General features: G+C 39.7%; 3 protein-coding genes across 11 annotated transcripts; 1 reads left to right on the forward strand and 2 right to left on the reverse strand.

The window, feature by feature from the left end:
- The first annotated feature begins 2,594 nt into the window (after positions 1 to 2,594).
- On the forward strand, positions 2,595 to 126,991 carry LOC118723110 (selection and upkeep of intraepithelial T-cells protein 1-like). Its single transcript, XM_045583823.1, has 9 exons — positions 2,595 to 2,762; positions 82,790 to 82,874; positions 100,589 to 100,657; positions 102,312 to 102,656; positions 105,799 to 106,080; positions 109,541 to 109,654; positions 121,164 to 121,268; positions 124,278 to 124,400; positions 126,824 to 126,991. The coding sequence occupies exons 1-9, from the start codon at positions 2,595 to 2,597 to the stop codon at positions 126,838 to 126,840; spliced, it is 1,308 nt and encodes a 435-aa protein (XP_045439779.1). The 3' UTR covers positions 126,841 to 126,991.
- Positions 126,992 to 135,363: 8,372 nt separating this feature from the next.
- LOC118723841 (putative selection and upkeep of intraepithelial T-cells protein 1 homolog) lies at positions 135,364 to 157,749 on the reverse strand. Of its 6 annotated transcripts, none has more exons than XM_036446557.2 (9): positions 157,492 to 157,745; positions 156,082 to 156,169; positions 154,534 to 154,881; positions 151,347 to 151,628; positions 147,832 to 147,939; positions 143,448 to 143,531; positions 142,515 to 142,625; positions 136,784 to 136,906; positions 135,364 to 135,838 (listed from the first exon to the last, which is right to left on the reverse strand). In XM_036446557.2, the coding sequence occupies exons 1-9, from the start codon at positions 157,507 to 157,509 to the stop codon at positions 135,729 to 135,731; spliced, it is 1,272 nt and encodes a 423-aa protein (XP_036302450.1). In that variant the 5' UTR covers positions 157,510 to 157,745; the 3' UTR covers positions 135,364 to 135,728. The 6 variants fall into 6 exon arrangements, with proteins under 6 accessions (XP_036302450.1, XP_036302449.1, XP_036302452.1 ...); XM_036446556.2 differs by having other exon boundaries at positions 156,082 to 156,162; positions 157,485 to 157,742; XM_036446559.2 differs by lacking the exon at positions 147,832 to 147,939 and having other exon boundaries at positions 156,082 to 156,162; positions 157,485 to 157,749.
- Positions 157,750 to 164,970: 7,221 nt separating this feature from the next.
- Positions 164,971 to 187,022, reverse strand: LOC118723842 (selection and upkeep of intraepithelial T-cells protein 8-like). Of its 4 annotated transcripts, XM_045584577.1 has the most exons (7): positions 186,702 to 187,021; positions 183,772 to 183,852; positions 177,341 to 177,694; positions 176,727 to 177,005; positions 166,476 to 166,602; positions 165,586 to 165,593; positions 164,971 to 165,159 (listed from the first exon to the last, which is right to left on the reverse strand). In XM_045584577.1, exons 2-7 carry the CDS (start codon positions 183,848 to 183,850, stop codon positions 165,113 to 165,115), a joined length of 894 nt encoding a protein of 297 aa, XP_045440533.1. In that variant the 5' UTR covers positions 183,851 to 183,852; positions 186,702 to 187,021; the 3' UTR covers positions 164,971 to 165,112. The 4 variants fall into 4 exon arrangements, with proteins under 4 accessions (XP_045440533.1, XP_036302456.1, XP_036302457.1 ...); XM_036446563.2 differs by lacking the exons at positions 164,971 to 165,159; positions 165,586 to 165,593 and having other exon boundaries at positions 166,321 to 166,602; positions 186,702 to 187,022; XM_036446564.2 differs by lacking the exons at positions 164,971 to 165,159; positions 165,586 to 165,593; positions 166,476 to 166,602 and adding an exon at positions 170,322 to 170,352 and having other exon boundaries at positions 186,702 to 187,015.
- Between the last annotated feature and the right edge of the window lie 16,154 nt (positions 187,023 to 203,176).

A 203,176-nucleotide genomic window follows, 5' to 3' on the forward strand; every position in this document is an offset into this window, starting at 1 on the left:
ATCTTCTATCTCTCTGGCTCCAGGCCCAGTTGGAGCTTCATCTGGCCACAGCAGAGGGGAAAGGGGTGCCCAGGACCCTCCTTTAGTCTGGCAAACATGAAGCAGGCTGTTGGCATTCTGTAGGAAGTAGGCCCGGCCAGGTAGCCTGTGGAGACAGAGGATATGAGCAGCACAGAGCAGTGTGGGGTGGGTGCGGGCCATCTCTCTACATCTCTCTGCTACTCAGGGTCAGGGAAGAAAGCTATGCTCTTGTGATGGGACAGGGATATGGAATCCATACCCATCTGTCTTCCTCTTGCAATGCAGACTCCATGAGGAAATATGTGAAACATGGCCCTCTGATTCTCATTGGGGTTGGTCCAAATATCCCCAAAATTTTCCCTTCTAAAGTCTCCAGAGATCCCTTTAATTATTAGTAAACATTTTTTTTTTTTAAATCAGCTACTGCATGCCAAGTTTTGTGCTGGGCATAGAGATATAGTAGTGAATAAGGGAGAAATGGGTGTCCCTAGTCCCACAGCACACCCACTGCTCGCCTCCACCATCTTCTGGAACCATCACCAACCTTCCCATACCTTCCAACCATCATGCTAGAGGGCATGCCCCGTGTGGCCTGGTGGGTGAGGTTATCAATAGCTTTGAGCAGAAGGCATTCCACTTTGTAGCCAGGAAGTTCCTTCAGGCCTGGGAGCAGCACTTACTGGCCTGAGAGATGGGCCATTCTTTCCCTGTCTGGAGAAATAGAGGAACTCAAGGTAGGTGGTGGCTATGCCTGGGAGGTGTTCAATGTGGTGAAATCAGGACCAGCTGTGCTCTGGGAGACCAATCCAGTGGAATTGAAGCCTGACAGCATCGAGGGGACTTCTGCATGCAGATTGTCAGGAACATGACTCATAGTGGTGATTCAGTAAAATGTGCTGATAAAGAAACAGCTTAGCCCTACCTGGTTTGTCTCAGTGGATAGAGCATTGGTCTGCAGACTGAAGGATCCCAGGTTCAATTCCAGTCAAGAGCACATGCCCAGGTTGCATGCTTGATCTCTAGTGGGGGGCATGCAGAAGGCAACCTTGATAATTCCCTCTCATCAGTGATGTTTCTATCTCTCTCTCTCTCCCTCCCTCTCTAAAATAATATATATGTATATCTATATATGTATATATTTTTTTCAAAAGAAAAAAATAATCTATTGTTTAAGCTCAAAGATCGGTGCCTACAAGACTAATGCTTTTGACTGGAGCTAAGAATGATAGGGGGACAAAGCTACAGTCCCCTTCAGCACCCCTTGATGTGCCCCTGGCCATAGTGCGGTGGTCTGGAGTTCCAGTTTATTCCACTTTACTCATTCATTTTTTCTCTTATTCATTCTTTTTTTTTTTTTTTTTCTGGGCTGGGCACTAAAGATCTGTGAATGGACACTTGCAACCTTGAGTGAAGACGGATCACAAGAACAGGGGAACAGGGAGCGTTTTCAGAGGAAGTGACATATGAGCTGGCACCTGAAGGATTATAGGATTTGGCCAAAGGAGTGGTGAGGGTTCCGTGCAAAAGGGTGGGTGTTCCAGACAGAAAGAATAGCAGGGAAGGCCTGGGAGCGTAAGAGAAGGACCCGCACCAGGTGCTGGGGAACCTGAGTTTGTGGCCTGTCTGGGGGTGAGAGTGGACAGGTTGTTTGAGACCATATCACAAAGGGACTTAGGGAGCCAGGATAACAGATTTCAGCTTTATCTGAAGGGCAATGGAGATCCACTGATGGGTCCTCATCCACCCAGCTGGCCCTAACACCCCTCGCCTTCATTCTAGTGTCTCCTCTGCTGTTATCTCAGTGGGAGACCTTGGGCCTGTCCTCTGCCCCATCCCAACCCTCCCACTTCTTTTAGGCCTCTTCACTTAGACAATGAGGCATGTGGACTAGGTGAGGTTCTCCTGGCTCTGGGATGCTCCAACTCTGTTTGATTCGTTAATTAATTGATTAAATACCCATCTCCTGAGCACAGATTCCTTGCCAGGCACTCTTGGTAAGGAGGTGGAGTTCACCACTGGGGAGTCAGATCCACAAATCTGTACCCGAAACACAAAGCAGTATGAGCTCAGAGCTGTGGGAGCACAGTGGAGCCAGTGATTCACACTCCCTCCGGGGGCTGGGGGCGGCTTCAGAGATGAGGCAGTAGATGATCTAGGCCTGGAAGGATATGCTGGGGAAGAAGATAGGGCCTGCTTTGTTCAGGAAGAATGAGTCACCTGGGGTGCTGGAGGCAGGACATGGGGCCCGGAGACAGGTGGCCACCAAACCCCTGGAGGCCCCGAATGCCAGGCTGAGGGCCTGGGGAGCACGGAGGAGTTTGAGAAGGGGGTGAGCTCATCCACTCTGTCTTTAGGACGCAGGAGTGAACTTTGCTTCAATGGACTGCAGTCAGGTGCCTATGGTGCATATGGGAGAGGTAGGTCCATTGAGAGCCCCATCTTTAGATCAGGCTGTGAGCCAGGTGACTAAAGTGCATACCTTTCCTGTTTAACCCTGACAACAACCTTCCAAGATAGGAATGGTCATTCAGCTGTTCACAGGAGGAAACTGAGGTTTGGAGGCGAGAAGCACCATGTCGGAGGACACAGAATCAGAAGGTGGTGACCATACCCAGCTGGTTGACGTGCCTGACTCCAGAGCTGTGCTCTCCCACCAACACCGACTGCTCAGCACCCGGCCCTGTGCTCTGAGCCAGGACTTGCCACCAGAGCCGGTGCTGGGTCCGAGGGCTCCGTCCAAGGTGTTTACTGCTGTCCTCTGAGGATGGGGGGTGTGGAAGAGAGTGTGATGGAGACAAAGGGGAGGAAGTACCTCCCCATCTGTCCTGTCACTGGACACCCTCCAAGAATGGGCACCAGGCTCCCCACTGCCCGGGTGAGAATAAACTCTTGAACTCTCTGCAGAGATAAAAAGTGCTATCTCTTCCCAGCCCTGAGTGTCGGCAGATGGGGCCTCTCCGGCCAACCTCCACAGGCAGCTGTAAGGTAAAGCTGTCTGAGGCAGTGGGAGGGGCAGGCCCCTCGGTTTTGCCCTCTTCTAGGAATGCCCCATCAGTTGCTTTCTAATAGTCCATTTCGCACAGCCCCTCTCCAGCGGAGTGTGTGCAAGACCAGAGGCAGGTACAAGTTCACTTCCCATTTCTGCCTCTTTCTCTTTGTAGAGCCTCAGCTTCTGCATCTGTAAAATGGGCATAATTACTCCTCCTAGTGGTCAAGTGAAGTTGGTTCCTGGTGCACAGCAATGAACAATGATTTCAATATCGTGGTAAAACGGAGCCAGACCACCTGGGTTCAAATGCCAGCTTCTCCTTCTCCAGTTGTAGGACTTTGGGAAAGTTGACTTCAACTCAGTGTCTTGGTTTCCTCTTTGGTAGAATGAGGGTAGTGACACTGGTTCATTCAGAAAAAGCACCTCGGACAGTGGCTGGACAGTGGCAGGTATTGTGTAAGAATCAGTTGTTTGTTATTAGTGTTGCTCTCTAATCCACTCTCTGAACACCCATCTGGGTATTCCAGCCTTCTCCCCTGGTCCTTCCTTTCCCAGAAGCCTCGTGTCTAACTCTGTTCTTTGCCCCTGGGTGGACCCCTTATACCCACATCCTCTCTCACATCTTGGGGGCAGGGGTGCTCCATGGGTCCCTTCCCAGCATTTGTGGAGGCTGATGGGGACACAGCCTTTCTGGCCCAGCTTAGCGTGAGTAGGCAACACCCCTCTGCCTCCCACATCATCTGCCCAGTGCTGGAGAACAGAACATCCTTTTCCTGGCCCTACAGACAACATGCCACTGTGGTGATTCATGGACTTGGGATCCCAGAAAAGTCAGGGTAGAAAAGGGCCTCCGAGGGCATCCCTTTGATCCACCTCCCTCGCTCCCCACCCTCAATAGAAAACACTAGACCTTCAATAGAAGGCTCAGGGCAACAAGACTGATTCAGTTTACCCTACCGTTCAGAATGACGCCCAAGGACCCCTAAGTCTGTGTCTCCCTAGGCCTGGGGATGAGCCTGCGTGTCCCTTCACTGCCACAGCTGGGCCGACTGGCTCTGAGCCTTTGCTATTTGAGGGATGTTTTGATAACCTCTTTCTGTGCCTCCCTCTCCTGCAAAGCCCCACCTGATCACCCTGCACTCTGGGCCGCCTCTTATCTCCTCGCTCTAAGCTCCCCATCCATTACTGCACACGAGTTTTATCTGAGCCTTCCACAAATGAGATTGATTTCTATGAATAATTGGAATAGCTGGCTGGTGACCCAGTGTTGCTGCCACCAGGGTGGTTGGGGCTGCAAAGCTCACATCCAGCTCTTTCTCTATTTCCATTCCCGTGACTGCCGTCTGGCCCAGGACACCCTAACCTTTGTTTCGGCACAGGCTGACTGCTCCTCTCCCCCTAAACTCCACCATCCACCCACTCCATCTTCTCCCGAGCAGCTGGATCAATCTGTAAAGCTTGAACCTTCTAAGAGCGCCCTGCCCTTGGCTTGTCATCCAGGGTCTTCCTGATCCAAAACCCATTTAACTTGTTAACCTCACCAGCAAAACTTCACCCTTGCATTCCCTAAACTAATCAAAGAAGTCCTTTGCCCACGCCCTGCTCTCTGAGGGTGAACATGGGCTTATGGGGAAGGTAGCTTCACAGCCAGTCATCTGTGATGGGGTGAAATAGGTATTCTAGAGAAGCACAGGGTTGAGGGGGTGAAGGAATAGAGCTGTGAGAGCCCAGAAGATCCTAATGCAGTCTGTGGTTAGTAGGGAAGGCTTCCTGGAAGAGGGGGCATAGAGTAGGGTCCTGACAAATTAGAAAGCTGGCCAGATAGATAATAGAAACTTCGCCTGTTGAACAATACTGGCCTCTTGAACCAGCCCAATTCAAATGCTGCTTCCTGCAAGAATTCTTCCTTAATTGGCAAGACCTCCCTGCCCTCCTTGAAGGGATGGCTCCATGGGCGTGCCACCTGGGTAGTCACACGGGGTCCCACACTTGGAAGAGTCCCACAGCTGGTTTAATCTTCTGCAATTACGGTCTTGAAGTTATTAGTAATTTCAATCATTTTCATTTTTCACTAGGCCCCTCTGACTTACGTGCCTTGTGCTGCCTCCTCAGCTCTTGTCCCTTCCAAGAGCTGTGTTATGTGTTTTCCCTGGAGGGCACCTGCAATTCTTGGGGCTGGGGGCGGGCGGATCTGACTCATTTTTGTCTCCAGGGTCCAGCCCAGACATGGTCCTCCAGAGGCCTCTGCGTCTATTTTGGTGAATGCGATGAAACCCTGCTGGGATGCAGCCCTTCCATCAAAGCCAGGATCCCATCCCATGGGAAGGGGTGTGGTCCAGCCTGCACATACTCCAGGAATTCAGAGAGAGGAGGGATGGCTGAGGCCAGAGGCATCAAAGTACTCCGCAGAGGAGCCTCCACCACTCTTCTGTCAAATGTCTCTTCTTGGCTGAAAGCCCTTCCTGATCTCTGGTCTCACTTCTTGCCGCAACGTTCCCCTCCCCCACCCTTGTGGACCTCTCCCCAGGCCTCTGGGAGGTAGGATGACAGCATCTTAATTTCCTTGCTAATTACAAGTGCTGGGAAGAGGGGTGCTAAATGCCAGATAATTACCCAGGAGGAGACACGCGCCAGACTCCTGGCTGCTCCCAGGCCCAGGAATTTTACTTTAATGGTTTTCTTTTCTTTCTTTCTTTCTTTCTTTCTTTCTTTCTTTCTTTCTTTCTTTCTTTCTTTCTTTTTTTCTTCCTTCCTTCTTTCTTTCTTTTTTCTTTTCTTCTTTCTTAAAGAGAGAGAGAGAGAGAGAGAGAGAGAGAGAGAGAGAGAGAGAGAGAGAGAAAGAAGGAGTTAATGCCTGGCTTTCCCTTTCCTTAGCTTTGGAAGGTAAAGAAAGCAGTGGCTTTCTTAAAGCCCCTTCCTTATCAGGGACTTAGATTCATCCCCTCCACATTGGGTCTGGGGAGAAGGTCTAGGGATCAGCGACCATGTTTGTACTTGACTTAGGCTGAGGGTGTGGAATGGGGTGGGCGGGAGGAGGAGCCCCAGCCCTCCCCTCCCTGGCACAACCAGAGACGTGTGCACGAGCACACTCAGACACACCCACACACACCACAGCACCCGCACCAGCACCACCAGCACCAGCACCAGCACCGCCACAGCTACACTTTGGAGAGCAGAAAACCTGAGCTGCTGCCTTGTTCAGGGTTGCAGGGCATGAAGAGACAAGGTGGGGTTTCCTGTGGTCCCCTCCATGGGCTCTACTACTCATTTCCCGGAGGGGGGTGGGGTTGGGAGAAGGGGCGACTGTGAGTGGAGCGGGGAGGAGACAGTGTCACCCAGTTGCTTGGCATCACTCCTGTGCCCTGATGTCTGCCAGCTTCAGGCGCAGCTTGAAAGGTTCCCAACAGGAAGCTATTAAGTTGATGAGCATTCTTGTGGTCCTGGATTGATACAGCGACGCTCTGTTTCTTAATGCTGTTGTAATTTCTATAATAACATTTTCCTCCTCTTAAGTAAACTTGGACCTCAGCCTGCAGAACATGGCTGGCTTTGCCTAGGGAATTCAGGACCTGAGATTGTGCAGGAAACACTCTGGAAAGGTGGGAAGGGGAAGGAAGTGGCTCAGCTCTCCCACCCAAGGGCTGGGCCTCAGATGGGCTGGTAGAGGTGGGCTGAGCAGAAATCAGGAAGGACCCACAACTCAGCTCTGGGCTTCGCCAGTGCACCTCCATCCTTCTACATATGTACCTCTTATAACACAGGGAGGCAGCCTGGACATGATTAAGAACATGGACTCGAGGTTTTGATGGAACCACTATATACTACTTTGTGCAATCTTAGGGAAGTCACTTAGCCTTTCTGGCCTCAGTTTCTCATCTGAAAAATAGGGATAAAAATAGCACCTAATATAATGCACTGTAAATTATGAATTTTGAATAAAATAATACCTGTAAAGAGCCTAAAAGAGTTGCAAAGCATGTGCATAGTACATCTTCAAACAAAATCCACACAAATGACCATGTCTCACAGGTAATCTTATAATTTTAAATTTCTCAGGTTCCAGAGTCAGGGAATTATAAAATCTTACCTTTTTTTTTGTCATTGAGTTTAAGAAATCTGAAATTAAGATCATGTACTAATAAAATAAGATAAAAATTATTATGTAGAGTCTTCAATTCTCAAGGTCCTATACTAAGAAACAAAATGGTATTCACATCTTAAGGTCTTCAAGGTCAACCTGGCACTGGCCATCCAGCATCTGCTCTCACATCTCCATGACTCTGAGTCTACCACCTTGAAAGTTTTGCCTCCTGGGACGTTAAGAGTGAATACAGATTTGTTTCCTTTTTCAGCCCCCATTGCTGTGAGCTCTTCTTTCTGGGCCACCGGAGTGTGTCTGCTTCCTCCTCCCATGAGAGCTCTGAGAGACTGGGGGAGATGGGGATAGGGGGTCTACCCAGTGCCTACTCTTCCAGCTGCTTTCTCTCAGAACAAGGCTTTCCATTATGTAACCAGTGGGCTGCCTTGGTCTAACCAAACCTGCCACCTAATATCCCAGAGTAAACACCAGGTGAATCTGACCATGGCAGGCTCAGAGGTACTTCTGCCACCCTCTGAGCCCGCCATGGTCAGATTCAATGGTCCAGAAACAATGCTCTTTCTGGCAGGTTAGCTTCTCTGGAGCTCAATTACTAGAGCCCATTTCAGTGAATAAGTATGTGCAAATGTGTAGAAGGTTGGGAAGGGAGCTCTGGGGCTGGATTTCAGAAGTTAAGAACACCAAAACTAGAAAGGGAAAAGAAAGGAAGCGAGCCTGGCCAGTGTGACTCAATGGTTGAGCATCGACCTATGAACCAAGAGGTCACAGTTTGATTCCTGGTCAGGGCATGCCTAGGGTTGCAGGCTTGATCCCCAGTGTAGGGCAAGAGGCAGCCAATCAATTATTCTCTCTCATCATTAGTGTTTCTATCTGTTTCCCTCTCCCTTCCTCTCTGAAATCAATAAAAGTATTTTTAAAAAGAAAGAAAGAAAAGAAGAGAGATGACTGGCAATCCTTTCAGTGGGAGACTGGCCTCATCCTCTCCATGAGTGGCATTTGTTGAAGTGATGGCACTTGCAGCAGTCTGGAAAGGTCCCTGTCTTACATACCTCCCAAACGGTGTAAAGCACATCCATAATTCCCATAATTATTTCATACTTTTCCCACACCCATTCCTTTCAGAAGAAGCACATTTTGCAGGTGGGAGGCCCATTAGCCCCTGATGCCAGTGAGACTGAGAGTTGAAGGTAGGTATTTTCCCAAATATTACTGGTTGGGCATCTTGGTGAGAGTTGGGAATGTTGCGTATGACTGTACTGATATGTCTTACACAATAGTGCCTGGCCAAAGGGCAAGGTGGGTCAGGACCCAGCCAGTGCTCTGCTCTGCTCATAAGACACACAACCTGGCATAGTGCTGCCTCCAACCAGAGGAGAAGGTACCTTTTTTTCTAATGCACACACAAGTGTCCCAAGGTCTAGCAGCAAGCAAGGGGGTGGTGGACTGGGTGATGAAAAATGTAAGCCCAGGGATACAGAACTTGGGAAGAGTAACAAATTTATTTTGCAGTGAGAGGTACAGAACTGACCCATATCCAACCCCTCTTCTTGAGGGACTCTAGTCTAATGCAAGAAACACCCAAGCAGACCAATGAGAGGCCGTGGGAGCCTGGACGAAGATGGGGATGGGGGCTCCATTTCTGAGTCCTGGAGGATGAATAGGACTATATTGGGTAGGAGAGGCTGGGAGAGGAGGCCCACACAACATGGCGATGTTGAATGGGAATGCAATATTTTGATTTATAAGAAATATGTATTTGGTGATCATGGTTCCTGGCTCACAGCTTCTCAAACCCTGACAATAAGAGCAATGTTAAAATGTTTTGGTCACTTGTCCTCAGTTCCTGCAATCACTTCAGAGACATAAAGGTGAGATGGAAGTCTTATTATTCATAACAAGCTCCTCTCCACACAATTGTTGATGTTGATTGGGGGCCTTTTGGAAATGCTCTCAGTTTGGGGGATGGCTGACAAAGGAACTGAGCAAGAATGGAGGATCAGTACTATCAGTCCAATCCCTGATTTCTTTGGAAGAGAGAGGGGCTGGAGGTTAAGTCATCACAAATAGCCAATGACTCATGCCTATCTCAAGAAGCCTCCATAAAACCCTGAAAGGATGGGGCTTGGAGAGCCTCCAGGTTGGTGAAAGCGTGGAGATGCTGGGAGAGTGACCCTCCTGGAGAGGGCATTGAAGCTCCACGCCCTTTCCCCACACCTTGCCCTCTGCATCTCTTCAGCTTGCTGTTGGTTCCTATCCTTCAACATCTTTTGTAATAAACTGGTTATCTAGTGAGTACACAGGTTCCTGAGTCACATTAGCAAATTAACTGAACCCAAGGATTTAGAGCCAGTGGGCCAGAAGCACAGGTAACAACTTGGGCTTGGGATTGGCATCTGAAGTGGGGAGAGTGAGCACAATCTAGTAGGGCAGAACCCTTCACCTGGAATCTGGTGATAGCTCCAGGTAGATGGTATGGAATTGAATTTTAGGACCCAGTTGGTATCGAAGAATTGCTTGGTGCTGTGGGACCCCCGCCTCCCATCCCACCCCCACATTGGAATTAGGTGTTAGTCATTTTAGGAATGGTTCTCAGCACCCAGCAAAGGGCTTAGTATGAAGAAGGCCTTTAACACTTAATTGATGGATGAATATGTGATTGAATGAAGGTGCATGGATGATTGTAGGGGGACTGGAGGGAGGTAGAGTTTGGGAGGTGGGCAGGGCCTGGATCTGGATGGCCCCCTTGGGCTATATATGAAGATGCTAGAACATTTCTCTTTCTGGTGATGGGGAGCTATTGAGACACATTAGTATACTTGTTAAAATCATCCCGCTGGCAATGTTGTGGAGCAGGCTCTGAAGGGTGAGACTGGAGCAGAGTCACCATCAGCTACAGGTGTTGTCATTGCTCTTCAGGAAGCCCTGACCTTGGGCTGTATGACTGGAATCAGGCAGACTGTGCAGGGACCTCCAAGGGTTGAGGAAGGCAGAGCTGTGTGGACACTGAGCTGCCTGTGCAGCTGGAAAAGGTAGAGGGGAAGCAGAGACACACCCAGGTGCCCCACAACCTGGGCCTCATGGATGTGGGGCTCTTTTTGTTCTGACAAGAGTGTTATGTCTATGTAAATTGTGTTGCTATGAACATGGTGCATATATCCTTTCGATTAGTATTTCTTCTAGTTTCTTGAGAAATATTCCTAGAAGTGGGATCATTGGGTCAAATGAGAGTTCCATTTTTAGTTTTTTTGAGGAAACTCCATACTGTTCTCCACAGTGGCTGCACCAGGAGCAGATGAGTGGATTAGAAAACTGTGATACATCTATACAATGGAATATTAAGCTGCTGTAAAAAAGGACTTCTTACCATTTGCAACAGCATGGATGAAACTGGAGAGCATTTTGCTAAGTGAAATAAGCCAGTCAGAAAAAGACCATTATCATATGATCTCACTCATTTGTGGAATATAATGAACAACATAAACTGATGAACGAAAACAGATCCATAGACAGAGAAGCATCCATCAGACAGTCAAACCTCAGAGGGAAGGGTGGGGATAAGGTGGAGAGATCAACCAAAGGACTTATATGTATGCATATAAATCTAACAAATGGACACAGACACCTGGGGAGTGAGGACATGAGTGGGAGCAATGAGGAGATAAGGACACATATGTAATACCTTAATAAAGAAAAAATATTTTAAAAAAGAGTGTTACTTCTCCAGACCTGAGCCTGCAGGTCAGAATCAGCACCTAGAGTCTCTCTCAGGATGGACAGGTGACAGCCTTCCCCTCAATTTCAGAGCTTGGAATCAAGGGATCACCTGAGTGGTCAACAGCTCTGGACCCCATCACCTGCCTCCTCCCTTGGGACCTTCTAGAAAGCAATGCCATGGCTGCTGGGTTCTGTGCAGGAGGAGCTAGGAGATCCAATGGGTAAGACTAACAGTGGTGGAAAACAGGGGTGGGCATCCTGCCCCAAATCTGGAGAACTCACCAAACATCCAAGGAAGAGGCACATTCACCTCTCTGATGGAGACTTGAGGTTCAGGGCTTTCTAATCTGCTTCAGAAGAAGCAGGTGGATGAAAGGCATGCTTGGAAAAGAAGAAAATCTGAAGCTTGTAGAGGGCTGTGAGATGACGTGTCCCATGAGTGAGGATGGGGCATCGCACATGTGAAGGAGGCAGAGGCTGAGTCCAAGCAGCTATTCTTTCTTCCTTCTTCCTTGCAGTCTGGCATTCATGACCCTCTGGGATAATCCTGGACAATGTCTACGGCCGTATCTCTAACTCAGCTCCCCTCTACCCCCACAGCTTCCTAGACTCCAGCTCTTTGCTTTTCAAGCACTTCCTCTCTGTCTCTACTTCTGAGCTCATTGCTGATCCCTCCTGTGCACCTTTCTGGTCTGACTTGGAATGCCCACAGCTCAAGGGTCCTTCTCTCCCTGTTTCACCTTTCAACCTGGAGCCAGGACCCTCCCTTCTTCTCTTAGCAAACCTTCTGTTCCATCTGAATCCTAACTATGTGTGTATTGTGACTGGCGTCAGAGGTCCGGGTTTGAACCCCTGCTCTTCTGTGGGATATAAATGTGGGCATGTCCTTAATATCCCCCTCCCCCCAAGACCTCATTTCCTGGTTTCTGAAACAAGGACATGTACCTTTGAGACAGGGCCCACATCTGTCCTGTTGTGTCAGGGACAGCAGGGTTTATGCTGATTGTCCTTTGGAATTATCAGCAGTGCCCCCTTCCACTCCCAGAGTGTCTTGGTTTGTGTCTTGATAAATTATATGTTCACCTCATTCCTGAAGCTCTTATGAAGATTAAATTAGATAATCTCATGATATAATCCATGTGAAGTTCCTCAGCAGAGTGCCTGGCATAGAGTAAGTACTCATTAAATATCCACTTGTTATTCTGTTCCCCACAGACGGAGCTCCTTGAGAAAGGAGACAGGGTGTCTGGTTCCGTTACAATTACCAGATGAGAATTGCCAATTATCCGAGAATTTAGAGTCCAGTCAATTCTAAAGTAAGGTAGAGGGTGACTTTGTCTCTATGACTCAAAAGCCTGTCAGCAACATTATGACACCGCTTTTTGGCACTGTGCTGTGTCCTGGGAACAGGAAGATCCATATTTCCTGTGCACCTACTACGTGCTAAGCGTTTTTTTTTGTTTTTTTTTTTGTCTTGTCATTGAATCCTCACATTCACCCCGAGTGGTGGGTCTGAGGTTAAAAAGACTGTGGCCATTGAAGAGCAGTTCTGCTTTAGGATAGAGTGGTAATAAATGGGTCCTGGAGTGGTGAGACATGAAGCAGAGGAGTTTGCAGGGAAGAGATGGCTCAGTGCCTAACAGGCAGGGGTAAAGAGTTTGTGTTGTAAAAGCCACTGCAGGTCTTAATCCAGCCAGTGATGTGGGCAGAGTCAAGCTTGTATTTTAGAAGGATCACTTTGGCACTGGTGTAGGGGATGACCTGGGTGTGAGTCCAGATAGGAAATGACTGTAGCTGTAATCCAGGGGGAATTTGCAGGGCCAGCAAATTCCAAGTTCAATTGTGCAAAAATGTCTAAGGTAGTGGTTCTCATAGTGCTTAGCACATGCCTAGTGCATCGTCTGTCCCCTGAGGTTACCTTCCACTGATACAAGCTAAGGCTGACCCAGAGAGGGAGCAGCTGGGGAGTGGGGGAGGGCATTGCAGGCCCCATCCCCTCACTTCCTCAGGCTTTGGTCCCCTGGTGCTTCTAGGATCATCTTTTTTCCTCCAAGATCTGTGCAGTGGAGCCATCCAGCTTCCTCCAGAGACCACCATCTCTCTTCTAATTGGTAGAAAATTGGTTGCTAACTGTCAGGAAATCGCTGATTTTCCATCCATTACTGGGAGGACAGGGCTGTGGAGCTGTGGGGGCCTCTGGGTGGGAAGCAGATGCTGATTAGGTCTTGCAGTTAATGATTAGGTTTGTGGACCTCCTCAGGCAGTCCTCCCAGACTGCTTATTAACTCCATGCGAAGACCCATTGGGTAGGAGATATTGGTTAAGTAGAACGCAGAGCCACAAAAGAGTTACTATTCATTAGACTTTGGTTGTGGGGAGGGAGGAAACTGGGGGGTAAAAAACTAACCTCAATCCAGGAATGTTAAACAGTCTCATAAGTTGGCAGAGAACTTTATAATTGTTGCTATTAAAATATATGTATTTATATAGGTGATTTGTTGGAGGAAAGAATTTCAGCATTCGAGGGAGATCCCTGCTATGATCTCATCCAGGATTAAGTTGTTAGGGACTAGATATTAATTAAGGCTGAGGGCCCCAATCCCTTCCTAATTAGCTCATGGAGTATAATTTGCTACTGTTATAATCACCTCAAATTTGCCTGGAGCTCTACTCCAGCAGGATTGGGTGAGTTCTACCCCAGTTCATGAGCAGGGGGAGAGGGGAGGCAGGAGGCCTGGGCTCCGCTCAAAACCATGTTTCTGACTCGGGAATGGGTTTCTCTCTCCAGTTTCCTCACCTGCAATGAAGGGTCACTAAGGGAAAGGGTGTAATATGCTTGAGAAGTCCTTCCCAACTGGATGTTCTGTGGCCCACAGTGCTGGTAAAAACTCAACAGTGGCATGAGATTGGGAATATATTGATGCCAGGCTTCTGTGTTCTTCACAACCTAAGACAGTCAAAGGCATTACCTAGAGGAGACAGGGTGTTCTCCCATGGAGCTATCTTCTAAAGTTCAGGAAATGGGGTCATTTGTCATCTTGGTGACAAGCAGAAGTACACACCCATGGTTCTCACCCAAGTGACGCCCTGCTTCCTCTGAGCTGCCCATCTCTATTCACTGAGCACCTTGTGTTCAAGCATGTTCACTCCGACTCGACTCTGCTCTTAGGAATTCTGCTCTTCACTTACCTGACAAACTCCTATAAATTCTTTAGCACCCAATCAAAATGTTCCTTTTTTGTTAAGGCTTTTCTGATTGTCCCAGGAAGGGCTAGTTAGGCCCTTCTCTAAACTGCTTTTCTTGAATCCTCTATTCAGACTTTCTTACCAATCAGACTGTGAACTTCTTGAGGGCAGGGCCATACCATGTCTGATTCAAGTTGGCATCCACAGAGCTCATTCCAGAGGAGGTATCAAAGTTGGTTGAGGTTGCTTTATATTTTTGCTTTGGAGTCCTTGAGAAAGGACTCCCAGTCCTTTGCCTCTGGTGTGAGGAAGAAAATGGGCTTTGAGGGCAGGTGATGCCCAGGTCCTTGGATAGTTTCTGGGGCTGTGAGAGGCAGAGGAATTGGCCCTGCAGCTCTGTGGGCTGGGAGCAGAGGATCAAAAGCAAGGGAGGTGCTGCTGACTGGAAGTATAAACAGGTTCAAGAAGGGCTTAAAGAAATTCCTGGATGACAGATCCCTCGCAGGTAACAGGTCATTAATAACCATGAAAGATAATGATGATGATAATAATTAATAATAATACCTCTAAGAGAGCTTTTATATTTTTTAAAGCTTTTTTTTTCTTTGCCACTATCTCCTTAAATACTCTCCACCCACTTAGGGGAGACTGTAAATGCTCAGAAAGGTGGAGCAACTTGCCTGTGGCCACACATTGTTCAGGGCAGAGCCTGTATTAGGTCCAGATGGTTCCTGATTTCAGAGAAAGTGTGGGATGTGTTCTTAATCTAGGGCCCTATTTCTGTCTCTTTCCACCCCTCCTTCCAGCCCCCCTTCCCATCAGTGGTAGTGCTTTGGTAAGCTCTTCATTCAAAGGTGTGTCCAGGGTCTTTTGTCATGCTCTATCAGTGCTCTGCTACTTGACATCAATCATGAGTCCTTCTCTTGTTTCAATTTCCCCAACTGTACAAGGTGGTGGTTGGATATTCTGGGAAGTTAAACTCTTGGATCTACTTTTCTCCCTTTGTAAAGTGGGGTGGTAGGAATGCTTGTCGCTGCTATGAGGAGGAAATGACACAGTGTGTGTGACATGCTTAGCAACCTGCCCGGCACATGGTGTGCACTCAACAAATATGAGTTTGGGGCAAGGCCTGATGAAAGCAACCCCAGGGTGAGATACTCCAGGTGGGTGCAGAGCAGGCTGACTGCTGGCTGTCTGTCTGCTGTTCTCCGCTCCAAGGGTTTTCCCCCGGGTTCTGTGAGCTCTGGTAGACTTCTGGGGAATTTTACTCTCCTTTCATGGACTCTGCAACAGTTCCTTAGAAAGTTATTGGTGGTATCTTGCTTGTATTAGAAGAGGCTATTTTATGAGTGGAGAGAGGCCTTGGAAATTGTGTAAATTCACCAGATGTGCTCACTTCTGCACTATGTGTTCTGAAGCCAGTTTCTCTTAAACTTACCCTGTTCTCTGGAGCACTTGTTCTCAAGTGAGAATTATGATTCCCCTTGGGGAGTGAAAGGGATCTGTGCTGCCACCTACAGATGAAAAATATATTAGATTTATTTCTTGAAGAGCCTGTTTAAGAACAACAGAAAAAAAAAGAATTAGTTGCCAACCCAACTGCTTCCATCATCTTATGACCCTACTATCTAACAATCCATCAGTGTCCACCATTACTGTCTTCAGATGTCCACCTTAATGGAAATTTCTGGTTGTGACACAGAATGCATATGGTGCCACTTCTGTTTGGGACCAGGACTAGAGCCCTGATTTGTATAACCCAGCCTTATATAGGGTCTAAAATGATTAGGTATCTGTTCATTCATCATAGAATTGCTTTGGTGTTGAATCAACATTTGTGAAGGTCCCATGCATAGCTTTGGTTTAGCAGATCCCATGAGATAGTATTATTTCAAGGGAGGTTATGGGAATTGGCCAAATGGGGAATTCTTGCTTTTGTGGAATCAGTGAGTTCAAGGAGCTTCTTCCAGATACAATTTGGGCCAGTGTCCAGATTTCAGAGAGGACATATTCTGGATCAGAGATGCAACCTGGCTGGTGTAGACAGCAAGGGAGAGAGCTCCGAGTCCCTGAGCTCCAGGTCTCAGGGTGGAGAGGTGGCTGGTTGCCAGTTTCCCATTGCCATGAAGAGCAGTACGTGAACTTGCACTGGACAACCTGTGTGTACAGAGCTCACAGAGCCTGAGAAAAGCAAACATGTATAGACTTCTTAGGGGAACATATGCTAGAGGATCACAAAGGACCCAAAGGAAACTTCTCTGGTGTCAAAGGAGGAAACTGGAGCTCAGAATGGGGCAGTGCCCTGTCGAGGCACCCAGCAGGTGGAGAGAAGAGCCAGGACCAGAACCTGGTCCCCTGACTCCTCTTGGGAGGTGCTCTGGGAAGCCTTTCACAGTAGCTGACCTCCTGAAACAGGACCTTGCTTTCTACCCAGAGCGCCCTTTCCCTGAGGGCTACAGAGATGGAGCTTAATTTTTAATGAACTGGCTTTCAGTTTAACTTCCCACTTGGCAATGATTAATACCCAGTGACCTAGTCTGGCATCTGCTGATCCTGACCAGGGCTGACCCATGAGAGTGTTGGTGGCCTCCAGGCCCAGGTATGGACTCATATGCAGCTGGAGGAGGTTTGAGGGTGCTGAGATGTTTTTCTACCTAAAAGAATCTCTTCTGTCCTGGAATTCTGTCATTAGATATCACTCCTCAGAAGTAGGACATCACAAAAGGCCGTGGTTGGGGGGAACTAAGAATAGAAGGGTGTTGCGAGTCTTCATTGGACTATTGGTTTGACAGTTCTGGTGTCCAACAGCTAGAGACATGGTTGGATGCATACTTTTTAGTCGAAGGTTAATCTAGTGAGACCATAGCACAAATAGACCGTAAGCTTCTCATGGGCAAGGATGGGGTCTAGAGAGCAGAGACTCATCAGGGGAGAGCTCAGATTTGGAGCTTGAAAGTCTAGGTCTGATAGCCTGTAACAGGAGAGCGTGGGCAAGCCTCTTTCAGCCTGTTCCATTGCTATCAGGTGGAGAACACAATACTTCCAAGCTCTTTGAAGATGGGAGAGATAGTCCCTGAGAAGTATCTGGTCTAGAGGAGGCACGGACTAGATGGCGTTTGTTCTTCAGTTTTTTCCCTTCTCTGACTTCGCCTTAGCTGACCCTGGGCTGAGAGGTATAGTAGATTCCAAGTGCATCTGAGAAAGAGGACTTTTCCTGCAAATCTGGATGCTTACCAGGACTTTACCAGGACTGTGTTTCCCTTTATGAAATCGGGTAGTTAGCCAGGTGTCAGGGCTCCATTCTTTCTTGCCCCTCAAGGCACTGGAACCAATGAGCAGGGCTGGGTCTGCCTCCCTCAGTATCAGCCTGCCTCTCCTGATGATTGTGTACACTGAGCTGAGAAAGTGCCTGGGTCTGAGTCTCTATCAGCCTTTTGCCTCTGTGCTGCATCTTAGCACCAGCCTGGGCTCGCTCGGCAGCATCTCCATCCCAAGTCCTGGTCTGAGGCCCAGTGTTCACTGCCCACATTTTCCTGGGACTGTTGAGATGCAGTCCGGTGTGGAGGCAGGAAAGTGGCTCCTGTGACCTTCCTAGGGAGGATCGATGGGGAGGCTGGGTTGGGGTCAGGCAGGCTGAAGCAGGGAACCATGAAGCCCCCAGCGGAAGCCGTGGCTCCTTTTCTGTTTTGGTTTTGCTTTTGTGGGCTTTTCATTTCAGAAGTTAATCTAGTTAATGCCAACAATGTCATTTCGGCAAGCCAGCAATTTCCTCTTGCCCTTTATTTAATGAGCTCCTGCCCCCACTTCAATCTCTATAATAAAAGGCATGCAGGTGGGTAATTACAGAGGTGTAAAATAGGGGTGCTGGGCCACGGCCAGCTGAGCATTCTGGAGCATCCGTTGGGGAGGATTCTGAGGAACTACCCAGCCCCACTGTTCAGTTCCAGGTAAGGGTATTGAAGCTTAGAAAGACTGAGGAACTTAGATAAGGCCACCTCCTTTCCACTACTCAGTGCCAATTTAATATCCTTGCCTGTATCCTACAGAGCATGCTATGGGAGCTCCCACCTGCTATCCATCCATCCATCCATCCATCCATCCATCCATCCATCCATCCATCTATCAATCCACCCACCCTCTCATCTATCCACCCACCTGCTCATCCATCCATCCAACGTGTACTCTATAGATACTTATTGATCACCTACAATGTGTCAGGCACTGTAAACACAGGAAGAACCAAAACCGTCAGTCCTGTCCTCATAGAGATTGTCTTGTCCTGTTACATTCTCATACTCAACCTGAAGGAGGCATGTGGCATGAACAGATGATTTCAGTACCAGATGGCAATGCTTTATTTGTTATAAGCACTGGACCCCTAATTCTGCCTGTAGGGCCAAACAGATATTTTCAGAGGAGAGAATAAGGCATTGTGATGAGTATTAAACAACAGGGCAAAGTTTGTGAAAGGTGGCATATTAGAATATAAGAAGTTTACAAAAGAATCTGGAAGGATATTTACCTAAATGTTAACAGTGTTTTTCTTTGGGGAATGGGATTTGCAGGGTTGTAAGTGAGAAGGGTTAGAGGACAAATTTTTACTTTTCACTTCCCCACTTTGGTATTATTTGAATTAGAGTGTGTGCGTATTCAAATTTTAATTTAAAAAGAGATTGCTATTTGGGAAAAATTGTATAGGGTATTTAAGGAACACCAAGGGGCTCCGTGTGACAAATGCAGAGTGTTGGAGAGAGAGGGGGAGAATATGAGGCTGTGGAGGTCAGCTGGGAGCAGTCCAAGAAAATTGGGTAAGGAATTTGGAGTATATTCATAGGGGTCTATCAAGGCGAGAACAGAGGAAACATTCACAGAGCCGAGAAATGCCTGCACACATTAGATGCTCAATTAATCTATACTTGGTGTTGAACCAATGGGATGGCGAGGTACTGTGGAGTCACCTAAGGTCTGAAGCTGAGGGTTGTGGAGGTGTGGTGCTTTACCACCATGTGTTGGTGGTAGGGACTGGGCAGTGGGGAACCCACTATGGGAAACTGTGTGCCTGCAGAAGTGAGTAAAGAGGATGGGAAATCCATATGAAGGGAAAGAAATGCTGTGGTTTCTTGTCAGACCAGAGCAGCATGGAATGGGTCCAGAATAGTCGATCATGGGGAGTACTCTTTTATATAAGAACGTGCCCAGGACATAGGCTTTTCCAGACCACACTAGGGTTTTTGGTGTCCTTCATGGCCACAAATCAATCAAAGCAGGTTACCATCCTGCTTTGCCCCCAGATGTGTCTACTTCAATCTCTCTTCTCTTCAGTACGTCTTCAGCACCACAGTGGGAGTGCAGTTCTGGTCACCTTTCCTCCTGGCTTGAGTCCTTCACAATAGACGTCAGTAGCCTCACCTGGCTCAGGAAGACTTTTTAATGTGTTCCTTGTCGATTTCTCCAAAATTATTTTCTACAATGTCTTACTCAAGCTTTACTCTGAGCCAGGTCCATTGCTCTCAGTTAACTCAGACCCATGAGCTACTTCATGCCTGGATCACTCTTCCTTTCCCTCAGGATGAGCCACCCTCACACCCTCTTTCTACCTCCCATTTTTCTAATTGACCCCTAACCCTCCTTTAAGGTTTAATTTTTGAGTCATCTCTCTGAAGCCTTTTCTGATCATATCTCTCCCTCCCTGGGGCCTTTGTGCCAAAGTGTTCTGTTCTATTAAATAGACTTACTAGTTAATCACCGTGTCTCCTTACTGAATTTAGTGTTTGTGCATCTACCTCTTTCCTGCCCCACTCTTCACTGCCCCCTCTTGCTTTCCTATAAGCTCCTCAATGCCAGGGACTATTTCTGCTCTCCTTAGCCCCTGGCACAGAGGCTGGAGCATAGTAGGTGTTCAGTAAGTACTTGGTGAACCAGTGCATGAATGAAGAACAGGGCACCTCTGCAATGTTTTCACTTATAAAATAGAAAATCATATCACACTCCTACCTTCCCTCACCTTGAGGAGCCAGGAGGGTCTAAACATTCCTGCAAGAGGCAGCAGCCTCCTTCATTAGAAAGATGTTAGGCAGGGAAGCAGAGGACCTGAGTTCTAAACCTGGTCCCTCTGCCCTTGAGTGATCCCCTGCCCTTCTTTGGGCCTCAGTTTCCCCATGTGTACGAGTAATCCTAGTACTATTTTCCCATAGAAATGTTGTGAAACTCAAAGGTGAGCTCCAAACCACTTCCTATATAAGCTCCAGGCAGGACAGAAGTGTCAGCTGGGAAAATGTAGATGTTTGCCAAGCAGCCAGGCCCAGGTTCTTTTTTGGGGGGACTAGAGGGGGGGGGCATTTCCACCACTGATAGGGATCTGCTCAGAGACCCTCCCTCCTCGAGCTCACTCACGTTGTGGGGCTCAGAGAATGTTAATTATTAGGCCCCAGCCCACCCGGAGAGCCTCAGATGAAAGCAAGCTCAGAGTGTAAAGTCTAATCGATGCCCCGTGCCTGGCGTCAGGGCCTTGGCTCCCTATGTCTGGAGATGGATCATTAATCCAGACACTGCGACCTGGAACACTGGGCCCAGGAAGTCCCGAAACATTCCTGACCACCCACGGCTCAGACCCGCAGCCCCAAGAGCAGCCAGCCTGCTGCCACCGAGTCTCACAATTTTACAATCTCCAAGTTAGATGAGACACAGAGAGCAGCTGGTCCAGACAGGAATCCAGGCTCAGTCTGCACACTCCCCGCCAACAGACTGCCCACAGAGATGTGCCCCGACCAGTATCCCTGGACTTGAAGGGGACAGATCTGATCTGCATGACTTTGAGCCTTGCTTTTCCTTTCTGTGAAAGTGGGATAAGATCACCTAACTCGCAGGACTGAGGTTGGGAATTAATTGGGTGGCTTGAAAGCTTTATTTTGAGATTTGTGAATGATATTCACAGATGAGCTGTCATTATCTTTGTTAACAGTGTGAGCTCCTGGCCCTGGAGGTATTAATTCTTTATCCCCAGAGTCTTCTTTCATTGACAAGGAGTTACTTCTCTGCATGAAAACTTATGTATCCCTGGGGCCTTAAATAGAAAATCAGGAGCTTCCTGCCTTGCACCCAAGGCCCTTCAAGCTGTAGCCACCATCTCCCTTCTCAGCTGCATCTCCTGCTTCTCTCCACCTAACCACTACTTCCCAGGTACAGAAAACTCACCTTTGATACTAAGCTCCTCACTCCTTTTCTCTTGGTGAATTTCTACTCATCTTTCAATGCCCTGATTAACTGTCCCATCCCCTGAGAAGCCTTCTGATTCCCTGTGACAAACCTCTGGTGATGCTGGTTGTTGCTTCTCCTAGTTTTCATGCTAAACTCTCCCTCCCACAGGACCATGGTATATTGTTGGAGTGTTATTTTTCTTCCTGAATGAAGAAGGAATATTAAAATGCATCTCCCATGAGAACCAGCATTGTTCTGGCTTATTATAACAACACAGGTTATTGGTTCCTCGGCATAATGCTTTTTTAACAGCTGGATATCTGGGTTCTAGACAAAATGTTTTTAGAATCAAACAGACATGGTCTGAATGTATACTCAACCACTTCACAGCTTCATAACCCTGGATGCTACTAAGTTTTACTCTGTTTGTTTATTTGTTTTGACAATGGGACATTAACAAAGCCCACATCTTAAGGTTCTTGTGGCAGTGATAAGAAATGTCTGCACTGAACAGTAGAGCATCTTGGCCTGACTCAGGACCATTAGGTTTATCATCTGGGCCCCAGCTCAGCCTCTTTCTGGCTCTCTATTTCCTTATCTGTAATAGAACATGATTCTACAACCAAATTTTTCAGACTGTGATCCTTGGTCACATGGCTGCATCACCTTCCAGGTGGAGGCCATTCTTGACCACACAGACCCATTCTTATTGATTCATAGATTTTCTAAGGTGACTAAATTGAGTTCAAAGGACCCTCTGGCTCCAAACTCCTATGACACCATGAATCTGAGAGTGAGGCAGGTGACAGGGGAAGAGCTGTGATGAGGGAATGAGATAGAGGAGGCTGAGAGGCCATGTCCTTCGCCCTAGTTGAAGGAACTCAGGTACCTGGGGCAGGTGAGAAAGCAGGGATTTGTCTGCCTTTTGCACATCCCCTCATTCATGCCTTGCATAGTGTTCAGTACCTAGGAGGTGTTAAGTGAGTCTGCTGAATGGCGAAAGGGAGAAGCCACAATGAATGGTAAACTGAAGTGATGCCAGGCCCGACCACTGTTGCCTGTCCTGAAGAAATATTCATTGATTGTGCTCACCCAGCCCAGGTTTCTACATTCCATATTCTCAATGGCCACTACAGCTACCAGATCACACCTTTAGACTGAAATGTGGAAACTTCCTATAGAAGGATGGATCTGAAGGGAAAGAAAGACTGAGGGAAACTGAGATAGACAGGTGGTGCTGAGACATCACTGAATTTCTTAGAGAAGAAAGCAGGAGCCCCTGAATAGAGGCAATGAAAGAACTCTGGGGATTCCTGAACTTTTGTCCTGTATCTCTATCTGTGACTTTGTTACTAGGGTGAGTCTTCCAAAGGAGTAGCTGTAAACTCTGAAATGGAGAAAGACTCATGAGATCAGGTCATTTGCAGGGTTTGGAGAGCTGGGGAGGCTGAAATTCCTTGCAGCAAGGAGCCCAAGATGATCACAGACAAGAACTGAATTATAGAATTGAAGAGGTGGTCAGGCAGAGGTCCTGGGGTTTATGTATAGGAAGAAACACAAGGGTCCATTTGGGCATAAGATGAGGCCACTCTTCCCACTATTGTGAACTCTTAAAGGACAGACCTGGGGCTCAGTGTGGCTTAAAGGATAGGACAAGGGGCACATTACTGTCCCCATGGGCTCAGCATCAAGCTTTGCAAATATTGGATACATGATGAACACTGCTGGAACTCAAGTTTCCCTCTTCTATTTTACTCTTTTATTTTTAAGCTCAGATCTTTCTCCTCCAGATGGAATTCTCCCATCTGGTTACAGAAACTGGATCAGTGGAAAGAGAAACTCTAGGATGCTGGAATTTCAAGAATGTTTCCAGGATGCCAAGAAAAATAGCTCTGTGATGAGCCAATGGCATCATGATGGCAGATCTGAGAAATAGATTTGATTCCGTCTGAGTTGCAATCTCATAGGATCACAGGGACATTGAGGTCATCTGGCTTACTCCATGGTGCTACACATGGATGACCTGAGGCCCTGGGAAGGGCAGAAATAGCTGGTGGCAGAGCCTGGAATTGAACCAAGAGCTGCAGCCATTATCCTCATTCCAATCAGATGCCAGTCCCCCACTGCCAGGCCCTTCTATGAGCAGTCTGGCACATGTAGCTTTGTCTTATTTGCAGGAAGAAAAGATGACAGTGCAGTCTTTTCTGACCAAGCATCCATCGGGACCCACATAAATATTTTCCCAGCATCTGTATGGCCAGCATCTAGTTTGGCTATGTTCCAGGGAACAGTAAATAATTCAGATGACTAGTTGCTTCCTGACACTTTCTTGGGTGTGTTTTCTGACGACTGTTTTTGGAGCGGATGTTGTGGAGACCTTAATGAGGGCAGTGGGCCAAGCTCTTACTGGATGCTCTGATGGCATTTCTGGTTGGGAAGGAAGTACCCATGGTGTCTTGATGTCAACGCACTTGAGGCAGAAGATTACTTTCACTTCTTTTGAAAGGCCTTTCAAGTGGGGCCAGGGATTCATTACAGGGATTAGAACAGAGTGAGTTTAGAGACTCTGGAGTTTAGAGACAAAAAGTCAGAAGAAATCAGCTCAAGTGTAGTGAGTTGGGTAAACTTGACCAAAGGTATGGTGGGGTCTTGGCAGCTGAGCTGCTGGGGAAAGTAAGGCTAGTGTTGGAGCTGGCATGGCCTCAGGTCAAAATGAACAGTCTTGGAGCTCAAAGGTCAGAAGGGGTAGGATATTTGGGGTCCATCGGTGCTGATGCCCCATCCAGGGCCTCTGACTGGGGCCAGAAGTGAGAATTTCAAGGAAGTATTTGGTGGTCAGATTCTGGTTGTTCTGCATGGTTTACAGTAAGACTTCAGTCAGCTATTTAAGCATATTAGAATGGAGGTGAGGGCAGGAAATAACTAGAAACAGTGGTGGAGTCAAAGAGTCTTAGAACAGATAAACCTGATATGACAGCAAGACAACTTCTAAATTTTACCCTCTGGTGGGAGGGTTCATTATCCTGTCTGCATGGGACAAGATGGTCTCAGTGAAAGTGCAGGTCTAAGTGTGCAGTGGGAAGGCTCTCAGTGCCTCACTTGTTCAGGGTGAGGAAGCTGGGCTGACACTGAAGCAAAGGTCCAGCATCCATCTCACTTAAGGAAGAGCACACTGTGTCTTTGATGGGTGTAAGGGTGTAGAATCCTAGACTGATAAAAGGACCCATGGATGGTCTTGCCAGAGCTTCACAATGAGATTGATGGTACCCTGACTTCCAGCTCACAGCCCCACATGGTTGCCCTTGGGAACCCAGTGGAGATCACAATTGCTCTACAAAGTCAAAGAATGGGAGTTTGAGGCCCAAGCTGAATTCCTTTATGTAGTTCTTGAAGTGGAATTCTTCAGCCCCCACCCTGGTTCTGTCACCTAGGTATTTGGTAAAACTTTTTGGACCAGCCTACAGTCTAAGCTTGTATGCTCTCTAAGGGTGGGAGTTCCTAAGTTTAATTTATCCCAAGCTATGTGGCAAACACATTCATTCTGATTCTGAAAGGAAATGTAGGATGCTTGAAAGACTGGGGGTACTGAAATCAGCTGATTTGGGTTCAGGTACAGGTTGAGCCAAATTACTGTGTACCCTTGGGCAAATTACTTAACACCTCCAAGTCTCATTTTCCTCTTCTGAAAGAGAGAAATGGTCATTGGAAGGCTAAAATGATGTAATGAGGATAAAGTGCCATGCCCATTTCCTGAAACAAACTAGATGCGATACTGATTACTGATTGCCTTATAATTATTAATTTAAAGCAATGAAGACCCAAATTCTGGTCTTGGATTTGCTGAGTCAGGCTTGGTGTCCTTGGGCAGTTAGTTACCTCTCCACTTGAAGACACAGTTGTCTCATCAGTAACAGTTTTCACAGGGCTGTTGTGAGGTTTTAATGAGATGCTTGTATAAAATCCTCAAGTTCCTACTAGTTCCCAGATTGAGGGGGTAAACACTTTATCATGTAAGTGACTAAAAAATGGGAGCTCACCCTCCAAATTCCATAAGAATGCAACAGCCTCTGATTCTAGGCTAGATCACTTTTTCAGGCTATTTCTTCCTTTTTTCACCCCTTCCTAATTCAGGCCTCATTCCCCTCACCCAGGTGGTTACACCTACCTCTTTATGGATCTCTCCCAGCCATGTCTCTTTCTTCCATAGCAGGTTTTCTCCACAGCAGATTTTTTTCACTTTACTCTCCTACTCATTGCTTCCTGTGGCTCTTCAAAGTGGGTTTCACCTCTTTGTCACAGTATTCAAGACCCTCCAAAATCTACCCTTTTACTCGGTCCCTAGATTTTTCCCTACAGCCCCTCAAATAATTTAGATTTGCCTTTTCCCAAATCTTCATTAGGAAAACATCCTTGGACTCAGAATCAGCAGTTGTATATTCTGGGCCTTGTTCGGCTGCCGCCTGAACTTCTTCATACTGCTTCCTTTCTCTCCGCCTGCCTCCGGTTCTCTATCCAAAATGTCAGGACTGGATAAGTTATCTCAGGGCCTTTTAAGAGTTAAGGCATTTTAATCAAATTTGATAGTCTCGGGGGCAGCCAAGATTTCTTTTTCTCTTTTTCTCTCTCATCAGACATACACAGCACACAAAGTCATGGATCCCCTAATACTTGGATGCAAACTCTCACACAGTTATATACTCACTTGTATTCATTGACATGTGTTTTCACACACACACACACACACACACACACACACTACACACCCTCATATATATACTTAAATACTCCCTCATGCACTCTCGGACTCACACTTGTTTGAACACATATACAATGTATAGTCTCTCTTGTTTATCACTGAATCCCTAGCACTTAGAGCAAAGCACCCAGCTTTGCTTATCTGTGAAATTAATGAGTAAACACTGATACAGGATGGACACACACCACATCCATATGAACAACCAATCAGATGTTCACACTCGGGGACAGGGTACTTGCTAACCTGCATTAGACACATCCAGCACACTCATTACCACCAACGTTTTCACACTTCATGGTCCCTTCTAAGAGTTCAGCTAAGAGAGATTCTTTTTCTACATGTCACCCTGAAGGCTCCCTTGTTGGTATCAGGTTTGGCTCCAGGAACACCCAAGGACCTTAGTCCAGGTGTCAGGAATACTTGATAGCTTTCTATGTGGACAGTGCTTGGTAGAAGTCTGACCCTTTATCAAATGATACCCTACTTGATTCTCTTAGCAGAGGTGACAGAGACCTGGAGAGGAAGGCGATCTGCTCAAGGTCAGAAAGCCTGCTGGGAAGTGACTCAGCCACCAGAACCCTCACTACCCCTTCCAGGACTCTCTCTATTGACTTTCCCAGTGACTGCTTTAAGAGGATTATTTATTCTTTAGTTGTTTTCCCCTCTAATTTATTTATTTCTTTCTTATTTATTTATTTATTTATTTTTTTCCTCCTGTTTCTGCCAGCAAAGAGTTGGGTTTCAGCAGGGAGTGATGGAGGCCAAGTTCACTGTCAGAAAAAAATCTAAAAATACTTCCGTGTAAATCCCGGCCAAGGTTCCTGCCAAATGTAGTGAGAACTTACCATACCTGCATATACCCACCTTCATAAAGAACCAAGTTACAAAAGGAAAACAAAGCATTAATAAAGTTAATATCTACTTTAGAGTACAGAGTAAGGGCCCTGGACATATAATTTGCCAACTAATTAAAAAACGATTCATACTGTTTTATGATTTTTAAAAATCTGCCTCGTTTTTTGATCCTTGGACAAAACAGGTGAAGCGCACACTCCAGTTGTCTTGGCTTTGGGATGACTGGTGAGTTTGTGAGTCAGTATGAACTGTTTCTATTCCCCACTATGGAACAGCTGGGGACTCCTCTTGGGGCTCTGAGGAATGCAGGCCTGACCATAGCCTTGCTTGCATCTCTCTTCCCTGACTCTTGCAGCTCTCAGTGACACAGTGATAAGGTTGTATGACAAGACCACTAATTTTGGAGCCAGACTGACCTGTTTGAATACCAGCTCCATCCCTTAGTGGCCATATGACTTTGGCCACTTAACCTCCTGGGTCTCAGTTTTGTTTTCCCCCTCATCTGTGCAAAGGCTATTGATACTCATGCCTTAGCAGGTGATTGCAAGAATCAAGACCAATATACATAAGGATCCTGACACGTAATAAGTATGTGAGAAGTGGTAGAGACCATCAGATTAACAAATCTGGTACTTGACTCTGCTTTGCCTCAGATTTCTAAGGGGAAGTTTTTATGCAGTGATGGGTGTGGGAGAGGGAAAGGAGAGAGGCATATCTGGTTCTATAATGAATTTGGGAAATTCCAGCCCCTCTCAGGGACTCTGTCAACCTATCCGGATATCCCTAAGAGGTTCCCAGCCTGTGAACTCTGTATTCACCAAGGGTTAATACTGGATCTTCTCCTTTCTCTACCTCAGGAAGGGAAGATAAGTCAGATACACAGCAGATGTTCAAAGACACTTTAGCTGACTGACCTTGACCACTGCTGGTCAACTAGACCCAGAGAAATGATGGAAACCATCTCAGGTATATGCAAGTCTAGCTGTGTACATTGAGTAAGAGAGACTCATGAGGATATAATCAAGAAACAACTTTTACTGATTACTCAGCAGGGTTGAATCTCTCCCATCCTATTTCATGGAACTTGAACTTGTCAATGACTTCTGTTTTCTCTGAGATAGTAAGAAGTTCCCCATTTATTTAAATTCAGAAAACATTTTTTTTCTGCTCAATTATTAACATGTCTTGTCCACCATACTACTCTTACTACTATTAATAATAATCCTATATAATAAAAGCCTAATATGCTAAGTGTCTGGTTGTCTAGTCATCCATTCAACCAATCAAAGTGTAAATGCTAATGATATGCTAAGGCTGCTCAAACACTCGCTATGACATGCACTGACCACCAGGGGGTAGATGCTCTGACCAGTAAGTTAGCTTGCTGCTGAGGTCCAGCTGATTGGGACTGAGCAAGATGGGCCAGACATGCTATGGAGCCCTCCTGCAGTCCTTCCCCGCTGGCTAATCTCCCACATCCGTCCCTGGCCCTGATTGTGGGTGGGTGGGTAGGAGGTAATCAACCAAAGACCATCCTATATAATAAAAGGCTAATATGCAAATTGACTGAATGATGGAATGACCGGTTGCTATGACACACACTGACTATAGGAGGCAGGCACTCAATACAGGAGCTGCCCCCTGGTAGTTAGTGCACTCCCACAGGGGGAATACCGTTCAGTCAGAAGCCTGGCTCATGGCTGGTGAGCACAGCTGCAGTGGTGGGAGCCTCTTCCACCTCTGCGGCAGTGCTAAGGATGTCCTACTGCCAGCTCAGGCTTGCACGGGGAGTGGGCCTAAGCTATCACTTGGACATCCCTTGGGGGCTCCTGGACTGTGAGAGGGCACATTGGGCTGAGGGATCCTTTCTTCCCCAAGTGCATGAATTTTGTGCACTGAGCCTCTAGTAGGAGAAATAAACTTCAAACTTCCTTTTATTTTTTTCTTACTACTCACTTGAACCTGGGACTGCTGCTGGCCAGTCTCCAGCAAAGAGAATAAGGCTCAGTTTCTTCTTCTTCTTTTTTTTTTTTTTTTTTTTTTCTAACTTGAATATCACTTTTCCTTCTTCATTTTACTAATTGTTGTGGATTTCTGGTCTCTGCATAGTAAGAAATCAAGGGAGGGAGAGGAGGAGAGCAAGACAGGAAAGTTCTTACCTGACTAGCATAGACTTGAAGACCCAGGGTCAATGCTCTCTGAGCTTGGCAGGCATGTAACCTTGATTATTCTCTCAGGGGGTGTTTTTGTGGGTTCTTTGGAGAAAATCCATCCTCCTCCCCATACAGGTGATCCCTTGATGTGGGTAAATACATTTCTACTCCAACTGGCTGCTTCTGACTCCTCCCCAGCCTCCAGGCATCTGCTAGCACCACCAGCCTCTCTCTGCTAAGCTCTTTCTTCTGGCCACATGGTCTTCTAACAGGATCTAGGATGAGCTACCATCTCCCTTTTATGTGGCCCAGATCTGAAAACACTTCTGTATCCTCTGCTTGATAAACTCTGAGGATATGGTTACTCCAGTGCAGTAACTTCACTTTACTCTGCTGTTAGAATAGCTGGTCAGCCAGTCTCTTGCCTTTAGATTTAGCAGTGTGAGCCAGATTCCAGACCAGTGTATCCTCCAAATATAGGAAAAACACCAAGATCTCCAACTATCCCATTAAGATCACTTTTCTTGGGCTTGAGTTAAGTGAGGGAGTGGACAAAGATGTACATGTACTTACAGCTCTTTCCAGAAATCCCCTATCTAATCTTGGCTCTGTTCTTGGCCTCTCCTACCTCTTTCATATTCCAGAGGTGGGTGGTCACCAAAGAACCACAAAAGCTGTTTTCAACACCACCTTTCTCAGCCCTTGCTTGGTGGTCTTGCACTTTACTTGAGGGTGTGTTATCGATTATCTTGTGGCCTCCCATGAAGTCTGAACTAACAGAGTTACGTCTTAAGATTTTCTTTCCATCTAAAAATATTTTTTAAGGCAAACCTTTGAGATAGAAATTGCTGTCTCCATTTAAGAGCTGAAAAACAAGTTCAGAAAGGCCGAGAAACTAACTCAGAGGCATACAACTCATTCGAATAAAAATCAGGTTAATCAGATTTCAAAACCTGTGACTGAGGCTTCACCTCTGTAGCAGCCAGGGGACAGCATGACGTTGGAGAGCCCATCACATAGTCAGCAAGAATATGAGCTAAAACATCAGCATAAAACTCCAGGTGACTGTCAGCCACTTATTAATCTTAAAATATGTTCTTACCTATGAACTCTTTTGATGGGAAATCATCCAGTACAAAACTCTTCCAGGGAATTGCTTTGGAAGAACCTAGCAAGTCGAAAGATTATCTTGTGCTTCTCTCCAACATTGATCTCTTCTTCTCAGATTCTCTGCAAAACTTTACTTATTTATTATTATTATTATTTAGTTCTTCTGATTATTACATTGGAGAGTAACCTCCATTAACACCATCTTTTTTTTTTATCACCACCACCACATATTTAAAAAGTATTAATTTTGCCCTCGCTGGTTTTGATCAGTGGATAGAGTGTTAGCCTGTGGACTAAATGATCTCAGGTTCCTTTCCAGTCAAGGGAGCAAGCCTTGGTTGCAGTTGCAATCCTCAGTAGGGAGCATGCAGGAAGTAGCCAATCAATGATTCTCTTGCATCATTGATGTTTCTTTCTCTCTCTCCTTTCCTCTCCTTTCCTCTCTGAAATCAATAAAAAATAAAAATAAAATATTAATTTGTTAATTAGCATCTTCTTTATTCTTATTCATCTTCTGTGCAGCAGTTCTTAGTAAATACTATTGCTCATCGGAGGTTAGCTGAATTAATTAATTGGCTGAACATAGTTCAGTTGTGAGTAGGTTAGGAATTCAGGGAAAAGGATGAGAAGGAAAGAAAATGTGTAGCTAATGTGGGCTGTCACATCAACCAAGAAGGGCTCAGCTCTAAGTCCTGACTCCCTGGGATATCCTGGATGAGTCATTCTCTGTCAGCTTTAATTTTCTCCTTTGACCAATGGGGATGAGAGTCCCCATCTTGTCGGCCTCATGGGGAGTGTAAGATGAACCTCAGAGGATATCAGAGATGTGAAAAGGAATGAAGGAGTATCAAATGTATGGGTTTGGTCTGGGAAAACAAAGCTTCTGAGTCAGCCTGACAGGCCAGGCTGCTCATACAGCGGGCTGGGAGGATCCAGAGAACCACTGTGGCCTTTGTGGGTCTCAAACAGAGGCCTCTACTTTCTGGGATAAATTATCCACAAAGCAGAGGCGTCAGGGCTGTCTGCTCCCAGTCTGGCCTTCTTGGCCATCTTACTTTATGAGACGTAAATTCCCAAGACTCACTAGTCATTTTTAATCTTCATCAGTGTTTATTTTTTCAGTTCTGTCCCTCTTTTTTTTCTACCTTAGAGGCTGCTTGGTATTTTATAGGGTTATGGGCCAGGAGGGCAGAATGTAGCTACAAATCTCCCAGCTCTCTGTGCTGACACAGTGGGACACAGGGAGTGAGCTGCAGTGGTCTGAAGCAGAGATGCCCCAAGAAGCTTTAGCCAGACTGGAGGCATTGCCGTGGTGCCTTTCTTAGGGAGTGGGCTCTGGAGTTCACTCTCCTATTGTACCCAGGCCTCACAATTTAGAAGCAAATGGATTGACTAGCATGCTCATATGGAGAGAACACAAGCATGGCACTGGACTCATTACCATCACATCCGACTAAGCTATGGAGTGCCTCTTAGCTTGTGTGCCTCTATTTTTAAATGGAAGTGACAGGGTGGGTGGGAAGAGATCAAAAAAATAATTTGTATGCATATATGCTTAACCCATGAGTACTGACAATATGAAGGTCTGGGGCAGTGGGTGGAGGCTGCAGGAGGGGGCTGGAGCAGGCAAGAAGGGATAATGGGGAGAAAAGGGGACATATGTAATCCTTTCAACAATAAAGATTTTAAAAATAAAATAAAATAAAATGGAAGTGACAATACTTCATTATTGTGACTCAACTGAAATGACCAAGAGGTCTGACACACTGTCTGGCTAGCATAGGTCATTCAGTACAGATAATTCTACATCAGTATTCTCCTCTCTTCAGAAGCCTGCGGTTGTGAAGTAATGAACTTATCATCTGATCTTCCTAGGGGTGTCGAACTCAATCAGAGAAGGGGCCAAAATCTAAAATCCAGCCTAAATCGCAGGCCGAATGGTTTACTGAACAGTCATAAACTGTCATTGTGATGGAAATGCAGCGGAGTGCAGTGATGACAGCGCGGTGCGGGCCACATTGCAAGGCCTGGCGGGACGGATTTGGCCCGCGGGCCGTGTGTTTGACACATGTGCTCTAGACCCTATCAAATGTGAGCTCACTGAGGGCAGGGACTTTGTCTGTCTCAGACACCCTGGCATCTAGTATAGTCCTGACATATTATACATTCAGTGAATATTGACTGAATGATGGATGAAGCCAAGTCCTCTGTGTGATTCCTGACGGGAGGGAGGAGTTTCATTCAAGAGAACATTGTCACAGACATATAGAGGCATTCAGAATGAAAGGACTTTAGAACAACATGCAGCTCGAGAGTTTTACTGTTGAGAAGAAGGCCTTAGGTTCAGGGAGGAGGAGGGGGTTGTCCAGGATTCACCAGAAGTTATAGGGAGGCCTGGGGCTGGAACTCAGGCCTTCTGATTTTCTATCTGGGGTTCTTTGTAGCAAACTATACTATTAGTCATCTGTTTAAGGTAGAAGGAAGAGGTAGAGAACTAAGTAAAAGACAAAGCTAAGAAAAGGAAAGCTAAGGAAAAGAAGGCATTTCTGCTCAAGGTGTGTGTGTGTGTGTGTGTGTGTGTGTGTGTGTGTGTGTGTGTGAGAGAGAGAGAGAGAGTGAGAGAGAGAATGAGAGAGAGAGAGAGAGAGAGAGAGAGAGAGAGAGAGAGAGAGAGAGAGAGAGGGTTTTAGAATCTTAAGACTGGGTCTGACAAGGAAATAAGTCTCAAACAGATTGTGTCACATGACCAACAATGTGAGTGCTTCTGCAGCAGAGCCCTGCCCTGGCTCTGGGGCTCAGCAGTGCACTTGACCTTTGTCCATACAGCTCACAGGGGTCACATTTTGGGGGTAAGAAAGCTTCAACTTCCACCAGAAACCAACCCATATTGCCTGTTTCATCCTGGCTAGCAAGTCCTTATGTTTTCCTCATAACCTACACAATTATGCTACTGCCACTGCTCTTCCTAATGTTACTATTACTACTAAAAAAAAAAAAAAAAAAAAAAGTGATATTTTTAATGTTTATGATGTGCCAGGTACTATCCTAAGTAGTTTACATATATTCGCTCAGTTAATCCTCATAACCAACCTCAATTTATAAAGGAGGACAAGGAGGTTAAATGACCTACTCACGATCATTCCCTGAGCACAGAGAGAAACCAGCCTTCAAGCCCAGCCATCGTGCAGGGTTTGAAACCCGGCACTACTCACACCTTGCTCCTGCTGTCCATCTAGATGCCACTTTACTTCCATTGAATACACCCAGATTCTTTTGTTTTATTCAGACGTGCTTTGATCATACTTCCCACTTTTCATGTCTGCAATAAAATACTGTTCCAGGTTTTGTGCTAGGAGCTGAGATACAGAGATGAGAAAAGGTGTAGTCAAATGGGCAGACTGATATTTAAATGGGACATTGGAAAACTGTGCTTTAAGACCCTGGGGGAAATGCAGCCTGAGTGTGTGAGGAGTTAGGAGTTAGAGCAGTATCTGGAGAAGAAGGAGAGACATTTGAGCTGGTCCCGAGGTTGAGTTAGCACCAGAAGGGAGAGAGGACATTCCTGCTGGGGGAACAAAGAAGGCGGATTGATGTGCTGCTGCCATGTGGGGTACTGGGGGAAACAGTGGGGTTCACAATGGAGAGGGCCAGATGTGAGACTGAAAAGGGACTTGGGATCAGGTCTGGGGCTTCAGCTTAGGGGCACTCGCCTGTGTGAGGAATTCAAGAATAAACAAATGGCCCAGCCAGCATTGACTCAGTGGTTGAGCATTGACCCATGAACAGGAGGTCACGGTTCAAATCCCTGTCAGGGCACATACCTGGTTGTAGGCTCTATCCCCAGTGTGGGGCATGCAGGAGGCAGTGATCCATGATTCTTTCTCATCGTTGATGTTTCTATCTCCCTCTCCCTTTCTCTGTCTGAAATAAATAAAAATATATTTTAAGCCGAAGCCGGTTTGGCTCAGAGGTAGAGCATCGGTCTGCGGACTGAAGGGTCCCAGATTCAATTCTGGTCAAGGGCATGTACATTGGTTGCTGGCCCATCCCCAGTAGGGGGTGTGCAAGAGGCAGCTGGTTGATGTTTCTCTCTCATCGACGTTTCCAGCTCTCTATCTCTCTATCTCTCTCCCTTCCTCTCTGTAAAAAATCAATAAAATATATTTAAAATATATATATATATATATATACATATATATATATATATATATATATATATATATATATTAAAAAAGAATTAAAGAACATATTGTCCCCCATGTTGACTAGCACATAGAAAGTGTTTAGTAAAACCAGCAGATTGTTGATAAAAGTGTTTGTTGAAACTTCTCTATAGCACCAGGCAAAATACTGGGGTCCTTTCTATTGGAGGCACAGCCCTACCACAGCAGAGAAAACTTTCTTTCTGCCCTCAATTTTCTTCAAGCTGGGACTTCACTCCTTCTGGCTGCTGATGGTGCTCCTGGCTCTGGGATGTGTTGGGCTAAGAATTTCTGCCAGCCCCTGGGCTTCTTATGAAATCTGAGATTCAGTCCAGGCCCAGTTTCCTGACACATGCCTAAATCACTTCCACTGCTTCACAGTCTACCCGCCTTCCCACCACTCGCCATGGCCAGAGGGGTCTGCGGCCAAATCCTGCAAGATGTGGGGTTAGGACCAGGTGTGTGGGAGCCCAGGGGTCCACCCTTATCCCTAGTAGGAGAACTTCCCAAGTGTGCAGCCGCAGGCAGCTTTAATGACTCTGGAGCCTGCTCACAGACATCAGCTCTCGGTTTTATTTTGCTATTTATAGTTACTTGTAAAATAAATAACACATTGAATTGTAGGCTGTTAAGTTGGTTCTTGCTGCCTGCCAAGGGCCTGGGAAGCCTTCTCGGGTGTGAGCACTCCGAGCGATCTATGAAGAAGCTTGAATGTTCTTCCCATCCTGGTTCACAGCACTCTTTCCATCTGGCTATGATCATACCTGAGGCCTGTTGCTCCCTCTGGCAGCCTCGCTCAGAACTGGCTAAACCTCCCTGCCTTTCTTTATCCCAGAGGTCAGGGTGTACTATAGCATGTCCCATTATCTTAGAATCATAGTATTTCGAATCTAATTAAAAAAAAACAAAAACCCTAGTCAATTAAAACCTAAGAATACTCAAGCTGTATTGAAATATGGAATATTAAAATATTGAATGAGCCTGGCTGGCATGGCTCAGAGGTTGAGCGTCAACCTATGAACCAGAAGGTCATGGTTCGATTCCCAGTCAGGGCACATGCCCGGGTTGTGGGCTGGATCCTCAATGTACGACATGCAGGAGACAGCCAATCAATGATTATCTCTCCTCATTGATGTTTCTATCTCTCTCTCCATCCCCTTCCTCTCTGAAATCATAAAATATGTTAAAAATATTGAATGATAAACATATTAAGAAGTAAGGAGCTCAGCTTAAATTTAGTCCTCTGTTTATTATTGAGGTTTAGACAAAGTTGACCTTGCTAAGTGATATATGTGAGTGAGCTGGGGTTGACCAAGTGATGCTCAGTTCTAGGCAGGTAGACCTGGCAGGAAAGTGAGGAAGGGCAATCCATTTCTTTTCTTCACCATCCTTTATAATCCCATTTACTGAATGGCCCAGTAAGAAGTAAGAAGATATGATCTTCCAACTGACCGATGTATTCATGGAGACATGTAAGATACCTATTAGGAATTTGGGGCACATGGGGCAGGAACCAGTGCAAATTTGAGTTATTACTATATGTAACCTCATTTATTTCCTGCAGAAATTCAAGTTATACCTAGAATTCTATACTCTTATGGCTTTAGAATGTAGCACTCTCAAGTTCCTGGAATTTTAGGCTCCCAAATATTTAGTTTAGAATCTGGAATATTAGATTGCTAGAATCTTAGAGTTCTAGGATACCATAGCCTGAAGGGACCTGAGAACAAATCTAATTCTTTCAGAGAGCCTGGGCTTTCAAAGACACATTGGGAGCTACTGCAACTTTTGCGTCTATCACAACACCCAAGGCTTGCTCTGGGCATGGTGAGAGATGAGGGATGGCAAAGCAGTAGCACATGGTCACCTCTAGCAGGAAACACCTAACCAGGATATCCATTTAATGCTGCTCAGTGCACTTCATATTCAAATTAAGAGAGATTCCCAACCAAGAGTCCTCACTTTATGCTGAGGGGGGTCTGGATAAGGAAAGTGATTAGTCCAGTTTGGAACAATCAGTTAGTGACAGATCAGATTTGGACACCGACATGTGTTTTCTGACTTCCAGCCAGTTATTTCCCTTTCCCTTTCCTGGACTGAGGTCACTCATTTCATTCCTTTGACAACTTTATGGGAAGCAGTTAGCTTATCACTGGCCTATTTTGTAAATGGAAATATAAAGGATAATAAATAAAAAATAGATTGCATGATGGAATCTCTGAACAAAACTCACCAGTTAATACAGGGCAAAGCTGTGATTTTTATCCATCTGTGGCCCATTGTCTCTTTCTGTCACAGTCCGATTCTTGTCCTTGATGGGCTGAGCCTAGACTATGGTCATAAAGCAAGGCCCCAGTCTTGTCACAGACCAACTCTTGACCTTGGCAAAAGCCTAAGTCTGGATGTCAGTAACAAAATAAGAGAAAATATTTAGCGAGAAAATAAAAACACAGGCCATGTTTTGTTCTGAGCAGAATACAGGGCATTTGCTCTACTAAGCATATTTTCTGTGTTGTTGGGACAAGACAGTGGGCTCTGGAGTTCCCCAGAGAAGAGGAGCTGGTTTCATGCTTAGGGGGTTTCCAGAAGAAAGCTTTCCCACCAAGTACTTTCCAGATTTCTCTATCACTGTAGATAAGAAGTAACTTATCTGATTGGTGAATCTGGGCAGAAGTTCTAGGCATGTAGAGCTCAGCACTATTATTTTTCTTATCTTGGGAGGTATCTGCCCACAGGAAGCGATTCTTTGTTGGTGCCTTGGGCCCTTGTAGCCTGTGGTGGTCCCTGGACTAGTATGCTCTGCCTGGTTGCACAAGTCTATCTATTTATGTGGATCATTTAATAGTACTGCACAAGTCCTGACTTTTGAACCAGCAATTCCCATATTCCAGTGGCGTTGTGTAGTAAAACTTAGTTTCTTGGTCATGATACTTACAAGTGTGGGAAGGATCTAAGTTCCTTCTTTGCGGCTTTCCCATCTTCTAGATCATTTTTTCTCAACCATGACATTGCAACACCCCCCCCCCCCTCCCTCCCCCGCCGCCCGAACATTTGGAAGTGACTGTGGACATTTTAGTTTTCACTTTGGCAAATGGGGATGCTATTGGCATCCAGTGGGTACAGGTCAGATGCTTCTAAATATTCCAAAATGCATAGGACAGCCCCTGCAACAAAGGATTGTCTGACCCAAAATGCCTATAGTGCTGAAGTTAAAAAATCCCATCCTAGGAACTTATTGAGGCATCCAAACAACAGATGAAGAAAAAGAAGAGTAATAGAAAATTACACATGGGAGGACTGGCTTACAATATTTTTGCCTGTAATCCATTGTCTAGAACTAAGTCAAATGAGGACACCTAACAGTGAACAATGCTGGAAAATGTCATCCAGTTGATGGACAGAAGGAAGAGTAAAAAAGCAGATTTGCTGAATAGTATCTGTCACAAGACACATTTGTCTCCAACTCTAACCTATAAAGATACCATTTTGACCTCTTTCTATATTCTCTTTTATATCTTAAACCATTCCGGTTGAATCAATTATGGATTCAAATACTGACAAAAGCAAAAATGCTCCAACTCTATGGTCCTTGTTTGTTCATCTACAACATGGAGAAAATGAAATTGACCTCACAGAGAATGCTGTGAGGGTTTCTCCTGCTCTATCTTTACCTACATTCTGAGAAGTGACCCCCTCCTTCTTCCACTTAGAAGAAAATTCTGAGGTAAGCCCTTTCAGAAAGTGAACTTTCATCCTGATCACAAGAGAGGAGTAAGAAGTTTGCAAGAAGTTTTTACATCTAGGGCAGGATTCTGAGATATCTCTTCAGTGACTCAGAAATTTCCTTTGAAAATGAAAACAACTTCAGAAAATGAGCCTTGTCTAAGAGATGGCCACTGGACTTCTAGTTTTAGTCCTGCCCCTCTATCTGTATAGCCTTGGACACATTCCCTGTTGGACCTTTAGGGTCTTTGTTAAGCAGTGGGCAAAGGTGACTTTATATTAGCTTTAAGGCTCAATGTAAACTTATGGGCACCCTGGATTCCCCTCTTTATGCTCCCCTCCTTCCCTTGGCTCGTGTCCCCACCCCTTTTTTCTAATCCTCCCCCAAAGATATTTTTTTATTGATTTTTTAAGAGAGAGTGAAATATAGAGAGAGATTTTGATGTGAGAGAAACACATTGATTGGTTGCTTCCTGCATGAGTCCTGACCAGGGCCTGGACCAAGGAGGACCCTGTAACCTAGGTACATGCCCTTGACCAAAATCAAACCTGGGAGCCTTCAGTCTGCAGGCCAAGTACACCCCTTTCTTGCCATTAATATCCACCAAAGAATGGGATCTTGTTTATAAAAAGGTGGGTAGTTTAATGATCATCTTCCCTCCTGGGGAACCCAGTTGGCGGAGGGAAGACCTCAGGAGGTTGCCATAAGTAACCAAGCTCTTATTCTCACATTCTCAGATTGAAGTTTCAGTAGTGATTAATGTAGCCCATTTGGGCAAAATTGGGAGCTCAGAGAACTCTCCTGGCAGGTCTGCATGCACATTAACCCCAGCTTGCCTGGGAAACAGGGTCTCAGATATCCTTGCATGGCCTGTTCAAGAGCCTAAAGAAGAGGCAGAGAATTTCAGGTCAGGTGAGAAGTGAGAGGTCAGTCAGTGGGCATGGAGAGTAAAAGCTAGACTTTTATGGAATCCTTACAAGGATTTCCTTCTCCTTCTCCTTCTCCTTCTCCTTCTCCCAGAACATCAAGAATAGAACTCAACATACAGCAGGCATCATTAAAACCTACTTGACTTGACATAGTTTGTTTTTGGTCAATTCTAAACAATTGTGCATTAAAAGAAAATACGTAGTGGGAAAACATGAGGCACAAGAGGTATCTGTTCTTCCTACTCAGCAATGCTAAAATGCTGAAAGGAGGAGTGAAAGGGAGGAAGAATGTGGGGGAAGTGCCTGAGACAAAACTCTGCTGACTTCAAGATCTGGCTGACCCAAGTCTTAATCCCCCCAAGAGAGATGTCATTAAAAACTTGTTGATTTAGCTCGATATGCAGCCTGAAGCTTTCTGGGCCCAGGGGTGCATCGACCCACTCCCCATTTGTAAGCCTCTTCCCCACCCCTATGGTCTGGGCCAACAGCAAGGCTCCCCCATCCAGTTTCTCTGCTGGACTTTTCTATCTGAATAAGTGATTGCCCTGCAGCTGCTAACAATTGGGATCAGATACTTCCTTCCCAGGTAAATAAACATCCCAGCCAAAGCCAATCTTCACTGTAGCTTCGAAGCACCCCACCCCCAAGTCAGCACAGGAAGATATATTAGGAGAGGGAGGGAAATTTGTTATAATTATAGTAGGAAGTGCAATGTTCATAGAAAGGATACTCCCTCGACTTGACTTCTCCCCTAACTTAATCTGAGTGAGAGAGGAGGTTCCAAGGGAGAGAGCCCTAGAGATTGGGAGTGTCCACGGGAAGAGGAGGCTGGCAGTTCACTCGTTGGTTAGATGCTTGCTGAGGTGCTGAATCTGCAGGCCCATCCCAGGCCTGCTTCAGAGCACAGCAGAACAGGAGAGAAAGTTCTAAGAGCAACTAAGAAAGTTCTGTGACCCATGACCACAAGAATTTGAGGGCACACATGAACCAGAGGTAGATGCTTGCTTCTTTAAAAAATAGCTTTAGCCCTAGCTGGTTTTGCCCAGTGGTTAGAGCATTGGCCTGAGGACCAAAGGGTCCCAGGTTCGATTCTGGTCACATGCCTGGGGTTGCAGGCTCGATCCCCAGTAGGGGGCATGTAGGAAGCTCTCTCATCATTGGTGTTTCTATTTCTCTCTCCCTCTCCCTTCCTCTCTTAAAAAATAGCTTTACTGAAGAATAATTGATATACTGCACATATTTAAATTGTAGCATTTCATAAGTGTTGCATCTGTATATATTCATGAAACCATCACCACAAAAAAGATAGTGAATAGATCCATCATCCCCTGTTTTCCTTTGTAAAAGTTTGCTCCTTTGTAAATTACTCTTCTCATCTCATCCCACACCTCGTCTCCCCAGGCAACCATTGATCTGATGTCTGTTACTACAGAATTAGCTTGCATTTGCTGGAATTTTGTGTAAGTGGAATCATACAAGACATCCTCTTTATTTGTCTGGCTTCTTTCACTCAGCATAAATATTTTGAGCTTCATCTGTGTTGCAATGTGTATCACTAGCTCAGTCTTTTTGTTGCTGAGCAGCATTCCATTGTATGTATATACAATTTATTTATCCTCTCATCAATCAGTGGAATTTTGGGTTGTTTCCAGTTTGGGGCTATTACAAAAAAAGCTGCTATGTTTACTCATGTATAAGACTTTTATAGACATGCTTTCATATGTCTTCAGTGGAATGGTTACATCGTATGGTAGCTGTGCATTTGAAGAAAATGTGAACCTGTTTTCTGAAGTGGTCCTACCATTTTACATTCCCACCAGCAGTGTAAAAGAGTTTCAGTTCCTCCACATCCTTGCTAACACTTGGCATGATGAGTCTTTTTAGCCATTTTCGTGTGTGGTGGTATAATATTATGGTTTTAAAATTACTAATGATGACAATCACCTTTTCATGTGTTTATTTGCTATCCAAATAGCTTTTTTTGTGAAATATTTTCAGATGTTTTGTCCATTTTTTATTGCTTGTTTTCTTTTTATTGAGTTTTGAAAGTTATTTATAGATTTTTAGGTAAAAGTCCTTTTCATATGTATGTTCCATAAATATTTTCACTAGTCTCTAGCTGATCTTTTCATCTCCTTAATAGCATCTTTTGAGGTGCAGAAGTTCTAAATTTTTAAAAGATCTAACTTATCAAAATTTTCTTCTATGGATTATATTTTGATATTGAATCTAAAAAACTTTATCCTTATGTTATAAAGATTTTCTTCTATAATTTCCTATAAAATATTATAATTTTATGATCGACATTTAAATCTGTAGAGTGTTTGCTAAACTTTTGTATATGATGTGAGTTATGGACTGAACCCCTTCTTTTTTTTTTTTTTTTTTTTTTGGCTTATGCATATCCAGTTGTTCCAACAGCATTTGTTGAAAAGATTATTCTTTCTCCTTTCTGTATTTGTCAAAAACCAGTTGTCCATGAATGTGTGGATTTATTTCTGGACTCTGTATTCTGGTCTATTGATCTATTTGTCTATTTTCTTTTTTAAATTTAAATTATTTATTGTTTAAAGTATTACATGTGTCTCCTCCCCTCCCCCCCTTGACCTCTCCCTGCTCACCCCCACCCCCCAGCACATGCCCTTACTCCCTCCCCACAACCCCTTCTGTGTCCATTGGTTATGCTCATAACCAATAAGGGGATAAAAGCTCAATCCTTTGGCTGAGCTTTTATCCCCTCACCCCCTTACCTTCCCCCATAGGTTGGACAGTCTGTTCGATGCTTCTATGACTCTGGTTCTACCTTGGTTCATCAGTTTATGTTGTTCATTATACAGTATTCCACAAATGAGTGAGATCATGTGATATTTATCTTTCTCCGACTGACTTATTTTGGTTAGCATAATGCTCTCCAGATTCATCCATGTTGTTACAAATAGTAAGAGTTCCTTTTTTTTTTTTTTATAGTAATGTAGTATTCCATTGTGTAGATGTACCAGTTTTCTAATCCACTCATCTGCTGATGAGCACTTAGGCTGTTTCCAAATCTTTTATATATATATATATATATATATATATATATATATATATATATATATATTGAGATATATATATATTGAGATATATATATTGAGATATATATATATATATATTAAGATATATATTTAAATATATTTTATTGATTTTTTACAGAGAGGAAGAGAGAGGGATAGAGAGTTAGAAACATCGATGAGAGAGAACCATTGATCAGCTGCCTCTTGCACGCCCCCTACTGGGGTTGTGCCCGCAACCCAGGTACATGCCCTTGACCGGAATCGAACCCGGGACCTTTCAGTCCGCAGACCGACACTCTATCCGTTGAGCCAAACCGGTTTCAGCTGTTTCCAAATCTTAGCTATTGTAAATTGTGCTGCTATGAACATAGAGATGCATATGTCCTTTCTGATAGGGGTTTCTGTTTTCTTGGTATATATTTCTAGAAGTGGGATTACTGGGTCAAATGGAAGTTCCAGTTTTAATTTTTTGTGGAAACACCGTACTGTTCTCCACAGTGGCTGCACCAGTCTGCATTCTCACTAGCAGTGCAGGAGGGTTCCTTTTTCTCTGCATCCTCTCCAGCACTTATCGTTTGTTGATTTGTTGATGATAACCATTCTGACAGGTGTGAGGTGGTGCCTCATTGTTGTTTTGATTTGCATTCTCAGATGATTAGTGACTTTGAGCATGTTTTCATATGTCTCCTGGTCTTCTGTATGTCCTCTTTTGAAAAGTGTCTATTTAAGTCCTTTGCCCTATTTTTTTTTCTTCATTTCAATGCTATACTTTTGATTATTGTAGCTTTGTAATAAGTCTTGAAATCAGGTAAAATTATCCCATCTACACCATTTTTTTTTTTTTTGAGAGAGAGGGGGGGGGGAGATGGAGATAGAAAGAAAGTGAAAAAGAGAGAAACATAGATCATTTGCTTCCTATACTCATCCCAACTAGGGATCAAACCCACAACCTGGGCACAAACTGTTGACCTGTGGATACACAGGTTGACAATCAACTAAGTCACACAGGCCAGGGTCCAACACTACTTTTTAAAAGTTCTTTTGGTTATTTAGGTTCTTTGCATTTCTAGATGCATCTTAGAATCAGCTTGTCAGTTGGAAAAAAAAAAGGCTTCTGGATTTTGATTGGGATTACTTGAATTGGTTTTCTGATCCACGAATATGGTAAATCTCCATTTATTTGGGTTGTATTTACATTCTCTCAATGATGCTTTGTAGTTTTCAGTATGTTTTATTGTATCTTTTGTCAGATTTATCCTGAATTATTTAGTATTTTTGATACTTTTGAAATGTTTCTGAAATTTTTTATTTTGTAATATGTGTTGGTAACCCATAGAAAAACATTTGATTTTTATATATTGATTTATGTTCTGCAATCTTGGTAAATGTATTTATTAATTATAGTTTTGTGGGGTTTTTTTTCACACCCCATTAGATTTTATATATAGACACTCATATTGCCTTGGATTAACAACAATTTTATTCATTTTTAATTTGGATCCCTTTTATTCTTTTTCTTTAATGATTGAATTAATTTAAACATATAGTACAATGTTGAAAAATGGTGAGAGTGGACATATTTTCTTATTTCTGATATTAGAGGGACAATTTTTAAATTCTTATTATTAAATAATCTGTTAGCTATAAATTATTTTTATAGACTCTCCTTTTCAGATTGAGGAAGTTCCCTTCTATTTCTAGTTTGCGCAGAGTCTTTATCTGGATTGATTGGATTTTATAAGAATGTTGGATTTTGTTAAAGCTTTTCAGCATTTATTAAGATAGTAATGAGGTCTTTATCTTTTGATTTGTTAATATGGTGAATTGCATTAATTTAAAAAAATTTAAATTATGGCGAAAAACACATCACATAAAATTTACCATCTAAGTGTGTTCCAGATCTCCAGAACTTGTGTTGGTTTTTGAATGCAGATGCACCTGCCTTGACTTCTTTGGAGAAATTCCACTTGACCATGACATATTATCTCTTAAATATGCTGTTGGATTTGATCTGTTAAAACTTCATTTAGAATTTTGCAGCTGTGTTTTTGAAAGATGTTGGTTTGTATTTTACTTTTCTAATAATGTCATTGCCTGGTGTCAGTATTGTGGTTTTGCTGACATTAAATAATGAGTTGGATTTCCTCCTCTTTGATTTTCTGGAAAAATTTGTGTAGAATTAGTATTGTTTCTTTCCCAAATGTTTTGAAGCATTCACTAGTGAAGCCATCTGGTCTACAGTTTTTCCTGTGGAAAGTTTTAAAATTACAATTTCAATTAGACCTAGACCTGTTTGGTTATCTATTTCTTTTTAACTAAACTTTGTTACTTTGTATCATAAAAGGAATTGGTTCATTTCACCCGAGTTGTCAAATTTATAGGTGTACAGATGCTTATAATAGTCCCTTATTATTTTTTAAGTATCTATGGAATCTGTGGTGATCCCATTTCTTTCATTCCTGATTTTATTTATTTGTTTGTTTGTTTGTTTGTTTGTTTTGTTAATCCTCACCTGAGAATATTTTTTTAATTGATTTTTAGAGAGGGTGGAGGGAAGGGGAGAGACACACAGAGAGAAGCATCAATGTGAAAGAGACACATTGATTGGTTGCTTCCTGCATGGGCCCTGACCAGGGTCACAGATCAGGCCTGCACCTGAGGTATGTGTCTTTGACTGGAATCGAACCTGAGACCCTTAAGGCTGTGGTCTGACTTTCTAGCCAGTGAATCAAACTGGCCAGAGTTCATTCCTGATTTTATATTTGGTTTCTTTCTTTTTTTCTTGATCAAGCTAGCCAAGAGAGTGATTAATTTTATTGATCTCAAAGAACCAGCTTTTATTTCATTGATTTTTTTCTACTGTTTTACTGTTTTCTCTTTCACTGATTTCCACACTGAACTTTACTTTATTTCTTCTTACTTTATGTTTAATTTGCTCATATTGTTTTTTTCACTGTTGTATCAGTTAACTAATCATTTCTTCTGCCATGTTTAATCTACCCTTAATCCTATCCAGAGTATTTTTTTTTAATCTAAGATTATTGTTCTCTAGAAGTTCTACTGTATCTTTTGGATATCTTTCATGTCTCTACTTAATGTTTTGAATACATAGACTATAATTATAAAAGTATTTTGACATCTTGGTCTGCTAATTTTAATATCAGTCTCAGTTCTTAGATTATTTTGATAGATTAATTACTTTCCTTATTAGGGACTGTGTTTTCCTGCTTTGTTGCATGCATGGTAATCTTTTTATTTCTTTTATTATTGCTCTTTAAACCTCACCTGAGGATATTTCTTTGTGTGTGTGTGTGTGTGTGTGTGTGTGTGTGTGTGTGTGTGTGTTTAGGGGGAGAGTGAGAGAGAGAGAAACATCGATCAGTTGCCTCCCATATGTGCCCCTGACTGGGGATCAAACCTGCAACCTAAGCATGTGCCCTGACTAGAAATCTAACCTGTAACTTTTTGGTGCACAGGACCATGTTCCAACCAACTGAACCACTGGGATAGGCACATGCATGGTAATTGTTGGTAATATGCTAGAAAGTATGACTTCTACCTAGTTGAGTGGTGGATCTTTTATGTTCCTATAAATCTTCTTGAATTCTGTCCTGAGATGTTGTTACCTAAAAACAATTTGATTTTGTGAGGTCTTGTTTAATTATTTGTTTGGCATATATGCAGGAGTGTAGGGTTAATTATTTCCCATGACTCAACAAAACCTTCTTGAGAACTCTATGAAAGACCTAGGAATTACAATTCCTTTCAGTCTGGCTGGGGAAAGATACAGTATTTTCAGCTCTAGGTTAGTGTTAGACATTGTTCTCTACTCTTTTCAAATTATCCCTTCCCCCCCCCCCCCCCCCCCCCCACACACAGAAACATGGGAATCCAATGTTTCTTCACACCTTCACACAAATTTATCAACCATTATTCTTCTGAACATCAGAGAAGGATCCTCTACATATCTTTGGGGTACTCTCTCCATATAGCTCTTCCTCTTGTTTACTTGGTCCTCTGAACTCCAACCCGCTCCTTCCACTCCCTGACTTTCAGCTTCATCTCCTTTGCTCAGATTTTCCTTCCGTGCACTAGCCTGGAAACTCTTCCAAGACAACTCTCTTAAAGCTTTCCTCATTTGTTTCTTGTCTCTCAGAGACCACTGACCTTTGTTGTCGTCGTGTCTTGAAAACTGTTGTTTCTTATATTTTGTCTGTGTCTCTTTGTTTGTTTTAGACAAGAGGGTAAATCCAACCCTTGTATTTTTATCTTGGGCAAAAGCAGAAAGCTTGGCAGAGCCACTTACTTCTGAAGGGAGAGTAGATGCTCTAGTGAAGTTGTTCTGTGAAGAAAAAAAAAAAATGCTCTGCTCTTTGCCCACTTTGACAACTTCCTTTCAGCCCTTGAGGAACACAGAAAGAAGAACCCCATATTTTTCAGGGCTCCAGAAAAAAACAAACAAACACAGAAAGTGGCAAAAAAGGTGGAAGCTCTTATGGTCATAAATCAGGTAAAATGATATCAAGACTGAGATTATTTGTTGGATAAAGGCAGACAATGCTAGCCCTCTCTGTGCTGTTCTCAATAATGGAAGGGACTGCAGAAAGATGAACAGCTTCCTCCAAAAACACATAACTCCCTATTCTACAATATCTATTTGGAGATCAACACATTGGCAGAGGCACCAGAAACAGAAGGAAATAGATTAAGCCCATGTGAGAGCAGGGATTTCTTTCCACCAGGGACAAGCATCCTCTCATTTAATGTGACCTCTGCTGTCCTTCCTAATCTTCCTTCTTCCCTCAACATGAGAGGCACTAAACTCGGCGAAGAAGGGAGAGTAGTGAGAGTCAAGATCAAGCCTCCTTCACATGCTTAGAACTTGAGTTACAAGTTTGGCAAACTAAGAAGGGAGAAGAGTTGGGTATGAAAAATTAGATATGACATTGAAGTTGTAAACTGGACTAGTCTGGACTTTAAACAACTGAGATTGATTAAAAAAGCAATGGGATCTGCCCAGGACAGTTAGCCTGGGAAAAGCATGTTTAAATGCAGTGAATGGAGAAAATAAGTTGAACTTTATTTATACCCCCAAAGAATTGAACTTTCTCAATCAAATGGATACATGTGATCTGCTAATAATAGCTACCAAATATTGAGACAGGCAATATGCTGAGTGCTGTTCATAAATTACCTCATTTGTTCTGATAGTTACTTTTTTCTTTCCTCCATTTTACAGATGAGGTAAATTGAGGCACAATTGCTTGACTAATTATGGAGTGTAAAAATTTCAGAGCTGAAATACTGATTGTAGTAGTTTTATATCTACCACTCCAGTCCAGGGAAAACTCAGTTAACATAACATCATTCTCTTACGAATGGTATCTTTAAAAATATATATATTTTATTGATTTTTTACAGAGAGGAAGGGAGAGGGATAGAGTTTTAGAAACATTGATGAGAGAGAGTCATCAATCAACTGCCTCTTGCACTCCCCCTACTGGGGATGTGCCCGCAACCAAGGTACATGTCCTTGACCGGAATCGAACCCGGGACCCTTTAGTCCGCAGGCCGACACTCTATCCATTGAGCCAAACCGGTTTTGGCAATAATGGTATTTTTCTAACATTTTGCCTATGTTGAGTTTTTTCCTATTTCCCCTAGCTATTTCCTGTTGGTGCATCTCCTAGGGAGACCAGGACAGCTTACCTGTAGATGAGGAAAGGGGACATTTTAGGAAAACTCATTTTAAGCAGGTAATATGTTAGAACAGTGTGCATGAAACCATCTTTCAGTGAGAGGCATCAAAGAGGTATGTGGCCTTGGACAAGTCACTTAACCTCTTTGTCCTTTGGTTTCCTTATATGTAAAATGGGGATAGTAATTGTCTTACTTCATTCAGGCTGCTATAACAAAACACCATACACAGGACACTTATGAACAACAGGAATATGAGTGCTAGAATAGTTGGGTAAGTACTGTCTTCCAGACCACAGACTTCTTGTATCCTCACCTGGTAGACAGGGTAGGGACCTCTTCAGTGTCTTTCATAAGAGCACTAATCCTATTTATGATTATCTCACCCTCTGACCTTGTTACTTCCTAAAGCCCCTCCCCCACCTGCTAACACAATCATTTTTGGGGGTTATATTTCAACATCTGAATTTGGTGGGACACAGACATTTAGACCAAAGCAGTAATTGTGCCTATTTCATAGGGCTGTTGTGAAGAACAGTGTTAGTACAGACAAATCCCTGACCTGTGTCTGGCACATGGTCTGCTCCACCTAAGGGCTCACCATTATTATTATATCCTTTGTTAATACTTACTAGTATTAACTGGTAAGTTCCCTTCCACTGATGAAAGAGAAAGTCTGAGCAAACCCAAACATATCCATTTCTTTTTTTCTCCACATCTTCATGGTCTCCTCTCTTATTACCCTGTCTTTATCATCATCTGATGAAAGATTACTTAGCAAAACCACTCTCCCCACTCATAGGAGAAAGAAGTAGAACCTTTTTTGCTAGTCCTAGAAAGAACCCATATTTGACACTGGATTTCTTCCCAGGTTTTCTAAGCACACTCATGGTTACATTGCTGGAAGGTGTCAGAGTGAGCAGCAAAGCCCAGCTCTGTCTGATGGCTGATTACCCAGATGAGAAATCCTAGAGTCCCATTCCACCTGCGCATGAGCTTCCTGGGCCTGTGCGGTCCCTGCAGTACCTTCTGTGGGCACCAGGCGGCAGGTGCCGTGCCTGAAATGTAGGTGAGGTTGCTGCACAACAGGTTCTGCTGGCGGCTGCAGAATCTCCTGGGAGATGTCTAACAGCACAGATGCCCAAGCCCAACCCTGAAATCTGGAGTAGCATGGACTTGGTGAGGGCCTGGGCATACACATTTATAAAATCTCACAGGTAATTATGATCCAGTGTGCTGCAGTGACCTGCTATTTGGAAGCCACTGCCTTAAGAATGTTCCAAAGCATGGCAGCCACACAAATATGAGGTGTGCAGTGATGCAGTGCAGACCACACCCTGAGCTCCTGGAACCCAGAGAGAGAGATTTTACAGTGTGTCAGCATTGAAAGGGAGCTTACAGCTTACTGACGAAACCTTGGATAAGGAGGCTGAGTCCAGGCAGGACGTGTCCAGGGAGGACGTGGCCCAGTCAGAGCCTGCCCACTGTGGTTTACAACGCTGTCATTTCCCCCCTAACTCAGACATCTGAGAATACTTTTTGAGGAGCTACAGGAAGGACCCTCCTCCTGAGTCAGTGTCTTTAGCTATTATTGGAACAACTCCAAGCCCCAAATAATTCGAAACTGCGTGGGACGTGTTTTGGCCTGAACCAGGACTCACATCCTGGCGCCCTGGCCGCAGAGACCGTGTCCCCAATTAGGCTGCATGGCTGCCTCGCACTGCCTGGGAGCTCTCCTGGCCTCCGCTGCTCAGCTCCTGTGCCTCAGTGAGACAAGGGAAATGATTACCAGAGGAAACATAGGCATTTCTGTGTGTAATTATAGCAGTCAAATGGGGCTCATCTCTTCTCTATATCCTTTTTGATTTTGAATACAGTTCATTTAGATTCTAGTCTCACAGAGGCTGAGGATCTTGGAAAATTTTAGCCTAAATTCCCAAGTTGATAGAAGAGCAAATGGGGCCCAGAAAGCTGAGTTGCTGTGAAGGGAGGATTAGGACCTGGATGTCCTGATTCTCAGGCCCCTGTTCTTCCCTCCCTTTCACAGCGCATGGCTCCTGTGGAGCCTCTTACTCTCCTTATGGTACGTATTGCTGACTGCTGGCTGGTCCTTTTCCCTCACCCCTTTTCCTGCTTTCCTTTCGTCAACATTCCAAAGGACCTATTTGACTTGGGGCCCTGGATTAGGTTGGTGTTGGAGAACTTATCCATGAGAGGCACTAGGTAAGTGTTTGACAGAGGTTTATTTATTTACATATTTAGCAATAAGCACCTGCTTTGTGCAAAATTCTTTTCAGGGAACCTCTGAGGGATTCAAGAAAAGCAGAGAACATAATTCATAATGCCCTCAGAGAGATGGCAGAGTCTGGTAGGAGAAAGCACATGTGTACCACAAAGGCACACACAGACATGAACACATGCATTCATGCACACACACATGCACACATTGACACAGACATGCACATGTGCATGTCTGCACACGCACAATCACACACAGACACACAGAGACACATGCACTTGTGCATGCATGTACACACAGACTGACACAGACACACACACGTGCATGCCTGCACACACACACTCACACACAGACACACACAGACATGCACTCATGCATGCCTGCACACACATAGACACACACAGACACACACTATGAGAACAATGGTCATCTTCTTCAAGCCAATTTAATGTAGGGACATTAGTTCTGCTGTGTGCAACATAGTGGCAGGAAGCTAGTTGTGGTGGCCAAGAACTCAGAGTTGGCTTCCCGCCCACCTCTATGGCAGTGCTTTCTCAGCTTAGTCCCGACTACCTCTTTTAACCCCTTATGTGCCAGGTTCCCCTTCTGACATGAATCCTCTTCTCTTCTCTCTGTATGTGGGCTTTACTGGGTGCCATCCATTTCCTTGCTTTGATGATCACCTCTTTCTTCATGACTTCTAAATCTGCCTCTCCAGAGGCAAGTGTCTGACTGTTACACCCTCATATTCACCTGCTTCCTAAGGATCTTTCATCAGATAGCTCAAATGCCACTTGTCCCAAAGGACTCATTTCCCTGTCAACAGGCTTTCCCTCCTTCAGCTCAGTTGCTCAGTCAGAAACCTGAAGTCATTCTTGACCCCTGCTCTCCCTTGCTCCTCTATAATCCCTAATCACAATGTTCTTCAAATCATGGAATCTTAGAGCTCCAACCACCCTGATCACAGATTCTCTTGTCTCCCACACATCTTTTCTGCTCCTGTCAAACTTTATGTGAGATCAAGACTCACCCAGATTATTATAAAATTTTTTATCTAACTGGTCCTCTAATCTTCAGTCATGGTCACCAGTTCGTCCTCCACACAGGATCCAGAGAACTCTTCTGAAACAAAAAACAACCCAACTAAACAAAATGACTCTATCACTGACAGCCCTTCGGTGTCTCCCTTCTGCCTGCAGGGTAAGCGTCATGCACCTGAAGGTGACCTCTGTGACCTGTGTTAAGATTTGAGCTGTGTCCCACCAGGAGCTGTATTAAGATCCCAACCTCTGGTACCTCAGAATGTGACCTTATTTGAGAATGGGGTTGTTCAAATATAATTAGTTAATTAAGGTGAGGTCATACTGGAGGAGGCTGGGCCCTTAATCCAATATGACTGGTGTCTTTATTAAAAAGGGGAAATTTGACCATAGACCCAGAGGGGCATGGCTATGGGAAAATGGAGGCAGAGGTTGGTGTTAGGTTGGCTTTAGGCTGTCCTGAGCCAGCGAACAGCTGAGGCTGCTGCCAGAAGCTGGACAAGGCAAGGAAGGAGCATGGCCCTGCCCACACCTTGACTTTGAATTTCCAGCCTCAAGAATTGGGAGAAAACCAATTTCTGTTGTCTTAGCCACCTAGTTTGTGGTACTGTTTAATGGCAGCTCTAGCAATCTAGAACCACCTGTTGTGGTACAAGTACCAGTCTTTCCAGCCTCATCTGCAGTCATGGGCCTCAATTCCTGTGTTTACAGCTCTCTAAACACACCAGGTACATGCACACCTTCACTCCCGCTGGTCCCTGTGCATGAAGGCTCTTTCTCCTCCCCTTCCCCTCCCCACGCTCCCCTCACCCTCATCCTGCAGCACCTTCCAGTGGCTCCTTCACTTGGCCATGGACTCCTTGAGAGCTAGGACTCTGTTTCTCTCCTTTCTTCCTCCCTAGTGTCTCAGCCCTGAATCTGATGTAGTGTAATGCTACAAAAATTTCTTTGAATTTAGGCCCATGTTCTTCCACAATTTATGATAGTGGTGGATGGTGGGCTTTAAAACACTTCTTCCTCACTCCTCACTGGATTGCCGAAGAGGGTGCTACCCTGATTTCACCCACCCCTAAGAGTGTAGCAGCCACAGGGCATGAATTCTAGAAATCTCTTCCAAATCAACAAATAGTTTTCCCCACCCTGTTGCCCAGGAGACCCTCCAATAGGCCCCAGAGAGGGGTCCCGGAGAAAGAGATTTTGCACGTTCCTTTGAGGCCAACACCTAATCACTGTCCCTCTTCAAATGAAAAATGGGGAAAACACTAGCTAACTGTTGTTTAGTGACCCCAGCCCCCACCCCTTTAAAATAAACACTCTTTTCAATTAGGAAGATTTGTCACTGGGGACAGTAATTCCGTGTCCTACCAAAACAAACACAGTTGTAATTAGTTTTATCCAGGAAGAAAATTAACTCTGTTTATCTTAGCATAATTAATCATTGACCCTTTCTGTCTGGGCAGCTTGGGGGAGGGTGTGGGAGTGGGGGGGTTGTGATCTACAGCAAAGGGGCATTCCAGGACCCATCTATCTCTCCTCTTGGTTACACAGCTGTCCGTGTGAGTTATTTGAAATAATATTCTTGGCCAAGAGTTATGGAGCTGCCTCAGCGCTAGACTAGGAGAAACACTAAATAAGGCTATGACTTTATGGTTTTGTTCTGCTGGACATTTTAGATGAGTATATATCAGATGGGCATTAAGGCACGCTGTGGACCTGGGGATTGGCTTGGCTTCTGTTGTGCCTTTCACCATGACCTTCATGAGTCCTGGGGATGGGAAAGGAGCTACAGGCAGAGGATGTGGCTGCAATGAGAAAGGCACAAGCGTTGGGGGTTGGATGGACTTGGGTTCTAGTCCTGACTCTGACATCCTCTCGCTGCATGACCTTGGGTAGGATACCTTACCTTTCCAAATCAGTCATCGCCTAAGGCAGTGGTCGGCCAACTCACTAGTCAACAGAGCCAAATATCAACAGTACAACGATTGAAATTTCTTTTGAGAGCCAATTTTTTTTTTTAAAAAAACTTAAACTATATAGGTAGGCACATTGTTATTAACTTAATTAGGGTACTCCTAAGCTGGCCTTTGCTAAAAACTCAAGGGGCCAAAGAGCTGCATGTGGCTCAAAAGCCACAGTTTGCCTACCACTGGCCTAAGCGGGGGAGGAGGGAAGGGAAGAATGATGTGGGGATCGCAGTTGAGCTCCATAGCCTCAGGGGTTGTGTAAGGATTGGAAGGGATGTATGTCAAGTCCATTGGATAGTGCCTGGTAACAACTAGTTGCTCAATATACATGTAGGTTTTGTTATTATGGCATGAACTGACTGAGGACCCCTGGCTGGAAGAACACTTTGGAGGTCTTCTCTCTTTATTTTAACAGTTCCTACAATTCACAGAGACCCAACTGTGTGCCAGGCTCTGCACTAGGCCCTGGAAATAAGAAGAGGGTTTAATCATGACCCTGGTTACCCTGGAGTTCACAGCTCAATGGGGAGAGAGAGACATACCCAGACATTCTCAATCTGTTGCCTCCTATACTAATCCAGAGACACAGGATGAAGTCCCTATGGTCGCAGTGCAAGCAGAGACTGAAGAGAAACTGATTTCACACGCTCTGGACACCATAGTTGACGTGTAATACCTCCTTTAGTCCTCTCAATAATTTCAAAAATAAGCAGGAGGGAGAGGGCACCAGGGACAAGGTAATCGAGGCTCACAGATGTGAAGCCATTAGTCACAAACTGTAGCTAGAAAGTGGTGTAGCTAGAATGTGAAGAGGGTTTGTCTTCTCTGAAGCCTGTGCTTTGTCAGCTTCACCCTGGATGTCCTGACTGAGTTTTAATGGCTGGTGTCTTGCCCCAAGGCCCCGAGTGAGGGGCATTGAAACAACGTGCTCCCCGGGGCTGGCATCAGGAGTCCCCACAGTTAAAATCGCAGCTTCTTAGCCCTTACCACAGGTTCTTCCAATTCAAAACCTCTTGCCTGGGGAACTATCTGGGGTGATTCTTAAGTGCTCGCCATCTGTCAGAGCCATAAAATCTACCTTTTGCTCATGATGTAGAGATGGTTACTCCCAGAGATGTGCTGGGGGTGTGGAGCTTGTCTTCTAGGTCAGGGGGCAAGAGAACTGTGAAAAGAGGGAGACCCATCCTAAGATGAGATAAACACCGAGGGAAGGTCGAGAGAAGGTGAGATGGGCCAGGACCTCTTGAGAGTGGCTAATGAGCTCACACTGGGGTAGTGTCTCTAGAGGCGGAGAGAGGGATGGCACCTGCTCTGAGCACTAGTCTCTCAGGTACATAGGCCTGTGACAGTAGCCTTCCCAGGCTGTTGAGAGCTACACAGGTCGTTTCTTGAAGGGAGAGAGCTTAAGCCTGGGAGGCAGCACCTTCTGCCCATCACAGATGAGAGCAAGGCTGCCATTATTGATGTGCATGTTGCTGGCAGGAGTTGGGGCAGAAACAAGTTCATTTTTGGTGCTGCAAAGCCTCCTGGGGAAAAGTGGATTCTGAGGGCTTTGCATATGATTTTTCTGGGCTACTTTGATGCCTAACTCCACAAGGGTGGGCACCCAGATGGTAGGGCACCCCACAGGCACTGACAAGTAACACAGGCTGACTGGGCAGGCAGAATTGTATGCTCTGGCCCACTCCCTTGGCCAGGTCAAGCTGAGCAAACTTGGAAAATTTCCTTCACTTCCCAGTGCCTCAGTTTCCTCATCTGTATGACGAGAATAACAACATCTATCCTGCCAGACTTTTATGAGGATTTAATGACTAACTGCATTATACACGTTATCTCATTTAATCTTTACCACAACCTTTGAAATAGGGATATAGCTGTTCTCAAATTCACAGTTGAGTGAGAGTTGGGTGCAGGCCCAAGGTTACTTAGGTTTTTAATGGCAGGGCCAAGACTTAAACACAGTTCTGTCTGATTCTAGAACTTTTGCTTTTACCATATTTATAATGCCTCTTTTCTAGGAATGAGTGGATGGATAAATGAATGAATGAATGAATAAATGAATAGATTCTGTTATATATAATCATCCAGCCTCTGCAGTTTTTTCTGACACCCCTGATTGCCTCCTCATGAAGCTGGGTTAAGCCCTCCTGTGACTTTCTACTGTAGCACCTGGACCTGCCAGCTTGGCTAATGTACACTGCTCTCATCACAGGAACCTCTTACTGCTGACAAGGTCAGAGGTTATGTGGCCCAGTGGTTTTGGGCACAGGCTCTGTAGTCAGGCAAACCTGGGTTACACAGAAAATCCTTGGACTAAAGGACTCTAAGTGAGGCAGATATGGTCTGATGAAGGGGTTCCCGAGGCTCTCAGCTTTTAGGGGAGCATGCAAATAGTCCTAGAAGGATCTTGGAACCTTCCAAAGAAATACCTTACACCCCCTCTCTCTTCAAGAGGCTGCAGCCAAGAAGCTGGAGCCCAAGGTGGAGTCTGGGCTTTGTGAGAAAGGAAGGGAGGGAGGCTCTCACAGAAATGTTTCTATAATTTAAAACCTTCCAGTTAGAACTTTAATGCAGGATTTAATCAGCAGGAAATCCAGACAGGACTCATTTTTCTCATTGCTTCTCTAAGTAGCTGCTCCCTGATGGCTGGCCTCAGACCAACACCCATTTATTGAGAATGTACTGGGTGCCTGACCTTTGCTGGGGAAACAGGAATGAAACAGGGACCATCCTCGTGCTTAAGGAGATTTCAGTTCTGCAGCTAGGTGGTCAGGCTGTGTGTGCGTGTGTGTGTGTGTGTGTGTGTGTGTGTGTGTGTGTGTGTTGAGAGAGAGGGAGAAAAGGAAAAGAAGGGAAGGGAAGGGCTGATGCATCCTCACAGTAGGTATGTTCTCTTGTGCAGCCCTGGGAGGAACCAGTCACTCCACATACTGGTCAGGACCAACTCTGGTTGTGATGAGCTGAGCATGGAAAGACAGCTTTGCATTTGGGAAATGGTTTGTATTTGTCCTGGAAAGAACGTAAGAGTTGGAATCATTCAATAAGAGGTTTTTGCTGCCAAGAGAGCTGACCTCTGTGGGTGTTGGTTAACAGATAGACACCTATCTGTGTTGGGGAAAAGGGGAGGAAAGAGGTAAGACGGGACAAGAAGAAGGGGCTGGGGAATTGGTCTGGCTTTAAGCCCAAGTCCCCAACCATAAACATCTAGTCTTAAGGAGCTCAGTCTTTTTCACTGTTCATGTGAGGACATTGAGAACTAGGGCAGTCTGAGGGGAACAGGAAGAGGCAGGTTGATTGGCTGCTCCCAGGTGCATGCAGACTCATCTGGCAATGACATGTGAGTCACCCTGCCCTCCATCCGGGTCAGAACACACTGAACCAGTCATCTTCATGTGTGGGAAACTACACTTTGGGTAGGTTTTACCAGGGTGGGGCGGGGGGGATTTGTTGGATAAAGTCTGAAGGAGGGAAGACTCTGGGGGCTGGATCTCTGACTCTAAGTCTCTGAACGGCCCAAGGCAGAAAAGCTTGAGTTGAAAATGGAGACAGCTATGCTATCAATGCATTGCCTTATAGGCAGTGAGTTCCAAACCTTGGATACCCAACCAAGTCCGGAGGAAAAAGACCGCTCCTCACTGTGGCTGGGCAGCCAGGGAGGGGTGGGGAGGACAGAGCTGGGATGCTGAAGATCCCCTGACTAATTATCTGGTGGAAGGATGGGTGACAAACAGGGCCACCTGAGGCTTTGTTCATCTCATAATTGAAGAATGTCAAGTTTACAGATTGAAGTTTATAGGACAGTCCTTCAGGGAAGGCTACAAAGTGAATTCCTCCCCATAGTGGGTACTCTGTGGCTCCAGCTTTCCCTGCATGACTTGGCTTTTGGAGAAAAGGAAGAAAGAGCAGAATGGTTTCTTAGTCCATTGGGGCTGCTGGAACAGAATGACACACAGTGTGTAGCATATAAAAACAGACATTATTTCTCACACTCTGGAGGCTGGAAGTTCAAGATCAAGACGCAAGCACAGTCAATGTCTGGTGGGAACCTGCTTCCTGTCTTGTCGCTGTGTCCTTGATGGTGGGAAGGGGAAGGGGGCTCTCTGGGGTCTCTTTTTTAGAGCACAAATCTCACAAGAGGTCTACCCTCATGACTTCACCACCTAAAGTCCCTGCTTCCTGATACCATCACATTGGAGGTAATGATTCCAACATATAAATTTTGGGGACACAAACATTCAATCTAGAGCAGATGAGGATGAAAGACAGGAAGATAAAGGACAGGAAGGGACATCAGAAGATGCCAGCCACTATTTATTGGGCACTTGCTATCTTCCAGGCACACTCACATATTTGATCACATTTAATTCTTAACACAACCTTCTGTAATTTTTTTAAATTTTTAAATAAAATCTTTATTGTTGAGATTATTACAGATGTCCTTTCCCCTCCCCCCCTAGCTCCCCTTCATCCCGTTCCCACCCCATCCCAGGCTCTCGCCACCCTATTGTCTGTGTCCAGCTTTCCCATGGTTCGGCATGACAGTTGTTCTATATTTTAGTTGTAATTTTGATGTGGTTGTGGGAGGCAGCAAATACAGGTGGTCCAGCAGCCCCGATATGTTTAGCTATGCCGCCGTCTTGGTTCTCCTGTAATTTTTTTTTTTAATAGAAGATCTGAGGTGCACTGTCAACCAGTGAGGACCAAGGGACACTTGGCTGTGAAGCCTGCTCTATCTGGGGTAGCCACTGCCTTCCTCATGGTGGGTAGCACAACATCTCATGCCTGAAAGGTCATTAGAGGTAATTTTTTAGGCCCTTACCCTGTTCCTGGATGGCCTGCCTCCTGCAATATGTTTGCCCATCCCTTGATTTGCCCAATTGGAGGTCTGTACAAAGAAGAGTGGGGCCTTTGGCGCCCTCTTGTGGTAGGATCAGTCAGGAGCTGTTGCTTATGGCCTTGTAGGAACGCTGCAATAGAAAAGGCCTGGCCACTCAGAAGGTATGAGCTTATTCCAGCAATGGAGTTTTCTGGCACATAGTAGGTGCTCCATACAAATCTGATAAATCTTTGAGTGAAACAGAGACATGGATTCGGAGGTAGACTGTCTGGAGAGAAGAAACCAAAGCAAAGAATTGTTAAAACAGGACAGGCAGCTGGGAAGCATGCCAACTGGGGCGGAGCTGGAGGCTCTGGTCAGGGCTCTCCCAGCCACCCCTGGGAGTCCTATACAAGCCACCTCCACCGCAGGGCCTCAGCCTCGCCTGCATAATCAGGAGGCTGATTTATATCCACGGTGTTCATTCTAGATTGTACTTATTAATCACCAGGGAAGCTTTAAAACATCCTGATAACTGAGCCTATCCCAAGAAATTTTGACTTAATAGGTCTGGGGTGGGGCTTGGGCATTACTGTTTTTTGTTTATCTTATTTTATATATATATATATATATATATATATATATATATATATATATATATATATATAATTGATATTTTACAGAGAGGAGGAAGGGAGAGAGATAGAGAGCTAGAAACGTTGATGAGAGAGAAACAGCAACTAGCTGCCTCTTGCACAACCCCTACTGGGGATGTGCCCACAAGCAACGTACATGCCCTTGACCGGAATTGAACCTGGGACCTTTCAGTCCGCAGACCGACACTCTACCACTAAGCCAAACCGGTTTTGGCTGGTTTTTGTTTTTTTTAATCTCCCCAGGTTATTACAGAAGACAGCATGGGTTATTTCCTGGACCCCACAAGTTCCCATTGCCCACGATCCCCAGATTGTTTTTGAGGAATTTCACTAAATTTAATTTGCATCCCATTTTTAGGAGATGATGTTATAGCATCATTGAGACAATAGGCTGAAATTTGTCACCAATAAACTAACTGAAAGATAAATCGGGCTATTTGTATTTATAAGGCAATCCCAACCATATGACTGGGAAATCATATGGGAAATATGATTTATTTCCCATGCCTCTAATGTAATTAAGTGTGCATTTTAGAGAAAGCTGCCCGATCAAGATGCAAATTAGTAATGGCAGTTTACCTTCCAATTGCCGTTTGGTTGAGGTTACCACTGTGTGGTTTCAAGTCCTTAACAGTGCATTCTTCATATAGCAAACACAAGTCCACTGGGAGAGAAAGTGCAACGCACTCAAGAGATCATTCGAGGCCTCTGGACTTCGTCACATCCGCAAGAACTATTACTTCATCCCCTTTCCTGTTTGTTATCTTTCTATTCTGCACCGAACTGTACAAGAAACATAACACTAGTGGGGAAAAGGAAAAAGAAAAAAAAAATCTGCGGTTTGGCCAGTCACCTTTATATACACCACTTACAGCAAGTTGTTCTTATTAGACATGTTCAAAGAGCCAGCATCATTTTGAGGCATTTCTCGAATGTCTCCCTGCTAGGGAAAACCACGCACCGAAAGGGAGAAGTGTGTGAAGAATATTTTGGAATTCTGAGCCCTGTCTGTGTCTGGCAGCCTGGCCCAGGCCCCCTGCCTTGCAGTCTCTCCCCCATCCTAAGGGGACTCTGGCCTAGCCACTGAGGCAGCATTCAGAGAGAGGTTGCTAACGTGGCCCAGATGAGACTGCTGCCAGATGACATAGCTCTGGCTTGGATTAGCAAGAAACCATGTGGAACAATATCAGCAATAGGAACCACTATTGATTGGGTGCTACCATATTCCAGATGCAATGCTTGAATGGCGCCCTTCACCATCTGAGGCTGAAAGAAATGGTTACAAGGTTTTTAGTTCTCATTGAACTGGTCAAGGTCTAGCTGTTTATCATAGCTACTTTCTTTGACTTTTCTAAGAACATCTTATAATTAAAGAGTTTGGTGATGTTTCCAAGTCCCCTCAGTCTATCAAAGAGATCTTCATCTTGTTGATTCTCAGAAGGGAAGAGACAGGCTTTAATCCCTTTTCTTGTAGATTCTTTGGCCCTTTGCAAATCTAGCCTCTTCTAAGTAGAGAGGATTTGCAAAGGACACTCTTCGTAAGCCTCCAAGAATCCTATTACCACACCTATTCCACATTCAGTGTGGACTTTGTGGTCTTTTGTTTGTACCCACTAAGAGGTGCAACCTAAGTGCTTAGAGAGAAGTCAAAGATCCACTTCAAGGTGATAAAACGTACAATGTTTGTCAGACGGAAGCCACTGGCAGCTCCTCTTGATGAAAAAACCTTCAGTGCTGTCTCACTTGGCAGTTTATCATATATGGGACCCTAATCTACTCCTCGCAGCAATTCTGCAAGGCAGGAGAACTAATCTTATAAGTTAGAATTCTTATTATTATTATCAGAATGATAGTAGAAGCTGGTATTTTCTCAGGCCTTCTTAGTTTCAGGAATTGGGCTAGGTCATATGTATATCACAAATACTCTTGCTGGTCCTTACTATCAGACCACAGATAGGTATTATCATTCCATTTAACAAACTAGGAAATCATCTCTGAGAAATAATTAGCCCGAGGATCAGTAGTCCTGCATTCCAAAAGTGACAGCTGGGGTTCAACTGCTTCTTCCTGACTCCGGTAATTTGCATAGGGACCTGTTTGCAGATGTTCACTTGTCCTGCAGATGGTGCTCTTCCAAAGGACTCTGTCCCAACAAGGGCAGAGAGCGCATTTCAGAAACGTTGTACAGACTATTCCCACTGAGGGGAGAGACTGCACAGTGTCCCCTTCAGCCCAAGCACTGATTTGTCACGTATCAGCAGATGGTCCCATTGCCCAGCGGAAAGAATAAGTTAAAAAATATTTGTTGGCTAAATAGTGACCTCCTACCCTGAGATTGGAAAATACATCATTCCTATAGATTGTGCAAGCTAGTGCCTCTCATTTTATCTCATATATACAAGCTCAATAAAGTGCATTTATGGGATAAAAAATGGGGAAGATAGACAACATTCTGACTTGTGACTGATTAAATGATAAAACTCACTAGGAACTGTCAGGGAAGAAGTTACGGTGATCTGCAGATGTCAAGGGAGGTGGAGGTATATTTTGATCCAGATGTAAAACAAAAACAAACAAAACAAACAAACAAACAAACAAACAAACAAACAAAACAAACTTGTTTACTTCCTTCATGGACGGTGAGGACATCTATCAGGCTGTGATGATTAGTGGTCTCTGGGAACAAATCTCTGTGACTTCTGCGTGAGCAGCCTTTAAAGAGGCTGCAGTACTAGTTTTACCTCCAGATGGCACTCATGTACTTTTATAGCTTTTACCTCTTGGCTTTTCAAAGGAACTCAGCAGTTCTGTCCAATGCCCATTCAACTTCATTGTGCTTTTGGAGGTCAGAGTGTCCACCTATGGTCAACAAAATATCAGAGTACAAACATGATTTCATCATATGTACTATTCATCCAGTCATGTTCAAGTCCTCTCAGCCTAAAAAGGATTTTTAGGCTAAACAATCTGGCATCTTGTATTATAATATTTGAGGTAGATGTTGCAGATGCCCTTGAAACAGTCTTTCTGATGGCAGAGCTGTTCCCATCCTCTCTGGATCTTTGCAGAGAGTCAGGTCTTGGACACTGAGTCTAGGAAGGAACAAGATCCTGGCAGAGCCCCGCTCTGGGTTAAAGCACCTATTTTGTCTGCAAGGAGAAGCAGGGGAATTTTGTCCACTTTAACTCCATATTTGTTACCCCTTGTTTGCTTTTACCTGAGCTACTCTTCTGAAACACAGGCAGGTGACAGGATGAAGGTATGCAGGGTCAAGATCAAATCATATGCATGATGTTTGGAAGGGTGGTGAGAAACAACGAATCTTGAAATATACTGAAGAGATACAATAAACAACAAACTAGAAGTATAGGAACTGCAGGTGAGGTGAGAGCTGGTGAAAGAGAGACCCTATCATCCTGGACTCTGTCTTTGGATGAGAAGTCCTGGCAATGAGGCTGTGCCTAAGTTAGCTGAACTTTGAGCTGAAGCTAAAGCATGCTCTCCTTCATTCTACCATGTCTAGTACCTCATGGCTATGCCTTTATTCAATTAATATCTGCACACCTCTCACATTACAAGAACTGGTAGAGGCATTGTGGGTGCAGCTACGAAGAAGACAAAATTCCTGCCCCTGAGCTTACATTTTAGTAGGGAAAACAGACAGCAAATAACAAGATCAGATGATGATAAATACAATGTGGTTGACAAAATTGGGAGCCATGATAGAGAGATGGGTTTTATTTAGATCAGGAGGTTATATGGTTTCTGGGGTGGTGTTAGAGCTGAAGCCTGAACAACGACAAGGAAATGGAACAAGATCCTGCAGAGCCCTGGAAAATTCCATATTGGCATTGAGGCAATCAAATAAGATAAACAAAAATAAGAACAATATAGTAGAACAAATAATTATCATAGAGTCACATACCATTACAAATATGACAGCAGGAATAAAAATATTCTAAAAGTTTCAGAGACATAGACAGACTCCCACTAAAGAAAAATGTTAGGTAAACAGATGAGCATCAGATTTCTCATCAGAAACAGTATACTGTATATATTCTTTTTAAGTATTCACAAAACATTTACTAGTGGACCATGAAACAGGTCTCAACAAATTACAAAAGATTGAAAGCATATGAGGTATATTCTCTGACCAGAGTGGAATTAAAGAGATAACTGAAAATTACTAAGAGGTATGGAAAATTATAAAATATACATCCAAGTAAGGAGTTCACCACCACCAAGTCAGTATTATGAGTATTGTTAGAGTCTGTATTTTATCAAATTTGGTCTTATATTCTTATATTTAGGTCTAAAACCCATTTTGAGTTAATTTGTGAACAGTGAAAGATCTGTGTATAGGTTTCTCTGTTTAATTCTTAAAGATACATAGACATCTAATTGTTCTAGCACCATTTGTTAAAGATTATCCTTTTGCCATTGAATTACGTTTACTTCCTTGTCAGTGATCATTTGACTATATTTGTATGAACTTGTTTCTTGGTTTCTCTTCTTTTCAGGTGATGCGTTAATCTCTGTGTATCTATTCTTTCACTAATACCATGTTGTCTTAATTACTGTAGCTTTGTAGTAAAAGTCAGGTAGTATCAGTCCTCTGACTCTGTTTTTTGATATTGTGTTGGCAATTCTCAGTCTTTTTCTAGCTATGTAAACTTTATAGTCTGTTTATTATTATCTACAAAACAATTGGCTGAAATTTTGACTGAAATTATGATTAACCTATAGATTAAGAAGGGGAAGAATTGAAACCTTGACATTATTGAATCTTTTTATCTATAAATATGAAATACTTTCAATTTACTTAGATCAGTGATAGTTTTCAACAGAGTTTTATAGTTTCTTTTGCATATGAATCTTACAAATATTTTGTTAGATTTATATCTAAATATTCATTTTTTGGAAATATTTTAAATGGTTTTGTTTTTAATTTTAAATTCCATTAGTTCTTTCTTGGTCTATGGGGAAACAATGAACTTTTGTTTATTAATAAACCTTGTATTCTATGAATTTGCAATGAGAATTTTAGTTCTAGGAGTTTGGATTGATTATTGGGAATTTATATAAAGACATTGATGTCATCTGCAAACAAAGACAGTTTTCTTTTTTCTTTCCAAATATACAGTATATACTTTTCTCTCCACCCTGCTCCCCTGCTAATTAATTATTTAATTAGCTGTTGCTCCAGTATCATGTTGAATAGAATGGTGAGATGAACATCTCTGTCTTATTTCTGATACTAGGGAAAAGCATTCAGTTATTAAGTGTGATATTATCTGTAAGTTTTTGTAGATATTCTCTTACAAGTTGAAGAACTTCCCCACTGTATTAGTTTTCCAGGGTGTCCATAACAAAGTACCATGTGGTTTAGAACAACAAAAATTTATTTTCTCACACTTCTAGAATCTAGAAATCCAAAATAAAGGCAACGGTTGGACCACACTTTCTCTGAAGGCACACGAGTTTATTTTATTAACCTTTTTATTTTTATGTATATTTGTAAGTCTCAATAAAAGAATTATACATTTAAAAAGAAAAAGAACAAATAAATTGAATAAAAAATAGTAAGATGGTAGATTTACATACAGTCATATCACTAATCATATTAAATTCACATGGTCTATGCATCTCAATTAAAAGGCAGAGATTGCTGCATAACAAAAGCAATTATACACTGCCTACAGGAAACCCACTTTACATAAAAGGGCATAATTAGCTCTAAGTAGTAGGGTGGGGAAGGAAATTATGCTGTTACTAATCAAGAAAGCTAGAGTGACTATCTTAAAAAAATAGATTTCAGGACAAAGAATATTACCTGGAATAAAGAGAATTATTTCATAACTATAAAAGGAACATTCCACTGGGAGACATAAGCATTTTAAAATCATTATGTACTTAATGACAGACTTTTAAAACATCTGAAGCAAATACTGATAGAATTAAATGGTGAAATAGGCAAATTCAAATATTTATTTGGAGATTTCACAATTTCCTCCCTCAATAATTGATTGATAAGGAATCAGAAAATCAGTAGAAGACTTCAGCAACACCATAAATCACCTGACCTGATTCACTTTTACAGGAAAACTGCACTCAACAGCAGGAGTATGCTCTCCAGTGGATGCGCTCCAGCTATGCCTACAGATAATAATCTTTTCACTTGCAGCCACTCCTGAGAGACACAGCCTGTATACGCCCTCTGGAAAAGGCAGGGCACTTCTACGGAATAGTCCTGGTCTATCCTTCCTTCTGCAACATTGGGAAACTTTTACAGAGCATCTCCAGCCTTCTCAAATTTTCATCAGATCTGGGCCACTTTACAGACTAGAATTGGCTGAACTCCTCTGTCAGTTTGTGTGCCAATGCAGAATACATGTATCCATAGCAGCCATGCTCTCTTCAAAAGATGTAAATATTTTCCTTGGTGTAAAACATTTTCTCCGTCTTTAGTTTCTTTATTTTACATTTATCCTTAGTCTAGGGCCGCTTTTTTATATTTACTACTACTGAACCCTACAGAACTTATTGAGCAATTGGCCACATATTACTGTTGTAAATAAGAATAATTTGTTAAAATTTTCCATATTTGAGAATCTGGGGTGGTTTTAGTCCCCTGACTTGGCCCTGACTGATATACTCAAAAGGGGGTGATCATGTATTCAGCTTAAATGCTACAATCTACAGCATGCCTTGCAGAAAGGGGCAACAAATGAGATGGTGGGTGGACTAGAGGCAAGAATTTAAAGAGCCCTGACCTAGCTGTCACATGCCATTTAGCTTTTTCCCTATTTCACATTCTTTGCGCTTGGAAAGGGAACATAATGGCTTGAGCTCTAGAAATCATCATGATCATGAGGTGACCTTGAAAGGTGAAAGCCAACAAATTCAGGATGACAAAGCAGAAAGAATAAAAAGTCTTCATTCCTTATGGTTTAATTGAGTCACTACACTACACCTGAACTATCTGTCTCTGAATTTGAAAAACAACAACAACCACCAAAAAAAACTAGACAAACTCTATATTAGAGAAATCCTTGGATTATGAAGATATACTATGGAAGAATCTTACATTGCTTCTAAACTTCTGCTGCATAACAAATTACCACAATCCTGGCAGCTTAAAACAAGACACCTTTGTTATTTTACAGTCTGTAGGCTGGGAATCTGGGCATACTTTATTGTGGGTCCTCTATTTTAGGGTCCCTCGTGAGGCTCTAATTAGGTATCAGCTATAGTAAGTTCTCAGTTGAAGGTTCAATGGAGAAGGATCTGCTTCTAAAATTACTTACATGTTTGTTGGCAGAATTTAGCTCCTTTTGGGCTGTTGGTCTGGGCACCTCAGTTCTTAGCTGGCTAGTATTTGGAGGCCACCCTCAGTTGCTTAGCACTTGAGTTTCCCAACACGGCAACTTGCTTCATCAAAGCCAGCAAGGCAGAGAGTGCTTTAACAAAATGGAAGTCAGAATCTTTCATAACTAACCACAGAAGTAAAATGCCCTCAACATTGAGGTAATCTATTGGTTTATAATCTATCAGTTGATAGGCCAGCCCGCAACAAGAGAGTGAATGCCAAATGGTGGAGATCTTTGGGGGCCAATGTAGAATTCATCTCACCACACTGAAGAAAAGTACCTAAAAAAAAAAAAAACAAACACATTCACTGCAATTATTTTTCTCACTTTAACAGAATTTTTACTTCATTAATGGTGTTTTGGGTATACTGATAGCTAGTGAGAATGTGGAGAAGGAAAACCCTTGTGCACTGTTGGTGGGAATGCAGTTTGGTGCAGCCCCTGTGGAAAGGAGTATGGAGTTACTTCAGTAAATTAAAAGTGAATCCGCCTTATGACCCAGCAATCCCATTTCTAATAATTTATCCTAAGAAACCAAAATCACAAGTTTGAAAGATTATATGCACCCCTATGTTCATTGCAGCATTATTTTTAACTAGAGGCCCAGTGCATAAGATTCGTGCACTAGAGGAGGTCCCTCAGCCTGGTCTGCACCATCTCATAGTCTGGGACTCCTTGGGCCCTCTCCCCACGGGAAGCAGGCCTAATCTGGCAGTCAGACATCCCTCTATTTGTCTAGGACCCCTTGCTACTTACCGCCCACTTGCTCACTGCTCTTTAGCAGTGCCACAGAAGCAGGAGAGGCTCCCACAACTGCCGCTGTGCTCACCAGCCCTGAGCCTGGCTTCTGGCTGAGCAGCGTCCCCCTCCCCCCGTTGAAGTGCACTGACCACCAGGAGGCAGCTTCTGTGTTGACCGTCTATCCCCTGGTGGACAGTGCACATCATAGTGACTGATCATTCTGCCATTCAGATCAATTTGCATATTAGCCTTTTATTATGTAGTATAGTCAAGATTTAAGAGCAGCCAAAGTGCCGTCAGTAGATGAGTGGATAAAACTGTTATGGTACATTTACACAATAGAATACTACTTGGCCATAAAAAAGAAGAAAATTTTATCCTCTGTGACAGCATAGGTGGATCTGGAGAACATATGCTAAGTGAAATAAGCCAATCAGAGAAAGACAAGTGCCATATGATTTCACTCATATGTGAAATTTAATGAACAAACTGAAATAGAGGCAGATCATATTGTAGATAGAGAGCAGACAGTTGCCATTGGGTGGGAGTGTGGGAGATGGTGTGGAGGGATTGAGCATAAAAGAAAATAAAAGAACTCATGGACAGGGACAGAGTGTGGTGGTTGCCTCAGGGAGAAAGGGTGGAGGTCGAAGATGATATTGGGGAAATAAATGGTGAAGGAAAAAAATTGAAATAAAATGAAAAAAATATAGTAAGATTATGTATAGCAGCTCAACTATATTAGTAATTATACTAAAAAAGATTAAATACTCCAAATAGAAATATATCTATCTAATAAAAGAATAACATGCTAATTGACTATACCCTCATGATGCCCACCAGCCAATCAGGTGTGAGTATGCAAATTAACTCAACAAAAATGGAGGATTAATTTGCATTCATATGCACCAAGTGGCCAGGGGCAGGGTGGGAGGTATTCTACCCTGCCTCCTGCTGCTCTGGACCTCTGGGCAGTGTGGGAAGGCGGAAAGGTGGCTCTAGCCAGAGCGAAGGCGGTGCTGACAGCAAGGAAAAGGACAGCCCATTCTGGCATGAATCTTTGTGCATCAGGCTTCTAATATTGTTATAAGAGTCAAAAATAAATTCAAAATGGTTCTTCCGTGAGACACTTTGTTTTGTGGTTTTCAGAGACATTTTTAATATTTCAAAATATGTTCCTAAGAAATAATTCTTTGAAAATATATAATCAAGTTTCTCTCCCTTTAAAAAAAGGGGCATGGTTTTGTTATTGGATATTTAAAAGGAAGTGATATATAATTTTTACAGTTTATACTGTTTTACATGGTATTAAAATTATTTATTGATATTTTAAGCTTTTATGAACAGTGATCCCATTTCAATAGTTGTTAATACACATAAAACAATTTAATCTGAACTATTTTTACTTGAAATTCATGCCATTTAAATATAGAATTTTACTTTTGTTTGGCTAATGGGGAAAACATGTAGGCAAATGAAAGTAAACCCTAACATTTTATATATTTAAGAAAATACATATTTCAATCTCTTTAAAACCAGATGCTTACATTGTATGCACATCTTATTTATTCATTAAGATCAATTGTTAAGGGTTTTTATGTGCCAACAATTATTGATTTAAGTATGGAATATGATAGTTTTGAAAGTAATAGTTGTAATTCATTTTTTCTTAAACTTCATTTGCAAAACTTTACTGATTCCGGTTGCTAGTCCAGATTAGTAATATTTAAGAGCAGTGGAAAGAACACGGAGTTTGAAGCCAGACAGGCCTGGTTTGAATTCCAAGGCTGCCACTTTTTAGCTGCTTATCCTTCAACATATGGCTTAATCCTCATGAGCTTTGTCATCATCAACTGGGGCACTTTTGAAAATAAAAGAAATTGTTGTTAATAATTACTCTGGAAAGAACAAGCATAATTATGGACTGTTCTGGGAAAACCAGACAGATGGTTGCTCTATCAAAATGTGACTCATCTTTTAAATTTCTGGTTTTTGTTCTTTAGGTTGTTGGTAGGTGGTGTTTTGTTTCAATTTTTATATCATTGCCTTCAACTACAAGGAATTAAATCTCCTATCCAAGTCTCATGACATCATCTTGAATCTGTCACATTCAGTTGTAGAATATCTGTATTAAGGTTATTAAGTTACATATTCATGAATAGAAAAGTCCTAAAGTCAAGTCCAAAGCTTATGTAATTCAAAACTTTTCCTTCTCCCAATATCAGTCCTGACTTATGGCTGTGAGGACCCGCAGAAGGAAAGGGTATATTCTATCCCATTTCTCCTTTTTTTTCATTTTAAAATCATTTTTATTTTTTAATTACAGTTGACATACATTTATTATATTAGTTTCAATGATTAGACAGTATGTAACTTACTAAATGATCATCCTGATAAATCTCAAACCCACCTGACACCATACACAGTTATTACAATATTGACTATATTCCTTATGCTGTACTTTATTTACATCCCCATGACTATTTTTATAACTGGAAATTTATGCTTCCTAACCGCTTACACCTTTTTCACTTATCTCTCCTACCCTCTTCCCATCTGGCAACCATCAAAATGCTCTGTATCTATGAGCTGTTTCTGTTCTGCTTCACTTATTTGTTTTTTTTAGATTCAATTGTTGATAAATATGTATTAATTGCCATTTTATTGTCCATATTAGAGACCCACTGCATGAAATTCTCTCAGCCCAGCCTATACCCTCTCCAATCTGGGACATCCCCCTCACAATCTGGGATTGCTGGTTCCCAATTGCTCGCCTGCCTGCTTGATTGCCCCTAACTGCTTCTTCTTGTCACTTTGATTACCCCCTAACCACTCTCCTGCCAGCTTGATCAATGCCTAACTGCTCCCCTGCTGGCCTGGTTGCCCCCAACTGCCCTCCCCTGCTGGCCAGTCACCCCCAATTCCCCTCCCCTGCCAGCCTGGTCTCTCCAACTGCCCTCGCCTGTGGGCCTGATTGCCCACAACTGCCCTCCCCTGCTGGCCATCTTGTGGCAGCCAATTTGTGACCATATGTGGATGGCCATCTTGTGTGAGGTCGTGACAGTAAATTTGCATAATTACCTCTTTATTATATGGGATGTTTTATCTTTTTCCTTTTTAAAGAAGACCCTTTAACATTTCTTCTTCATTTTTTATATCTTTGCCTGAAGATATGTTTTTATTGATTTGAGAGAGAGAGAGATGTACTGGTTAATAATGTGGATTTTATCATCAAAGAAAACCTTATAATTTCAAGAGAAACATCAAAAGTGCTTTATTCAAAATGATGTCCATCACAAGCTACACATTTCCCACATCTTTCAGGTAATTTGTGGATTCTGTCCCAATAGAACTTTTCTTGTTTAGAGGCAAACAATTCAGGGACCCAATCTTCCACTTCTTTGTACGTTTTGAAGTGCTGCTCAAAAAATGTATGTGCCATTGATTAGAACAAGTGGTAATCTGAAGGAACAAGGTCTGGTGAACATGGCAGGTGGGTTACTACTTCCCAGGCAAGATCTTTTAACTGGTTTTGAAGTGTATGATGGTGCGTCATCATGAAGCAAAATTACTTTGCTGTGTTTTCTGGCCCATTCTGGTCATTTCACAATCAAAGTGTGGTTCAAATTGATTATTTATTATTGGTAGTGATCAGTATTAATGGTTTCATGTGGTTTTAGAAGCTCTTAATACACCACACCTTACTGATCCCACCAAACCATTTGGCCTTGCAGTAGATGTTGATGGTTGACTTGGATCAACCCATGATTCTGTGCATTTGGGATTCTCAAAATAAATTCACTTTTCATCAGCAGTCACAATTCTATGTAAAAAAGACTTTTGCACTGTTGAAGCAATATTTTACTGATGACTCTTCAGTTTTCCAATTGTCTTTTGTTCATTTGATGTGGCACCAATTTTCCTTCCTCTAAAATCTTTCCCATTGCTTGTAAACAATTGGAAATTGTTTGCTGAGCAACATTTAATCTTTCTGCAAGTTTTTGAGTTTGACATGCATCTTCATCCAATAATGCTTATAATTGTTGGTCTTCAAACTTATTTGCCTGACCTGGACATTCTTTGTTTTTCACATCAAAGTAATTTCTTTTAAAGTATCTTAAGATGGAGCATGTTCATTATAAGCTTCCCAAAGTATTCAGCAGCACTTGTTTTCAAAATAAAGTAATTAATTAAAACTTTCTGCAAATGCTCTTTTGTTTGGCACAAAATTTGACATATTTAAGTGTAAAAATATCTATGATGTTAACACCTTCAGCAAATTTGACAGATGATGTTTTGAAGCTTGTTGTCAATACAACAAAATAGTATATATTTCAAATCGCATATATATGTATGTATAACTCCATTTATTAAAAAAAATTATTAACTGGTACAACTATAAGCAAGAAACATTGATTAATTGCCTCCCACATGTGCTCCAGCCAGGGTTAGAAACCACAACCCATGTATGTGCCATGACCAGGGAAAGAACCTGTAGCCTTTTTGGTATACAGAATGATGCTCCAACCAGCTGAGCTACCCGGCCAGGGCCCTTTAAAATTTCTTATAACACTGGTTTGGTGGTCATGAACTCCTTTAGCTTTTTCTCATATGGAAAGCTCTTTATCTGTCCTTTGATTTTAAATGATAGCTTTGCTGGGTAATATTGATTATACGTCCTTACTTTTCATCACTTTGAATATTTCTTGCTAATCCTTTCTGGCCTGCAAAGTTTCTGTTGAGAAATCAGCTGACAATTTTATGGGAGCTCTCTTGAAGGTATCTAACTGCTTTTATTTTGCTACTTTTAAAATCTGTCTTTGTCTTTAAACTTTTGCATTTTAATTATTACATATCTTTGTGTGGGCCTCTTTGGGGTCATCTTGTTTGGGACTCTCTGTGCTTCCTGGACTTGTATGTCTATTTCCTTCACCAGGTTAGGAATTTTTCTGTTATTACTTTTTCAAACATGTTTTTCTTTTATTATATATATATATATATATATTATTTATTTTTTACAGAGAGGAAGGGAGAGAGATAGAGAGCTAGAAACATCAATGAGAGAAATCATCAACCAGCTGCCTCTTGCACACCCCCCATTGAGGATGTGCCCGCAACCAATGTACATGCCCCTGACCAGAATCGAACCTGGGACCTTTCAGTCCACAGACCAACGCTCTACCACTGAGCCAAACCGGCTTCGGCTCAAACAGGTTTTTCAATTGTTTGCTCTTTCTCTTCTCCTTCCTACAACTGATGATGCAAATATAGTATGCTTGAAGTTATCCCAAAATCTTCTTACACTATACTCATTTTTTTAATTCTTTTTTTCTTTTTGCTGTTGTGATTAGAGTTTTTCTTTTTCTTTTCTTTTTTCTTTCCATATATTCCAAATCAGTGATTTGATTCTTGGCTTCATCTACGCTACTGCTGATTCTCTGTAAATTATTCTTCATTCCAGTTAGTGTATCCTTCATTTCTGATATGTCCTTTTTTATGCTATTGAGGTTATCACTAAGTTCATTGAGAATTATTATAATCATTGTTTTGATCTCTGCATCTAGTAGATTGCTTATCTCCATTTTATTTTATTTTATTTTATTTTTTAGTTTTTTTCTGATGTTTTTCTTTTCTGCTCCTTCATTTGGGACATATTTCTTTATATTATCATTTTGGCAGCATACCTGTTTTTGTTTCTATGTATTAGTTAGAACTGCTATATCTCCCAGGCTTGGTAGAGTGGTCTAATGTAGTATGTATTCTATAGGGTCCAGTGGCACAGCCTCCCTGGTCATCACCCAAGCTGGGCACTCAAGGCGTACCTCCCATGTGGGCTGTGGGACCAGCCTGTTCAGCATCTCTACCCCTCCTACCAGTCTCAAGGTAGCTTTTTTAATTCCCTAGCTCAGGCGTCCTAAAACTTTTTAAAGTGGGGGCCAGATCACGGTCCCTCAGAGAGCTGGAGGGCTGGACTATATGAACTACTAATTCCTACTGTAACACCTCGGCTGTGCTCACTGCCCAAAAAACCTGGCAGGCCGGATCAGACTCCTCTGCAGGCCGCATGTGGCCCGCGGGCCGTAGTTTGAAGACCCCTGCTAGCTTTAGGACTTTCATTCAACTATATTTCAGACAGTTCGGAATGATGGTTTTTCTGTAAATTATCGTAATTTTGATGTGGTGGTTGGAACAAAAAACACTTTCATTATCTATACATATAAAAGCCTAGGCAACTGAACAACCAGTTGCTATGATATGCACTGACCACAGGGGAGAGACGCTCAGTGTAGGAGCTGCTCCCTGGTGGTCAGTGCACTCCCATAGCCAACCTCCTGCAGCTGGCCAACCTCCTGCAGTCCCTCCCCCTGGCAGGCTGGATCTGATCACCCCAATTGGGGCCTCTGGCCAATCTCCTGTGGCACCTCCCCTCGCCTGCCAACCTCCCATGGACCCGATCAGCCTTCATTGACAGCCAGGCTGAATGACCTCACCCATGCATGAATTCATGCACTGGGCCTCTAGTAAGAATATAAAATGGGTTAAAAGTAAAAGAATGGATAAGGACAGCCTGTGCCAAAAGTAACCAAAGATAAGTAATATAGCTATTCTAATATCAGACAAAATAGATCATAAGACAAAAAGCATTAGTAGAGATAAAGATAATAATTTAATAATGATACATAATGATAAAGGTATTTAGCACAAAGATATTAAATTTATAAGGCATGTTTATAACACACTAATCTTGTACCAACCACTCCCATGTCACCATCCTTCTTTGTATCAAGGATGTGTAACAAAGTCCAACTATATGTTTTCTACCTGAGTGCCTATAATGGATTAAATTTCTGTGTCCTAAATTTGTTTGTTGAAATCCAACCTCTCAATGTGATGGTATTAATCGGTGGGGACATTTGGAGGTAATTAGGTCATGAAGGTGGAGTCCTCAAAATGGGATTAAATTTCATTCTGAAAGAGACACTAAATAGCTCACTCACCTTCCTTCCACTAGGTGAGGATGCAATGAGGAGATGGCAGTTTGCAACCTGGAAGAGAACCCTCACCAGAATCTGACCATACTGGCACGTGATCTCAGACTTCAGTCTCTAGAGCTGTGAGAAATAAATGTCTGGTGTTTTTAAGCCACCTTGTCCATAGTACTTTGTTATAGCAGCATGAATTGACTAAGAGAATGCCTACCTTTCTTCTCTTTATTACCCTTGTTCTTCTTGCACTAGACTCTTATCAAGCTTTCACAAGCTCTCTTGGGGTCCATGGTTTTGTGTCTGCATTCCTATCCTGGTTTCTAGCCCCCTGGGGCCTGCCTTTCTTTCTGCTTCTATCTCTGCTCTAACCAGGCATTTAGCCTTATCTGACACTATCACCTAAAAAATGGCATGCACACATATATATTATTGATTTTTTACAGAGAGGAAGGGAGAAGGATAGAGAGCTAGAAACATCGATGAGAGAGAAACATTGACCAGCTGCCTCCTGCACATCCCTTTCTGGGGGATGTGCCCGCAACCAATGTACATGCCCTTGACTGGAATTGAACCTGGGACCTTTCAGTCCACAGACCGATGCTCTATCCACTGAGCCAAACCGGTTTCGGCCCTCATAGACTTTTTGAACAGAATAATGGCCTGGTATACACTGCTCTCCTACTAGAACTAATATCCCACAACATTATATTTTGGAGATTAAGATCTGACTAGCTGAGCTTGCATGAATCATCTTATCTATGCCAAAATTGTTGCCTCACCCAGGGGATTGGTCTTCCTTATCCATTTCTCGTTCTCTTGCATGTGAACGAGCCAAACTCAAAACTTTTTTTTTAAAATTGTAAGTTATAAATATCATTTTTCAGAAAAAAAATTAAGTGGAGATATGTTTCTCTTTTGCTGATGGTGAGATATTTTATCACCTTATCTCAGAGCTCAAACTGCTTTTATTGGAAACTGTGGCTTGTTAAATCATCTTGAGGTAGGCAAATACAGACAAGCCTAGGCTTCAGCTAGTGCCAAAGCTTCTGAAAAATTCTGTATTATTTTCTCTGTGTGGGACATAGAGTCAAAAAGGAAAAGGGGAAAATAGAAAGAAATCATTATAATAGTATCATATGTGTTGTAAGCCGTGTAACACTTCTATGAACTTCAAGTAATTGGTAAAGCAATGGACATTACAAATGCTTGGGATATTCAATTCTTTGTGGACATTATTAAAGTCATTGAGATCTGCCTTTGGTATTATGTGGAAGCTAAACAGGGACAGAATGGCTAATTTTAGTGGCTAGAGATATAGGTGACATGCATATTTTGATTCTACAGAAATTTCAGAGATTTCTGGACTTCCCCCAAATATAGAACTAGTTAGGGTTCAAGGACACTTCATCTAGGACATTGAGGAAGAGGAGATACCCAAATAAGATCTGGATCACAGGCACATTCAATAAATTACATGTTCCACTCTGTCATATCCAGCTCCTCTTTCAGAAGCTGCCAGAAGAGTTTTATATCTGCTTTATGCTCCCAGATACTGGCCTGTGACTTCTCAGGAGTCCCCAGACTGGTAGAAGTCTCAAATTTGGGGTTAAAGTTGGAGACTCTCTCTTATAGCCTCCTTTTATTTTCACCAATTAACCAAAGCCCCTGTGACTACTGTCCCTCAAACTCTGGTTCATAGTTGGGATTTTACTTTTAAAGGCCAACCTCTTTCTCCATGTCTGCTGTTTCTTTTTTCTTTCTTTTTTAAAAAAATATATTTTATTGATTTTTTATAGAGAGGAGGAGAGAGGGATAAAAAGCTAGAAATATCAATGATAGAGAAACATCAATCAGCTGCCTCTTGCACACCCTCCACCAGGGATGTGCCCACAACCAAGGTACATGCCCTTGACCAGAATTGAACCTGGGACCTTTCAGTCCACAGGCTGATGCTCTATCCACTGAGCCAAACAAGTTTTGGCATGTTTCTTGAGACAGTGCCTCTGTCAAGGGCCTGGTTGCTGTGGGAAATGGATCAGAAACTGAGATGGTGAATGGTAGAGACATACTAGTACTTTATGGATTTAGCAGTCTATTCATCCTACTGCTTAGACCTGGTGTGACATACAATCTTTCAAGTTCCACAATATTCATATGTGACTTGTGAATCCTTCCCGTGTCTTCTCACATATCATTGTTCATCTCTGGGCATTAGTTTCCCTAAACTTAAGATGAACCAAGAGATTTTTTTTTTACTGGTCTATGATGCTAGGAATATGATCAGGCCACTAGAAGGAAAGATTAACAATGCCATCTACTTCTTCTTGTACCTCTATTCTATTTTTTAAATTCCCTGCTGAATGTCCTTAGTCCTAATTTTTATCCTGGCTCTGCATGAGACCCTATTTTCTTTGGAATAGGGTCTCTGCCTGGTTCTAATTTGACCCGATAAAGATAGTACTTCTCATCTTAAACTATTGCCTCTGTCAGTTCTCCTAGAAGTTATGCGGCATATCATTAGCTACCAGACTGTCAGCTTTGTAATCTAGGACCTGGAAGCCTTTAAAAAAAATTGCTCCTGCCGAACCGGTTTGGCTCAGTGGATAGACCGTCGGCCTGCGAACTGAAGAGTCCCGGGTTCGATCCTGGTCAAGGGCATGTACCTTGGTTGCAGGCACATCCCCAGTAGGGAGTGTGCAAGAGGCAGCTGATTGATGATTCTCTCTCATCAATATTTCTAACTCTCTATCCTTCTATCTTACTCTCTGTAAAATATCAATAAAATATATTTTTTTAAAATAAATAAATAAAAGAATTGCTCCTGGATTCTGCCCTCTTGCCACCAACAATAGTGACCACGATCTGTCACCATGGGACAAGCAGATCCAAGTGACCTGTTTGAACTCTCTGTCTAAATGTCCTTCCTTTGTTCACTGCCTGCTGTATTAAGGGACTGTAACTTTATATAAAATAACAGCTTCTTATGCTTCCATTGGGATTCCTCCTTTCTTTTCCAATGAATTCAGACTCCACAGATGCCCTTTACATTATAAAAATGATGACAATATGATTGGCTGCTGCTGATTAGAGCCCAGAAATGATTGAATCTGGGAAGGAAAGACACATCTCTGGGATGGAAGCTCTCTGGAATATTGTGCTGTATAAAGTCAGAAATACAGTCATCTGTTTAGTAACTGTGTCCAGCACTGTGCTCTTTTCAAAGCTCTCTCTCACATAAACACCACCATTGTAAGGTAGGTTGGGGAGCTATTTTATATTTTACCATATTAGCAATAATAATGAGGATTTTAAAGGTGTAATACATTTGCTTAAAATAACACAAAACTACATATGCTCAAGAAAAACAGAGTTGTTTAATTTTAATGAAAAGCCATATGAAGACACAGGCTTCTTTTCATTCTGGCCACTCCCCTCCCCTTCCTGCCCCCCATTTCCTATCAGAATCTATGGAAACTAGACAGTAGCTCAGATCAGAGAAGACAGGATTCCAGGCAAGGCCAGGAAAGAGACCTGAATGAAGTAATCAAACAGCACATCTAAAAATGGAATGGCAGAGTAAGGAAAGGTAAATGCCATGGTCAGAGAATCCAGGAATAACCTGGATTCTCTCTTCGGCTCTCTGTTTACCTTCCTTCAGTCCAAACTTCTATCCAGTAAAAAAAAGTTTCTGCCACGCTTCTTTGTGTGTGTGAGTCAATTCCATCTATTATTACCCTTTTAATTCTTCTTTTAAATTATAGTTTGCATTCAATGTTATTTCATCTCAGGTGTACAGCATGGCTATTAGACAGTCACCTTCTTTAAAAGTGTTCCCCCTGATATTTCAGGTAGTAGATATTTACTATGATTCTTAAAATTCTGCATCTACAATCCCATTTCCTATTATATAATAATTCAGATAGAAAAAGCTTTACTTCAGGTAACACACATAATCTCACACATTCTGTGTCTGCAGAGAGCCCATGGAAACTATAACTCCTGCTCTTCCAGTTTATAAATTTTCTGCCATATCGATGGAACCTACTAAGGAAGGAAATGTGATGGGGGCAAAAGGAGAGAATGATGTTTCTCACTCTTTTCTCTCTTTTTCTCCTCAAATATTCAGAAACAAAAATCAGCTGTGATAATGGAGTGGGTAAAGGAATGAAAAGTCTATTTCTTTAACATGTCCCAGATTCAAATGTTTTGACAAATATTTAGTATCTTATAAGATATAATTGCAAGAGGAAGAACTTGCCATTTTCAGAAATATTTTGCCTAGTGAATGGTCTATATCTCCATGTTTTGCAGATTACCATGTTTGCTATTGAGCTATGATCAAGTTTCTCTGGATGATTGGTGAGCAGGAAAATAGTCCTTAAGTTCTTCTTGTACAGGTAAATGCAAGTGAGATGTCAAAGTTTTGTTCATAGTTATCATATTCATATTAATTGACTCAGCATTGGCCTTTGTTTGGTGGTATGGTAGTTTAATTTTACAAACATGAAACTTTGCTCCATTTAACACATATAGTAATACTTTGAGAACAGAATTAATATTTTTCTTTTATGAAGATTTATCCCAGATCATGCAGCACACAGCAAAAGCAGTCAGGAATATAACACAGGCCAGTGTGATATATGTTACTCCACATTACTTTATAAGGTGTGTATGTGGGGTTACCCACAGACTCTGGGGCATCAGTTAGGAGTTCCCCTTAACAGGGGATGCAGGAAGTCAATAAAAGAAGAGTCTAGGACCTACTTCAGATGAGGCAGGTTGAGCAGGCAGTTATTCAGCAGACTGGCAGGGTTCAGGGTCCAGCAACTCAGGGGATCAGCTAAAATAGCCCCCAAGAGCAGATTGTGTATTGAGGTTTTGTTTTCTTTTGTTTCGCTGTGTATGCACCTCCACAGCTAATACTATTTTATTTTATTTTTTATTTTTAATAAATCTTTATTGTTCATATTATTACAAATGTTCCTCATTTTTCCCCCTACATTGCTCCCATCCACTAGATTCCCACCTCACCATCTGCCCTTTCCCCAGCCCCCATTGTCCTCATCCATAGGTGCACGGTTTATGTTCAGTTTCTTCCCACACCCTTCACTCTTCTTTTCCCTGAGAATTGTCAGTCCACTCCCCTTCCATACCTCTGATTCTATTATATTTACCAGTTAATATAGTTTATCAGATTTTTTAATTCCCTTGGTTTTTAGATTCACTTGTTGATAGTAACATATTTGTTGTTCATAATTTTTATCTTTATTTTCTTCCTCTTCCAAAAGAACCCCCTTCAGCAATTCATATAATTCTGGTTTGGTGGTGATGAACTCCTTTACCTTTTTTTTTGTGTGTGAAGATCTTTATCTGGCCTTCGATTCTGAGTGATAGTTTGCCAGATAGAGTATTTTTTGGCTAGAGGTTCTTGTTATTCATCACCTTGAATATTTCTTGCCATTCCCATCTGGCATGCATGGTTTCTGTTGAGAAATCAGCTGACAATCGTATGGGTGCTCCTTTATAGGTAACTACCTGCTTTTCTCTTGCTGCTTTTAATATTCTCTCTTTGTCTTTTGCTCTTGGAATTTTAATTATGATGTGTCTTGGTGTGGTCTTCTTTGGATTCTTTTTGTTTGGGGTTCTGTGTGCTTCCTGGACTTTTAAGTCTAATTCTTTCATCAGGTGGGGGAAGTTTTCTGTCACTATTTCTTCCAATATGTTTTCTATATCTTGCTCTCTCTCTTCTTCTGGGACCCCCATTATTGTGATGTTGGTTCGCTTGAAGTTGTCCCAGAGTTTTCTTACATTATCTTCAACTTTCTGGATTCTCTTGTCTTCTTGCTTCTGCGGAGGAGTGTCTTCTGGCTCTTTATGTTCCAACTCTTTGACTTGATTCTTGCGATCTTCCATTCTGTTTTTAGGACTCTGTATAATATTTTTTATTTCAGACAATGTATTCTTTATTTCTAGTAGTTCAAAACCACAGTTATAAGGTTGTTGTTTTTTTAAAAGACTTTCCTAGAAAAGGCCGATAAAGTAAATGAGACCTGTGAGGATATGAAAAGGGATCAACTAGAAATAAAAATGAGATCAACTAATACTATTTTAGAAATACTCTGTTAAAGGGCTTAGAATATGCTTTATTTTAATGCTACATAATGGTGCCCTCTATACCTGAGCTGGATACAAAATTGGGTTGGGTCAAGGCAAGGAGCAGTGTTAGAGAGTCATTCTCCAGACTTTAGAAGGGATCATAGCAAAAGCAATGGCCACACATGGGATACCAGGCAGGTACACAGACAAAGGCAGACCAACTCCCAGATCTGGGCAAGGCTTATGAAGCCACTTGAATTCTAACCTGGGAGAAGTGGACTGGATGAGCCTGAGACAAGTAAAGTAGGGAAGTAAAGAATGTCTGCTATGTTTGACATGACTACTCAGATCTCAAAGGCTTCTCAAATTTGACAGTACAGATATTAAAAGTCTGGGCTAGCTACCTCAGAGAAAAGGCTGGGGTAGCTAGTATTTCAACTCAAGTAGCATACAAAGACTTGTATCTTTCTCAAGTCCATTTACAGAATGTAGGGTTTCCTGACCATAAGGGGTACGAACATTGAGTTCCAACTTAGGTGATTTATCCCTTTCTGCTCCTGATTAAGAGATCTTCCCCAAGAAATCAGAATGGTGCCTCAGCAACACTCCATTTCAACAGTGATAAAGACAAGGTCTACTAACCTGCTCAGGCCTCCAATAGCACTGACACCTCCCGCTCTGGTCTTCCTTTTGAAAACTATCAATCCCACCATGTTTTTATTTTATTTCAAAATTCAAATTCCTGCAATCTCTTCTTATCTTGGATTCTTTTATACTTTTACTCTTTCATTTTTTTTCTACTCATTCTATCTATTGGCCCAGGATACTCATTTTATGTAAATTCACTCTATCCATATGTTCACCTTATTTTTATAATTCTTTCTTCCTCCCTCTCTTGGTTAATTTTATGTGTCAACTCGGGTATTTCATGGTTCCCAGTTTTTAGTCAAACATCAGTCTAGATGTTGCTCTACAGGTATTTTTAAGATTTTATTAACCTTTAAATAAGTAGGCTTGTGGATAGATCTCATGCAGTCAGTTAAAAGTATTAAGAGAATAGATTAAGGTCTCCTGAAGAAGATGGGATTGTACCTTTGGACCTGAGAAAGCAATATTAACATTTCCCTGGGTTTCCATACTCCTGGCCAGATCTACACATCTCAGACCTGACAACCCCACAATTGCATGAGGTAAAATAAATCCATTTGTGAATATATACATCCTATTGGTTTTGTTTCTCATGAGAATCTTAACTAATATACTCCCTTAAAGAAAACTTGACTCAGCCTCATGGAAACCACCTCCCACCAAGTGGGTGTCACTAACTGCTTTTTCTCTCCCACAATAGACCACAGAGCCAGCATTTTATAAGCCTCCCATTTACTACCTCAGAAGTCATATTCTTTTCTGATCAGGTAAAAACCCCTTTCTTTGTTATTGATGTTATCCAAACAAGAGAGTACTAGTTTTATGTTTCTTACTTTTGTCATCTACCAACCTCCACATCACTTCCACTCACTCACTCAAGATAACAATGCCTGGCTCCAGCCTATGCATTTGGGACAGTGATATCTATCTTGAAGGATAGCTGTTAGAACTAAAGTCAATGTGTATAAAATACCTAACTCTGTGTGACCACATAGGAGTTATTAGCATTTATTATGTTTCTATATAGGTCTTTGTACAACCAGATAAGGCTCCAATGACCATAAGGACAAGCCATCCAACAGGCCTGGTTTCAAAATTCTTTGACCTTCATTCCAAAAACCCTCACCCAAACTGCTCTTTGGCCACTCATATCACAGCAAAGTACTGTATCTTATTAGTTTAAGAGGGAAGCATGTTCCTTCAAATTCCCCAGCCATTTACCACAAACTAGTTTTACATATTTCAGCCAGAAGATAGACTTATTTAAAAAAAAACATTTCTGTGATTTCCATGAAAAGAAAATTTCCCAAACACTACTGGTCTCTTGCTCCACTACTTCCATTAAAAGAAGAGAAGGTGTTATGGTTGGTTGGTGACAGCATTAACCAGGTTTTTTTTTTTTTTTTTCCTCTCAATTTGCTTAGAGATAACTTGTCAAAAGTCAGTGACCACAGGGATTCAATTTATTTTCTAAACTCAGACCAGTGTAAAATCCTAGACAGTATTTTATTGTCCAAACACCTATTTCTTTTCAGGTGGTCCCAGGAGGATATGAGTGATGAGGATGGGTAAGCAGGGAGTCCATTTAGTTTTGAAACTAAGCCAGCAATTTTACTGGTGATAAATAATTGTCATTTATTAGCCTTCTTAGACCTCACTTATCATCACCAAAAACTGTTTTACCTCTCTGAAATCTTAAAGGACAAACTATTGATTTATGACTATATCTTTAGACATTCAGGACTTCTCACACATTTTCCTACTGTAACTAGTCTTTTATTACATGACGACATAACCCTAAACTCCCTCTATATTTTGTCATGACAACAACAATGCTGAATTGGTCTCATTTCCAACAGGGCTCTAGATATGTGTAACAGGGACTATTGGTGGCTGTTGTTTGGAGTCTAATGAACTTTATGCAGTAGAAATCTCTAATAAGTCATTGTTGACAGATTGGGAGGTCTCAGATGGACACAAGCAAGATACTGGTTCAAGCTTCAAAAGAAGAGAATGTGTGTTTGAGTGTGACCATGTATACACTGAGATGCCCTACAGTGTGAATCATGAGAGTCCCTGCTGGGCAAGCACAGTGCCCACCTCAGTGGCTGATGAGAAGTCACATCCTCACTCTGGACTCTAACTTACAAAATACCTCATCTCTGCTAACCTCTTGACCATAATTACTAAGGGGTCAGATTAAGTCTCTTCTTTAGGTAACTCCTTCTTTTTACCCCAAATGTGAAAATTATTTTAATTTCCTAAGGATTTCAGAAAACAATGACAATTGATGATACTTCCAATGACAGAAGTAAGAGAGTTATCACAGGCAAAAAAGTAAAGTACAAAATTCAATTTTGTAAAGTGATATTTGACAGGGGATTTTCTTCATTTAGAAGTTTGGCTGCTACTTAGATGTACTTATGCTGCTGTCTCTGTTACTAGTGGTGACTTGCCTTGGCTTGACTTGAGTTTGCTCATTTGAATCACCACTGTGAGTGAGATGGTTGCCAGTACAGCTCTGCCTTGCTTCGTTCTCTTTACATAGCAGCAACATTATCAAGGTGGTGCTTTTGGGAACATCCAGGAAGCAAGGACTTGTTCAAATTTTGAATGGATTAAGTCATATACATGTGAGTAGTCTAATCCTCTTATTTCAATCTAGCAGTGGCCATTCTCAGGTTCCATTCTGTATTTTTTTTTTTTAATATTTTTTTACATCTAGTTTTTCTTACTATGCTGGCTCCTGCTCTGCTCTAAAAAAGGAAATTTGTTATGGTCCCATTTAGGGAAAGCTCACAGGGGTAAACTATTTGATTCCATGAGTTCAGAGCTACCTAATTTCTGGGAAAAGCAGATGCAGAAAATAAGTTTGCCTTCTCTTTTATCAGATAGGTTACAGTCACTAATATAAATAGGACATGCAAGGAAATGTATCCAGGTTCAGAATAAGAGCAAGGGATACTCCTTTTTGAGACAATGATTCATTCTGATATTTCCTTAAGGTCATCATTTAAAAGGGTCTCCCTCAGATTTAGGGAGTTGTCATATTCAGAAACTTAAAGGCCAGCTGTCAGGATGCCACAGTGTGTTGATTTTGAGGCAGGCCATTGTAGTCAGGACACATTCATGCTCTCCTCATGGAGATGTATGAACGAATAACAAAGAAATATATAATATATAAAATATGTCCTATATATGTAAGAAATATATAAAATAGGGGTCTGTTATTTATTTATTTATTTACCTTTTTTTTAAAGTTTATTTTCAATTTCATTTACATTCAATATTATTTTGTATTAGTTTCAAGTGTACAGCATAGTGGAGAGATAGTCATATACTTTATAGTGTGCCCCTTAATATTTCCAGTACCCATCTAGCACCATACATATTATTCTAATGTTATTGACTGTATTCTCTATGCTGTTTTATGACTACCCATGACTGTTTTGTGACTACCAATCTGTACTTCTTAAACCTTTCATGAAGCTTTTCACTCATCCTGCACCCCTCCTCCCCTCTGGCAGCCATCAGCCTCTTCTCTGAGCCTATGAGTCTGTTTCAATTTTGTTTGTTTATTTTGTTTCTTAGATTTCACATATATGTGAAATCATATGGTGTTTGTCTTTCTCTGAGTGACTTATTTCATTTAGAATAATACCCTCTAGGTCCATCCATGCAAATGGTAAGATTTCGTGGTTTAAAAAAAAAATTTTTTTTTAATGATTTAGTAGTATTTCATTACATATATGTACCACAGTTTTTTTTTTGTTTGTTTTTTTTGTGTGTGTGTGTGTTTTCTTTTCTTTTTTTTTTTTTTTTGTGTGTGTGTGTGTTTAATAAATTGTCACTTGGGTTGCTTCCATATTCTGACTATTGTAAATAATGCTGCACTGAACATAGGGGTGCATGTATTCTTTCAAATTAGTGTTTTGGGTTCTTCAGATATATACTCACAAGTGTAATAATTGGTTCATTGGGCAATTCCACTCTTAATTTTTTGAGGACCCTCCATACTGTTTTCCATAGTTATTGCACCAATCTGCATTCCCACCACTAGAGCACGAGGGTTCCCTTTTCTTTACATTCTCGTCAACACTTGTTGTTTGTGGATTTATTGATGATGTCCATTCTGACACGTATGAGGTGATATCTCATTATGGTTTTAATTTGCATTCTCTGACAGTTAGCGGCATTGAACATCTTTTCATGTGTCTCTTGGCCATCTGGACATGTGTCTATTCAGGGAAAGTGTTTATTCATGTTTTCTGTAAGGGCATGTTTTTTAGAATAGCAAATCTTCTGATCATGTTTGACTTTTAATATTTCAATTATATTATTACCTAGTCTCCCTTCTATCCCCACCATTAAAATTATGTGGAGTATGCTTGAACACTTCCCCAGCAAGGGAAAAATTTGATATCCTATAAAATAAAAGAGCAATATGCAAATTGACCATACCTCTGCTACACGCACCAGCCACACCCACCAGTCAATCAGAGCAAGTATGCAAATAAACCCAACCAAGATGGCTACAGCCACAGAGAGCAGGAGGGAGGCTTGGGTTTCCCCAGCAATGGAGGAAGCCAAGCTTTCCACCTGCCCTTGCCAGCCTAAGCCTCTAATCGAGGCTATGAAGTTTCAATTATAGAAGGTAAACAAATTCCAACAGGAGACTTGGTTCTGCTCCAGGCTACAAAGTTTCAATTGTAGAAGGGAAATAAATTCCAGATACCAGGGCCTCCACTTGGGTCGCCAGAGGGCATGGCTGGCCTGCAAACCACCACAGGCCCCTCGTTCAGGCCACCCCACACCCCAAGGGAACCCCCCCCCCCCTGATTTGGGACACCCTTCAGGGCAAACCAACTGGCCCCCACCCATGCACTAGGCCTCTATTCTATCTAATAAAAGAGTAATATGCAGATTGACCATCACTCCAACACACAAGATGACTGCCTCCATTGGTCAAAGATCCTGCACCCATGTGGACACAAGATGGCCAGCATAAGATGGTCAGCAGAGGAGGGCAGTTGGGAGGGACCAGGCCTGCAAGGGAGGGCAGTTGGGGGCAATCAAGCCTTCAAGGGAGGGCAGTTGGGCAGGACCCAGGCCTGCAGGGAAGAGCAGTTTGGGGGGAAAGGGAGAGGCCAGGCCTGCAGGGGAGGGCAGTTAGAGGCAAGCAGGCTGGCAGGGGAGCAGTTATACATCAATCAGGCTGGCATTCAGAAGCGGTTGGGGCAATCAGGAAGGCAGGCAGATGAGCCACTAGGGAGCCAGCAGTCCTGGATTGTGAAAGGGATGTCTGACTGCCCGTTTAAGCCTGATCCCACTGGGATTGGGCCTAAATGGGCAGTCGAACATCCCTTGAGAGGTCCCAGACTGGAGAGAGTGAAGGCTGGGCTGCGGGAACCCCTCCTCCATGCACGAATTTTGTGCATCAGGCCTCTAGTAACTATTATTGTCTTCATGTCAGTAACTGGTTATAAAGCTGTAAATAGTATTTATAACTTCTTTCATTTTCTAATCCAGATTCTCCTTTTCCTCACTTTAGAGAATCAGAGTTCTTTACTGTTAGGAGACTCTAATCTTCATTCCTAAAACATTTGAGTCTTTAGTGATCTTGCCTTTATTCATTACTTTGGTCTTTAATTAACATCCTCTATTCAACTTGAAGTAATTGGATGTTTTCAAGAGAATCCTTTGGATTCCAGGCATAGTCTTCTACTTTGAGAGTGTCTGTTACTTTTTAATAACTGGATTTCAATACATTTTTGCTTATTGATTCAGTAGAATAGGAGCCCAAATTTGCCAAATGGCACTCTCAACTTCCATGTTGCCAGGGAAATATTGCTTATATTTGTGAAATTATTCCTCCCTTAAGAAGACCTTTAAACTGACAGAGCTCAAAATTATTGGAATGGGAAGCAGGGGTTCAGTGAATGGATTATTGGGTATGATAGTAAGAGAACCTCTCCCATTTTTGTCTTTTTAGTCTTGAACCTATGTGTTTTGGCAATTGAATTAAAAAGCACCACATATAAATCATTTATTCAAAGATAGACTGATTCTCATGGGGTAGTGTTATAGCCTTGCAGATGGTGCTTTCCAGCAAGCACCATACCTGAGTCTTCAATAGGACATGGCAATAACCTGTAAGGCCAGCTGCTTCTGTGTAAAGGAATATATGATATGATCCATCAATTTCATAAGTATGAGCTCATTACTGTACTTTTTATGCTAAAATTAGTTCCTTTATTAGAAACCATTTTGACAACAATAGCGCATTGTTATAAATTTGTTCTTGGTGAATCTGGCAGAAGCACTGCAGCCAAGGAAGGCAAATGCGTAGACGGATAATTATCCATCTTCAATTCAGGAAGGACAAATTGTCCTTTTCACTATGGTGGCAGAGGTCCAATGTAATCAATTAGTGAAGAATGGTTTCTCACCCAGAGGAATACTTGAAAACATGGGGCTTAATGTTTAACCCCTGCCATTGGTAATTGGGCAACCAGTGATGCCAGTAAGCAGAAACTGTGGAGAGGGAAAATCCATCTTGTTGAGCTCATACATAGACCTCATCGCATAACAACAGCAGCTTTGAATATAAGCCCATTAAACAAACACTGGGGTTGTTCATAAGAAAAAGTTGGTTTACATCCACAGAATGGGGCACCTTGTCCATTTGAGTATTGAGAGCTTTCATTGCAATAGGCAACCTTGAATAACCATGCAAAGAATTTATGAACATTTTCATACTTCATGCTCATTGTGAGTGGTACATTCACACAAAAACTTTAATAGACTGTTATTAATCTTCCTACGTCATCTACTTCAAGATTCTGACCAGTTAGCCAGTCTATCAGTTAGTATTATGAGCCAGTATAGATCTTTATGGTCACTTAGTGTCTCATTATGAGGCATCTAGTCTCTACCAGAGTGCAGGGATAAGCCAGAAGCTGATTCTCTCAAGGAGAAAAGTTAATTGCTGAAGATGGCCTGCCTTTCCCTCCCCAAATCTGTAGAAATTTACACGGTTATTCTTGAAAATGAGAGACTCAGACAATCTGATTTCAAAGCTCAACATACACTAATCAAGACAATATGGCTATTGCTGTAAAGATACACAAATAAATTAATAAAAGATAGCAGAGTTAATAAATAGACCCAAATTTTCTGCACTTTGACCTTTATAAAAAATGTGTTATCAATATATACACCTATCCCCCTGTTGATACAACACTGTTTTGATTAGTATAGCTTTCTAATACATCTTGAGATTAAATAGGGTTGGGTCTTTAACTTTATTTTTAAAAAGTATTGGACTTTTCCCATATAATTTTGATTACATAATTGCCTCAAAATGACATGCATGGATTTGGGGTTAAATTTAGTTTATAAATAAATTTCAAAATATGGACTTATAAACAATACTGAGTCTTAATATAGTCTACTTAGGTGGGTCTTCTTTAATTTCTAAGATGTTTTGGAATTTTCATTGTAAAAATTCTATACTTATTTTATTAAATTTATTTGAGATGTTTAATTTTTATATTATTGTAAACTATATTTTTAAAATTTAATTTTATAATTATAAATTATAATATTGGAAATAAAATTTATTTTATTTATTGGTGTTATTTCCTGTACTCTTATTATATTTATTTGTTAGCTTTAGGGTTTTGTTTTTATGTAGATTCCATGGGTTTTTCTATACATATATTCATGTCACCAGTTAATAGAATAAGTGTTATATTTTTCTTTCTGATATTTATGCCTTTGCTTTTGCCTTCTTACACTGGATTGGATAAGTACAATGCTAAATAGAAGTAATGAGAACAGACACGGTTGCTTTAGGTTCTGGCTTAACAGTAAGTGTTTAACATTTCATCATTAAGTATGACATTAGCTATAGGTTTTCTATAGATACCTTTTCTCAGACTAAGAGAAAAGAATAATAAATATAAATATAAATAAATAATAAATATTATTCTATTTATATTTTGAAAAAAATTGTTATGTGTTGAGTTTTGTGAAATAATTTTTTCTGCATCTGTTGAGATGATCATATAAGTTTTGTCCTCTATTTTGTTAATGATGTAAATATTCTGTTCCACTTTTTTTTTTTTTTTTTTTTTTACCTTTCCTTCTCTTTTAAGTTCAGTTTGGATTCTACAATAGTTTTCATTCTTCAGGTTTACTGCCCCCCCCCCCCCTTTTTTTTGTGGAGTCCTGTCTGTGGTCGATCCATTTAAATTAACTCTTAAAAAACTCTTTATCATTGAAAGTATTACGTATGTCCCCTTTTCCCTTCTAAATTAACTCTTTTTATATAATATCATTGAATATACTCAATGCTACTAAAGTGCTAGTACTCCTAGGCCCTCTCAGTGGACATAGATCAGAAAGAAAGGAAAAAAAAGAAAGGAAGGAAAAAAGGAAGGAAGGAAGGAAAGATGGAAAGAAGGAAGGAAGGGAGAAAGGAATTATATACGTATATAATTTTATTGTTCTCTATATATCTATGAATATGTGTAGATATGTGTGTCTTCTACACTAATAAAAGAGAAATATGCAAATTGACTGTACCTTTGTGATACCCTGCCAGCCAATCAGGAGTGATCATGCAAATTAACCCAACAAAGCTGGTGGGTTAATTTGCATACACAGGCGTTGAGCGGCTGGGGGCATTATAAACCACCTCAGCTATTCCAGGCCTCTGTGCAGTGTGGGAAGGCAGAAAGGTGACTTTGGGCCGGAATGAAGGTGGTGCCGGCAGCCAGGGGAAGGAAGGCCCATTCTTGCATGAATTTTCATGCACTAGGCCTCTAGTATCTACATAACTTAAAATATATATATATGTATTTGCCAAACTATTACATGCCAGCCATACAAAGGAGAATATTGGAGAAAACAGGAGTTGCTAAAGTAACCCATCTTGTAGAAAGACACTGAAGATTGATCTTCTGTTGATCTAAGATGATTATTTGGTAAAGACTTTCTAGTGTACAAGACACAACTGTGTTCAATTGTATATAGGCACCGTAGTTTTCTTTGTTTTTACCTTGTCCTTTGCTATGTTATGACTCAATGTGGATTTGTGTTTCTATAAATTTTATTTGTGTGACTTCATGTTAAACCTTGAATAAATGCTTCCTTATATAAAGATAGATAAACATGCACATATATTTATACATTTATTCTCTATCTACCTATATATATTAAAACCCATGCCTTTAAACCAATTATTCTAACTCTAACAAAAAGTCACAGAATCTATTCTAGCTTTCTTTCAATATTTATAGCTCCTTTCTTATACTGTAAAAAGCCTGGCTCCTATTATCTCATTATTTGTTGTCTTTTTAAAGTTCTTGACTGATTTTACTAAGAGGTAATGATAAGCAAGTTATTCTGGAAGGTTATATTTTTTTCTTAGTATTAATTTGTTCCTTAAATGTTTAATTTGATTAAATTCACTAGTAAAGTTATGTGGGCTGTTAGTTTTCTGTATAAAAAGATTTTAATTATAAATGTAATTGCTTTACTAAATATCCACTATTTATATTTCTTATGTCATTTTTATTTCTAGTTTCCTATTTAATGTACATCGTGAATTTATTGTCATAAAATGTTCACAATATTTATTTAATTTCTACCAGAATACCCCCTTTACACAAATGATATTGGCAATTTGCTTCCCCACATTCTTTTTTGCTGTTTTACCAAAGATATATCAATTTTGTTAATCTTTTTTTAAAAAACACATCTTTGTATTTAATTGATTTTTCTCTATGTTAATTTTCTATTTCATTGATTTCTATTCTTGTTTTTATTTAATTTCTTCTACCTTCTAAAAGTTTGTTTTGATTCTGTTTTCCAGCTCCTTAAGGTAGAAGCTTGGACACAAAACTCTGGGGAGGGAAGGCATGTATGGGGGGCTGGGCAATGGTATATGTACACAGATAATAATTTAATAAAAAAAACAACAACAGCAAAAATAAAATAAAAAAGTAGAAGCTTAGACATGAATTTAGTCCTTTAATTTTTTCACATAGGCATTTAAAACTACAATTCTCTATCTAAACTCTGCTTTAGCTGCACCTACATATGTTGAAGTGCTGTGTTTTAATTCTCATTTAGCTCAAAATATTTTCTAATCTCTTCTGAATTCTTTTTGACACATGGGCTATTTACAGTAGTAATGCATTGTTTAAATTTCAATTATTTGAATATTTTCTAGATTAAAACAGTGGTTTCTATTTTACTTTCCTAAAATAATGGGACTTATTTTTTAGGATTTTAATTGCTTCGAATTAATTGTGACTTGTTTTATGTATTTGATCTGTCTTGGTGTATGTTCAGTTTCTGGGTATAATCTTCTATAAATATAATGTCAATTTTTAATAGAATTTTAAAAGTCTTACCATTATTGTCAAAACCAATTAGGCTCAGTGGATAGAGTGTAGGCCTGCGGACTGAAAGGTCCCAGGTTCAATTCCAGTCAAGGACATGTACCTCAGTTGCGGGCACATCCCCGGTAGGGGGTGTGCAAGAGGCAGCTGATCGATGATCCTCTCTCATCGATGTTTTGAACTCTCTATCCCTCTCTCTTCCTCTCTGTAAAAAAATCAATAAAATATATATATATATATATTTTTAAAAAGTCTTATCATTATTGATTTCAGTTTACTTTTTCTGTCAATTACTAAAAGAGGAACATTAAAATCTGCAACTATAGTTGGGGATTTGTCTATTTCTCTTTTTAGTTTGGTCTTTTGAATCTAATTAGGAACATACACTATTATGATTGCTATGTTTTCTTGATGGGCTATATTTTCATCATTATGAAAAGTTCCTCTTTATGTCTGCTAATATTTGTCCAGAAGTCTGTTGTTTGACAGTTATAAAGTAAGATAGTGATATGTTTGCTGTTGAGATGGTATGTCATTTTTGAGATTTTACTTTTAATATTTTTATCTTTATATTTAATATGTTCCATTTTTATCCACTGATGAAATGAACTGTGAGAAACATCCTCTTACATGTCTACATGGAAATATGTGAAAGAGTTTATATACCCAAATATCTCCTTAGTATATCACAGATACATGAATCCTTAAGGTAATGCTAAATTAAGAAAGTACATTCCAAAACAGATGAGTTTATGTTCACTTCTACCTATTGTAAATGATTGCTCCTATTGTCCCAATCTTCATCAATACTCAGTATTATTCAACTTCTTTATTTTGCTCATTTGATGGGTGAAAATTGCATTTACCTGCTTAGTAGTGAGATTATGAATGTATTTATACAGATTTATCTGTTCAGTTCTACCCTTTGATGAATTTCTTATTCATACAATTTAACTATTTATTTATTATCGATAGAATAGCTATTTAATTTAAAGTTGTAAAATTAATTTTCATATATATTTTGTACTTTGTGAACTTATTAAGAAATCCTTTTTACTCCAATGAGACATAATCCTAGGGTTGTTTTTTTTTTTTTACATTTTTTTTTTTCATAGAGTGAGCTATTTTCTTCAGGGATCTATCTTTGTTCAACTGATATGTAGTTCTACCTGTTTTAGTCAGGTTTGTGGAGGGGAACAAAAGGCAGATTTAGATTAAATTCTGGAGATAATCAAATGAAGAAAATGTTTATTCAAGAGTAACTGGAATTAAGTGAGCTAACAAGATCCTCAAGATCTGGCTAATGATGAGTTATCTCCCCTCATCATGAGAAACAAAGGAAAAGCCAAAACCGGTTTGGCTCAATGGATAGAGCGTTGGCTTGGGGCCTGAAAGGTCCCGGGTTCGATTCCGGTCAAGGGCATATACCTTGGTTGCGGGCACATCTCCAGTAGGGGGTGTGCAAGAGGCAGCTGATCGATGACTCTCTCTCATCGATGTTTCTAACTCCCTATCTCTCTTCCTTCCTCTCTGTACAAAATCAATAAAATATATTTTAAAAAAAATTATGAACTGCTGGTTCACAGGTCAATACTCAAGTGCTGAGCCACGCCAACCCAACAATAAAAATATTTTAAAAAAAAGAAAAAAAAAAAAAAAGAAAAAGGAAAAAAAGTGTTGCCAAAGCCTGAGAGATCCAGAACCTTGGGTGATGGGCCATGAGCTGGCTCTGTAGTTGTAGAGAATGAGCCCATTGGCTGAAGTGTGGACCAAAATGAAAGGGAGCAGGAAAGAGATCGCCTGGCCTTTTCCCAATCTTTTTTTTTTTTTTTTTTTTTTTTTTTAAATACCGGTATGTCTTTTTAAATTGCTTTTGAGAGAAAGGAAAAAAGAGAGGAATAGAGAGATAAAACATATATGAGAGAAGAACATTGTCCTGACTGAGTAACATCATTGATCAGCTGTCTCCTGCATGTCCCCTACTGGGGATCAAGCCCACAACCTGGGCATGTGCTCTGACCATGGATCAAACCAGTGATCTCTTGGTTCCAGAGTCAACACTCAACCGTTAAGCCACACCCAACTGGGCCTTTTCCCAATCTTTAGTTCCCTTTCTATGGCCCTCATAGGCAAGAAAAGAAAGGACCCCAAATTATTGAGTTTGTAGAGTCAGCTATGCAAGCTACAAAGGAAGGAAAAGAAGGGTAAGAATGGATCTGAAGGTACAAATGGAGAAAGACCAGCTTATGCCACATATATCAAATGCTGCAGGTAGTGTTTTTGACTCTCTATTCTGTTTCATTTGGATTTGAGTTTTCTAATACCAGGACTACTCTGTGTGTGTGTGTGTGTGTGTGTGTGTGTGTGTGTGTATTTTCTTCTACTATAGTTAATTAATATTTAGAAGAATGAATTGAAAAAGTTTGTCCTATAATTATCTTAGCTATTAGTAAACATTATTTCCCCCCATAATTTTGAGATTAAACTATTTTATTATTTCTAATATTCTGATAGCACTGTATTAGAACTATAGTGAATCTATATATTAATATAAGATAATTTAAAATGTTAATATTTTTTCCTCCCTGAATATTATGTAAATATCCAATTATTTAGGTATATAAAACATTTTTAAAACTCCAATGAGAGCTCACACATTATTAAATTAATTTAGTTAAGCTGGAGGAAAGGAGTACGATTTTTAAAAAATGTGTTTCTATTTGTCCATCATCTTATCACTTTCTATGTAAATTATATCATCCACATTTATTAATTTTTCTTCTTCATTTTTAATATTGCTTCACTGACATCTTTATTTTCTAATTTTGTTAGATTAAAAACTTTACTTAAAGAGAAAAATTCAAAATAATTTTCCTTATTAAATATACTTTTTATGGAGATGTCTATAGGTAGCCTTTATCAACATAAATATGATCCTTCCTATTTTCATTTTCGAAGACTATACCCATAATGTATAATCTTACCAGATACAAGATTCCTAAGATACTTTATTGTGAGTTTTCATCACAGAAAATTTAAATGATTCAGTCTTATGATACATAATGAAAACCTTGCTTTACGCTCTATTTTCAAGGAGAGGCAAGTCAAGTTAAAACTTGTGCTTGAGAATTGTTATTGAATCCTGATGGCAAAAATGAGTTTGAACAAAGTCCTACACACTGGGTGGGGTTGCCACCTTCAGATTTTTCTTGCGAAGGGATGTATATACATCTTAGACTAGAAAAATAAGCTGTTGTACAAAGGAATTCATTGGGGTGTATGTTACATATGTGTTTAAGGGTGTGAGGAGGCTATCCAAAATATCCGGAAGGAATCTAGGTTTTTAACAATCTTGAGAAGCTGACCTACCAGTCTTGAAATGTATGTCTTTGGCTTTCTTTGATCATGTTTAAGAAAAACTTAAAGATAAATATTGAATAGGTATAAATAGCATTTATAATGTATTTGCATTAAAGAATAACAATAAACTGAATAACCATGTAACTGCAACCCAAATTGATTTAAGAAGAAAAAAAAGAAGACATAATTTCATCATTAAACAAGATGAAAGAAGACCAAAGGTGGGTTTCCAAAGTTTACAAAGGTGGGACAGCTTTGTAAAACTAAGGACCCAGGCTCCTTCTGTTTTACTTGGTGCTCCATCTTCTTCAGCCTATGTCTTCCAGTTCAAAATTCAAGATATATATATCCTTCATATATATGAAGGATAGCTATCAGGATGATATTCAGTCTGACTCGAAGGAGGAAGTGAAGAAGGTGTGCCTCCTTCCTTTAGGAATTAAAGAATATTGTTTACAGTTCTGTTTGCATTGCTTTGGCCAGAAATCAGTTATACAGCTTCACCTTGCTACAAGGCATCTGAAGTATAACTTTGTTTGAGTTGTTCAAGCTCCTTCATATTCACTGGATGTTCTTTACTAAGGAAGGAAGAGAAAATGATTCTGTTTAAGAGACACTAGTGATTTGTATAATAAGGATTAATTAGTATATTTTAGATATTCATCCTTTGTTAGTAGTAGGTGTTTTAAATGTCTTCTTGTATATTAGAACTTGCCATTTTACTTTCTTTACAATACCTTTACATAAACACACTGCTAAATTTAATGGAGTTGAGTTTTCCATTGCCATTTTATTTATAGTTTGAGAAATTTGTCCATATTCCAATTTCTTAAAAATATATTACTATTATCTCCAGATCCATTCATGCTGTTCCAAATGGTAAGAGTTCCTTCTAAGTAAAATAAGCCAGAGAAAGACAAATACCATATGATTTCACTAATACATGAAATCTAATGAACAAAATAATCTGATGAAAAAAATAGGATGAGAGGCATGGATCCATGGAACAGACTGACAATGTCAGAGGTCAGAGAGGTGGGGAGGACCGGTGGAAAGGAAGAGAAGAGGTTAGTCAAAGAACATACTTTTTAAAAAAAAATATATTTTATTGATTTTGTACAGAGAGGAAGGGAGAGAGATAGAGTTAGAAACATCGATGAGAGAGAGTCATCGATCAGCTGCCTCTTGCACACCCCCTACTGGGTGTGCAACCAAGATACATGCCCTTGACCGGAATCGAACCCGGGACCTTTCAGGCCCCAAGCCAACGCTCTATCCATTGAGCCAAACCGGTTTTGGCGAGAACATACTTTATATGCAACAATGTGGTGAAGATCCAGGGGAGTTTGGGGTGGGGGCTGGATGGAGGTGAACATTCCCAGAGGGGAATGAGGGACATCTGTATTAGAATCAACAATAAAAAGAAAAAAAAGTATATTACTATAAAAATTATTCAACATTTTTATAGCTTTGACTTAGCTTATTTATAGCTTATAGATTTAGAATAAATCTATTCTCTATGCAGCTGTCTCAGCACCTTTCATAGAAAGTAATTATTTTCTTAATTGATTTGCAATGCTACTTCTATCATGGATCAGGTTTCCATGTGTGTTTGGGTCTATATTGTTGACTTATCTATACATCAATTTCTACATTAATACCACAACTCTTTCTTATTACAATAATCCTATCTAATAAAAGATTAATATGTAAATTAACCATCACTCCACTGCACCCACAAACCACACCCACCAGCCAATCAGAGCAAGTATGCAAATTAACCCCGACCAAGATGGCTATAGCCACAGAGAGCAGAGGGATGCTTGGGTTTCCTTGACAATGGAGGAAGCCAAGCTTTCCACACACCCTGGAGGGCCCGGGCCTCCACTCAGGGGTACAAAGTTTCAATTGTAGAAGATAAATAAATTCCTGATACCAGGGCCTCCTCTTGGGTTGCCAAGGGGCATGGATGGCCTGCAAACCACCACAGGCCCCTTGCTCAGGCTGCCCCATACCCAAGGGAACCCCCACTCTGATCCAGGACACCCTTTAGGGCAAACCAGCTGGCCCCCACCTATTCACCAGGCCTCTATCCTATCTAATAAAAGAGTAATATGCTGATTGACCATCACTCTAACACACAAGATGGCTGCCCCCTTATGGTCAAAGATCCTGCCCCCATGTGGACACAAGATGGCCACCACAAGATGGCCAGCAGGGGAGGGCAGTTGGGAGGGACCAGGCCTGCAAGGGAGGACAGTTTAGGACAATCAACCCTGTGGGGGAGGGCAGTTAGAGGTGACCAGGCTGGCAGAGGAGGGAAGTTGGGGGCAAATAGGCTGGCAGGGGAGCAGTTAGACATCAATCAGGCTGGCCTGGGAGTGGTTAGGGGGAGATCAGGCTGGTAGGCAGAAGTGGTTAGGAGCAATCAGGAAGGCAGGCAGGCGAGCAGTTGGGAGCCAGCAGTCCTGGATTGTGAGAGGGATGTTCAACTGCCCATTTATGGCAGTTGGACATCCTTCGAAGGGTCCCAGATTGGAGAGAGTTCAGGCTGGGCTGAGGGATATCATTTAACTCAGATTGTATCACATTATTTTTCTGTATTTTAAACAATTTTTATTATTGACTCTATTACAAATGTCTCCATTTTTCCTTCCTTTGCCCACCTTCATCCGGCCTCTGTCCTCCTTCTATCTGGCCATCACCACACTGTTGTCTGTGTCTATGGTTTATGCATATACAGTATATTCTTTGGCTAATCCTTTTACATTTTTCTCATTCAGTCCTTTACTCCCCCCTTTCTTCTGACATTGTCAGTCTGTACCATGTATCCACACCTCTGATTCTATTTTGTTTATCAGTTTATTTTGTTCTTTAGATTCCATATCTTGTCTCTTTTTTGACCCAATACTGTTCTATCTATGTTTTGGAGTCATAATTTTAAGATTTATAATACAAAACAACAACCAAAAAATTCAAAAATTTGACTGAGAGTGCATTGAATCTATAGAATATGTTATGTAGAAGTCTATGATATTGAATTTTCTAATCCATAAACACCAGGTTGTGTCTCTTGGATTTTAGAATTCTGATGTAGTATCTTTCAATAGATAGTATTATAATAGAATATCATAATTTCACTAATAAAAATTTTTCATTTTTGGTACATTTATTCCTGAGGACTTTATTTTTGTTGCTATTTTTAACAATTGATAATTGCAAAAAGCTAAATATGTTAACTCTGTTGTTGGCAGAAATGCAAGTAATTTTATAATAAAGAAATAAAGTATTTAGAAAAATATTATTTTCTATGTAAAATCACAAATTGTTTAACAATCAGTTATTAACATTTTGTTTATATGATTGGTTGTTGGATATTGATATTATTTTGGGTTATATATGTAGGCTTACTGTTAAGATATTTATATTCCTAATTTAGTTATTACCAATAATGTCATCATGAAGTTTACTAGTGGCCTGGTGCATGAAATTCATGCATGGGGGTAAGGGGGGGTGTCCCTCAGCCTAGCCTGCACCTTCTCCAATCTGCAACCCCTCAAGGGATGTCTGACTGCCCATTTAAACAGGCAGTCAGACATCCCTCTCACAATCCAGAATTGCTGGCTCCCAACCACTTGCCTGTCTCTGCCTGATTACTCCTAACCACTTCTGCCTGCCAGCCTGATCACCCCCTAACCACTCTGCTGCCAGCCTGATGGATGCTTAACTGCTCCCCAGACAGCCTTATTTCTTCGAACTGCCCTCCCCTGCAGGCCAGGTCACCCCCAACTGCCCTCCCCTGCCAGTGTGGTCGCCCCTAACTGTCGTCCCCTGCAGGCCACACCTCCCTGCAACTTCCCTCCCTTGCAGGCCTGGTCCCCCCACAACCGCTCTACCCTGCAGGCCTGGTCCCCCAACTGTCCTCCCGTGTAGGCTGGGGTCCACCCAACTACCTCCCTTGCTGGCATGGTCTCCCCCAACTGCCCTCCTCTGCCAGCCTGGTCACCCCCAACTTCCCACAACTGCCCTCCCCTTCTAGCCATCTTGTGGCAGCCATCTTGTGTCCACATGGGGGCAGCCATCTTGTGTCTTGAAGAGATGGTCAATTTGCATATTACTCTTTTATTATGTAGGATTGTACATTCTCTTGGTCATATATGAATGTATTTATCTGATCATACATCCAGATGTAGAATTGCTGGCTCACAGGCTTATTTCCAACTTCAGTGGAAGATGCTAAAATGCTTTCAAATGCAGTCATCCTTCTTATCTATGGTTTTACTTTAGGAAGTTTCAGTTACCCATGGTCATCCAAGGCTCAAAAATTTTCAATGGGAAATTCCAGAAATAAACAACTCATAAGTTTTTAATTGCATGCCATTCTGAGTAACATGATGAATTCTCGCACTGACCTGCTCCATCCCACCTAGGGCAATGAATCATCCCTTTGTCCAACAGAACCACACTTCTTATGCTACCCACACATTATTCATTTAGCAGCTCTCTTGGTTATCAGATCGACTGTTGTGGTAACACAGTACTTGGTTCAAGTAGCTCTTACTTTACCTAATAACAACTCCAAAGTGTAAGAGTAGTAATGTTGGCAATACATACGTATATGAGAGAGCTGTAAGTGTATGCACGTATAGGAAAAAAACATAGTATATATAGGGGTCAATGCTATCTATAGTTTCAGGCATTAGCTGGGGGGTCCTAGAATGTATCTGCTACAAATATGGGTGTACTGCCGTATCCTTGTACCAATGCATTCAAACTGGACATGAACACGAGGAATGGCCAAGACACATTATACCACATCCTCATAAAAACTTGGCATTGTCAAGCCTTTTCCACTGTAGCCATTTTGGTGGGTGTGACAATTACATTGTGGTTTTAATATGTATTTTCCTGATTTTTAATGGTTCTACATTTTCTTTTCTTTTCTTTACTGGTATTGGGGTATTTTCTATGTTGAGACTGTTCAGGTCCCTTTTCTTTTGACCTATCTGTTTTAAAAATCATTTGTGCCATTCAAATTTTATATATATATATATATATATATATATATATATATATATATATATATTTAGGATATGAGCTCTTTTATCATTTGAAGTTTTGCAATTATCTACTCCCTATCTGTGCCATTGCTTTCAGCTAATTATTCTTTCCAATTCCATTTTCTTTTTAATGGTTAAATTAAACCATTATAAGAGACATCTAACCTGCAACTTTTGTCTTCTTTAATACATCATTTTATATACTTGTACTACAAAACACAAATCTCAAAATGGAATCACATAATTTATATTTGGGTGTAAGCACTTCATATTCTAGCAGGTTAAATATTTTATTTATTAATGTATTTAAATGTTGACTATATAAACAGATATGTCCCTCTCAATCCAGCATGCTAATGCCTTTCTCCATATCATAGCAGTGTCTCCTTTTTACTATCTAGGGTTCCTAGAAAAAGAGCCCAAACCTATTACTAAGAGTTTATTAGAACTCTTAGTAATCTCTGACATCAACAAAGATTAGTAAACTCTGACATCAACAAAAACATTTTTTTTTTTTTTAAGTGAGGAAGGAAATTAGGAAATAAAGCAAGAAAGGAGTAGCATTGCAGTTTAGGCAGGAAAGGGATGGAGGAGTCTGGCTAGTGTGACTCAGTGGTTGAGTGTCCACCCATGAACCAGAAGGTCATGGTCAGGGTACATGCCTGGGTTGTGGGCTCAATCCCCAATAGGGGGCATGCAGGAGGTGGCAGATCATTGATTCTCTCTTATCATTGATTTCTTTTTCTCTCTCTCCTTTTCCTTCCTCTCTCTGACATCAACAAAAACATTTTTATTTTAAAGTGAGGAAGGAAATTAGGAAATAAAGCAAGAAAGGAGTAGCATTTATCTGCTTGCTTATTCCTCTTACCTGTTAATATCCCCTTACATCTGAATGTTTTGACTAAGTCCTTCTGGGCAGCTAGCTTCTGTTGTGGCATTTCCTTTGAATGCGGAAGTAGTGAATGAGGCCAGAAATCTTTTAGATTCAGGTTTGTCAGACCCTGCTTATAACAGTGATCTTATCAATGTTTTTCTAAAGCTGGCCTATCCCCTACAGCAGAAGGCACACAGTGCTCCCTTTAGGAAATGAGGCCACATCAGAAGCAGCAACCAGGGCTCTCTATTGACCAAGTGGCTCAGGCCAAGGGGCAGTTGGAGCTGAGTGAAGATGTATACAGCTGGGTTCTGTATACCTTTATGTTCTGGCCTATCACAGCTGCCCTTCAGAATAGTAATCTAAGGAAAGCAGTGAGCCACAGTAGAGCACAGGAAAGAAGGAGAAAAAGAAAGCATCTCAATGGGTCTGACATTTGTGGTTTGACTAAGTCATTTGGCTGCACATCAAAGGGAATTTTCTATTGGGATAGAAAGATAGGATTTCAAAATTCTCTTTCTCTCTGTCTCTCTCTTTCTTTGTATGTGTTTGTGTGTGTGTGTGTGTGTGTGTGTGTGTGTGTGTGAAAGTGTATTATATGATTCTTGTTGCCTGATCTCACAATTTATTTCATTTTCCAGGTGTAATGGAGCCCTCACTTTCCTGTGTATCTGGATTCTTTCTCCTCTTACAGATGGTGCTCACCTCGGGTAAGGACATCTGTTCTTTTTCATGGTGTGTCACAGTGATAAAGATCATGGAGGTAAATGACACTGAAGGAAATGAGGACGTTTTCTCACTGATATTTTTCGGGTCCCACCCTTTCTGTTGGTAGTATTGAGGATAGAAGGAGGCGGTAAACAACTTGTGATTAAGAAATGTTATTTCAGTGACTGAATCTTTCTCAGCCCCGACTCCATCCACAGTGCTGTAATGATGTGCGAGGAGATGAGACAGATAAATGTCTACCATCTCCCCCAGGGAGGCTCGAATTTTCACTGGCAAATCATAATGAATATACCCCTTATGTTTAAGAACAAAACACGGTCATTTATGTGACCACAAGTTTAGTTTAGAATTATAAGTTTATTAGAACATCAGGTAAGAAGATGGTGTGAGCTGGATCTGTCCACAAATTTTTCTTTATTGCAGTAGACCTTAAGTCTGATAATTCAGATTCCTATGGTGAGAAGGAAAAAAATGTTTTGGGCAGAGACAGGAATGAATTTGGCATAGTTGAAAGAAGCAAAACCTCAGAGTACTGGAAGAGCTGTGTGATAGTCACTCATAGGTTTATAACAGGTTACCCCCCCCCCCCCCCAAATGAATGTTTTAAAACGACCAACATTTTATTACATTTCACAGTTGGTAGGTCAGGAATTCTGGCTAGTGCATTCTTTTGTCCCACGTGACACAGACTGAGGTCACTTGTGGTATTCAGCTGGTGGGCAGGATGGTCTGAAGAACCCAAGGTGGTTTCATTCATGTCTGGAACTTTGGTGGAGTAGGATGGAAGGCTGGGCTTATCACATGGCATGTCAACACATGGCCTTTCTGCCATGATGACTCAGGGGAATCAGATTTCATTTTGGCAGCTCATGGTTTCCAGAAAGAGTGTTAAAATATAATAAGGGAAATAAATTAAATGAATGAGAGCTGGTAATTTCTTAAGAAAGGCTCAGAAATCATTGCAGGTCATCTCCTGCCATATTCTACTGAACAAAGCAATCACAGAACATATAGTTTCAAGAGGACATAGACCCTTTATCTTCATGGAAGGTGCATCAAAAAATTTGTGGTCATCTTAATCCACCAAAAAGGATACTGAAAAAAGCAGCTGTGTGTTTGATAAGTAAAGGATGTTGTTGGGCAATAGTGGTTCACATCCTAACTCTAGACAATGGGAGAATCTTCTATTCCTTTGTTAAGTATTTACAGAGTGCGTCGTAGGCACAGACAGTGTTTTATGCACTGAGGATAATAAAGAGAATGTAAAAAGGAATAAGATAAAACTCTGCTGTTGCATGACTTACACATTAATGGGCCATGAGAGAAAATAAAGACAGAAATTAACAATATCTTCATATGTGCTATGAAGACATGTATAGGTATGATTAGGGGAGATGATAAATGGGTACTCATACACAATTTCCTAAGGAGTTGCCATTTAAGCTGGGACCTAAGAGATATGAGGCCGAGTATAGATGTCAGAATAGAGATACTCCTGAGAGTCAAATTCTGAGTCAGAAAGAACTTGGCATCAAGAGTCAGAAAGAGGCCAATGTGTCTGGATCAGAGGGGTCTCAGTGGAGCATTTTTCTCTGGCCTTCACACTAAAACCTCGGTCTCCCACTTCCTTCACAGAGCAGTTCACTGTGCATAGCTCCAGGAGCCACCAGGTGGTCCTGGCAGGCCAGCACACGGAGCTCAGCTGCCAGCTCTCCCCACCGCAGAGTGCGGAACACATGGAGGTGGGCTGGTATCGGGATCACTACCAGCCGATTTCCATTTATATGAAGGAGAAAAAGCGCTCTGAAAAAAGCACTCAGAACTATAAAAATCACACAGTGCTCCTGAAGGACGCCCTGGGAGAGGGCAAGATGACCCTCCGGATCCATAATGCCAGTGTTATTGATGAGGGGAAGTACCACTGTTTCTTTAAAGATGGTGACATCTCTGAAGAGGCCATCATAGATCTGAAGGTAGCAGGTAAGGGCAGAGGAGTCATCTCTGGGTTTCCTATGTAGTGCCACTCTGGACTCAGGATCCAGAATTCATGAATGCTGGGCCATGAGGAAAAGGTCTAAGTGTATTTAAAAAATCTAGAACTTTTATAATGTACAGAAAAATACATAGAATAATGTAATAAACTAGATATTTGGTTAACAATTTATTATATTTACTTCTGATCAAGTTAACATTACCTTTGTACTCATCAATGATGCCATTCACTTTTTTTCCTTTCCATAAAGTAACCATTAAACTCATAATCTCCTTTGGTTAACACAAAGACATTCTTAAAAATATTATTATTTTGTGTGTTTTAAATTTGTAGTATCATTATGCATATTCTATTGACCTGATTATATTCTTAGTTTTTTTATTTTTATATAAATCCATGTTTTTTCAAGTGGGTACAGTTCATTCTTTAACTTCAGTATAGTATTCCACTCCATAAATATATGACTATTGATTTTTGTATTTCCATATCAATGGACATTAAGGTAGTAGACAAATTTCAGTTCTTATGTTAGACTGTAGTATTTGTGTCCAAGAGTTCTTTTAGGATATACAGCTTGCAGTTAAGTTATTAGGCCATTGTGTACAAATATCTTAAAATTATTAGCAGTTACCCACCAACATGATTTGATCAATTTATATTTGACTCAAGTCATGTAAAAGCTACATCCACACTGATACTTAAAATTACTATGTTTTTAAATGTTGCAAGTTTTAAAAATATTTTTATTTATTTCAGAGAGAAAAGGAGAGGGAGAGAGAGATAGAAACATCAATGATGAGAGATAATCATTAATCAACTGCTTCCTGCACACCCCCTACTGGAGATTGAACCTGAAACCTGGGCATGTGCCCTTACTGTGACCTCCTGGTTCCTAGGTTGACGCTCATCTACTGAGCCACAGCTGGCAGGGCAAACTTTGATTTAGTTTAGCTTATCCTTAATAATAATAAAGTTTTATTTATTATATAATAGAGAACTTTTTTCTGATTCTTGCTTGTTTATTATTTTTGCCCATTTTATTATTGAGTTCTTTGATTTTTTTTTAATTTGTGGGAATTGTTTTTTATTCTGGATATCATAATTTAGTTTTTTATTTTGTTGCAATTTTTTTAGTCTACTGCCTTTTAAAAAATGTATGGTAACTTATTTTATGTAGATTTAATTTTGATATTATCAAATTTATAGTCTACTAAATTATAATTTATCATTTGTGTCACATTTGAGAAATTCCTTCTTATCCTCAATTATGAAGATATTTGCTTTAAATTTTTGAAGCTATATTTTCACATTTAATTCCTAATCTATATGAATTTTACCTTTGTGTCTTTTAATGAGCTAATAAAATATATACTTATTGACTATTCCCAAAAATTATAAAGTAATTCTGTCATCTACCAAGTCCATACCTCCGCATGGGTCTTTTTATGAGTTTTTATTATGTTTACTTTTTAGGTTATCATTATCTAGTTATCTATATCTAATACAATACTGCTTTTCTTAAATTACTATAGCAATGTGTCTTGGTTTGTGACACATCTTGCTATCTTTCTCCAAAATTGTTTTAGCCCCATATAGTCTGAATTGTAATTATTAAGTTAAATCCTCTTAGGGATTATGATTAAAATTGAATTGAACATATAGACTAGAGGGCTGGTGCACAAAATTCATGCATTGGGGGGCTGTCCCTCAGCCCATCCTGCACCCTCTTCAATCCAGGACTGCTGGCTCCCAACTGTTCTCCTGCCTGCCTTCCTGATTGCCTCTAACTGTTTCTGCCTACCAGCCTGATAAGCCCCTAACCATTCCCCTGCCAGTTTGATTGATGCCTAACTACTCCCCTGCCAGCCTGTTTGCCCCTAAGTACCCCCCCCCCCCCACTGCATGTCTGGTCACCCCTAACTACCCTCCCCTGAAGGCTTGGTCACCCCCAATTGCCCTTCCCTTCAGGCCCAGTTGCCCCCAACTTCTCTCCTCTGCCAGCTTGGTCACCCCTAATTGCCCTCACCTGTAGGCTTAATCATCCCAACAACCCTCCTTTGTAGACCTGTTCCCTCCCATCCACCCTCCCCAGGTGGCCATCTTGTGTCTATATGGGGGCAGTCATCTTTGACTACATGGGGGAGTGATGGTCAATTTGCATAATACTCTTTGATTAGATAGAATAGAGGCCTGTGTGGGGGCCAGCTGGTTTGTCCTGAAGGGTGTCCCATATCAGGGTGGGGGTTCCCTTGGGGTATGGGGCAGTCTGGATGAGAACCTGTGGTGGTTTGCAGGCTGGCCACACTCAAAGGAGACCCAAGCAGAGGCCCTAATATAGGGATTTATTTATCTTCTATAACTGAAACTTTGTAGCCTTTAGCAGAGCCAAGATTCCTGCTTGCTCCATGGCCATAGCCATTTTTGTTTGGATTCATTTATCTTCTATAATTGAAACTTTGTAGACTTAAGCAGAGGCCAAGGCAGGCCAAGGCTGCCAAAACTTGGCTTCCTCCATTGCCAAGAGCAACTCAAGCCTCCTGCTCTCTCCAGCTCCATGATTGTCGCCATTTTTGTTGGGATTTATTTATCTTCTATAATTAAAACTTAGTAGCTGAGGCCAACGCAGGCCCAGGAAGGTGGAAAGCTTCGATTCCTCCATTGCCTGGGAAACCCAAGCCTCCTGCTCTCTCCATGGCTGCAGCCATTTTGGTTGGGTTAATTTGCATACTTGCTCCTGATTGGATGGTGGATGTGGCTCATGGGTGTAGTGGAGATACGGTCAATTTGCATATCACTCTTTTATTAGATAGGATTTTAAAAATTATTCTGTACTCACTCGTTTCTCAGATATATTATAAATGTTGTCTATTATGTAGCTTTATTTTTTTACCTTCTACATATTGTCTTTTGTTGTTGAACAAAAATTAACTTTCATAAAGTCAATCACCTCTTCCATGGTTAATACCTTTAATGCCCTGTTAGCTTGGGTGGTCATCTCTGCCCTATTTGTGGTCATCACCATTAAAGTTATGGCACACTCTGCCAGCCACAGAGAATGAAAAGGAACATTTACTTCTTTATTCTTGAGTCCACACCAATAATTAATGTCAATTCTCTCTCTTCCTCCAGCTCTAGGATTGACTATACAGATTAATGTTCTTGTTCCTGACACAAAAGGGCTCATGGTGGAATGTAACTCAGAAGGGTGGTACCCACAACCCCAGATGAATTGGAGAGACAGCAAAGGGAATGTAATTCCAGCCTCATCAAAAATCTTCTCTGAGGATCGAGCTGGATTATTGCACATAAAGACAAGTGTTCTGCTAAAAAACAGTACCCATGGTCCTGTCACTTGCTGCTTTCATAACACAGTTACTGGTCAAGAGAAAAGGGCAAGTATTGTCCTACCAGGTGAGTATCTGTGGCTTGGTTCTACCAAGGAAGAATGGTTTTCATCAGTGTGACAAAATAAAGATAAAATTAGGTATATTATAAATGAGAAATTGCTTTATAAATAGCGCACTGCTGTAGACATACAACATTTAAACCTTATTAAGTATCTAGACACAAGGAAAATATCAGATGCTCAGGAAACCTGTTCTTAAAAATTGTAGGAACTGTAATAATCAGAGAAAATCCCTTATTTTGTTTAGCATCTCAAGGCTTCAAAAGTTATATGTCATTTGACTGCTAGATTCACAATTTATAGTTTTATGAACTTGAATGTCATGTAACCTTTAAGACCATTGATTTTTCTCATTTAGAGATGGTAACATATATTTTTTGAATTTGAAATAAAATATCACAAATAGGATTTATAAGACATAAAGCAATATGTAGAATTAAGATTGATTTAAAAATTATTGATGTCATAAGTGGACTGTACTACTACCTTGTGAAGAAATAGACATGTAAAAAGTCCATTACTAAAGATTCAGCAACTGGTAAGTGATATATCCAAGATTAGATCCCATCTCCTCACCCATTATCCAGGACTATTTTTCTCTGGTACAAGGTGGTTATGATCAGAGAGATTAGCTAACTGTAAAACTGTGTTCTTTGTGCTTCAGCCTGTGACTAGGTCTAGTCCCCAGACAAATTAAGATGGATAGAAAGAACAAGAGATAAGCAGAGTGAAAGGATTAATTTTAAGTAGGAAAACAGTTTAGCTGTTACACAAAAACCCTGTCCCTAACAGCAATTCAAAAAGAATGGAAATCATGAGATAGTTCATGTGGCTACACTCTTTCAAGTAATTCAAACACTCAGGTTCATGTGTATTGTTGACCATTAATCTCCTTAAAGATCTTTTGAAAACCTGTTGATCAAGCAAAACTAAGTTTATTAGACCTAAGCCATTAAAAGAGAACATAATCTTTACAGAGTGTTAATAGCATTATAGAATAGGTAATTAGGGGAGGATATTTATAATTTTAGAGCTTCTAAAGATTTTTAAAAATACATTTTTATTGATTTCAGAGAGAAAGGAAGAGGGAGAGAGAGATGGAAACATCAATGATGAGAGAGAATCATTCATCAACTGCCTCCTTCATGCCTCCTACTGGGGATTGAGACCAAAACCTGGGCATATGCCCTGACTGGGAACCAAAAGGTGACCTCCTGGTTTATAGGTTGGTACTCAAACACTGAGCTACACTGGCCCAGCATACTGGGTGTTTTTTTTAAAAGTAAGTCTTGCAAGCTGAGAAAACAAATTATAATTTACAGTTTATAATACAACTAGAGGTCCAGTGCACGAATTAGTGCATGGGTGGGGTCCCTTGGCCTGGCCAGTGATGGGGGCCAATCAGGGCTGGCCCAGAGAGAGGACTGCAGGAGCTTGGCCAGCTGCGAGGGGCTTGGCTGTGGGAGCACACTAACCACCAGGGGGAAGCTCCTATATTGAGCGTCTGCCTCTGGTGGTCAGTGCGCATTATAGCTACAAGCCTGTTTTCCAGTCATCCAATTGTAATGGCTACTTATGCATACACACACACACACACACACACACACACACACACACACTTAGTGAGCATAGCAATATGAAGGTCTTAAAGTGAGTCTTGAGCTCATCATTAGTTTTGTTAAATAAGCTATTATCTCCCAGGAGCATATATTTCCTGGAGGCAGTAGCCAACTTATTGTTGTTTGCTTTCAGTTGCATAGTATAGGGACAGGAACTATGCCTAGCACCAAAATAGTTTACCATAAGAATAGGACACTGATTTATTCTGATATTGCTTAACATAGGGACAGGGAATTATTTTGGTTTTATTTCTCAAGTGGGACAATGGCTGAAAAGGAGAAAGAGAGGGCATTCCCTAAGGGAGATCATCAGTGTCTACCAGAGGGACTTCGGATGTGATCTCAGGTCAATTTTAGCCTATTATTAGAGTACTCCTGAAGAGTAGGTAACTGTTTAACTAGGTTCAATTCACAAAGGCTTAGTATTAGGGAATTACAATTTTTCTCCCTCATAGTCATGGAAGTATTATATAACTAGGAAGCTGATAAATAAATTTTGGAAGCCCCTTTCTCCTGTTTATCAAAGCCTCACTTTATGTGCTTGCATCTCTTGGTAACGCAAAATAAACTCCCTTAGTTAACTCATAATTTCAATTTTCTCTTTTCCATCATGGGAGACTTATTTTTGGTTTCCCTTTCAATCCTACATTTATATTCGGAGTCATTCAGGAATCTTGGTAGCTGACCTATTTAGTTTTGTTAAAGCTGAAGTATAAATTTAGAACCCATGTCCTTTCCCTGTGGACTTTTTTTAATTTTCATTTGAATGAAAACCTTTCATAAAATGAAAGAGCAAATTCAGTCCCAGTGATAGCCAAGTAAGGGGTGAATTATATACCTTGACAATGGAGTTGTTATTTTTATGTGTTACGTATTTGTTGTTGCTAAAATTCAAATTCCAATAGTTTGGTGCCAAACCCTGCTTTACTTTCAACCAGTTTTTAATTTACTATATTAAATAAATTATTTATTTAATTTATAGATATTTATTTTGTGTTCTGCATCTGAAAATTACATTATATGGAGGTATTGATTGTTTGCTTCTATAGTTTGTCTGTTTCCAAGTTCACCTTCTTCATTCTCTGGGAAACAATGCTTGTCTCTTTACACAACATCTCATACACAAGGCTTTTTGAACCCAGGTCATCTGTGATCGGTAGTTAATGGTACTAACTGCTGCTATAGTGCCTGTCACCATCAAACAGAGCAAATACAGATGTTGCACTTTCTTTATTTTCTGCACTATGAGGACTTTCATGCTCTAACACCACACAGAAATTGTTAACTTTAAAACATATTTTTTAAATCAGGATATTGAATGTTTACTCCTGAGAAAATTTTTCTGTCACATTGGTCCTAGCTTGCAGGGAAATTAAACAATGAATGTCAGAAGACTTTTGCAGTTTTATTTCTGAAGTTTCAGAACTCCTATATGTATATAACAATTTTAAACTTCCTAGAATTTTACCAGAGGCACTTCTGATCCAGTTCCACAGCCTTTGGCTTCCCCAAATCCTCCATATAATCTGGTGCCCAGGACCCTGTCCTGTAATTTCCCTAATCTCACAGATTTGTCCCCTGGAATATAAGAAAAGAAATAGAAAGTTATTTCTCAATTCAGTCCTGTTCCATCCTTGCCCAATACTTCCCAAATCCTGGTCTTTCCCCTAGTCCAGCTACACTGGCAAGTTTCCCTTGTCTGAGCACAGAGTGAATACATAATACAGAGTGTAATAGGGGTCATAAGTGGGTATCTTGCTTCCTTAGAGCAATATTCCATGCCCCTTGGAGTCTTGTGATCCTGCTGCCCTACTTACCAAAACTTTCATTTTGCTCTCTCTCTCAGATATCCTGTTAACATCGGAGTATATGTCAACAATGTCATATATAAAGTGGTGGCTCCAGATATATATACTATTCGTTATGGTTATGCAATTTCTACTGTGTTTGAGAACAAAAGGTATTTCATTCAGATATTAAATGCTTTGAAGAGGTTAATACAAAAACAGTGTAAACTTGCACATCTAAATGTATCCCACTGCTATATTTGCCAAAGAAGGTCTCAATGTCATTAATTATGCTTCAGGTCAAGTTGCAATTTTTCCTCCATATGTGTCTCTCAGGGGTGCTGCTATAGTGCCTGTTACCACCAAATAGTAGTTGGTCCTGATTCCTTTATAGCCATCATTGCTTATTTCCCAGTGCTTGGAATTCAACAATAGTAATTCTGTTCTCTTCGATAGGCAACTATGGATAGTTAGACTTACCCACTCAAAGTGTTCAGAATATTTTACTTTGATAACAAGAAGAAGTACCTATATCCAGATTATTTGGTCCTCCTTAATCTCCTCTCACTTCTTCTTTTGCACTTTCTATGAAACTAATTTAAATATATTCTCTTTCTTCCTCATTAGAGGTAGGAAATAGAATCTTAATTTCAGGGAACTGAGGGCAAAGAGTAGAGTAGGTATCCTATATAATAAAGATGTAATATGCAAATTGACCCTCACACCCTCACACAATATGGCCATCCTCATGTGGGCACAAAATGGCTGCCCCCATATGGTCACAAGATGGCCACCCCCATGTGGTAACAATATGGTTGGCAGGAGAGGGCAGTTGTGGATGATTAGGCTAGTAGGGAAGGGCAGTTGGGGAGCAACTGGGCCTGCAGGGGAAGGAGGGCAGTTGGGGGCAACCAGCCTGGCAGGGGAGGACAATTAGGGGTGACTAGGCCTGCAGGGGAGGGCAGTTGTGGGTGATTGGGCTGGCAGGGGAGCAGTTAGATGTTAATCAGGCTGGCAGGGGAGTGGTTAGGGGGTGATCAGGCTGCCAGGCAGAAGCAGTTAAGAGCAATTAGGTAGGCAGGCAGGTGAGTGGTTGGGAGCCAGCAGTTCTGGATTGTGAGAGGGATGTCCAATCTAAACCAGCAATTGGACATCCCCTGAGGGGTCCTAAATTGGAGAGGGTGCAAGCTGGGCTGAGGGACAACCCCCTAGTGCATGAATTTTGTGCACTGGGCCTCTAGTCAGGTATATTTGAGAATAACCTCTTAAGTACTTGACCTTAGGAACTTCACACCATATAAGGTGAATAACTGAAGTGATAAATTATGTCATCCGATACTTGACATACAAAACAGTTCCTAAAATAAGGTGACCAGACGTCCCGCTTTTGGCAGGAGAGTCCCAATTTTTAACAATTTGTCCTGTGTCCCACGACGTTTTAAAAAAGTCCAAAAGATTTAAAAGATTCTTTCCAAAAATTGGGACTTTTTTAAAATGTCATGAGACGCGGGACAATTTGTTAAAAATTGAGACTGTCCCACCAAAAGCAGGACATCTGGTCACCTTATCCTAAAAGAAAAGTGTTGTCATGTTTCTAGGATCTTTTGGAAGGAGGAAGAGAGGGACTGGGATATTTGGGGAGATTATTTAATCTATAGTGACATATACATTTCACAAGACAAATGCTTTTTGAGAGCTCTCATAAAAATTAGATTTATTTATGATTCAGGAAACATAAGGCTAAAAAAGAACAGACAATTTGACTTGCTCAGCCCTCTACCCAATTTATAAAGACCTACATAACTTTGGATTAGCAGTTATCATGTACCAGCAGATGTGATAAATACTTTGTAGTAAATATATTATTAATTTCTCCAAACAATCCTATATGGTAAGTTTTATTTATTTTTAACACTTTTAGATGAAGAAATTAAGGATCAGAATTTTTAGGTGAATTGTTCAAGCTGAAACAATCTATAAATATATTCAGGATTGGAACCTAGATATTTTAAATGCCAAACACTTTGCTCCAACCATAATGCTCTTCTTTATGTTGTCTATGGGTAGTAAGACTTCCTTGAATTCTTGCAGTGATGGGGAGGTCACTAACTCATTAGACAGTTTGATTTTTATTTGTTTATTCAACAAATTTATATTGAGCACCTTCTAAATACTAGCCACTGTTCTAGATATTGACAGTACAGTAAGGAGGTTGGAGTCAAAAGTCTTTGCCTTCATAGACCTAATTACTAGTGTAATTTGAGAAAATCTGTCCTTTTTGAACTTTTTTGTTGGTAATTGCTTGTATTTGTTGACTTAACAAACAGTATTTTTCTGCCTGACTTGGATATATTTTTTTAAATATATATTTAAAAATTTTTAAATTACAATTGACATACAATATTATATTCACCCAATGATTAGACATTTATAACTCAATAAGTGCTCACCATGATAAATCTAGTACCCATCTCACATCAAACATAGTTACTACAGTACTATGACTATATTTCATATACTGTACTTTATATCCCCATAACTATTCTATAACTACCAATTTGTTTTCCTTAATCCCTTCATCATTCTCCAACCCCTTTTCCTTCTGGAAGCCATCAAAATTTTCCCTGCATCTATGAATTTAGTTTTGCTTGCTTTTTTTGTTTTGTTTTGTTTTGTTTTAAGACCTATTTTGCTTGGTGCAAGAATTGCTACCCCAGCTTTTATTTGTTTGTTTCCATTTTCATAAAATATATTTTTCCATCCCTTTACTTTTAGTCTCTGTGTGTGTTTTGATCTGAAGTGAGTCTCTTGTAGACATCATATGAAAGAGTCTTGATTGTTATTCATATCAGGCTTCATATATCTTTTTATTGGAGTATTTAATCCATTTGCATTTAAAGTAGCTATTGATAGATATGTATTTATTGCCACTTTACTATTCATATTTAAAAACATTTTTTCTTCTTCTTAAAGAAGACTCTTTAATATTTTTTGTAATATTGGTCTGATGGTGATGAAATGCTTTAGCTTTTTCTTGTCTGAGAAGCTCTTTATCTATACTTCCATTCTTAATGATAATTTTTCTGGATAGGATAATCTTGGTTGTAGGACCTTGCTTTTCGTCACTTTGAATATATATTTTTTCTTTTTGCATTTAAGTATTACATATGTGTCCGTATCCCTTATTTGTGTCCCTATCCCTCCAGTCCTGCCCTCATCCTCACCCCCTGTTGTCTGTGTTCATCACTTATGCTTATATGCATGCATACAAGTCCTTTGGTTGATCTCTCCCCCATAATCCTCCCCTCCACATCTTCCCTCTGAGGTTTGAGCATCTGATCAATGCTTTTCTGTCTCTAGATCTATTTTTGCTTATAAGTTTATGTTGTTCATTATAATTCACAAATGAATGAGATTGTTTGATATTTATCTTTCTATAACTGACTTATTTCACTTAGCATAATGCTCTCCAACTCTATCTATGCTGTTGCATATGGTAGAAGTTTCTTCCTTTTAACAGCAGCATAGTAGTTCATTCTGTAGACATGTCAAAGTTTTTAATCCACACATCTGCTGATGTGCACTTAGGCTGGTTCCAAATCTTAGCTATTATAAATTGTACTGCTATGAACATAGGGGTTCATATATCCTTTCTGATTGGTGTTTCTCATTTTTTGGATATATTTCAAGAAATGGGATCACTGGGTCAAATGGAAGTTCCATTTTTAGTTTTTTGAATAAACTCCATACTGTTCTCCACAGTGATTGTACCAGTCTGCATTCCTACCAACAGTACATGAGGATTACTCTTTCTCCTCATTTTCACCAGCATTTGTCATTTGTTGACTTGTTGACCATAGCCATTCGACAGGTGTGAGATGGTACTGCATTATTGTTTTGATTTGAATCTCTTGGATGATTAGTGATTTTGAGCATATTTTCATATGTCTCTTGGCCTTCCTTATGTCTTCTTTTGAAAAGTATTTATTTAGGTCCGATGCCCATTTTTTGATTGGGTTATCTTTCCTTTGTTAAGTTGTATGAGTTCCCTGTAAATGTTGGAGATTAAACCCTTATTGGAGATTTGTCGTTGGCAAATATGTTCTCCCATGCAGTGGGTTTTCTTGTTGTTTTGTTGATGGTTTATTTTGCTGTGCAGGAGCTGTTAATTTGATGTAGTTCCATTTCTATATTTTCTCTTTAGTTTCCATTGCCCTAGGAGCTCTGTCAGTGAAGATATTGCTTCAGCATATATCTGAGATTTTGCTGCCTGTGAATTCCTCTAATATTTTTATAGTTTCCCATCTTACATTTAAGTCCTTTATCCATTTTGAGTTTATTTTTGTGTATGGTGTAAGTTGGTGGTCTAGTTTCATTTTTTTGCATGTGTCTGACCAAATTTCCCAGCACCATTTATTGAAGAGACTGTCCTGACTCCATTGTATGTTCTTGCCTCTTTTGTCAAATGTTAATTGAGCATAGTGGTTTACCTCGATTTCTGGGTTCTCTATTCCATTGGTCTATATGTCTATTCTTGTGCCAGTACCAGGTAATTTTGACAACAGTGGCTTTGTAATACAGCTTGATATCTGGTATTGAGATCCCACCTACTTTATTCTTCTTTCTTAGGATCACTGACCCCATTTTGTTGAGAATTTTAGCATCTACATTCATCAGGGATATTGGTCTGTAATTCTCTTTTTTTGTGGTGTCTTTATCTGGTTTTAGGATTAGAGTAATTCTGGCTTCATAGAAAGAGCTTGCAAATTTTCTTTTTATTCCAGATGAATTTTTGGAGAGTTCTTTCTAGATTTGTGAAATATACTGTTGCTATTTTAACACTGAATCTATAGTTTGCTTTGGGTAGTATGGACATTTTAATGATGTTTATTCTATCAACCCATGAACACAGTATGTTTTTCCATCTGTTTATATCTTCCTCTATCTCTCTCTCTTTTTTTTCAACGTCCTGTAGTTCTCTAAGTAGAGGTCTTTTACCTCCTTAGTTAAGTTTATTCTAAAGTATCTTAATTTTTTTGTGTGCAATGGTAAATGGGGTTGTTTTTAAATCTCTCTGTAAGTTCACTATTGGTGTATAAAAATGCCAGAGATTTCTTGGTGTTAATTTTGTATCCTGCTACATTGTTAAATTCATTTATTAAGTCTAATAATTTTTTTGATGCAGTCTTTAGGGTTTTCCATGTACACTATCATGTCATCTGTGAATAATGACGATTTTACTTCTTCTTTTCCAATTTGGATGCTTTTTATTTCATCTTCTTGTCTGATCACTTTGACTAGCACTTCCAGTACTTTGTCAAACAGGATGAGAGTGGGCATCCCTGTCTTGTTCCTGTTCTTAAGGAAAATGGTTTTAGTTTGATGTTGGCTGTAGATTTGTCATATAAGTCTTTGATTATGTTGAGGTATGATCCTTCTATTCCCACTTTGCTGAGAGTTTTTATCAGAAAAGGGTGTTGGTCTTTGTCAAATGCCTTTTCTGCATCAATTGATATGATTATGTGATTTTTGTATCTCAGTTTGTTTATGTGATGTATCGTGCTCATTGATTTGCAGATATTGTATCAGCCTTGCATCCCTGGAATAAATCCCACTTGATCATGGTGCATGATCTTACTAATGTAATGCTGGAACCAGTTTGCTAGAATTTTGTTGAGAATTTTAGCATCTACATTCATCAGGGATATTGGTCTGTAATTCTCTTTTTTTGTGGTGTCTTTATCTGGTTTTAGGATTAGAGTAATTCTGGCTTCATAGAAAGAGCTTGCAAGTTTGCCTTCCTCTTGAATTTTTTGGAATAGTCTGAGAAGGATTGGTTTTAGTTCTTTGAATGTTCAGTTAAAGTCCCCTTTTGAAGTCATCTGGTCCAGGGCTTTTGATTACTGTTTCAATTTCATCAGTAGTTATTGGCCTATTCAGGTTCTTTGTGATTGTTTTGGAAGCTTGTATTTTTCTAGGAACGTGTCCATTTTGTCGAGGTTGTCCAGTTTGTTGGAATAGAGTTGTACATAGTATTTTTTATAATTCTTTGTATATCAGTGGGGTCAGTTGTTACTTTACCTCTTTTGTTGTTTATTTGGGTCCTCTCTCTTTGTTTCTTGGTGAGCCTGGCTGGAGGTTCATCAATCTTGTTTGTTCTTTCAGAGAACAAGCTCTTGATTTCATTGATCTTTGTATTATTATTATTATTATTATTATTATTATTATTTTGGTCTTTATGTCATTTATTTCTGCTCTGATCTCTATTATTTCCTTCCTTCTGGATACTGTGGGCTTTTCTGTTCCTCTCTTTCTAGTTATTTAAGTTGTAAGGTTAGATAATTTATTACCAGTTTTTCTGGTTTTCTTGAAGTAGGCCTATAGAGCTATGAACTTCCCTCTCAGGACTGCTTTCATTGTGTCCCATAGATTTTGGATTGTTGTGTTTTATTGACATTAGTTTCCAGGATGTTTTTTATTTCTTCTTTTATCTCTTTGGTAACCTAATCAGTGTTTAATAGCATGCTATTTAACGTCCAAGTGTTTGATTTTTTCATTGTTTTTATTGTGGTTGATTTCTAGTTTTATGCCATTGTGATTTGAGAAGATGCTTGTTATGATTTCCATCCTCTTGAATTTGAAGAGACTTTGCTTGTGTCCTAACATGTTGTCTCTCTTTGAAAATGTTCCATGTCACTTGATAAGAATGTATATTCTTTAGCTTTGGGGTGAAATATTTTGAAAATGTCAATTAAGTCCATCTGATGTAGTGAGTCATTTAGGATTGTTGTTTCTTTGCTGATTTTTTTTATTTAGAGTATTTATCCAGTGATGTCAGTGCGGTATTAAAGTCCCCTACTATGACTGTATTGCTATCATTCTCTCCCTTGATATCTTCCAGAAATTGTTTTTTGTATTTGGGTGCTCCTGTATTGGGTGCATATATGTTTACCAGAGTTTTATCTTCTTGTTGAATTGCTTCCTTTAGTATTATGTAGTGACCTTCCTTATCTCTTGTATGATCTCTATTTTGAGGTCTATTTTGTCAGATGTAAGTATTGCAACCCCAACTTTTTTTTCCTTTCCATTTGCCTGAAATTTTTTTTTCCAATCCTTCATTCTCAGTCTGTGAGAATCCTTCGTTCTGAGGCGGATCTCTTCTAGACAGCAAATATATGGGTCATGTTTTCTTATTCATTCAGCTTCCCTATGTCTTTTAATTTAAACGTTTAATCCACTTATGTTTAATGTTATTATTGATAAGTACTTGTTTGTCATCTTTTTTATTTATTTTTATTTTCATTTTTATTGATTTATTTTTAATTTTAAAAAATATATTTTATTGATTTTTCACAGAAAGGAAGAGAGAGGGATAGAAAGTTAGAAACATTGATGAGAGAGAATCATCGATCAGCTGCCTCTTGCACACCCCCTACTGGGGATGCGCCCGCAACCAAGGTACATGCCCTTGACAGGAATCAAACCCGGGACCTTCAGTCCTCAGGCTGACGTTCTATCCACTGAGCCAAACCAGTCCCAGCCTTTTTTATTTTTAATGTCGGTGTTTCTTTTTGCCTTCCTGTTCCTTTTCCTTTTTTTTTTTTTTTTTTTTTTTTTTTTCTCTCTAGCAGTCCCTTTAGCATTTCTTGCATTTCTGGCTTGGTGGTAATAAAACCTCTTAGCCTTTTTTGTCTGTGAAGTTCCTGATTCCATGTTCAATTTTGAATAATAGCCTTACTGGGTATAGTATTCTTGGATTTAATCCCTTGCTTTTCATCACTTTGTATATTTCATTCCATTCTCTTCTGGCCTGGTGTGCTTCTATTGAGAAATCAGTTGATATTCTAATAGGATATCTCTTGTAGGTAACTTTCTGTCTCTCTCTAGTAGCCTTTAAGATTCTTACTTTGTCACTGGTGTTTACCAATTTAATTATGATGTGTCTTGGTGTTGGTCTTTTGGGGTTCATCTTGTTTGGGACTTTATGTGCTTTTCAGACTTGCCTAGTTTTTTTCTTGCCAATATCAGGGAAGTTTTCTGTCATTATTTCTTCAAACAGGCTTTCTATTCCTTGCTTCACCTCCTCTCCTTCTGGTACCCCTATAATGCAAATGTTGTTTTGTTTTATGTTGTCCCAAAGCTCCCTTAGGCCTTCCCCTTGGTTTTTAAATTTTCTGTCCAGTTGCTGCTGTTTTTGTGTGTTTTTTTCTACCTTGTCTTCTAATTCACTGATGCGATCTTTAGCCTCTTCTAGTCTACTGTTTAAGCCTTCTATTGTGTTCTTTATTGCAGCTATGTCATTCTTCGTTTACTCTTGGTTCCTTTTCATGGTGGCATTTTCAGTTAGCTCCTTATAATTCTCATTGAGTTGTATATATTTATCCTTGCGTTTTGTGTTTTGTCTCCAGTCATTTGAGCATCCTTATAACCATTACTCTGAATTCTTTCCCTGAAAAGTTACAAGCCTCATTTTCATTTGACTCCCTTTCTGGTGATTCCTCTTTTTATTTCCTTTGGGGATTTTTTTTTTTTTTTTTTTTTTTTTTGTCTTCCAATGTTTTGCTGTAATGTTTTAATCATAGATCTGATTGTTTTGCTACCAGGTTCTTTTAGGAATGGTGCTAATGTTGTGATCTATCAGGTCTCCTGGGATTGGTAATATAGTGTAGCTCCCTACTTGAGCTATTTGGGTTCTCTTGATGTATGCCTGCAGGCTGGAAAGGTGCAACTGTGGTGTCTAGAAGTCAGCAGCCATGAAAGGGGTGTTCCAATTTTTGCTGTCTTGCACCCTTGTTTGAAATTCCAAGTTCCCAGCAGCAACTCACAGTGATACCCAGGAACCATATTGTTGGGGTATTGGGGCTTAGGAGGCCTGTGCTCTGGAAAGGCATGGCTGTGGTGTCCAGAATCCTGTAGTTGTGGTGTGGGCAGACTCAGCTTGTGCTGCTGTCTCCATGGTTGGATACACATACCCCCAGTGGTGGCTCACAGGGGCTCCCATGGTGTATTTGCCAGCATGGTGTACTGATGTACTCTAAAGGGCCTGGTGCAGAAGCCATGTGATTGTGGTGTCGGTGGGCAGGTATCCCAGAAGAGGGAATTCAGAGTTTCTACAGCCCAGCAGTATGTTTATGTTTGTATAATAGTGCTCCCAGAAGGGGCTCACAGTGGCACCCAAGGGCTGTCTATGGAATGGTGGGCTTCGCAGGCCTGTGTGCTGGAAAAGCATGTGACTGTGGTGTCCAGAGTTCTGCAGCTGTGAGGTGGGAAGACTCAGTTTTTGCTGCTACACTTATGGTGGCAACTCACAGGGGCACCCACAGTGTCTTTGCCAGCATGGTACCCTGAAGCACTCTGTAGAGCCCTGGCACTGAAGCCACACAATTGAGGTGTCTGTGTGCAGGTATCCTGGATGACTGAATTCAGAATTCCTACTGCTGGGGGAGTGTATCCATGTTATCCAAGATCATACCTAGTGGGGGCACACAGTGGCTCCCAAGAGTGCCCTGTGGATTGATGGGATCAGGGGGCCTGCTCACTGAAAATGCATGACTGTGGCAGTACTACTTGCCCACACAGAGCTCTCACACACTCTGGGGGGGCCCTGGGGCTGAGGTTGCACAGCTGGGGTGTCTATTTGCAGCTATTCACGAAGAGGGAATTCAAATTTCTACTGAAGGACAGTGCACCCTTATCTGTACAAAACCACACTCAGCAGGGGCTCACAGTGGTTCCCAAGAGCTGCCTTTGTAGTGGTGTGCCCAGGAGGCCTGCTCACTGAAGATGTGCATCTGTGGTGTCCAGACGTCTTCAGCTGGGGAGGGGGGAAGTTTCACTTACTGCTGTGGGAGTGGTGCCCCCTTGGAGGTGGAGGTCCCAGGATCTGCAGGACTGTGGGTGGGGCAGCAGGATTTTGGCTGGAGTGGAAGCTGAGTCATGGGCAGTGTCCAAGGTCTGTCTGGGTGGTGGCGCTGATGAGTTTCTAGAAGTGGCTGCTCTCCCCTTCAAGATGGTGTAGGCTAAGTGCCCGAGCCCCACAGTCTGGAAAGTGCCTGCAGTGATGGTAGTCTCTCTCTGTCCAAGAGAGCCTGGTTTGCTAGCCCCTGATGCTCCTGCTGGATTTAACTGTCCTTCACTCATTCACACATATACCACACACTCTCCTTTCATCTCCTCACTTACTCACTTCCTCTCCCTCACCTCCATCCTGCCAGCACCATCTTTTTAGAGTTTCACTTTGAATATTTCTTGCCAATTTCTCCTGGCCTTCAAAGTTTCTTTTGAGAAATCAGCTGAATATCTTATGGAAACTCTGTTTTAGGTAACTTACTACTTTTATTTTGCTGCTTTTAAGATACTTTCTTTGTCTTTAACCTTTTGCATTTTAATTGAAATGTGTCTAGGTGTGGGCCTCTTCAGGTTCATCTTGTTTGGGATTTTGGGCAAAATAGAAACAAAACCCACATTCCTTTCTGGATTTTCTCTACTCTAAGCCAAGTATTTATAGTTATTTTTTTGCAATATATGTCTCAGAATTACCCAACAATCTTATCATTTTCCTCTAGGAATGTTATGAATCAGTAAATGAATCTTTTCTTTAATCTAGCTTGATATAAGAAATTATTGTATATAATAAAAGTCTAATATGCTAAGTGTTCAGTCATACAGTCATCCATTCAACCAATCAAAATGTAATGTGCTAATGATATGCTGAGGCTGCTCAACTGCTCGCTAGGACATGCACTGATCACCAGGGGGCAGACTGTTGACTGGTTGACTAGTCGCTAAGACATGTAGTGAGCACCAAGGGGCAGATGCTCTGATTGGTAGGTTAGCTTGCTGCTGAGGTGTGGGCAGATTGGGACTGAGTGAGACAGGCCAGACACATCCTAAAGCCCTCCCACAGCCTCTCCCTGCCTCACTAACTGCCTGCATCCTTCCCTAGCCATGATTTGCACTGGTGCAGTCCTTCAGCCTGGCCTGTGCCCTCTTGCAATCCAGGACCCCTTGGGGTATGCCAGAGAGCTGGTTTCAGCCTGATCTCGCAGGACAGAACGAAATACCCCACCGGTGCATGAATTCGTGCACCGGACCTCTAGTAGTTTAATAAGAAGTGTTGTCTAGCCTTGAAATGATATTTCTCACACTTCAGTAAGCTCCCTAGAAATAAATATTCAAGTAAAGATTATCTGAATAGCTGGGATGCTCTGGAGAAGAGCCTTGTATTATAACTTAAGGCTTTTACATCTATAAAATTCTTGGCTTCCAAGGCACATTTTGTTGTGTGAACTAACAATAGTTTCCCAACACTAGTATTTTGTTGGTCCCATAAACTTTAGACCCTTAAATATTTACATATTAGTGACCAGGCCCCTACTCTTTCTAGATCTTATTTCCAGGCTAATTACATGCTGCACCGAATGGGAGAAGTAAGAAGAGGTCATTCTTCCTAACCCTGCTCTGTCCCTAGCCAAAATGACTGTGAGCACTGATTCCTGGCTTTATCTTTACCCACATTCTTGCCCTTCATGCCTGAGCTCTGACAGAGGTTGAATATCTCTATGTAGACAGAGCAATAAGACCTTTAAAAATTTTTTCTGTACCCAGGGATACATTGTTCTTATTCCACTGTATCCCTAAATTCCTCCTTCCTTATTCTTTTTCTCTTTGACTCTTTTTCAGATATACAAAACAATTGCCACATTTTTGGGGAAATGGGGTTGGAGTGTTTACCATTGCTGATGCATGCTAGTATCTTTCCTATCTACTGGTATCTGCGAGATAAAGGTAAGTGAAACTAGAAAAGTGGGATATTTTTTTAGGTCATCTCTTCTTTGGCTGGTACCCTCTTCACTAGAAGGCATTTTCATAAAGCTTAGTGACATTTAAAGTAACAGGAAGAAGGGACAGAGTTCAAGTGATATCTAAAAGTCTTCAGATTCTGTTCCCTGAACTGTTAGAGGCCAAAGTTTTAGGCAGTACTGATTGTGTATGTCTGCCACTACTCATGGTGATATTTGCTGTGCACCAAGGGAAAGATAGATTTGTTCAGATTTTATGGACATTTAATTCAAACTTATGAAGTCCAGACACTCATTTACAAAACACAGTTACTGATGTCACCTATATGTTGGTTCTAAACCCATGATTCAAAACATTTTTGAATTATGGATCTTTGAAAAATTAATAAAAAATATAAAATCATAATTTTATTTATTTTATTTTCTACTCAGTATCAAAACTATTGAAAGCTTATCATTTTGCCTATAGATAAAGATATAGATATAGATATAGATATAGATATAGATATAGATATAGATAGATAGATATAGATGCTATTAGAACTGTAATTGTAATATATTAGAGGCCTGATACATGAAGATTTGTGCAAGAATGGGCTTTTCTTCCCCTGGCTGCTGGCACTGCCTTCACTCTGGCCCAGAGCTACCTTTCTGCCTTCCCACACTGTCCAGAGGCCTAGAGAGGCTGGCGGGGAGTTGGGGGGGTGCGGAACACCTGTGTCATTGCCATGGTGATGACATAAGCATCCTGCCTCACCTCCAGCTGCTTGGTGCCTGTGTATGCAAATTGACCCACCACCTTTGTTGGGATAATTTACATACTCGCTCCTGATTGGCTGTTGGATGTCGCAAAGATATGGTCAATTTGCATCTTTTTTATTAGTGTACATCATGTACTTTATTATGATAGTATCTGGTAATTAGCAATACCTTTCATTCACTTGCAGTTTCTGGGAGTTATTTACATAAGACAATGACAAGATAAACAAAAAGATCACTTTATTATTTGGGAGAGTTTTTTCAAATCTATTACTGAACTAGCCCCAAACAAAGCCCATTACATATATTTTCACCTCCAGTTACAAACCCAATCCTCAAACCTTAAGAAATAAATGAGTTGAGAATACAATCCAATCAGGATTAATTAGAAAGTAGTAATATGTAAGAATGTATAAGATGGTACTCTTTTTCCAACATTATGGGGAAATCTAACTACCAAAAACACCCTCTGATAACAATATATGTGCTGCAACATCTATATCTATCTACCAATCTATATCTATCTACCAACAATTATTTTCAAGTTATTTTTTAGCTATTTAGAAGCATTCCTAAAGGAAATTCTTCATATAGAGGAAAATAATACAGAAGGAAATTTGGATGTTAGGAATTAAAGAAGAGTAGGAAAAATGGTAAACATCTAGGTAAATCTATTAGATATTCTTCTCCTATTGAGTTCTTAAGAAATCCCAGTCAGGGCACACACCTGTACCATTAGATATTTCTCTTCATGTTGATCCATCACTTGGCACTGGACACAGGGAAGGACAAAAGAAGAATACAGCAAAGTGGATTTTTTAGTCCATGGAGGGTGCTATAACATATTGAGTAGCTTAGAAATAGAATTGACTCAATAATGAATACAAATGGAATCATTAGATGGGATGATTAAAATTATAAAAAGGAAAGTGAAGTTATTAAAGATACATTATAAGAAAACAAAAGAAGAGTGGAACTGTGTAGATAAAATAGAAAGGTCAAATAAGCACAGAAAAATGTTAGAGATTTGAAATATTAATAAGCAAAAGGGATAATGAAATATTTAAATACAATAATTTTTAGACAGAATAGATTAAAGAATTTAAATCCAATTATGTGCTTTCTGAAAGGGGAACATTAAAGCATAAACATAATTTACTGAGTCTGAAGTTAATTAATACCTTAAATATTCTTGAAAGTTAAAGAAAAGTGTCTTGGATTTCATCTTTTCTTATGGCTGAGTAGTATTCCATCATATATATGTACCACATCTTCATTCAATCATCTAAGTAAAACTCCATATTTTTACGCATACTATTCCTTCTATTTGGAAGGATATTTTCTGAATTGTCTCTTTCAATTTTTGAAACATATATGAGTATTTTTTTTTATAAGATTTTATCTCTTAATTGAAATATCTAAACTTGTTTCTGATTTCTGATGAGTGTTGTCATTTAACAGATTTTTAATAAGGGCCTACTATGTTCCACGCTCATTTCTAAACACTGGGGATTCAACAATGAACAAAAAAACCTAAAAGGCCCTGACCTTCTGGAGCTTACATTTTAAGAGACCACGTTTTACATTAATGAAATGAAAACCATCATCTTTAACTTCTGTCTAGTCCTTCTATGGCCTCATCACAATGAAAGCATTTTACAGTCTTGAATTTAGTATAATGGCTCCTTTATCTTTGTCCATTTGTTACTTAAGTGGATTGAATTTGAGCTCCTTCAACATCATGGTCCTATTCAGTATACATTACATATTCAAATTTAGTTTTCCATTACTGAGCTGCAATTAAAGACAATTTTGTTCTATTCAAATGGTCAGAGGTCCAATTTATTATCTCTATGATGCTTCTAGAACATTTTGCCTCTGTAGCTCCTAACCAAGTGCATGAAAACAAATGAGTGTGTTTTCAGATACCTGTAGATACATGAGTAGACCCCTCCTGGTGTGCACTCATGACTCAGCCCAAATTCCGTGCACCCTCTGGATCATCTAAACTACAAAGTCTTATCCCGTCATAATGCCTGGAGTTGCTGTCCCAAATTAGGCCTAGGAAAGGCACACTCAAGTAAATGAAGGTTAGAAGGCAGATTTTCCTTTTTCAGTGCTCCTCCTGCCCTTGTTAAGTGGACTGTTTTCTTTATTTGTGCATACTTTCCAGTTTCCATTTGGTTTTCTTTAAAAAATATATATTGTTGGTGGTTTTTAATTTTCTCTTTTCCAGCCTCTGTTTTGGATGTCGAAGCCCCATTTTATAGTACTTGGATGAGTGATATGTCTGAGATCCTGTGTGTACTGATGACATTTTTCACGCCACTCATTTTTGGTCTGCTTTGTACCCTGGAAGGTAAGTGAGATGGTGAGGGTGGGAGCTCTGATGACATTGTCACCTAAACCTCCACCTGAATCCCTTGTATGGTTAACCTGCACTCTGAAACTTCTGTTATAGGGTCAAATAAACTCTGAAAAAATGGCATCATGGGATATCCACATGTTTCTTCTCCATCAGCAAGCAGAATGGGGACATTTTAGCAATAACCTCCTGCCTTGCTAAATACTCATCCCACTACATTACCAAATCCCCTTTCACTGATAGAACACATACGTGTGGGAATGGGGGCTTTACTATTTACATTAAAGACTGGGCAGCACCAGAGAAAGACCTCAGCCCAACCATGCCTAGCTGGTGACCAATTAATTGTTGAAAATTTGCTGCAGATTCACAAGGGAGGTCCCCTTTGATATTTCAATGGAATTCTTCCTTCAACTAAATCATAAGTTTTACATTACTATCATAAGTTATGGTAATGAAAGCACATGTATAGGGAGAGGTGCCATACCATTCATATCATAAGCGATTCTCATGTAAAAATCAATAAAAGCAAAAAGAAAGAGCAGATGTAATAGGCTAAGAGCCAGAGCAACCAATACAGACTTATTTTATACTTTTGTGAATGCTGTGGCTCCAAATCCTAATTAATTATTTAATCATTTTTCTTGACTCAGACTAATAAATCAATGTAGTTCATTTAGAGACCTGGGGGATATATAGTGAGAAAGAATAAAGACCATATCTACTAGTAAGTTGCATATCCTGCCCTTCCAGGCCTGTGAATAAAACTTTGAGAAAATTCCCACTGACTGCAACTTTTCTCATTTTGCCTCAGTTTGGTATTTAGTTCTAGAGGGTTTTTTTTTTTTTTTTCCTGTGATGTGGGTCTTAGATCCTTAAATATTAGTCTTTTTTTTTTTTTTTAAGCATTTCTCCCCATTCTAATTCTAGTATTGGGAATAGAAAAAGGTGAAGATATTTGGGAAGTCACAGAATCTGAATATCTGCACCTTATTATTTACTATCTGTGTATTACACCAACAATATCCCAAGGGAAATGATGAATATAGACATGGATGGGGAAATTGCTACTCCTTAGTAAAAACTTTTTCTAAAAGAGAGTTAAACTTCAATAAGTGTAGATTGGCCCTACTGCTATTTAAATTTAAGTTAAGCTTCAGACCAATTACTAAAATGGCACCAAATAATTTAGATCTGTAAACTCAACAAAGATATTTCCTTCTACTGTGAAGGACGGCTCATGCAAATAGGGCAAGCTATCAGAAAGAAAATTAGGACAAGGGCATGAAAGGCCAGACAAATGTGTGTTTGCCTCAAGAAAGGTTTATATTTAGGCTCTTCCTCCTTCCTGATATGATAATGAAGGCACAAGTACAGGGGGAGGTAGCATACCATCCAGACAATGAGCAATTTCTGTATATGCCAACAGAAAAAAGTGCCATGCCAACAGAAAAGAGTGCCATGCCAACAGAAAAGAGCAGAAGTAACAGCATAAAAGCCAGAGAAGGGCTGTACTCATTCTAACACAGGCTCATTTTATTTCCTTCTTGCCACTGCTTAGGGCTTTCCCTTCTGTCTGAGAAAGAATCAGATAAATTCCAATTGGTCATCATTTTTTATTTTATAGCAGCGGTGGAGATTTATTGAAGAATGAGTACAGACTCCCACATGGAGAGAGGGAAAGAGTCCCACAGAATGGATTCCCAAGTAGGGAGGGGGGAAAGGGTCCCCCAATTGGTCATAATTTGGTAGTACCCACTACAGCTCTAAGCCCTTGAATAGGGGGTTTCTTTTATGAAAGGGGCCAAGTATGTGTCTTGTCCTGGCTTGTTTCTATCTAAGTCAAGCAACTGCAAAGGTGTCAGGCTTCCTTTTCTTGAATTGCACTGCCAAAGGAATGAGTCATAGCTGTGATATGTGAGTTAACATTTCACTTCCAAACCATATCATTTAACTCCCTTAACAAATATATTCTAACTATTCCAATGTGGATTTGAACTACATCTGTCTTGGGAGAGATTTCACTTCCTTGTATAAATGATATACTCCAGATTTGTAGTAGGCAGCCCTCAAATTTTGTGACATGATATTTAAACCAATATCTTTGCTCCTCTGTATGTATCTCTTCATCCACTCAAAGTTCTTGAATAACACATGTAACTTACATTAAAATGATAGTTGATACTGGTTTCTGCTATAGAATTTAACCCTATAAAGCATTACAATCAAAGACATTCTTTTTCTTCTCCAATTTCATTCTGTCTATAAAATGTAGATTTTTATCTTGATTTTCATTATCCTCTGAATGTCAGTGAGTACCATCATGGCCTCTGATGTGCACTCCTCCCCATATCTTAAGTTTAACTATACTTGAATCCATGTACCTCTAATAACAACAGTCACTGCTTCTCTAATAGATACTTCACAAGAATGAACATCTGACTACTCATCTGAAACACAGGACACTTTGGAACAATAGAACCAGTGATGAAAACTTTGAGGAAAAGGTATTTTGGACCAAGGACCTGTATTTTTGTATAGAGCCAAATAATTGCCAGTGTATGAGAGCAAAATAAAAAATTTCATAGATATTTTGTAGTCTTTCAGTATATTTACTACATAAGTATTTTCCTTGCAAATTTACTTGAGAAATTACCTATACCAAGTGTGACCACACCACAGTTAAGATCTCAAGCAACATAATATCTATATGTAGAAAAGTGATAAGCCAAGAAACAAATAAATGTACCATAAGATCTAAATATTTTCCTGCAATAATTGCAATGTATTATTATAATCTATATAAATAAACTTAAATCTCTGATTTTTAAACTGAGACTAAAATTAGGTAAAATTACAAAATAAAATACTTTTGATTCATGACATAGGCTGTGATGGTTATTTGTTAATTTTATGTGTCAACTTAAAGAGAACATATTGACAGCTATCAAAGGAGCAAGATGTTGCAGAGCTGAGTGAAAAAGGTGAAGGGATTAAACAACAACAAAAATAAACTAATTCATACACAGACAACGGTACAGTGATTACCAGAGGAAAAGGAGGGTAGGGGAAGAAAGAAAAGGATATAGGGGGAATAAATGGTCATGGAAGGAGACTTGACTTATGGTGGTGAACACACAGTACAAAATATAGATGACATATTATAGAAATGTACACCTGAAATCTATATAATTTTATTAACCAATATAACTCCAATACATTAATTTATTAGAAAAAAAAAGTGTAAATAAAATTTTGTGCATCAACTTGTAACTATGAGCATGTTATTGGAAGAGATTAGCAATTGAATCAGTAGACTGAGTAAAACAGATGGCTCTCACCAATATGGGCAGGCAACATCTAATCCAGTGAGGGCCCAAATAGAACAAAAAAGTAGAGAAAAAGCAAATTTGTTTTCCTTTTTGGGTTGGGATGTCCATATTCTCCTTCCCTTGGATATCAGAGCTCCTGGTTCTCAGGCCATTAATCTTAAACTGGGGCTTATTCAACTGGTTCCCCTGGTCTTCAGGCCTTCAGACTTGTGCTGAATTATACCACCAGCTTTCCTGGTTTTCTAGCTATAAAAATGGCAGGTCATGGGATTTCTTGTTCTTCAAGACCACATGCACCTATTTCTGTAATAAATTTTCTATTGGGTATATTTTTCTGGGGAACTCTGATTAATATATATGCTTAAAACTTAATGGTAAAAGCATTTTCAATGTAAAAGGATGGAGAAATAAATACTGAGAACATAATAGCTGTATAACTACGCTAATACTAGTAATTATACAGAAATTATACTAGTAATTATGTAATTGTTGGTACATAATAATAATATGTATCAGTGTTTTAAATTTTAGTCATTCTGATTGGCATGTAGTGCTCTCTTGTTGTAGTCTTAATTTGGATTTCTGTGATGACTACATATACAGTATAACTCAGAATAAAGTATAGGGAAAAGCAATATATTTGACTGTAATGCAATTGTCTCAGTGTAAAATGATTAAAAGCAATTGTACATGTCTACATAAGACTTAGAATGAACTGTTGTACCTTAATAAAAAATATCAGAGAAGGAAAAGGTTGGACCTAACACTTCAAAGAAATATATTTTTGAGAATGTGGAATTTAAATTGGTGATTTAAGATGTTAACTTTTGGGGCTTAGAAAAGAAGAGAAAATACAAGAGGGGGATACTGAGTAAGGCTAAGTAAGAAATAGAGTTTTTTTGTAAGATTGGTTTGTTTTTTTAAGCAGTCTTGCTTCTCTCCTAAGTTCTTGGTAATTTGAAAAGGTCCACTGTGAGATCTGTATGATTGGATCAGAACTAGGAACATCCTAATATATAGTTCATTGAATGACAGAGCTAAATAAGTTGTGGAGTTTGAGTGGTGGTTCAGTATATTTTGATAGGATTAACCTTAAAATAAGAAGAGGCAAGGAAACTTGTGATCTCTCTCTCTCTCTCTCTCTCTCTCTCTCTCTCTCTCTCTCTCTCTCTCTCTCTCTCTCTCTCCTCCCCACTCTCTCTTTCTCTCTCTCTCTCCTCCCCACCCCTCCACAAAGAAGAGGTCATGAGAACACACAGTGAGATTATGGTTACCTACAAGCCAGGAAGAGGTACCTTACTGCAAATTAATCTTTAACTTTTGGTTTCCAGAACTTTGAGGAAATAAATGTTGCTTATTTAAGACACCTAGTCTATAGTGTTTTGTTATGGCACCCCAATCTGAGTGATGCATTTCCTCTATAAAACAAGAAGTAAAATGGGAAAAATATGTCATAAATCAACTTTTATCAGAACTCTGGAAACTAACCAAAAGCTTTCAATAACCATGGAAACAATCAGGAAAAAAAAATCTGAATTTAGATAAGAACAGTGAGCTTGCAGTACTTCAAATTACCCTTTTATATTCTGCTCAGTGGTTACCTTGCAAATAACAGCCTGCATTCCCTTCCTAATACTGGAAGAATGGACCTCATTAGCAAAGATATATACAGGGAGGAACCCACATGGATGAGCTAGATGCTCACAAAGATAGAGTGAAGCAAATATTGATTCTTGTTGCTTCTGGCTACTTCAGGATTATTGCTTCTGACCTCATTGAAGAGACTGTATTGTAGAATCTAGGGCCCTTCATCACAGTGTTACACATACATTTGGCATAGGAGTCAGAGATTTGGGAGAATTCATGGAAAGTAGAGCAATTGCAGCTCTAACTGCACATTTTTCTTGTAACCCACTTAACCTGGCAATATAAAAGAAAGAGAATTCTGTAATGTATATTTCAGCCTAGACAAGTTGAATCATTATAAAGCTATTGCAATGTTCTTAAATCAAAATTTTCATTTCTGAGTAAGGATATGTTCAAAATCATCTGAACATAAAATAAGAGAAAAAACAGACACTAGAAACAGACTTAACAGTCACATAGTAAATTAAAATAGTAAAATTAGCTGATAAGTTTTAACTAACTATAATTGATTTGTTCTAGCATGTGAGGAAGAGTTACATAACATTACCATGGAAGTGGAATCTAAGAAAAATACTTGGGATTTCTAGAAGAATAAAATGTTATATTCGGAACTTTAAAAGAAAAGCTCATCAGAAGAGTTTAGCAGCATAGTGGGCAGGGATTTGAGAACTGAGAGACTCTATAGTTGAACATATCCAAACTGAAGAAAAAAAAGAAAAATAGAATATACAGAAAAAGCATTGAGAGGTAAGAGAAATTATGAAAATATCTAACATACATGTAACGAGACACCCAAAATCAAAAGACCATACTGCAGAAGAAATATTTGAAGAAATAATGGTTGGAATTTTATTTTTAAATTTATGTATTAAATGAGGAATGTGAAACTCAAGCAGGATAAATATAAATTTAACCATATCAAGCACATCGTGAACAGACTATGAAAAACAAATGGAAGCAAAAATATTTAAAGCAATCTAATAAAGATACATTGTCTTCGCAGAAGCAATAAGATATCACTGATTTTTTCAACATATAATACAAAGGTTCTGAAACAATGAAATAACCTATTTGACACATTGAACGGAAATAAGTTCCAATTAGGGTTTTGTTTAGGTGACAATAGCCTTTTAAAAAATGTAGGTTAAATAAAGACAATTGTATTACAATCTGAGATAAGAAATTTACTTTAATTTAAGAAGGTATTTACAAATACCACAATATTCTGGTTCTTAAATAAAATTAAAAATAAGGTTATACCTTTACCCTCATGTGAAAAGTGCAGTCAATGCCTGAATTTTTGTAAGCCAGTATTTCTGCTTCAAGTTTTCTAGTTTTTCAGAAAGCATTATCTCCCTGATAATTTAATATGGGAGCTGAGAGCATCCCTTGGCTAAAATGCCACAGATTCCCACTATCCTATATAATAAAGAGGTAATATGCAAATTGGCCATCACTCCAACATACAAGATGGCTGTCCCACATTTGGTCAAAGATAGCTGCCCCCATGTGGACACAAGATGGCCATCACAAGATGGCCAGCAGGGAAAGGCAGTTGTGGGCAATCAGACTAGCAGGGTAGGGCAGTTGGGAGGGACCAGATCTGCAAGAGAGGGTAGTTGGGGGCACCTGCAGGTAGGGGAGGGCAGGTAGGGTCAACCAGGCCTGCAGGGGGGAGGGGAAAGTTAGGAGCAACCAGGCCTGCAAGGAAGGGAAGTTGGAGGGAGGAGGGTCCAGACCAGCAGGGGAGGGCAGTAGGGATGACCAGGCTGGCACGGGAGGGCAGTTAGGGGTGACTGGACCAGCAGGGGAGGGTAGTTGGGGGTGACCAGGCCTGCAGGGGAAAGAAGTTGGGGGAAATGGGGCTTTCAGGGGAGCAGTTAGACATTGATCAGGCTGGCACAAGGATGGTTAAGGGGTGATCAGGCTGGCAGGCAGGCAAGCAGTTGGGAGTCAGCAGTCCTGGATTGTGAGAGGGATGTCCAAGATTGGAGAGGATGCAGGCTGGGCTGAGGGACACCACCCCCTCCCCATGCACAAATTTTGTGCAGTGGGCCTCTAGTATTTAATAAGATTCAGTTAATTTTTTTGAACAAATTCTCTTCAATTTGTAATGTAAAACTAATAATAAACTAAATTATGCACAGGTTATAGTTTGCTGTATATCTCTTTGTTTAAAGTATGAAATTATTTGCCAATTCAGCCAAATATTCAATAAATATTTGTTCTTATTTATTTACCAGACAACTATCTGGAATTTGGTGTGCAGTTTATGTTTTTGTATATATTATGTGTGTGCATGTATTTATAAGTATATACATGAAGTGGCCAGATTATTATGATCTCTGAATGCATGATAATCTGGCCACTCAGTGTATTTGTATCTCAAATAGGTGCCATAAGTATTCTAGACTTTCGCTAGAGATCAACCACCTTCTATCAGCCAGTGCAAAGGGGAAAATTGATCAGGTGCACGATTTATAGTATCTTTGATGTCAAATAAGTGAGCTACTCAAGAGAAGTATACTGACTGGCAGATTATTATGCATTCAAAGATAATAATAATCTGGCCACTCAGTGTATTTCATATATCATTATTTTATTTTACTTCAAATGTATATCACTAAACTTGAGTTATTCTTTCTAAGATGTACTCATGTTTTAAAATTATCTGTTGCTGCAAACTGAATGTTTGTGTTCTCCTTCCCCCAAAATTCAACCGTTGAAATCAGATTCCAATGTAATGGTATTTGGAGGTGGAATTTTAGAGTGTGAATAGGTCATGACAGTGAAACCTTCATGAATTGTATCATGCCCTTATAAAAGAAGCTCCAGAGAGCTCCCTCAGCCATTCCATCATGTGAGGATACAACAAAAAGACAGCAGTCAATAAACTGGAAAGTGGGTCCTCAGCAGACACTCAATTTATTGAATCCTTGATCTTGAACTTCTCAACCTCCAAATCTGGGAGAAATGAATTTCTGTTGTTTATAAGCACCTAGTCTACAGCATTTTGTTACAGCATTCTGATTTGACTATGGCATCTGCTTAATATATATTCATGCCATTCAAAGGAAATTTACTTATTTATTGGTGGGGAGAGGTGCTCTTCATTCCCACCTGTTGCTCATGGGGGTGGGCTCCTTGCAGTACCCAAGAAAACAAATTTCCTGAGACCCACGTGGGAGGATGAGATACTATAGAAAGCTTTACTATTGTGTAATCAAACCCCTGAGTTTCAAGGTCCCATTTCCCTTAGGCCCCTCAAGGAAGAGTCCCATTTTGTCTTTAGCAGGTCTAAAATCAGAGCCAGTGTCCAGAGCTTCTGATTCATGTTGGAGCAATCCAATACAGCATCAAGCTAGCTTAGTTTGTGTTCCCAGTTGCAATCTGTCAGTCAGTTCATTGCATGTGGGGTCCACAGGGCCACATGACTATGAAGGAAACACAGGCAAATGCAACAAAGTAGGAATAAGAGAGCCCCTCAAGTCAAAATCCAAGAACCCCATAAGCCAAGAGAGAGCCAAGAGCCAATAGTGCTTTTTTTAAAATTTTAATTTGGGAGATTATATATCCCCAAATTTTCAATGGCTTGCATCAGCTCCACCCACTCTGGTCAAAGATCTTTGTTCTCAGGTTAGATTGACAGAAAATATACGCTTCACTGCACATGTGTCTATCTCCCCTTTGTTGGAACCTTCCCATCAGTGACCTGTAGGGAATGGCTGGTGGTACCCTGGGGAATGTGAAATTATAGCTTCCTGATGAAGCTGCCCAGATGACATGCCTAAAAAGTCTGTGCTCCCTTTGATCTTTTCCTATTATTAATGAGTAGAGGCCTGGGGCATGAATTTGTGCACTAGTAGGGTCCTTTGGCATAGCCTGCGAAGATCTGGATGAAACTGGCAGTCCAATACCTCTTGCTGTTTCTGCCTGCTCATCCCTGCCCCGTTGTGCCTGCCACCATCACCACCACTAGGTAGGCTCACTACCACTCTGCTGCAGCCTCTAACAGCACACTGACCACCAGGAGGTAGCTCCTGCATTGAACATCTGCCCCCTGGTGGTCAGTGTGCATCATTGCAACCACTCAACCGTAGTTTGGTTGCTTAGGCTTTTATATATATATATATTTATAATCAAATATTTATGATTATTTGTGGAAATGGGACATTATACATTACTGGTTTGACACATAAGGAACTGTTTGACATTGAAATTGGGTCTCAAAAGAACTGTTGGCCTAGAAAAAAATTCACTACAGACTGATTCATTTGCCTTTCAGCATAACCATTATTGCTTGTCTCATTTTTGGTTCTTATAAGTGTATTTTCAGTAGAATATATATATATATATATATATATATATATATATATATATATATATATATATATATACACACACTAGCTAATTACAAGGATATCATTTTCCGTCTTGCTCTTGCTCTTTCTAATTTCACTCAGAACCACAACAAATGGAAATATAAAAATTTAATTCATTTTATTTATTGATTAAGGTATCACATATTTGTCCTCACCCCCAGTTTTCATCCCCCAACCCTTCCCACTCATGCCCTCACCCCCCTGTTGTCCTTGACCACTGGTTAGGCTCATATATATTCACAAGTCCTTTGCTTGATCTCTCCCTTTTATCCCCACCCTCCCTCTGAGATCTAACAGTCTGATCCATGCCTCCTTTTCTCTGGGTCTGTTCTTGTTCATCAGTCTATGTTATTCATCATTTCCCCTAGATGAGTGAGATTATGTCCTACTGAAAATACACTTATAAGAACCAAAAATGAGACAAGTAATAACGGTTATGCTGAAAGGCAAATGAATCAGTCTGTAGTGAATTTTTTTCTAGGCCAACAGTTCTTTTGAGACCTAATTTCAATGTCAAACAGTTCCTTATGTGTCAAACCAGTAATGTATAATATCCCATTTCCACAAATAATCATAAATATTTGATTCCTTTAAACATTTACTAGTCTGACAGCGATAAGATTAAGTGTCATTATATTGAATTTCATTACCCTGGATTATGATTTTTAAGAATCTTTTAACATATTATTTTATTTTATAAATGAAATTTCTATAGCACCATATCCTGAAAAAAGAGCTACACAAATATTAAAGTAGGTAATCATGATTAGGAACCTATGGAGCAGGTACTATTGTTTGATCTGCCAATTCCTGGTGCCCAGAAGCATACTAAAATTTTATTCAATATTTTTAGAATTGTACTTGCATTTCTTTAAGTGTTTTCTTGATAAATTTAAGAGTGCATTGTTAGTATATATGTACTGTGCATTAATATTTAGAAAGTTTTAGTATATGGTCCTCATCTTCATTTTGTGAATGACCTTGTTATCCCTGCTAATTTCTTTTTAATTATATTTTCCCCAAATATTAATATATATTTCCACATATATTTTTGGTAGAAATTGTATGGTTTTTGGTCTTTGTATCCTTGTGTTTTCCACTTTTCTCTGTCATTATGCTTTAGTTAAGTCTCTTATAAGTATCATAGATTTGAGACTAGTGTTCTTTTACTGGGTTACTGCTTGACATAACATTTAATTATTGATGTAGATTTATTCCTAATTTCAAAGTTGCTTCCATTTTACCATGTAGATTATTGGTTTTATTCCAGTTATTCCCTTAATTTTGTCATCCTTTGATAACATTTTCATCTTTTTTGCATTAATTAATAGTTTGTAAAAAGCTACAAATGAAATACAAATTTGAATATATTTTATTTGCCCTCCACCTGACAATTACTTAGTTATATATAAAATTGTAGGGCCACTGTTAACATAAGAAACATTCAAACCTATAGAGAATTTTTGTGAGCCAAGCTATCGACAATTTCTGGGAAGCCAAATCTCAAAGGATTGAGAAAATGCTCCAGAGAATGGCAGTTTTTCACCTTTTTAAAAATACATTATAATAAAAAGAGAAGTAGGTTACATAAAATCCACTGGTGATAGATTTGAAAGGCAAGAAAAAGAAAAGTGGGAAACCTCTGGGATTGGATAAAGAGTAAAATGAAAGATGCATATTTTCTTTAATAGGTGAGTACAGGAGAGTTAACAGTCAATGATTAACTCAATACCATTGAGGGGATTTGTGGTCTCTACAGAGTGGTGCCTGAACATGAGGGGTACAGAAAAAGGAAATTGCTTTCACATTCCAAAGGTGTGTTATGATAGATGCAAAAAAACAATAGACAGACTTAAGGTGAAAATTGATCTTTGTCAGAGAAGATTTCTAGGAAATGACTACCCACCATAAACTGCTTTTAGTTTAGAAGTTTTAATTTCAGGTCATCATTTGTGGGTTTTTTAGGTCTCTGAGTTTTGTAGGGTTGCCATGCAGGCCTCCTCTTCTACTGTACTTTTATCCAGAGTTCCAGACGAGATGTTTGATGCTTGTATCCTATATTCTAGGATACCTGTGAAGGAATTAAAAATTCACATCTTACTAAAGACAAATAGTCCAATGAAAACATATTTGAGAACATGTGTACCTCCTTTGAGATGTCAAAGACATTTTTGGAAAACCCATGAGAAAGAATTTTCTTAGAAATCATGAACCTGAATTCTTTAGCTTCAATCAATGAGAGGGAAATTTCTGCAAGGTGGAAGTCTACAAGGAATAAAGGCATCTAGGAAGGGGTCTGATTTAATTTGCATGTTCTCTCTTTGCAACAGAAGTAAATGTAAATGGATAACTTAGTGAAATTTAATTAAGCATTCTCCCTCTCCTCTCCTCTCCTCTCCTCTCCTCTCCTCTCCTCTCCTCTCCTCTCCTCTCCTCTCCTCTCCTCTCCTCTCCTCTCCTCTCTTCTCCTCTTTTTTTTCCTGGTGACTAATTCTACATTTCCTACATATTCTTAAGAAGTCTTTCATCTTTAGGCATTAGTTAGGGGATGTTTCAAAGTATTTGCCCTCCTGTGAACATAGATTCAGAAATGTTTCTGGTCCAGCTTTTGTGGACAGTTAAAATTTTCTGAAAGAGAAACTATAACATTAAGTTTTCATTTCTGCATTTGAAATCCAAATGGAAGAAACCACCTCTGGGTTATGAAGAGCTCAGGATACAGAAAGCTTTAGTAGGTGTTTTTAGATAAAATAGTGGGGCCTTCAAAGTTTACTAAGCGTGTTGTCACATCATGAAGCCTGACTGAGACTGGCATTGGAATCTGAGGCACTAACACGGGCAGAAACTCCAGGAGCCTCCAGGAGTCTACAATCAGGAAACCTTCACATAGGGCATAGCTTTTTCTCTTCCTCCAACTATTAAGGCACAAAGACTGGAAAGGTCACATCTTGGGACATCTGCAGATCAGTCTGATGAATGGTACCTTCTGAGTTACCTCCCTTCCCATCCCATTTACCTCTGAATTTAAAGTAAATAAAGGAAATGATCATAGTGATGAAGACAGTCAGAACACACAGGATCACCGTGATATCTTCCAACCACATAGTATCCAATTGGAAATGTGGATCTGAAGCTGGAACTGAAGAGAGATGCAATAATTAGGAAGGTCATAGATTTGTAATAGATTTACTTTTCAAGTTCCTATTCCTCCATACTTCTGGCCTTATGTGAGGGTGGGGAGAAGTAGGATGGGCCCTGGGGATGATGCTGGAGATGAGTATACTTGGGCTCAGTCTGGAAGAGGGCAGTGCTGATACACATTCTTCTACTCAAGAAGCATGACACTTGTTTTCTAGTTAGCCAGTTTAAAGCATAAGTAGACACTTTATGTCTTCTTCTTTTTTAATGCCTTCATCTTTTTATTTTTTTATTTTTTTAAATTAATTTTTATTTATTTATTTATTTGTTTAATATATTTTATTGATTTTTTTGCCCCCCTCCCTCCCTCCCACACATCCCCTCCCTCCCCAGAGTTTTGTGTCCATTGGTTGTACTTATATGAATGTATAAAAGTCCTTCGGTTGATCTATTATCTCCCCCAGATCTTTTTAATCTGGTGCTGTAAGCCTTCAAGAATTCCAGGCCTTGTCCAGCCAGTATGGCTCAGTGGTTGAGAATCAACCTATGAACCAGGAGGTCCTGATTTAATTCTCAGCCAAGAAACATGCCCAGATTGCAGGCTCAATCCCCAGTAGGAAACAAATAGGAGGCAGCAGGTCAATGATTCTCTCTCATCAGTGATGTTTCTCTCTCTCTCCTCCTTTCCTTTCTGGAGTATATGGGAAACTGATACTCTCGCCCCAGCTTCTGAGCGGTGTCCACCCACTTCCAACCAATGAGAACTCTCACACCCAGGGCCACAGTCACAGGCCGCATAGCTCAATTGCAAATCACTTTTAAAAAATTCTTCATAGTATTTTTAAGAGCACCATTTGTTTTTAAACATTGCCCTTGCACAGTCCAAAGAGACTTCTTAATGTTATTATTGCTCCTGGCAAACCCATTTCAATTCTCTGAAAACATCTTTGCAGTGTTTTTCTATTTGCACTGTTTCCACTCAAACTGGCTGGCATGTGGCTGGCTTTCCCTGCACCCCTCCACTCCCAACTTCAAGCATACCAATATCAAAATTATGGGGGTGCCAGAAGAAGAGAGAGTGCAAGATACTGAAAACCTATTTGAAGAAATAATATCATAAAACTTCCCCCACCTGGTGAAAGAAATAGACTTATAAGTACAGGAAGCCCACAGAACCCCAAACAAGAGGAATCCAAAGAGGACAACACCAAGACACATCATAATTAAAATGCCAAGGGCAAAAAACAAAAAGAGGATCTTACAAGAAGACCTTTTGAGAGGTATTGAGAAAGAAAATAGTTTACGATCAGCAGAATCTCTGAGATGGGAGAGATATTACAATTCTCAAAAGCCATCCTCTTATCTGGAACAGAAGTCTTCTTTAAAGTATCCTTTTTGGGTGACTCTAAAGTAGAAAACATCCCCCTTTCATAATATTGGTTAATATATCTTGGGAAGGGAGCACCATTACCAAAAGTTAAGGTATCTGTTTTATTACTGGACAGCTATCCCTATTTTCCTCTATAAACTGTAATTTGCCTCTCTGTTAGGGATTGTTCATGGATTCCTAATGAATGGATTCAGAACAGGCCTCCCCAGTATATATTACTTTGGCTTGGGGATTATTTTGAGCTGAAGATCAAAATTTGTATCTCTCCCTTAAAGAATTTAAATCGGGTCCTTGTCCATTATATGAGTTATTATCAGAGATAACTTTATATGACAGAACTATAGGGCAGGGCAAACTTCTAATTACTAAACAGCTGCTCTTATTATTATTCTGTGAGTTGCCTTTCTCCCCTCTGTAACCCCAGGCATTTTGCATTATTCCTTAGCTCAGAATGCCCTATACACTTCATTTTAGCTTTCTGTCTTGAAACCTCATGTATGTGGACCCTCTGACTCTCTTATATGAGTAGGGTTCCTTGTACATACAAATATTATTAATTTTTGTTATTTGTCCCGTTAATCTGTCTCACATCTATTTAATTATTAGACCAGCTGAGATAACTTAGAAAGGTAGAGAAAAATTTTTTCCTTCCCAAACTTTTCTATTTTATAGAGAAAGACAACCAAGATGGCAAGGATGAGGAAACCAGGGTCAGGAAGTCTTAAATCCATGTCATTAAAATAACTGATGATATTGTCTTTAGAGAAGACTTAGCGGCATTATGATTGCTGGTCTCAACTTTCATGTCATGAGGATAAGTAGTCAAAATATTCCATATGGTCTTAGACTATACAAACGGAGGGGAAAGAATTCACCTAATTAATATATATTCCCCCCACCCCTATAATTCAAGAGAAATTATTTGCCTTTAATAAGGTCAGAGATTCCTTTTTATAAAAGTAATAGCATAAAACATAGCCAAATTGCTCTAGGTAAGTGCGCAGAAGAGTGAAGAGTCAGAAAACTCTCTCTTAATTACATATATCTATTTTTCTAACTATAATGTTTAGGAGAACTTCAAACATCTTCTCATAAAGGATAGGAAATAATTTGAAGCAAATTTGAAAAAAACAAAAACAAAAACAACAACTTGGAAATAATCCAAAAAAGCTAAGAATATTTACTCAGTTCTGTGGGCTTCCTGTACTTATAAGTCTATTTCTTTCACCAGGTGGGGGAAGTTTTATGATATTATTTCTTCAAATAGGTTTTCAGTATCTTGCACTCTCTGAGTAAATATTCTTAGCTTTTTTGTTTTTATTTATTTATTTGTTTGTTTATTTTGAGGAGTGTGTTTTTAAATCTAATTTAAAAAATTTTTTTATTTCTATATGACTAGAATTGCCCATTGTTTAGATGGCAAGTTAAGATCATGGTGGGGTGCAAGTGAAGAAAGAATGGTATGAGCTAAGGAGGGAAGGGAAGAAGGAGAATGGCAAACACAAGCAGCCATTCTACCAGAATGAAGTCACCAGAAAGGGATCCAGGGTAGAATTTCTAACTAATGCCAATAATAATGATAATAATAGCAAACAATGACATTGCTTGTACTATGTTCAAAGCCAGGTTAAATGATTTTGATGTATTGACAAAATTTAATAAAAATATAACCTTATACAGTATATATACAGTATAACTATAGTTCAGGTACTTTATAAATAACATTCCCAAGTTCACACAGTTAATAGTATAACCACGGAAGTCTGGCTCTAGTCTGGCACTGATTCTTGGAAAGAAATGGTGTACCTCTCGAAGGTTTCACTGTGTATAAATTCCACAGAGAATAGGCATAGCAGAATGTGTCTGTTGAAGATGCAAATGCTGGATACCTCTTTTTAGAAGAAACAATTACCTATATTTTGGAAAGCAATCTGATTTATTGTAAAGTATTCAGAATAAGAGACACGTGGTTCAAATCCCAGGAATAATCTTATTACTTGCTAGAGCAACTGAAAACAGGGAATCACGTTTGATGTTCCTCTGTATCTGCATTTCCAAGATGGAAAAGATGACAGACATGTCATAGGATGTAACAGAATTAAGGTATACAATGCTTGTGAAATTTTCTGGCAATGCATATTTGTTAAATTAACTGGTAAGTGATTTTTGAATTGATAAGCACCAAGAAATAAAATTAGTCCAGAAAAGGCAGGATAGAGTGGGAGGCTGCTAAATGAGACATTTACAGAGGAAGTAGAAAGTCCATTTCAATAGAAAGTCCATTTAAAGTAAAGAGAAAGGTCAATAGCAATTGAAGAAGAGGTTAGCAGATGGACCAGGTTTATTGCCTAATTATCAGGAGTTTGCAGCCATGTCGGCAGAGACCTCTGTGATGACTCAATTTTAGGTTCTCAGCGAAGAACAAACAAAAATAAAGTTTAATCTCCTGATTCATTCTTAAGGATTTCAAGTCAGTTTTGACAGTGACAGAGACCTGAGCCTATTCTTGGGGCTATGGGCTATCGCCTGGAAGCCTCATAAATCGCTAAGTGCTCAGGCTGTATTTCCCTGCAGTGACCTGTTTTGACAAAATGACTAGACCTACATCTCTCTCTTTTTATTTTCATTTTATTTCTTTTCATAGAGGAACAGTAAACTTGTTGAAACAGAAGGCTGCAGGACCTAATTTCCTGAGCTGGGATCCCGGCTCCACCATCGCTTAACTGTGTAAGTGAGCTATTTAACTTCTTAGTGTAACATATTTTATCACCAATAAAATCTAATTCACAGAAGAATAAGTACAGTTGACTCTTGAACAACTCGAGGGTTAGGGATGTAGATCCTTTGCATGGTCGAAAATCTGCTTTTATACTTTGATTCCCTCAAAATTTAACTACTAATAGCCTAGCACTTAAAAATAGCAATTTTTTTTAACCAGAGCCTATTGACCACAGCCTTGTTGATCACACATTCAATAAACACATATTTTGTATGTTATATGTATTATGTACTATATTCTTACACTAAAGTAAGTTAGAGAAAAGATAATGCTATTAAGAAAATCATAGGAAGAGAAAACACATACACGTATTTTTGTATTCATGACATAACTCATTCTTTCTTATTTTAAAAAAATATTTCTAGGCTATAATGTTCATCAACGCTACAATGTTCTTCAAATTGTCACAAATCTCCAAAAAATTTTCCAATACATTTATTGAAATAAATCTATATAGAAGTGGATCCATACAGTTTAAACCCATGTTGTTCAAGGGTCAATTATATATTAATCTATGTAAAATTGGTAGAGCACACAATAAGTATGTAATACTAGTAATTAACCTACTATTATAACATTTTGCTTATTTCTTCTGATATGGATGGATGTGACATTTAGTTTGCTAACATGGGTAATATGCCAGACTCAGGTATGGACTTCCTTAAAGTATAAAAAGCACTTCCAGTCTGGTTTGATGTAAGGTCATTTGTGTCTTCATTTCACAGGAGAAAATTAATAAATAAAATCCTCCAAAATAATCAAGCCTTACTTTATGACTTCCATATCATGATTTTGTGGTTATAGCTGTATTTCTTAGTTTATAATAAAGAATTACCTTACCTTGCTGCTCATTGCCTTACATATATAATTTCCATGGGGACCTCAAAGATAAGAGCTGAGGGCACACTTCAAATGTGTTAGCTTCAGCTAACCCCAACTTATACAATTACCTTTATAATTTCACCCTCAAAGAGATCCAGAGAGAAGGAAAATCAGTTTCATGTGTTAATGCACACTGCAAAATTGAGCAATATATATGTGAGCATATGAATTTATTTTGAGAAGAGGGTCCTTTGCATAATTCTCTAACAGAAATCTTTGACCGCCAAGAGTTTAAGACATACTGAACTGCTATCTCCTCTAGGCTAAAGGTATAGAAAGAATTGGCATATTTTCTTAGGCGAAGTGATGAAGAACTGGTGCTAATAAAATGAAGAACACATTTTCTTTCTCTAAGGGGCAGAAGCGTCAGCAATTTGTATCATTAAACTCATGAAATTCAGAAGACTGGAATCCAAATCCTATGACGTGAGGTTCAAGTGTGTTTTGTTCTGTAATTTAAATAAATACCACTCTTCTTTGGTTAAATGTTTTACCAGAGACTGAGGAATTGGAAAAGGAAGTATTTTCTGGACATTCCCACTTTTTAATCCCACTTACCTCTGCTTTTGTGATGTAAATAGACAATGAGGGAGGTGATTACACTTAAAGTGAGCACTATTATTATTAGGCCCACTACGATAGGGTTTCTCATTCTGCGGGAGCAATCTGAAGTAAAAGAGACATAATAATTGTTGGTTATTGCTGTGAAGGTACTTTGGATTGTGGGAAAATGCACCAAGAAAGCAAGAGCTATATTTTAATGTCATCCCTCTGTATTAATTTAGAAGAGGACTAGGGAAAAATAAAAGAACGGGACAAAGATGCAGTGTAAAGGATCGAAGGACCTAAAGGTTCTAAAGGCTTAGGTCTAAAGGTGTCGATGGCCAGGACAAGAAGCAGAGCTATTTCTAGGATGGGACAAGTTTTTGGCTGAGGCTACACAGATCTGGAGAAAAGCGACTCATTTTTCATTTCCTCCATCTAGCCCATCAATCAATGTGCATAAGACAAGAGTTATGCACTGACCATTATCATTTTACCCAGATTTGAAAGAGGCCAGGAGAGCTCTGAAGACCTCTGACTATGTAAGAATTTCATGAAGCAAAGCGGGAGTGAGGGTTTAGCGTTGGGGAGGGAGGGGTCTGTGTCAGAGAACATATTGTTTAAAATCGAATTTTATATCTATATATCTACAACTATATCATTATACTGTCATGGGATATCTAGTCTCTCCATGAAAATCTTCTGTGGTGTAACAGCTCACTACCACAAGCGGTGCCCATTCTCTTGCTGGAGAGTTATAGGCACAGTTTTACTTAGTGGTTAAATTATCGCATACAAAGATTCATTAGCATTATGGTGGAATAACAAGTCCTTTGTTTTTGTCTCCCCCATCAACAACAAAATTTGGCACCCATCTGCAACAGGAAGTGGGAGTTGTGGGACATAGGGCTATACACCAAGGTACCTAGGAGGAATCTTGCCTACCCTTGCTTCCAGTAATAGGCAGGCAATCTTTGGTACAGACTCTGGAACACACAGAAGACCGTGCCCTGGATCCTTTCTCCTGTGGTTCTGAAACACATGTAAAACATGGAGTTAAGCGGTTATCTACCTAAGAGAGAGCCTTGTGGAAGTCTAGGTTTCCAGAGAAGAAATTCCATCAGGCTATTGGAGCAAAAATAAAATAAAAATAAAAAAAATGTGGATGCATTGGAGTGCCTAAGAGGTCCAGCTCCACGCTTCCCCAAGTAAAATAGCTTAGGGCTAAAAGAGATGGCTGTGATTTCTCCCTTGGGTGAATGGGAGAGCCAATGAGAAAATGCCTGGCTTTCCCAGCTGTACAGGAGGCTTCCAAAGAGACTCATTTATCTCTCAGAGTATCTAGTATATTCAACGGGAAGGTCCATGATGGGGGAATGAAGGAAGGAGCAGATCAGGAGACTGCATGGAAGGTTTAAGGAGATTATCAATGGGATATGGTTCTTGCTGAATGTATTCTTGATTCCCATCAAGAAGCCTGCTTAGGAGCTAGGGGAAGGCCTAACCCAAGGATCTTCCAAATTGGCCTGCTGGCACACTCAGCACACTACATGCCAAATACACACCTCTCTCCACTTTGTGGCTGGCTCCCTGTTCCTGCCCTGGAGGGCCGCATGAGCATAAAGTGGGCCAGGGTGTGTGAGATAGTGAGAACTGAATAGCCACCTTCAGGGAAATAAGAGAGACAGAGTAGCCACCATGGTGTGCTGCAAAATCAAGAAAAAATATACAAGCTACTGAATCCTACCATACAAGGATACAAGTGTGGAGCAGGTACATCCATACAAAGTCTGAGAGAGCCTCAGAATCTACAACAGCTGCAGTCATGCACCTGATAAGGGGTTAATACCCAAACTATACAAGGAATTCAAACAGCTCAATAGAAAAAAATCCATTTTAAAAATGGACAGAGGATCTGAATAAACACTTGTTTTCAAAAAGATATACAGATAATCAACACATACATGAAAAGATGCTCAACATCACTGATCAACAGGGAAATGCAAATCAAAACCACAAAGAGTTATTGCCTCATACCTGTTAGAATGGTTATTATTAAACGACAAGCAATGTCAATTGTGGACGAAAAGGGGCCACATACTAACCTGATGAGCTCACGGAAGGCCTGCATGGCGGCCTTGCAAACTAAAAAAAAACTAAAGAAACCAAAGGATGGTCTGAAATTAAAACTACCTAATATTTAAACAAAAAATCAGTTTATGGTGGGTAGCCATGTCCTAGGATGGTATTTTCCCTGACAAAGGTCAATCTTAACCTTAACTGGGTCCTATTTATTGTATTTTTGCATCTATGATAACATACTTTTGGAATGTCAAAGTAATTTTCCTTTTTTTGGACCTCTCAAAGCACAGGCACTGCTCTGTAGACACCACAAATTCCTTCATTGTCATTGAGTTAATTGTTGAGTGTAAACTATCCTGTACACACCTATGTAAAAGAAGTATGTGTCTCTCATTTACTTTTTATCCAATCCCAGAGGTTTCCCTGCTTTGCTTCTTTCTCCCTCCATAATCTATCATCAATGGATTTCATGTACCCACTGTGACTCCTCTTTTTATTGTACACACACATAACATAGTGTGTAAAACTGCCATTTTCTGGAGAATTATCTCAATCTGCTGAGATTCTGCTTCCTGGGAACTGTTGGCACTTTGGCTCAAATAAACTCACAAAAATTCTTCAAAGGTTTGAATGTTTCTGACTTTAACACAAGAGTTGGCCAGGGTGTAGAGAAAAGGGGAGCCTTGCAGTGTTGGTGGGAATCTAAATTGATATGGCCACTATTGGAAACAGTATGGAGGTCCCTCAAATATTAAAACTAGGAATTCCATATGATCCAGCAATTCAATTTCTGGGTTCAGCCATGTGCCATATGTAAAGACATTTAAGTCAACAATAAGCCATCTATATGACTGTGGTCTATCTATATATATAAAAGCCTAAGCCACCATCTAACCATCTGACTGTTTGACCATTCGCCTGGTAGCTATGATACTCAATGACCACCAGGGGGCAGATGCTTTGACCAGTAGAAGAGGGAGCCCAATTTCTTGCAGAATGAGACATGGGTTAGGTTGCTGTTGGGGCACTGTTGTCCCACATCTGCTTCACCCGCACTCCGGACCCAGAGATTGGTTTTGGTCCAATCCCTGCAGGCCAGGCTGAGGGACCCCACTGGTGCACAAATCTGTGCACTGGGCTTCTAGTAAGATTATAATGGAACTGAAAGTTTTCTATCTCTTAGTTACATCTTAGCCATCATAATGTGGCAGCACAATGCATTACATAAACACAATTGTTTTGTACAGTTGCCATCAGTATTCAATAGAGTAACATACTATATAGATTTATAGCCTAGCAGCTATAGGGGAACAGAATGTGTTACCCCCAAAATATGTCTATTTGGCATAAGAATTATTTTAGGCTGGTTAATTTTAAGAAAAAGCAGACCTGGAGAAGCACTGAAAACCAAATAGAAGTTACCCTTTGTAAAATGCATTTACATTTGCAAGGAAAAATCTTTCTTTGTAAGGATGTCTTCTTAGTTGTACCAGGAAAAGGAGGATGGACTTATCTCTAAAAACTCTTATCAATGCAGAAGAAAATGACTTAAATATGCATTATAACCTTACCCTTACCCTTATCTACTGTGATTTTCTGGTAATCCCACCCCCATTTGCCCCCCCCCCCCAAATCTTCTCTAGTCTTCAGCTGAAGATGATATTTAAGGTGCTAGCTTTAGCTGTTTTGGTGAATTATTCAGTTTTACTGGATCTCTCCCATGTTATAAACTTTGGTTTGTTTTTCTCCTGTTAAATTTTTTATTATTACTGTGATGTCTTAACAAAACAAAAACAAAAACAAGAAACAAAAAACAAAAAAGGTAGAGGGAAAGTTATGTTTTTCTTTCCTACAGAGCAATCAGCTGTACCATATATAGCCTATATATATAATAAGCTATACCATCTAGATTTGCATAACTGTTCATACAATAATAAAATTTTCTAATGATGCATTTCTCAGAATGTATCCTTGTCATTAAGTGGGGCATGACTATATTTATTTGAAGAAAACGAAAACACTAACTTAAAAATATATGCATTACCATGCTCATTGTGACATTATTTACAATAGACAAGAAATAGAAACAACCTAAATGTCCATCAATCAATGAATGAAGAAAATGTCACACACACACACACACACACACACACAATGTAATATTATTCAGCCATAAAATGGAATAATATCTTGCCATTTGGGTCAACATGGATGGAACTTGAGGGCATTATGCTAAGTGAAATAAATCAGAAAGAGAAAGACAAATACAGTATGATTTCACTTACATGTGAAATCTAAATAAATAAATAAATAAATACATAAATAAAATAAAATTAAAAAGTTTGGCCCTGGCCAGAGTGGCTCAGTTGGTTGGAGTGGTGTCCCAAAAAGTCACTGGTTTGATTCCTGCTCAGGACACAGACCTAGGTTGCACATATGATTCCTCATTGGGGCATGTTTGGGAGGCAACTGATCCATGTTTTACTCTCACATGGATGTTTCTCTCCCTCTCCCTCTCCCTTCCACTCTCCCTAAAATCAATAAAAAGAATGTCCTTGGGTGAGGATTAAAACAAAAACAACTTATAGGTACAGAGAACAAATTGGTGATTGCCAGAGGAAGAGCATGTCAGAATGCACAAATAGGTGAATGGAGTCAAAAGATACCAACACTGGCCCAACTGGTTTGGCTTCATAGATAGAACATTAGTCTGTGGACTGAAGTATCTCAGGTTTGATTCCCATCAAGGGCACCTTCCTGGATTGTGTGCTCATCCCCCAGTAGGAACCCTGTAGGAGGCAGCAGGCAGCCGATCAATGATTCTCTCTTATTAATGATTCCCCCTCTCTAAAATCAATAATATAGGTATAGATATAGATATAGATATAGATGTAGATGTAGATGTAGATGTAGATATAGATTTAGATATAGATATAGATATAGGTATAGGTATAGGTATAGGTATAGGTATAGGTATAGGTATAGGTATAGGTATAGGTATAGATATAGATAGATACCAATTGCCAGTTAGATATTAAATAATTCATTGGAATATATATATATATGCAGCATGGCAACAATAGTTGCTAATATTGTATTGCATTTTTGAAAGTTGTTAAGAGAGTAGAACTTAAAAGTTCTCATCAAAAGAAAAATATTCTGAAACTGTAGCAATGAATGTTAACTAAACTTGTTGCAGCTTAAGCTTCCCCACACCCTTTTTCATCTCCCGCCTTTCAAACGTACTTACTTTGTAATCTATGTAGAGCAACACTGGGCACCATGATAAATATCACTAGCAGAGCCAGAATTATGCTCAGAATTAGTATCCAAACAGAGTTCCACGGAAACAACTGATCTGAAATAGAGAGCCACAAAGTTTACCACTTAGGAAACTTGGAGCATTTAGACTCATCAAACCAGGGATGATGATTCATCCAAAGCTTATTTCCATTCAAGACCCCTGGAACCTGGGATATTAGCCCTAAGCCAGTTTGGGGAGGCAGTTATACTTGGGTAGTTGAAAAGTGAGGAAAGATCTGGAGTGAGACTGAGCCAGGGGTGAATAAAGGTGAGTGAAGGAACACCTCCCTTCCCCCCGCAACCTCGTGTCTTCCCATTCACTCTATCTCATGTTCTCCCACCAAGTCTCAGACCCAACTCAGTCCTTCAGTCCTTTTGTCTAAGCAGATATGGGAATTAATATATGTGTAGCCCTGAATTCTCTAATATATTCACTGGGTTTGGCATTATTCTTCAGGATACATTTAGAGAAATATGTTTATGTAAACTTCCCTCCTTTTCATCTTCTTTGGCTTGCTGGCTGCACTTGCTGGGCATGGACACCTGTCATTTTGTTTGGTAATCTGATGTCTTTCTTCCCAGAGAAAAATCTCTGTTCCAACTAGAACACACCATTATGTATAAGGAAGTAAACCCAAGAGGTAGCTAGAGATCCAGTCACAAGTTCTGCTTCTCACAATTTTGGCTATGTTTGGTGGGCAGGAACCTGGATTGAGCTGGTGCAATTCATGGGATTGAGAATCTTATGACTTTGGAGCCAATTCTATATCCAGATGAGTTCTCCTCCCCTCACCACATCCTCCCCTGCAACCAAGGAAGCTGAAAAGAGCTTTGCCAGCTCACAGGCCAGACAGGTACACTAAATTTTGATTATGATCTTTTCTTTACCATAACTTTTGAATTTTATTCATGTTTTCTAATGTACAGAGAATGGAAAATAAGATCTCCCTCAGATGTCTTTATTTCCCAGAACTTTAACTTGATCCCCTAAGTTTGTGTAATTATATTTCTTTTAATATATGTTTTTTAAATGCATATCTAGTTTAAGAATATGTTAACTCAGGCAGAAGTCGGTTTGGCTCAGTGGAAGAGCGTCAGCCTGGGGACTGAGGGGTCCCGGGTTCGATTCCGGTCAAGGGCATGTACAGTACATTGGTTGCGGGCACATCCCCAGTGGGAGGTGTGCAGGAGGCAGCTGGTCAATGTTTCTCTCTCTTCGACATTTCTAACTCTCTATCCCTCTCAATTCCTTTCTATGTATATATTTTTTAAAAAGAATATGCTAACTCAGAAAATATGCATCTTAATATTTACTGAAGTAAATAAATTAACAAAGATTTTCTCCATTTCTCTCTTCTCTCTTCTCTCTCTCTCTCTCTCTCTCTCTCTCTCTCTCTCTCTATATATATATATATATATATATATATATATATATATATATATATATATATATATATGTATCCTGCTTAGAACTCTCAGGGCAGAGGGTGGGTAGTTTAATCTTTCTTTATCCCCTGTAACTGCTTATCTTATAGAAGTGTCTTTCTGTTTGTGACACAACCATAATATGAAGCTTTGGTTGTTTTCTGGAAGATTAAGTGAGCAAATAAACACAAAAATAATCTAAAAAATTAGCAAATTGTTAAGCTTATTAGGGAACTTAATCCTATTATAATATTCCTGAAACAGTTGTGGTATAATAAATACATAAGACCAACAAAAATTTCTATCTTCATGTTTTAGAGAAGGAGATAGATAAGGGACAATAAAAATAATGAATATGTTACAGAGTAAGTTAAAAGGATACATCCTATGTTAAAACATTAAGGCAGGGTGCCAAAACTGGTTTGGCTCAGTGGATAGAGTGTCAGTCTGCTGACTGAAAGGTCCCAGGCACGATTCCAGTCAAGGGCATGTACTTGGTTAAGGGCATATCCCTGGTGGGAGGTGTGCAAGAGGCAGCTGATCGATGACTCTCTCTCATTGATGTTTCTAGCTCTCTATCCCTCTCTCTTCCTCTCTGTAAAAAAAATCAATAATATATATATATATATATATATATATATATATATATATATATATATATATTTTTTTTTAATCGAAAGAAGTTCTTTAAAAAAACAACAACATTAAGGCAAGGTAAGAAGATAGGAAATCCTGGGTAGTGGTGGCAGGTTAAATTTTTTAAGTTAGCTTATTAAAATAGTCCTTATAGATCTATTAGATCTATTTTTGTTCATCAGTTTATGTATGTTGGGTGGGAAGAAATCAACCAATGAACTTGAATGCATATATACATAACTCATGGACACAGGTAATAAGGTGGTGAAGGCCTGGGGTGGGGGCCAGGGTTGGACTGGGAGAGGTCATTGAGGGGAAAAGGGGACAAATGTAATACTTTCAACAATAAAGATTTAAAAATAAAATAGATAATATAAATATGCAAAAGAAAAAATAAAGTAGTTCTTATGAAAAAGGTGAGAGTTGAACATAAGCTGGAAGGAGAAAGGACATTTAGTGGAATTAGAGTGTTCTGGGAAGAGGAGCAACTAGATCAAAGACCCTCACTCAGGAGCAAGCTTTGCATGTTGGGAGACATAGCCTAGAGCAGATAAAGAAGAATATTAGGGGATGAGGTCAGCTGGGTAATGGGGCACAGATAATGAAGGGCATCATGGGGCATTTTACTCTGAATAAAATGGGGAACCATTGCAGGGTTTTGAATAAAAGGTAATGTGTATCTTCTGTTTTAAGTGGATTATGCTATCTATGTATTGAAAATACATCATAGTGGACAAGGCTAGAAATAGGTAGGTCTTTTCAGATGTTTTTGCCAATATTCAGACCATGGGTGATAGTGTCTCAGACTTGCATGGCGGAAATAAAGTGGTGAGACTCTAGATTAACCTTAAAGGTAGACCTAGTATTATCTTTTAACAAATATCATATAGAATATGAGAGAATGATGGGGGTCAAGAATTTTGTTCTTTGAAACTGAGAATATGAAGTGTGGGTTGGGAAGCCAATAAATTACACAAGTCAGGAGGTGATTGGGAGTTCAGTATTTGATGTGTGGGATTTGGGATATATAATAGACTTCCACATTGATATGCTAAGTTTAGAAATAAGACTAAATTTAGGGAGAGAGATCTGGGTAAGAGATACCACTTGGGGAGCTATTGTCATATTGATGGTATGGAAAGCCATGAGATGGAATTAAGACACAAGAGAAAATGCTCAAAGACTAAGCCTTTGGGAACTCCAAAAGGTAATAAAAAGGGTAGACATAAAAGATAAAGTAGCAGAAGGAAATGGAAGAAAGAAAATGGGCAAAATGATGAATAAAGCCAAGAGAATGTAACATTCTAGAAACCAAGTAAAGAAAGTATATTAATTTTTCCCTTTAGTTTGTATATTTTATGATAATGGTCATCATTTGTAGAACAAGTACATTGATCTCACCTGATAGGACAATGCTTGTCCTTTCCTCTTGACCAGTTACAGGGTTTCGAAGGCAGCAAGTGACATTCTTATGGGAGCTCTGTTTAAGGAGAAGGGTCATCTTCATGTTGAACAATTTATGTGTGTCCTGTGAATGGGATATGGATGTAGGCAGAATGATCTCTCCTCTGCTGTCTCTCCATTCCATTTGAGGCTGTGGGAACCAACCTCCTGTACTACACTCCACCAAAAGACCTTTGGTATTAGGAGGATGCACAAGAATCTGTATTCCTAAGCTTGTAGCTGGTTGGAAAGAAAAGGAAAAACAATATTTTTACATGACGAAAAAGAGAGAAACAGAGAAAGAAAAGCTTGCGTCCCCCACTCTAATCCCTGTTCCATTCGCTCTACTGACAGCCAAGCACTGTGGGGCTCTGATTGTCAGCACAAAAAGGATAAACCAGGCTGAAGGGTTATGGTTTACAAATTAACAACTCAGGGAGAAAATGCATGTTTGTTCCATTTATCAATTCAAAAATAGTATTTTTGTTATTTACTACATCTAGGAGACTTAGCTATAAACATGGATATAATAAAGAACATAAACTACATGTGTCAAACACAAGGCCCGCGGGCCAAATCTGTCCCGCCAGGCCTTGCAATGTGGCCTGCACCGCGCTGTCATCACTGCACTCCGCTGCGTTTCCATCACAATGACAGTTTATGACTGTTCAGTAAACCATTCGGCCCGCGATTTAGGCTGGATTTTAGATTTTGGCCCCTTCTCTGATTGAGTTTGACACCCCTAACATAAACAGTCAAGACCTCTGTCCTTTTGAATTTATAGCTTACTGTTCTTTTTCTTGAATCTTCCCCATTAGTCATGTTTGAGCTGCTATCAGTAAACAAATATAAATATGTTTAAAACTTTAATAACATTTTATGTGTATGAGTATTTGCATAAAATGGGTAATACACTAATATTATAGAAATAAAGCAATTCATATCAGTTTAGAGAAAATAGTAGCTTTTGAAAAATTTCAGTTGATTGCCTAGGCCCTAGACACCTAGGGGTGTCGAACTCAATCAGAGAAGGGGCCAAAATCTAAAATCCAGCCTAAATCGCGGGCCGAATGGTTTACTGAACAGTCATAAACTGACAATGTTAACCAGAAATGTGAATTTAAAATGAGTGGAACAATCTTTTCCTTAACGGTGCTGTTAACCAACTCACATGCTATCAAGGATTTGGCCCGCGGGCCTTGTGTTTGACACGTGTGGTCTAGGGCACATGTGTCAAACACACGGCCCGCGGGCCAAATCCGTCCCGCCAGGCCTTGCAATGTGGCCCCCACCGCGCTGTCATCACTGCACTCCTCTGCGTTTCCATCACAATGACAGTTTATGACTGTTCAGTAAACCATTCGGCCCGCGATTTAGGCTGGATTTTAGATTTTGGCCCCTTCTCTGATTGAGTTCGACACCCCTAGTCTAGGGCATCAGGCTTGCCTAAATGTGCAGACAAAGGAAGAATAACAGAGATTTAAATCATTATTCTAGAGCAGTTCTGTTTAATAAGCTTCTGCAATGATGGAATATTCTATATCAGTGCTGCCTGATACAGTAGCTATTTGCTACATGAGACTATTAAGCACTTGAGATTTGGCCAGTGAGACTGAGAATTTATTTGTAATTTTTACTTAACTTAAATATAAATAGTCACATGGAGCTAAGGGTTGTCATTTGGATAGCTCAACTCTAAGCAATACTACTGAGATTCATAATCTCTCTATATAAAACCCTAATATGCAAATAGACCGAATAACTGGTCAGTATTATGTGCATTGACCACTGGGGGGCACACATGAAACATGGCGGGCATCAGCAGCAGGTGGCAGAGAGTGGGACATGGCAGGCATTGCCCATGATGGGATGGTGGAGCAGGTGAGCAGGGGTGCTAGACCAAGGTGGGGTGCCAGTTGCTGTGATCAGGGCAAGTCTCTGGTGATTACTGAAAATGCTTTGTTCCCATGTGCCTTTGTCCTGCCTGGTGCTCAGGCAGTTGGCGCCGGAGCTGCCACTCCGACCCACTGCTGGTGTTGGCCCCGCTCGCATCCACAGCTGTTGACAGATCCACTACTCGCACCTGCTGCTTGCGCCCAGCGCCAGTCCCATCTCTTGGCGCTGTCAGTGGGTGTGAATGGTAGCTGCTGGCCCTGATCACCCCTGAGGGCTTTTTCACCTCACCCTGCTCCTGAGGACGATTGAGGCAGTAGCTACTGGGCAGTGGCAGGCACAGTGGGGCCAGGATGAGCGGAGTGGCATGGCCCCTGGCCCAGGCTTGGGATCCTCCCAGGCCACTTACTGCTTCACTCACTGTTACATTCCTCCGGGGATGTTAGACTGTGGTGATCAGGCCAAAACCAGCAGTCCAACATCGTCTGAGGGGTCCTGGATTGTGAAAGGGCGCAGGCCAGGCTGAAGGACCCTATCGGTGCACGAGTATATGCACCAGGCCTGTAATATATATACTAATATATATACTCATTATATATATATTAATATATTTATTAGTGTATATATATATATATATATATATGTATGATTGTAGATGAAGGCTTTTTGAAATAGATTTAAAAAAATTAGTCTGAAACTAAGTAGTCAGTGAATTGAGTGAGAAATGGGAATAAAAATTGTCACTAAGGCCGAAACTGGTTTGGCTCAGTGGTAGAGCATCGGTCTGCGGACTGAAAGGTCCCAGGTTCGATTGTGGGCACATCCCGACGTTTCTAGCTCTCTATCTCTCTCCCTTCCTCTCTGTAAAAAAATCAATAAAATATATATATATTTTTAAAAATTGTCACTAAGGAGACTATCATAAAGATTTAGGTAGTTTACAAAGTTTCACTAAAGTGTTGTCAGAAATAATTAAAAGCATAGTAATAAATCTTGAAAGGAGTCTGTTAATATTTTACTGATATAACAGTGTATAGGGACATGGGAAAATAATTCTGAAAATGGTAATGTGTGCCGGAACAATTGCATTCTTAATCCTATACTCTTCTCAGTTCCAAGACTAAATGCATGAATTTAAACTTGCTAACCAAACCATGTAATATTCAGAAACACTGAGAATTTCCCTACTATCCAGTCCCAGATGGGTTGAGAATCATGGATGTGTAGAAACCTCAAAGAGATCCATCCCTACCTGTGACCTTCACATCTGTGATGGCTTCTTCATCAAAATCACCATCTTTGAAGAAGCAGTGGTACTCCCCATGGTCATCAACACTGACGTTGTGGATCCTAAGGGTCACTTTACCCTCTCGGATAGCTTCTTTCCGCAGCTCTGTCCGCTCCACATACCTGGAGATAGTTTCTACATGCAGGTCTTTGCCATTGTTGTACAGGTAAACAGGTTGTGTATAGCGATCTCGGAACCAGCGTATCTCCATGTGTTCTGCATTTTGTGGTGGGGACAGCTGGCAGCTGAGCTCAACTATGCCACCAAATGGAGCCAAGATTGGCCCCTGTAAGCCAGTCACTGTAAAATGTTCTGTGAAGGGAGATGGTAAGCAAATAGTGAGAGTATTAGCTACACACACACACACACACACACACACACAACATTCCACATGTTTCAGTGAGGTGTTAAAGGCCATTTTGCCACATTTACATATTGTAAAAATATGCAAATATATACATTATATATTTATGTTCTTAATAATTCCACATTAATTTCTAACTTGACTCATAAGGATAATCTGAATTTCTACCATTCTAAATATCAGTGGCTTCTAAACATCCCCTACAAATGGACAGAAGACCTGAGCAGACATTTCTCCAAAGAGGACATACAGCTGGCCAATAGACATATGAAAAATGCTCAAAAACATAATCATCAGAGAAACCCAAATCCAAATCATAATGGTGGGTATGTAACATTATGACCCACCTTGCAAACTCACATATACTGGTGGTGGAAATGTATGTTGGTAACTATTTCAAAAGAATATTTGCAACATAATAAAATAGCACATAACCTTGACCAGCAGTTCTATGCATAGAAATATTTCCTACCTATAATATATACTCAGAGATTTTGTCAAATGCATGTGTAAAATGTTCATAAAAGCATTACTTTTATCAGCCAAACACATTATACCAAAAAAAAAGTGCACCAGTAAGATTTCTACTATTTAACAAGTAATTTTTACTAGAAACTTTATCTTCTATGCCATTTATTGTCTCAGACTTTGCTTATATTTGTCTCTAAATACACTATATTTATTTCTGCTTTGCATAGATCCCCTTACAAAGGCACATTTTATCATATGTTGGCTCCCACTAGCCTATTCCTTCCTTCCTCATTGGATGCCCCACTGCATTGATAACTCACATGGATTCCAACATGGATCCCTATCCTAGACCACTCCTTCGCTGTGTAAGTGACACATATACTGAGTCTCCTCAATATGAATATTGGGTTCGCAAGGGTAAATATTAGGTCTTCTTCATTTGTCTCTTCTCTCAGGAATTTAACACAAATCCAGATACATGATAAGGAAGACTTACTGATTAGAAATAATTTTTTCCAGCCATTAGCTGAATTCTATAGTACATGTCCTCATTATATAATTATGTGTTAAACCTGAGGAACAATGGTCAAAAGAGCTTAACCCTTTTCTTTGGTCCTTGCTTTTTCTGGCATACTTGATACTGCCATGGCTCATGCAGGTAGAGGAGAGGGTCATACCTGAACTTGGTGCTATCATCTGAAGGAGGAGCATGGGAACAAAGTATCTGGTGAGAGATGGTTCTGTAGTTTCCATTACACCTGTGATAACAAGTGAGGAGGGTTCAGAAACAGCCATAACAGGAGTAAGAACTTTCAGAAAGCACGTATTTTAACATTTTTTTTTTTTTAGGCATTAATAAACTCTCAAGTAGTGTTGCTAGATAATGTTGTAGGAGTGCTGTATGAGTCCCAGTTATCTGAATATCAAATCAAGTTATGGAGATAAGAACCCCCAAACCTGTAGAGAATTTTTATGAGTTTGTGAGCCAAACTAATACATATGTGTGGCTCATATGCTTACATGCTCTGAAGAATAACAGTTTTGCAGCTTCTTTTGTATATTCGGAATTAAGGAGGGGACATAAGGAAGATTACATGAAGGTGGGCAAAAGCAAGGTGGGGGTTGGTTTACATGATGGCTAACTAGATTATGGGCTCTCATGATGTTTGCAGCTTATTTCAAAAGTTATGTTAACCTAGATGTACGGAAACAATGTACAGAGCTTCCTTAGGCAAAGATAAACCTTGTACCAGAAAGTTATATGCTTGGGGCATGATGACCCACCACAACTTGCTTAATTAGGAATTTATGACCAGACACCTTGTATGAGGTTACTTTCAATAGAACCTCCCTTTTTTGTCCTCACAGTGAATAACTTTCTGTTATATATATTTCCCACTCAATTTTTGGTATCCTGCAATACTTACTTGCTAGATCTGGAAACTCCAACTCTTTTTAAAATTTTATTGATTTTGCCGAAACCGGTTTGGCTCAATGGATAGAGCGTCGGCTTGGGGACTGAAGTGTCCCGGGTTCGATTCCGGTCAAGGGCATGTACCTTGGTTGCGGGCATATCCCCAGTAGGGGGTGTGCAAGAGGGGGGTGTGCAAGAGGCGGCTGATCGATGACTCTCTCTCATCGATGTTTCTAATTCTCTTTCTCCTTTCCTCTCTGTACAAAATCAATAAAATATTAAAAAAAATTATTGATTTTTAGCAGAGGGAAGGAAGGGAGAGAGAGAGAGAGACTAGTTACACATCTAGGTGACTAGGGAATAACATGCATAAGAATAACATTTTTTTTGTGCTGAACAAACCAGATTCCAGAAATTCAGCCCAACATTTGCTGTAACATGATACTGCAGACTGAGTTTCAAATGGTCCACCAAGAAACAATGAGAAAAGACTTTCCCTAGAGGGGACTGGGATCTCTGTTCATACTATCTCACTAGTCCATAAATATATCTGTCAAGTCCCTTGAAATGACAGGTGGTCTCCCAGAAGGCACAAAGAAGAGGAAGGGATGGAAGAAGTGCTGACCATCTACGAACAGAGAACTCAATCTGAAATCTTACACTTACCGGAGTTCCTGACGCAGCTCTCCATTGTCCCTAGAGAACGACAGTGCCAGAACCAGGCAGAGTACTAAGAAAGCTCCTTCTCACTGCTGCCCTCCAACTCTGAGCACCTGATTCTGCAGTGCTGTCCTTATGTTCCTTTCCAAGGGAAATTCCAGGGAGACTGGCTGTTCCAGTCTGAGGATAGGAGTCTTTGTTTAACTTTAGTGATTGCAGCTGGCATCGCTGTACCAACATCACAAGTACTAACAAGACTTGCCTCGCTCTGAAAGGAAGCACCACCCAAAATGATTTTTGTATTCTATATAACTCATAATGAATAAAATGGGTATGATCAAGAATTTCTTTTGAACACTGTCCTGTACTTAGAAAAGAAAGAAAAATAATTATGGAGACACAAATAAAAGACACTAAATTTATATCAGGCATTCAAGGAAGGTGATGATGACTAAGAGGAGTCTTGAATAACATGAACAGTTAGCCATTTAAGAAGAGAAGCTGAGGAGCAGATTAGGTTTTCTAGGCTGAGGGAGAGATAACTTGCAAGGCATTTGAGAGAAAATGTTCAATTTAGAAAACTTTAAGTAGTTTATTGCGGCTACAATGGGAGATATGATCAGAGAAAGAAGTGAATGAGTTGTACAGAGAAACAAAGGCAAAATTGTGGTATAAATGTTAAGAAATATGTGTAATATATACTTAAGTATATATAGATTCACACATATTCATTCCTAATTCTCATAAATATAGATAACATACATATGAGTACTAAAATATATAGCTACATATATAAGCATATACATGTGTGTACATATATGTATATACTAGTAGTTATAAAGAATGGTATCTTTTTGCATATATGATTGCATAAATATAAATGTAAATGTAAATATATGTCATATCTATGTTTTATATACATACATATCCTAATTGTGTATATATGTACAATATACAGGGGCAGGCAAAGTAGGTTTACAGTTGTGAGTACACAAAACAGAGCTCATTCTTATATTATTAATTACTAATTATTGTATTATTTATTTGTATCACAACCATAAACACTTTTGCCTACCCTGTATATGTGTAAATGATGATATCCTATATAATACAAGGGTAATATGCAAATTGAACCTAAAGGCAGAACAACCAGGAATGACCGTTGCTATGATGTGCACTTACCACCAGGGGGCAGACGCTCAATGCAGAAGCTGCCCCTTGGTGGTCAGTGCGCTCCACCAGGGGGAGTTCTGCTCAACCACAAGCCAGGCTGATGGCTGCTAGTGCAGTGGCAGTGGCTGGAGTCTCTCCCGTCTCCTTGGCACCATTAAGGATATCTGACTGAGGCTTAGGCACCTTGGGGGAGTGGGCTTACGGTGACAGATGGATATCCCCCAAGGGGTCCTGAACTGCAAGAAGGTGCAGTCCAGACTAAGGGCTCCCTGAATGCATGAATTTTTGTGCACTAGGCCTCTAGTATATATATATACACAGTATGTCTATAATACACATTTGACTATGTTTATACAAACACAAACATATGAACTATACAGCACATATAGACATATGTGAGATAAAAACATACATATACACATATACATATGTAAATCAATGATGGGGACAAGTACAATGAAAAGCTAAAGTAGTGGCAGGACAGACAACGCATAATTAGAACAATTTGAGATCTATTTGGGATGAGGCATTAATAGATAGAACATATGGAAAAAGGAAGTTGAGGGAAAGGAAGACTGAGGGTCCCTCCCAGAGTTCAGCATTTAACTGACCAGATGAATGGAGAGAATATTTCTTGAAGTACGGCTTAAGGGAAGAAGAGTAATTTTAAACATGAGAGTAAAATGTTTATGTGTATATATGCTTGTGAACAAGCTTGGTTTGGAACAGATTGATTGGAATGCACATTGAATCCTCAGGAGGTTTTGTTTATGAGGCACTTGGTAGTTTGGGTCTAGAGCTCATGGGTTCATCTTTGATCCCCTCTTAAGGGGAATGAGACTCCTCTGTCTCAACAGAACATCCATTTACGTTACAATTCCGATATGTTTCTGTATCAGGTTCTGGAGATCACACATTTGAAACAACAAGGGAATATTTTAAAGCAGCTTTGGAGTGGGAAATACCATTAGCTTTGTTTATTTATTTATTTGTTTGTTTGTTTTTTGTTTTGTGTATCAATTTTTAATTGAGAATAAATTCACATAACATAACATTTACTATTTAAAAGTGTACAAATAAGTGGTTTTTAGTATACTTAACAGTGTTGTACAACCATCATCACTATCTGATTCCAGAATATTTTTGTCGCCCTAAAAAGAAACATGTGTCTCCCAATTTCCCCCTGCTTCCATCCCTGGCAATCACTGACCTTCTCTGTTGATCTTCCAATTCTGGACATTTCATGTTAGTGGAAGCATAGAGTATGTGGCTTTTGTGACCTGCCTCTTTCACTTAGCAAAAATGGTTTCAAAGTTCACCCATGTTGTAGCAGGTATTAGTACTTCACTCCTTTTTATGGGTGAACTAGAGGTCCGTTGCACGAAATTCGTGCATGGGGTGGGGGGCGGGGAGGCCCCTCAGCCTGGCTTGCCCCCTTTCACAATCTGGATCCACTGGCTCCTAACCACTTGACTGCCTGCCTCATCACCCCTAACCACTCCCTCTGCCTGCCTGATTGCCTCTAAACCACATGTGTCAAACACAAGGCCCGCGGGCCAAATCCGTCCAGCCAGGCCTTGCAATGTGGCCCGCACCGCGCTGTCATCGCTGCACTCCGCTGCGTTTCCATCACAATGACAGTTTATGACTGTTCAGTAAACCATTCGGCCCGCGATTTAGGCTGGATTTTAGATTTTGGCCCCTTCTCTGATTGAGTTCGACACCCCTACTCTAAACCCTCTGCCTGCCTGCCTGATTACCCCTAACTGCCTCTGCCTGGGCCCCTGCCATTGCAGCTTAGTCTGGAAGGACATCCAGAATGATGTCCAGAAGTTCATTTGGCTGTCCAGTCTAATTAGCATATTACACTTTTATTTTTATAGTGTTCCATTTTTGAATATACATCTTTTAAAACTGTTAACTCATTAACAGATTTTATTGTTTCCATTTGTACTTTCCATCCTTTATTATAGTGATATTCTTTTTTAAAAATTTGAACTATGATTAGCATATTGATAAAAATTTAAGACATATGTTGATTTGATTCATTTATATTGTACATTGCAATATGACTACCACCATAGCATTAGCTAACACCTTTATCCCATCTCAAAGGTCCCAGGTTCGATTCCGGTCAGGGGCATGTACGTTGGTTGCAGGCACATCCCTGGTAGGGGGTGTGCAAGAGGCAGCTGGTCGATGTTTCTCTCTCATGGACGTTTCTAGCTCTCTATCTCCCTCCTCCCTCCCTTCCTCTCTGTAAAAAAATCAATAAAATATATTAAAAAAAGAAAACAAACAAACAAAAAAAACTATGTCTTCATAGCTAATAGATAGTTCTGACACACATTTAGAAATTTTGAAGGTTTTGACAGGAAGCATTTGAAAGGCAGAGTAATGAAGTTTTCTGAATTGCGGGTATTGGGAAGGGTATTGGAGGTGTGCCAAATCCTATAAGCTCTGCTATTGTTACTCTCTAGTTCTGAGTGTGGGATTGCACTGTTAGGAAGAACAAGCTTCATCTTGCAAAGAAATGGCTTCATGTGCTGTTATCTCCATCTGCTGCATAAGGTAATGAGAACACTTGTTTTCATTCTCTGTTTACAGAGTCAGAGTTTCATCATGGTTGATGGGAAAGTTCTGCCCAGTGGAATCGGGCCTAAATGGGCAGTCAGACATCCCTTTCACAATCCAAGACTGCTGGCTCTCAACTACACTCCTGCCTGCCTTCCCTAACCACTTCTGCCTGCCAGCCTGATCACCTCCTAACCACACCCGTGCCAGCCTGAATGATGTCTAACTGCTCCCCTGCCATGTTTGCCCTTAATTTCTCTCCTCTGCTGGCCTGATCACCCCTAACTGCCCTCCCCTGCAGGGTTGATCACCTCCAACTGCCCTCCCTTGCAGGCCTGGTGCCTCCCAATTGCCCTCCTCTGCTGGCCATCTTGTGGTGGCCATCTTGTGTCCACATGGGGGCAGAATCTTTGACCACATGGGGGCAGTTATCTTGTGTGTTGAAGTGATGGTCAATCTGCATATTACTCTTTTATCAGATAGGATAGAGGCCTGATGCAAGGGTGAGGGCCAGCTGGTTTGCCCTGCAGGTTGTCCCGGAACAGGGTGGGGGTTCCCTTGGGTGTGGGGTGGCCTGAGCGAGGGGCCTGTGGTGGTTTCCAGGCCATCCACGCCCCTGGTGACCCAACCAGAGGTCCTGGTATCTGGAATTTATTTACCTCCTACAATTGAAACTTTCTAGCCTAGAGCGGAGCCAAGCCTTCTGCTCACTCCGTGGCTGCCGCCATTTCTGTTTGGATTTGTTTACCTTCTATTATTGAAACTTTGTAGCCTTGAGTGGAGGCTTAGGCCAGCAAGGGCAGGCAAAAAGCTTGACTTTTTCCATTGCCTGGGAAACCGAAGTCTCCCTCCTGCTCTTTGTGGCTGTAGCCATCTTGGTTGGGTTTATTTGCATATTCGCTCTGATTGGCTGGTGGGCGTGGTTGGTGGGCGTGGCTGGTGGGCATAGTGGAGTGATGTTAATTTGCATATTACTCTTTTATTAGGTAGGATAAAATTGAATAAAATTCTCATCAAAATGTACAATTTCCTCCCATCAAAATTCAGTGTTAAATTGCCCTGAAGGGTGTCCCTGATCAGGGGGGGATTCCCTTGGGGTATGGAGTGGCCTGGGCAAGGGGCCTGTGGTAGTTTTCAGGCTGGCCACACCCCCTGGTGACCCAAGGGGAGGACCTGGTATCTGGAATTTATTTATCTTCTATAATTGAAACTTTGTAACCTTGAGTGAAGGCCAGGGCTATAGAAATTTGGCTTCCTCCATTGCTGGGGGCAACTCAAGCCTCTTGGTCTCTCCAGCTCCATGGCTGCTGCCATTTTTGTTGGGATTTATTTATCTTCTGTAATTGAAACTTTGTAGCGTTAAGCAGAGGCCAAGCAGGCCAGGACAGCCAGAAAGCTTGGCTTCCTCCATTGATGGGGAAACCCAAACCTCCTGCTCTTTTTGTGGCCAAAACCACCTTAATTGTGTTAATTTGTATACTTGTTCCTGATTGGCTGATGGGCATGGCTTGTGGAAATAGTGGAAGTACGGTCAATTTTCATATTACTCTTTTATTAGATAGAATATACTTATTTAATAACAAACCCAGAGACATAAAACTCAGCTAAAATTTGTCCAAATTCCTGATCCACTGAAAGTGGATGAGTTAATAAATATTTACTGTTTTTTCTTTTTCTTAAAAGCACTTGGAGAATTTTAATAGATACTGAGTAGCACCCCATACTAATTCCCCCCCCCCCCCCCCCCCCCCGGCAACCATCAGATGTACTCTGAATCCAAGGGTCTCTTTCTATTTGGTTATTATTCATTTGTTTTGACTTTTCAGATTGAACTTTTAAGTGAAATTATATGGTATTTGTCTTTTACTTAAACTGACTTTGGGACAAAGTAGGTTTACAGTTGTGAGTACATAAAGCACAGTTTCTTCTTGTATTATTATTTATTAGTCATTATATTATTTTCCATTGGAACAACTGTAAACCTATTTTTGCCCCACCCTATATTTCACTTATCATAATACTCTCTAGTTCCTTCTATATTGCTGCAAATGGGATGGTTCCATTCTTTTTTATTGTTAATAGTATTCCATTTTGTGTGTGTGTGTGTGTGTGTGTGTGTGTGTTTGTATGATATTTTCTTTATCCTTTTTTCTATCAATGGACACAGGTTGCTTTCATATCTTGGCAATAAGTGAACCTAAAAGTCAATTGAATTAAAAATCTAAGGAACAGAATAAACTAGTGAATATAATAGAATCAGGAGCATAGAAAGGGCATGGACTGATAATTCTCAGGGAAAAAAGGATGGGGGGCGGTGCAGGAAGAGACTGGACAAAAGTCATACACCTATGGATGAGGACAGTGGGGAGGAGGTAAGTGCAGAAAGTGGGGTGGGTATCAGTTGGAGGGGAGTTATGGGGGGGGGAAGGAGAAACAATTATAAAAATCTGAATATTTATTAAATAAAAAAATAAAAAAAAGAATGTATTACTGATATCCACTATTTATACCCATTGCCCCTCCATAGCCTACCCCCCTTCTACCAAACTATTACCTATGTCCATGGGTTATGTGTATAAGTCCTTTAGTCTCTTCCTGGCCCTTCCCTATAATCCTTTTAATATTGATATATTGTTGAGTTCATAATGCTAATATTGTACTTTATTGAGAATTTTTAAAAAATTTGTATTAATTTCAGAAAGAGGACAGGAGAAGGATAAAGAGATAGAAACATCATGATTAACATTGATTGGCTGCCTTTTGCAAGTCCCTTAATAGGGATTTTTGCATCTATGTTCATCAAGGATATTGAACTTTAAATTTTTGTTTTGATAATGTCTTTATCTGGTTTTGGTTTTATGGCAATGCTGGCTTTGTAGAATGAATTAGAAGCATTCCCACCTCTTCAATTTTTGTTAATAGATTGAAAAGGAAGCTGTCTGGTCCTGAGATTTTGTTTGTGAGAGTTTTTATTATTATTATTATTATTTATTATTATTACTGCTTCAATTTCATTGCTATTAATAAGTCTTCTTAGATTTTCTATTTCTTCCTTGTCCAGTCTTGGAAAGTTGTTTGCTTCTAGAAATTAATCCACTTTGTGTAGGTTGTCCACTTGCTGGCACATAATAGTTCATAGTATTCTTTAATGATTCTTTGTCTTTCTGTGCTGTTGGTTATAATTTTCCTCTTATTTATTTGGGCAATATTTTTTTCTTGATCAGTTTGTCTATAGTTTCATCATTTTTGCTGAATTATGTATTGGTTTAAATTGACATCCAAATATATGTACTGCCATGGCTGGTGTGGCTTTGTTGGTTGAGTGTTGTTCCATTCACCAAAAGATCACCAGTTCAATTCCCAGTCAGGATAAACATGCCAGGTAGGATGTGTGTGTGTGTGTGTGTGTGTGTGTGTGTGTGTGTGTGCAGGAGGCAGCATATTGATGATTCTCGCTCATCACTGATGTTTCTATTTCTTTCTCCTTCTCCTGTTCTTTTTCTCTACAGCACATGTGTCAAACACAAGGCCCGCGGGCCAAATCCGTCCCGCCAGGCCTTGCAATGTGGCCCCCACCGCGCTGTCATCACTGCACTCCGCTGCGTTTCCATCACAATGACAGTTTATGACTGTTCAGTAAACCATTCGGCCCGCGATTTAGGCTGGATTTTAGATTTTGGCCCCTTCTCTGATTGAGTTCGACACCCCTACTCTACAGTCAATAAAACACATTTATAAAAACAAATATATGTACAAGTTGTAATTCATTGATATACAGTATGTTTTAGTTATAAAACTATAGAGCTAATCTTCTGTTTTTCTCATTTTATTTTCTTGCAACATTTATTGAAGAACTTGTATCTTTTCTTGTTTAGTGTTTTCCATGTCTACATTTTGTTGATTGCATCTCTGTCATTTTTTTCCATATATTTTTCTTATATACCCTACAAATTAGAAGTTAAAATACAAGTTTAATAAGATTCAAGGTTTTCCTTTGTTTTTTATTTTGTTGTTGTTGTTTTCTTTCTTTTTACCAGGAACATGTCATCAATATTTTGTTATTACTTCCAGAATAATCTCTGGTTGTCTCACTTTCTGTCATATTAGCAATCATTGGTTTTCAGTGATTAGGTTATTATATATTGTTACATTATTTACTTAAATAATCATTATATTGGCAACTATTATAACACTAAGTATTTTTAAATCAATATTTTATTGATCAAATTGTTTTATTTATTTCTTATATATTATATTAGTTTTTCATCTAATTTTTACATATTCTCATTGCCATTTGAAATTTTTTCTTAAATAATTTTCAAATAACCTATGGTAATAGTAAATTCTTTACATCCTTGACTATTTTTGCTCTTATAAGAAATTATTTAGAATAGGTAAAATTGTAGACTAAAAACACACTCACTCATTAGAATCCCATGTATTGTTATCATTTTTTCTAACATCTAATGATACAAATAAGATGTTCACTGTCTATTTAATACTATGTTCATTTAAGAAAATTATGTCAAAAAAGCAACGGGAATTACTTATGATTTTATGAATTTAAATTCACTTATAGGAAGTTGTTAGGGGAAAATTATATATCTGAATACTTATTGGCCATCATTCATATCAAAATCTTGGCCAAAAAAAAAAAATACAAATAAGACTTTTTAGGTTACTACCTATTACTTGGGATTCCTGGCTGACCAAATGTGGAGAAATGGTAAAATTAATTCAAGAAGGCAGGGTGAGCAGTTAAATAATGTCAAAATTGAATCAAGTATTAGTAATTTTTAGTGAATGGAATAACATAAGAGTTGGATAAATCAATCTATGTGAACAGCAATGTCAGAACATGAGCTTGGAGAGACCTGCATTGCACTCTTTTTGGGTGCTAGAGATATAGATGCCAATATAAAAATTGGCCTACATGTTGCAGAAGGAGAGTGAAAAATCTGAGAAGTATAGCTATGGTTTAGTGTATTACTAGCTGAAGGTCAGAGCAGAAGTCTTAAGGTCAGAGCAGAAACAGGTCACTCTGTGATTGTGCATTGCAATACTATAACTTAACCTTAGTATATAAATGTATAACTTGACAAAATATAATTTGAGACTTATTTTGTTTTCTCTCTAAAAATGATGAACTTTGTCACTAATAACCAGGTAGAAAATGGGGCCTTACAGAGAATGGAATATAAATGTGTGCTGGAAAAATGATAGATTAGAGTCATGATTAACCCTGACCACTTACCTCGTACTGTGGAATATAAAATACCGATAAGCACAAGGTAAAATACCATCAGAATCATTACCAAACTTGCCATATACCATATCCAGTCATTATACAAAGGAAAAAAAGGATCTGAAATAGAAACTGCAAAAGGTGTAAAAATTAGAAAATTAATTAAACTGAGAACAAGGGGGTGCTGGGAACCAATTCCAACATGTCTTAATTACAAGAGTTTCACCAAAAGGTTGGTGAAGCTTGGGCAGCTCAACAAGGGTGAGCCACATAGTAGTTTACCTGTTGGAATGGCTAAACAGCACTTCCCCCAAATCTGAATAGGATTGTCTGCTGCCAGATAGCTCAGGGCATTTTATTGCCTCCAATTGGCCAACCACCTAAACAGCTATTCCCCAAACTGATAATGTTTCTGTACCCTTTGAAACCTTACCCTTTAAAGTGTATATCTCCACCTTGCCTTAGGACAGATTATATTAAATAAATAGCATGGTTCCATAGACAAGGAAGTAGTCTTCAATTCCTTTATCTGAAGATCCTCTGAAATCCCCCCCCCCCCCCAACGGCTTTCAAAATTATCTTTTGTCTTTGGACTCCTTTTTAATCTATGCATCAGCTCCTTTCTCCAGATTGCTGAATCCTTTACAATGCTGGGACAAGAATCCCGGCAAAGGGGAGAGAATATTCAAGAACCAACATTTAGTAACTTTATTTGTACTGATAGTTTAGTATTTAAAAGCCATAATTTTACTACTTAAAATGGACTAATCCAATTAATCCTCATAACAACTATATAAAATAGACACTAATATTCTTTTATTTTCTTATTATTAATTTTGAGTTCATGTTCTGATAAGTTGAGACTTGGATGAGTAGAAGAGATTTTATGTTTGGGAAAGATGTGGATCTTTGGGGATGAAACAGACTATCATAGGCAGAATGGACAGCACCCCCTTCTGAGAGATACCTATACCCCAATCCTTGGAACCTGTAAATATTTTGCACTGCATGGAAAAAGAGGTTTTGCAGATATAATTTTAAGGTTATGAACCTTAAAATAGGAAGATTTTTCAGGAATATTTAGGTGGGGAAATCTAATCATATGAACCCAAGAAAGCAGAGATATTCTCTGGTTGCAGTCAGAAATATATGGCAGAAGGAGAAGTCAGAGATTACAAATGCTTGAAAGGGACTTGACCCACCATTTTTGGCCGAGCATCATAAAAAGCAAGTGAAGCCCTGACTGGTTTGGCTCAGTGGATAGAGCATCAGCCTGCAGACTCAAGGGTCCCAGGTTCAATTCTGGTCAAGGGCATGTACTTTAAGTTACAGGCACATCTCCAGTAGGTGGCATGCAGGAGGCAGCTGATCAATGTTTCTAATTCTCTATCCCTCTCCCATAAAAACATGAATAAAATATACTTTAAAATAAAAATAAATAAAAATAAAAAGCAAGTGAAGAAATCCAGGCAGCTTCTAGTCCTTCTGCTAATAATCAGCAAGGAAATGGAACCTAAGTACTACAACTACAAACAACTGAAATTGTCCAACAAACTAAATAACTTTGGAGGTACATGAGTGAGGCTCTGAGTATAATCTATCCTGAGGTAAAATTCTTTTTCATCATGGATTGTGAAACTAGAATAAATGATCTCTTCATCTTATAATGGTGCAATAGGCATAGGAAAGCCATTATAGACATTCCATTGAAATGAAGAGAAAATGATAAGAAAAACATGTAGTTACTACTACCAAACAATACAAATTTCTAAGGGGCAAACGCCTTAGGTTTCAAGTCCTGAGGATAATTCTCTAGGACTCGTGGATTTGGCCTCTGGACCTGGAGTCCTTATTCTAATTTCAAAAAGGATAGTATATGATAGTAGGCTGGATAATGAACTCCAAAGATATTAAATATCTAACCCATGGTATCTTATGCAGTAAAAGAGTATTTGCAGATGTGATTAAGTTAAGGATCTTAAAGTAGGGACCTTATTCTAAATTATCTGGTTGGGCTCAATGCAATCACTAGTACTCTTATTAGAGGGAGGCAGTTTATTTTAAACACAGAGGAGAAAATGTGGAGATAGAGCGGAGAGAAATTTAAAGATGTACATAGAGGAATGGGCCATGAACCAAGAAATAAAAGGATGAAGCTCTAGAAATTGTAAAAGACAAGAAATGAAATTTTCGTAGACCTTCTGGAGGATGCACAGTCTTTATGACAACTTGGGTTCAGCTGAGTGATACATGTGTTGCTCTAAGACACTAAGTTTGTGGTAAATTGGTACAGTGGCCATAGGACAGTAATATCTGTCTGCATCTTTACAGTTTTATTGTCTTGTTTTCTGTCAATAAACTTTAGAAATTCAACAGTCTTCATTTATTTTATCTTTCTGACCTGGTTAGTGCAAGTTGGCAGTTTTTCTGCTGGTATAACATTCTCAAGAGCCTTGAAGTTTTCCTCTGTGTGTTATAGGGACAAACTCTATTAGATAAGAGATCCCTCAACAGATGTTTCCAGGATAATATAATAAGTATTTCTAGTTCCTGCTGATATTGCTGAAGATATCCATGAGTCAACATCTAATCTAATCTAATCTAATCTAATCTAATCTAATCTAAATATGCAATCCTCTGCGTGATTGGATACTCTGATTTGATTTTATTCCTCCAAGATTTCAGCAAAAGATTTTCCAAACACACACTAGGCTTTCTCTATAGGGCACACTTTACTAACAGTGACTCTCCTAATTTTTCAATGGAAAGAGTTGAAAAGTCCTATATATGCTGTTGGTCGAGTCCTATTAAGCATGAGGATAGGAACTGACGGAAGATAGAGAGCCATAGAGAGCCCTGCTGGTAACCACCCTAATTCTCTAACATTCTTCTTTGTGGTTTAAAAGCAATGCTTAAAGTAAAATAAAGTTTCAGGGGTTTTTTTGCTTGTTTGGAGTTATTATCTTATATATACATTTCCTTATATATACATTTCTTTAAATAATTAAGAATTGTCAAATCATATTTTTAAATATTATTATATTATGCTTGCTGGTTTGGCTCAGTTGATAGAGCATCAGCCTGTAGACTGAAGGGCCCTGGGTTTGATTCTGATCAAGGCTTATACCCGGGTTGCAGGCTCAATCCCCACCCAGTGGGGGGCATGCAAGAGAAAGCTGATCATTGATTCTCTCTCATCATTGATGCTTCTCTCTCTCTCTCTTCCTCTCTGAAAAAAAAAAAAAAGAATATTATTATGTTATTTTATCAACTTTATCTCTAAGTGATAGCCACGTTTTATAGATATTAATTAAGTGCAAGGAAGGATTTCAATGTTTCATATGCTTTCTGAAATTACATGCAAACTGAAGAGGTATATGTAAATATTACTCTCAGATGGAACATTGTATATTCAATGTAAACACTAAGCTGCAAATAGATAAACACTAACTTATTGGTAGAGTCATGAAGGCACACCATCAGTGGCCCAGTAAAGTAAATGAGTGGTTAGACTCCATATTTTCTGGAGCCAGAATGTGTTTTTCTCCTTGTAGTGGAAGGGCTATATCCTTAAGCACAGTTGAGAACATCTTTAGTAGTTACAGGACCCTCAGTCCTTGACACCCACAACAATCTTAGTCTTGGGATTTGGTCCTCTAAGATGTCACCCAAACCACTGATCTTCCTGGTGATAATGAGAGAGTCACAAAGCTTGACTAAGCAACCCCCCAGGAAACAGATATCCAGGAAAAGGGAAAGTCCCTGAACCCATTTACCTTGTCTCCGGAAGATCGCATATATACTGAGCGTTGCAACAAAGCAGAGAAAACCCACTGCTTGAGCACAAATTGAGTTCATCATGTGAATTAAGTCACATGAAAACTCTGGAACAGAGAGAGTTAGAATTAATTAACGAGGAATGCAGCAATTGTGGGCATCACTGACCTAAGGACCATTATAAAAAAAAAAAAAGCACAGCTATTATCCCATGCCCACTCAACCTAGACAGGACTCAGGATATGAGTTTAGTTTGTGAGTGATGGCAGGGCCTAGTAAGATTGGACTTGTAGACTAATAGGGCTAAGAAAAGTTTCCATTCCTAGTTCTCACTACCTAACCTACCACAAAATTAATCTGTCTGGGAGGACTAGAGAGAGGCCTTAGGAATCTTCATCAGATTTCTGGGGATTCTGAGGATTGCGGGACTGACCAGATGTAGCTGTAATGACACTGAGCTGGCTGAAAGAAAAATCTATCTGTATCCACAGACTGAAATATTTAAACCTTTCAGCTTGAATTCCACTGTCAAGGAGCTTATTTTTATAAGCTAACCATAGATGATTAAAATGTTTTTCTGTGTATTACTAGAATATGTATTTTTTTTTTAAATCTGTGTCACCTTTCAGAGGAAAATAACAAGAACAATTAGGTTCTTTCTAAAGAAACTCAATTGTAGTAAAATTATGATTCCCACTCAAAGAGTTTCATGGAGAAGCAATGAAATTCTAATCATTGTTATATTGTATAATGGGCAGATATGTATCAGTAGGTTAGATTTTCACAACGAAGAAAATCCCCATGATACTATGCAACAGGCTGCTACATGAGTTGATAAGCTTCACAACCATTAAGGTGTGCAGGCAGAAACCTGACACTAAATACTGGGAAGAAGCACAATATTTAGAGCATGAGAATTGGAGCCAAACACATCTGCATTCCAATCTTGGCTCTGCTTATGAACTATGTGAGTCATCCCATCCTCATCCATCAAATGATGACAATAATAGCACTGCCTTTTAGGCTTAAATTAGATAAATTCTGTGAAATTATTATCACAATGTCTAGCATAAGGTAGGCACTGAATAAATATGATATCAGGTTTTAAGGATCTGGTAAAAAAAAAAAAAAAAAAAAAAAAAAGAGCACAATAAATTGTATCCTCTCTGTTGACTCATCTCCTCATCTCCATTTAATTGTCTACTCCATCTCCAAATTCACATCCCTCATCTAGCAGTTTACTCAACTATATATGAGCTATTTTGCTTGGTCATATTTTAGAAGAAGAGTTGTTTTTAATAAAGTCTGTTGTACATGTACATGATGGGCCACTGTATCATTCAGTGATCTGTTCATAAAGAAAGATGATATAGTCATTTAGTTTAGCCATAAAACCCTAGGGAACAGTCTGGTTACAAAGGACTTGTTGGCTTAGAGGTCTATTTCTTTTTCATGTTAATTTTGTTCTAGTCCTCAAATGGAGATAGTATCTTAAACATTGATGGCAATCTGTGCAGGCAAGGAGATTGTGATCAAATGAAGTGTATCCTAGATACATTTAATTTTGATTGGATAGACTCTTACCTAAGAGAGGAAGCACTCCCGGGGAATACAGAAGCAACTGGGCCTATGCAGCTCAGGAGACATGTATATTGACCTTATTCCTCTAAAAACCCTTGTTCTGGGAAGCTCCTAATTGAGAGGTGTGGAGTTTAACATTTCTAAAGTGAGAAACAAGCCCTAAATCATTCTATGTAAGATTTAGCACTTGTGACAAATATCATGCTGCTCTATTTAAGCCCACCATGTGACACATTAAGAAAGATGCCCTAAATGACTCTTACCTTTGTTGTAGCAGTTGCCTATTCTTTTGAATATCTCTCGAGAGAAAAGGAACACAAAAACAAAACACAGCATCACACAGAAAAGTGGAATGAAAGTCATTAGCAAACTGTGGACAGGAATAAACAGGTCACCTGAAAGAAAAAGCAGAACAATTTGAAGTTCAATAAATGCATGACAAGCACCACTATCACGTTAGAAATTTTACTGGTAATAAGCAGGATTCCCCTTCAGGTCCTGCATTGTCTTTATTTATCTATTTATTTATTTTTGGGTCAAGGCAGTGAAACAGTTTTAGTGACAAGTACAGACCTTAAGATTGAGCTCGTTTGGAGGACAGAATTGAAACTGAAGCCAAGTGAAATGAAAGAAGTCTCTCTTGTCTCTTATTAATATAAAGCATAAATGCTTCCTGATTATAAAGGAAACAATCAAGAAGAAACCTGGACATCATAAGTCATGCTGGGGTTGAGAAGCTCAGTGGCTGTAAGAGATCTTCAGAATTATCTAAAGAGCTCTTAGGGTGTAAGGATAATGTATACAAAGATATTTATTTTATGGTTTGCATTTTTGACAAGGTTATCTCTTATAAAGTATTTTCCTTGGAAATAGTCTGTTTAAGATGTAGCATTTAAATTCTAACCTACATGAAATTTATTTTTGTATATGGTTGCATGCATGAGTCTTTTTTATAAAATAAAAAAGCTGGATTAAATGATTTTGAAATTAGTATGGAAGAATGAATATCTACAAATAATAGGAAAGAAAGTTTAAATGAATAGAATTTATTTTATCAGATAATACATAGGGATGTAAAGTATATAATATTGTATTAACTATGTATGGTGCCTGATGGATTCTGCATTTATCAGGATGATCACTTTGTAAGTTATATACCGTATTTTTCGGACCATAAGACACACTTTTTCCCCCCCAGAAGTGGGGGGAAAAAGTCCCTGCGTCTTATGGTCCAAATATAGCCTACACATATACTTTAAAAAAAGTTTTTTTACTTGCCCGGCTCTGTGTGGTCTCTGTGTGCTTGCCCGGCTCTAAAATGGTTCTAAATGCTGCTGTTTACTTTACAGGGTTGATTACATGTGTTTATGACTGTGATGTTGGGTTTTAATGCACATAAAATATTTTAGGACACTATTTGTTTCAGAATCTTTTTTTCTTCATTTCCCTTCTCTAAAAACTGGTGCGTCTTATGGCCCGGAGCGACTTATGGTCCGAAAAATACGGTAAGTGTTTTATACAGTATAACTATACTTTATACCTGAAACAAATATGTTGTATGCCAATTGAATCCTATATAATAAAAGCCTACTATGCTAAGTATCCAGTCATCAGGTTGTCCATTCAATTAGATGTAATATGCTAATGATATGCTAAGGCCACTCAACTGCTCACTATAACATGCACTGACCACCAGGGGCAGACACTTCCACCTGTAGGTAAGCTTGCTGCTGGGGTCCAGCAAATCCAGACTGAGAGAGATGGACGGGACATGCCCTGGTACCCTTCCACAATCCCTCCCCAGTTGACCAACCTCCTGCTCCCCTCCCCTGTCCTGATTGTGCACCAATGGGGTCCCTCTACCTGGCCTGCACCCTGTCGCAATCTGGGACACCTCAGGGGATGTCCAAGAGCACGTTTAGGCCAGATCCTGCTCAATGCAGGAGCTGCCTCCAGTGGTCAGTGCACTCCCACAGGGAGCCAGCCACAGCAGTGGTAGTGGGTGCCTCTCCTGCCTCTGCGGCAGTGCACCAGATCTCTAGTTAAAAAATAAAACACTATTAAAAGCTGATTACAATGAAGTGATTATATTTACTTTATATTAATTTTGTCTTCATGGATATAAGTATTCCCATTCAAAGCATTCTTTCACAAACAGTTTTGTCCTTTTGAGGTCTTTTAGACAGGGTATGTGTTGTTTTTCAAGTGGGTTCTGCATGTGCCTTGTGATTCTATGTATTATATTTTGTGGCTAATGTTAAGTGCATGCTATTTCCCCCCAGATTTTTCTTGGGGGCTTTAACCATTTTTTTTTTATTATATCTTCACTCTAGTTTACAATTAAGAAAATATCTTATATATTTATCTTTTGGTTTCATATATACCTGTACCATATACTTGGTACTTTTTAATAACAGCAACATTTTTTGGATAGTTTTCCAGGAAAAACAAAGTTTATCATGCAGTGCTTTTGCAGATTTCATGTTTATGTTAAATGTTTAACATGTTTTGATATTTGTGAATTAAATAAAGGTATGAGAGCTTTATTTATTACATGAAATATTAAAAAAATGATAACAATATTGCTCATCTAGTCCATGAAAGGCCTTTTCCTTCCAAGTTTATTATTATGTAACTTGACTTCAGGTATTACCCACTTAATTGCATCAGATATGGCTCCATTTTTTTCAAATTGAAGTTTACTTTAATTTTAACTTGATTCCTATATGAAACTAATATTTGATGCATCTATATACTTCCTTTTATTTTGTATAAGAAGCAACTATCTTTAGTGAAACAGCGGGAAATATCAGAAAGGTAAAAAGAGGTTCTAATGGAAATTATTTGTTATCATTGATAAAAGAATGAGATCAAAACAAATATTTTTGAATATTGATCTTTGTCTACTTATTTCCTACCTTTTTCCTTATTCTTTCTCAGATAGTTTGTAGGTTTCTCTTATTCATCTAAAGGACATCTAAAAGGCATGCTCCAAAATGCAATTCTAGAATTTATTTTTATTTATTTTTTGTTCCCATTTTTTTTATCTTATCTAGTGTCACAGTTGTAAATATTCTTCTTAGGTTGAAGATATTCACATTATGTCTCAAACTTGGTCCCTTCCATAAAATTTTAACTCCTAGTCAACAATTTTATTTGCATGTCATATAAGCATGGTGTCTTATCTCCAAGATATGCTCATTTTGACACACTTCCCTATCTGAGTAGATGCAAACTTATCCTTCATGACTCAGAACCCTAACTTTATAATTATTCTTTATTCCTCTCTCTTTCATCACATATTCAATCGATCAGTGAGTCTTATTAACACTTCATTTAAAATATTTATAGAATCTTATCAAATCTTATTTTCAGAAAGTTTTATTTTATTTTATCTTTTGTGCTATACCTATTTCCAAAATCATTTTTATAGACTTCTATCTAGCCAGGGTAACATTCCCCCCCAGTTTGATTTCTAATTGTCTAAAAAGATTAGAGAGGATTTTTAGGAAAAAAGGCTGTGCCATCAATTAGGCCAGAAAGAGACTCCCTGAAATGACACATGAAGACCCACCACTCTGCTATAATTAGTCTAGACTTCTCTCATAGATGTAAACTAAGGGTGCCGTTGTCACACACAGGACATAGCTTTTTCTTATTTGACCTTTGATGTCTACCCACCATGCTTCTGAAGGTGATATATTGGTCAATAATAAAAAACTGCACTTTAGTTTCAAATTTTACTTATTGTTGGCTTGACTGGCTTCTCTCAACCTCTGTTTACCTACAAATGGTCATAATAATGCCTTCTTACTGAATTTTCAGAAAGTTTTATTTTATTTTTTAAATATATTTTATTAATTTTTTTACAGAAAGGGAGAGAGACAGAGAGGTAGAAACATCGGTGAGAGAGAAACATTGATCAGCCGCCTCCTGCACACCTCCTAGTGGGGATGTGCAGCAACTAAGGTACATGCCCTTGACCAGAATCGAACCTGGGACCTTTCAGTCCACAGGCTGATGCTCTATCCACTGAGCCAAACCAGTAAGGTCAAAAATCTTAAAGGTAGTGTTTGTACTTTAAAGATTTGTTCTCCTACTAATGAAACTAATTTTTGTGATAAAATGTCACCAAAACCATGATGTATGATTATACTTCTTTCTAAGATAAGTATATTCAGGAAGGTAAGTAACATCTTTTAAGTCACTGAGCTAGAAACTTGTTAAGCTTATACATGAATACTATGAATAAAGATGGGCTCTGTAATAAAATCAGTGCCAAAAAACCTCACAGGCTAATTTGGTCATAAAGTCCTAACTGGCAGGTCATGGTGGATAGTCATACCCTAGGCTTATAACTTGTTTAGTAAAATATTTTCTTTCACTTTAGGCAAGACTTATCCATTGCCTTTGTGCCTCTTGGTTAACAGACCTTTGAAATGCCAGAGTAATCCCCTTTGAAGACTCCTGGGAGGCATAAGCACCCTCAATGGATCACACAATCTCGTTAACTATTCTGTAATCTAATCACAGAGATTTCCCTGCCTTGCTCTCTCCCACCTCCATGTCATCTTTCTTATGTCCAAATATATAAAGAGAACTGAAAAACTGTCCTTCTTGTGAGCATATTAGATCTTGCTTCCAGGCACATCATCAGTTTGGCTAAATAAACTCTTACAAAAATTCTCCACAATTTGGACATTCTAGCAATGTTGTAAGGGTCTAATGAGATAATGCACTTTCCTTTAAAGCTGTAAAGTGTACCCAAACCTATAACAATTATAAAGAGTCACATTGAAAGAGTGCTTGATAATGTACAAAGCTTTTTAACATGAATTATCTCATTTATTTTCTCTATATGTTGCTTTATTGACAACCAAACCCTGCCAAACACTCACCAGCTAAGATGATCTTTATTTGTTTCTCTTCATCTGATAGAGGGTTGCGAATGTAACAAATCATATCACCCTGTGATTTGTATCTGAGAAGAGTCATCTTGATGTGGAATAATCCAGCTCCATCTTGTGAATAGGACAGTGATGAATGTGGAATTACCTCTCCCTTGCTGTCCCTGCACACCATCTGGGGCTGTGGGAACCAGCCTCCTGAGTTACACTCCACCATAAGTCCATGAATTCCAGGAGCCTGAATATGAATCTGTGTCTCCAAGCCTAATGCTAGGTAAGTGAGACAGAAATCAAAATAGTTATTGTACTGAGGTTGAGTTGAAAGATGAAAGGAAAAAGTGTCTTATTAATCTTGTATTCTGCAATATAAGAAGAAGTAACACTCAAATCTATATCTAAGCTACATGGTGGACTATTTTTGGTTACTCGGCACTGTTTATTTATTGCATAGTATAATTTTGCATTAGATCTAGTGGTTCATCTTCTATTTAGAACACTTAAGATACTTTGTAAAACATAAAAAAGACAATAAATAAAAATGATATATTTTCCACATATTTCAGCTCACAAGATCACTGATATGAAATGCTTCACCATAAACATACCTGCTACATTCAGGTCCATGCTTGCCACATTGCTGAAGTTGCTGTCCTTAAAGGAGCACTGGTATGTTCCATTATCAGAAACACGGATATTATGAAGTCTGAGCGTCACTTTGCCCTCCCCAATTGCTTCTTTCACAAACTCTGTGCGATCCACATATTCTGAGGAAGCTTTCCCTTTCACTTCATGACCATCTCTGTATAGGTGAACAAGCTTACTAGTAGAATGGTCACCCTTGAACCAGGACACCTCCATATGTTTTGCACTTTGTGGTGGGGACAACTGGCAGCTAAACTCAGTTTGTCCTCCTACCATAGCCACCAAGTGTCCTGTGGGAATGGTCACTGTCCACTTTTCTGTAGAGAAAAATAGAAAACTATAGGGTGAATTTCAGGCCAACTACATTTTTGTTGCTTTATATTAAAGGACACACTATTATTCCCATCACACATTCATATTCTAAATATTTAGCTCTGAACATATCTGTCTAAATCAATATTTTACTTATTTAAAATATCTATGTTACTGCATCATTTTATTTAACATATATTTACTTGGCTTCTGAGAAGATGGCAGAGCAAAAAGCACCAGGAATCTGAATCTCTACTTAGACAATAATTGCACTGGCAGAATCTGTCTGAGGTAACTATTTTAGAATTCTGAAGTCTATGGAAGGCCTTCAATTTTCAAGGGAAAGCTTGGATGGTAAACTGCATCAATTGTGATCCATTTTAGCTCATATCACAGCAGCATCTACCCAATCTTCACCTTTAGCCCAATGGCAGGCAACTGTGCAACTCTCCCTGGAAAGCGTATCCATAGTTTTCACATAGCTTATGGGATCCTGTGTAAGATCAAAGGACCCTGCCTTTCAAATACTGGGAATCTGTGCTGTCATCTCTGATAGTTGCTCCCAATCACAGAGATTGGAGGTCAAAGAGGCAAGTATTGTACCTTCTATTTTTTCAAGCCACACCTCTCTAACTGAAGTAACATTCTGGGAATTTAAAGGGCCAGCATCCTTTCATTCACCCCTTTATTTTCCTCTTTTTCCCCTGCTGAGCACCAGACATTAAAGATTAGTACATTCAAAAGCAAGTGCATATATGGGGAAAATTAGAAAGTGACCACATATGTTCAGGAAAGGGGATAGGCTCAGAAAAGACCCAAGGAGACTAAAAGTTTATATCTCAAGCTGATCCTGGTCACATCAACAGCCTACAACAATAAAACAAAACAAAACAAAACAAAATAAGAACAATAAAGAAAACAATAATAATAAAAAAAAGACAGCAAATCCTGGAAAAGTTGGGGACTCATATTTTGAGTTAACACATTAGATTTCAATATCCAGTTTTCTTTTATAAAAAATCACAAAACAGCCAAAACTGGTTTGGCTCAGTGGATAGAGCATTGGTCTGTGGACTGAAAGGTCCCAGGTTCGATTCCAGTCAAGGGCATGTACATTAGTTGTGGGCACATCCCCAGTAGGCGGTCTCTCATCAACATTTCTAGCTCTCTATCCCTCTCCTCTCCCTTCTTCTCTGTGGAAAATCAATAAAATTTATTTTAAAAAATCACAATACATACAAAGAAACAGGAAAATATGGCACATTACAAGGATCAAATAAATAAACAGAAACTGTCCTGAAAAAAGACTTGATGGCAGATCTACAATTATAGACTGTAAAACAACCATCTTAAAGATACTCCAAAAACTATAGGAAGAAGTGAGATAGTTAACAACAACAAAAAATATATGAATGAAATGGAAATATAAATAAAATGAAAATCTAAAAGAAAGCAAAATGGAATCCTAGAGCTGAAAAAACACAACTGAAATAAAAAAGTCAGTAGAGGGATTCAATTGCAGATTTAAACAGGAAGAAAAATAATCCATTAACTTGAAGACAAGACAACAGACATTATTAAGCTGGAGAACAGAAAAAACAAAGATTGGAAAAAGTGAGTGGAACTTAAGGGGGTTTCTGGTACATCATTAAGTAGACCAATATATTTATTGTGGGAGTCCCAAAAGGGGAAAAGAGAGAAAAAAGGGGGCAGAGAGAATATTTTATATAATAATGACTGAAAATTCCCAAATGTGATGAAAGACATGACTATAAACATCTATGAAGATCAACAAACTCTGAGATGAACTCAAAGAAAATAACAAATAAACACTTTAAAGCCAAAAACGATTTGGCTCAGTAGATAGAGCTTCGGCTTGCTGACTGAAAGGTCCCAGGTTCGATTCTTAGTTGCGGGCACATCCCCAGTAGGGGGTGTGCAAGAGGCAGCTGGTTGATGATTCTCTCTCATTGGTGTTTCTAACTCTCTATCCCTCGCTCTTCCTCTCTGTGAAAAATCAATAAATTACATTTAAAAAAAAAAATAAAGTCAAACTTTTAAAAGAAAAAGATAGAATCCTGAGAGCAGCAAGAGAGAAGCAACTCATCACTTATGAGGGATTATAAATATATTTCTTATCAGAACTTTGGAATCCAGAAGAAGAAGAAGAAGAAGAAGGAGGAGGAGGAGGAGGAGGAGGAGGAGGAGGAGGAGGAGGAAAGAGAAAGAAAAAAAGTACTCAAGGTAGTTACAGTAACTTGAAACTATATGAAAAAATAAAGTATCCAATAAAGATAAATACATGAGCAGGAATAAAAACTATTGTTATTTTAACAATGTTCTCTAACTCCACTTTTTGTTTTCTGTGTAATTTAAGAAACTAATAGTTTTTTTTAAGTTATTGCACTAAAAGCTAGCATTATTGCAACTTTGGTTTATATGTCCACATTTTGCACTGTAAATTATAAGAGCCTAATGTAATTAAAATAATTATTAGTTTATGTCTTAGGGCACACAATGTATAATTTTGTACCTTCAACAAGTGAAAGGAATAGGTACAGAGCAGTTAAAGAAACAGTTTTTTAAAATCTTATTAAATTTAGGCTGTTATATATTCAAAATAGAGTATTATACTTTCAGGATGTTAATGTAATTTCTATGATAACCACTCAAAAATAGCTATAGAATATGTAAAATAGGAAATGAGGGAGGAATTTAAACTATTTATACAAAAACTCAATTAGATACAAAAAAATGGGGGACAATAAAGCAATATAGCATACAAAAAAGAAATAACAAAATTGCAAAAGTAAGTAATTACTATAAATGTAAATGGATTAAAATATCCAATCAACAGACAGAGCTAGAAGAATGAATATGTTACTTACAAAAGACTCACTTTAGATCCAAATACTCAAATAAATTAAAAGTTAAAGAATGGAAAAAGATAAGCCATGGATGAGGAAAAGATAGTGATGATTGCACAACATTATTAATATATTTAATATTAATGAACTTTACACTTAAAAATAACTAAATAGTTAATGTCATTTTATGTGAATTTTACCACAATAACATTTTTTGTTGATTTTAGAGAAAGGGAGGTGGGGGGGGGAGAAGGGGAGGAATATTGATTTGATGTTCCACTTATTTATGCATTCATTGGTTGATTCTTATATGTGCCCTGACAAAGGATCAAACTCACAATCTTGGTGTATTGCCAATATGCTCTAAACAACTGAGTAACCCAGCCAAGACCGCAGTGAAAATATATGCTTGATGGAAAATAAAACCACATAAGGCAAAAAAGAATAACAGCAAAGAACAAAGACAACAAATAGAAAACAGTAAACAAAAATATGTTAGACATTAATAAAGTTATATCAATAATCACTTTAAACATCAGTGACCTAAATAAACCAATTAAAACACAGAAATTGTCAGTGATTCAAAAACAAGATCCAATAAAGTGTTGTCAACAATAAACCCAATTTTAATATAAATAATTTCAGTTTTATAAGTGGAAAAGTGTGACATACAAAACAGAACATGTTACCCAGCCTTAAAAAGTAAAATCTTGTCATATGCTACATGTATGAACCTGGAAGAAAATACATAAAATTTAATAAGCCAGTCACACAAAGACAAATATTGCATAACTCCACTTATCTGAGGCATCTAACATAGTCAAACTCACAGAAGCAGAGTAGAATGATAGCTGTTTTTTTGTTTTGTGATTGAAAGGAGGGGAAAACGAGGAGTAGTTTTTAAATAAGTATTTTGAAAAACATTATATTACTTTATGGATAATGCAAATATCTTATAATAACTAAGAATTCCTAGTATCTTTCTCCATTTCTTTGCATCATCACTGTCATTCACTTCAGTTATACATAAACTATAATCATTGATTACATTGTTGCTATTATTATTTTGAACAAACTATTATTTTAGGTCTATTAAAAATAAAAAAAATAATATTGCCTTAATTTATTCCTTCCCTATTGCTTTTCTTTGTTTTATGGAGATCTGATTTTCTGATCTGTCTCACATTTCTTCTCTTTGAATAACTTAACATTTCCTATAAGCTCTATAAGTGAACTGGGTGGGTCCCTAGGTTCCTGTATTCTTTAAAAAAATTTTTCTTTAATTTTCTGTTGTTTTAATATTATATGCCTCGATGTAATTTTTTAGTGTTTATCCTGATTGGTGTTCTGTACGTTTCCTGGATCTATGGTTTGGTGACTGATATTAATTTAGGGAAATTCTTAGTCATTATTATTTCAAATATTTCTTCTATTCCATTCTCTTTTCCTTTTTGTTCTGTTATTGCCATTATACACATATCACATTTTTTATAGTTGTATCACAGTTATTGGATTTTCTCTTTTTAAAAACCAAACTCATTTTCTATTTGTTTTTAAGTTGTTGTAGTTTCTATTGATATTTTTTCAAACTCAGAGATTCTTCCCTCACTCATGTCTAGTCTGTTATTGAGTCTATGAAAGGCATTCTTCATTTATGTTACATTTACATTTATGTTACAGTTTTTTCCTCTATAATTTTTTTTTGCTTTTTGTTTTTAGTGTTGAGCAGCCAAAGTGTCATTCAGTAGATGAGTGAATATAAAAGCTGTGGTACATTTACATAATGAAATACCACACTGCCATAAAAAGAAATAAAATGTTATCCTTTGCAACAGCATGGGTGGAGCTAAGGAACATTATGCTAAGTGAAATAAACCAGTCAGAAAAAGACAAGTACCCTATTCACTCAAATGTGGAATTTAATGAACAAACAGAAATACCAAACAAAGTAGATACAGACTCATAGATAGGGAGCAGGCAGACAGCTCTGGTTGTGTGTGTGTGAGGGGGGCAAGGGTTGGAGGAGTATTGGGGAGAATGGAGGGATTGAACAAAAAAAGAAAGAAAAGAGAGAATTCACAAACATATGAAAATGGTGTGGTGATTGCAAGAATAGGGGTGAGGAGACATGGAAGTGGAAGAGGAATAGAGAGAATAAATGGTGATAGAAAATATAAAATTTAAAAATAAAAAAAGAGCCGAAACTGGTTTGGCTCAGTGGATAGAGCGTCGAACTGCAGACTGAAAGGTCCCAGGTTCAATTCTGGTCAAGGGCATGTATCTTGGTTGTGGGCACATCCTCAATAGGGGGTGTGCAAGAGGCAGTTGATCAATGTTTCTCTCTCATCGATCTTTCTAACTCTCTATCCCTCTCTCTTCCTCTCTGTAAAAAATCAATAAAATATATATTTTTTAAAAATCTTAAAAAAAATAAAAAATAATAATAATAAAAAGAAAAAAGAAGCTCAGTTTGGCTCAGTGGATAGAGCATTGAAGGGGCCCAGGTTCTGGTCGAGGGCACATAGCTTGGTTGCAGGCTTGATTCCTAGCCCTGGTCAAGGCACATGTGCGAGGCAAACAATCAATGTGCCACTCTCACATCAATGTTTCTCTCTCCCTTCCTTCCTTCCTTCCTTCCTTCCACTCTCTCTAAAAACCAATGGAAAAATATCCTCGGGTGAGGATAAACATAAACAAACAAACAAACAAACAAATGCCATATTTCAAAATTGTTTTTCCCCCTTCCTAAAACATGATGTGATTTTTCTCCAATATTCACTGTTAGATCCTAGTAAAAATGCTGGAGGTAAAATTTACAAAAGTGAGTTCTCCCATGACTGAGCCTTCCTGGATCTTTTAACCCTCAAACTTGTCCACACTGAGATTCCAGCAATTAAGTAATTACAGCTTAGATCTCCTAACCCTGGTACTGGTTTCCATTAGATGTTTCTGATGTGGATGGAGGTTGAGTCTCTAAACTCTCCACTTGTCTAACTCTCCCATTTGTCCTATAACCTCACTTCCCTGTTGGACCTAAAAAGACATTGATTTTCAGGTTTTGGTGGGTTGTTTTTTTTGTTTTTTTCAGATTTTTAACTTGATGTTAGGATGCATGGATGACTTCCAAGGTCTTTACATGCTAAACTGGACACTGGAAGTCTGTCCTGGGTTTTTCCATAACTGTGACTCAATAAGAAAAGAGTAGATGTCCTTACCTGATGTTGATGTCATCACTTGTAGGAAAAGAAAGCCCACACAGTACCCAGAAAAAGAAGAGGATTTAAGCTTCATCATGCCTGGGGGGAAAAGCAAGGAGAAAGTCACAGACTATGAGATATTTGTAGAAATTGTTTAGATACATTGAATTAATCAAGATCACAAAGAGGGACAATTTTGAAACTCTTCATTCAGAGTATAACTTCTCTCAGTGTTCAACAAAATGATCATGTCCACGCAAAGTGTTCTGATTAGAAAAGGTCTTCTCAGTCCCCTTTTCCCACTAAATCACACTTGCTTTTTATCTCTCTTTCACTTTGTGACCTAACCTACTAAGTGAACATTTCCTCCAGTAGGTGTAACAAATGGAATAGAAGAAACATCCTAAGTGAATATATTGGGGGAGGAAACCAAAATGTCAAGCACAAAAGTATGAATGTCTAAGCATGCATGGTAAAGTAAGGAAAGTATTTTTTGAATTCATGTTTTTTAACAATTAAGATAAAACTAAATTAAGGTGGTACTAAATAGCTTGTTAATAAATGTTTTCAATCCTCACCTGAGAAGTGAGAATATTTTTCCCTTTGATTTTTTTTTGGGGGTGGGGGTGGGAAAGAAAGAAGAGGAGGGAGGAAGAAGAGAGAGAGAGAGAGAAGAGAGAAACATTGATGTGAGAGACACAAAAATTGGTTGCTTCCCATACATCCTCCAACTGGGGGCAGGGATTGAACCTGCAACCCAGCTGCATATGTGTCCCTGACTGAGAACTGAGACATTCCAATAAGTGCAGGCCAATGCTCTAATGACTGAGAAACAATAAAAAAGGTGGTCAAACAATATATTTTGAAGTCCAATAAGATGTAAAACTTTATTAAAATCACAGCCTTGTACTAAAGAAATGATTCAATATCTCAAGGAAGAAATTCATATTAACAAAATCTATCTACTATTGAAAAAAAGAGGTTTATTTGTTCTATATTTATTATTTTCCAATGTGAAAACAAATTAAATTAATGGTGATTTATATTTTACTAGTGCCCTAGTGCATGGATTTGTACATATTGAAAAGGAAATTTTAAAAGGTGGCCAGCGGGGCGGGACTAGGCAAGAAAGGCTGGACATACCCTGGTGCCAATCTCTGTCGGTACCTCCCCAGCCAGCCACACCAGGGGTTTCTCAATAGCTCAGAGGTCTTCTGCAGAGTGAGCAGGATCCCTCTGGCAGGTGGGGTCCCTCAGCCTTTCCTGTGGAGGTTAAGCTGAAACCATACATATGAGGGGTTCAGATGTATGAGAGTTGTTATTGCTTGGTGGTCAGTATGCATCATATCTACTGGCCAGTCAGCCAGTAGCTTAGCCTTTTATATGTATAGATTATTTTACATATCTAACAGATATGACAAATGATTATCAATAACACTGGCCCATTAGACTATTCACATCCTAGCGTGTGGAGGTAGGTTGGTAGGTTGCCATACCACAAAGAAAAGCAGATTACAATTTTCAAAGAGATGTAATGATCTCTAGATCAGTGTTTCCCAACCTTCTCTCATGATGAGAATCACCTGGTGGAGTTGTTAAAACAACTCCTGAATCCCAACTAAGAAGTGCTAAACTAGAATTTTTGGGAACATATAGGTAAAATTGTATACTTAACTAGTGCTCTAAGACAGATTTTATATACAGAGCACTAAGTTAGGTATGCAATTTTACCTATATGTTCTCAAAAATTCTAGTTTAGCACTTCTTAGTTGGGATTCAGGAGTTGTTTTAACAACTCCACCAGGTGATTCTCATCATGAGAGAAGGTTGGGAAACACTGCTCTAGATGACTCCCTCCTTTACCATTCCTATTCAGAATCAGTAACTTGAATCTATGAAAGACAAGTGCTTATTTTTAAAAGCAAGTGATAAGAGAAATAAAAGCACATGTCTGTATTAAGACTTGTATCCAAGTGTGAATAATGGCTTTGTTTGTAATAGTTAACAACTGGAAGTAATAGTAACTAGAAATGGACAAACAAGTTGTGGTACATCTATATGATGTAATATACTTAACAAGAAAAAGGAATTAACCATTTTGCACACGTGTGAATCTCAAAAGGATTGTGTTGTGTTAAAGAAGTTAGACAGAAAAAATGGTCCATACTGAGTGAATACATGAAAAAAAAAATTCTAGAATTGCAAGTAATCTCTGTGGTTGCTTAAGGAGGGGAAAATGAAGAGGAAGAAATAATTACAAGCCTGCTTGACTTTTCCTTCATTTTGGGGAGTGATGGATATGTTTTTTATATTGATTAAAGATAGTTTCACAGGGTATACATATGTAAAACTTGAATTATTTACTCAAGCTATGCAGATTCTTGTATGTCAATTATATCGATACCTCAATAAATCTTTTTTTCAAGTCTACTTAAAATACGATTAAAATATTAATAGTAATATTTTATGAAGTATTTATATTTAATAATGGTACCATTTGTATCATGTCTAAAACATTGGCTTCACTGTAAGTTTTCTTTGAATTGTTTAAAAAAAGAGATAGGGACACTGTCTGGGTGGTTCAGTTGGTTGGGGCAGTGCAACCCACCGACTGATGTTTCTGTTTCTCTCTCTCTCTCTCTCTCTCTCTCTCTCTCTCTCTCTCTCTCTCTCTCTCTCTCTCTCTCTCAATAAAAGCACGTCCTTCGGTGATGATAAAAGAAGAGACTAGAAAAGGGGCACTATTTCTGGGACCCAGAGCAAAAAAAAACGGTTTTTCATTATTAACAAGCCAATACTAACATTTGAAAGCAGATCTCTTTTGAAACACCTGGCTGCCTGTTAACTTTCTAAATCCCCAATATCACTATTCTGTGATGAAAAGATTGGCAGTGAGACCTCTAACACCATGCCTTGTCCTTAATGTCATTCACAATCTGATCACGTACCTGAGCTCTAGGATCCAGGAGAAATTTCTTTTGGGTCCTTCAGAAAGTCACCTCAAGGTCTCAAGGTGATTCAGCAGTGTTCCTCCACCAACAGTTGGTAACAGCTACACTTCAGTCAAGCGGGCTCTCTATTTACCAGAGCTTCCACCTATTGCCTGTTGGAGGAACTATTTTCCCCTGACATCTGATATCAAAGTCCCTTCATAGGAAAACCAGCAATGTATCTGTTTCACGTATTATAAAATCTCAGATCTATTTGCAGCTAAACCTTGCATCACCAAGAGAACTCCATGTTATAGTTGCAAGAGACAGGTCCCAACATGACATGCCTTAGGCTGAGATAACATCTGAGCTCAGGAGTCTTTCTGCATGTTTTTCCCTCTGTTCTTGCCTTGCCGTCATAAGAATGCTGAGATGAACCTAAGGGGAATTCTTCCTTATTAAGTTATAGCCCTTTATGTTATCTTTGTAAACACAACTTAGCGTTTCCTCCTACTCATCCACCCCTATTGAACACGCCTTTCTACTCCCCTAAACCAGTGCTGTTTTCTTCCCGAAAACTATATTACTTCTAATTTTGAGAACAGCACAGACAAGGACCTGGAAAATAATGTTTCAAGTTTTTTTAAATTAACCAAACAATGGATTTTTAAAATTAAGCCTCCTGGATGAGGCTTAGATAGTCTTCTGCTGGAAATTATCTGGTCCATAGGTGACTTTTAAGGACTGTGTCCTAAAGAAGGAGTGGGAGCCCTGATTGGCATTCTCAGTGGTTAGAACATTAACCTAGGGACTGAAAGGTCATAGATTTGAATCCCTTCAAAGGTAAGTACCTGGGTTGCAGGTTCAATCCCCAGACCAGGTTGGTGTGTGTGCAAGAAACAACCAATCAATGTGCCTCCCTCACGTTGATGTTTCTCTCTTTGTATCTCTCCCTTTCTTTTGCACTCCCTCTAAAAATTAATAGGGGAAGAAATATCCTCAGGTGAGAATTAACCAAATAAATAAATAAATAAATAAATAAATAAATAAATAGGGCCTGAACATAGGTCACTAATACCACAAAGTGCAGGTGTAAAATGAGGCTATGGAGGACATTACTTACAAGTTGATAATGCATTGTCTCCAGATCTCAAACCACTACCAGTGTTTTGTGAAGCACCTCAGTACCAGGAAGCCCTAAATCTTCCTATGGTAGGGGTCTTAAGTAGAATTGTTTTTATAAATCTATTCTAAACTTAACCTTTGAACCTAAAATTTCCTGTTCCTAGTCTCCACCAAAATCTGATGCTATTCTTAGATAATAAGCAAGGAAAGAAGGCTGATACTTCTTGTCTGTGACAACTCACAGAGCCATGGTTTTACAACATCAGATATCTTTAGTTAATAGATTCTACACAATTTGCCAAGGGTAATAACTCTGAAGATAAGTATTCAGTTGATCCAGATAAACTGAAATTAACCAAATGCTATAAACATATTATTTCCTACCTCCTTTCTGTAACATTAGCTCTACCTCTGCCTCATCCTATTGATAGGATAAATTAGCCCTATCAAGATAGTAGGGTAACTATCAACTTTCCTTAATTGCTTTTCTTTTAACATCAGAAACCCAAACACTGTATAGAACTTTTAATTCTAACTCTGATTAAGTAACAAAGGTGGGAGCTACTGTCATTAAATAATTATAAAGCAAGAAAAATTTGCAAAATAATCTGTCTTTAAATTTTAGGAAATAAACACAAGAAAATCAAGTGATACAAGTCCTAAGATTGTCTCAGCTTTCTGGAGGTAATTTTTTATTGTGGGCAAAGGAACAGAAAACACAAACAAAATGCCAATAGGCCTGACTGAATTGAGAAGACATACTATGTCTCAGGGAGGCTAAGGTGGTAGGAAGATGTAAGGCTGACTTGTAGAAAGAAGAGAACTATGAATAAAAATAGTACCAGAACTTTTCAAATAAAGCCCTTTGGAAAAGTTTTGACTATTGAATAGCACATATGAAAACTAGGCAAAGAATGATCAACATTGCCTTAATGCGAGTACCAATGAAAGAGAATAAAGAGCCTAGTAACAAACCCATATATATATATATATTTAAATAACAGAAATATATATATAATTAAATAACAGAAATAAATATATAATTAAATAACAGAAAAGAGTGCTAAGATCATTCAATGAATAAAGGAGAGTCTTTTGAACAATGAATAAAGGAGAGTCTGGGAAAACTGGATATCCACATGCAAAAGAATGAAGTTGGACTTGTGCTTCTTCATATATAAAACCAACAAAATTGATTAAAGACCTATGAAAGCTAAAATTTTATGACTCTCAGATGAAAACATAGGGGAAATTTCATGATATTAAATTTGACAACGATTTATTGATTATGATGCCAAAAACACAGGCAACAAAAAAAATTGATATATTTGGCCACATCAAAATTACACTGTGCATAAAAGGGCAAAATTAACAGAGTGAAAGGCAACCCATGGAATGGAAAAAAGTATTTGCAAATCACATACTGATAAAGATTAATATCCAGAGTATATAAAAGATTCCCAAAATAACAATAGCAAATTATTTAAAAATGGGCAAAAAGGTTGAATAGACATTTCTTCAAGGGAGATATACAAACAACCAGTAAGTGCATGCAAGGATATCAACATCATTAATCAGTAGAAAAATACAAATAAAAAAACACTACCTCATACTCATTAGGATAACTACTATAAAAAAAAAAACAGAAAATAAGTGTGACAATGATGTGGAGAAATTGAAACTTTTGTGAATTATTCATAGTAGTTAAAATATAGAGATATCCCTTCACTTAGGATGGAGGTCATGTCCTAATAAATCCATCTTAAGTTAAAAATATTAAGTTGAAAATGCATTTAATACATCTAGCCTACCAAACATCATAACTGCCCTGGCTGGTGTGGCTCAGTTGGTTGGGCATCATCCCATGCACCAAAAGGTTCCCAGTTCAATTTCTGGTCTGGGAACATGCTTAAGTTTTAGGGTCAATCCCTGGTTAGGGGCATGCAGGAGGCAGCTGATTGGTGTTTCAGTCTCACATAGATGTTTTTCTCTTTCTCTCTAAAACTTGATTTAAAAAATTTTTAGAAAACCTAAACCCAAACATCAGAAAAGCTTAGCCTATCTTAAATGTGCTCAGAACACTTACATTAGACTACAGCTAGGCAAAATCATCTAACACAAATCCTATTGATAATTCCCAATATAAAGAGAAAGTATCATACTGCGTATCGCCAGACTAGGAAAATACCAAAATTCAAATTTTGAAGTACGGTTTCTACTGAATGCACTTTACTTTTGCACCATCAAAAAATCATAACTCATACCATCTATGCCCACTGCTGAAACAGAAAAAGCAAAATGTGGTATTTACCTTCAATGCAGTATTTTTCAGCTTAATTCTGAAATATGTTATGACATGGAGAATCTTGAGGAAATTATGCTAGGTGAAATAAGTCAGTGAGAAAAAATAAATACTGTATGATTCCACTTACTTGAGTTACTGAGAGTAGTCAAATTCATGGAGACAAACATAGAAACCTGACTGCCATGGGTTGGTGGGAGAGAGGAATGGGACTTATTGTTTATTGGATAGAGAGTCTCACTTTTTAAGATGAAAAACTTTCTGGGAATAGATGGTGATAATGGTTCCACAACAATATGATTGTACTTCATCATTAAATTGTATGCTTAAAATGGTTAACATGATACATTTTGTTACATGTATTTTACCATAATTTTTTTAATTGGGAGGGGGTGGACTATAGACTTCAGACTAGCCTAAATTAATTCAGTGGGTGAAATTATACTGAATTTTAGCCTAACAATAAGTTACTTTGTTCATCATGGTAAAATTAAAATTCTAGTTGAATAAATAAAATTTTATGATGGAGAGTTCAAAAACAACATAAAGTTATATTCAGCCAAAACCGGTTTGGGTCAGTGGATAGAGTGTCTGCCTGTGGACTGAAGGGTCCAAGGTTCGATTCTGGTCAAGGGCATGTACCTTGGTTGTGGGCATATCCCCAGTAGGGGGTATGCAAGAGGCAGCTGATCAATGCTTTCCTCTCATTGATGTTTCTAACTCTCTATCTCTCTCTCTCCCTCTCTGTAAAAACTCAATAAAATATATATTTTTAAAATAAAAATAAAACAACATAAAGTTATATTCAGATAAATGTAATCATCCCACTTCTTTTATGCTTTCTACGTGTTCTCATCCTCATTGCTCCTATTTATCACATAAATTCTAGAGTGTTACTAGTAGTCTTTGGCATTGGGTATTTCTAAGTTTTATTTGACTTATTTTTTATTTGGACCAATATTTGAATAGAAAAGGCTTGACAATTTTTTTCTTTACATTTCCCAAGTTTTTATGATTTGTCTATTTGTATTTTGTTGTTGTTAATCCTTTCCAAGAATAGTATTTTTCCATTGATTTTTTTTTTTTAGAAAGAATGGAAGGGAGGGTGGGGAGAGATATAGAAAGGGGGAGATATTTATCTATTTGTATTTTTGTTAACAATTTCTTTTTTATGGCACTTGATAAGTCAACCTGTTCTTCCCCATTTCTCCTTCAGATAATTTAGTAAAGTTGTTATTCCTGGTTAACAAAGAATCAGAAATGGAGTCAGTACTTAATAAATGTTAATTGCAATCATTCCGAATTTTAGAGTTCACTTGCCACTGGGGTAGACATTGGATTAGATGATGGAATTTTTAGTCAAAGAGATTATTTTAGGTGATCATTATTGTAATATAGTCGAGAAGTTGTTGTACATGCAAATCATACAAGAGTTGATGGTATGCTTATTTTGCAAATATCCTACAAGGTCTTTGAAAAAAGTAAAAATAGTAATATCTAACAAATACTCAGTGTCTCATATTTGCCAGGTATTGTGTCCAAAGTCACACAGCCAGTATACAATAGACTTGGGATTAAAATACAAGACCTGTGTGACTCTCAAATCTGTGCTAATCTTACAGTCCTTGACTTCCTGTTTGTTTTTGTTTTTTTAAATCACACTTAAACATCTCACCCCTGATTCTTTATAAATAGCATGTATTTTCCACATGGTATACATGCCTTTTTATTTGCTGTCCTCCAATAATTAGTAATCATGAATAACATCATTCAGCACACCTTTTCCCACTTAGTATATATGACTTTTGTGTAGGAGTTTCCTTTGAAACTTAGATCTCAGACTATTTATTTACTGAGGAGAAGAGGTTCATTTCCAATTCAGCACCTTAGGAAAAAATACATCTGACTAAACAGGCTATAAATCCACGGTAACAAAACTTATCAGGACACTTATATGACAAACCTAAAGCCAGATTATACTCAATGGGCAAAAACTAAAACCATTTCCCTAAGAACAGGAACAAGACAGGGATACCCACTTTCACCACTCCTGTTAAACATAGTACTGTAAGTGCTACCATAGTCATCAGATAAGAAGAAGAAATAAAAGGCATCCAAATTGGAAAAGAAGCAGTAAAATTGCCATTATACACAGATAATATGATGTTGTACATAGAAAACCCCAAAGACTCCAAAAAACAAAACAAAAAAAAACTACTAGAACTAATAGATGAATTTGGCAATATAGCTGGATACAAAATTAACACCCAGAAGTCTATGGCTTTTTTATACACCAATAAAGAACTCACAGAAAGAGAAACTATTATAAAAAAAATTCCATTTACCATTGCAACAACAACAACAAAAATTAAGATACCTAAAAATAAGTTTAACCAAGGAAGTAAAGAACCTGTACTCAGAAAGTTATAGGATGCTGAAAAAAATGATAAAGGAAACCATAAACAAATGGAAGAATATACCATGTTCATGGATTGGTAGAATCAACATCATTAAAATATCCACACTACCCATAGCAATCTATAGATTCAGTGTACTACCCATTAAAATACCAATGGCATACTTCAAAGACCTAGAACAAACTCTCCAAAAATTAATCTAGAATTTAAAAAGACCCCAAATAGCTGCAGCAATCTTGAGAAAGAAGAACAAAGTTGGAGGTATCACAATACAAATATCAAGCTATACTTCCAAGCCACTGTTCTCAAAACTGCCTGATACTATCACAAAAACAGACATATAGGCCAATGGAACAGAACAGAGAACCCAGAGATCTACCCAAGTCATTATGCTCAATTAATATTTGACAAAGGAGGCAAGAACATACAATGGAGTCAAGACAGTATCTTCAATAAATAGAGTTGGAAAAGTTGGATAGATAAATGCAAAAAAAAAAAAAAAAAAAAAAAAAAAAGAAAGAAAGAAAGAAACTAGACCACCAGTTTATACCATACACAAAATAAACTCAAAATGAATAAAGGACTTAAATGTAAGATGAAAAACCATAAAATTCCTAGAAGAAGCCATAGGCAGCAAAATAGCAGACATTGGTCAATGGAAACTAAGAAGAAAATAAACAAATGTGACTACATCAAAATAAAAAGCTTGTACACAGCAAAAGAAACCATCAACAAAATTAGAAAGCCCACTGCATGGGAGAACATATTTGCCAATGATATCAACGATAAGGGTTTAATCTCCAAAATTGATAGGGAACTCATACAATTTCACAAAAGGAAGATAAACAATACAATAAAAAAATGGGCAAAGGACCTAAATAGACATTTTTTGAAAGAAGACATAGGAAGGCCAAGAGACATATGAAAACATGCTCGAAGTCACTAATCATCTAAGAGATGAAAATGAAAACAACAATGAGGTACCATCTCACACCTGTCAGAATGGCTAGCATCAACAAATCAACAAACAAGTGCTGGAGAGGATGCAGAGAAAAAGGAACCTTCATGTACTGCTGGTGGGAATGCAGACTGGTGCAACCACTGTGGAAAACAGTATGGCGTTTTCTCAAAAAATTAAAAATGAAACTTTCATTTGACCCAATAATCCCACTGCTAGGAATACATCCCAAGAAAACAGAAACACCAACCAGAAAGGATATACGCACCCTTATGTTCCTAACAGCCCAATATGCAATAGCTAAGATTTGGGAACAGACTATGTGCCCATCAGCAGGTGAGTGGATTAGAAAACTGTGGTACATCTACACAATGGAATACTACATTACTATAAAAAAAAAAAAAAAAAAAAAAAGGAACTCTTACCATTTGCAACAGCATGGATGGAACTGGAGAGCATTATGTTAAGTGAAATAAGCCAGAGAAAGATAAATATCACATGATCTCACTCATTTGTGGAATATAATGAACAACATAAACTGATGAACAAAAATAGAACCAGAGTCATAGAAGCATCAAACAGACTGTCCAACCTATGGGGGAAGGTAGGGGGTAAGAGATCAACCAAAGGACTGGTATGCATACATATGAGAGAGACCAATGGACACAGATGGAGGTGGGGTGAGGGCATGTGCTGGGGTTGGGGGTGGCCGGAGAGAGGTCAATGGGGAAAAAAAAGAGCCTTATGTAATACTTTAAACAATAAAGAATTACCACAAAACCTATTGGCACAAAAGTATACACAGTGTCATTCACAATGAACAGCATAACAAACAGGTGTAAGGGTAAATCTAAGATATAATCAGAATAAGAGAAAGAGTATAGCACTTAGAGACCGAGGATCTGCTTTTGGAATCCCACCATGTGATCAGGGAAAAAAGATAAAATCTTTGAGTCTGTTTCATTATCTTTTGAATAGGGATATAGATAACAGCTATTCAGCCAAGCTTCTATGTGCATAAAAGTGAAATATTTTTTTAAGAAACTAGATACCCTGGGGCAATGGATAAAGATGCACAATTCCTGGTAATAGAAAAATATAGCAATACAAGAAGATGATTGCACGAAGTACCATCCACATAATACAATTAGAGAGTTACTAATATTCCATTGTATGTTTATACCACACTGTCTTTATTCATTTTTCAGTTGGTTTTTTTTTTTACATATCTTGACTATTGTGAATAATGCTACAATGAACACAGGACTGCAGACATCTCTTTAAGGTCTTAATTTAAATTCTTTTAGATATAGACTCAGAAATCAGATTGGAGAATTGTAGGTTGTTCTATTTTTAATGTTTTGAAGGATATCCATATTGTTTTTCATGGTTGCAGCAACATTTGAAAGTCCTGACAATAGTGTACAAAGGATTAAATTTTTCCACAACCTTTATGGAAATGCTGCCATTTTCAATAACATGGATGAATCTGGTAGACATTGTACTAAGTGAATGAAGTTAGTCATGGGAGTACAAATACTTCATGACTCCTCTTACAACTAGGGTCTAAAATAGTTTAACTGACAGAAGCAGAGAATGCATAGTGGTTGCCAGGGGCTGCTTGGAAAGAGATGGGAAAAATAAGGAGTCTATTCAATTTGTTTTAAGTTATGCTTAGTAAATAAATTCTAGAGCTTTCCAGTACAAAATAGTGCCTATAGTTAACAATGTAGAATAATGCACCTCAATATTTGTTAAAAGGATAGGTCTCATGTTAAGTGTTTTTACCCAAGAACACACACACACACACACACACACACACACACACACACACTAAACAAAACAGAGGGGCAGAATGAAACTCTGGTGTGTATTGGTCATATTACCTTGATTGTCATTATAGTATCACAGCTTTTGCATTTGCCAAAACTCATCAGATTGTACACATTAAATATGTGCAGCTCTTTGTATATCAATTATACTTCAATAAAGTTCTTTTTAAAAAATTAGTAGTTGAATTACAAGTGCTTGTTCCCCAATGTTATTGAGAGAAATGTTGCCTATCGGCACTGACAAAGATTCTTTGCTTGATCAAAATGTATTCAGGGTCTTAAAACTTCTCTTAGGCCCACTGGTGCACTTCCTTATAAAAGTCCAGTTTTAGCAAGAACTCTGCTGTTTAACTAGAAACCCCCACCCGCAATATCTGACCACCCTCAATGTCTGACCAGTGACTTCCTCCATCATCCCCACATGAAGTCTAACCACCCAGCCATGTCTTCAGCAAAAAATCCTGTCAGGTTGGTTTAGCCAGAAACCCCTTTACTCCTGATGTTTCTTTTTAGTAATTTTCCATGGACTGATTTCCACCTACTCCTTGGCGGTAAATTCCTGCTTGTCCATGCTTCCTTTGGAGTTGAGCCCAATTTCTCTTTCGTGCTGTAAGAACACCATTGCAGTGGTCCCTATATCAATCGCAGGGTGCTGATTAAAGAAGTTAAGATACTTTTTTTTTTGAAGACACAGCTGGTAAGTAGCTGAGTGGACACTGAAATTTATGTTTGTCTGACTCCACCAATCAGGTTTTAAGCCACAATTTGACTTGAAAAGAGATTTACAGAGAAAACATCATGGCTGGGAGCCATGTGAGAAGAGAATCCTGCTGGTGAAGAGTGCCAACTCCTTTAGGGCTTTAGGGGCATGTCTGTGTATCTATTTATCATCCATTCATTAAGATTCAATTCCCAGAACCAAGGTGGCCACCTGAGGAGAGCATTTACATTGGCAAAGCAGATGGCTCCTGGGAACTGCCTGGAATTTCCATTCTCCCCCAGATGCATCACAGAAACCATCACACCTCCCACACCCCCTTATGGGCCCTTTGCCAATGCCAAAGCCAACTTCTCCAGAAATGAAAAGGGAAGAGCAATAAAAGATCAATATCATGTACTTTTCTAGAGGTAAAATCTGATAGCATGAAGATCTTTCACGCTAACGAGAAAATTCAGCCTTAGATAGTTTAGCTCAGTGGATAGAGCATCAGCCTGCGGACCAAAGGGTCCCCAATTTGATTCCAGTCAAGGGTACATACCTTGGTTGTAGGCTTCTCTCCAGCCTGGGCCTGGTCGGGGCTCATGCAGGAGGCAACCAATTAATGTGCTTCTCTCACATCTATACAATATTTCTTTTTGTCTTTCCCTTTCTCTTCCACTCTCTCTAAAAATTAATGGGAAAATACCCAATACCCGTAGGTAAGGGAAAGAGGGAGAGGGAAAGGGAGAGGGAGAGGGAGAGGGAGAGGGAGAGGGAGAAGGAGAGGGAGAGGGAGAGGAAGAGGGAGAGGGAGAGGGAGAGAGAAAAGGAGGAAGGAAGGAAGTAGGGGAGGAAGGAAGGAAGGAAGGAAGGAAGGAAGGAAGGAAGGAAGGAAGGAAGGAAGGAAGGAACTATGTATTGACTATGTGGTGTCTGGCATTATGCTGGTGTGAATAAAAAAAGGGGGGGGGGGTGTTCTATGAAAAGTAACCTCACAGGGTGATATCATAAATTCCTAACTGGTCTGGTCACAGTGGGTAATCATGTCCCTGGCATATAACTTTTAGTTTAAAAATCTATCTTTGCCCTGGCCAGTTTCTCTCAGTGGTTAGAGCATCGGCCAGAGGACTGAAGGGTCACAAGTTCAATTCTTGGTCAAGGGCATGTACCTCCTTTGCAGGCTTGATCCCCAGCCCTCGAACTGAGCACGTGCAGGAGGCAATTTTCTCACATGGATGTTTCTCGCTCTCTCTGTCTCTCCTTCCTCCCCTCCACTCTCTCTTAAAAAAAAAAAAAAAATCAATGGAAAAGATATACTAGGGTGAAGATGAAAAAAAAAAAAGTTTATCTTTGCCTAAAGCAAACAATGTCCATTGTTTCTGTGTATCTAGGTTAACATAACTTTGAAATAAGCTGTGAACACACAAAAGAGCACATAACCACCCTGTTATTGAGTCCTCGCCTTGTTTTCCACACCTTCATGCAACCTTCCTATGTCCCCTCCTTAACTTTAAATGCACACGAGAAGCTGTGATCTGCTATTCTCCAGAGCATTTGAGATCTTGCTCCCCAGCATATGTCCTCAGTTTGGCTCAAGTAAGCTCTTCTAAAAATTATCCACACGTTTAGATGTTCTTGCATTGATATCTGCTTATTTGATATTTAAATTTAATTGGGAGTCTTACATTTTATCTAGCAACAATACTGGAGAGTTCAGGACTGCAGGCACTCCTGTTATCACTGTTTCTGAACTCTCCTCACTTGTTATCACGGGTGTAATGGAAACTACAGGACCGTTTCTCACCAGATACTTTATTCCCATCCTGCTCCTTCAGATGGCAGCACCAAGTTCAGGCTTGTCTCTCTTACCTGTCTGAGCTATGGCTACATCAAATATTCAAAAACATAGCCATGGTTCCTCAGGTTTACTACATAATTATGTAATGAGGGCATGTGCTATCGATCTAGCTATGGTGGGGTAAAGTTAATTATTTCTAATCAGCAAGTCTTCTTTATCACGTACCTGGAGTTGTGTTAAATACTTGGGAGAAGCAAAGAAGAACTAATACTTGTCCTTGAGAACCCAATATTCATATTGAGGAGACTCAGTATATGTGTTTCTCACACAGTGAGGAAGTGCCCAGGATATGGATCCAGGTTGGAATCCATGTGAGTTATCAGGGGAGTGGGGATTCCAATGAGGAAGGAAGGAATAGGCTAGTGGGAACCGACAGGCGATAAAATTTGCCTGTGTAGGGGGGATCTGTGCAACGCAGAAATAAATATAGCTTATGTGGAGACAAATAAAGTTGAGACAACAAATGATATGAAAGATAAAATTTCCTCACAAACATTACCTGCTAAACAGCAGAAATCTTACTGATGCACTTTATTTTTTATTTTTTTATTTTTTGGCATCCTGTTTTTGGTTGATGAAAGTAACACTGCTACAAACATCTTGCACATGTTTTTGAGCAAACCTGTGAGTACACAGGCAGGAAATATTCCGATGAGTAAAGCAGCTGATCAAGGTTATGTGCTGTTTTATTTTCTTGGAAATGTTCGGAAGTAGTTACCAATATACATTTCCACCAGCGCACACGTGAGCTTGCCAGGTGGGTCACTCTGTGAGACATTATAGGGGTTACAGGCACTACAGGTTCCAGAAATCTTCATCTTTTCCTAAGTTACAGGTAAGAAGTAATTCTCACGGTGCTTATATTTTTCCTTTTTTATTGAATGAAATTGAGTATCTTTCCCCAAAATGGTATTTCTGTTTTCTCTGAATGCTGGCATGTGTCCTTCCTCCAGGATCTCCTTTGCAAAGTTGATCTTTCTTTCATTGGTTTTTAAGAACTTTGCAGGTTTGGATATTTCTTACGTTGACACGGACGATGTGATGATGAGCAAAATCAAGCCAATTCCTGCTCTCCGGAGCTCAATGGGAAGAACATGGATATTTGAGACCACAAAGCAAAGGGTGGGGACAGGGGTCTCCGGACAAGTCAGCAGCACAGGCAAAGGCCATGCAGTGGCAGGGAGCACAGCGCTGCCAGGAAGTGGACACCCACAGTGAGGGGTATGCAGAGAGCAGAGGAAGAGCTTTAAGGCAAAATGAAGCTGTAGGTAGAACACAATGGGACCAGTAAGCTTTATTCACCTTCCTGGTTTTAAACAAGGTGTGGGGTTTGGGTGTGACATGCTCTGAGTGACATTTGGAGAGTTCTCTCTGGCTTTAGGGTGGAGGCTGGATGGTGGAGGGAGGAGAGGACAAGCCTTGCCCCACCCTGGACAGAGCAGGGGTGAGTCCTTCACCTATTCTATCGTAGAGCAGCTTCCTGTCTTTCCTCTGTCCACGTTTGATCCATGCCCAGTGCTGCTTTAGGGAGGACCCTTCTCTCCTCTTTTCATACCCTGAAGCCTGGTCAATAAATCCTGGTTTTGCCCAGCCAGTGTGGCTCAGTGGTTGAGCGTTGACCTAGCAACCAGGAGGTCTTAGTTTGATTCCAGGTCAGGGTATATGCTGGGCTGCAGGCTCAATCCTCAGTGTGGGGCAGCCGATCAATGATTCTCCTTTATCATTGATGTTTCTATGTCTGTCTCCCTCTCCCTTCCTCTCTAAAATCAATTATATATATATATTAAACCTGGCTTTCATAGTACTCTCATAAATTCTTGCCTAGCAATTTTGCACTTCTGAGAATTATTCCTACCCAAATAATCAGAGATACAGATATAGCAAGATCTGCAATTAAGGGGGGGAGGTAACACAAAACCACCCTCTTCATTAGTTCCTTTAATGTTTTTTAACTGAAACATTCTAATCACATTCTCTTTTCCACCAGTAAAGCCATGGTACCACTGGGTTTACTTGCAGCCAGGGGTCCCTCTTCACACTGTAAGGCATTAGTTTTTGTGGTTCCCACTGAAGTCTCCATCCTCTGACCTCAATCTCACTATTATTGTAACTAGTTTGAAATGAGAGACTTGGAGAAGCAATTTATTCAACGTGGCACAAAAAGGGAGGTAAGGAATAGAACAATCAAACCTGGGTTTGACTGACTCCGAAGGCCTGGCTCTCTCCTCTTGCTCTGATTTTCCCTGAAACCTCCCGTGTGGGAGGGATCTGATCCACTTTCCTCTGAAGCAAGGGAAGGGGAAGTGCAGTGTTCGGCAGTGGGTGAAAGCCTGAGCTTTGGTCATGATCAGCACTGTCTTTGCCCAGCATCCATCAGTGAAATGATAATGAGCTGTGGGTGGATACATGCCTGAGTTTCTGAGATTCAGAAAGAATATGTGGCTTCAAAAAGTAGGTCAATTCAGAAAAAGCCAGCCACATAGACTTAACATTTCAGAGCTTTACAGAGGCTTAGCATTTCAAGGAGTTTCAGAACATTTGAGAGATAGTCAGTTTCCAAAAGTTTCAAAGAGAAATAGAAAACTATACATTTGCATATTTCCAGAAAGATATTGGGAAATTTACACAGAGAACCTGAAAACAATTCAAGTTTGAGATGAGAGAAATAGAGTCAAAGCTATTTGACACTGGCTCCTGCGTGCCACGAATGTCTGGAAATTTTTGACATTCTGCTTCACATTAAAAAGCCCGGTAAGTCCCTCATTTATCTTCAGATATTGTAAGTGGAAGTTTAGCTCCAATACAACATGACAAGGGAGGGAGGGAAGGGAGAAAGGACAGTCCCCTGGTGGGCTCTGCCCAGAGGGACAGTGGGATGAAAGATCCTAAATTTTGTCCTTGTTCTCCCCCTTGTGGCTGTATCTTGTACTGCAGATTCTGAAAAGTGCAACCTTTCCATGTCCAGGGAAACCCAAGGGTCTGAATCACCTGCTTACTAAGCCAAGGCCTTATAAGAAAATTCGTACACAAATCACTCTGTTCTCTGAATTCCTATGTCACTTTGAATAATTGTGTGCATTTGTCCTGCATTTGAAAGCTATCACCAAGAGAGTGCTTCCCATGGGCTCAGTAGTGAGCAAAAGGTTTTATATTCTCTCCTTTCATAGTCACACATATCAAGCCAGGTGTCCGGAGACACTGAGATCAAAAGAGGTGAGGGGCCTTGCCTAAGGTCACATGGTTAATAAGATGAAGTGTTGTCATTCAAAGCTATATCTATTTTACTTCAAATCCATCATTCTCTTCTTTGCTCCATCTTTGAGCTCTCCAGCTCATCTCTTTAAAGAAAGGACAGGGCCCAGTCTCCACTTAATTTCCCTCAGGTCAGATACACAGTCTAAGATTTTTAAATGATGGTGATTAAAAACTAGCTGATGACTGATTAATAAGTTATTGTTGGTCAGGGCCAGGTTAAAGTCAGTGACTGGCTAGAAAGTCATCTAAGGACATCTCAGATGATTTTCCTTAAACCTCTGGGGCCAATGAGGTAGAGCACAACTCTACTTGCTGCAGGTGACAAAGGCAATTTTTTTTTTTTTTTCAAATCAGAATGCAGGGGAGCCAGGAGCCCTACAGAAGTGAGTGAACTTCCAGAGATAACCCCTGCATGGAGGGAAAGGACAAGTGGTGTCTCATTCTAACCAGAGTTGCAGTCTGGGTGTCACACAGCAGAGTCTAATAGAGCAGGCATTACAGTCTGGCAAGGGGCAGATCGTTCCCTCAGTGAGATTGCCTCTTTCCGGTAGGTGGGGCATTTTCCTGCCAGCTCCTAGCTACGAAATGAAGCCCAGGTGGTGGATCAGGGCTGGCCTGGCAGACAGTGAGCACTGGCCAGGGGTCTGAGAGCCACCCAAAGCACTGGGCTGGGGTTGGGGAGGTCCCGCTTGGATATGGGAGACCTGTGCTCACAGCCTGCACTGCCACCTGCTGGCCTTCTGACCTAGGACAAGTGATCTGACTATCATCTTCCTTTTTCTCACATGAAAAATGAGATGAGAACTTGTCTTCCATGAGAAGAGAACTAAAATGAACTGATCTCAAAGCCCATAATCTTGGCTGTTCCACTCCACACCAGTTGTAAACATGACTGTCCTTTGTTTAGGGTGTGAACTTAATCCAACTTCTCCAACCCCATTTCCTGTCCCAGACTGATTACTAGAGTTTGGAAGGGGCCTAAAATTATATGTCACGTACCTCAAAGGGTTTGGTGCCTGTCTCTTGCCTGTGTTCAAAACTCTCACATCACTTAGCACACTGTATGCTAAGAGTCTCCTTAAGGGCCAGATCTCTCAAATCACACCAGGGGGTCCTTGAGAGGGACTGGGTCTGGCTCTCAGAGTCCCCAGCACCAAGTGCACACTCAGCAGGTGTCCTTGAGGGAATTGTGAGGAAGGAGCCCACCTCCGTGATCCCAGGCAGCCTGGGGCAGGACGACAAGGGCACTAGCCTTGTAGCTGGGAGCCTCAGGCTCCATCTCAGCCATGAGACACTAACTGTGAGGTCGTGGGAAACTTGTGGCATCTCAGGACCTCAGCTCCTTCAACTGTGAAGTGGAGGATAGATGGCCTGATTCCTAAGCACCTTTTAATGGTCAGCATAGAGTTCTGATAAAATCTGAAAATGACATTTCAGAATAACTGGGCAGAACTACTTGGCTTTCCTCCATCTTCTTTTTATGTGGAAAGTTTCTTTTGACTAAGTCCTGGCTCTTTGTGATTCATGTAAAACAATATTATCTTCAGTTCTTTGTATATTATGTACAAATTAGAAAATGAAAAATGTGTGAAATCTGTAATAATAAAAGCATAATATGCAAATTAACTGAATGGCTGAACAGCAGAATGACCATTGGACTACCACACTATGACACCCTCTGGTGCCAGGCCAGCCAAGGTGGGTGCAATGTGATTGGTTGGGGGACAGGCCATCTCCTCGCAGAGGGAGGCTCAGGCCACCAGATGGGGCAATTAATAAGGGGGCTCCAGGCCACCAATCAGTGCAGCATGTGAGTGGGGGCCTACATCTTTGGGGAGATTCATCATGGAGCCCTGTCCGGGTGGGCAGGGCCTCCCTCTACAGAGCAATTGATTATGGGTCTCCCAGACTGTGAGAGGACCCAGGCCAGCCCGAGGGACCCCCACTCCACCCCAAGTGCATGAATTTTGTGTGCTAGGCCTCTAGTTAAAAATAAAAAGCCAATCATTCAGAATGTCCAGCTTTTAGCTTGTGGTATTTATTTTT

Source organism: Pipistrellus kuhlii, unplaced genomic scaffold, assembly GCF_014108245.1.
Source record: "Pipistrellus kuhlii isolate mPipKuh1 unplaced genomic scaffold, mPipKuh1.p scaffold_m20_p_2, whole genome shotgun sequence".
Taxonomy (NCBI): Eukaryota; Metazoa; Chordata; class Mammalia; order Chiroptera; family Vespertilionidae; genus Pipistrellus; species Pipistrellus kuhlii.

Bases quoted from the DNA above. Each gene is read 5' to 3' on its own strand.
- LOC118723110 (XM_045583823.1), top strand. From the start codon at position 2,595: ATGTCGGAGGACACAGAATCAGAAGGTGGTGACCATACCCAGCTGGTT. The intron at 109,655-121,163 runs GTATTTCATTCA...ACTCTTTTTCAG, and splicing joins ACTGTGTTTGAGAACAAAAG to ATATACAAAACAATTGCCAC. The intron at 121,269-124,277 runs GTAAGTGAAACT...TCTCTTTTCCAG, and splicing joins CTGGTATCTGCGAGATAAAG to CCTCTGTTTTGGATGTCGAA.
- LOC118723841 (XM_036446557.2), bottom strand. The intron at 154,882-156,081 runs GTATGACCCTCT...CTCCCTTCACAG, and splicing joins GATGATAGCACCAAGTTCAG to AACATTTTACAGTGACTGGC. The intron at 136,907-142,514 runs GTAAGTGGGATT...ATCTCTCTTCAG, and splicing joins TTTACATCACAAAAGCAGAG to TTCCAGCTTCAGATCCACAT.
- LOC118723842 (XM_036446563.2), bottom strand. From the start codon at position 183,850: ATGATGAAGCTTAAATCCTCTTCTTTTTCTGGGTACTGTGTGGGCTTT. The intron at 177,695-183,771 runs GTAAGGACATCT...TTTTCTCTACAG, and splicing joins AGTGATGACATCAACATCAG to AAAAGTGGACAGTGACCATT. The intron at 177,006-177,340 runs GTATGTTTATGG...TCACTTACCTAG, and splicing joins CATGGACCTGAATGTAGCAG to CATTAGGCTTGGAGACACAG.